A 288,358-nucleotide genomic window follows, 5' to 3' on the forward strand; every position below is an offset into this window, starting at 1 on the left:
ACTTGGACCTTTGCCCCTCTGAGGGCAGGAGGTAGTCCTAATTTCACAGCTACATAATGCAAATGTACCATTGCTCTCCACCTCCATACCTCTATGAACAGGGAGCTATGTCACTGAACGGCCTTGTATCCACCCGCCTTTTGTCACTTCCACCTATCACCTCCCAGCTTCTGACGTCATTTCCCCTCTTCCCCCTACCTCATCTGCCTATCGCCCCCCCCCCACCTGGATCCACCAATCATCTGCCAGCTCTTGCTCCACCCCTTTCCTCCACCATTTTATACCGGCTACCTCCCCTCTTTCTTTCAGTCCAGATGGAGGGTCTCGACCCATAAAGTCAACCGTCCATTTCCCTCCACAGATGCTGCCTGACCCGTTGAGTTCCTCCAGCATTTTGTGTGTTGCTCCAGATTCCAGCATCTTCAGTCTCCCTTGTGTCTCCAGCCTTGTATCATTCTATCTTCTTGACTTCCTGCTATTCTGAAACTCTTGGAAAATGCATTCATTCAACTCTGACATCTTGCATATTCCCATTTATTGTCACCCCATTATTCCTCACCTCTGGAATCTCCTCCATAACACATTTCTTTTCCTTTAAGACGATCCTTAACACTATCTAATTGTTCAAGTTTTTGGTTAACTGTTGTAATGTTGCACATATGGTTCAGTGTCACTGTTTATTATGTGATCATGCTTCTGTGAAGCATCTCAACATGCCTTTTTACTTCAGAAATGCAATATAAATGCAAGACCTGACACAAGAAATCCTGCAGATGTAGGAGAAAGAAAAAGGAGGGGGAGGGGGGAAGAAGGGAGGGATTACCAGAAGTTAGAGAAATTGATGTTGAAGCCGTCAGGTTGGAGACGACCAAGGCGAAATATGAGGCGTTGTTCCTCCAACCTGCATTCCTCCCCCTGACCTTTGTCTTCCCTCATTCCTGTGGCCCCCTCACCCCTTTCCTTTCCCCTCCCCTGCCCATCCATTCCCCATCTCCTTCCCTTTGGAATAAACTGCCCTCCCCTACTGGATTCCTTCTTCTTCAGCCCTTTTGCCTCTTCTACCCATCACCTCTCAGCTTCTTACACCTCCCCCCTCCCCAACCAACTACCTTCCCCCTCTCACCTGGACTCACCTGTCACCTGCCAGCTTGTGCTCCTCCCCCTCCCCCAACCTTCTTATTCTGGCTTCTGCCCTCTTCCTTTCCAGTCCTGATGAAGGGTCTCGGCCCAAAATGTCAGCTGTTTATTTCCCTCCATGGATGCTGCCTGACCTGCTGATTTCCTCCAGCATTTTAGAACATAGAACATAGAACACTACAGCACAGTACAGGCCCTTCGGCCCACAATGTTGTGCTGACATTGCATCCTGCTCTAAGATCTATCTAACCCCTCTCTCCCACATAGCCCCCGATTTTTCTATCATTCATGTGGCTATCTAAGAGTCTCTTAAATGTCCCTTAAATGTCCCATCAACAATACATTTAAGAGTCTCTTAAATGTCTCTTAAATGTCCCATCAGCAATACATGTCTTGTATTTACACATAGTGCAAATGCAAGTCATGTATTGCTGATGTAGGGATGTATCAATGATGCACACAGTCAACAGAGCAAATCATTTTTGACTCTGCTTCAGGTTTTCAAGTAATCTTTACAACCCATAGATTGCCCTGAGTTATGGTTTGAGACTCAAACTAAAGTCTGCCAGTTTTGAGTTCTCACCACGATGGGAAGACAGATTGGGAACATAACTCCTTCCACACAACTCCAATTTGAACATCTCAGGTAAATGGAAACTGCTTCACACTGATGTTAAAATGTTGCTTCAAAGTGTCATAATTCATTTCTCTGGATTGGAAAAGCACTGCAGTCCATCAGGCCAGTCCCACATAAACACTTTGCTCAGTCACATACTTCCCCAAGTCCATCTGCCCGCCTGCCTAGCTGCCCGTCATTTGCCAGTAGCATGGAGTCATTGAGTCATAGAGCTGTACGGCACAGAAACAAGACCTTTGGCCCACTTGTCCGTGCCGACCCTTTTGCCCATCCACACCAATCCCATTTGTCTCCATTAAGTCCATATTTCTTTACGCCTTGCCTATTTAGTGTCTGTACAAACGTCTCTTAAACCTACTAATTGTATCTGATTCCATCACTTCCTCTAGCAGTGCGTTCAAGACAACTACCACTCTCTGTGTAAAAAACTTTCTTCTCAAATCCTCCTTAAAACTCCTCCCTCTCACCTTAATCCTACGCCCTCTTGTTTTTGATACAAGAGGCTGCAGATGCTGGAATCTGGAGCAACACATAATCTGCTGGAGGAACTCACTGGGTCGAGCAGCATCTCTGGGAGGAGGGAAATTGGTCCTGATGCAGGGCTTCGACCTGAAACATCCACAGTTTCTCTCCTGTCACTGATGCTGCCCGACCCGCTGAGTTCCTCCAGCAGATTGTTTGTTCCTACCAATAGGAAATGCTTTTCTTGTGAATGCTGTTTATCTGATGCTATGTGCCTGTGATGCTGCTGCAAGTAAGTTTTTCATTGCACCTGTGCACACATGTACTTGTGCATATGACAATAAACTCGACTTGGACTTTTGTCTTTGACTTCTCTAGCAGGTCACCCCTCAGCCTCCCTCATTCCCGGGAAAACAAGCCCTGCCTATCCAATCTCTTCTCGTAATTAAAGTCCTTCAATCTGACGAATCTCCACTGCACTCTTTCCAGTGCAATCACATCCTTCCTATAGTGTGGCAACCAAAACTGCACACACAATACTCCAAGTGTGGCCTAATCAGTGTTTTGTAAAGTTAGAACATAGAACATAGGACAGTACAGCACAGTACAGGCCATTCGGCGCACAATGTTGTGCCGACCTATACAAATCTACTCCATGATCTATCTAACCCTTCCCTCCTACACAGCCCATAACCCTCCATTTTTCTTACATCCATGTTTCTATATAATAGTCTCTTAAATATCCCTATTGTATCAGCCTCTACTACCACCCATGGAAGTGTGTTCCAGGCACCCACCACTCTCTGTGTGAAAAACCTACCTCTGATATCTCCCCTAAACTTTCCTGCACTCACCTTAAACTGATGTCCTCTGGTATTGGCCATTGCTGCCCTGGGGAAAATGTGCTGGCTGTCCACTCAATCTATGCCCTTCATAATCTTATACACCTCTATCAAGTTACGTCTCATCCAGCATCACTCCAAAGATAAAAGCCCTAGCTCACTCAAACTTTCCTTATAAGACATGTTCTTTAATCCAAGCAACATCCTGGTAAATCTCCTCTGCACCCTCCCTAAAGCTTTCACATCCTTCCTATAATGAGGCAAATAGGACTGAACAATGTGGTCTGACCAGAGTTTTATAGAGCTGCAGCATTACCTTGTGGCTCTTGAACTCAGTCAACTTTCTAAACTATCCACAACACCTCCAACCTTTGTGTCATCAGCAAACTTACTAACCCATTCTTCCACTTCCTCGTCCAAGTCATTTATAAAAATCATAAAGAGCAGGGGTCCCAGAACAGATCCCTGCAAAACACCACAAGTCACCGACCTCCAGGCAGAATATGCTCTATCTACTACCACCCTCTGCTTTCTGTGGGCAAGCCGATTCCGAACCCATGCAGTCAAGTCTCTGTGGGTACATGCATCATGACTTTCTGGATGAGCCTACCATGGGGAACCTTGTCAAACACCTTACTAAAGTCCATATACACCACATCCACCACTCTACCTTCATCAATTGGTTTTGTCACCTCTTTGAAAAACTCAATTAGGCTCGTGAGGCACAACCTGCACCCCACAAAGCCATGCTGACTATCCCTAAAAAGACTATGCCTCTCCAAATGCTCATAAATTCTGTCCCTAAGAATCCTCTCCAATAGCTTGCCCACCACTGACATAAGACTGACCGGTCTATAATTCCCAGGATTATCCCTATTACCTTTCTTGAACAACAGAATGACATTTGCCATCCTCCAACCCTCCGGCACCACTCCCATGGCCAGGGAGGATGCAAAGATCATCGTCAACACCCCAGCAATCTCTTCCTTCGCTTCCCCTAGTAACCTGGGATATATCCCATCTGACCCTGGGGACTTATTTATCCTAATGTTTTTCAGAAGCTCCAATGCTACGTCTTTCTCAACAGCAACATGCTCCAACACATTAGCCTGTTCTACGCTGCCCTCACATTCATCAAAGTCCCTCTCCCCAGTGAACACTGCAGCAAAGTATTCATTAAGAACCTCCCCTACCTTCTCCACCTCCAGGCACATGTTTCCCCCCTTTATCCCTGAGCGGTCCTACCCTCTAGTCATCCTCCTGTTCTTCATGTACTTGTAGAACATCTTGGGGTTTTCCTTAATTCTACTCGCCAAGGCCTTCTCATGTCCCCTTCTACCTCTCTTATGTCCCTTCTTAAGGTCCTTCTTGGCTAACTTATCATTCTCTATCTGATTTTTGCTTCCTAATACAAGAATGCTTCCTTCTTCCTCTTGACTAAATGTTTCACCTCTCTTGTCATCCATGGTTCCTTCACCCTACCATCCTTTCCTTGCCTCAGTGGAACAAACCTATCAAGAACCCCATGCAAGTGGTCCCTAAACAGCCTCCACATTTCTGCAGTGCTTTTCCCTGAGAGCATCTTTTCCCAATTCATTCTTCCAAGTTCCTGCCTAGTACCAGCGTATTAGCCCTCCCCCAATTAAAAACTTTCCCATATCGTCTGCTTCTATCCTTGTCCATGGCTATACTAAAGGTCAGTTGCAACATAACGTCCCAACTATGTGCTGACCTATGAAGGCAAGTATGCCATATGCCTCTTCACCACCTTATCCACCTTTGTTGCCACTTTCAGTGAACAATATATCCTGACGTCTCTCTGTTCATGAACATTCCTTCGTGCCCTATGATTTACAGCATATGTCCTACCCCTATCTGACTTCCCAAAATGCACCACTTTGCACTCGTTGGGATTAAGTTCCATCTGTCAACGCTCTGCCCAACTTTCCATCTGATCTATATCCTGCTGTAGCCTTCGACAACCTTCTTCATTATCCACAGCACCACCAATTTTGTGCCATTCAGAGACCTCCTGCACTCACATCCACGCCATTAATATGTACCACAAACAGCAGTGAGGAGAGAGAGATGGAACTAACACTTTAGGTCAATGACCTTTCATTGGTAACGGAGAAAAGTCATTGATTCAAACTAAGTCAAAATCAAAACTTTAGATGCTGGGAATATAAAATAAAACCAGAAAATGCTGGAAATACTCAAAAAATCAGGTCATATCAGTGGGATGAGAAACATAGTTAATGTTTCAGGTTGAAGACCCTTCCTCAGGAGAGAATGAACAGCCTCCACATTTCTGCAGTGCTTTTCCCAGAGAACATCTTTTCCCAATTCATTCTCCCAAGTTCCTGCCCTAATATCAGCGTAATTAGCCCTCTCCCAATTAAAAACTTTCTGTCATTCAATAGAATCATGACATTGTTTCAATAACAAACCTTTCTTGACACCCCATACTCTTTGATGCCTTTCAAACTTGTCCTGCCAATTAATATGGCTAATCTGCTCCAGGGCTCAATTTTTCCGCACCAGTTCCTCAAAGCCTTCAATTTCCTGAATTACAAAATATTCAGTGCCCTAGTGCGATGGTAGGGGACAGAATATACCGAACCCAGGGGACCAAAATATACAGTCCCCTAGGACGATAAGATGGACCCTTGACCTCACAATCTACCTCATTATGCCCTTGCACCTTATTGTCTGCCTGCACTGAACTTTCTCTGTAACTGTAACACTTTATTCTGTATCCTGATATTAGTTTTCCCTTGTACTACCTCAACGCACTGTTGTAATGAAATGATCTGTATGGATGACATGCAAAACAACGTTTTTCACTGTACCTCGGTGCATATGACAATAATAAACCAACCTACCAATTTATTATCTACTTTATCTTTACATGTGCCATTCATTCTGACCCTGGCTGATCAATTCCTATTCATATATGTCTATCTGTACTCTTAAAGATCACAACATATGGACGAGAGAAGAAGTTTGGCCCATCTAAATTCAACCATCCTCTGCTGTTGCTTCTCAATCTCCCAGGATCTCACCTCCACCACTCTGCACTGAATCCTATTTCAAATGCTAATCCCTCTCTGTCTGAAGATCGTCATTATATGTCCTTCATTACTTTGTCTTAAACAAGTGTTCCCTTGTCATAATCTAGCATTTCTTGCATTAATTCTCTGCATTAACTACTTCCAAACCATTTGCAACCTTACATAACTTAAGAAGGTCATCTCTCAGACTCCCTGCTTCTATGGGGCAACCAAGTAGTTTCCAATTTTTCCCCTTAATTCAATGAGGATCTGTGGACAGTGAAACATGGCTAACATTCCAGGTTAATAATCTTTCATCTGCCTTTGACAGGGAGTAATGTGAAGATGACTCGCTAATCTGTTGTAATGCATGTACAAAAGCTGTAACTTGTCAGTTATGGCTCAGCAGCAACAATCCACTACCGAGTCACAAGGACATGAGTTCAGGACCTCTCCAGCATCTTGAGCATAAAAATCTAGGCTAACACTACAATGTAGTGATGAGGAAGCACCAAGCTGTTAGAGACGCTATCAGTCGTGAGGTTAAACTAAAATCCTGTCTACTTGCTCAGATGGAAATAAAAAAATGCACATGACTGTTGGAAGTGAGCAGGGGAGTAATGTCTGGGTCAGTATTTATCTTTTTTTAAATTTTATTTACAGCGTGGTAACAGGCCCTTCTGGGCCAACGAGTCCGTGCCACCCACTTAAACCCAAATTAACCTACCCGTACGTCTTTGTATCCCTATATAAGATAAGATAAGATAAGATAAGATAAGATAAGATAAGATAAGATAAGATAAGATATTTATTTACTAGTCACATGTACATCGAAACACACAGTGAAATACATCTTTTTGCTTAGAGTGTTCTGGGGGCAGCCTGCAAGTGTCGCCATGCTTCTGATGCCAACATAGCATGCCCACAACTTCCTAACCCGTACATCTTTGGAATGTGGGAGGAAACTGGAGCACCCGGAGGAAACCCACACAGACACGGGGAGAACGTACAAACTCCTTACAGACAACGGCGGGAATTGAACCGGGGTCACTGGCGCTGTAATAGCATTAAGCTAACCGCTACACTACCGTGCCTATTGTTGTTTGCAGGAGCTTGCTGTGCATACCTTGGCTGGCATTTTTCCTAGATTACAGCAGTAAGCAATCTTCAAAAGGGTATTTCATTGGCAGTAAAGTATCTTGGGATGAACAATACAAAGCAGGTAAAAAATTAAGTTTGAGATGGCGTGAGAGACACCATATAAAGGCAGATCTTCCTTTCATCAGTACATGGATGTCTTTAATGTCTTTGGTGACTGGAGCTACCTATAATTCTTAAGGCAAGCAGTGCATTGTACAGCTTGATCACTATCTCCTTGACCACTATTCTACTGCTTTAGCTATAGAATTATTCTGCTAGTATTATTGATTGCTGCACTGCATTGGTTGCACCTGTTGAATGATGAGTTACTGGGACCCCAACATCTTTACCAGCTTCATCCTTACTAATGATAATATTTTCTGTATCACCTTTAAATGGCTCATTAAGTTGCCCATGCTATTGGTGGTGAAGAACCATAGAACACTACAGCATAGAAAACAGGCCATTCAGCCCTTCTAGTCTGTGCCGAAACGTTATTCCTCTAGTCCGATTTACCTGCACCCAGCCCATATCCCTCCAGACCTCTCCTGTCCATGTAGCTAAAAACTCAAGAGTGAGCCCGCATTTACTACATCAGATGGCAGCCTGTTCCACAGTCCCACCACTCTTTGAGTGAAGAAGTTCCCCCTAATGTTCCCCCTAAACCTTTCCCCTTTCACCCTAAAGCCACGTCCTCTGGTACTTACAGTGGCATGCAAACGTTTGGGCACCCCTGGTCAAAATTTCTATTACTGTGAATAGCTAAGTGAGTAAAAGATGACCTGATTTTCAAAAGGCATAAAGTTAAAGATGACACATTTCTTTAATATTTTAAGCAAGATTACTTTTTCATTTCCATCGTTTACAGTTTCAAAATAACAAGAATGGAAAAGGGCCTGAATCAAAGGTTTGAGCACCCTGCATGGTCAGTACTTAGTAACACCTCCTTTGGCAAGTATCACAGCTTGTAAATGCTTTCTGTAGCCAGCTAAGAGTCTTTCAAATCTTGTTTGGGGGATTTTCGCCCATTCTTCCTTGCAAAAGGCTTCTAGTTCTGTGAGATTCTTGGGCCGTCTTACATGCACTGCTCTTTTGAGGTCTATCCACAGATTTTCGATGATGTTTAGGTCGGGGGACTGTGAGGGTCATGGCAAAATCTTCAGCTTGTTCCTCTTGAGGTAGTCCATTGTGGATTTTGAGGTGTGTTTAGGATTGTTATCCTGTTGTAGAAGCCATCCCCTTTTCATCTTCAGCTTTTTTACAGACGGTGTGATGTTTGCTTCCAGAATTTGCTGGTATTTAATTGAATTCATTCTTCCCTCTACCAGTGAAATGTTCCCTGTGCCACTGGCTGCAACACAAGCCCAAACCATGGTCGATCCACCCCCGTGCTTAACAGTTGGAGAGGTGTTCTTTTCATGAAATTCTGCACCCCCTTTTTCTCCAAACTCTCCTGTGTCCTCACCACAAATTTCAGTGTCGGTAGTTTGCAAAGGAACATCTAAACAAACCTGAGGCATTTTGGAACAAGTCCTGTGGACTGACGAAGTTAAAATAGAAATTTTTGGCTGCAATGAGCAAAGGTAAATCTCCTCTGCATTCTTTCAATCTTACAAATATCCTTCCTATAGTTAGGTGACCAGAACTGCACACAATACTCCAAATTTGGCCTCACCAATGTCTCATACAACCTCACCATAACATCCCAACTCCTATACTCAATACTTTGATTTATGAATGTCAGGATGCCAAAAGCCTTTTTTACAACCCTGTCTACGTGTGACGCCACTTTCTTGGAATTATTTATCTGAACTCCCAGATCCCTTTGTTCCTCCGCACTCTTCAGTGCCCTACCATTTACTGTGTATGTCCTACCTTGATTTGTCCTTCCAAAATGCAACACCTCACACTTGTCTGCATTAAATTCCATCTGCCATTTTCTGGCCCATTCTGCCAGTTAGTTCAGATCCCTCTGCAAGCTTTGAAAGCCTTCCTCGCTGTCCACTACGCCTCCAATCTTAGTGTCATCAGCAAACTTGCTGATCCAATTTACCACATTATCATCTAGATCATTGAAGGCATATGATATTGGATCTCACGGGGTCAGGAAGAATGAAGAATAAGAAATCCTCTCTCATGTGCTTCTCCTTCCTCCATTCTCCAACCCTTGCTTCACTCATTGTTGTCTCTTCACCTCAAGCTCAAGCTACCTGTTCCAGTTGTGAAGGAACTGTCGGATTTTCCACTCCACCAGAGGATACAGGGGTTTTGAGTATGTTTGCCAATATTATGCTGATGTTGTTTTTGTATCTATATTTATTTATGTGACATGTGTTCCAGTGTATATTATTCTCCCTCATTGCCCCTGAGACACCACCTTTAATTTCTGCAGTTCCTTTACTGAAGATGCAACTTCAATTGACATGAAACTCAGAAATATAATGAGGAAGATAGTAACAGGCCAGTGAAATGAGCAGACACACCACAGATGAAGTGATAGCTTTGTCATAGAGCACCGTTAGCACAGCACGGAAACAGGCCCTTCAGCCCAACTGGTCCATGCCGACCAAGACAGCCCTCTAACCTAGTCCCATTTGCCCACGTTTGGCCCATATCCCTCTAAGCCTTTCCTATCCACGTATCTGTCCAAGTGCCTTTTAAATTGGTATTAGTTTATTGGTATTGGTATTGGTTTATTATTGTCACTTGTACTGAGGTGCAGTGAAAAACTTGTCTTGCATCCCAATGGTACAGGTCAATTCATTACACAGTGCAGTTACATTTAGTTAGTACAGAGTGCATTGAGGTAGTACAGGGTAAAAACAATAACAGTACAGAGTAAAGTGTCACAGCTACAGAGAAAGTGCAGTGCAGATAGACAATAAGGTGCAAAGTCACAACAAGGTAGATTGTGAGGTCAGAGTCCATCTCATCGTATAAAGTATACATTGTTAATGTACCTGCCTCAACCACTTCCTCTGGCAGCTCATTCCATACTGACCACCCTCTGGTGAAAATGTTGCCCCTCAAGTTCCAATTAAATCTCTCCCTTCTCATCTTAAAGCTATGCTCCAGTTCTTGATTCCCTGACCCTGGGAAAATCACTGAGTGTATTCAGGTTGAGAGAGGAAAAATTTATTTTAATCACTTAGGGACCAATAATACTAAGAAATAAGAATGTTGGAGGTGGAATGGGGAGGCAGGGGCAAGGATGCCATTGCTGAAATAAGCAATAATATTCACAACCTGCTTCAGAGAAGAGATTGTCAGCGTCTTCATCAGTTTTAATGCCAGGCCTTTACTTTAAATCTTAACCTGTCTTACCTTTTCTTGGATTTGCTGTGCAATTTCAGCATTTCTGTTTTAGTTCCTTTCTAAAAAGTGTCAATCAGCTCAACACTCACTGCTTTCGTCGTGCACTTAATGCACTGTGGTGGCTCACGAACACCTACCAACCACTCAGGACAACTTCCCACCACCTAACCAGTACGAAAATCAGAGAAGCAGAATTGACAGTCAGGCACATGGAGATGTAAAATGCAATCACACAGCACAGAGAGAGGCTGTTCAGCCCATGGTTTCAGTGCTGTGGCCTTCAGAACGCATTTCAATTAATCCTGCTCAGGATTGCATTATGATGCAGGTGGGCTCTCACACATAACCTTGCAACCTTGTGGTTGATATCTGGAATGTGTTGACAGAGCACGTGGTGGATTCAAATAGGCATTTAGGCAGGCACTTAATAGGTAAGGCAGGGAGGGATATAGTCATGATGCATGCAAATCGAATTAGTGTAAATGGGCAATCATAGACATGGTGGGCCCATTACTATGCTGTACAACTCTATGATCCCATGATAACATTTTTCTTTTTAATGTGCACCCTGCATCCATTTAGAAGTTATTACTGGTGCTTTCTGAGGAAGGGAGCTTTGTGACTGTGTATCCCACATTTAGGATGCATTTTGTGGTTGTCAGACCACATGATCTCAATGCCAGTGTTGAACCGCATTTCCATCCAGTGAAACACATGCACTTCCAGTGAAATGGTAAAATGGTGCTTTATAATTGCCACACACACACAAACCTTCCTTTTCAATCTCTGCTCCCAAGCACTCACAGTTCAGCCCTGTTGGAACACACTATACATCAAACTTGTGGATAAACTGTGATAAGCTTACACAAGCTGATAAACAGATTTTTTTCCTTGGAGGCACTCATTCGGTTTGTTACTTAATATGCCTGTGTCACCAAGCGGTTGACCGTAAATGATCAAGAATAACCCAAACACAATACATTTTAAGACTGGCCCTTAATACTGTTGGGTGACCCAGTGGCACAGCTAATAGAACTGCTGCCTCACAGTGCCAGTTACCAGGGTTAATCCTGGCCTCCAGTGCTGTCTGTGTGGAGTTTGCATATTCTTCCTGTGATCACGTGGGTTTGGATCTAGGTTCACTTCACATCCCAAAGATGCGAGGGTTGGGAAGTTAATTAGAACATAGAACAGTACAGCACATTATGGGCCCTTCAGTCCACAATGTTGTGCCGACCTAAATAAACCTACTCCATGGTCAATCGAACCCTTCCCTCCTACACAGCCCACAACCCTCCATTTTTCTTACATCCATGTGCCTATCTAAGAGTCTCTTAAATATCCCTATTGTATCAGCCTCTACCACCACCCCCGGCAGTGCGTTCCAGGCACTCACTGCGCCCTGTGTAAAAAATTTATCCCTGATATCTCCCTTAAACTTTCCCCCACTCACCTTAAATAGACCCCAAGATCTCTCTGTTCCTCCACACTGCTAAGAACCCTGCCATTAACCTTGTACTCTGCCTTCAAATTCATTTTTCCAATGTGTATCACTTCACAATTTTCCAGATTGAACTCCATCTGCCACTTCTCTGTCCAAATCTGCATCCTGTCTATATCCCGTTATAACCTACGACAACCTCTACACCATCCACAACACCTCCAAACTTTGTGTCATCTGCAAACTTACTAACCACCCTTCCACTTCCTCATCCAAATCATTTATAAAAATCACAAAGACCAGGGGTCCTAGAACAGATCCCTGCGGAACACCACTGGTCACTGGCCTCCAGGCAGAATACTCTCCATCTACTGCCACCCTCTGCCTTCTGTGGGCAAGCCAATTCCAAATTCACTCAGCCAAGTTTCCATGGATCCCATGCCTCATGACTTTCTGGATGAGCCTACCATGGGGAACCATGTGAAAAGCCTTACTAAAATCCATATACACCACATCCAAGCTCTACCTTCATCAATTTGTTTTGTCACCTCCTTGAAAAACTCAATTAGGCTTGTGAGGCATGACTTGCCCCTCACAAAGCCATGCTGACTATCCCTAATAAAACTGCTTCTCCAAATGCTCGTAAATCCCGTCCCTAAAAATCATCTCTAACAGCTTGCCAACCACTGACGTAAGACTCACTGGTCTATAATTCCAGGATTATCTTTATTACCTTACTTGAACAAGGGAGAAACATTTTCCATTCTCCAATCTTCCAGCACCACTCCAGTGGACAGGGAGGATGCAGGTATCATCATCAATGCCCCAGCAATTTCTTCACGTAGTAACCTGGGACTGTAAATTGCCCCCTAGTGTGCAGGTGAGTGGAGAGGTGAAGGGAGTGGGGAATTAATGGAGATGTGGGAAGAATAGCTACCAGGAAAACTGGTGGGTAAGTAGGAATGTTTTGAGAGCCACCAGAGACTCAATAACCTCACTTTATGTTGTATGGATATAAGGAAATATTAGACACTTTCAAACAAGTAGCAGGAGTGGAGATAAAGACCTGCCCCAGGATGAAACAACTAGTGCCTAGAATGTCTAGTCCATCACTGGTGTTTGCTTGAGTGGCACAGATGCAGTGGTCCAATGACCACACCATCCTTCGGTTGCAAATGAGGACCCAAACCAGTAGACTATCTGGGTGAGGAGGAGGGATTGGGAAGAGAGGTCATTGGGTTGCTGGGGTTGGAGAAGGTAGGAAGAGGGATCAATGATCATTGGTGCAAATCACAGGTTTACGGTTGCTGACTGGTGATTGGGGTGGTTGGGGGTTTGGTAGGATTATCTTAGATCTGGTCCCAAGAACGTACACACTTTCTGTAAGTTATTTAGTTATTTGCCGCTATCCCCGTTTGATGTTGTGGTTTTAAGGTTTCATGGAGAACACGCGAAAATAGGAATAGGTGTAGGCCACTTGGAACCTCAAGCCTACCCCACCATTTGAAATGATCATGGTGGATCTACCCAGGGCTCATCTCCTCTTCCATGTCAGTTCCCTAAAACCCTCAGTTCCCAAATCTTTCAAAAAACCATCTACCTTCTCCTTAGACATCACCAAGAATCTAGCCTCCACAATTATCCAGGATGGAGTTCCAGAGATTCATCACCCTCTGTAAGAAGAAATTGCTGTGCACCTCAGTTTTAAATCACCACCCCTATGTCTCCTATGTCCCTATGTAGCTATGTCTCCTCAATTGAGACTCTCCTGCTAGTGGAAACATCCCAACTTCTACCCTGCCATGGCTTCTTAGGACTTTATATGCTTTAATAAGATTATCCCTGCATTCTCTACAAGTACAGAGGTATTGGTATTGGTTTATTATTGTCACTTGTACCGAGGTACAGTGAAAAACTTGTCTTGCAAACCGATCGTACAGGTCAATTCATTAGACAGTGCAGTTACGTTGATTTAGTACAGAGTGCTTGATGTAGTACAGGTAAAAACAATAACAGTACAGAGTAAAGTGTCACAGCTACAGAGAAAGTGCAGTGCAATAAGGTGCAAGGTCACAACAAGGTAGATCGTGAGGTCATCATATAAGGGAACCGTTCAATAGTCTTATCACAGTGGGGTAGAAGCCGTCCTTAAGTCTGGTGGTACATGCCCTCAGGCTCCTGTATCTTCTACCCAATGGAAGAGGAGAGAAGAGAGAATGACCCGGGTGGGTGGGGTCTTTGATTATGCTGGCTGCCTCACCAAGGCAGCGAGAGGTAAAGACAAGAGTCCAAGGAGGGGAGGCTGGTTTCCGTGGGTTCAAGTCCACAGCTCCCTGAAAGTGCAATAGGAGTGGATAGGGCATAAAGAAGGCACATGGCATGCTTGCCTTCATCATTCAGGGCACTGAGTATAAGAGAGGAAGTTATGTTGCAGCTGTATAAAAGTTTGGTTAAGCTGCATTTGGAGTATAGTGTATAGTGCTGGTCACCCCATTACATCAAGGATGTGGAAGCTTTGGAGAGGGTGCAGAAGAGGTTTGTTAGAATATTTCCTGGATTAGAAAGTATTAGCTGTAAGGAGAGGTTGGACAAACTTGAGTTGTTTTCTCTGGCGTATTGGAGGCTGAGGAGAGACCTGATCAGAAGAATCCGAATCAGAATCAGGTTTATTATCACTGACATATGCTGTGAAATTTGTTGTTTTGTGGCAGCAGTACAGTGTAAGACATAAAAATTACTATAAATTACAAAAATAAATAAATAGTGCAAAAGAGGACTAGTGAGGTAGTGTTCATGGGTTCAGGAACCATTCAGAAATCTGATGGCGGAGGGGAAGAGTCTGTTCCTGAAACATTGAGTGTTGGTCTTCAGGCTCCTGTACCTCCTCCCCGGTGGTAATAACGTGAACATGCCCTGGATGGTGAGGGTCCTTATTGATGGATGCCACCTTCTTGAGGCTCCTTAATGATGTATGCCGCCTTCTTGAGGCACTGCCTCTTGCAGATGTCCTCAATGGCGGGGAGGGTTGTGTCCGTGATGGAGCTGGCTGAGTCTACAACCCTTTGCAGCCTCTTTTGATCCTGCACATGGGAGCCTCCATACCAGATGGTGATGCAACCATCTGGTATGGAGAGAATAAAATGGGATTAGTGTAGGATTAATGTAAGATTGCTTGATAGTTGGTGCAGAGACAGTAGGTTGAAAGGTTTATTTCAATGCTGTATGATTCTATAACGTAATGCCTTTTGAAAATCTAAATACAATGCACCCACTAGATCCCCTTTATCTACTCCACCAGTCACATTCTTAGAGAACTCCAATAGATTAGTCAAATGTGATTTCCCTTTCACAAATCCATTCTGACTCTGCTTTGTCCTGTAGTTCTTTCCTAGGTGTTCTATTTTCATTTCAGATTCCTGCAATTTCCCTGCTTCCGATGTTGGTCTAATAGAATGACAATTTCGTCTTTTATCACTCCCTCCTTTCTTAACCCTAACCCTAAACCTAATCCCAAATTACACTATGATCTGCAGGAACCATTCCAGAGCCTGTAGAATTTTGTAAAAAAGATAACAAATGCATCCACTAGCACTACGGCCACCTTAAAACTCTGGAATGTAGACTATAGAACAGTATAGCATAGGAACAGGCCCTTCGGCCCAAGGTGTTGTGCCGAACTAATTAAATTAGTAGTTAAATGCTGAACTAAACGAATCCCTTCTGCCCAAGCAATGTCTCTATCCCTCCATTCTCTGCACATTCATGTGCATATCTAAGAGCCTCTTAACCTCCTCTATCATATCTGCCTCCACCACCACCCCGGCAGTGTATTCCAGGCACCCACCACTCTCTGTGTAAAATAAACTTGCCCCACACATATCCTTTGAACTTACCCCCCCTCACTTAAATGCATGCCCTCTAGTACTAGACTTTTTGACTCTGGGAAAAAGATACCGGCTGTCTACGTTATCTATGGCCCTCATAATCTTATAAACTTCTATCAGATCTCCCCTCACTCTTCGCCACTCCAGAGAAAACAATCCAAGGTTGTTGGGTGCTTGGGATTTATTCACTTTCAGTTTCACCTATTTCTCTACAACTACTTTTTTAACTAACATCAATTTCCTCAGTTCCTCATTTTTGATTCTTAATTCCCTAGTACTTCTGGCAGCTTTGTTTTGTATCCTTTTCCACAAAATATCAGTTTAATTTCTCTGCCATTTCAGTAATCCCCATTACAAACTCTTCCATCTTTGCTGTAAGGGACACACATTTGCCCTCGCTCATCACTTCCTGTTAATATGTCACTAAAAGGTCTTGCAGTTCATTTTCATGCCAATTTACCTTCATGTTCTGTCTTCCCTTTCTATCTCAATTCCTTGGTCCTCCTAATTTCAAGGACTTGTGAGATTTTCAGCACCCACAGTATGTTACAACAAATTGAATATCTAACAGTCAGCAAAAGGAACCAGCTCCCTGGTACATTCCTTCCTGAACTGTTGCTTTCAAAACGTAACATTCAGTGAGCCAATCAATCTCAGATAAAGTAAATCTACTCACAGCCTGCCAAAATAATTCCTTTTAAATATAGTGCCTTTGTTGACTGAAGTATCCCTGGGGAGGCTGCAGAATAGGAAATGAATCCCACTTTCCAAGATCATATATACATTATGCAAATAAGAGAGCATTGAATACTGAATCATTCTCTGTTCCCCAGTGGCTTGCTGACTTATTGCGATTATAGATAGCAAATAGCCATCAAGTAAGTAATTTGCCTGTCACAAATTCACCATCTCTCGGAGGTTAAGTATTGAAACCCTCCTGTAGCTTGATGGGTGATGTGATTCTTACTGAATGCAATGTTTTCCAATCACACTGATTTATTTATTTTCTGCTAATGATATTTTGCATCTACTCGTACAGGGATAGGGATAATATAGTTCCCTGTTGATGGTTCAGTTCCGTACTAAAATCAGAATTTAGCCCAGAATGTCTCCCTATTTGCCTCCTTCAGCATCACCTGTGGCTAATTGGATGTTCCTCTTGCATCCATGTCAAAGGTTCTGTGTTCGAGTACCTCCTAAGAAACTTAAAGTACTGAAGTCAAGGCTAATATTCCAGCACAGTACTAAGAGAGTGCCGCATTGTCTGCCTTTTGGATTAGACAACAAACCTAGGCTGTCTAGCCTCTTCGATTCATGTAAAAATTCCTATAGCACAATTTCAAAGGTAGGTGATTCTCCTGGCCAAGATATATCTTTTAATTAATATTTTTAAAACAGATTTTCATATTTTTCATATTTCCTTGCAGCATAGAAAGAGGCCATTTTACCGATTAAGTCTGTGCCAGCTCTTAGAGATACCCATCAATCCCATCCTCCCACTTATATCATTGAGTCATAGAACATGGAAACAGGCCCTTCGGTCCAACTGGTCTATGCCGACCAAGATTCCCATCTAAGCCAGTCCCATTTGCCTGCATTTGGCCCATATCCCTCTAAACCTTTCCTATCCATGTACCTGTCCAAGTACCTTTTAAATATTGTTAATGTACCTGCCTCAACCACTTCTTCTGGCACTCATTCCGTATACTGACCACCTTCTGGGTGAAAAAGTTACCCCTCAGGTTCCTATTAAATCTCTTCCTTCTCACCCTAGACCTATGTCCTCTAGTCCTTGATTTCCCAACCCTAGGAAAAAAAACTGTGCGCATTCACCCTATCTATTCCCCTCATGATTTTATACACCTCTAAGGTCAGCCCTCATTCTCTTACGCTCCAATGAATAAAGTCCCAGCCTGTTCAACTTATTTCCAAATCTCAGTCCCCTGAGTCCTGGCAACATCTCGTAAATCTCCTCTGCGCTCTTTCCAACTTAATGGCATCTTTCCTATAGCATTGTGACCAATACTGAACACAATAGTTCAGATGCAGCCTCACGAACATCTTGTACAACTGTAAAATAACATCCCAACTTCTATACTCAGTGCCCTGACTAATGAAGGCCAGTGTGCCAAAGCCTTCTGCACCACAATGTCTACCTGTGACACCACTTTCAGGGAACCATGTACTTGTACTCCAAGGTCCCTCTGTTCTACAACACTCCCCAGGGCCCTACCTTCCACTGTGAAAGTCTTACCCTCATTATTCTTCCCAAAATGTAACACCTCACACTTGTCCAAGTTAAACTTAATTTGCCATTCCTTGGCCCAAATCCCTTTTATCTCTACAACCTACTCTCTGTCACATACACATTATTTCTTCACCTACACACCAGGGTCAATTTACTGCAGTCAACTAACCAAACAACCTGAAGGTCTTTGGGACATGGGAGGAAACCCGAGCACCCGGAGGAAACCCACGTGGTCACAGGGAGAACATGCAAGATCCACATAGACAGCACTGAAGGTTAGGATGAACCTAATTCACTGGAACCATGAAACAGCTCCACTACCTGTAGAACAACTGTGCCAACCAAATTATCTGGTCATTATCATGTTGATTTTGTGAATGCTTGCTGTGGGAAAACAGGTAATTGTGTCCAGCAGTGGTCTAGTGACTACACTTAGACAGTATTTAATGGCTGTGAAGTGCTTTGAGATGTTCAGAAAGGGTCGTGAAAGGGCACAATATAAATGCAAGCTTTTTTTGTTCCTTCAGCACTTTGCTTTAGTTTAATGTTATTTTTAATAATTTGGTTGTTTTTTATGTCTAGTTAATTTAAATGATTTAATTCAGTTTTTAAATTGTTCATTTCAACATTTTAAAATGTCCTTAACCTTTTTAATAACTGTCACCGTCTTTTTTCAGAAGCCTCTCTAATATTGAAGAAAGCCCCTACGGTATCTACTGAAGGAGCCTAGATTCAGCTCCCAGTACACAGTTGCTTCCGTGGACAAAGGACTCTGGACCGGGAGTATCACAGACTGTAGACTTTCCATCTGATAAATGGAGGGCGGAGTCAAGGAATCTGCCTGTCCTCCTCGGAGACTCTGCAGATGCTGGAACCTGGAGCAACACACACAAAACGCAGGAGGAACTCAGTAGATCAGGCAGCATCCATGGAGGGAAATAAACAGTCGACATTTCGGGCCGAGACCTTTCATCAGGACTGGAAAGGAAGAGTGCAGAAACCAGAATAAGAAGGTGGGGGGGAGAGGGAGGAACACACGTAGACAGGTGATAGGTGATTTCAGGTGAGGGGGAAGGTAGGAGGATGGAGGTGGGGGAGAAGGGAGTGATGCAAGAAGCTGAGAGGTGATAGGTAGAAAAAGCAAAGGGCTGAAGAAGAAGGAATCCAGTAGGAGAGGGCAGTGGACCATGGAATAAAGGGAAGGAGGTGGGGAATAGATGGGCAGGTCATGTGCAGGTCATGGGCGTACTCGTGCAGGATACCTTAAAGGTTAACCACCAGGTCGGATTGGTGGTAAAGAAAGCGAATGCTATGTTGGCATTCATTTCGAGGGGTATAGTGTATAAAAGTAAGGAAGTGTTGATGAGGCTCTACGGGGCACTAGTGAGGCCTCATTTGGAATATTGTGCGCCGTTTTGGGCCCCACATCTTAGGAAGGATGTGTTGACGTTGGAGAGGGTTCAGAGGAGATTTACGAGGATGATTCCAGGAATGAAAGGGCTTACGTATGAGGAGCGTTTGTCGGCTCTTGGACTGTACTCGCTGGAGTACAGAAGAATGAGAGGGGACCTCATAGTGACATTTAAAATATTGATAGGAAAGGACATAGTAAATGTGGCTAGGCTGTTTCCCATGGTGGGTGAGTCCAGGACCAGAGGTCACAATCTTAGAATTAGAGGGTACAGTTTCAAAACAGAGATGAGGAAAAATTTCTTTAGCCAGAGGGTGGTGAATTTGTGGAACTCCTTGCCACGTACAGCAGTGGAGGCCAGATCAGTGGGGGCATTCAAGGAGGAGATAGATAGATATCTAAATAGTCAGGATATCAAGGGATATGGGGATAAGGCCGGTAATTGGGATTAGAATAGTTTTTTTTTCTTCTTCTTCTTCCCCCATTCCCCATTTCTCATTTCTATTTCCCTTTCCTTGGAGCAGACTCGATGGGCCGAATGGCCTGCTTCTGCTCCCTTGTCTTGTGATCTTGTGATGAGGGCGGGAGAAGGGGAAAGGGGGCCACAGAAACGAGGGAAGACTAAGCGGAAAGAAAAGAACAGTGGGGGAGAAGAGGCGAGGGGTGACCAGGAGTGAGAGAAATCGATGTTGAGGCCGTCATGTTGGAGACTACCAAGGCGGTATATAAGGTGCTGTTCCAGTGCCACGGGCACTCACATGGGCCCCAGCTATGCCTGCCTTTTCAGTGGCTACGTGGAACAGTCCATGTTCTAAGCCTACACCGGTAACGCCCCCCAACTCTTCCTCCGCTGCATTGACGACTGCATTGGGACTGCTTCCTGCACCCGTGCTGAGCTCATCAATTTCATCGACTTTGCCTCCAATTTCCACCCTGCCCTTAAATTTACTTGGTCCATCTCCGACACCTCTCTCCCCTTTCTGGATCTCTCTGTCTCAATCTCCCGACACAGATTAACCACCGACATCTTTTACAAACCTATTGACTCCCACAGTTACCTTGACTATACCTCTTCCCAGCCTGTCACTTGCAAGGACACCATCCCCTTCTCCCAGTTCCTCTGCCTCCGCCGCATCTGTTCCCATGATGAGGCTTTCCACTCCAGGACATCCGAGATGTCCTCCTTTTTCAGTAAACAGGGTTTCCCTTCCACCACCATCAATGCTGCCCTCACCCGCATCTCCTCCATTTCCCACATGTCTGCCCTCACCACATTTCCCCCCCACCCTGATATAACAGGGACAGGGTTCCCCTTGTCCTCACCTACCACCCCACGAGCCGTCGCATCCAACACATCATTCTCCACAACTTCCATCACCTCCAATGGGACCCCATGACTAGGCAAATCTTCCCCTTACCCCCTCTCTCTGTTCTCCATAGGGATCGCGCTCTCCATAACTTCCTTGTACGTTCATCCCTCCCCGCAGATGACGCTCCCAGCAGTTATCCCTTCAACCACACTAAGTGCTACACCTGCCCCTAGACCTCCTCCCTCACCACCACTCAGGGCCCTAGACAGTCCTTCCACGTGAGGCAGTGCTTCACCTGTGAGTCCGAGGGGGTCATTTATTGCATCCGGTGCTCCCGGTGTGGTCTCCTGTACATCGGTGAGACTCGACGCAGATTGGGTGACCGCTTCGTCGAGCGCCTTTGCTCCATCCACCACAACAGCCAGACTCTCCCGGTGGCCACCCACTTCAATTCCACTTCCCACTCCCAGACCGACGTGTCTATCCATGGCCTCCTCTACTGCCACGTTGAGGCCAGACGTAGGTTGGAGGAACAACACCTCATATTTTGCCTAGGTAGTCTCCAACCTGACGGCCTCCACATCGATTTCTCTAACCTCTGGTCACCCCTCCCCTCTTCTCCCCCCCGTTCAATTTTTTTTCTTTCCCCTTTTGTCTTCCCTCATTCCTGTGGCCCCTTCTCTTTCCCGTCCCCCACCCTCATGATCTGCCCATTTATCCCCCACCACCTTCCCTTTATTCCATGGTCTACGGCCCTCTCCTACCCGATTCCTTCTTCTTCAGCCCTTTGCCTCCTCTACCTATCACCTCTCAGCTTCTTACATCTCCCCCCTCCCCCACCCTCCTACCTTTCCCCCCTCACCTGGACTCACCTATCCCCTGCCTGCGTGTGCTCCTCCCCCTCCCCCAACCTTCTTATTCCAGCTTCTGCCCTCTTCCTTTCTGGTCCTGATGAAGGATCTCGACCTGAAATGTCGACTGTTTATTTCCTTCCATGGATGCTGCCTGACCTGCTGAGTTCCTCCAGCATTTGTGTGCGTTGCCTGTGCTATCCTTGCTAATTCAGCTCATCACTAAACATACCCAACCACCGCTATGGCAACTAAACCTGAGCTGCCAATAGACCTCTTGTGTGATGCTCTCACACTTAAAGCAATGAATGACTCAAACAAGCAAGTTGTTTTAATTTGGGAAATGAGCCTTGAACTATCAAGTCAATAAACCTAAAGCAAGACCAGGCATTGGAAGGCGTAGTAAGCCTTCAATACAAAGTCAATGTCAAAGTCAAGTTTATTGTCATATGCACAAGTACATGTATTCACAGATGCAATGAAAAACGTACTTGCAGCAGCATCACAGGCACATAACAACAGATAAAAACATGATGATGCTGGAGGAACTCAGCAGGCCAGGCAGCATCCATGGAGAAAAGCAGGCGGTCAATGTTTCGGTTCAGGACCCTTCTTCAGGACTGAAGACTCCGTGACTCCCTAGTTCACTCCTCCCCCCAGCCCCCCACCCATCCCGCTCCCATCCCGGGAACTTTCCACTGTCCCTGCCAAATGTGCAACACCTGCCCCTGCACCATCTCCATCCAGGGACACAAACAGTCCTTTCAGGTGAGACAGAGATTCACCTGCACATCACTTAACATCATCTACTGCATTCAATGCTCCAAGTGTGGCCTCGTCTACATTGGTGAGACCAAATGCAGACTAGGTGACTGTTTCACAGAACACCTGCACTCTGTCCGTAACCACGATCTGCATCTCCCCATTGCCAGTCACTTCAACTGCCCCCCCCCACACTATCACTGATGTGTCAGTCCTCGGCCTCCTCCACTGCCAGGAGAATTCCAAGCGCAAACTGGAGAAACAGCATCTCATTTTCCATCTTGATACCTTGCACCCTAACGGCATGAACATTAAACTCTCCCACTTTAGGTAATCCTCACACCCCTTCCCCACACCCCCCGCAACCATGCTTCTTCTCTTCTTCCCTTTCCTAGCCTATCTCTCTTTTTTCTGCCCCCTTTTTTTTCTCTCTCCTTACTTTTGACCATCCCCCCGGTGGATCTGCTCTCCTCTCGTCCCCCACACCTACCTATCACTGTCTCTTACCTATACCTACCTGTCACCACCTTGTGCCCACCCCGCCTCCCCTCTTCTGTCCACCTATCACTGCTCTGCTTTTCCCTCCTATATATTGGGCTTCTCCTTTTCCAATCTTCAGTCCTGAAGAAGGGTCCTGACCCGAAACGTTGACCACCTGCTTTTCCCCACGGATGCTGCCTGGCCTGCTGAGTTCCTCCAGCATCATCGTGTTTTTCATCTAGATTCCAGCATCTGCAGTCCTTTGTTTCTCTAGCATCAGATAAGCAGCATTCACAAGGAAAACATAAATGAAGCATAAATTATACACAATTTTTACAAGAAAGAACACAACTAGAGTCCATTCTAGGACAAAATGGTCAAAGTGCTCATAGTGTTGTTATACTGAGGTAGGGGTTACAGTTGTGCTGGTTGGTTCAAGAACCAAATGGTTGAAGGGAAGCAGTTGTTCTTGAACCTGGAGGTGTGGAACTTCAGGCTTCTGTACCTCCTGCCCAACGGTAGCTGCAAGAAGATCGCATGGCCTGGATGGTGGGGATCTTTAATGACAGATGATGCCTTCTTGAGGCAGCGCCTCCTGTAGATACTACCAATGGTGGGGAGGGATGAGGCCGTGTTATATTGGGCTGAATCCACTACCCTCTGCAGTTTCTTACGTTACTGCACATTCGAATTGCTCTACCAGATCATGATGCAACCTGTCAGGATACTTTCAACAGTACATCTGTAGGAACACACACAAAATGCTGGATGGTGGGTCTCGACCCGAAACGTCGACTGTTTATTTCCCTCCGTGGATGCTGCCTGACCTGCTGAGTTCCTCCAGTGTTTTGTGTGTGTTGCTCCAGATTCCAGCATCTGCAGAATCTATCCCTCTGTGTACATCTGTAGAAGTTTGCTGGAGTGCTCGGTGACATGCCAAACCTCTTTAGCCTTTGAAGAAAGTAAAGGTACTAGCCCGTCTTCCTTGTGACTGCATCTGTGTGCTGGGTCCAATATGTTAATGCCCAGGAATTTAAAGCTGCTGACTCTCTCCACTGCCGATCCCCCAAGGTAGACTTGTGCATGGTGGCCCTCCTTCCCCTTCCTGAAGTCAACAATCAGTTCTTTAGTTTTACAGATGTTGAGCGAGAGGTTGTTGTTGTGGCACCACATTAAACAAAAGCAAAATAATTTATAATCCAAAGTGCATGGTGAGGACCATTTGGCCCATCATGCCTGTGCTGCTCTTCCATTAGACTGGTCTATTGCCATTGGAAATTTCTCCTTTTCAGTTGGTCAGTTTGTGCTGGAGCAGGTCAGCTTCCTGGAATCACCACCCACTGTCCACCAAAGGTCCAGATGCATTATGCCTGCAACCCTTCACAGCCGTTCTTGGCCAGATGTGGAGAAACCATGTGTCTGGCCCTCCACACTCCAGGTGACACAGGCTGGATGCTGCACCCTGACAGCTCCCAACAACCTACAAGGCTTGGGAAAAAGAAGATGTAAAAAAATTATAAAAACAAATGAAACATTTTTACAAATTAAAAAAATGGTTTTGGGCAGGGCTTTGCCACCTGTGAAATCTGTTAGCTCCTAAAATGTATCTGGCATTAAGGACTTATAAAAAATTTGAAATGAATAATTTAAAAACAGAATTAAATTATTTAAATTAACTAAAGATAAATAAAAACACGCAAATAATGAAAAAAACATTAAACTAAATCAAAATAATTTATAATTGATAAGTTACTTTCCCCTTCACATCCTATAATCCCCATTGAATTGGTCGACTCTTAGGTTCATTTTCAGCTCTGACCTGGCACAGTATCCAAGAGGAAATTCCCCAGGGAAGAAGGCCAGGATACCCATGAAGACTGCACTCTGACACTGGACTCCCTGTGAAGCAAGTTGCCAGGTTTGGCCTCCAGACCTCTTGGTCATTGTTGGTCTTCAGGGAATCCCAGCACGTGGGTAGATATCTGAGACCTGTGGCTGTTGAAGCAGCTGAACCCTGGCCACCCCCACCAACACCATCCAATCCCAATAACATATCCCTTTGAAAGGCACTATTGCATCTGCCTCTGCTACCCTTTGTGTTACCATATTGTAGATTCACAACTAGGCAGTAGTCATCACTGGTGCGGTTAGATTTGTTGCCCTGAGTTTGAATGCATTGAGTAGCTTCCTTGGTTACTTCAGAGGGCAATTAATACAGATGTTGGTCTGGCATCACATACACAGAGGACATTGGTGAGTGAGTCAGGTTAACATCAACAGGCCTTCTTCTTCTGACACCTTTTTTATTAACTTCTTTTTCCAGATTTTTGAAAATATATTCAAATTCTTGTCTCCCATGATAGGATTATGAACTTGTGTTATCTGAATATAGATATTAGATATTTATTTATTTGTCACATGTACATTGAAACACACTTTTTACTGGTCAGGTAACGCAATTCACCTCTATTGTATCAATCTACGTAATGCATGCTCTAATTTGTACCTACTGCAGACGAGAAGGAGTTATAGGTTTTGAAATCACTCTAATATGTCAGTAGGAACTCTTGCAAGATGAAGAAGCCTTTTTTCTTATTATTCACACACAGGATGTGGGCACTCTTGGCAAGGGCAGCAATTAACACCCATCCCTAATTGCCCTTGAGTGATGGTTGCGGATAAGCGATTGGCTCAGCAGGGCAATAGGATGTGCAAACTGAGCATTGGAGGTTTGCATGAATGTTTCCGGGAGGCATCAAAAATAACTATTGTCAGAGAGGAAGGATAAATATATCAGGAGCAAGGGTTGCAACTGCTCCTGATGACATGCTGCACTGGTTCATTGTAAGCAGTGCCATCTTGCAGGCTTTGATATTGATCAAACACGTTTGTTTCATTGCTGATCTAGCATATGTGTTCTGTGCATCCCATGGTCAGATACTTGGTCAGTTCACGGCGCCATGCAGTCTTCTAGAACTTGAACCCTTTACCCACCAGGCCCAGCGGTGAACAGTGAATGAAGGGTCTTGGCCCGAAATATCGACTGTCTATTTCCCTCCATGGATGCTGCCTGACCTGCTGAGTTCCTCCAGTGCATTGCTCCAGATTCCAGCATCTGCAAAATTTCTCGTGTCTCAATTCTATATGAAACCTTGATTAGGCCACATCTGGAGTTTTGTGTGCATTTCTGATTGCCCCATTACAAGAAGGATGTGGAGGCTTTGGAAAAAGTGCAGACTATGTTTATCAGGGTGCTGCCTGGATTAGAGGGTATGGGCTACAAGGAGAGGTTGGACATACTTGAGTTGTTTTCTCTGGAGCATCAGAGGCAGATTGAAGTTTGTGAGATAGATAGGGTAGATAGTCAGAATCTTTTTCCCAGATCAGAAATGTCAAGTACTAAAGGACATGCATTTAAAGTGAGAGGAGGTAAATTTAAAGGGCAAGTTTTAAACTGCAGGGCAAGTTTTTTACACAGAGAGTGGTGGGAGCCTGGAAAAGACTGCTGGGGGGCGGGGGGCGGGGTGGTGGGGCTGATGACAGCAGATATGATAGTTTTGTTTAAGAGGCTGTTAGATGGACACATGAATATGCAGGGAATGGAGAGACATGGATCATGCACAGGCAGAAGAGATTTAGTTTAATTCGGCATCGTGTTCAGTGCAGACATTGTGCGCCGAAGGGCCTGTTCCTGTGCTGTACTGTTCTGTGTTCTATGTTCTAGAGAGTGGGCCTTGTCCAGTGCAATCTGATCAACTGAAAAGGAGAAATTTCCAACTGGAAGAGAGCAGAGGAGTGGACTTTCTTTTGAACAGCAGCACAGACATGATGGGCCAAATGGTCCTTCCCATCTTCTGTGAATTGAGGGTGTTCTGTTTCTTCCAATATTTTGTCTTGCTTGAGATTTAGTTACTTTGTAGTTCATGCCCTGAGTTAAAATAGGTTGCATGCTTGAGTCATTCATTCCTTTGAGTATGATAGACCAAGCCACACATGAAGTCTGTTGTCAACTTAGGTTCGGTGGCCATGGGGGTGGTCGGTTGTGTCCAGTGATGAACTGCATTAGCAAGGGCGGTGAGACAGGCAGATTCCTTGACATTAGGGCTGGTAACTCTGATGCTATGCTGGGTTGAAGGAGCCAACTATTGATGAGATATTATCAATATGTGACCTCATGGTTTTCCTCCGAGTGCTCTGGTTTCCTCCCACATCCCAAAAATATGTGGATTGGAAGGTTCATTGGCCACTGTAAATTGTCCCTAGTGTGTGATAGGGTGTATCCTGGGTGGGGCGGGGCAGGGGTGGGAGGTGGAAGGGGACCTTGATAGGAATATGGGGAGTATAAAGTGGTTTAGGGTAGGATTGGTGTAAAGATAGGTGCTTGATAGTCAGAGTGGACTCAGTGAGCTGAAGGGCCTGTTTTCATTCTGTTTCACTTAATGACCTGTTTTGCTTTTCCCCAGGGTTGGGGAATCAGGAACTAGAGGGCATCGGTTAAAGGTGAGAGGGGAAAGATTTAATAGGAAGCTGAGGGGCAACTTTTTCACACAGTGCGTTCATGGAACAAGCTGCCAGGGGAAGTGGTTAAGGCAGGTTCAATAACTACATTTAAAAGACATTTGGATGGGTACTGTGAAAGGAAAGGTTTGGACAGATATGGGTCAAATGCGGGCAAATGGGACGATCTTAGATGGGCATCTTGGTCGACATGGATGAGTTGGGCTGAAGGGCCTGTTTCCATGATGTATTACTCTGTGAATCCATGATCCTCTGACTGTATTAAGTTACCAAATTGTTCCCATATTGGAAGGTGAGCACGGAGCTCTCCCGTATCCAATCACTTCACCATCAAAACTTCATTTGCGTGGCTCCACAAAACCAAGATCAGGACAAAGGGACACACCTTCTTGCTTACTCAAACCATTCCTCCAATAAAATTGGTACCTATCTAAACTTTAAATACATAGGCACGAAAACAAAGAGAAGTGCAATGGAAGATTTACAAAAAGGTCATCAGTAGAGTTCAGGAAAAATATATTGGGTTTCCTTCCACATTCCAAAAATGTATGGGTTAGGAAGTTGTGGACATGCTATATTGGCGCCGGAAGCATGGCGACACTTGCAGGCTGCCCCCAGAACACTCTACCCAAAAGATGCATTTCACTGTGTGTTTCGATGTACATGTGACTAATAAAGAAATCTTATATTGAGCCAAATGCAGGTAGATGGGACTGGCTCGCTGGGCAGTCTATCTGCATGATTGGATAGAAGTATATAAAAGGATGAGGGGACTGAATAGATTAGATAATGGGAGGGTCTTCCCACTGATGGAGAGTTCAAGGACCAAAGAAGAAGAGAACAAAGAGAGACATGAGGAAAAACCTTTTTACAGAGCCTGTAGTTGGAATCTCGAATGCACTGTCCGCAGATGTGATGGAGGCAGGTGCCGGTGAGGTGTCTGAGAGGGAAGTGGATGGTTATATGGTGGGGAAAAGTTTGCAAGGCTATGATGAAAGGGCGTGGGGTGGAACCAGAGAGGTGCTCTGGGAGAGAGCTGGTGTGTACACTTAAATATTCTGCCAAGTGTGTCAGGCACCTTGGATATTTGGGGGGCTTCAACGTAAGAGATGTGATCTCAAATTTCAACCCACAGGGAAAAAATTACAATTGTAGAAACATATGGCACAGATTCCCTAATCCATGTTGGCTCTACACAATCTTAGAACAAGACAATATGCCCATCATGTGCACGCAATCTATGATGGCGGATCTAGATCAATCTTACTTCCCAACTCTTAGTCCATGGCTTTGTAGGTTATATGGTCTAAGTGCCCATCCAGGAACATGATAAGGTTTTTCTGCCTCCACCACCACTTCTGGCTAGGATTTCTCAAACCCCAGCATCAGCAGAGTGAAACAAACTTTTCCTCAACTAATCTTCTTAATTAGCAAAGTTGTATCCCTTAGTCAAGGTCCTCTCAGTGAAGAGGATAGTTACAATTAAGGGGAAGCTGGATAACCAGGAGAAATGGATGGAAGGTTATATTGATGGGGTGAAAAAAAGAGTAGGGGAGGGACACTTCTGTGGAGATTAATCACATGGATTCATGGAGTCACGGTAGTGTAGCGGTTAGTGGAACGCTATTACAGCACCAGCGACCCAGGTTCAATTCCCGCTGCTGTCTGTAAGGAGTTTGTACGTTCTCCCCGTGTATCTGCGTGGGTTTCCTCCGGGTGGTCCGGTTTCCTCCCACATTCCAAAGACGTACGAGTTAGGAAGTTGTGGGCCATGCTATGTTGGCGCCGGAAGCCTGGTGACATTTGCGGGCTGTCCCCAGAACACTCTACGCAAAAGATGCGTTTCACTGTGCGTTTCGATGTACATGTGACTAACAAATAAATATTTATATCATACAACACAGAAAGAGGCCCTTCGGCCCACCACGTCTATGCTGAACACAACCACACTAAGTCCATTTGCCAGCACTTGGACCGTAGCTTGGTGATTCCAAGGCTAGTCCAGATGCTTTTTAAATGTTGTGAGAGTACCTACCTCCACCACCTTCTCAGTCGGTGCACTCCAATTTCCAACCACCCTCTGGATGAAAAATTCTTCCTCAGATCCCCTCTAAACCCCTTACTCCTCAGCTTGAGAAAGTTTTCTTACTTTCTACTCTAGTTTAGACCAATTGGGCCAAATGGCCAGGTTGTACACTATAATCTCTGTCACTTTGTGAATCTAAACCATTGCAGTTGTTAAAGTACTGTGAACCACAGGAAGGGTAAGATTAGGTCATCAAGCTACCCACAATAAACCTATCACTCGATTTCAATTGTCATAATCCCTCACCATAATACTGCCAGTGGGAGACATAAGAATCATAATGTTACAGCAAATGTGAGGAGGACAATCTGTGTCTGATCAAGCAACAACTTTATAAATAATACACTAAGCATCAAAGGTGACATGACTTGTTTATGTTTAAGATTAAGGCACAGATTTAATACTTTTTTTCCAGAGCAAGACAGAAAACTGGACTGCGAAAAATTCTTCAGAACAAGGGAAAAGTTTATTTCCCAAAAGAACTTTATTTTTCTTAAACTTTGTCATAAACTTGAAAGTAAACAGAGATGGAAATTGATGGGAAAGCTCCACGGTTTCAGCAGTAATCTTGGAGAGAGATCACATTTCAGGCCTTTCACCGGAACCGGACGATGTCAAGGATGAATAGTTTATGGAGAAGTATAGATTTGGGAGGGAGCAGGATAGAGCGGGAGGGTGCAAGGAAGGGTGGGAGGGTGCAGTTAAAGGACTCAGAAGCGAACTCATTGATAGGGAAAGTTAACAAAAGTAGGTGAATAAAATCTAGGTCAAGAGAAACTGGCATTAACCACAGCAAAATAACGGAGGGTCTCACAAATACAGGGAGGGGTGCCAGAGTAAGCGTAGGACACTGACAGGAACATAGAACCAGGCATACAATAACCATACTCCAATACAGAATTCCTGCCCCCACCCCTCACTGCCCACCTGTCGGAATCCCCTTCCTCTACAGATTATTACCCTTTGTCCTTTTGAAGACCTTCCCACCCTTCCCCAACCCTGCATATGTGTAAAGGCTGCTGTGAACTATTCCCTAGAATTCTTGTACGCCCCGTACTAGAAAATGGAATTAGAATTTGGGCAGCACAGTGGTGTAGATTGTATGGCTCCAGCAACCCGGGTTCAATCCTGACCTCACTGCTGTCTGTGTGGGGTTTGCATGTTCTCCCTGGGACCACGTGGGTCTCCTCCAGGTGCTCTGGTCTCCTCCCACTTCCCAAAGACGTGCGGATTGCTGGGTTGACTGCTCCTAGTGTGTAGGTGAGTGGTGGAATCTGGGAGAACTGATGGGAATGTGGGGAGAATAATATCAGTGTAGGATTAGTGAAAATGGGTGGTCAATGACATAGGGGGTCTGGGTCTTTTCTCCCCAAGGGCCTTTTTTCCATGCTGGATCTCTCTATGATTCCCTATAATTTTTTGAACTGCAGACATGACAAGCCAAATATCCAGACCATAATTTTTTAATGATTTTAAATCTTGAACATCTTCCAGACCATGTTGGCTACAGCTCACGTTGAACCTACTGAGCATTTCCAGAATATTTTGATTTTATTTCAGCTTTCTGACATCTGCAGTTATGTTTTCCCCCCCATTTTATTCTGATAGAGCTGGGAGAAAAAATGATGGCAGGAATCTCCTGTGGTGAATTAGCATTCAATGGTAATGTTAGGACTGAGAGGGTCTCAAGGGGCAGTGGACCATCTGGACCAGATGGACCATTGTTCATTTGCACCTGCCTTTGGACATAAAATGGCATCGGATGCATGTTCCCGGGTAAAGCTGAGCAATAACAGAATAAATGAATTCAATACTGATAAAGTTTTCAAAAAGGATGTCATACACATGTCTACAAATGTAATATCGCTTGTTGAAACCTTATAAGATGGAAGATTGAAATTGTTTGGAAACAGGCATTAGGAATAGTGCATTTTTTATATTTCAAAAATATTCTTTATTTAATATATATATATATAGTTATATTAAATAAAATAAATTAAATACCATATACAATATATCCAGGAAACAGAACATGTCTTTCTTGACCGTTGGAACTGCAGAGAGCAGTAAACACTTCCCAGTCCGTCACAGGATCGTCACTTCCTTCCATCCAGTCCATCTTCATGGTGCGTTGTTTCAGAAAGGCCAACAGTATCGTCAAGGATGCCTGCCACCCTGCCATTCCCTTTTCTCTCTTCTACCTTCTGGGAGAAGATACAGGAACTTGAGAGCCCAGACGTCCAGACTCGAGGACAGCTTCATCCCCACTGCTGTCAGACTCCTGAACCAATCACCTCTCTCACATCCCCTTCCTGGTGGTTCTGCCACGTTCTCAGACTCTGAACTCTACCTCTCTCGGTTGTTCCATTATTGTCACCTTAGTGTTTCTTTCTGCACTACCTCAGATTGCACTGCACGTTGTTTTGTGTTCATCATTTTATTTATTTTGTTTATTGCTGGTATCTATTATTACCATGTATACCGCTAACGCTGTGAGCTTCAAGCGAACAAGGAATTTCGTTGCACTCTGGTGTATATGAGAGCAAACTAATCTGATCAAATCATCACATTCATTTTGCCATCAAATGAATACATACAGTGTGCCATTAAACCAATACATACTCTTACAAATCACCAATTCCTCTCTTGTTTCCTCTTTAAGTACACTCATTAAGTGTTTGAGAGCCTGTTAGACAGGACCCTGCCCCTCAGTGCCCAAGAGCATGGTGGTTGAATTGTTTTATTTCAAAAATAAAGTTTATTCAGAAAAATGTGATATAGTATAATAGGAAATACAATACAATCAGGACATGTCTTTCTTTATATTCATAGTGTCATCAAGTCATCATGATAGAGGTATAAAAGATATTGAGAGGAATGGATAGAGTGGACAGCCAGTGCCTCTTTCCCAGGGCACCAATGCTCAAAACATGGCTTTCAGGTAATGGGGGGGAAATTCAAGGGAGATGTCAGAGGGAGGTTTTTCACCCAGAGAGTGGTTGGTGCATGGAATGCGCTGCCTGGGGTGGTGGTGGAGGCTGATACATTGGACAAGTTCAAGAGATTGTTAGATAAGCATATGGAGGAGTTTAAGATAGAGGGATATGTGGGAGGAAGGGGTTAGATAGTCTTAGGTGTGGTTTAAAGGTCAGCACAACATGGTGGGCCGAAGGGCCTGTATTGTGCTGTATTATTCTATGGTTCTATGGTTCCAAGTTAGTATATTCACTGTGTCATCAAATTAAGTGGTGTTTTAAGGCTAAAGCAAGTAAGTATACTAACGGCAAAAGGGTAACTAGGGAAAACAAAGGTCCCCTTGTGAATCAGTGTAGTCATCTATGTGTGGAGCTACAGGACATGGAAGAGGTCTGAAATGAATACTACTCATCTGTTTATTTACTGTGGAGAAGGACACGGAAGCTAGTGAGTTCAGGGAAGAGAAACAACCTTTCCCTCAATGTCAACAAAACTAAAGAGCTGGTCATTGACTTCAGGAAAGGGGGCGGTGTACATGTACCTATCTACATCAATGGTGCTGAGGTCGAGAGGGTTGACAGCTTCAAGTACCTGGGAGTGAACATCACCAACACCCTGTCCTGGTCAAATCACGTAGATGCCATGGCCAAGAAAGCTCACCAGCGCCTCTACTTCCTCAGGAGGCTAAAGAAATTTGGTTTGTCCCCTTTGACTCTCACCAACTTTTACCAATGTACCATAGAAAGTATCCTATCTGGATGTATCACGGCTTGGTATGGCAACTGCTCTGCCCAGGACCGCAAGAAGCTGCAGAGAGTTATGGACACAGCCCAACGCATCACGAGCACTAGCCTCCCCTCCTTGGACTCTGTCTTTACCTCTCATTGTCTTGGTGTAGCAGCCGGCATAATCAAAGACCCCACCCACCCGGGACATTCTCTCTTCTCTCCTCTTCCATCAGGTAGAAGATACAGGAGCCTGAGGGCACGTACCACCAGACTTAAGGACAGCTTCTACCCCACTGTGATAAGACTATTGAACAGTTCACTTATACAATGAGATGGACTCTGACTTCACGATCTACCTTGTTGTGACCTTGCACCTTATTGCACTGCACTTTCTCTGTAGCTGTGACACTTTACTCTATACTGTTATTGTTTTTTTTACCTGTACTACATCAATGCACTCTGTACTAACTCAATGTAATGAATGCAATGAATTGACCTGTACGATCGGTTTGTAAGACAAGCTTTTCACTGTACCTCGGTACAAGTGACAATAATAAACCAACACTAATACCAATGTCCTGAAACATACTGACATGGTGAAAGAGAAGGTGCTGGTGGTCTTGAAGTGCATGAAGGTGGATTAATCCTCAGGGACTGATCAGGTGCACTGGGGCTCTGGCAGAGATTTTCTTGTCTTCATTAGCCATGCTTGAGGTACTGCAAGACTGGAGGGAGGCTAACGTTGTGCGTAAGAATGGCTGCAAGGACAAGCCAGGGAATTAGCCAGTGAGCCTAACATCTGTGGTGGGCAAGTTACTGGAGGGGATTGTGAGAGACAAGATCTTTCCTGTCATAGGCTGTCACAGGCTGCTGTTTATTGATTACAGCTCAGCATTTAATACCATCATCCCCTCAATATTAATCACCAAGCTTCAAAACCTGGGCCTCTGTACCTTCTGCAACTGGATCCTCATCAGGAGACCACAGTCAGTATGGATCAGTGATAATCTCTCCTCCTTGCTGACAATCAACACAGGCGCACCTCAAGGTTGCATGCTTAGCCCACTGCTCTACTCTCTCTACACTCATGACTGTGTGGCTAAGCACAGCTCAAATGCCATCTATAAATTCGCAGATGACACCACTAGTGTTGGTAAAATCTCAGATGGCAATGAGGAGGCGTACAGGAGTGAGGTAGATCGGCTGGTTGAGTGGTGTCGCAACAACCTCGCACTCAACGTCAGCAAGACCAAGGAATTGATTGTGGACTTCAGGAAGGGGAGGTCGGGAGAACACACACCAGTCCTCATTGAGGGGTCAGTGATGGAAAGGGTGAGCAGCTTCAAGTTCTTGGGTGTCGACATCTTGGAGGATCTATCCTGGGCCCAACACATTGATGCAATCACAAAGAAGGTACACCAGTGGCTCTACTTTGTTAGGAGTTTGAGGAGATTTGGTATGTCACCAAAGACTCTTGCAAATTTCTACAGATGTATGGTGGAGAGCATTCTGACTGGTTGCATCACCACATGGTATGGAGGCTCCAATGCGCAGGATCTCACAAGGCTGCAGAGGGTTGTAGACTCAGCCAGCTCCATCACGGGCACAACCCTCCCCCCCACTGAGGATATCTTCAAGAGGTGGTGCCTCAAGAAGGTGGCATCCATCATTAAGGACCCTCACCATCTGGAACATGCCCTCTTCTCATTACTACCGTTGGGGAGGAGGTACAGGAGCCTGAAGACCCACACTCAACGATTCACAAACAGCTCCTTCCCTTCCACTATCAGATTTCTGAATGGTCCCTATAGACAAGGTGGATGGTCACAAGTCTTTTCCCCAGGATAGGGGAACCTAAAACTAGAGGGCATAGACTTAAGGTGGGAGGGAAAAGATTTAAAAGAGATCTGAGGGGCAACTTTTTCACACAGAGTGGGTTGCATATATGGAATGAGCTGCCAGAGGAAGTGGTAGAGGTGGGTACAGTTACAACGTTCTAAAGACATTTGGACTGGTACATGGATAGGAAAGGCTAAGAGGGATATGGGCCAAACGCCAGGAAACAGGACTAGCTTAAGTAGGAACCTTGGTCGCATGAATGAGTTGGGCCAATGGACCCATTTCTGTGCTGCATAACTGTGACACTGTGATTCAATGTATTCTATTCACAAAGCACCAATGCCACTCTTTGAACAATACACCCTTCTAGTGTTTGATAGGCTGTTACACAGGACTCAGCCTCTTAGTGTCCGTTGGCAGCAGAACTTACGCTGCAGTCATTCCCCACCAAAGCCTTGTGTTGGCTGCACTAAGCTTCAGCGCGTCCCATGACATGTACTCCTGCAACCTGGAATGTGCCAGTCAGCACCATTCACCTACAGACATCGCATTGTACTGGAAAACCAAAAAATTCAAAGCAGACCAAAGGGCATCTTTCACCGAGTTGATGATCTTCCAGCAGCACTTGTTGTTGGTCATGGTATAGTCTGGGAACAGACAGTAGATCAGAGAGTCCTCTGTTATGTACCTGCTTCGGATGAACCTCGACAAAGACCTTTGCATCCTTTTACAGACCTTCTTTGCAGACCCAGTCCACAAAGGGGTAGACATTGCAGCCATCTCCATTTAGCGGTCACTAAGGCTGATGGTTGGCTGGGGCCTGTGGGTGTCTCCGAGGGAGGGAACTCTGGGTCAGCAGTGTATTGATCTCACACTAATGTTAAAGTGGCCGCCATAGGTGGGCATGTATCTCATCAGGAGTGAAAGAGCGGAGAGACCCAAAAGTACAGGGTTAGGCTGATCTGGAGGGTGAATAAAAACAGAGATATTTATTTTCATTTGCTGGATAAATCAGGATAATGGTTGTTGCATCTTTTAACAGCTCGCGTTTTTAATTACATTTTAAGTCTTAAATCTGTCCCTTATTTGTACTGCTAAGATGCATCCTTTTCTATGCCAAATATGGTGCACTCATCCATGATGCAGTACAATAAGTAGATATAATATAGTTCTTCTATGGCAATGCAGATCCCTGTTCATTTTTGCAATAATATAACAATAGTACAGGGTCATGTTTAAGTGGATTAGCAATCTGGAGCTCAAATCATGGGCTCCAATGTTTTAGCCATTCAGATACTTAAGATAAGATAAGATTTCTTTATTAGTCACATGTACATCGAAACACGGAGTGAAATGCATCTTTTGCGTAGAGCGTTCTGGGGGCAGCCCGCAAGTGTCGCCACGCTTCCGGCACCAACATAGCATGCCCACAACTTCCTAACCAATACGTCTTTGGAATATGGGAGGAGACCGGAGCACCCAGAGGAAACCCACACAGACACGGGGAGAACGTACAAACTCCTTACAAATAGCGGCCGGAATTGAACCCGGGTTGCTGGCATTGTAAAGCGTTACACTAACCGCTACTTATTAAATGCTGTGAAGGTACCTGCCTCCACCACCCCTTCAGGCAGTTCATTTTAGATTCCAATCATCTTGTGGGAGAAAAAAATATTTCCTCAGATCCCTTCTAACCTTCCTACTTACCTTAACCATATGCCCTCTGGTTTTAGATGTCTCCCTTGTGGGGAAATGTTTCTCACTATACAGCCCTATCTATGTCCCAGATAATTTTGTATACAGCTATACAAAATAATTGTACACAGTCATTACATTTTACACTGATAAGTCTTCCAACAGCATTGGAAAAGAACAAGTTTAAAAGTATTTTTAAGAAGTGTGAGAGACTGGGAAATGTTGACGTTCAAAGGAAACTTGGTCATCCTTGTGCAGAAGTCATTGAAAGTTGGGAGATGCATCATACAATCATGGAGTCAAATGGTATGTTGGCCTTTATCACAATCATACTTGAGTACACTTATTCGAAACATATAGAAACTTGGTGAGACCACACCAAGAGAATACTATGTATAATTTTGCTCTTCTTTCCCAGTGAAGGATATACTTCCCTGTAGCTGTGACACTTTACTCTGTACTCTGTTATTGTTTTTTTTACCTGTACTACCTCAATGCACTCTGTACTAACTCAATGTAACTGCACTGTGTAATGAATTGACCTGTACGATCGGTATGCAAAAGACAAGTTTTTCACTGTACCTCAGTACAAGTGACAATAATAAACCAATACCAATACTTGTGATGGAGGAGATTCACCAGACTAGTTTCTGGGTTGACAGGTGGAGCCATACATGGAGAGACTGGATAGATTTGGCCTTTATTCTCTAGAGTTTAGCAGGAAGTGAGCTGTAAGAGGTTTTGAGTACAGGAGCAAGGATGTCTTACTGTAATCACTCAGAGCTTTGTTGGGAGCACACCTGGTGTGCAGTTTCGGTCTTCTTACCTGGGACTTTTTTCCCTGGAGCGAAGGACCATATAGAGGTACAGTATATAAAATAATAATGGGCGTAGATAAGGTGATGGTCACAGACATTGTCCTAGGGCAGTGGACTCTAAAACTAGGGGGCATAGGTATAAGGTGAGAGCTGAAAGATTTAAAAGAGACCAGAGGGGCAACTTTTTCATACAGAGGGTCATGGGTATATGGAACGAGCTGCCAGAGGAAGTGGTAAGGTGATATCAAAGCACTGGGATATTAGGAAATGGGGAAATACGGACAAAATGCAAGAACAACAGGTGGTGATGATGGCAAGTATAGAGAGAAACGGGGGAAAAAATATAAGCTAAAGGAAGGACACAGGTGTGGGAATGGAGGTAAAAGAGCGACACAGTAGTGTAGTGGTTAGCGTAACGCTATTACAGTGCCGGCGAGCCGGGTTCAATTCCAGACGCTCTCTGTAAGGAGTTTGTACATTCTGCCCGTGTGTCTGCATGGGTTTCCTCCGGGTGCTCCGGTTTCCTCCCACATTCCAAAGACGTACGGGTTAGGAGCTGTGGGCATGCTATGTTGGCGCAGGAAGAGTGGTGACACTTGCGGGCTGCCCCCCAGCACATTCTCAGTAATGCAAAAAGATGCATTTCACTGTGTGTTTTGATGTACATGTGACTAATAAAGATATCTTATCTTATTTGCAATAAAAACATTTAAAAGACATTTAGGCAGGTACATGGATAAGGAAGGGTTAGAGGGATATGGGCCAAATGCCGAAAAATGGGACTAGCACAATTAGACAACTTGGTTGGCATGGACAAGTTGGGACGAAGGTCTGGTTTGCGTGCCCTGTCTCTCTATGTCATGTTATCTAATCATTACCATATCTAGTCATTACCACACTGCAACTTGCAGATCATCTGCTGCATTTGCTATTTTACAACAACAACTACACCTTCTAAAGTACATCATCTGTACTGCAGCATCTGTGGGGACGTCCTGAGGTGATGAAAGTTACTTGCAGAAACACGGGTCTTTTGATGCGAACCTAGGAGGTTTTTCACACCGGAATCGTTAACTGTTGCAGAACAGAACGCTCACCCCCAATATCCCCACTAAATCCACCATTTCCCCTGCTTCCTAAACCACTTCCTACCTGGCTCACAATACCTCGTGCAGGGTGGTATACTGGAAGCACAAGAGGCAATACCTCACCTACCCCTCACCTGCACCCAACACCTCACCCACCCCTCACCTGAGCCCCCATCTCCCAGCACACACCCGCAGCATGAAGACCCATCGTCCCTGGCCATGGTCCTTGGTGTAACACACTGCATCCATTTCAAGGCCTCTCTCTCTCTGCCAATCCTGGTTGAGGTAACAGCGCCAATGGACAGGAGGTGGTGAGTGCCTCGTGTCACGGGCTGACCTTTCCAGTAGCAGTGGGGCACTGCAGTAATGATTAATATTAATGTAAGAAGACAAGTTGCTGGTGGTGATATTAGTGGATGCATGGTTAATATATTCCTCTCTGTTATTTGTAAAGGTTAGTGATGGTCTGCTGCTAATTGTTATTTGCCACGGACTGCCTCACATGCTATCAGTCCTCAGAGGATCTGCGTCTTCTGAAGTGCACTGCAGGATTCAAATTTATAAATAATCATTTCTATTTGTATATCTGCAGCACTGCATCACTTTGAAACTTCACGGAGGACTACGCACTCGGGGAGTTGTCCCTGCGGTGTAGTGTCCGACATGTACCGGTGGGTGGGTGAACTTGCGGCATAAATGAATACGGTAATAAGCTTCTCGCCATGTCAACACATCCATAATGGATATACTAGCCGTCCTCTACAAGCTCCACACTCTGTCAGCTCTTCACCGTGTAAAATCTTCGTCCTCCTTTTCAGGATGACAAAAGAGGGTAGTGCAGCGGTTAGAGTAACACTATTACAGCGCAAGTGGCCTGGGTTCAATTCCGGCCGCTGTCTGTAGGGAACTTGTATGTTCTCCCCGTGTCTGCGTGGGTTTCCTCCAGGTGCTCCGGTTTCCTCCCACATTCCAAAGAAGTATGGGTTAGGAAGTTGTGGGCATGCTATGTTGGCGCTGGAAATGTGGTGACACTTGTGGGCTGCTCCAGAACACTCTACGCAAAAGATGCATTTCACTGTGTGTTTCGATGTACATGTGACTAATAAAGGTACCTTATCTTATCTTAGACTGCATACGCTGGAACCTGGAACAAAAGAACGGTAGAAATCAGAGGGTCAAGCAGAATCTGTGCAGGCAAAAAGTGTAAATCGACATTTTGGGTTGAGGTTTCAATGATGTAATGTCATAGTCACGGAAACAGGGCCTTCAGCCCAACTCATCTATGCCAACCAAGATGCCCATCTAAGCTCATCCCATTTGCTCACGTTTGGCCCTTATCGCTCTAAACTTCTCCTATCCATGTACCTGTCCAAGTGCCTTTTAAATGTTGTTAATGTACCTGCCTCAACCACTTCCTCTGGCAGCTCTTTCCATATACTCACCACCATCTCTGTAAAGAAGTTGCCCCTCAGGCCCCTTTTAAATCTTTCAGCTCCCACCTTAAACCAATACCCTCTAGTTTCAGACTCCCCCACCCTGGACAAAAGACTGTGACCATCTTATCTATGTCCCTAGTGATTTCATACACCTCCCAGGTCACCCCTCAGTCTCCTACACTCCAAGGGATAAAATCCTCGCCTGCCCAACCCAGCAGCAAGGTTCAGACAGGGCCCGTGAGGAATATAGAATAGCAAGGAAGGAACTTAAGAAAGGGCTGAGGAGAGCTAGAAGGAGACATGAAAAGGTGTTGGCTAGTAGGGTTAAGGAAAATCCCAAGGCCTTTTTCACGTACGTGAAGGGTAGGAGGATTGCTAGGGTAAAGGTAGGTCCGATTAAAGACAAAGGTGGGAGAATGTGCCTGGAGGCAGCAGAAGTGGGAGAGGTTCTCAATGAATACTTCTCTTCAGTATTCACCAAGGAGAGGGGTCTTGATGACGCGGAAGGGAGTGATGGTAAGGGTAATGTTCTCGAGGTTGTAGATATCAAGAGAGAGGATGCGTTGAAATTGTTAAATAATATCAAGACGGATAAATCTCCGGGGCCTGACGGGATTTTCCCCAGGCTGCTTCGAGAGGCAAGGGAGGAGATTGTTGAACCGCTGGTAAGGATCTTTGAGTCCTCGTTGTCCACGGGGATGGTGCCGGAGGATTGGAGGGTGGCGAATGTTGTCCCCTTATTCAAAAAAGGTAGTAGGGATAGTCCAGGGAATTACAGACAGGTGAGCCTTATGTCTGTGGTGGGTAAGCTGTTGGAAAGGATTCTAAGGGATAGGATCTATGAACACCTAGAGAATCATGGACTGATTAGGGACAGCCAGCATGGCTTTGTGAAGGGAAGATCTTGCCTCACAAGCCTGACAGAGTTCTTTGAGGAGGTGACGAGGAAGATTGATGAGGGGAGTGCGGTGGATGTGGTCTATATGGATTTTAGTAAGGCGTTTGATAAGGTACCTCATGGTAGGCTTCTTCAGAAGGTCAGAGGCCAAGGGATCCAGGGAAGCTTGGCTGTGTGGATTAGGAATTAGCTTGCCTGTAGAAAGCAGAGGGTTGTGGTGGAAGGAGTGCCCTCGGATTGGAGGGCAGTGACTAGTGGTGTCCCACAGGGATCGGTTCTGGGACCTCTACTCTTTGTAATATTTATAGATGACTTAGATGAGGGGGTGGAAGGCTAGGTTAGTAACTTTGCAGACGACACTAAGATCGACGGTGTTGTGGATAGTGTGGAGGGCTGTCGGAACTTACAGAGGGATATTGGTAGGATGCAGAGCTGGGCTGACAAGTGGCAGATGGAGTTTAATCCGGAGAAGTGTGAGGTGGTACACTTTGGAAGGTCAAACTCCAGGGCAGAGTACAAGGTAAATGGCAAGGTACTTGGCAGTGTAGAGGAGCAGAGGGATCTGGGGGTTCATATTCACAGTTCATTGAAAGTTGCCTCACAGGTGGATAGAGCAGCTAAGAAGGCCTATGGGATGTTAGCTTTCATAAATCGTGGGATTGAGTTTAAGAGCCACGAAGTGATGATGCAGCTTTACAAAACTCTATTTAGACCACACAGAGTACTGTGTTCAGTTTTGGTTGCCGCATTATAGGAGGATGTGGACGCGTTGGAGAGGGTGCAGAGGAGATTTACCAGGATGCTGCCTGGATTAGAGCCTATGGAATATGAGGAGAGGCTTAAGGTACTAGGGCTTTATTCACTGGAAAGGAGGAGGATGAGAGGAGACATGATAGAGGTATATAAAATATTGAGAGGAATAGATAGAGTAGACAGTCAGCGCCTCCTTCCCAGGGCACCAATGCTCAGGACGAGGGGGCATGGCTTTAAGTTTATGGGTGGGAGGTTCAGGGGAGATGTCAGGGGGAGGTTTTTCACCCAGAAAGTGGTTGGTGCATGGAATGCGCTGCCTGGGGTGGTGGTGGAGGCAGATACATTGGACAGGTTCAAGAGTTTGTTGGATAGGCATATGGAGGAATGTGAGATAGAGGGATATGCAGGAGGAAAGGTTTAGATAGTGTGAGGGTGGTTTGATGGACGGCACAACATGGTGGGCCGAAGGGCCTGTTTTGTGCTGTATGGTTCTGTGGTTCTATGGTTCTATGGTTCCCTATAACTCAGGCCCTCGTGTCCAGGCAACATTCTTGTAAATTTTCTCTGCACTCTTTCCAGCTTAATGACGTCTTTCTTATAACAGGGTGACCAACACTGTCCAAGTTCAGCCTCACCAACATCTTGTACAACTGGAACGTAACATCCCAGCTCCTATACTCAGTGCCCTGACTGATGAAGGCCAGCGTGTCAGACACCTTCCTCACCACCCTGTCTACCTTTGACCGGGGTCTCGAACCGAAACGTTGACTTGCGCCTTTGTCTCCACAGATGCTGCTTGGCCGACTTGAGTTCTTCCAGCGCTCTTTAATTTTGTTTCCTCCTCTCAGTTTCATCATGGACTCACTCTATCACTTTATGTTAATCTAATTTATGTTAATTTAACTTTGTGTAATTTATGTTTGTAATGTACTGTGCTGCTGTTGCAAAAAGCTAACTTTCATAGCATTTATACACTGGGTATGTATGCCCATGACAATAAACTTCAACTTGAACTCTCTCTCCCTTGCCTACCCCAATGTCAAGTCAAGTTCAAGTTATACTTTATTGTCATTCACCTATATGCTGTAAAACACATGGAGGAATGAAATGTCGTTTCCCCCAGACTCACACAACAGAGGACATACATAGAACAGAGGACATACAGTAAACGCAGACAAAAAAAAATTTCAAGTGCAAATAGTGCAAAAAACAGTATGTACAGAATACAAAATTAGTGCAGGGTTAGTGCAAAACCGAGCAACCCTCCTTTGTCCATACCTCCTTTGTGAAAGCCGTCAAGATCTCTTTGACCCTCTAGTTCTTTCCCATTTACACCGGCTCGACCAATGGGGATGTATCTTCTCTTTCTAAGCTTCTCAACCCTTCTCTCCCTGATTGGCCAAGACAGTGGTGCAGCTAGTAGAGCCTGCTGCCTCACAGCTCCAGCTAACCACGTTCAATCCTGAGCACCGCTGCTGTCTGGGTGGAGTCTGACGTTCTACCAGTGAACGTGTGGGTTTCCCCCGGGTGCTCAGGTTTGGAAGTGTAGGTTGGTAGATTTTAATTGGCCACTGTGAATTGACCCAAGTGTGTAGGTGAGTGGCAGAATATGGGGGAGTTGATGGGAATTTGGTCAGACTACATCACCAGTAGCCTGTCCTAATCCAACCACGTAGATGCCACGGCCAAGAAAGCTCACCAGCACCTCAGGAGGCTAAAGAAATTTGGCCTGTCCCCTTTGACACTCACCAATTTTTATCGATGCACCTAGAAAGCATCCTATCTGGATGCATCACAGCTTGGTATGGCAACTGCTCTGCCCAGGACCTCAAGAAACTGCAGAGAGTTGTGGACACAGCCCAGTGCATCACGGAAACCAGCCTCCCCTCCGTGGACTCTGTCTATACCTCTCGCTGCATTGGTGAAGCAGCCAGCATAATCAAAGACCCCGCCCACCCGGGTCATTCTCTCTTCTCTCCTCTCCCATCAGGCAGAAGATACAGGACCCTGAGGGCACGTACCACCAGGCTCAAGGACAGCTTCTATCCCACTGTAATAAGACTATTGAATGGTTCCCATATACAATGAGATGGACTCTTGACCTCACAATCTACCTTGTTATGACCTTGCACCTTATTGTCTACCTGCAATGCACTTCCCTGTAGATGTGACACTTTACTCTGTATTCTGTTATTGTTTTTACCTGCACTACCACACTCTATACTAACTCAATGTATTTGCACTGTGTAATGAATTGATCTATACGAACGGTATGCAAGACAAGTTTTTCACTGTACCTCGGTACAAGAGACAATAATAAACCAGTACCATAACCAAATGAAATAAGATTAGTGTAGGTCTATAATTGGGGTGGACTCAGTGGGTTAAAGGTCCTGTTTCTGTGTTGTATGACTTTGCAATTCTCCCTGCCAGTACTTTCTCATGCTCAATCTCTTTGCCATAATAATTTCCTTTCTAATTTCACCCCCGCACTCATAGGCCCTCATACATACCACAGAGAGCAAGGGGCATAGCACTAAACCCTCCAGATACAACAGGAACGCTGGAACGAGAAACAAACTGCTGGAGGAACTCAGCGGGTCAGACTCGTCCAGATGAAGGGTCTTGACCCGAAACGTTGACTATTTTCCCTCCACAGATGCTGCTCGACCCGCTGAGTTCCTCCAGCGGTTTGTTTGTTGCTCCAGATTCCAGCATCTGGAGTCTCTTGTGTCTCCAACAACCCTGGAACACCAAGTAAACTGATGAACTGGTTTATTGTTGTCACATTTACCGAGCTACAGTGAAAAACTTTGTTTTGCATGCCATCTATACAGATCTGTGTGCATGTCATCCATACAGATCATTTCATTACATCAGTACAATAACAGAATGCAGAGAACAATGTTACAGAAGCAAGGTGTCACTGAGAGGAGCACAATTTTTATTAATTCATTTATTTTGCTGGCAAGGCCTTCATCTATTGCCCATCCCTTGCTGCCCTTGAGAAGGTGGTGATAAGCTGAAGGGACTAGGGCAGTTCTGTTGGGATGGAGTTCCAGGACTTATACCCAGTGACGCTGAAGGACCGGCGATGGGCTTCCTACTGACGTTGGCATGTGAGTTGGAGGGGAGCCTGCAGGGACTGGTGTCCCCATGCACCAGCTGCCCCTGGATACATTGGTGGTTCATTCTCCATCCGAAACTCCTCATGTCTTTCCTCAGCTCAATCTGTCAGTGTAACCCTCCATTCCCCTCACATTCAGATACAGCCTCCTAAATGTATCCATACCACCCACTTCAACCTCTCCCTCTGGGAGAGATCCCCATATTCTTGCCGTTCATTGGGTGAAGAAGTTTTCTTTCTGAATTCTCATTTCTGATGCTTGTTCGTCATAGAGTGATAGAAGCAGGCTATTCGGCCCACCATGTCTCTGTTGACCAGTGGGCATCCGTCCATGTTCATTCCATCTTCCACTACTTGGCCTCCAGTATTCCAAACCCAGGCATTTCAAATGCTCATCTAGACACTTCTAAAATGCCATTGTCATCTCTGCTGTCACCACCCTCTCGGTGAAAATGGTCCCCTTTAAATCTCTTACCCCTCACCCTAAATCTGTGTCCTCTAGTTTTATCAGATGGTACCAGTGGGGGTGGTGGGGGAGGTAAGGGGGGAGTCAGAAGATGGTGGCTGGTGGGTGATAGGGAAAGACACTAAAGTAGAGAAAGCAGAAACATCCCTTCCCCTCTCTCAGCTCCAGCTGCCCATCAGTCCCCTCCTCGCCTGGTTCCACCTATCACCTGCCGGCCCCTGTCTCACCCCTCCCTCTCACCTCTTTATACTGGCTATCTCACCTCTACACTCCCAGTCCTGATGCAGGGTCTCGACCAGGTTCCACCAGCAGTATGCTTTTCTTGCTCCAGATTCCAGCATCTGCACTCTCCATTAGAGTCACATAGAGCACAGAAACAGGCCCTTCGGCCCAGCTAGTCCATGCCGACCTGATCTTCTGCCTCCTCGAAACTCTATTAGATTGGTTAGACATGATCTGCCACGCACAAAGCCATGTTGACTATCCCTAATCAGGCCCCGTCTATCCAAATACTTAACATCCTGTCCCTCAGAATACTTTCCAATAATTTACCCATGACTGACATCAGGCTCACCCGCCTATAATTTCCCGGCTTATTCTTAGAGCCTTTCTTAAACAACGGAACAACATTAACTATCCTCCAGTCCTCCGGTACCTCACCCGTGGCTGAGGATGTTCTAAGTATTTCTGCCAGGGCCCCTGCAATTTCTGCACTAGCCTGCCACAAGGTCCGAGGGAACACCTCATCAGGCCCTGAGGATTTATCCACCCCAATTTGCCTCAAGACAGCAACACCTCCTCTTCAATAATCTGGATGTGGTCTATGACCTCGCTAAACTTTTGCCTCAGTTCTATAGAATCTGTGTCCGTCTCCCGAGTAAACACTGATGCAAAAAATTCATTTAAGACCTCCCCCATCTCTATCAGCTCCATGCATAGATGACTACGGTGATCTTCAAGAGGACCAATTTTGTCTATACTTCTCGCTGCCTCAGTAAAGCAGCCAGCATAATCAAAGACCCCACCAACCCCAGGACATTCTCTCTTCTCCCCTCTCCCATCGGGCAGAAGATACAAGAGCCTGAAAGCACGTACCACCAGGGTCAAGAACAGTTTCTATCCTGCTGTTCTAAGACAATTGAATGGTTCCCTAGTACGATAAGATGGACTCTTGACCTCACAATCTATCTTGTTATGACCTTACACCTTATCGTCTGCCTGCACTGCACTTCCTCTGTAACACTTTATTCTGCATTCTATTATTGTTTTTCCTTGTACTACCTCAATGTACTGATGTGATGAAATGATCTGTATGGATGGTGTGCAAAACAAAGTTTTTCACTGTACCTCGGTACGTGTTGGTAAATTGGTTTATTATTGTCACAATTTTACCTCAGTAAAATGCCGGTGAGCTGTATTTTTGAACCACCATAACCAAAGGCACTCCCACAGTGGTGTTGAAGAGGATTTCAGGATTTAGACCCAGTGAAGATGAAAGATCAAATATAAAAATGGAAAATACTGGAAAGATTCAGCAGGTCAGGCAGAATCCGTGGAAAGAGAAACAGTTAACACTTCAGGTCCTGGACCCTTCTCAGAAACAGAGGAAGTAGTGGTGATCCACATCACAATGGTATGGCTAAGGGTGATTCTGGAGGGCTTGGAGCCAAAGGGTTGGGGGCCGTATAGGGATCTAATCATCTTTTAAGTATTGGCATTGGTTTATTATTGTGGCAGGAACTGTAGTGTAGCGGTTAGCGTAGCGCTATTACAGTGCCAGCGACCAGGGTTCAATTCTGGCCACTGTCTGTAAGGAGTTTGTATGTTCTCCCCGTGTCTGCGTGGGTTTCCTACGGGTACTCCGGTTTCCTCCCACATTCCAAAGACGTACGAGTTAGGAAGTTGTGGACATGTTATGTTGGTGCTGGAAGCGTGGCGACATTTGCGGGCTGCCCCCAGAACACTCTACGCAAAAGATGCATTTCACTGTGTGTTTCGATGAGACTAATAAAGCTATCTTATCTTACATGTCCTGAGATACAGTGAAAAGCTTTTGTTTGTGTGCCATCCAGACAGATCATTCCATACATAATTACTTTGAGATAACGCAGATAAAATGAATGTAGAATATAGTGTTACAGTTACAGAGAAAGTGCAGTGCAGGTAGACAAACAACGTGCAAGGGCCACGACGAGGTAGATTGGGAGATCAAGATTTCGTCCTTTACCTCATAGAGGTCCATTCAAGAGTCTTGTAATGGGGTAAAAGCTGTCCTTGAGTCTGATGGTTTGTGCTCTCAGGCTTTTGTATCTTCTGCCCGACAAGAGAGGGGAGAAGAGAGAATGACCTGGGTGGGAGGGGTCCTTGATTATGTTGACTGCTTTCCTGAGGCAGCAGGAAGTGTAGACAGGGTCAATGGAGGGGAGGTTGGTTTGCTTGATGGACTGGGTTGTGTTCACAACTCTCTGCAATTAAAGGCTCACAGTCTATATAATTTATATCCACCAAAAATTTTGTTCTATAATAGAAACTTTAAACTTCCACTAAACCACTGATGTATTGAAAGCAACAAGAAAATTGACCCAATTAACTCTAAAACTAGTCTTAAAATGAAAGCAGCATCGCTGGCTGCCTTAGTGTGGTGCTGCTGAGAAGGCCAGGCAACAATAGCCCAGCAGCTCCACGCTCAGGACATCTGTTGGATTGCAGACTGAGTCCTGAAGCCCAGAACACTATCATGGTTAGAATAGGGGAGAGGACAACATCTCACATCTTCAGGACATCTCAAACCTCTTTTATGGCGAAACAAGTCCATTTTCAAAGCACGGTAACTGTTGTTTGTTGGAAAAACATGGCAACCAATTTGAACTCAGAAAGAGCAAGGTAAATTTAAATAGTAACACTCCGATAATCCGGCACATTCAGGGTTTTGACGGTACCGGACTAGCAAAATTTTCCAGACCATTGAATGTTATGCCCTAATGCCCAACACATTTTTAAAATTCATTTAGATGTTATACAGTATTATAATAACTTTCCCAGTGAACCAAGTAAGTTCAAAGGGAGGGTGGGAACTGGGACCAAGGTCAGTTTAAGGAAAGTGTGGGAACCGGGACCGGTGAGTCAGTGGGGAGTGTGAGGACGAGAGGGAAGGAAGCTCAGGAACTGGGGCATCAGTGAGTGGGGGACACGGGAAATGGGGCCCCAGGGAGTGGAAAGGGACACAGGAAACATTTCCCCGAGTGGAAGGGTGCTCAGCAAACATCACCTGGTAAGCCAGATGCCAAACCATCAGGATTTCTGAAGGATCAGATAGAGGATTATCCAAGTTTTACTATAATCAGTTTCCCCAGTAATGGCTGAGGGAGAGAGGCATTGTTCAGAGCACTGGGCCAACACTTGTTCAGACGATTCCATGGGATGTTTTGCACCCACCTTTACAGGAAGGGAGGGGCTTGGTTTAACATCTCATTTTCTTCATATTCATTGACAGAATGTGGGCTTCACTACAAAGTCAACATTGTTCCCTGCCCCCAATATATCCCAAAGCTTGCCAGGCCTTTCAGAGAGCTGTTAGGAGCCAACCACATCTGAAGTCACAAACAGGCCACTGCAGGTAACAAGTCATGGAGTCGTACAGTGTAGAAACAGGCGCTTCGGCCCACCACATCTATACTGACCATCATGCCCATTTATACTAATCTCACTTGCCTGCATAGGTCCAGTTCCCCTTATGCCCTGCTCAGTCAAGTACCTGCCCAGATGCCTCTTAAAAGTTGTTCCTGTTCCTGCCTCCACCACCTCCTCTAGCAGCTCATTCCAGACACCAATTGCTCTGTGTGTGAAAGTTTTACCCCTCCCACCTTAAAACTATGCCCTCTAGGTTTAGACAAGGTGGCAGATTTCCTTCCTGAGACAAGATTTGTGAATCAGATGGATTTGAACAACAGTCCAGAAGTTTTTGGTATTGGTATATTATTGTCACTTGTACCAAGGTACAGTGAAAAACTTGTCTTACATACCAATTGTACAGGTCAATTCATTACACAGTGCAGTTACATTGGGTTAGTATAGAGTCTATTGATGTTGTACAGGTAAAAACAATAACATTACAGAGTAAAGTGTCAGCCACAGAGAAAGTGCAGTGCAATAAGGTGCAAGGTCACAACAAGGTAGATCGTGAGGTCATAGTCCATCTCATCGTAAGGAAACCATTCAATAGTCTTACCACAGTGGGGTAGAAGCTGTCAAGTCTGGTGGTACATGCCCTCAGGCTCCTGTATCTTCTACCCGATGGAAGAGGAGAGAAGAGAGAATGACCTGTGTGGGTGGGGTCTTCAATTATGCTGGCTGCTTCGCCAAGGCAGCGAGAGGTAAAGACAGAGTCCAAGGAGAGGAGGCTGGTGTCCATGATGCACTGGGCTTTCAAGTCATTACTAGCAATACCAGCTTTTATTCCAGATTAGTTACTCAACTGAATTTAAGTTCCCCAGCTGCCATGGTGGAGATTTTAACCAGTCTGAATATTGGTCCTGGTTTCTAGATCACAGGAGCAGTACGTAACAGTTAGTGCTGCTGCCTCATAGCTCTAGACATCCAGATTCAGTCTTGGGCCTGGGTGCTGTCTGTGCAGACTTCATGTGTCCTTTCTGTGACTGCATGAGTTTCCAGGTTCCTCCCATATCCCAATGATTTGCTGGTAGGTTAATTAGTCACAGTAAACTACCCCTTGGTGTAGGTTCATGTAAAATAAAATCAGAAAGAGTTGATTGGCATGTGAGGGAGAGAAGAAATTGCAGGGGAATAATTACTGGGAAATAAGGAGAGGAGGAACAGGACCGATGGGATTGCTCCCCTCAGAGCCGGCATTGACCTGTTGGGCTGAATGTCCCACTGAGTTGTTATAAGAACATACTTGTTATGCTACCTTATCCCTTCTCTTCCTCAGAATTAGACAGGAATGCTTGAATTCTACAAATCAAGGCGTGCAAGGAATAGGCAGACAAGGAGGAAATAAAAAAATCAGGCACTTTCTTATTGAACATCAGAGTAGATTCGAGGGACAAATGGATCACCCCCCTTCCTCGTATTGTTTATGTCACTCAGGAATATCTGGCGACTGCCTCCAGTCATCAGAATGCACTGGACATTGGTCAGACTCATCCCAAGGTGGAGATATTGAAGTGGGCTCAGTGTAGATTCACCTGTTACCAGTGATTAAGGGGGTAAAAATGCAGGCAAGGGTTGTTTGAATTGGCATGAGTGGTGATAAAATCCAAGTGTTTAAACATAGATTGGTAGCTGGCCATTCAGTTCATGGTCTGTGATAGCTTCTACAAAATTCCCATCTCCTACCCAGCCAGTGTTGCTGGACCCTTGAAACAACTGCAAGGAATAAGGCCAACAGACCGCAATCAGTGAGGATAGGCAGCAACACCTCCGGCACTATTATTCTCAGCACTGGTGCCCCACAAGGCTGCGTCATTAGCCCTCCACTCTACTCCCTATATACTCATGACTGCGTGGCCAGATTCTACTCTAATAACTCCATCTACAAGTTTGTAGATGATACCACCATAGTAGGCTGTATCTCATAGTCAGAGTACAGGAAGGAGAGAGAGCTTAGTGACATGGAGTCATGACAACAACCTTTCCGTCAATGTCAGCAAAACAAGAGAGCAGATCATTGACTTCAGAAAGGGCACATGCACCTGTCTACATCAATGGTGCTGAGGTCGAGAGGATTGAAAGCTTCAAGTTCCTAGGAGTGAACATCACCAATAGCCTGTCCTGGTCCTACCACGTAGACGCCATGGCCAAAAAAGCTCACCAGTGCCTCTACTTCCTCAGAAAGCTAAAGAAATTTGGCATATCCCCTTTGACACTCACCAACTTTTATCGACGCATCATAGAAAGCATCCCATCCAGATGCATCATGGCTTGGTATAACAACTGCTCTGCCCGTGACTGCAAGAAACTAAGGAGGGTCGTGGACACAGCTCAGCACATCACGGAAACCGGCCTCCCTTCCATGGACTCTGTCTATACCTCTCGCTGCCTTAGTGAAGCAGCCAGCATAATCAAAGACACCACCCACCTGGGACATTCTCTCTTCTCCCCTCTTCCATCAGGCAGAAGATACAGGAGCCTGAGGGCACATACCACCGGGCTCAAGGACAGCTTCTATCCCGCTGTTATAAAACTATTGAACAGTTCCCTTATACAATAAGATGGACTCTTAACCTCACAATCTACCTTGTTATGAACTTACACCTTATTGTCTACCTGCAATGCACTTCCTCTGTAGCTGTGACACTTTATTCTGCATTGTTTTACCCTGTACCTCGTTAATGCTCTGTGTAATGAATTGATTTGTATGAGCGGTATACAAGACAAGATTTTCACTGTACCTCAGTACAAGTGACAATAATAAACCAATACCAATACCAGTACAACAAGCTCCCACAAACAGAAAGTAAGTAAATTAAAACTCTGGTTAGGCCGTATGCAGTCAATTCTGATCGCCCCATTACAGGAAGGATGTGGAGGCTTTGGAGAGGGTGCAGAAGAGGTTTACCAGGATGCTGCCTGGATTAGAGGGCAGATGCTATAAGGAGAGGTTGGACAAACTTGGGTTGTTTTCTCTGGAACAGCGGAGGCTGAGAGAAGACCTTATAGAAGTTCATAAGATTATGAGAGGCATAGATAGAGTAGTCAGCCAGTATCTTTTTCCCAGGGTCGAAATGTCTAATACTAGAGGGCATGCATTTAAGATGAGACGGGTAACTTCAAAGTAGATTTGCAGCGCAAGTTTTTTTACACAGAGAGTGGGCTGCCAGGGGTGGTAGTGGGGGCAACTATGACAGAGGCATTTAAGAAGCTCTTAGATAGGCACATGAATGTGCAGAGAATGGAGGGATATGGATATTGTGCAGGCAGAAGGGATTAGTTTAGTTAGGCATTTAATTACTGGTTTAATTAGTTCAGCACAACATCCTGGGCAGAAGGGCCCATTCCTGTGCTGTACTGTTTGATGTTCTAACAGGTCACCCATTTCTGATAAAATGTCATTTACGTGAAATGTGAACTCTCTCCCTCCACAGATGCTGCACAATGTTCTGAGTGGTTCAGTGTTTTCTGTTTTTTATGCCACCCACTTGAAGTCTTGGTATCATGCCTGCACCACAGTGTCAGCCCAGTGCAAGTTCCAGAGTGGGACTTGAACCCACAATTGGTTGATGCACAGACTCTATTCCCTGGCTACAGAGGAAGAGTGAATACTTATCTAGGTCAGGATGGTATTGTATGAGACGGTGGTGATGCCATTTCCAAGGCTTGCCCTTCTTTACAGTGAAGGTTATAGCGATTATGTGTATGTATGAGCTTTGTTTAATGACTATACCATTCCTACATGTTTGATCTGTATTCTTTGTTGCTAGTACTTTCATATTTGCATATTGTTAATTAACATAGATAGCTCCTTGTTGGGAGTAAGCTTCTTTCAGCAATTATTTCATCAGACCAGATGCTGTACTTTTGGATCAACGGTTCATGAAATCCCAAAGTTAAACCAGCCATTACAATGCCATACCACCCAGAGAGTGCATCAAATTAGCACCACTGAGCCATGCAAAGCAGTTTCAAAGTAATGAGGCAAACCCGAGTTAAAAGGGTGCAGAAAACAAGCTGCTGGAGGAACTCAGCAGATCAGGCAGTATCTATGGAGGAAAATAGACAGTCAATATTTCAGGTTGAGACCTTTCATCTGCAGTTAAAAAGGTGGTGGGTTCACATCCCACTCCAGGGACTTAAGCACAAATCTCTAAGTTGATATTTGGTGCAGTAATGAAGGACAGTCAGACATGCTGTCTGGATATACAAGATTCTATGGTATTATTTGTCCAACAGTGCCAAAGTTACCCTGAACAAATTGGCAAATTGGTTTAATATTGTCACATGTACTGAGATACAGTGAAAAACTTTGTTTTGCATGTTTGCCTGTCATCCATACAGATCATTTCATCACATTAGTACATCAAGGTAGTACAGGGGAAAAGCAATGACAGAATGCAGGATAAAGTGTTACAGGTACAGAGAAAATTCAGTACAGGCAGACAATAGGGTGCGAGGCCATGATGAAGTAGATTGTGAAGTCAAGAGTCTGTCTAATCAATAGTCTTATAACAGCAGAATAGAAGCTGTAGTTGAGCCTGGTGGTACGTGCTTTCAGGCGTTTTGTATCTTCTGTCCCATGTGAGGGGGGGTGGGGTCTTTGAATATGTTGGCTGCTTTACCGAGGCAGTGAGAAGTGTAGACAGAGTCCATGGAGGGGAGGTTGGTTTCCGTGATGTGCTGGGCTGTGTCCACAACTCTCTGCAGTTTCTTGCAGTCCTGGGCAGAGCAGTTGCCGTACCAAGCCGTGATGCATCCAGATAGGATGCTTTCTATGGTGCATCTGTAAAAATTGGTAAGGGTCAATGGGGGACAGGCCGAACTTCTTCACCCTCCTGAGGAAGTAGAGGCACTGGTGAGCTTTCTATGCCATGGACAAGCCGTTGGTGATGCTTACACCTGGGAACATGAAGCTCTCAACCATCTCCACCTCAGCATCATTGATGTAAACAGGACCATGTGCAACCCCCACTTCCTGAAGTCAATGAGCAGCTCTTTTGTTTTGCTGACATTGAGGGAAAGGTTGTTGTCATGATGCCACGTCACTAAGCTCTCTATCTCCTTCCTGTACTCTGACTCATCATTATTTGAGATTCTGCCCACTACCGTGGTATCATCTTTAACTTTATGCCTTCTGAAAATCTGGTCATCTTTTAACTCGCTTAGCTATTCACAGTTACAGAAATTTTGACCAGGGGTGCCCGAACTTTTGCATGCCACTGCCTTTTTGTATACTGCTGGAAGTATCCTGACTGGTTGTATCATGGCCTGCTACGGCAATTCTAATGTGCAGGAACGCGAGAAGCTGCAGAGAGTAGTAGACTCTGCCCAGTTTTTCATTGCACCTATCCATACATGTAGTTGTGCATATGATGATAAACTTGACTTTGACTTTTGGAGCAACAGGCTGCTGGGGGAACTCAGTGGGTCAAGCAGCATCTGTGGGGGGGGGGGGGGGGGGGGGGGGGAGAGAAAGGAATTGTCAAAGTTTCAGGTTGAAACCCTGCATCAGGACCGAGAGAGGAGATCAGGAGTATTGGGGTGGGGTAGAAAAGTGGTGAGACAGGGGTCAGTAGATGATTGGTGGATCAGGGGAGGGAGTAGGATGATGGGCAGATAGAGCCCGGTATGAGAGAGGGAGGGGTGGAATTGGTAGAGAGGCAGATGCTGGGTGGAGGCAAATTTTTTAAAAAAAAGACATCGTGAAGGATTTGACTAATGGAATAGAGAACATTAATCTTTTGCGATTCTTTAAGAATGTGTTGTAGTAGTTGAGGGGAACCAGTGGCTGTGGTGTATTTGGATTTCCAAAAGGCTTTCGACAAATGCCCCACAAAGATTGCTGAATAATATTAGAGTGTATGAAGTTGATGGTAATGCATTCATGGGCACATTGGAGGTTGGCATGCTGTGACTCATAGGGACCTTAGGGGTCAATGCTTGCACACCACCTATGGCAATGATTTGGTTGAGGTGACCATATATAACATTACCTGATAGGGTGGCGGAGGCAAATTCATTGGGGGCTTTTAAAAGGGGCTTGGATGGGCACATAAAATGAGAGGAAATTGGAGGGATATGTGTATTCTGTAGGTAGGAGGGATTAGTTATGTCAGCACAACATTATGGGCCAAAGAGCCTGTTCTGTGCACTATTTCCCAGTTTGCTGATAGTACCACCCTAGTTTTGCACTACCACACTCAGACTCTTAACTCTCCCACTCTTGGTACTTTAGCGTTTTCTGCACTACCTCAGATTGCACTAAATCTTTACACCATTTTGATGTTTTGCACTCATCATTGGATTTGTTGTATTTATTATTACCATGTATACAGTAAGATTTCTTTATTAGTCACATGTACATCAAAACACAGTGAAATGCATCTTTTGCATAGAGTGTTCTGGGGGCAGCCCACAAGTGTCGCCACACTTCTGGTGCCAACATAGCACGCCCACAACTTCCGAACCTGTACGTCTTTGGAATGTGGGAGGAAACCAGAGTACCTGGTGAAACCCACATGGACACGGAGAGAACGTACAAACTCCTTACAGACAGCGGCCTGAATTGAACCCAGGTCGCTGGCGCTGTTATAGTGTTACACTAAGTGCTAGAGCTTCATGCAAGCAAGAAATTTCATTGCACCCTGGTGTAGATGACAATAAACTCAGCTAATGTGGAATCAGAGTAGTGATAAGGATGCAAAGAGGTTTCAAGGGGATACAGATCAGTTCAGTGAATGGCATAGAACATAGAACAATTACAGCACAATTCAGGCCCTTTGGCCCACAAAGCTGTGCTGAACATGTCCCTACCCTAGAAATTACTAGGCTTACCCATAGCCCTCTATTTTACTCAGCTCCATGTACCTATCTAACAGTCTCTTGAAAGACCCTATCGTATCAGCCTCCACCACCGTTTCCGGCAGCCCATTCCACACACTCACCACTCTGAGTAAAAAACTTACCCCTGACATCTCCTTTATATCTACTCCCCAGCACCTTAAACCTATGTCCTCTTGTAGCCACCAATTCAGCCCTGGGGAAGCGCCTCTGACTAGCTACGCTATCAATACCTCTCATCATCTTCTACACCTTTATCAGGTCCCCCCTCATCCTCCATCTCTCCAAGGAGAAAAGGCTGAGTTCCCTCAACCTGCTTTCATAAGGCATGCTCCACACTCCAGACAGCATCCTTGTAAATCTCCTCTGTACTCTCTCTATGGCTTCCACATCTTTCCTGTAGTGAGGGGACCAGAACTGAGCACAATACTCCAAGTGGGGTCTGAACAGGGACCTATATAACCCCAACAATACCTCATGGCTCCTAAATTCAATTCCCCGATTGACGAAGGACAATACACCATATGCCTTCTTAGCCAGAGTCAACCCGCGCAGCCGCTTTGAGCGTCCTATGGACTCGGACCCCAAGATCCCTCTGATCCTCCACACCGCCAAGAGTCCTACCATTAATACTATATTCCGCCAACATATTTGACCTACCAAAATGAACCACTTCACACTCCATCATGACAGATGGAGCACAACTTGGAAAAATGTGAGGGTTTTGTTTTGAAAAGCTGTGACAGACTGAGAAATGTTGATGTTCAAACAGATCGGAGCTGAAAGTTAACATGCAAGTGCAACAGACATTTAGAAAGACAAATGCCTTACTACATTTATATAGGGCCCGAGTAAGACCTCACTTGGAAGATTGTGTATAATTTTGATCTCCTTACTCAAGGAAGATACATTGGCTCTCAAGAGAGGGGCAGTGAAGATACAACAGCCTGTGCCTTGAGGCAGCAAGTCTGTGCAGACAAAATATCATCCCCAATGCACACTGCCCTCAGAAGGCTGCGGTAGGGAAGATACAGTCACCCATCTCTTTGCAGACTATGGATTTGCTAAGAGGGTAGGAGAAGGATACAAGGGTTCATGTCCCAGTTCATCTCAAGCATAACGGAGGACTCTCTGATCGACAGGTGGTTACCAAGGGCACACACTGAGACATTAACTACTGCTGGAAGATCATCATCTCCGTGAAAGATGCTCTCTGGTCTTCCAGTACAGTGAAATGTCCATAAGGGAATGCTGTCGACTGGCACAGTCCAGGCTGCAGGAGTACGTGCTGAGGGATGCACTGAAGCTCAGTGCAGCCAACGCAAGGGCTCGGTGAGGAAAGACCACAGTCAAGGCTCCTTCTGTTACTGAACATGAAGTCTGGTGGGGAAGCTCCTCAAACAACAGAAAGGTGCATCACCCCAGGGGCCCCACATGAGTGGCAATGATGTTGTGTTAAAAAAAGTGTGTTAACACTACTGAATTTATTGACCAAATGACATTCAGAATGTAAATACCTTTGCACTGTTTATTCTTTTTTTTAATTTATTCATAAAATTTCTTAAATAAAAAAAGATGAAATTGAGTAGATTCCATATTCCCCATTATAAATTTTATGGCCATCTGAGGGACCCCTCATTTGCTTTTATTTTCCATTGAATTTAAAAGAATGAGTGGTACTCTTATTGAAATACAAAATTCTTACCAGGGCTTGATAGGGTTAACGATGTTTTCCCTGGCTATGGCATCTAGAACTGGGGGGATGGGTGTCACAGAATAAAGGGGGTGGATCAGGACTAGCACATCTTTGGGATGTGGGAGGAAATGAGGAGAAATTTCTTCACTCAAAACAGCAGAAAACTCTTTGGGATTCTCCACCCCAGAGGCCTGTATTGGCTCAGTCATTGATTCCATTCCAAATCGGAGATCTCTAGAATGGGACACACAGACACACCAAGGAAATGGGGATGGGGCAAGAAAATGGTGAAGTAAAAGATCGACCATGCTTTTACTGAATAGCCAAGCAAGCTCAAGGGACCCGATGGTCTCCTCTTACTCGTTTCCATAATTCCTTACAACGTAGGAGACTACTCAGGCCATCGAATCTATGCCAGCTCTCTTCAGTCCATTCTGTCCACATTCATATCAACTCCCCCCAGATTCTACCACTCACCTACAAATTAGGGGTGATTAACAGCAGCCAATTAGCCTCCTAACTAGCATGCCTTTGGGACATGGAGGAAACCCATGCAGTCACAGGGGAAAAAGATGAGCAAACCACACAAACAGCACCAGAGGTCAAAAGGATTGAACCCAGACCTTGGGCGCTGAGGCAGTGCCTCTACTTGCTGCACTACCCTTATTCCAGATGTTAAAAAAGACGATAGGAATACTTTAGAAAACATTTCCAGTATTTTAATTTTTCTGTTCCACCACTGTCAATATCAGACATCAGCAAGAAACCAATGATCAATATCATGATTAGGATATATTACAGTAAATCAGACAGGCTTTGGGTTATAGCACTGTGGTAGAAACAAACCATTTACATTTACAACCCATTTACAACTCTACAGTACAGGAGGATGCACACAGCCGTGTGCGCAGTGAAGGGTCAGCATCTCCAAGATTTGCTTTACAGCTAATCAGGAGAGGTAGGAAGCTGCTTGTGAACAGCAGGGACAGTGAAATGCATGGACTCATCCCGATTAGATACAATAGCCCAGCACACAGTGGCTCCCATGCCTTCCTGTTCCATCGGCAGCTCACAACCACGGAAGTGATGGCCCTCAAATTTGCAGCTCTCACTTTTAAAGAAATCGGTGACTAGAGAGGTACCAGTGAAGGTAACAAGGCCACCAAGGTGCAGAACACAAATATGAAATCCCTGTCAGATGGCTCGTGCTAGGGACGTGGGTAGAGCAAGACCATCAACACCACCACAATGGTTACACAGCTCCACTACTTGGCAGATAGCATGGAGGATCCACTGCCTCAGAAGCCCCTAGCTGTCTGAAGGTTATAAACAATCAGTCCTATATCTTCTGTGGACAGGTGGGATAGTAAATGGGAAGGATGGGGCTGTGTCAGGACAATTTCAAAAGTGTGCAACATTATTTCCATAAACTGTCAATCCCATCACTCCAGTTCTCCATTGTGCAATCTTATCTGAAGAGATTTCCCAAAGTGTGGTGTAAAAAATGTAAAAGAAAAAAAAAAGCACAGGATTTGGCCCCTCTAATTGTAGGGGCTCGATAAGGTGGCAGCCCCGGCCAATCACTTTCTTCATTCAGTGCACATACACTTAAGCCAGTCCTCAAGCTTAAGCTGCAAATGTACAAAGACTCTCCTCCAGACACATCCCATTATCCCAAGCTCCCGTGGTCCAAAGGCCAACCTCTGCTGTTCCTTAATGGTCCGCGTCCATTGCGTCCAAATACTTGGCTTCAATTATCTTGGGAAGGATGAGGCACCTGTGGAGAAGGCAAGAATTGAAAGGAGAGGCTCCACAAACACAGCTCTGCTCACTCAACCTCCCATCATGTGGGGGCCTAGGAACTTATACACAGCATTATTTCTCACAAGTCAGAGGACATGTGGACACAGCTCAGCACATCACAGAAGCCAGCCTCCTCAAGGACTGTCCACACTTCTCACTGCCTTGGTAAAGCAGCCAACATAATCAAAGACCCCACCCACCACAGACATTCTCTCCCCTGCCATCAAGCAGAAGGTACAAAAGCCTGAAAGTACGTACCACCAGGCTCAAGGACAGCTTCTATCCCGCTGTTATAAGGCTATTGAATGGTTCCCGAGTACGATAAGATGGACTCTTGGGCTCACAATCTACCTCACTAATAGCCTTGCACCTTATTGTCCGTCTTCCTGCACTGCACTCTCTCTGTAACACTTTATTCTGCACTCTTGTTTTCCCCTGTACTACCTCAATGCACTGTTGTAATGAAGTGATCTGTATGGATGGCATGCAAAACAAGTTTTTCACTGTACCTCAGAACATGTAACAATGATAAACCCACTTTACATGGAAACAGGCCCCACAAGTCTGCACCAACAACCAAGTACCCGTTCACATTAATCCTATTTTGATTCCCCCCTCACATTCCCATCAACTAACCCCAGATTCTACCACTCAGTTACACAGCAGGAGCAAATTACAGCAGCCAATTAGCCTACCAACCAATATCTTTGGGACACGGGCGGAAAGCTAAGATATAGGAGCAGAATTAGGCCATTCAGCCCATCGAGTCCGCTCTGTCATTCAATCATGGGATTTATTTTTCATCCAACCCATTCTTCTGCCTTCTCCCCATAACCCTTAACTCCCTTACCAATCAACCACCCATCAATTTCTGCCTTAAATACACCCAGTGACTTGGCCTCCACAGATACAGGATATTTATTAGTCACATGTACATCGAAACACACAATGAAATGCATCTTTTGCATTACTGAGAATGTGCTGGGGGCAGCCCGTAAGTGGTGCCACTCTTCCGGCACCAACATAGCATGCCCACAGCTCCTAACTCGTACTTCTTTGGAATGTGGGAGGAAACCGGAGTACCTGGAGGAAACCCACGCAGACATGGGGAGAACGTACAAACTCCTAACAGACAGTGGTGCTGGAAGTGTGGCGACACTTGTGGGCTGCCCCCAGAACATGCTATGCAAAGATGCATTACACTGTGTAAATTTCAATGTACATGTGACTAATAAAGGTATCTTATTTACTTGTGGGGACAAGCCAGATGGGTGGGCTCCAATGGGAAATATTCCATGAACCAATGAACCAATATTCCATCTTCCTGGTCTATTTGCTTACTAGAGGGAAGGTGGGTTAACCCCACCCTCAACTGGAGAGAAACATCTGAGGATCTGTCCTGTAATTATGAAGGCACACCAGTGGCTCTACTTCATTAGGAGTTTGAGGAGATTCAGTATGTCACCAAGGACTATTGCAAATTTCTATAGATGTATGGTGGAGAGCATTCAGACTGGTTGCATCACAGCCTGGTATGGAGGCTGCAATGCACAGGATTGCAGGAGATTGCGGAGGGTTGTAGACAGCCAGCTCCAACACAGGCACAATTGGAGAGAACATCTTCAAGAGGAGGTGCCTCAAGGCGGCGGTGGCATCCATCACCAAGTACTCTCACGATCTGGGACATGCCCTCTTCTCATTACTACTATCAGGGAGGTGGTACAGGAGCCTGAAGACCCATTCTCAATGATTCATAAACAGCTTCTTCCCCTCTGATTCAGATTTCTGAACCCATAAAACCCTACCTCATTATTCATTACTGCCTTGGTTAATGAGTATTAAATCTCTTCATCACCTCTCCCCATCTCTATAACCTCACAAACCTCCCAACTGATACAATCCTCCAATTCCGACCTGGGAATCTGAGAAGGGCCACCTCAACACTGCAGAGACAGAACAAAACACCAACCTGACAGGAACCATTGCCAGCATTATGGGTGGAAAGACCATCTTCAAGTATGGCAGTGGGGCCATTCCAAAGCCACAGAGAATGGCAACCTCGATTAACTGGAGACCAGTAAAGTAATGGATCTTCCTCTGTGGGACCCTCCGGATGTAGTGTGTGGGGGGATAGGAAGTCTAGACCAGAATGGGGGGGGGGGGGGGGGGGGGGAGAAAAAAAAAAATCGGATCAGCATCCATAGGTTTAAGATCACAGTTAGGCAAAAGGTATGGGGTGGATCAGTTCTGAGATGTGATATATGGGTCTCAAGATACTGGAACAGGTCATTGTACCAGATTTATTCTTTCATACTATATGAGACGCTGTTGCCATGACCCGCCATTACTGCCAGTCCCACACTGGCATTGAACCAAGTGGTTTGCTGGACCACTTCAGAAGTCAGCTAAGTATCAACCACATTGCCATACGTCAGGAATTACACACAGGCACAGAAATCAGTCCTTAGTCAAATCAGTCCTGAAAAGGCCATTAAATGAATAAGAAAAAAAAATGAAACGCTGGAAATATTCAGGTCAGGCAGCATCTGAAAGAGCATTTCTGGTCCACAATGGGATGAAAGGACCTGATGAAATGTCATCACCCCAAAAAACTAACAGTTTGTCACTCCACAAACGCTGTCTGACTTGCTAAAATAACAATGTTTAAAAAGGCATTTAGACAGGTACATGGATAGGAAAGGTTTGGAGGGAAATGAGCCAAACGCAGGCAAATGGGATTAGCTCAGGTTGGCAATTTGGTCAACACAGACAAGTTGGACTGTTTCTGTGCTGTACGAATTCAATATCTCCAGCATTTTTGCTTTTTATTTCAGTTTTCCAGCTTCTGTACTTTTTGCTTTCTGATTGGGGAACCAGATTGTTTTTTTAAAAAAAAATCAACAATCCAATAGCTTTATGGTTGCAATTATTGATCCTCGCTTTTTATTCCAAATTCAGTCAAATTAACTGAATTTAGAATTACTCAGCTACTCCGCTGGGGACTGAATAGCTGATCATTTGTTAAGGAGTTTTTGATTACTTTTGCAGCAGCATAATCACAATGTGTATAGTCAGAGTCTGGTTCAAAACTGCTCAGGGCACCTCAACTGATCAGTTTGGAGTGAGGGAGAATCTCAGTAAAAACTGCTGCATCTTTTCAGTATTTACCTGTTCTTTAAATAGAAGAGCCAATCTCTCAAAAAACTGACACCCATCGATGGAGGTCACAGAAACGTAGAGGAAGAGCCCGTACAAAACGGGTTTTGGAATCCACTGGAGAGGGATGGGTAACAGCAGAAGCGAGATTCCCACTAGTATGTGTGCCACAAGAGCCGACACACGAGTCTCCCTAACTCGAATAATCCTGAGAGGGGAAGAGAGGAAAAACAAACAAGGTTCAATTCAGAGGAAGTTAATAAACAAGACTTATTAGATGCAGAATATTACCACCACCTTTGGAAATTAAATCCAGACTTAAATTGATAAAATCTGCTTTGCTGGTCTAAGAGAGAAGAGGCACTCATTCACACTTTCAGTCCCAAGCAAGCACAGGAAAAGATTGGGAACAATTGACCAAATCCTGACAGAGACTCTTCGTAAATAATGTGAAAGACATTTCACAAATCTCAGCACCTCATGCCTGTGCTGGCTCAAGTCAGCTCAAATTCCCTATGCTTTTCCCAGAATCCCACAAATTTCCCTTCATAATTACCCAGCTCCATTTATCGATCTCTGCTTCCACCTCTTGTTTGAGCGGTACAATATTCCAGATGTAAAATTCTCCACTTAATAAAGGGTAGCCTACAATCTGGCGGTGTGGATATTAAATTCTCCACCTTCTGATAACTGCTCCCCTCTGCCCCTTTTCTCTCTCCTCCTGATCCATTTGGCCCCCAATCACCTTCCTATCCCTTTCCCCTCCCCCACCATCTGCCCATCACCCACACACTCCTCCCGCGGTTCCCCATCCACTACTCCCATCTGCCGTCCCCACCTCCCTCCCTTTATTCCATGCCCCACCTTCCTCTCCTATCAGATTCCATCTTCAGCCCTTTGTCACCTCCACCTGTCACCTCCCAGCTTCTGACGCTATTACCAGTCTCCCCTTCCCCCATCTGCCTATTACTCCTCCTCACCTGGATCAACCCATCACCTGCCAGCTTAAGATATTTATTAGTCACGTGCACATTAAAACACACAGTGAAATGTGTCTTTTTGGGTTACTGAAGCTGGGGTGGGGCAACCCGCAAGTGTCCCCACTCTTCTGGCACCAACATAGCATGCCCACAGCTCCTAACCTGTACATCTTTGGAATGTGGGAGGAAACCGGAGCACCCGGAGGAAACCTACGCAGACACGTGGAGAACGTACAAACTCCTTACAGACAGCAGCCAGAATTGAACCTGGGTCGCAAGCAGTTAATAGTGTTACACTAACCGCTACACTACTGTGCCGCCTACTCCATCCCTTACCCCCACCTTTTTATACTGGCCATCTGCCCTCTTTCAGTCCCGAAGGTCTAACCCAAAACATCAACTGTCCATTTCTCTCCACAGATGCTGCCTGACCCGTTGAGTTCCTCCAGCTTTGTGTGTTGCTCCAGATTCCAGCATCTGCAATCTCTTGTATGTTTATCTATCCCTGGTTCATTTGGTAACCATTCTTGACAAAATACACTTTTATAGATCATGCAACAAACATATGGCTTTTGTATCTTTGACAGATCTCTGAAAGGTAACCGTTGAAGCTCTGTTCCTGGTCATTTAGTATCTGATTACCACATGAAAACATGCTTCTGGTTCAATGAACCCCACCTACCTCTCTTACCATCTGCCTCGTTATGTATGGCTAACACAAGGGGACATAATTTTAAGGTGATTGGAGGAAAGTATAATGGGGACGTCAGGGGTAAGTTGTTTTTTATTTATATATATATATATATATATATATACACACACACCGAGTGGTGGGTGTGTGGAACGCACTGCTGGCAGAGATTGTGGGGGCAGATACATTAGGGACATTTAAGAGAGACTCTTAGATAGCCACATGAATGATAGAGAAATGGGGGGCTATGTGGTAGGGAAGGGTTAGATAGATCTTAGAGCAGGATAAAATGTTGAAACAATATTGTGGGCCGAAGGGCCTGTACTGTGCTGTAGTGTTCTATGTATGGCCTTGCACCTTATTGTCTGCCTGCACTTTCTCTGCAATTGTAACACTATTCTGCATTCTGTTATTGCTTCTCCCTTGTACTACCTCAATGCACCAATGTAATGAAATGACCTGTATGGATGGCATGCAAAACAAAGTTTTTCACTGTAACTCAGAGTCAGTAATACAGCACGGAAACAGGCCCTTCAGCCCACCTGGTCCATGCTGACCACAGTAACCTCGCTGCTCATCCCAGTTGCCCACACTCGGCCCATAACCTCCAAGCCCTCCCTTCCGTGTACCTATCCAAATGACTCTTAAATATCGCAATATCACCTTGACCACTTCCTCTGGCAGCTCATTCCAGGCACTCACTACCCTCTGTGTAAAGTTGCCTCTCAGGTCTCTTAGATCTCTCCCCTCTTATCTTGCATCTGTACCATCTAGTTATGGACTCCTCAACCTGGGGAAAAGACCATGACCGTCCACCTTATCCATACCCCTCATGACTTTATAAACTTCTAGCAGGTCACCCATCATGCTCCTACATGCCAAGGAATAAAGACCCAGCGTGGCCAACCTCTCCTTATAACTCAGGCCCTCTTGTCCAGGCAGATCTCTTCTGCACCTTCTCCAGCTTGACAATGTCTTTCCTACAACAGGGTGACCAAAACTGTGCACAATAGTCCAAGTGCAGCCTCCCCAACAACTTGTATAACTGCAACAGTGTTCCTACTCCTAAACTCGATGCCCTGACCGACAAAGGCCAGTGAGCTTAGCACCTTCCTCACCACCATCTACTTGCACAGCCACTTACAGTGAACTGTGCACCTGTACTCCCAGGTCCCTCTGTTCCATAACACTCATCAGTGCCCTGCCATTCACTGTACAAGTTCTACCCTGGTTCGAATGTCCAAAATGCATCAGCTCACACTTATCCAAGTTGAAATCCATTTGCCATTCCTCAGCCCATCTCCCTAACTGATCAAGATCTCTTTGCAATTCATTGTAACCTGCTTCACTATCAATAAGACCCCCTAATTTAGTATCATCAGCAAACTTGCTAATCATGCTATGTACATTCATATCCAAATCATTTACATACATAATGAATAACAGAGGTCCCAACAATCACCCCTGGGGCACCCCACCAGTAACAGGCCTCCAGTCAGAAAATCAACCTTCAACCATCACCCTCTGCTTCCCATCATCGAGCAGATTCTGAATCCACCTCACTAGCTCCCCTGAATCCCATGCCACCCAACTTTATTTTTTTGTTAAAGTTATTTTTTTTTTAAAAAACTTTTTATATTCGAGAACTACCTCAGCACGTGACAATAATAAACAAATTTTCCAATTTTAATTTTACCAATTTACAGCTTGTACTATAACCTTCAACTCAAGAAAATGAGAAGTGGATTGCTCTCCCAACCAGCAGTTTTGTGACCAGCTGAAAGTCATCCTGCACGTATCATTGTGAATCCACGAGAAGTTCAATCCACAAGATGAATCCATGTATAAAGTCCCACAAATCAGAATCACACTGCACAGAAACAGTCCTTACAGATGAAGCCACTTGTACTTCTGCCTGCCTAGTGTACTGCATTGTGTTCACAATGTAGTCTCCTCCACACTGGAGAGACCAAATGCAGATTGGGTAACCTCTTGGGTTCCTCAGCTACCTGTTGCCTGCCATTTTAATTCTCTGTCTCACTCCCACTATGACCCATTTATCTGTAGCTCTGTTCACTGTTCCAATGAGGCTCAGTGCAAGCACGAGGACCTGTACCTCATCTTCCATCTGGTCACATTGCAGCCTTCTGGATTTAGTTATCAACAGTTTCAGTTAAGTGTCTCTGTAGTACTGGCTCAGTTTCCTTCTCCCCAACAACATGGGCTGACCCGCTGGTCATTTCCTACAGCTCTGAATGTCACAGTTTTTACATTCCTTTTTCTGTACTCTAACTTCCCTCATTAACCCATCAACCAGATAGCTACTTAGAGTCAGAGCAATACAGCATGGATGCAGGTTCAGCCCAATGAGTCCATGCCAACCACAGTACCCACCTAGCTAGTCCCAGTTTCCTGCATTCGGCCCATATCCCTCTGAGCCCATCTCTTGCATGTACCTATCCAAGTGCTTCTTAAATGATACTATTGTACCTGCCTCCACCACTTCCTCTGGCAGCTCGTTCCATATACTCACCACCCTGTGCGTGAAGAAGTTGCCCCTCGCTTCAACAGCTCATCTCCACGGCAAACTGGCTTCACCCTATCAGGGATACTCCCTTTGTCCTACCCATCCCTCCCACATCCTCCGTGCAACCCAAAACCAACGTGGTTTCTCCTTCCATGGATGCTGCCTGACACAAGTGTTTCCAGCATTTTCTGTTTTCGTTTGAAGACTGGGGAGCTGCTTGGGTTAATCCAACTTCCCAGTTCTTGACCCCTAGCCCTGCAAATTATGGCTCTTCAACATTCAAACTGGAATGGACCACCGAAGCCTGCTCCACCATTCAATAAGATCACCAGTCCTGATACAGGGCTTCAACCTGAAACGTCAACAATTCCTCCCCATAGGTGCTGCTCCACTCACTGAGTTTCTCCAGCAGTTTATTCGTCACATCAGCCGTAATGAGACAAATGATCAGAGAATGCGCTTTAGTAATGCTGTTTGAGGGTTCATACAGTCATCGAGTGCAGAAGCAGACCCTCCCGCCCAGCGTCAGGGTGCTGAAGAGAACTCCCCTGGTTGCAAAAGAACTTGTGGCATTAAATGAGGAGAGAGTCAGGGCCTCCAGTTACTATCGTCTAAAAGACAGATAGTACAACCCTCTCTTTAAGATATCCTTATTAGTTACATGTGCATCGAAACACACAGTGAAATGTATCTTTTTGTGTACAATGTTCTGGGGGTAGCCCGCAAGTCGCCACGCTTCCGGCACCAACATAGCATGCCCACAACTTCCTAACCAGTATGTCTTTGGAACATGGGAAGAAACCAGAGCACCCGGAGGAAACCCATGTTGACACGGGGAGAACGTACAAACTCCTTACAGACAGTGGCCAGGTCAATGGTGCTGTAATAGTGTTACACTACCGTGCCTACACTGCACCAGAATTTCAGCCAAGATTTTCTACTGTAGGTTCTGGACTAAAAAGTTACAACTTTTGCAGAAAATGGTTTGATGTTTGGAGATACTGGCAAATCCATCTTGTAAAGTTTAAAACATTCAGCTTAAGTCAGTTTTGAAAGTAAATAAAATCTAAAATGCAATGCACACACATCAAAAGAAATGAAAAGGTTGTCAACTTACATCTCGTATAGATGACCATTCTCCACTCTCTGCTCCACAAAGGCTAGAGCACGGACATGCAAAGGAGAATGGGGGAATGCAGAGTGTACCCATGGTAACCCAAAGATGGACAAAACTATGTTAACAATGCCCACAAGGAAGATGTCCCAGTGATAGCCTGTGCCTTTCATTAATCTGCAAGGAAATAATTCGAGGAAGTCGTTAGCAGATGGGGTCCATTAACTTTTCTGATTTAAAGACAAGATAGCAACAAGGAACTCTCTAATCTTCAAAAGCAAAAGTATATCTTCTTGGTATCATCTTTGTAAATCTCCTCTGTACCCTCCGCAAAGGGCTTCAATATCCTTCAAGTAAGCTGCTCTGAATCCACTGTTCAAGTTGTGGCCTAATCAAAGATTAGTAGAATGAACGTTGACAAAGCAATAAGACCCCAACCAAATCTGCAAGCAAGAAATTGAGTTAGGGAAGGAGGGCAGAAGGGGCTGACGGTTGCTGGGTTAAAAGAGTTCAGAGTTATGAAGCTGAGTAACAAGGTATGGGGGTTTGGGAAGAATAAACAGAGTCCAACCCCCAGATATTGCTAGGATTCCACCAGAATCATAGTTTAGGAGGAAAGACAGTCTAGGCTGGGGAGATAGACAACTCAGCAAGCAGTTTAACTGGGGTGCATATAAAGTTATGGAAAGCTTAGACAAGGTGAACCGAAGGACCTATTTAGCTTAGCAAGAAAGATTAATAAAGCTCTGGACAACTGTTAATCATAGAAGGATTAGAGAGTTCAGGAAGAGGTTTTCCACCCAAAGCGTACTGGGCATTTGGAACTCGGAAGGATGATGGAGTCAGAAACGTAACATTTTAGTACCTGGATATGCACCTGAAGAGTTATAACATACAGGACTACAGATCTACCTGGCTGCGCTCTGTACCTGTAACACTATAGTCTGCGTTCTGTTATCGCTTTTCCCTTGTACTACCTTGATGTACTTGTGTTCTGAGATTATCTGCATGGATGGCATGCAAAACAAAGCTTTTCACTGCATCTTGGTATACATGACAATAATAAATCAATTGTCAGGTGATGGGAATTACTGGCATTGATGGCTTCCTTCTATGCTGCAAGTGTCTATGATTCAATGGGGTACAGTGGAAGTGAACGGAGGACAGAATCACAAGAGGGAGAGGTGTCACGGTATCACAGAAATAAACCTTTCAGCCCAATGTCCACATCAACCATTAATCACTAATCCCACTTATTCTCCCCCCATTCCCATCAACCTTAAATTCTACCCCTCACTTATAAACTGGGGGCAATTTACCCAAGGCCAATGACCCTACCAACCTGCACATCTTTGGGACGTGGGAGGAAACCAGAACACCTGGATGAAGCCTACGGCGTGAAGCAAAGTCAGAGGGAGTTGTGCAAAGTGCAGTCAAGTCATTACATAGACAGCAACATCTTGTTCATCAATGAGTCAAACATCCATCTGCCCGTACTAGCCTACACAGGGTCTTCAAATAACTTTGTACTTCAAGTTTACAGGAACACAACACAGACATTACCACAGAATACTATGAAGTTTAGTAGCTTACCTGTTCTGGGGAGCATTTGTTAATGACATCACAATGTTCTGTTCCAAATAAAAGAGCATTGAGAGAAGGAAGCCCAAACCCATTCCACCAAATATCGCTCCGACAGACAGAACATGAAACGGGGCCAGATTGAACAAGCCTTTGTTTGGATCATAACTAAATGAAGCAACTGTAAGGTAGAAATAATACAAACAAAAGTGGTTAGGATTGAAACATGCCAGCAAAACAATTAAATAAACTTCCAGACTCAGCCCATCTCCCTTTTCCAGTGACCATATGCACCTCCAGAGTTTTAAGCAACTTAACTATCAACCACTATTATGCCATCCAGTCTCTCTGCACATCAGCTGCCTCTCTTGCCATTAAATAGTCAAATCGCTTTTCCTGATATCTTTCACTTTACTTTAAAAGGCAATTTTATTTTCCATTTAAAGAACTACCTTATGGTCCCTGGAGTTCAACTAACAGTGGCACCTTTTTAAAATTGATTAGACCACCTTTGTTTTTAGATAAGATATCTTTATTAGTCACATGTACATCGAAGCACACAGTGAAATGTATCTTTTTGCGTAGTGTTCTGGGGGCAGCTCACAAGTGTCGCCACGTATCCGGCACCAACATAGCATGCCCACAACTTTCCTAACCTGTACGTCTTTGGAATGTGGGAGGAAACCCGAGCACCCGGAGGAAACCCACGCAGACACGGAGAGAACATACAAACTCCTTACAGACAGTGGCTGGATTTGAACCCAGGTCACTGCCGCTCTAAAGCGTTATGCTAACCGCTACACTACTGTACCTTTTGATTCCAAATGATGTTTGCACAGAGTATAGGAGTTGGGATGTTACATTGAAGTTGTACAAGATGTTGGTGAGGCAGAATTTAGAGTATTGTGTGCAGTTCTAGTCACCTACCTACAGGAAAGATACAAGCTTGGAAGAGTGCAGAGAAAATTTACAAGAATGTTGCCAGGACTTGAGGACCCGAGTTATAGGGAAAGGTCAAATAGGTTAGGACTTTATTCCCTGGAGCACAGGAGGATGAGGGGAGATCTTATAGAGGTTTACAAAATTATGAGGGGTATAGATAGGGGAAAAAGTCCGTATGCAGTCACCCTAAGTTTGGGTGGCACTGGAACTAGAGGACATAGGTTTAGGGTGCAAAGTGAAATTTTTAAGGGGAATCTGAGGGGGAACTTTTTCACTCAGAAGGTGGTGTGAGCATGGAATGAGCTGGCAGCAGAAGTGGTAGATGCAGGTTCAATTGTAACATTGGAGAGAAGTTTGGATAGGTACATGGATGAGAGGGGTTTAGAGGAATATGGTCCAGGTAGATGGGACGAGGCAGAAGATCAGGTCGGCGTGGACTAGATGGGCTGAAGGAACTTTCTGTGCTGAAGTACGCTATGACTTCTTCCAGTACCACAACTGGCTCGAAGTACATTTTAATCTTTACTCGCCAAACAGCTTCCTTCTTCTATAAAATTCAGATCCACCCAAAGCTGAGCATTTCCATTGGACCTGAAGAGTTTCCAACATATTCCTCTCCGTCTGCAACTACAGCTTGCCTGAGCAGCCCAAAATCTTCACAATCAAGGCTCATCCTTCTCTCTACACAACACAAAAATGGTCACCCATGGACATTCTCTCTCTCTTTCTACACCGAGTAAGAAAGGTAGGAGGTGATGTGGAATAGCCCAGGTAAACTGAACTACAGCAAAAAAACTAGTTACAAGATGCAAACAAGATACTGGTAGATTTAGTTTATAGGTCTCCTGTTACTTTGGAGGGAAGGTTAATCCAGATTCAAGCATGCTTGTAGCAAAGCTAGAACTATAAACCATGCAGACTGGGCTAATCAAAGCTGGTTAATCGAACTAAGATTCTGACTAATCAAGCCATGAAAGGGATAGATAAGATAGAGGCAGGAAGGTTGTTTCCACTGGTAGGTGAGACTAGAACTAGGGGACATAGCCTCAGATTCAGGGGAATAGATTTAGGATGGAGATGAGGAGAAACTGCTTTTCCCAGAGAGCAGTGAATCTGTGGAATTCTCTGTCCAGGGAAGCAGCAGAGGTTACCTTATTAAGTATATTTCAGACACAATTCCCCCACTATACAAAAATCTATCTAAGGGTCATGGGGAAAAGGCAGGTAGGTGGATTTGAGTCCATGGCCAGATCAGCCATGATCTTATTAAATGGCAGAGCAGGCTCGATGGGCCAGATGGCCTACTCCTGCTCCTGCTCCTATTTCTTATGCCCTTGTAATATAGCACAGAAACTGGCTCTTCAGCTCAACCCATCAATGCCGACCAAGATGTCCATCTAAGCTAGTACCATTTGCCCATGTTTGGCCCATATCCCTCTCTACCTTCTTATCCATGTACCTGTCCAAGTGTCTTGTAAATGTTGTTATTGGACCTGCCTCAACCACTTCCTCTGCCAGCTCATTCCAGATATTCGCCACCCTCTGTATGAAGTTGCCCCTCAGGTCACTTTTAAATCTTTCCCCCCTCTCACCTTAAACCTATGCCCTCTAGATTTTGATTCCCAAAGTTGTTTGGGTATGCTTTCATAGATTGCATCAAGGGGCTTTCCAAAAGTAATATTACTTGGAACCAACTAGAGAATGGGGTAATTACAGATCTCTATTATTTAGGGTCAATTATTAATCTCAAAAGGGATCACTGGAGAAAAAGATTACAATATTATATCAAGCAGCATGAATTAATTCGGTTGAAAACAAATCTTAGAACTGAAAGCCAACTACAAAAAGGGTATGAGGAGTATGTTGGCAGAAGTGATTGGAACAATTGATTTGCCAATTGATGAACAGTGGCAAAGTGTTAAAGAAATATTTCATAGTTCTCAATGAAACTACATTCTACTTATAAATGAAAATCTGTGGGAAAAAGTTGGATTAAAGTATTAGATTAAAAATGCTTTAAAGATTGGGAGAGTTTAGAAAGTGGCAACAGATGCAATATCACAATGCCAAAAGCACAAGGAAGATTGTTTCAGGGTTTTGGTGCATACTTTAAAAAAAAGGCTCGCAAAAGTGAACATGTTCCACATAGATCCAGAGGCAAGAGAAACTATAATGACTTTCAAAATGACTTGCGCCATTAAATAATATTTTACTACGTCTTCACTATAGAAACCACAATAAATAGTGAATGAATGTGAGGAACTTTTAAAAGGAGAAAAAACAGGAGCATACAAGGAAACCAAAACTTGACAAAACCCCTGGATTGCTAGCCTGCAACCTTGGATTCCAAGAGGTGGTTGTGGAGATGGATACATTAACGTACAGCTTCCAAAATTCCCCATACTTGGAATAGTCCCAGCAAATTAGGAGATGGCTAATACGACATTGCTATTCATGCAAGTGGGGAAACAAAAAGCAAACCTGATATCAGTTTTAGCATACATGTTATTTATGTGATAACAGGGCCTTTAGAGTCAAGGTGAATTATTAAAGAAAAATAGTGCTTGACAAATCTCATTTTTTTTTATGATGGTTAAAAAAGGAAATCAGTGAATGCAACACATTTATATTGTCACAAGGATTAGATGGGGTAGATCATCCTGCCCTTTGAGCCTGCTCTGCCATTCAGGATCGTGGCTGATCTTCCACCTCTGTTTCATGTTCCTGCACACCTTTCCCTATCCCTCGATTCCCTTCATATTCAGAAATCTATTGATCTCGGTTTTGAACGAACTCAATAGCAGAACCTCAAACTGAATTTCAAAGATTCAGTGCCCTCTAAGTATTTCTCTTCATCTTGGTGCAAATGCCTAACCCTTAGTCTCAGACAGTAAAGACCTTTATGCCTAGGTTCATCTCCACATCCATCCTGTTGAACCTCAGAATTTAAGTTTCAGTGAGATCATCTTCCATTCTTCTTAATTGAAGAGAGCAAGGCCTTGTCCATTCAAATCTCTCCTCATGTGCTGTTTCCCATTCTGCCAGCCACATTCTCAAATAACTCCATTGATTAGTCAAACATGACTTCTCATAAATTGTACTTTATCCCATTATTTTTTTCTAGCGGTTCTGTTATTAAATCCTTTGTTACAGATTTTGAACACAAGGTTGTTATATAAATTAAGAACTTGGAAAGGTAGCAATATATTAGGATGGACAGAGAATTCAATATTAAGACAACAAAGAATAAACAGGTATTTGTCAAATTGGGAAGTTCTTGTGAATTTCCATAATTAGCATTGAGCATTCAACCATTGCACTGTATTAATGACCCGATGAGAGCAAAACACAACATATCTAAGTTGGCTGACAAAACAATGTGGGGAAATAAGCAGAGATTGTGCACAAAGGTATGTTAATGAGAGAGCAGAATAGCAACAGATGATGTGCAAATGTGAAGTTTTGTCAAGAGGAGAAAACAATACCTTTGAACCAGTAAGGAACTAATAAATTGTAATGTTAAAGAGGGATCAGGGTCGGCTGGCTCAAAAGGCAGAAAGTTATACTTGCAGGAACAGCAAGCAATTAGGGCAAGGAAGTCCTGCTGCAATTTTAACATAGTCTTTTGCAAGACATCAGTTGGAGTATTGGCTGAAAGAATAAAATAAAAGAATGAAAGTGGATTTCTTTGAGACATACAAAATACAGGGAGGAACAGATAGGTAGGCTGGGAGGCTGCTTTCTTTAGCTGGAGAGGATAAAAGAGGGAGTATAATTGGATCAAGATAAGAGGGCATCCATTCAGAAATGCAATGAGTAACTTCTTCACTTAGAATGCTTAGTCACCAAGTATATTCTAGGTTAGATTTTTGGGAATTGGCTGGGAAAATGACAGCAAAACACCTCTGACCTTAGTGGATTTTGGAACAGCTTCAAGGGGCCATCTTTAGGGTTATTTGTTTCCTGATGAAGGGTCTCTGTCCAAAACATTAGCAGTTCATTTCCCTCCATAGATGCTACCCAACCTGCTGAATTCCTCCAGCTTGTTTTTTTTGTGTTTGTTGCTCCAGATTTCCAGCACCAGCAGTCTCTCGTCTCCGCCTTCAGCTTGTTCTATATGCCTCACACATTACAACACAGTCTGTCACCCAGTCATTTACACTAGACTTCAAAACTAGCAAAATCTACTTGATAGCATCTCATCCAAGACGTTTACCTTCAAGGATCAGTTATTATCACCACTGACAAAAATGGAATACAATTCTGTGGCAAGTTTTGGTAAGTGAAAGTGGGGGTGGGGAATGGAAAGAGAAAGCAAAGTTATGGAAACACAAAGTGATCCAACGGAAAGGCAAAGCCTCAATACATCCCAGAGCAAAGCTAAAACAATACAGAAAGTTGGATGAAGTAAAACAATGAACATACCCTTGATATCTCTAAAAAGGAATGATCCCACAAATGAAAACACCAACACCGATATTGGCAAGGCACAATCAGACAAGGTTTCACGGACCCGGGCATGCAGGAAAGGGCTGTAAAGTAAATAAAAGTGTGTTTGAATGAATTTTTAAAAAAAAAGGATATTTCTCTTCTCTAAAATGAAAATTCAAAGTAATTACTGGAGCAGTTTCTGCAAATCAATTGGAAAATCTTTAGACAATAGGATTAAAACAGACAGGATTCCATTATCATGGCTGTATATCATAATAAATATTTGTGGCAAAAAACTAAAACTGCTGGAAGAACTTAGCAGGTCAAGCAGCATCTGTGGAAGCAAAGGGATGGACTAGGTATCAGGTCATGACTCCGCATCAGGACCAAGAGTGTAGAGGGAAGATAGCCAGTATATAGAAGTGAGACAACTGCTTCTCCATTCTGCTACTCCACAGCAAACTCTTCAAGATACACCTATCCCCTGCCAGCCTGTCTCACCCCTCTCTCATTTCTATATACTGGCCATCTTCCCTCTACACTTCCAGTCCTGAAGTTGGGTCTAGACCTAAAACGTTGACCATCCCTTAGCCGCCACAGATGCTGCTGGACCCACTGACTTCTTCCGGTGGTTTATTTTTTGCTCCCGATTTCAGCATCAACAGTTTTGTGTCTCAAATATTTGAGGCCTCCCCTCCTTTGAGCTGATTTCCTGTACAGTTCCTTACAGAATATGACCTTCAAACAGGAATTTGAAACATACAGGCCCTTCTGCCCATGATGTTGTGCTGACCTATACAAGCCCACTCCATGAAAAGTCCAACCCTTCCCTCCTACACAGCCCATAACCTTTCATTGTTCTTTCATCCATGCGCCTATCTATCTAAGAGTCTTTTAAATGTCCCTATGGTATCAGCCTCTACCTCCACTTCTGGCAGTGCACTCCAGGCACCCACCACTCTAAAAAACCTACCTGGCCTCTCCCCAAACTTTCCTCCACTCACCTTAAACTTATGTTCACTGGTATTGGCCATTGCCACCCTGGGGAAAAGGTGCTGGCCATCCACTATCTATGCCTCTCAATCTTACACACCTCTATCAAGTCACCTCTCATCCTCTGTTGCTCCAAAGAGAAAAGCCCTAGCTCGTTCAACCTTTCTTCATAAAATGTGTTCTCTAATCCAGGCAGCATCCTGGTAAAACTCCTTTGCACCCTCTCTAAATCTTCCACATCCTTCCTATAATGAGGCGACCAGAATTGAACACAATACTACAAGTGTGGTCTAACCAGGGTTTTATAGAGCTGCAACATTACCTCACGGATCTTTAACTCAATACCCCGACTGATTAAGGCCAGCACACCATACACCTTCTTAACAACCTTATCAACTTGCCCAGCAACTGAGGGATCTATATACTTTGACCTCAAGATCTCTGTTCCTCCATATTGCTAAGAATCCTGTCATTAACCTTGTACTCCGCCTTCAAGTCTGTTCTTCCAAAGTGTATCACTTCACACTTCTCCAGATTGAACTCCATCTGCCACTTCTCCGCCCAGCTCTGCATCCTGTTGCAACCTACGACAACCTTCTACACTATCCACAACACCAACCTTTGTGTCATTTGCAAACTTACCAACCTATCCGCCCACTTCCTCATCCATCATTTATATAATAATAATAATAATAATAATAATAAAAAATCAGAAAGAGCAGGGGTCCCAGAACAGATCCCTGTGGAACACCACTGGTCACCAACCTCCAGGCAGAATATGCTCCATCTACTCCCTCGCTCTGCCTTTTGTGGGCAAGCCAATTCTGAATCCATGCAGCCAAGTTTCCATGGATCCCATGCCTCATGACTTTCTGGATGACCCTACCATGGTGAACCATGTCAAAAGCCTAACTAAAGTCCTTATACACCACATCCACCGCTCTACCTTCATCGGTTGTTTTGCACTTGTCACTGTATTTATTGTTGTATTTACGCATACTGTTTACTCTGTGACCTTCACACAAGTGTGGAATTTCATTGCACCCTGGTGTACATAACAATAAACTGACTTTAAAGGAGCCCCATTTGCTTCACGTGCCAACTGTACACAGAACAATTCAGCAGCCACACACTGCTACCCTCCCACTACAGCTCAGCAATTTTTCTCCTTTCATTTGTCTTGTTCCCTTCTGAACTAAATCTGTTGCCATTGCTCTCCCAACAATGTAGTCTAGACCTTGCAAAAAAAGTTTTCCTCATGTCACTTTTGATTCAATTTGCCAATCATCTTCATTCTTGTCCCTTAGTTCTTGAACATTTTCACTCTTCATCTGTTTTGTCTAAATCCTTCATAATATTAAATACTTTAAGATTTAAGATAGATATCTTTGAGTCACATGTACATAGAAACACACAGAGAAATACATCTTTTTGCATAGATTGTTCTGGGGCAGCCCACAAGTGTCGCCACTCTTCCGGCACCAGCATAGAAGCCCACAACTTCCTAACCCGTACATCTTTGGAATGTGGGAGGAAACCAGAGCACCAGGAGGAAACCCATGCAGACATGGGGGAGAATGTACAAACTCCTTACAGACAGCAGCCAGAATTGAACCCAGGTTGTTGGCGCTGTAAAGCATTCGCTAACTGCTACACTATCGTGCCTGCATCTTTTATCTGATCCCCTCCACTTCCAGAGAGAAGCTCAGCTTCTCCCTTCCACCCACCTATCTGAAGGTCATCAACCCTCGAATCATTCATAAACCTCTTACACACCTCCTGCAAGGCATTCGCCTCATTCCTTATGTGTGGTGTACAGACAATTTTTAATTTATTTAGTCACAGGATATGGGTACCTCTGGCACTTATTGTTCATTATTAATTGCATTGAGGAGGCAATTAAGTGTCAATGACAAAGGTAGATCTATTGCCCAGAGCAGAGAAACCTGGCAGATTTCCTGCCCTGAAAGGAATTAGCTAACCAGATGGGTTTTTACAACAATCTGGTAGTTTTACAGTTATCATTATCAAGATTAGCTTTAATTCCAGTTTTAATTATTTGATCTAAATTTCCTAGCTATCATGGTTAAATTCCAGATACAGTTTCAGGGTGAACATCCTGAGTCTAAAACCAGTGCTCTCAAAATACAAAAGGTATGAATGTAGTGTTGTTTAGACTACTCTAGGTAAATAGGCCAAGGGATAGATCATTGATTGATCAGTGACAGATATTTAAAGTGCTGTTTCATAATCCTCAGCAAAAATTTATTCCAATTAGAAAGAGGGATTCCATGGCACGGTAGCGTAGCAGTTAGCGCGACACTATTACAGCGCCAGCAATCAAGGTTCAATTCCCATCGTTGTCTGTATGGAGTTTGTACGTTCTCCCGTGTCTGCATGGGATTCCTCCGGATGGTCCGGTTTCCTCCCACGTTCTAAAGACGTACGGGTAGGTTAATATGGGGGTTTAAAATGGGCAGCGCGGACTCGTTGGGCCAGAAGGGCCTGTTACCATGCTGTAAATAAAATTTAAACAAAATTTTTTTTTAAAAAAGAAATGAGAAAGCTGAACCATTTGTGGTCAACAAAGGAGGTCAAGAAAAAGAAAGTTGAATCTTACCAAGTGGCAAGGGCTTGTGGTAGACCAGAACACTGGGAATTTTTCAGGAACCAGCAGTGAGTCTGAATAGACCAATCAAGACAAAGAATCCAGTACGTAATATCAAAACAAACAAGAGCTTCAACATAAGGAGTGCAGCTAGGATTAGAGAGATCCCTGGAGAGTGAGACAGGGGAATCAATAGTGGGAAACAAGGAAATAACTGATAATTCCATTTAAAGGTTGCAGATGATACCACTGTAATGGGCTGGATCTCAAACAATGAGACCGTGCAGGAAGGAAAGAGTTTTGAACAACCATTCCCTCAATGTCAGCAAAATAAAAGAGCTGGTCATTGACTTCAGGCAGCAGGGCAGAGCATTTGCCCATCTGCATCAATGGTGCTGAGGTGGAGATGGTTGAGCCCTTCAAGTCCTAGGTGTAAACATCACCAAGAGCTTGCCCTGGTCCATGTTGATTTCTAGTAGGTACTTGATGAGGTGCCACAGGAAAACACTGTTAACATGTATTGAAGACTGGTTATCACAGTGAAGACAGAACCAGAATAAATGGGTCTTTCTCAAGCCAAAAAGATATAACTAATGGAGAGCCCCAAAGTTCAATTAATTATTATTTATATTAATGACCTGGAGAAGGGGGCAGAGCACAAGGTATCCAAGTTTTCCTACAATGAGGAAATAGGTGGAGGGTATGTTGCCATATTAGGACTCTGCAACATGTAGATCGACTGGGTGGGTGAAAATTTGGAAGATGGGGTTGAATAAGCAAAATCATGCTCTTGTAGTAAGAGGAATAGAAAAGGTAAGTTATGATCTAAATGGAGAGAAATTGCAAGAAAGTGAAGTACAGCAAGTGTTCTTGTGCATAAATCACAAAGAGGTAGCAGGCAGGTACAGCTAGTAGTTAGGAAGGCAAGTGGGATAATGGTCTTTATTACTCTGTGGTTAAGGCGGCATATGGTGTATTGTCCTTCATCAATCAGGGAATTGAATTTAGGAGTCATGAGGTATTGTTGCAACTATATAGGTCCCTGGTCAGATACCACTTGGAGTATTGTGCTCAATTTTGGTCACCTCACTATAGGAAAGATGTGGAAGCCATAGCGAGGGTGCATAGGAGATTTACAAGGATGCTGCCTGGAATGCGGAGCATGCATTATGAAAGCAGGTTGAGGGAACTTGGCCTTTTCTCCTTGGAGAGACAGGATGAGGAGGGACCTGATTGAGGTGTATAAGATGATGAGAAGTATGATAGTCAGGGGCTTTTCCCCAAAGCTGAATTGGTGGTCACAAGAGGACATAGGTTTAAGGTGCTGGGGAGTCAGAGCGGTGAGTGCGGGGAATGGGCTGCCAGAAACTGTGGTGGAGACTGATACGATAGGGTCTTTCAAGAGACTGTTAGATAGGTACATGGAGCTGAGTAAAATAGAGGGCTATGGGTAAGCCTAGTAATTTCTAGGGTAGGGACATGTTCAGCACAGCTTTGTGGGCCGAAGGGCCTGAATTGTGCTGTAATTGTTCTAAGAGGTTTGGAATTTAGAAATGGCAAAGTATTGATACAACTTTGCAGGGTGTTGGTGAACCAGCACCTGGGACTACTTCAAAGTTTTTGCTCCTTTCATTTAAGCAGGAATATACTGGCATTGGAAGCAGTCTGAAGATAGATTCACTGGGCTAATTTCTGATATGACAGGCATGGCCTATCGCATACAGCTGGAGAAATTGGATCTGTATTTGAAGTTCAGAACACAAGATATCTTTATTAGTCACATGTACATCGAAACACACACACACAGTGAAATGAGGGTGATCTTATTGAAACACACGAGATCCTGAGGTGATATGACACTGATGTTTCCGCTACTGGGATAGTCTTGTACAAGACTGGTGGGGCGGTGGGGGGCAGGGGGGAAATCTTTGAAAACTGAGGTGCTCAGGGAATTATTTACTTCTTACAGGGTGGTGAGGGTCTAGAATTTTCTACCCCAGAGAGACTAGATCATGGGAGGTATTTAAAGAGGAAGCAGATAAATTCTTGAAAGATGAGGAAATTCAGGACAATGGGGGACCAGTACAGAAGAGGAGTTGAGGCCTGGGGGCAGAACAGACATGATCATATTGAATGTTGGGGCAGGCTTGAGGGGCCAAGTGGTTTACTCCTGTTCCTACTGTGTTCTGTGCTAATGTCCCTGGATCAGTGAACCACAACCCTGGTTGCTAGTCCAGGAACCATTTAAGATTTCTTTATTAGTCACATGTGTACCGAAACACAGTGAAATGCATCTTTTGCGAAGAGTGTTCTGGGGGCAGCCCGCAAGTGTCACCATGCTTCTGGCACCAACATAGCACGCCCACAACTCCCTAACCCATCCGTCTTTGGAACGTGGGAGGAAACCGGAGCACCTGGAGGAAACACACACAGATACAGGGAGAATGTACAAACTCCTTACAGACAGTGGCCAGAATTGAACCTGGGTCGCTGGTGCTGTAATAGTGTTATGCTAACTGCTATGCTACCTGTCACGGTAGTGTAGCGGTTAGCGTAATGCTTTACAGCGCCAGCGACCCAGGTTCAATTCTGGTCGTTGTCTGTAAGGAGTTTGTACGTTCTCCCTGTGTATGTGTGGGTTTCCTCCGGGTGCTCCCAAATTCCAAAGACGTACGAGTCACAAAAGATACACTACTGCGTGTTTCGATGTACACGTGACTAAAAGATATCTTATCATGCCAGCTTTTCCTAATTAATCCACACATAAATGTAACTGATTTCTGATAGGAATGATCAAGGACAATCAGTCAAAAAGTTTCTCATCAAGAGGTTTAGACTGACGTAGCAAACAATGAATAATTACTTTGCATCATTATTGACAGAAGAGAACAAGAACAGCATCATGTAAACCCCGCAGAAACTAATACTGAATAAGGAATGAGCTCTCACCAAAATTAAAACAAGCAAACTAACACTACAGAAGAAACCAGTGGCTCAAAAGATGGCACTAACTCCCAGGACTAACGAATGGTTTTAAAAGGAAGTAGGCAAATTCTTTGCAGATGCCCTTAACCAGATCTAAATTCTCATTCCCTTGGTTTGGAAAATCAGACATGCCATTCTGCTCTTTAAGAAATATGAGAGAGGTACAGCAAGCAATCACAGTTAGCCTTAACCCTGTTGTCAGGAACTTACTAATAGAGTGACAGAAAATCTTTCAGCAAATGAGAGCAAGCCAGCATGGACTCATCAAGCATTTATCATACCTGATTTAATCTGACTGAATTAAAGTAGTCAACAGGGTGAATTTTAGAAATATGGACTGCCAGCAGGATTTGAAAAACTCTCTCAAGAAGTCATTGGAAGTAGAAACTCTGAACGGATGGAAAATTATTAACTTTGTTTGGAATTTTCCAAGCTACAGGATACAGATTATGTGTGGGTATATAATACCCGTGATTATCGGTGTTCCATGAGGCTCAGTATTGGGTCTGCAACTACCCATTAAATTTATAAACAATTCAGATCCTAGGATAGAACACCATCTATCCAGGTTCGCGAATGATACAAAAGGTGTCAGAAGCATTTATGGAAACACGAAATTACAGAGGTAAATAAATTAAGTAATCAGGCAGTGCTATGGCAAATGGATTTCAAAGCAGGCAAAGTGAGTTCTAAATAGTGAACAGTAGAACTGGTGTTGATCCAATATACTTGGAGTGTCAATGTATAGATTAAAATATCCTGAATAGGTATGGAAAATGGTCAAAAGGTTAACAGGGGTCTGGCCTTTATATCTAGGAGTCTGGAACACCGATAGCCTAAATAAAGCTACAGAAAGCCCTGTGAAGACCACAGCTGAAGTGGAGGGGTGTTCCAGTACTGACAGAGGGTCTTTGACCCAAAATGTCAACACGACTTGTCTTTCCACAGATGACGCCCGACCTGCTGAGTGTTCCAAGCATTTTCCGTTTTTTTTTTACTCTGGGGCCTCGGGAAGGAAATACAGATGAAAGGAAGTGTTGAGTTACCAGAGCAATATCTGAACAGTGAGGACTGCAGTCCTTGGAATTAAAAAGATTTGACTGAAGTGTTTTGAGATTTAAGGCATAGAAGTTCAAGGACCAAATGATGGCAAATGGGATTAGTATAGATAGGTACTGAGTGATCAGCATGGGCATGATGGGCTGAAGGGACTATTTCCACACTGCATTAATCTATTGGTATTGGTTTATTATTGTCACTTGTACCGAGGTACAGTGAACAACTTGTCTTGCATACTGATCATACAGGTCAATTCAGGGAAAGTGCAGTGCAGATAGACAATAAAGTGCAAGGTCACAACAAGGTAGATTGTGAGGTCAGAGTCCATCTCATCGTATAAGGGAACCATTCAAAAGTATATTGAATCTAAGTAAATTGAATCTATAAATAAGAACTGGATAGCTGTGGGGTTTTGTGTACTAGTCTTTTTTTCCTCTTCACTGTCTTGCATAATGTGCATAATTTATACTGTGCTGTCTGTACCTATATGCCCATGATGCCACTGCAAGCAGGTTTTTCATTGCACCTGTACCTCACCGAACTTATGCACATGACAATAACCTCTACTTTACTGACACAGCAGATAGAAGCGACTTCTGCTGGTTGGGAGTTTTAGTTTAGCGTCAGAGCCAGGTTTTTCCAGAGGAGAGGGAGGGAGGGATCACAATAGATCTGCAAGCAGAGGGTAATAGAAACTTGGAATTCTTCACAAGTAGCAGTTGGGGCTAGAGGAACAGTAAATTTGAGATGGATGGATGTTTGCCAAACAAATTATATTTAGGGACACAGGCCATCCCAGGTTATCAATGCCTGAACGTACAAACTCCCATAACATTAAATTCAAAAGTCCAAAGTATGTGCATATGCCCATTCCTACGAACAGGAGAACTAGTGTCCTCTCTCTCCAATTTTAGTAATTGTTCTTTCATATCAGTCTCATATGTTATTGATGCCATTTATTACATATCCCTATTACATGACCCTCACCAACTTTTATCGATGCACCACAGAAAGCATCCTATCTGGATGCATCACGGCTTGGTACGGCAACTGCTCTGCCTGTGACCACAAAAAACTGCAGAGTTGTGGACACAGCCCAGCACATCACAGAAACCAGCCTCCCCTCCATGGACTCTGATCATGCTGGTTGCTTTACCAAGGTAGCGAAGTGTAGACAAAGACCCCACCCACCCCAGACATTCTCTCTTCTCGCCTCTCCCATCTGGCAGGATAATAAAACTTGGAAACACGTACCACCACACTCCAGGATAAGACTATTGAACAGACCTCGTTTGATAAAGGTGAACTCTTGATCTCTCAATATACCTCGTCATAGCTCTTGCACCTTGTCTACCTGCAATGCACTCTGTCACTGTAACACTATATTCTGCATTGTTACTGCTTTGCCCTTCGTAATACCTCAATGTACTTATGTTTTGAAATTATTTGTATGGATGGCATGCAAAACAGTTTTTCTCTGTGTATCAGTACATGTAACAACAATAAACCAAATTACCAACACCATGGAGGTGTGGTTACCATATGTGGGAGCCATGAGGGAGGAGCTGGCTAAAGTTGACTGGGCGGGCATCCTAGCAGAATTGTCAGTGAAACAGCAATGGCAGGTATTCTTGGGAATAATACACAAGGTGCAGGATCAGTTTATTCCCCAGAGAAGGAAAGACTCAAAGAGGGGAAAGGGGCCACCGTGGCTGACAAAAGAAGTCAGGGATAGCATTGTGTTAAAAAGGAAGTATGGCAGAGCCAAGCTGAGTGGGAAGATAGAAGATTGGGAAATTTTTAAGGTGCAGCAGAATTTAACTAAAAAGGTAATTCGGGAAGAAAAAAAAATGAGGTACAAAGGCAAGCTAGCCAGGAATATTAAGGAGGATAGCAAAAGCTTTTTTAGGTTATGTGAAGGGAAAGAAGTTAGTTAGGAACAATGTTGGGCCCTTGAAGACCGAATCGGGTGAAATTATTACGGGAAACAGGGAGATGGCAGTCAAATTTAATAAGTACTTTAGATCTGTCTTCACGGGGAAAGACATAAGAAATCTCCCAGAAGTAAGGATGGACAAAAGGCAGGGGGTGACAGAGGAACTGAAGTGGATTGACATTAGGAAAGAAATGGTGATGGGTAGACTAATGGGGCTGAAGACTGACAAATCCCCAGGTCCAGATGGTCTGCATCCCAGGGAACTAAAGGAGGTGGCTCTAGAAATTGTGGATGCATTGGTGATCATTTTCCGATGTTCCTTACATTCGGGGTCAGTTCCTGAGGATTGGAGAATGGCTAATGTTATCCCACTTTTTAAAGAAAGGAGAGAGGGAGAAAATGGGGAACTATCGTCCAGTTAGCCTAACATCTATGGTGGGGAAGATGCTAGAGTCTATTATTAAGGATGAAATAGCGGCATATTTGGATAGCAATGATAGGATTGGGTCGAGTTAACATGGATTTACCAAGGGCAAATCATGCTCGACTAATCTACTGGAGTTTTTTTTTTGAGGACGTAACCAGGAAAATAGACGAGGGAGATTCAGTGGATGTTGTATACCTCGACTTTCAGAAGGCATTTGATAAAGTGCCGCACAGGAGATTGGTGGGTAAAATTAGGGCTCATGGAATTGGGGGGCGGGTATTAACATGGATAGAAAACTGGTTGGCAGATAGGAAACAAAGGGTAGGGGTGAATGGATGTTTCTCAGAGTGGCAGGCCGTGACTAGTGGGGTGCCACAGGGCTCGGTGCTGGGACTGCAGTTGTTTACGATCTATGTCGATGATTTAGATGAAGGCATTGGGAATAACATTAGCAAGTTTGCTGATGATACAAAGTTGGGTGGCAGTGCGACATGTGAAGAGGAAGTTAGGAGAATTCAAGGTGATTTGGATAGGTTGGGTAAGTGGGCAGATACTTGGCAGGTGAAGTTTAATGTGGATAAGTGTGAGGTTATCCACTTTGGGAGCAGGAACAGGAAGGCGGATTATTATCTGAATGGTGTGGAGTTAGGTAAGGGGGAAATACAAAGGGATCTAGGAGTCCTTGTTCATCAGTCACTGAAAGTGAATGAGCAAGTGCAGCAGGCAGTGATGAAGGCTAATGGAATGTTGGCCTGTATTACAAGGGGAATTGAGTACAAAAGCAAAGAGATTCTTTTGCATTTGTACAGGGCCCTGGTGAGACCACTCCTGGAGTATTGTGTACAGTTTTGGTCTCCAGGGTTAAGGAAGGATATCCTGGCTATAGAGGGCGTGCAGCGTAGGTTTACGAGGTTAATTCTGGGGATGTCGGGATTGTTTTATGCTGAGAGGTTGGAGAGACTGGGATTGTACACGCTGGAATTGAGAAGATTGAGAGGGGATCTGATTGAAACATACAGGATTACTAAGGGATTGGACAAGATAGAGACAGGAAATATGTTCCAGATGTTGGGGAAGTCCAGGACCAGGGGGCATGATTTAAGAATAAGGGCTAGGCCATTTAGGACAGAGGTGAGGAAAAACTTCTTCTCCCAGAGGGTTGTGAATTTGTGGAATGCACTGCCTCAGAGGGCAGTGGAGGCCAATTCTTTGGGCACTTTCAAGAAGGAGCTAGATAGGTTTCTTATAGATAGGGGAATCAAGGGATATGGGGACAAGGCAGGAACAGGATATTGATTGTTGAGGATCAGTCATGATCTCAAAATGGCGGTGCAGACTCGAAGGGCCGAATGGTCTACTTCTGCTCCTATTGTCTATCTAGAGATTTTTGTGCATTTTGACTTGGACAAAATCAACTCAAGGACATCTGTAAAAACAGAACCCATTCATGATCCGAGAACGGCCTGTGTAGGGGGAAAAAAAGATCAAGTGCACCAAGTTCGATCACAGATCAGCAAATGTCACAACGGCTGAGAACACTCAAGGAACTAGTTACCCAATTCCTGCTCCACATGATCATGCAGCTACTCGAGGTGCTGCTTGACTTTACTCAGTCAGCCAGATATATTTCTTCATTGAAAATTCAAGTATCATCTTCACATTCAAAAGCAGTACAAGTTTTAATTTAGTGTAAATGACCATTTTAAAAAAGAACTAATAACTATTTTCAATGTGTCATGATGGACTTGGAATATTATTGTCACATGTACAGAGTACATGTGCAGTGAAAAGCTCGTCTTGCATACCATTCAGGCATACAGATTATTTCATTACACAGTGCACTGAGGTAGTACAAGGTAAAACAATACAGAGTAAAGTGCAACAGAGAAAGTGCAGTACATGCAGACAATATGGTGCAAGGTCATAACGAGATAGATTAGGAGGTCAAGAGTCCATTTTATCATACTGGGGAACCATTCATGATGATGGGACCATCCATGCCAAGGGCAGTAACTGTGGCAATAGGCACAGGAATGGTTTAGTCCCCCTGGCCAGGTGAAGAATCTGGGCTCAGTTGAGGGGATAAATAAGTGACACCACATTAAACTGAACCAGCCATCCATACAAAGGAACTTCCTGGAAATTGAGACACAAGGGACTGCAGATGCTGAAATTGTGAGTTAAAAAAAACTAACTGCTGGAGGAACTCAGGGGGTCGAACAGCATTGGTTTGTGTTTTTTGTTCCTGGAATTTACCTTTTCTTGAACTGGAACAAGGTGTACCCCAGCCACAGGGTGCCGAGCATCAGGAAAAGACTTAGGACAGCACTATCCCGGCCACAGGGATGAGCCCCAGAGTCAGGGTCCGTAGCGTTGAGTGGATGGCTGGCATTAAACTTGGAACCAAACTCCTCGCTCCCTCCTTGGATTTTAGGGCAGAAGTAATAATCCTGAAAAACTGAGGAATAAAAAGGCAAATCAACATCATAAGTTTCTCTCTGGAGATCCAACACCCCCTACTCCACACACACAATCCCTCCCCATGCATTATTTCACACTGAAGGAGACTGAGCTATAAAATCACAGGTGAAGTGTACATGAAAGAAAAGTCAGAAGAAAATAAGGATGAGTTTTGATATCTAATGAGGAGACCATCATCAGTCTGGAATCTAATGGATAGCTGCATCGTTCAAGGAGAACAGATGGTGCAAGGTGGCAGAAGACAGTCCATAACCCCTCCCAAATCAACATTAATAAGGCAGACAGGAAATGGTTGCACACACAAAATGGGAGATTTGCAGAAAATCCCTTCCCAGGCAAGGTGGCTTTTCCACGGGAGATTGAGACAGGAATCAAAATCTTTTCAGGTGAGATATTCCAGCCTTGGGCACTAGCTGGCAAGTAGAAAATGAAGCACCTGTGCTTCTGACAGGCAATAGTGAGGGCACAGCCATGCTATGGATGCAGCCAAAAGTGACAGTGACAAACTAGTGGATAGTAATTGGGACCCAACATTAGCGAGTCACCAATCTGAAGGTGGAGTCTCCAGTGAAACATTGAGAACAGAAGGTTAGAGCTGAGAGAAGAAGAAAGCATTCGACAGGAGGGCTGGGGGTGGCTGGCAGTGGGGTTTGGATCTCACTGACCGATGGTGAATTTTTCTGCCTCTACCATCCTTTAAACAGTACTTTTGGACGTGTAAGTGAAGGGCTATGACCTGTAGGTCTACAGATCTGGTTCTGGAAGGTGGGGCTAGCTTTTGACCGGCAACCTTCTGTACAGTAAATTTTCTATGATTCTAAAGCTCCTTGGAGTATGCTTCACGTTCTGCACCATCAATGTGGAATAGAACCTTCTGTTGGTAGCACAACCCCACTCCCGAGACATTGCCACCGAGGCTCCTGGTGGAACACTGAGGGAATGCCAAGATGGGACATTAAACCAAGGTAGTGACTGTTCTCTCAGATCAACCAAAGACCCCACAGCACCAGAAAGTAGTGGTTAAGATGGCATACTTGTATTCAATACCCTGGTGCCTGAAAAGGCTATGGAAGCAGATTCAGACGTGATAAATCAAAAGAGAGCAGGGTATCTACTTAAAATGATGCTGGGCCATGAAGGCAAGAGCAAGGACAGGAGGTGAATTGGATACCCCTATCACAGGCACAGGAGGCAAAATGGAGTCCTCTTTTTCCATAAATCATTCCGTGACTCGGTGAAGCAAAAAAATGCTTTGTTTACCCTTGTGTGGAGTGAATGGTGGTGCCCAAATGATGGTGAACAAAGTAGACCAGAGGAACAGAAGGGAGAAGAAATAAATGAATAAACACCAAGACCATCATTTTCATCCACTCACTTTTGGCCAAGCCTTTACAAGCGTCCACCACAAATGCAATGGATATGAAGACGGCTAGAATCTCATCTGTTGATCTGCAGAGGGGATGAAGTAGCAGGTTATTAATAGTTGAACAACAAGTAGGCACGCATTCGGCATTGTCAAAGAGAAAGATCAAAAGGATAATATTTAAAAAATTAATATTATACAATCCTTAAAATAGCGACAATGGTTTGGTGTTTCACTTGACAGACTTGGATTGTGAAGGAACAGAGTCTGCTGGCGACATTAAACAATGGGAATATTGTGAATAGTGAGGGTAACAGCAGGTCAGAAGGACACAACTGGTGAAGTAGGCAGACAGGCCAGCGAACCATTTAAAGGCACCGGCGCACAGGCTGATGCACCTCAGGAGTCAGGTGGATGGGAGGCAGTAAACTAAATGGAACAATATTGTTTTTGAAAAGGTGTGCAGTGGAGGAACACTCTTCTTGAAAGTGGCAGGACATCAAAAACGAGAGTGCATGAGCACAAGGTGAGAGGAAGGAGTTTTAAAGGGGATCTGAGGGGTAAGATTTTTTTTTAAAAAAATACACACATTGAAGGCAATACCTGAGGAGGTAGGGTCAGATACAATTACTACATGTAAGGTGCATTTAAGATAAGATTTATCAGTCACATACACATCAAAGCAGTTTTCTTTTACGCATCTTTTGCATAGAGTGTTCTGGGGGCAGCCTGCAAGTGTCACCACACTCCTGGCGCCAACATAGCACACCCACAACTTCCTAACCCATACACCTTTGGAATGTGGGAGGAAACCAGAGCACCCAGAGGAAACCCACGCAGTCACGGGGAGAAGGCACAAACTCCTTACTGACAGTGGCAGGAATTGAACCCGGGTCGCTGGTGCTGTAATAGCATTATGCTAACTGCTACACTACGTGCATTTAGACAGACCTAAAAAGTCAGGGTTTAAGGATACAGTCCTAACACAGACAAAATGGGATCAGTGTAGATGGGACGAAAGGTCGGCATGGACAAGATGGGCCGAAGGGCCCCATTTCTGGGCTGGTACAAGTCTATGATACAAATATGTGGAATCTGGACTTTACAGAGGCATTGCATAAAGCAGGAAGACAGTGATGCTGAATTGGTTGGACTTCATATCATGTGTTCCAACTGATTCTGGGAACCAGAATTATGCTGGAACCTTGGGAAGGAACATAGAATAGTACAACACAGCACAGAAACAGGCCCTCTGGCCCACAGTCTCACACTGACCATGATGCAAATGCAAACTAATCCCATCTGCCTCCACATGGTCTATATCCCTCTATTCACTGCCTGTTCACATGCTTGCCTAAATACCTCTAAAACATTGCCATCATATCTGCTTCGATCACTTCCCCTGGCACCTACCACTTTGTGGAAAATAACTTGCTATGTAAATCTCCTTTAAACATTCCCCCTCTCACCTAAAAGCTCTGCCCTCCAGCATTTGACATTTCCATCCTGGGAAAGAGACTACCTTGTGTATGCCTCTCAAATTTTAAATATGGATATGGAGGTTTTAAATACGCACATGATCCATATCCCTCCATATTCAGGTGTCTAAAATCCTCTTAAACACCCCTATGATATCTGCTTCCACCACTATCCCTGGCAGCCCATCCAAGCACCCATGTCTCACCTCCCCCACACATCTCCTTCTAAACTCTTTCCCCCCACCCCACCCCCATCTCAAATGCTAGAATTTGAAGTTTCCACCCTAAGAAAAAGATTCTGTCTACCCTATCTATGCCTCTAAAGGACAAAGATGATGCTGGAATCTAGATGAAAAACATGATGATGCTGGAGGAACTCAGCAGGCCAAGCAGCATCTGTGGAGAAAAGTCCTGAAGAAAGGTCCTGACACAAAACATTGACCATCTGCTTTTCTCCACAGATGCTGAGTTCCTCCAGCATCATAGTGATTTTCATCTATCTATGCCTCTGATGATTTTGAACTTTTATCAGGCCTCCCCTCAGCCTCCAACACTCCAGAGAAAGCAATCAAAGTTCGTCCAACCTCTCTTTATAGAGGTCTGCAGTGATTCAAGGAGGGCTCCCCCACATCCACCACAAATATATATTTGTCACCTAACCAATGTCAACTGCAAATCATCAAGGTAGGGAAAAAAAATGAGGTTAATAATTCATGGAAGCTAGCTTATCGCAGCTTACCTTTTGAAAAACTTCTTCATTGAACTTAAGTTACCGATACCATAGATGACACAAAAGAAACTATTCCACAAGCCAACACAGGCGTAAAAAGCAAAGAAATTCAGACTGTAGTCATCACAGATGCCCTGGATTACTGGAGAGAAAAAATATCTGTCACACAGTGTTGAGAGAGAGAGAGAGAAAAGAACAGATGGTTTGAAAGACTGCCTATTCTAGTTTGGCAGGTAACCAAGAAGATTGATGAAGGCAGGGTCTACGTGGACTTAGTAAGGCATTCAATGTCCCACATGATGGGCTCGTCCAGAAGGCATACAGGATCCAACACAAGGTGGCTAATTGGATCCAACGTTGGCTTGGTGATAGGAGGCAGAGGGTAGCAGTGGAAGGATGCCTTTCTGATTAGAAGTTCATTATCAGTGGTGTACCACAGGGAGCGGCACCGGGACCCTCATTGGTGGTAATGTACATCAATAACCTGGGTATGAATGTAGGAGGTACCATTAGCAAGTTTGTGGATGACACGAAAGTTGGAGGTGTGGATAGTGAAGGTGGTTGTCCAAAAGGCAGCAGCACGACATGGATCAGATGGAAAGTTGGGCCGAGCATTGGCAGATGGAATTTTATCCGACGAGTGAGAGTTGGTGTGTTTTGGGAAGTCATCATCTACCCATGTATTACGCAAGACTCATTTTTAGGGATAAAATGGAGCATCTTCAAAAACATCTATAATTATTAACACAATGAACATACATTAGGTGCAACATACTTTACAACTGAAATTAAGTAACGAGAGACTGGAGACACCATTTTAAAAAGATTCTCTGTTAAACACAATATACATTTACTCCTCATGAGATTAAATTACTTTAGCTAATCATGGTTATGTTCCATAAAGGGCTAGCTGATCTATCCCATAACCATATCAAGTCCCCATCACACATCTTCACTAGTCAAGACGACTGTTTTCTGGCATTTCAGATATAAAGTTATTCACCATGGTATTAAATTCTGCTATAATCACATCCCTCCCAATTTGTAATCTCTAGCCTGTGACCCTGCTCCCCTCTCACACTACGTTCTTTTTACTCATGTGCTTCTTGTACATTGTGTTTCTTTTTATGCCAGTAATGGAGGCTGCACATTCTGTACTTTGCTCTCTGGATCTCCGCACTAAATATCTTCATCTCCTGCTCTTTTATACATTGCTTAAAACCAACACTTCAATCATGACTTTGACCAAACAAACCAACCCAAATACATTTTCCACACACATTACAAAATGGTATGCTTCATTTTGCTGAATCTGCTTTTCAGAAACAAGTAGCTTTGTTAAAACCTAGATTACTGGAATCTCTACAGGTGACTGATAGTTGAACTATATGTGTATCTCTTTCTCTCTAAATCAGCATTATATCACTTGTAAAAATAATATGTGGGCAGATAAGGAGAAGTTGGATGAACCTGGGTTGTTTTCTCTGCAGCGGAGGCTGAGGGGAGACCTGATAGAAGTTTATAAAATTGTGAGAGGCATAGATAGGGTGGACAGTCAGGATCTTTCTCCTAGGGTAGCAATGTCAGATACTAGAGGACATGCATTTAAGGTGAGAGGGGGAGAAAGTTGAAGAGGAGGAGGAGGAGATGTGCAAGGCAAGTTGTTTTCTTTTTAAAAATCACAGGAAAGTAGCTACGTGGAACAGTCTTTCAGGGGTAGTGGGGGAAGCAGTTGTGGTCGAGCAGCATCTGAGGAGGAGAAAGGAATTGTTGACGTTTCAGGTCGAAACCTTGCATCAGGGCCTGCATCATAGAAGTAGGGAAGTTTTGCTACAACTGTATGTCACTGGTAAAACCACACTTGGAGCAATGTGATCATAGTCTGCATCTCCTCATTTGAGAACAATAATTACACCAAAAGCAATCGAAAGGCATTTCACTGGATTGATTCCCGGGATAAAAAGGTGTTGGCAATGAAAGTGTACAAGTTACGCCAATACTGAGGGAATCTGATTGAAACAGAGGATTCTTAAAAAGGCCAATTCACGTAGATGCAAGGAGGAATTGTTTCAGAGTGAGTGTGTCAACCATTTGAGGGAGACATTTGTTGACCGTAGGTGTAATTATCGTTCTCAAATGAGGAGACGCAGACTATTATAAGATATCTTTATTACTCATGTGTGCATCAAAACATAGTGAAATGCATCTTTTGTGTAAGGTGTTCTGGGGGCAGCCCGCAAGTGTCGTCACACTTCCGGTGCCAATGCAGCATGCCCACAACTTCCTAACACATTGGTCCAGGTGTGGTTTCGAGAAATCAGCAGGAACATGATGCTGATCAGCCGTAGATTTATTGATTAGGCAAAGTAGTTTGAGGAACCACATGACCTACTCCTGCTTCTATTTCTTGCGTTCTCAACTGAGTGGACAAACAGAAACAGAGTTGGGACTAGGGACTTGAAAGTTTGGAATAAGGTACCCGAACAAACCATGCACAACTCCAGGGTTAAGAAATGCAGTTCTTACTTCAGTCTTGTCTACACTAATACCACCCTGGACATCAAGCACAAGGAGGACCATTTTTTGTGCCAAAGATTTCTTTTCTCACTTCGTTCACTCACTGAATTAAAACAATCCAGCCAAAATAAACAGCCTACCAAACTAACCCACCTTAACTACAACCACTGTTCTTCCAAGGTAAAGGAGAATTTCCAAGTCTACAGATACTAAATAGGTTTACTTGCACCAACTATAAAGTAGCTTTCACATTTGATGTGGTAAACATCAGTGCTATTTAAATAAGCTGTAGTACATTATGTTACTAGGTTAATTTACCACTATAAATTGAGTAGGTGAGTGGTAGAATTGGGGGAGGGGTGGGGTTAATGAGAACATGAGGAGGAGGAGAGTATTATAGGATTACAAAGGGGATAGGTGTTGTACTGTTGATCATGGAGAGCTTACTGCAGTACTGAGGGAGGATATCCTGGAGGAATCAGCAAATAAGGCTACGTGAGTATAACTTGAACAAGAAGGGGTTATACTATAGGTCTCCCAATAGTCAGTGGGAATTAGAAAAACATGTAGGCAAATTGCAGTAGGGTGTGTAAAAAAAAGTAGGATTGAAGTAGCGTTTTGTTTTAATTATCCCAGTAGTGATTGGGATTGCCTTGGTGGAAGGGAGGGATGGGGTGGAATTTGTAAAATGCTTCAAGAGGTTTTTAAAGCTGTACAGAGAGTCCTACTAGGAAAGGGTGTATACCCACCCCAGACATTCTCTCCTCCCCCCCTCCCATCAGGCAGGAAAGCCTGAAAGCACGTACCACCAGGCTCAAGGACAACTTCTAACCCGCTGTTACAAGACTATTGAACTGTCCTCCAGTACAAGATGGACTCTTGACCTCTCAATCTACCTTGTTATGGCCTTGCACGTTATCATCTGCCTGCACTTTCTTTGTAACTGTAACACTACATTCTGCATTCTGTTATTGTTTTCCCTTGTACTACCTCAATGCACTGTCGTAATGAATTGATCTGTATGGATGGTATGCAAAGCAAAATTTTTCACTGTACCTTGGCATAGTGACAATAATAAACCAGTGTACTTGACCTTATCATAGGGAATGAGAATGGGCAAATGGTGGAAGTGTCTGTTCAGTAAGTTTCAAGGTAGTCATTAAAAAAAAGTTAGTCCAAGAATTGAGGCCTTAAAAATGGGAGAGGGCTGATTTCAAAAGTATAAGGTGGGACCTAGTAAAAGTAAATTGGGAGCAGCTGCTAGAGGGGAAAACAACATCTGATAAGTGGGAGGCATTTAAAGGCGAGATGGTAGGAGTTCGGAGTCAGCATGTCCTTATAAAGGATAAGAAGCAAAGATGGTAAGATTAGGGAACATCAGTTAACAAAGGAAATTGTAGGTTTGATCATAAATAAGGCAGAAGCATATGGCAGGGATAGGCATTTGTTTGAGCAAGTTCTTTGAAGTTTATAGGAAAATTGGGAAAGAACAAGAAATTCAGAGGGCAAAAAGAGGACATGAAGTGGCCTTGGCAAGCAGGATTAACGAGAATCCCAAAGTATATTAAAAGCAAGAGTATCTAGGAAAAGAGTAGGTCCCTTGCAGACCTAAAGGGGAATTTATGTGTGGAGCCAGAGGATACAAGCAGGACCTTGAGTGAATACTTCACATCAGTATTCACCAGGAAGCAGGAATGGGAGAGGTAGAGGATAGGTACACTGATATTCTAGAACAAGCCTGTGTCAGAAAGGAGGAAGTGTCGGAGATACCGGTACACATTAAGGTGGATACATCCCCAGGGCCTGACAGGATCTATCCCAGGATGCTATGGGAAGAGAGGAGATTGCTGGGGCTCCCAACAGATTTTTTGCATCCTCAATAACCATAAGACTGGAGGACGGGTAATGTTGTTCCTTTATCAAAAAGGGCAGTAGGCGTAGTCCAGGAAACTACAGACTGGCGAGCCTTACAGTGGTAGAATTTTTCTTCCAGTAATCTCTCTAAGGGACAGGATTTATGTACACTTGGAACTGATCAGGAGGAGGTTTCATGCAGGGGAAATACTGTCTCATGAATCTGACTGAGTTCTTTTGAGGTAACTAAGAAAATTGATGAAGGCAGGCCAGTAGACATGATTTACATGGAATTCAGCAAGGCTTTTGATAAAGTCCCAAACAATAGTCTGGTCCACGTTGGGGCACATGGGATCCAAGGTGTGTTGGCAAACTGGATCCAAAATTGGCTTGGTGATAGGAGGTAGAGAGTAGAGGTCAAGGTGAGTTTTAGAACATAGAACACTACAGCACAGTACAGGCCCTTCGGCCCACAATGTTGTGCTGACATTTTATCCTGTTCTAAGATCTATCTAACCCTTCCCTCCCACATAGCCCCTATTTCTCTATCATTCACGTGGTGAAGAGTCTCCTAAATGTCCCTAATGTATCTGCTCCCGCAACCTCTGCCGGCAGTGCGTTCCACGCACCCACCACCCTCTGTGTAAAAATTACCTTCCTCCAATCACCTTAAAATTATGCCCCCTTGTGTTAGCCTTTGTCACACTGGGAAAAAGTCTCTGACTGTCCACTCGACTTGACAGAGATGTATAAAATGATAAGAGGCATAGATCAAGTTTTTCCTGCCTGGAAGTCTGTAAACAGTGGTGTAACACAGGGATCAGTGCTTGTTTATATACATACTTAAATGACGTGGATGATTAATAGGTGGACCTGACTAAGTTTGCTGAAGACACAAAAACTGGTGGAGTAGTAGAGAGCAAAAAAAACGTTGTTAAAGGACACAGAGGGACATACATCAGTTGGAAAGTTGGGCCAAGCAGTGGCAGATGGAATTTAATCCAGACAAGTGTGAGGCATTGCATTTTGGGATGTCAAATACAAACAGTATATAGGGCAGGGACCTCAGGCGTGTTGATGAACAGCGGGACCTTAGGGTGCAAGTTGACAGCTCCCTGAAAATGACAACACAGGTGGAGAGGGTGATAAAGAAAGGCATTCAGCACGCTTGCCTCTGTGGACCTCAGCATTGAGTAGGAACATCACGTTGCAGCTGTATAAAAGATTGGTCAGACCACACAGAGTATTGCACACAGTTCTGGTCACCACAGTACAGGAAAGTGTGAAGAAGAGATTCACCAGGACAGTGTCTGGAATGGAGGGCTGTCAAGGAGCAATTAGACAGGCTGTGTTTATTCTCACTGGAGTGCAGGAAGCTAAGGGGTGAGTTTATAGCGGTTTATAAAATTATAAGGGACATAGACAGGGTAGATGTTTTTATCCTAGGGTGGGAGAGTCTAAAACTAGAGGGTTTAAAGTAGTGGGGGGGGGGAAGAGGGGTAGTTAAAGGAGATCTGAGGGGCAAGTTTTTCCCACACAGGAGGGTGCTGGTTAGATGGACCAAGTTGTCAGAGTAGGTGGTAGAGGCAGATACAATGAGTGTTTCAGAAGGCATTTGGGTAGGTACTTGGATAGGGAAGGAGTTGGAGGATACAAGCAAATGGAACTAGCATAGATGGGCATCATGGTTAGCATGATCAAGTTGGGCCAAATGGCCCGTGTCAGTGCTACATCTCTCTATGACTATGTGATGCAACACATCTTTACACAGCAGTTCACAGCCTGAACCTTTCCACTGCATGGTTTGACATTTCTCCAGATCTGCTCCCACACCCCCTTGCAATTCTTGAAGCATATGGACAGAACACTGCAGAAGTTGTTGTGAAGTCTACCTACTGTGGACAAACGTGTGCAAGATCTTAGAGAGAGACGTACTTAAACTTGTAATAATCAGCAAGAGGAATGCAACATACCGTGTATGTACAAGGCCAGGGGTGCAGTTGTTAAAACTATACCCATTGGCTGACCAGCGAATACTGCATAGGCCACTCCTCCAATGCACTGGGCAAGTATGGTTTTCTGCACATCTGCAAAACAACTGGCATTAGGACAGAAGCAGAAAGTCAACGCTTTCTATTAATACACAAGAGGTTGTTGTCTGAATAACATACAAGAGGCTGGTGCAGAAATAGATGTTTACTTTTAAACTCAATCCATAACATTGCAAATTAACCAGTTTAAAGACACTGGCCCTTTTTAGATGACTTGTTTCTCTTTGTAATTAACCCTGAGGATACAAGTGGCATCCAAAATGAGGAATAAACATGAAGGAGCAACCAGAAGCAGATTTATCATCACTGATGCATGTGAATTTTTGTTTTGCAGTAGCATTACAGTGCAAAGACAAAAATCTACAAATTACAAAAATAAATAAATAGTGCAAATAAAAAGGAATAATGAGGTAGTGCTCATGGATTGCTCAGAAATCTGATGGCAGAGGGGAAGCTGCTGCTCCCAAGTCATTGGAAGTGCAAGAGGATGCACTGAATGCAAAATGGAGAACATCCCAACTCTGGAACCAGGGGATCAGGTGAGAGCAAAGTGGAGCAGCCCCAGTCTCTGGCACTAAGCGTACTAGCAGGAAATCACCAGCCAAGCAATCAACCACCCCTTCCTCCCGACTGCAAAATATCAAACTCACTTGCTCTGCCATCCTCTCCCATGATCCTAACCCTACACCATTCACTTCTGAGCCATAACCTCCTGACCATCCCATGTTATCCCTGCAACTACCAATACAGCACAACTTCAGTACCAGGTATTTATGGATTCTAGCATTGCTCCTTCAGCCAGCTCTGCTATTCAATAAGATAATGGCTGATCCAATTATTGCCCTCAATTAGAACATAGAACACTACAGCACAGTACAGGCCCTTCGGCCCACAATGTTGTGCTGTTATTTTATCCTGCTTTAAGATCTATCTAACCCTTCCCTCCCACATAGCTCCCCATTTCTTAATGTGTCTATCTAAGAGTGTCTTAAATGTCCCTAATGTATCTGCCCCCACAACCTCTACAGGCAGTGCGTTCCACGCACCCACCACTTTGTGTAAAAGAAATTACCCCTGACATCCCCGTTATACCTTCCTCCAATCACCTTATGCCCCCTCGTGTTAGCCATTGTCACACTGGGGAAAAGTCTGACTGTCCACACGATCTATGCCTCTTAACTTGTACACCTCTATTGTCACCTCTCATCCTCCTCCTCTCCCCAAAGAGAAAAGCCCTAGCTCACTCAACCTATCCTCATATAACATGCTCTTCAATCCAAGCAGCATCCTCTGCACCCTCTCCAAAGCTCCCACATCCTTCCTATAATGAGGTGACCAGAACTGAACACAATACTTCAAGTGTGGTCTAACCAGAGTTCTACAGAGCTGCAACATCACCTTGCGGCTCTTGAACTCAATACCCCGACTAATGAAGGCCAACACTCCATACGCCTTCTTAGCGACCCTACCTACCCGCGCGGCAACCTTGAGGGATCTATGGACCTGGACACCAAGATCCCTCTGTTCCTCCACACTGCTAAGAGTCCTGCCATTAACCTTGTATTCTGCCTTTGAATTCAATCTGGGTTCAATCTTCTCCTCTCCATGTTAAATGGCAATTCATTATTCTTAAATGTAACCTCTAGTTCTGGAGCCCATTTGCCTCCAGAGCAGGGGAAACATTCCCTCCAAGTCCACCCTGTCAAGCCCCCTCAGGATCTTGCGCATCAATACGATCAGCTTTTCATTATCAGCTCCAATGAGTTTATGCTCAGCTAGCTCAGTCATTCCTCAAAACGACCCCTTCATCCACACAAGCCAAGCAAACTTTCCAGGATGTCTCTCATGCAAGCAAAGCCCATATTTATTGGTTGGGGCAACTTTGGAGTCAACAATCTGAGTGGCTTGCTCTGACTTTTCAATTACATTGGCACGAGTCTGGTGTCATGTACACAGAAGACCACATTGGGAAGTGAACAAAGTAACCTCTTTTTGAAACTCAGGAGCAAGGAACTTCATTGCACCCTGATCTGACAACATCTTAGTTTCATTCTAAATTTTTGATTTTAATTAGTTAAACTTAAAATTCCTCAGCTGCTGTGACTGGATTTCAATTTGCATCAATCGATCAACAGTTTAAACTCCTGAATATTTCTCCGGCGATGTTATCACCTCACACCCCAAACCTGCTCTTCCACTATCTGCAGATTCCCATTTAGAGGCCATGTTATGCAGCATAGAAACAGACCCTTCAGCCCAGTGTCGATCCAAAAAAATTTTGGCAACATATTGTTTGAAAGAAAGCAAAGTCTAACTGAACCAGGGTACAATCTGAACTAAATGTTGCATGTCCGAAATGGAATTTCCATCATCAAAACCTTGGTTACCCTCATGAAGGGTAATGGCAAATTACATGCAGGCAAAACAAATCAAAGCTAATGACTCAGTAACAGCTGTAACCAAAACATATAGTTTGGCAATCAAACCTTAAAGCTCCAAGGCATTCTCAATTTAACCGGTCAAGTCATACAGTAACTTAAATGGAAAAAGAGGCATTTGCAAAATCTTGTGCAATTCAGAGACAAAATGGACTGCAATTCCTTTGAGAAATTTGGAGCACAGTATATTGGAAGCACCCATTTTTGAGCTCAGAAAAATCCATATAAATTGATCTTGCAAGTTTTAGCCATTGCAACATCTTCTGCAATTCCATATTTTTCATTCCCCAAGCACTTACCCAATTATCAACTTCTTCATGGATTTGGCATCAAACGCTTCTGTTCAACCTTTTCATTTAACTGATCTCAGTGCACCATTGGAATGCTGTATTGTTTCTCAATAATCTAAACTCAATTGGACAGTTGGATGTTGAGAGCTCCAATTAGTGGCAATGGAACTAAGAACTTACCGATCGACCCTCTAGTGTTCTCAGCGTTTAAAGAACCAAAAGCTATCGTTGGTAGTAGGCAGATGCAATATAGAAACAAGATAGTTGTGATGTACTTTCTGATGGACTTATTGCTTCCAAGTATACCTGCATTTAATCCAGAGTGCAAAGTTCAAGGCAAAACAACAACAAAGAAATCAGACTCAGAACAAGTTAATTCAGATTTTCATCCAAATAGCAAACCATAACTGAATGCTATATTTCACCAACTAAATTATATTTGATTTCCAGCATTCAATCAGCGCCTACAAGGGAAAACAATCAGGCCTTCAGAGTTACTCAGCAAAAAATCCACTAAAATGAAGGAGTTGCACTCTCCAAATCACGCTACACCAAATTAGTTGGGAAGTTTAAGTTGTGTGTGTAGGGTGCAAAGCATTTGCATTGCAGTGTTAACATTGTGAGGTCAGGAGTCATACAGCACAGAAACAAGCTCTTCAGCCCTGTGTCCATACCAACCATCAAGTACCCATCTACATTAATCCCATTTACCAGCACCTGGTCTGCAGTCTTCTGTACTTTGGCAATTCAAATGCTTTAGACATTTCTTAAATGTTGTGAGAATACCCCGCCTCAATGTTTCCTCAAGCGGTGTGTTCAAGATTCTCACCACCCTCTTGGTAAAAAAAAACACCTTCCACAGATCCCCTCTAAACCTCTTACCGTAACCCAAGCTCTCTGATTTTAAACACTTCCACATTGGGAAAAACTTCCATACGATCTGCCCATCTGGTCTTAAACCTCCTCACAGCAGCATAACCCAATAAAAATAGAAAATGAAACTTCCCTTTTCGGAATGGGTTATATATAGTCTTGTTTTTGTCAAGGATCAGAGTCAGAATTGAGACCGATATTGAAGGCCCAGTTTTCTGGACACGACACCACAATAATGGTATGGAAGTGGTTCAGGCATCCTGGGCTTGGGGTCACCATGGAGTGATGCTTAGAAGCAAGCTGGTTGAACACATTAGCCATGATAGAGAAGATTAGTGGAAATGGGCAAATTAAGGAGGACGTTAGTAATGGACATAAGCTAGACAAATCGAAAGGAAGGGAATTACAACAAAAATCAAGTAAAACTTTCAATTTTACAAGATTAGTCACTACATAAGCCAATTTGTGAACCGCAGGGTCCCAGAAGTGACCAGTTACTCTGATTTTTGAGCCGTTGACAGTCCAAGATTCCAGGCTCACCTCTATTCTTCTACTCACATGGGATCTTTTATTTTCACGCAAAAGAGAAAAGATAGGGTATCACACTAACAGGTCTTGTGAAAGGCAGCACCTCCAGTAAGTCCAGCATCCCCTCAATATGCCACTGAGAGCATCAGCCTAGACTCTGGGGTCATACCCAACACGTGGTTCTGTGGCCAAAAGCAAAGTTGCAAAGGGGATTTGGGTTTTATATTCAACTCCAGATGGACCAAAGCGTTTTCCAAAATGCTTCTGTGGCTAAACATTACAAACTCCATGCACAATAAAACGACCGACCTACCATGTCAGGGTCTGGGAGCTGTGAGGCACATTCACACACAAAAAAAAGCACAAGAAAATAGTTCTATTTTAATGTGGTCTTTTATGGCTATGGTATGAATGGCAGGAGAACAAAGCATGTGCCCTCACTTGAATTTGCCGAGGAAGAGGCAAGGAAACAAAAATCAGCACCAAATGATGTCGTCCAGTTACAGATATGGGCGTAGATATGGCAAATGGGGTTTAATCCAGGCAAGTGTGAGGTTTTGTACTGTGGGGGTGGGGTCAAATGTAAAGTGTACAGTTAAATGGCAGGACTCTTAACAGCACTGATGTACAGACTGAACTTGAGGTCCAAGTCCATAGCTCCCTGAAGGGGGCAATGTAAGTGGATAGTGGTGTATGGCATTCTTGTCTTCATCAGTAGAGACAGAGTACAAGAGCCAGGAATTCATGTTGCAGTTGTATAAAACTTTGGTTAAGTTGCACTTGGAGTTCTGAGTTGCCCCATTACAGGAAGGATGTGGAGGCTTTGGAGAGGTTGCAGAAGAGGTTTACCAGGATGCTGCCTAAATTAGAGGGTATGAGCTACAAGGAGAGGTTGGACAAACTCGGATTGTTTTCTCTGGAGTGTCGGTGGCCAAGTGATAGAAGTTCATAAAATTATGAGAGGGTAGACAGCCAGAATCTTTTCCCCAGGATAGAAATGTTGAATACATAATGTAATTTTCAATGTTCTATGGAAATTCCAATTAGCAATTTTAACAAGCAGCAAGATAAAAATTAATGGGAAGATGGGCTTTCTGAAAATCAGCATTACATACAGCAGACAAACTGGCAAGACACAATCAGAATTGCTTTCATAAAAATCAAGACCCAATTAAGGAATTCAATATCTGACCTACATACCATGGACCAAAAAGCCATTTCCTGTGTTATTAAATTCCATCATTTGATGAAATAATTTAAAGTTCCGATAAAATAAATGAGGAACTGCTCTCAGTACCAGAAGGGTCAATAACCAGAGAACCGGCAAAGGACAATACAATGAGCCGTTATAATCTGTAATGCACCATCTGAAAGGGCAGATTCAAAGGTAACTTCAGAAGAGAATTGGCTAAATGTGTAGAAATGAAAAAAAAAGTGTGGGAGTAATTGGCTCGCACTAATATGATGGGCATAATGTTCTTCTTTGGCATTACATAGTTTGTGCGCCAGAATGGATGATCAACACAACCTTACTCCCACACATTCACCAATGATGTTTGGGAGCAAGGAACTTGGGAAAAGGGTGGGCAATAAATGCTGGCCTCACTGGCAATGACCAGATTCCCTCTGGAAATAAGGACTCTTTATAATTTCTCCAAAGGGAAGTAACCACTGCCACAGTCACAATGTCCACAGGTCAGTGATAAGAACCACCATTGACTCACCGTCTGTATAATCCGAGAGATAGAAAGGCAACCTGCGCCTTAGGTCTTCCAGCATTCCTTTACCCAAACATAGGTAGTTATGAGCCTGCTCAGGAAGAGGAGAACTTTGTTATCATAACTGCCAAACAAGAAATTCCCAAGCAGTCAACTCCTCCAGGATTCTACACCTTGAAGTACTCCTCATCTCAGATTGAATTTCCATTTGACCACTAGCGAATGTGGGCAGCATGAAATAGGACTCGTGCGATTTGCTGCTTGATGGTTGGCACAGACTCACTGGGCTGAAGCGTCTGTTTCCATGCAACTATGACCATTCTTCTACCTTCACCCTACATTAGCTTTGCCCTCCTAAAACTTGCCTCCACACCCACTTCATTCCTTGGAAACCACAACCAATTCAACATGGTCTCATAGAACTTTCCTTTACAGCTCCTCTCACCTCCTTCTCCCCCCTCCCTTTTCTGTGTTGCTTAAAGCCTGCTAAAACATTCAAGCTTTCTAGTTCATTATCTCCAACCAACAGCAGAATCAACCAACTACTCCCAGCTAAGTCACTAATCAAGAAGCAAAATACTGCAGATCTTAAAAAAACTGGGAAAAAAACCTGGAGATAGTACTGCAGGCAGCATCTGTGGAGACAGAAAGAGCTGTGTTTTAAGTTGCAGAGACTGAGAGGCAGAGAAGAAAACACACATGCCCTATGTTCTCTCCATCCTTCCCCCTTCTCTTTAACTTGCAATGCACTACTTCTCTCACTTACCCTATTTTGATGGAAGGGTCATCAACCTGAAATAAGGACTTTGTGCAACTCTTCATGGATGTTGCCTGACCTGCTGAGCATCTCCAATGTTTTCTGTTTTGATCCCAGGGAAGGCAGACCCTAGCATAGAAGACTGACTCTTCAAACAGGTTTTTGAAGGACAGATGTTGACACGTTGGCCCTCTGCATCCAGTCCAGATAAAAGTGTGAACGAGGAGCCGAAGAGAGCACAAGTCCACCCATTAGCTCAGGGTCTCATTCTGTCAGTGGCTGGCTGACCCATTAAAAGGCCCTTTCCAGCATTTTCTGTTTTAGGAAGTTTTATTTTGTTTCTGCCTGATCTATTTGACTCTACTGTCAATCATAAGATTGGCCAGCATGGTAGTGTAGTGGTTAGCATAACACTATCACAGCGCCAGCAACCTGGGTTCAATTCCCGCCGCTGTCCATAAGGAGTTTGTACATTCTCCCCATGGATTTCCTCCGGGTGCTCCGGTTTCCTCCCACATTCTAAAGATGTGCAGGTTGGGAGCTGTGGACATGCTATGTTGGTGCATAGCATGTCCAACACCTGCGGGCTGCCCCCAGCACATTCTCAGTAATGCAAAAAAAAAGACGCATTTCACTGTGTTTCAATGTACATGTGACTAACTAATAAGTAAATATTGAAAACTGAGGGGTTGGGGGTGAAGGAGGTCATAAAGAGTCAATGGATCAAAAGATCTTGTAACTTCCTATCCAGCTGTACTGTGGGACTCAAAGGTGACAACTCACCACCACTTGCGGGAGAAATGAGGAATAAACACTAGCTTTGTCAGAGATGTTCACATCCCAAAAAATAAACTTGGGGAAAAAAAACCACAGGAAACCCTCTCCTGGCAAGTGGGAGAGAATCTTATTCTCAGTAAAACAGAAGCAGGAACTGTAAGTGCATCTGGGAATCAACAGCTACAGATATGAAGGTAACTGTTAAAGTGTTAGAACAATGCAGAAAACCTTTTCTTAAAATAAACACAACAGCAATCATCTATGCTTTGCAATGACAGAAGCAAATCCAATTGCAAAATTCAAAAAGATCAAAATAAATACTTAAAAAGGAAAACAGCCTTGGGCTGTGGCATAGAGAGTCTAAACTATAGAATGTGGCAGGTGTCACATTTTAATCAGTCTGGGATTAGAGTCACTGAACAAGAATCTGCCGCAGGCTCCATTTGAAGAATGATGTTACTAAACCACTCAGGACTTTATAACAATCTGACAGCTTCTAAAGCTGTTCTCTGGCAATACTGCTGACTAACACGACCAAGGTTATTCAGTGTTACATGACAGAATGTAACCTGAGGAGCTCCTGGTTGCCTGCAGTATAACCATAAGTGCTAGATATGGTTGAAGGGCAGCACCAACATAGCCCTGCCTGAGTGCTATGTTAGATAACGAGGCTTGCTCCACCATAGATCTGTAACATCTCTGCCCCAACTCTTCGCGATCAGGGTCCGAAAGGTTGTGGGAAACTGGTATCTACACGGCAGTCCCTTATTCATGTGATCGTTTGAGACCACGTGGAAATAGCAGGAGCCATTTAACGGCCACTGTTCTCAGAAGCCAGTCTACTTCAGGCAGACTAATATTTCTGCAATGCACTTCCTGGTAATTGATTTATTATTGTCACATGTACCAAGATTGTGTAAAGCTTTTATTTACATGCCATCCAAACAGATCACTCCATACTCCAAAGCACTTTACAGCCAATGAAATAAACTCCAAAATGTAGCTGTTGCAATGCTCAAAATGTGACAGCCAATTTGTGCACAAAGTTCTCTCAACAATTATTTTGCTTTCCTGTAGTTGGAAAATATTGGCCAACACCCATGCTCTTCCATAGAGGGTGTAGACTCTTAAATATCTCAACCAAAAGACAGCCCCTTTGACAGTGGAGCATCCCCTCAATCTCCCCTCTTCCATCAGGAAGAAAATATATAAAAGCTTGAAAACATGCACTACCAGACTCAAAGACAGCTTCTATCCCACTGTAATAAGACTCATGAACAGACCTCTTGTACCTTAAAGATGAACTCTCAATCATGGCCCTTGCACCTTATTTGTCTACCTGCACTGCACTTTCTGTGACTGTAACACTTTATTCTGCATTGCTATTGCTTTCCTTTTGTACCACCTCAGTGTACTTGTGTACGAAATGATGTCTGGATGGCATGCAAACACAAGCTTTTTACTGTACCTCAGTACATGTGACAATAATAGACAAAAGCCTTCCATCTTGGAGACACGAGTGCAAAATCTACACACAAGCCTCACACCCAAATTTTAATAGCTCCAGAGTGACAAGACACAAAGATAAAAAACTACTACTTGAAATGCAGCATACAGCACTTAAATCATGCAGCCAAAATAAAAAGCAGTGTGGTTATCCACAAGAACTGTGTGCCCATATCCTGTACCAAATACCCAACCACATACCAGTAAAGCTGGCATAGCAGCAAGGTACCTGGAACCTGCTATCAATTAACAATGGCACTTGGCCATGGGTTTTCCCAAACTGTTGGGGAACCCAGCTTATTTTATGTTCTGTACGTCTCCTTTTGTCTGACCTCGCATAACACACACCATTTAAAGAGTTCCAGTGAACAAACATCTCTCTTGTAATACACTTGGCTCTCCTTGGAACATTTGTACAGCACCTTTTCAAAAACAATTACTTCAAGATGCACTTTCACAATGTCTAAATGTTTTGCCAGAGTTTGTTTACTTCTCCTCTTTAAATGTTAAGAAGGATACAATCATCTTCAAACATCTGGAATCCAGCACAGGCAGACAAGTAGATGGTGCATAAAGCAGAGGGAAGAGATTTTTAATTCTCTCTTCTTTCCCCAAAGATGCTAACACTCTACCTGGGAGGAAGGCTCCATATTACAGCCATTTACACCAATCCCATCTTTTATTACCACCACATTCTCATCAATTCCCCCAGATTCTACCATTCACCTATACACTGGGGCCAATTAACCCAACGGCCTGCACATCTTTGGGAAGTGGGAGGAAACTGGAGCACGGGGGGGGGGGGGGGAGAGAACCCACATAGTTACAGTGAGAACATGCAAACTCCACACCGACGGCACCCGAGGTCCAGAGGAAACCCAAGTGGTTACAGAGAGAAGGTGCAAACTCCACACAGACGGCACCAAAGTTCAGGATTGAACCCAGATCTCTAATGCTGTGAAGCAGCAGGCTCTAATTGCACAACGATGCTGCCTATTAATATAAGCCAGATAACAGTCATAATTATAGCACATGGAAAAGACTGCAATTCATCCCTTTGCCAGAGGCACCTTCCCAAAAGCCCTACCAAAATCTTCTCTTCAAATTTGAACAAGCCACAAAGAAAGATTGGAACAGGTGAAGAGCGGGTTGGCCAGTTATTTTTTTAAAAATCAATCCTTAAAAAGGAGAGAGGCAAAGAACCTTTGCAAGGAAGAGTTCAAGGGCAGGCACAGTAGTGTAGCAGTTAGCATGACGATATTACAGCGCCAGCAACCTGGGTTCAATTCCGGCCGCTGTCTGCAAGGAGTCTGTACGTTCTCCCCATGACTGCGTGGGTTTCCTCCAAGTGCTCCAGTTTCCTCCCACATTCCAAAGATGTATGGGTTAGGAAGTTGTGGACATGCTACGTTGGCGCCGGAAGCGTGGCGACACTTGCGGCTGCCCCCAAAATATTCTATGCAAAGATGCACTTCACTGTGTGTTTCGATGTACACGTGACTAATAAAGATGCATCTCATCAAGCACTTGGAGTGGAGATCACTGCCAATAATGGGAAGAAGTGGAGGATGAGCCAAAGGATGAGGAAGAGATGCAGGGCTGTAGGATCTGCAGTTTAGGAGGATGAGAATGGTATAGACATGTATTGATGGGTCTAGAGCAGAGATGAATGAATGGGACTTTTTTTGCTTCCGTGACCTATCATTAATTCTCCAACTCACTCCCACCTTCCCGCAGTCTTTGGCCTCTGACACCATGCTGACAGGGACAGAATCACATCTTCTGACTGGCTGCATTACAACTCTTGCCCTTGAACCAAGCACAGGGTAAAAGTTGACCACTTTGATGGATCTGCAGTCACAGAGCCCAGACCAGGTCTGGATAGTAAATTTCCTTCCCTGAAGAATGCCAGTGAACCAGATGGGCTCTCAATCATTTAGAAGTCTCATGGTTACCATTAACGAGACTGGGCTTCTTTTTTTTAAAAAATACTAGATTCATTTAATTACTTAAATTTAAATTCCCCATCTACCATGTTGGGATTTGAACATATCTCGGGATCACACATCCAGACTTTTGGCTACTAGTCCTGTAATTTAATCATTACATTATCTGTAGCCTAACTCGCAGGGATATAGTAGAGTTTTCACCGTGCAAGCTTTCAGAGGAATACAAGGGGCCAGATCCAGCCTACATTGGTCCATGGACTATTGGTTGCCACAGCCCCACTTTGATCCCATCAGTTCACTTGGCATACTGGTTGACTGACCAGTGGATGCCAAAACAGTTTGAGAACCCTGCACATTCCTCACTATTTCAGCTTTTGGCACGTTGGCCTTCATCAGTCAGGGCATTGAGTATAAAAGTTGGGAGGGCATGATGCAGTTGTACAAGACATTGTTGAGTATTGTGTTCAGTTTTGGTCACCCTGCTATAGGAAAGATGTTATTAAACTGGAAAGAGTCCAGAAAAGATTTACAAGGATGTTGCCAGGACTCAAAGGACTGAGTCATTGGGAGAAGTTGGACAGTATAGGACTTTATTCCTTGACGCATAGGAGACAGAGATGATTTTATAGGTGTATAAAATCTGAGGAGCATGGATAGGATGAATGCACTCAGTCTTTTTCCCAGGGTTGGGAGATTAAGAACAAAAGGGCATAGGTTTAAGGTGAGAGGGGAAAGATTTAAAAGGAAACTGAGGGGCAACATTTTTTTAAAAAAAAACGCAGAAGGGTGGTATGTATGTGAAATGAGCTGCCAGAGGAATTAGTTGAGGCAGGTGTAATAACACTTTTAAAAGACACTTGGACAGGTACATGGATTGGAAAGGTTTAGAAGGTTATAGGCCAAAGCTGGCAAATGGGACTAACTTGGATGGGCATCCTGGTCATCACAGACCAGATGGGCTGAAGTGCCTGTTTCCATGCTATACGACTATTTAATATGACATCATCCAGCAAAAGTCTGTTGGAACTATGAAGATCACTTGAGGTCAGAGAGTGGAAGGACTTGACTTTTCCTCACCACCCCACATCCTGATTACCTCTTGCTGTCCACCCAGATCCTGAGGCCCACCCAATTCCAGTCTGGGGACCTGACCGATCCTGGTCAGATCTCATGGGGCAACAAATCCAGATCTGACCAAAAACATTGACAAATGCTGCTCAACTCACTGAGTTCCTCCAGCAGATTGTATGTCACTATAATACTGGAGTACATTTATGGATGGTCACTGTACTTCCTTGGGTTAAGCTCCATCATTACAACATGGGTACAGGACTGTAGGCGTTCATCTCTGCTGGCTGATACTGGGAGAACAGGGTGCTGGATTATTTGGACGACCATTCTCATCATGGCCCCCCGCCACATTTCACTCCGATTGGAAAAGGGCACATGCACCCAAACAGCTTGCTGAAGCAGCCAGCATATTCAAAGACCCCACCCACCTGGGACATTCTCTCTTCTCTCCTCTTCCATCAGGTAGAAGATACAGAAGCCTGAGAGCACGTACCACCAGACTTAAGGACAGATTCTACCCCACTGTGATAAGACTATTGAATGGTTCCCTTATACGATGAGACTATGACCTCACGATCTACCTTGTTGTGACCTTGCACCTTATTGCACTGCACTTTCTCTGTAGCTGTGACACTTTACTCTGTACTGTTATTGTTTTTACCTGTACTACATCAATGTACTCTGTACTAACTCAATGTAACTGCACTGTGTAATGAATTGACCTGTATGATTGGTTTGCAAGACAAGTTCTTCCACTGTACCTCGGTACAAGTGACAATAATAAACCAATACTTGAAGTACAGTGGTTATTGAGGGTTCTCAGGGAGGAAATGAGCCCAACTTCCTTACTGAGGTATGTTGGAAACATTTACTTTGAGAAGGTATGGACAGCTAACTTTTTTTTTAAAATAATAGAAACACTTAAGGCTTATGTAAATTTTTTTTCTTGAATATCTTGGACAAAATAAGTCATTTCTCGTGAAAGAACTTTACAAAAAAAACTAAATTTTGTTTGATAAATTTTTTTCTCTCCTCAACTCTCATCCACCTTCTGTTATGCCCAGGAGGATCTTTCCTTTAATGAGACAAGCAGGACATGCATGCAGGGTTTCAACCAGAAACCAGTTCTATTCCCCCACCCCCACAGATGCTGCTCAACCCACTGAGCTCCTCCAGCAGATAGTTTGTTACTCCTGGATCATTCCTTCATCCCTGGGGAGGCACCAAGGCATTCCAACCCAGATCAAATTGCAACACAACATGCACCAATTCTGGTACCTGAGCGCGATTATCCTGCTTTTCCTTCGAATCCTCTTTCTTGCTTGGCTCCCGATGGATCACAGTTAGAAGGTGTCGCTGAAGAATTAGAGTCTCTTTGAACTCCTCCTTTGTTTTAGCTTCTGAGAGTTTCTGACGGAAGTTCATGTCAGCAAACATTGTGGCAAAAGTCCTTCCAACTTCAATGGCAGTCTTTGTGCTCTTCTGTCATGGGAAATGGAAAGAGTTAATTGACCAGACATGATCAATAGGCAGCTGAAACAGGCTAATATGCAAATGCAGAATAAAGTCTAATGCAAGAATAGTGAAATTGCAACACACACCTACTCAGCAGAACAATAACAATATCAGTACAGGTTGCTGCTTAACCCATTAAAGCCAAGGTCGACTGAAGAGACATTGGGTTGCAAGAGGCACGAGCCAGGTCAAGCACACTCTAGCCTACGTGAAGGAGTTCAGCCTTTGGAAACCATCTTTCAATATTCACTCTCCAATTTTTACAATTATATCTGTTCCCAAACTTCTCAACAATTATAAGCTCACTAACAGGACATCAGGTGAACTTCCCTTTTCCTCCAAGGGAACAGGCTATTTTAGATGTAGTATTGTCAGCGAATGAGTCAGAGCCATACAGAACAACACAGACGCTTTGGCCCACTATGTCCATGCCAACCACTGTGCTGATCAATAATCCCATTTTTCCCCCCCATTACTTTCATAGCCTTCTATGTCTTGGCCGTTTAGATGCCTCCACCTACTCCAAATATCATCCACACACTATGCAATCAGGAAGGATTAATTGATGATCTGGTAGTTAAAGGGCTTTAATAAAAGAGTAATAATAATGATAGAATTTTACATAAAAATTGAAGGTGATTTAGTTCAAACCGCAGACAAGGTCTTAAATCTGAATAAAGTGAAACCAATCTGAATTGATCTTTAATGCAAGAGGATTTTATACAAGAAAAGAAAAATCTTGTTCCAATTACATGGGACTGCTGAGAACATATCTGGAATAAAGTAGATAGTTTTGGTCTCACTGCCCAAGGAAGGACATACTTATGATGGGAGGGAGAGAATTCAAGGTTCACCAGATTTACTCCTGGTATGGTGGATTTGTCGTAACATCCTGCAGACATTGCAGGAGGAGGACTTGATGATACTGTGGGGTGGTTCCGAGCAGACTGTCCAGACCATCTGGCAGAATGCCTCATCGCTAGAACTCACCAAGCACCAAGACTTTGCTTGGCTGGCAGTGAGAGGGGCCCTCCCAGTCAGATCCTTCCTGCGTGGTCGGAACCTCACTCCCAGCGCACTGCCTCCAGGAGGACTGCACTGGGGACGAGACGGTCGCCCACTTCTTTGCAGGTGGTGGGTTCGCAAGGAGGGTGTGGTGAAAGATGCAAGGGTCCTTGTCACGGTTCATCCCCAGCAGCTGCATAACAGAGGATTCTCTGATCTACGGGCTGTTTCTGGGGATGCGCACAGAGACTGATGTCAACTGCTGTTGGAAGGTCATCAACTCGGTGAAAGACGCCCTTTGGTCTGCCCGAAACTTGTTGGTCTCCCAGCACTGCGAGATGTCTGTAGGGGAATGCTGCCGACTGCCACAGTCCAGGCAGCAGGAGTACGTGCTGAGGGACGCACTGACGCTGGGCGCAGCCAACGCGAGGGCTCAGTGGGGAGGGACAACAGTTTAGGGTTCTTCTGCCACTGGAGAGGGAGGGGCAGGGTCAGGCGAGGAAGCCCCTTAAAGATTGTAAATATGGGATTGGGGTATCACCCCGGGGAGCCACATGGGTGGCATGAGTGCTTTGGTTTTTTTTAATAAAATGTAACACTAATGATTGATCTGTATACGAATGTAAAGGTTTGCATTGTTTTAATATTGTATATAGTTTGTTTTTTTTTATTATGAATAAAGTTTACTTTGTTTAAAAAAACTCTCTAGTGTTGATAGGAATGAGATACCCTATTGAAACTTGCAAAATTCCTATGGGTAGGTAGAGAGATGCATTTCCCCTGACTGGAATTGTCTTGAACCAAGGGTCACTGTCTCAAAATAAAGGATCGGCTATTCAGGGTCGTGATGCCCTTCACCCAGTAGGTGAAATTCTCTATCCAAGAGAGATGTGGATATAGTCACGATATTAATGTAATAATACCTTAAAAGTATAATTTCCAATGACCAGCTTGCACCACTGTGGTGCAGACAAGTAGCACCAAGGTAAAGGATGAGGGATAGTCTCACAGAATGGCAGAGGGCAAGGCACAAGCAGAATGGTTCATTCCTGCTTTTATGATCTTCCGTCATAAAATGCTTCAAAGTGCAAAATAACATTTAAGTCTACCATACGAGGGTATAAAACAGGACCAATAGCTCATGGGGGACGACAAGGAGGTTACAAAAGAAAAGGGAGATCTAAATTCAAGGAAGGATTTGAAAAAGGACAAGAACTAAGGCATCGTTAACCTAGCCCACGAAGCAGTAGTGATAATGGGTGATTGTGCGCGTGAAGTTCCAGTCTTGGATGAACACAAATCTACAGACAGTGCAGGGATCACCAGCCAGGGAAAGTGGTGAAACAGTAACAATAACCAATGGCTCCCCGTATATAGGAGCTCAAACATAGAACAGTGCAGCACAGGAACAGGTTCTTTGGCCCAATTATCTGCACCAAACACAATGCCCGATTAAACTAAATCTCTTCTGCCTGCATCCCTCCATAGTCAGGTGTCTATCTAAAAACCTCTTAAACACCACTATTGTGTCTGCTTTCACCCTCAGCAATCCGTTCCAGGCACCTACCACTGTGTGTAAAAAAAAAATTGCCTTGTACATTTCCTTTAAAAACTTTCCCTTCTCACCTGCACGCCCTCTAGACTGCACAGGAACTTACAATCACCCATTACCAATCTGCTTCGTAGGCTAAGTCGACAATGCCCCAGTTCTCATCCCTTTAACAGTTAGGTTACTGGATCAGCAGCAAGAGCTCTGCACGAGTGATCCAGGGACAGAAATACACATTAAATTCCCCAGCTGCATTGGTGCAAATTCAATCTGGAAATGAAGCTAGTCAGCAATTTCAACCAGGAAACTAACAGACTATTGTAAAAATCACAGAAGGTTCATTCATGTCCCTATAGAATGAAATCTTCTATCCTTATGGCAATCTGGACTACATGCAGCAGCTGCCCTACAATATGATTGATTCTTAACTGCCCCAGGCCAGGGATAATTAGGAATGGATAGTAAATGTCCATACTGCCAGCAATGTGGACATCCTGGAAGTGAATTAATTTTTTTAAAAATATATTTAAAAAGCTTAATGAGCGACTTCCTACTTTGAAAAGAGGACTCAACATACATAGTGTCAGTTCATAAAACCAATAGTGTGCAATATTGGCTGGGATGCAAGACTGGTAACTGGACAGCAATTTATTATGAATTACGCACATTAAACAACAGATGTGCAAAACCAAAAAATGACCAGCGTGGTAGAACACTGATGCATCTTCCACAGTGAATTGATTGGTTCTCAGACTATGCCTTTGCCTGAAGTCCCTTGGGCAAAGGTCACATTACCAACACTGCATGATACATTTTCAAAAGTTGACCGGGAAAGATCCTGGGGTGATCTTTATTGGAAGAGGATTTTATTCAAGAATTGAGACACTTTGTTCCAATTACATAGGGCATAGTCCAGTTGGTAAATAGTGCCAGTCATGCAACAAGTCTGTAAAAGTAACTGAGAACGTAAGGGTTAATGTTGTTCAGCTTGCTATGGCTTAACCACGGCTGACTATAGTGGAGATGCATGATGTACCCAGACGGCTGACTATAGTGGAGATGCACGATGTACCCAGATGTCTTGTGTAAATCAAAGTAGTTAGGAGTACTCCTCTCTGTAAGTCTTTCTTGATAAGCGGTTATCCTTGGAGCCTGAAGCTATCTGTGACTTCAGATTGAAACATGATGAAATGCTGAGTGCTTAAAGATAAGAAAAATAGCAGATAATTATAATGATCTACTTCTTCCTTCATTAAGGAAAAATAATTAAGTAACATAGCTTGGTATGTGGAACTTGGCACGTAGGCTTCTTTGTTTCAAGTATAAAAGAGGGACCCTAACATTTGAATCTTTGAGTGAGGCTCAGTACAGAGCTCGGGTTACACTGTTTACTCTTTCTCTGTATCCCCCTCACTCCCGCTAGCATGAAAAAGAATAAAGCATTAATCGTAAGTTCTTTGGTTCTGCAGTTGTCTGATTTATTAGAGAGCGCGGATCGACTTTTACAAGTCTGTGGCTCAAGTCTCTCCACAAGGACTCAAAAACGACAAGGTGAAAGACAGGACACTTCCAGGGAACTTTAGACAGAGTCATTTAACACAGAAACTGACCTTTTGGCCCACCATATCAATGCTGACCCTCTTACCTGTCTACACCAATCCCTAGATCTGTAACGTCTGCATAATATGTGGTAGGAAAAAGGGGATCCCTGACAGTGAAAAAAATTGCAGAGGCTGGAAATCAGAATTAAAAACAGAAGCTCGAAAAACTCAGCAGTTCAAGCAAAACAAAAAGAAACAGAATTAATGTTCCAAAGAATCTTTGATCTGAAACATCAACTCCCAGTTCTCCTTTCACTCCAAAAAAAAAACAGCAAATCCACGTAGAAATGATGTGTGGTGGATTTCACAAGAATAAACACCTTTCTTGAACAACTTCACCGAATCCTTTGAAGAGGTAGAGAGTAACCATGAGGAAATGCAATAGGTATAACATACAGATTTGCCAATAAAAGCTTTTGACAAGAGCATAAGAGTATGCAGAGTCAGTGGATCAGAAAGCTGGCTGGCAAGACAAAGCAATGGATAAGATTAAAACCCAAGAAGTTTTGTTTTGAGAGAAATCACAGAATTCCAATGGAAGGCAAAACTGCCCAATGTAGACTGTGAAAGAGTGACATTCAAGCCAACCAAAGAGATACAATGAGGTGTAACACACAAGTGGAATGACTGGGAACTCCACAAATGGGGCAAGCAAACACTCCCAGGCTCAGGGATCAACAGCTTTAAAAATGATGCACTATACAACTCATTGGTTAGCTGCAGTAATTACTGGATCACGTTTCTTTTAAAAGGTGTAATCTCTGTCCTCCCAGGTGCATGACAAGCTACAGCTACACCACATTGTATAAACTGAGCTCCTTCTGCAGAGTCTAACATTAACTCTGTACTTTTCCAGGAAAGCAGAGTTGTTTATCATTTCCTATTATTAAAACATCCTAGCAAATGTTTTTTTTTGCATCTGCACTAGTACTTGGAGTATTGTGTACAGTTTTTGGTCACCGTGTTATAGGAAAGACACCATTAAGCTGGAAAGAGTACAAAGAAGATTTACGAGGATGATGCCAGGACTCGAGGGCCCAAGTTATAGGGAGAGGTTGGGCAGGTGAGGAATGTAGGAGAATGAGGGGTGACCTTATAGAGGTGTATAAAATGATGACGGACGTAGATAGGGTGAATGCAGACAGTCTTTCTTCACCCCCCAGGGAAAGCGAACCAAAAACGAGGAGGGCATAGGTTTAAGGCAGGAGGGTAAAGCTTTAAAAAGGGACCAGAGGGGCTTCTTCATGCAGATGGTGGTGCGTATATGGAACAAGCTGCCAGGGAAAGTAGTTGAAACAGGTACAATAACATTTAAACAGGTACATGGACAGGAAGTGTTTAGAGGGAAATGGGCCAAACACACTAGCTTAGATGACAGGCATCTTGGTCAGCATGGACCAAGGGGCTCATTTCTGTGTCGTATTACTCTATGAATCTTTTCTCCCCCTCCGATTCTCCAACCTCCCACTCAATGAACCGCAGCCAATTAACCTACAGATACATCTTCGGAGAAAATCAGAGGAGATTTGATCGAAGAGTACAAGATGACAGGTTTAAAAGTTGGCAAAGTGAAATTGCTTCACAAGTGGATGGTTAGAAAGGACCAGTGGACAATGATTGAAAGTGATAAGTGAAAGGCATTTGGGTAGTGGTGGGGGTTGGGAGGGAAATGCATGGAGAAACCTTTTATTTTTATTATTAAATGGAGTGGTAATGTTTTGGAACTTGTCACCTGAAAGGATGGTGAAAAAAGTTATTCAGGCCTTTCAAATGAAATTGCAGAGAGAAAAATCCTTTGCCTTGGGGAATGGGACTGAGAAATTGCTCTTCAAAATGTGACATGGATTCAAATGGGCGGAATGGCGACTTCCTACTCGCCAACCATTTTATGATGCTAAATGAACATGAAGTAAGATTTGGAGGGGCTGAATCTTGAGTTGTTTTCTGCATGCTCAATGCTTTAAGAAACTTACAGGGTTTACGTCACAGTGGGGAGGGAGGGGATGGAAGGTAGGGTTCACCAAACCTAGCTGGCTAAAGCAGTTCTGTGCTGTGTTGCATTTCAGAGTCAGTACTGCCTCCTGTTGCTCACATCAGTCCCAGTCCGCAGCAACCCCAGGCGGCAGGTTTAGCCGGAATCCAAGGGAGACACAAGAGACTGGGATCTGCAGCAACAAAATCTGTTGGTGGAACTCAGTGGGTCAAGCAGCATCCGTGGGAGGAAAGAAATTGTCAACATTTCAGGTCAAAGCCCTGCATCAGATCCCGATGCAGGGTTTTGACCTGAAACGCTGAATATTCCTTTCCTCCCACAGATGCTGCTCAACCCAGAGTCCCTCTAACAGATTGTTTTTAGCCAGAATCCAAGCCCACTCATTGTGATGTATTAGCTTTGATGACCTTTGATCGTTTACCATATATATCAAAGATTTGGATAAGAATGTACAAGGCAGGATTAGCAAGTTTGCATATGACAATAAACTAGGTGATAGTGGACAATGAAGGTTATCAAAAAGGTACAGGGGATCGTGATCAGCTGAGTACATGGGCAAAGGAATGGCAAATGGAGTTTAATTCAGACAAGTACAAGGTGCTGCATTTTGGAAAGTCAAATCCAGGTTGGACTTCCATAGTGAATGGCAGGGTCCTACTGAGGGCTGTAGAACAGAGGGATCTTGGAGTACAAATACATGGTTCCCTGAAAATGGAGTCACTGGTAGACAAGGCAGTGAAGGTGGCTTTTGGCACGCTGGCCTTCATAAGTCAGGGCATTGAGTATAAAAGTTGGGAGGTCATGATGTGGTTGTACCAGATGCAGGTGAGGCCACATTTGGAGTACTGTGTTCAGGTTTAGTCACCATGCTATAGGAAAGATGTTATTAAACTGGAAAGAGTGCAGGAAAGGTTGACAAGGATGTTATAGGGAGAGATTGAACAGGCTAGGACTTTACTTTTTTTTAAAAAAAATTTTATACAGCACAGTAACATGCCCTTCCAGCCCAACGAGCCCACACCGCTCAATTACACCCACATTAACCTACTAACCCATAGGTCTTTGGAATGTGGGAAAACCAGAGCACCCGGAGGAAACCCATGCACTAAACGGGAAGAATGTACAAACTCCTTACAGACAGCAGGAATTGAACTCCAATTGCTGGCACTGTAATAGCGTTACGCTAATTGCTACGCTACTTTGCTGATGTTATTCCTTGGAGTGTAGGAGACTGAGAGGTGATCTCAGAGGTGTATTAAATCATGAGGGGCATAGGTAGAGTGAATGCACTCATTTTTTCCCCAGGACTGGGAAATCAAGAACAAGGTGAGAGGGAAAAGATTTCATAGGAACTTGAGGGGCAACCTTTTTTCAAAAAAAGAACACAAACACACACAAACGGTGGCATGTATGTGGAATGAGCTGCCAGAGGAAGTGGTTGAGGCAGGTATAATAATGATAGTGTGTCATTGGCAAATTTATAGATGGTGTTTGAGCTATGCTTAAACACAGTCACAATAACAGCTTTTAAAAGAGAGTTGGACAGGTACATGGATTGGAAAGATTTAGAAGGTTGTCGATTAAACACTTGTAAATTGAACTAGCTTGGATGGGGCATCTTGGTCAGCATGGACCCATTGAACTGAAGGGCCTGTTTCCATGCTGTAGAACTATCTTCCCAAGGCATGCCCGAGTTTGATGGGATCACCTCAAATCTCATGATGAAAAACCCACATAAAAGGCAACCAACAGCATTTGGGTAATTAGAACATGATTTAAGAGAACAAGGCTAAGCAGGGGTGCATGTGCAGAGCAACACATTCCAGGATGGAACCTCTACTACATTGTACAGCCTTAGCCAGTGCTGAAACGGAATCTGTGTAGATCACCACAGTTTATTAACTGCTTGAAGTTCATCAAACTTCTGGTGTGAAATCTGCAATATTCGGGTAGAAGATACAAAAGCTTGAGAACACATACCAGACTCAAGGACACCTTCTATCCTGCTACCAAAAGACTATTGAATGAACCTCTGGTAGAGTAAAGATGAAGTACTGATCTCTCAGTCTACCTTGTCATGGTCCTTGCACCTTATTTGTCCACCTGCACTCTCTCTGTAACTGCAACATTAAATTCTCTATTTTTTTAAAAAAATGTTTTGTACTACCTTGATGTACTTGTGTATGGAATGATCTGTCTGGATGACATGAAAACAAATGTTTTTTCACTATCTTTGTACATGTGACAATAATAAACCACTTACCAAGAGTTAGAGAGAAATGGCATTCATAAAGTATCATCTCAAAACACTCCCTTCTTGGGACGAGGTTTTAAACCACCAGCCTTGACCATGCTCTCAAGTTCGAATAAAAGATCCCAAAGCCAAATCAAATGATACCACCGTACTAGGCCTCATCTCAAATAACGATGAGTCAGAGTACAGGAAGGAGATAGAGAGCTCAGTGACACCATGCTGTGACAACAACCTTTCCCTCAATGTCAGCAAAACAAAAGAGCTGGTCATTGACTTCAAGAAGGGGGGCAGCACACATGCACCTTTCTACATCAACAGTGCTGAGGTGGAAAGGGTTGAGAGCTTCAAGTTCGTAGGAGTGATCACCACCAATAGCCTGTCCTGGTCCAACCACATAGATACCACAGCCAGGGAAGCTCACCAGTGCCTAATTCCTGAGGAGGCTAAAGAAATTTGGCATGTCCCCTTTGACACTCACCAACTTTTATCGATGCACTATAGAAAGCATCCCACCTGGATGCATCACAGCTTGGTATGGCAACTGCTCTGCCCAGGACCGCAAGAAACTGCAGAGACTTGTGGACTCAGCCCAGCAAGTCATGGAAATCAGCCTCCCCTCCATGGACTTTGTCTGTACCTCTCGCTGTGTTGGTGAAGCAGCCAGCATAATCAAAGACCCCACCCACCCAGGACACTCTATCTTCTCCCCTCTCCCATCAGGCAGAAGAAACAGGAGCCTGAGGGCACATACCACTAGGTTCAAGGACAGCTTCTATCCTGCAGATGCAAGACTATTGAACTGCTCCCTTATACGATGAGATGGACTCTTGACCTCACAGTCTACTTTGTTATGACCTTGCACCTTATTGTCTACCTCTACTGCACTTCCTCTGTGGCTGTGACACTTTACCCTGCATTCTGTATTGTTTTACCCTGTACTACCTCAACGCACCGTGTAATGAATTGACCTGTACGATCGGTATGCAAGGCATGTTTCTCCACTGTACCTCTGTACAAGTGACAATAATAAACCAATACCAAATATCTTGGCCAATACTTATTCATCATGAGAAACACATAATTCTGGCTGACATACTTACAGGACCCTGCTGAAGACAATATGACAGCCAGGCTGCCCAAAGGAGAACATTTAGGAATGACTGCACTTCAAAAATTACTCTAGTCCAAAAATCTTACAAGGTTGTGAAAGAAGCAAATTCAATGCAAGTCTTCCTTTACCTCAACAATGATTACTTTGCTTCATACATTACTTAGGCAAGGTGCTTGGAGCTTTGAACAAAACAAGTTTATCCACACAAAAAAAAATGTTGCTAATACCCAAAGATACCAGGACAACAAATGACACATTGAACATTTTTATCTTCAATATGAATGACACCTTGGTCATTTGAACGGCCCTTGGTACCACAATGAAACATCATATCTAGACTACCTGTGAGATTAGTGTGTCTTACTAAACTTGCACACAGACATGAAATACTCTTTCCTCCATATTCCTCCACACGCTATTTTGACCATCACCAATCAAAGCACGTCCACAAATGTATAAGTTATTACCATTTTGGCTGGCACCAGGATCAGAATAACGTAGCGCACCTCACAGCAATTCTCCCCCCAGTTCTGAGGCCTCTCTAGTCGGCTTATACACACGTGGCGCTTCTGGAGTGTCGTGACAGTGCACCTGTAGTGGAAGGGGGAAAGAAAGTGCCATAAGGTGTGTATACATAGGAAAGTACTTGGCCTGATGCAGTCATTCATGACAAGTACTTGATATAAAGAAATTTCACCTTATTTAATACCCAACATCTACCACATGCCAAGGGAAAACAAAGTACCTTACCTGGCCTCGATCAAAAGGAGACAGTAACAGCTTAAAATGAGGAATACCAAAGGAACCAGTGCAGGTTGAAGACTGCACTGCCACCTGCTCGAGCAGTTAGGGATGGGCAATTGTGCTGACCTTAGTGGGTGACGTCCACATCCCAGGAAATGAAAATAAAACTTCTAGTCATTGATTAAATGGTTAGATTTTCTCCACAAGTTTGGATGCAGATTTGAATTGGCTCAGCGTGGTTGGCCAATGCAGCCAGATTTGATGAAGTGCTTTAAGAGGTTGGTCATGGCTAGAATTAACTCCTGCCTCAGCAAGGACTGGACCCACTGCAATTTGCCTACCGCCACAACAGGTCTACAGCAGACACAATCTCATTGGCTCTCCACTCTGCTTTGGAGCACCTAGACAACAGCAGAACATATGTCAGGCTGCTGTTGATCAATTACAGCAACAACCTTGCACTCAGTGTCAGCAAGACCAAGGAATTGATTGTGGACTTCAGGAAGGGGAGGTCAGGAGAACACACACCAGTCCTCATTGAGGGGTCAGTGGTGGAAAGGGTGAGCAGCTTTAAGTTTCTGGGCATCAACATCTCAGAGGATCTATCTTAGGCCCAACACATTGATATGATCATGAAGATCCTTGAAAGTAGAGTCACAGGTAGACAGGGTTGTAAACAAAAAAAAGGCTTTTGGCATCCTGGCATTTATAAATCAAAGTATTGAGTATAGGAGTTGGAATGTTTTGGTGAGGTCATTGGTGAGACCAAATTTAGAATATTGTGTGCAGTTCTGGTTGCTGAACTACAGGAAGGATGTCAGTAAGATTGAAAGAGTGCAGAAGAGATTGACAAGAATGTTGCCGGGTCTTCAGGAGTTGAGTTACAGGGAAAGATTGAGCATGTTAGGACTTTATTCCTTGGAGCGGAGATATGATAGAGGTTTATAAAATGATGAGGGGCATAGACAGAGTTAATGCAAGTAGGCTCTTTCCACCTAGATTAGGAGAGATAAGTATGAGAGGACATGGCTTTAGGGTGAAAGGGGAAAGGTTTAGGGGGAACATTAGAGGGAACTTCTTCACTCAAAGAGTGGTGGGAGTGTGGAACGGGCTGCCATCTGATGTGGTAAATGCGGGCCCACTCTTAACTTTTAAGAGTAAATTGGATAGACACATGGACGAGAGGGGTCTGGAGGGGTATGGGCTGGGGGCAGGTAAATGGGACTAGCAGAATAATGTTTTGGCACAGACTAGAAGGGCCAAACGGCCTGTTTTCTGTGCTGTAGTTTTCTATGGTTCTAAGAAGGCATGCCAGTGGCTCCATTTCATTAGGAGTTTGAAGAGATTTGGTATGTCACCAAAGATTCTTGCAGATTTCTACAGATGAACAGTGGATAGCATTCTGACTGGTTGCATCACCACCTAGTATGGAGGCTCCAATATGCAGGATCGAAACAGGTTGCAGAGGTCTGTAGACTCAACCAGCTTAATCATGGGCACAACCATCCCCACTATCGAGGACATCAAGAGGTGGTGCCTCAAGGCAGCATCCATCATTAAGTATCCTCATCACCCAGGACATGCCCTCATCACATTACTACCATTGGGGAGGAGGTACAGGAGCCTGAAGACCCACACTCAATGTTTCAGCAACAGCTTCTTCCCCTCCGCCAGATTTCTGAATGCTCAATGAACACTACCTCATTACTCCTCTTTTGCACTATTAGTTTTGTAATTTTTATGTCTTGCACTGTACTGCTGCCACAAGTGAGCAAATTTCATGACACAGTGATAAACCCGATTCTGATGAGTTATAATTGGACAAAGACCTCCAATTGTAGGTTGATGAGTGTAGACAAATAACCTTGAAGATCATGACCCGTGCTCCATCCTGATCCATTTCCTAACTGGAACTTGAGGGCACACAGGAACACAACAGGATGTATATGGGATCAAGCTCAACTCAGAACCCCCCACCCACCCAAACTAAACCCAGAACGCATCAACCTGCATCACAAGAGGACAGAAGAATTTGAGTTGATGGGGAGGAGGGGTTCTGCAACAAAATAAGTGGCAAAATACTCCAAGTTGATCCATATCCCCGCTTTAAATTTTACCTTTCAAGCAAAGGTAAAAACTTTGTGGCTTTTTGGGGAGTGGGGTTAGGAACTCTGGTTTTCAACCAAAGTAGATTTTGAATTTTTGTTAACAGAGGGAATATGCCAAACAGATGTCTACGTTCAACACCCACATTGTTCCTGAAAAAGCTGTAAATGTAAAATAAAATATTTACCTAGTAAGTGTATCCATATGTGAACCAACAGGAAGAGAAATGGATAGAGCCACCTAAATAACATGGCCTCGGGCAGATAAATGAAACTGTGCCTCAGGATACAAATTGCAATGGAGCCAACGACAAGTACTTGGAGAGTACTTCCAAGTCTCAAGATGTCTCATGATATTAAATACAATAAGTCCATTTTAATCAGCCCGAGCAGATCATCAAATTCAACCTTCAATTCACACTGCAACATGGTTATTCTGCCCACAAGCTGTAATAAAGAGTTCTCCCACTGACACTTTGCCGGACTTTAGCGATGCATCTGGGAAAGAGCCAAGGGCATGTTAAGGCCTAGACCTGCTAAACTCCAGGTGACAAAATACCACAGCCAAGCTTCAGTATTTTAATCCGAAGCATTAGAATCCATTCCAAGCATTAATGGCAGCCTTCCCAGATGGGGCAAAATTGCATTAATCCAAAGGCAGTCATTAGTCATACAGCCCAGAAGTGGGCCTTTCAACCCAACTGGTCCATGCTGACCAAGATTCCCATCTGACCTAGTCCCATTTGCCTGCATTTGGCCTATATCCCTCTTAACCTTTCTATCCATGTATCTTTCAAAAGTTGTTAGTGTACCCGCCTCAACCACTTCCTCTGGCAGCTCATTCCATATACTGACCACTCTCTGGGTGATAAAGCTGCCCCTCAGATTCCTATCAAATTTCTCCCCTTATACCATGCTCTTTAGAACCCTGGGGAAAAAAAAGACTCTGCCATCTGTTCTTACCCAATCTACGCCCCAAGGAATAAGTTGCCAGAAGTTGTCACGGTAGTGTAGGGCAGGCACGATAGTGTAGCGGTTAGCATAATGCTTTACAGCACCAGCGACCCGGGTTCAAATCCTACCACTGTCTGTAAGGAGTTTGTACGTTCTCCCCATGTCTGCGTGGGTTTCCTCCGGGTGCTCTGGTTTCCTCTCACATTCCAAAGACGTACGGGTTAGGAAGTTGTGGGCATGCTATGTTGATGCCGGAAGCCCAGCAACACTTGCGGGATGCCCCCAGAACGCTACGCAAAAAGATGTATTTCACTGTGTACATGTGACTAATAAGATTTGGTATTGGTTTATTATTGTCACTTGTACCAAGGTACAGTGAAAAGCTCGTCTTACAAACTGATCATACAGGTCAATTCATTAAACAGTGCAGCTACATTGAGTTAGTACAAAGTGCATTGATGTAGTACAGGTAAAAACAGTAACAGTAGAGTAAAGTGTCACAGCTACAGAGAAAGTGCAGTGCAATAAGGTGCAAGGTCACAACAAGGTAGATCATGAGGTCATAGTCCATCTCATTGTATGAGGGAAACATTCAATAGTCTTATCACAGTGGGGTAGAAGTGGTCCTTAAGTCTGGTGGTACATGCCCTCAGGCTCCTGTATCTTCTACCCAATGGAAGAGGAGGGGAGAGAATGTCCCAGTTGGGTGGGGTCTTTGATTATGCTGGCTGCTACACCAAGACAACAAGGTAAAGATAGTCCAAGGAGGGGAGGCTGGTGTCCATGATGTGCTGGGCTGTGTCCACAAATCTCTGCAGCTTCTTGAGGTCCCAGGCAGAGCAGTTGCCTTACCAAGCTGTGATACATCCAGATAGGATGCTTTCTATGGTGTATAGGTAAAAGTTGGTGAGAGTCAAAGGGGACAAACTGAATTTCTTTAGCCTCCTGAGGAAGTAGAGACGCTGGTGAGCTTTCTTGGCCGTGGCATTTGCATGATTTGACCAGGACAGGCTGTTGGTGATGTTCACACCCAGGAACTTGAAGCTCTCAACCCTCGACCTCAGCACCATTGATGTAGACAGGTGCATGTACACCACCCCCTTTCCTGAAGGAAATGACCAGCTCTTAAGTTTTGTTGACATTGAGGGAAAGGTCGTTGTCATGACACCATTCCACTAAGCTCTTTATCTCCTTCCTATACTCTGACTCATCACTGTTTGAGATACAGCCTACAACAGTGGTATCATCTGCAAACTTGTAGATGGAGTTAGAGCAGAACCTGGCCACACAGTCGTGAGTGTATAGGGAGTAGAGGGCTGAGGACACAGCCTTGTGGGGCACCAGTGTTGAGAATAATCGTGCCGGAGGTATTGCTGCCTATCCTCACTGATTGCAGTCTGTTTGTTAGAAAGTCAAGGATCCAGTTACAGAGGGAGCTGTTGAGTCCTAAGTCTCGGAGTTTGGTGACAAGCTTGCTTGGAATTATTGTACTGAAGGCAGAGCTATAGTCAATAAACAATAGTCTATCTTAAAACATTTAAAAGGCACTTGGACAGGTACATGGATAGGAAAAGTTTAAGAGGTGTATGGGCCAAATGGGACTAGCTTAGATGGGAATCTTGGCCACCATGGACCAGTTGGGCATCATGATGTTTCCATGCTGTACGACTCTATGACTATAGATGGATAGTTAATGGTCAGCAGTCACAGTGGGCCTAAAGGCCTGGTTTGGTACTAAATGACATTGACATTACCCAAACAGATCAACCTGTTGCAATGGTGGGATCTAAAGTAACACCTGTGGATCATTGGTCCAAACATCAGGTTTACTCAAAACAGTAACAGAACCATTACAGTACCCCGTTTAGATTTTCAAAGTCTGTGGGTCATCGTCCATAACATTAGTGCCAGGTTTGATCTTACGAGGATCATGTGCATGCCATCAATGAGGCCATCTATTTCTGCCTCCTTAATACAGCACAACTTGACTCCCGCTGCCAAAACCTTCAACTGTTCCTCTCACTGCCACTCTTCATTTTATTTTCCATATACCAGGATGTTAGCAAAAGCTCTGCTGCTCATGAACAATTTACAAGTATCCCTGCATTTGGCTACTGTTTAAGCAATGCCCCATTTTAAAATTGTCACCCCAGTTTTCAAATTCTTCTTGGTCCTGCCCTTCCCAATTGTTATCTCCACCCCCACGATATCTGTGTCACTATTAACTCTCGCTACTTCACTATCCCCAAATTTCATCATCACCCATAGCAATGCCAAGTTCTCAAATTCCCTCCTCAAATCTCCCCATCCTCAATATAGTTCTTTGGCTGAGCTTCTGTTCACTCATCCCAAAAACATCAGCTCCAGTGACCCAGGTTCAATCCTGACCTGGGATGCTGCCTGCGTGGAGTTTGCACATCCACTCCGTGACAGTGCAAGTTTCCTCCCACATCCCAAAGATTAGCTACACAAAGGCCAATTTACAATGGCCAAGTAGCAACAGAATGAAAAGAGCCACAAATTGTTGGGGTACAGGGAAATAAGGAAGGGGGGTGGGGGAAGAAATGGGATTAATCTCCAGGAGCTGGCATGGATCCAATGGGCTGAATGGCTGCCTCTTCTGGTGGTTTTAAATTATCTCCCATCAGTGTTATTTTCTGTGATAACAGACATGTATAGCATCTCCCATACCATGACTGCTCTGTTATGCAGTGAAGAACAGAAAATCAAATTGCTCAGTAGTGCAAATACTAGACCCCCGAGACAATGTACAACTTCTGTTGAAATGAATAAAGAGCCTGTTTCGAATAATGAACATGAACACTGCCAGTATGTCCCGGGAGGTATGAAAGAAAACATTATAGGAAACCGATGGACTCAACACAAGCAATATCTCAGAGCAGCTTTACTCTGTGGAGGTTCCAGGCAGCTACGGTTCCAGATTCCACTCTGATTTAGTAGATCTGTAGTAATCACCTAACTCGCTCCAGATGAAGTGCTCAAACTTCACAACTCCATTAGAGCCAGACCCATTCAGGAAAGAAAAATAGCACACCTTTCCAATTTTATAACACAATGAACTTTACTCTTGATTCAGCAACCAGCCAGAGCAATGACTCAGTGCACCTGCTAACCAAGCACAGGCTAAGGCACTTACAGAAGACAGAGCCAGGACTGCTGGTATTGAACACCAGTTGTTGTAGAAGAAACTCCTTGAATGATGTTCGACAGGAGGTGCACTGGAATAAAAATAAAACTGAAGTTATTTTTAATCGCACCTCCATAGATCTACAGCATCTCCCAAACAATCTGCTACATCAATAGTACAGCCCCTACTTCAACAATCCATCAACATTGGCCAGATCACACAACATGCATATTGCAATTCCATAGCAACTTTCCCCTCACACCCAGTATTTTTTCACCAACATCTTGTTTGTTGCTCCAGATTCCAGCATCTGCCATCCCATGTCTATGCCCAGTAAAGTGTTTGAAGTCTATAAGTATAAAAGAACCAATCTGCAAAGATAATGACCTGAAAATCCAAAATTTCTCATCAAATCAAAAAACACTGCTATTTGGAGATAAGCATTGACTGCAGGGCAATAGCGGACTGTGCTTTGTACCTGGGAGCTAACTGTGCCCAAAATGGCTTCCATATTTTCTACACTTTTTAGCTGATCAAATGCTTCTAAGGTACAAAGTAAATCAGGAAGCCAGGAGCTACTGAGACTAAGGAACTTGAAGAGAAAATAAGATAAGTGAAGTTACTGGCACTAGAGGCTGGCAAATTACTGGGGGAGATGGAGGACAAAAAAAAAGACACACCAACACTTGTGGAGAAGACCAGTGTATGTTTTGGTGGGGTGTGGGGCAGGAGGGAGGAGAAATGGGACCAGCAGTATTAAGGGAGTGCCCAGTCAAATGCCCCAGAGATAGTTGTATGTTGCTGAACCTGGCCAGATCCTTTTGCTGAATCAGTGTTCCTTACAGCTTCCCTTCCCACTTAGCTGTGGGAACTTGAATGGTACATGCTGTCCTTGCATCTAAATTTGTTATCAATATTGAACATGTTAATAATTCATGTTAAGGCATATGGTGTGTTGGCCTTCATTAGTCAGGGTATTGAGTTCAAGAGCCGCGAGGCAATGTTGCAGTTCTATAGAACTCTGGTTAGACCACACTTGGAGTATTGTGTTCAGTTCTGGAAGGATGTGGAAGCTTTAGAGATGGTGCAGAGGAGATTTACCAGGATACTGCCTGGATTGGAGAACAACGTCTTATGAGGACAAATTGAGTGAGCTAGGGCTCTTCTCTTTGGAGAGGAGGAAAATGAGAGGTGATTTGATAGAGGTGTACAAGGTGATAAGAGGCATAGAGCGAGTGGACAGAGACTTCCTCCCCCCCCCCCCCCCCCCCCCCCCCCAGAGCAAAAATGGCTAACACAAGGGGGCACAATTTTAAGGTGATTGGAGGAAGATACAAGGGAAGTTTTTTTTTAAAGTAACAGAGTGGTGGGTGCGTGGAACACACTGCCGGCAGTGGGGGCATTTAAGAGACTCGTAGATAGCCACATGAATGATAAAGAAATGGAGGGCTATGTGGGAGGGAAGGGTTAGATAGATATTAGAGCAGGATAAAATGTCAGCACAACATTATGGGCCAAAAGGGCCTGTACTGTGCTGTCATGTTCTATGTAATAGCCAGGGACCCAAGGCTGATCCCACTTATATAAATCAGCTTGCTTGGAAACAACTTGGAACAAAGAAATGAAGCCAAGTATTGGAACCTTAATGAGATGCCAACCAGCTGCAGCATAATTAAAGCCTGATTGCTTTTAGGATTGCCCACAACAGGAAACCCTCACAAGAACATTCACAAGGATGAAATTGCATTCAATGCATGACCGGTTGAATTGCTGGCATTATATAACCTGACCTGGAAACGGTCACAACCATGTCCTCCTCTGAAAAGGAAACAGTAGGTCATGCATCCCCATCCCTCGTCCAACAAATCGGTGATCTGATCTTGGTCTCAACTCCTCATTCCTGCCCATGGACCTTGACACTCCTACAGACCAAAAGTCTGCATCAGCCGAGTACTTCAGTGATTAGCCCCACAAATCTCAGGGGAGGTAGAGAATTCCAGAGATACACAATCCTCAAACGAAATTCCTCTTCAGCTTAATCTCAACTGGGTGACCCCTAATTCTGAAAGTATGCCTCCAAATTCCCCCATGAATAAAATCCCCTCATAATCTGAAGCATTTCAATATTGTTTCTTGTTTTTCCTTAAGCTTCAAGGAGCACTGACACAACCTGCTCAACCTTTCCAGAAGCCAACCCCATTAATGCAGGAATCACTTTCTCAAACTTTCTCTGAACTGCGCCATTTCAAATATTTTGCTCCTTAAAAAGGAAACCAAAACTGCAGAGGGTCCTTCATACGTGGTCTCAGTTACAGGAAGTACTTACTTTTGAACTCCATCCCCTTTACAATGAAGGCGAATGTTCCATTCCACTTCCCAAATACCTGCTGTCCATGCACTAACTTGCAATTCATTTATGACAACTCTCTAATCAAGCTGATATTTTTCTGTTTTGAGTGGATAACCTCAAATGTTGCAGCTCTATAGAACTCTGGTCAGACCACACTTGGAGTGTCGTGTTCAGTTCTGGTCTCCTCATTATAGGAAGGATGTGGAAGCTTTAGAGGGTGCAGAGGAGATTTACCAGGATGTTGCCTGGATTGGAGAGCATATCTATGAGGATAGGTTGAGTGAGCTAGGGCTTCTCTTTAGAGAGAGAGGGAGGATGAGAGGTGACTTGTTAGAGGTGTACAAGATGATGAGGCATAGATGGAGGAGTGGACAGTCAGAGATTTTTTCCCAGGGCGACAATGGCTAACACGAGGGGACATAATTTTAAGGTGATTGGAGGAAGATAAGGGGGATGTCAGGGGTAAATTCTCTATACAGAGTGGTGGGTGTGTGGAACACACTACCAGCAAAAGGTTGTGGGGGAAGATACATTAGGGACATTTAAGAGATTTTTAGATAGACACATTAATGATAGAGAAATGGAGGGCTATGTGGGAGGGAAGGGTTAGATAGCTCTTAGAGCAGGATAAAATGTTGGCACAACATTGTGGGCCAAAGGGCCAGTACTGTGCTGTAGTGTTCTATGTTCTATCCTCAAATTTCCCCACATGATGATGCACCTGCCCATTTTTTCCTCACTTACCCATCTATAATTCCTTTGCAGACTATCCCCCTCACAACTTGCTCTCCCACCCATCCTTGGAAGACACAAAGCAGGATTTTTGAACAGCAGCCTGTGGGGGGGGGGGGGGGGGGGGGGGGGGAAGAAAAGTTCAGCACCCTCTTAAAATGGACAAAATTCAAAAGCCAGAATCACTAGGGACCAAGTATCTGTCATAGGGTGGTTGACATAGGATGTCTCCATTAAGAGCCAACTCATCGCTTAATACATCAAGCTCCATTACCATTTCCATTGCCTTTCTGAGAAGTGCTCGAATCCGTGAATAAACCACCCATGACTTCATCCAAGTTGCAACTGGGCTCCATGTTATCGGACTCCTTCACAATGTGCTTGAGCATCTCTTGCAGAACGTCGTCAAGCGACAGGGCCGTCATGTCCAGCAAGATTCCAGCCTTTGCGAGGAAACAGTCGAGGTCCTTGTGCGCTCGCACCTCCTCCTCAAAGTTCTTCAACTTCAGGTACTGCGAGACAAAGCACAGACATTCAGACAAAACGTTGCCAAAGCCAAGCTGCGTTTTCAAAGTGTTTACTCAGGGACCCAGAACAGAAACCCGTGGGGCACGCAGTCTGTTGGGACCCTCTCCTGCTGTTCAAGGCCTTATCCCATTTGCTGCCTTCACTTCCCCAAAACATCTAAATAGGAGCAGCAGCAGGTCATTTAGTCCTACATATTTACTCTGCCTTTCATCAATACCATAGCTGATCTTCACCTCGAGGACTTCTTCCTGCTATCCACTTGGCCACAGCTGACACCAGGAGTCTACACCCCTTTGGAGACCCAATTAATGGTAGTGATGGAAGCAAATACAATAGAGGTATTAAGAGGCTCTTAGATATGCACATGAATGTGTAGGGAATAGAGGGATATGGACATTGTGTTTCTATTGTTGCTGGTACATAACAGCCTACACAATGAACCATGTTAGAATCTATTTCTTAATAACCACTTGTAATAATAAGAGAAATAAAAATGTTAGATATCAGACATTGCCCCCAAAATAAACCCGAAGTGTTTGTTTGGCAAGTTCCCAAACCCCAAGTCGAGGAACAGTTCTCAAAATTCTGTTCAGCATGTCATGGAGCAAAATGATGAGCAAAGGATTCGGAAAACCACAGTAGAATGTAGAAAGCATATAGAGAGGAGTTTAAGAATGCCACAAGTTCCACAATGGAACAATACAACGCCTCAAATCGCTGAAGTACTCTGTTGCTTTTAGTCAGAGACATCTGCCACTTCGAGGGTACTCGATACGTGGCCGCCCACAGATATACCCGATTCCTGGTACAGGTTGACGACAAAGTGGACTCCGCAAATTACTCCAAAAATCCATACATGGATTGTATAGTGACAGTCACAATGATTGTGCTTCACTTGTAGATACAGAGACTGGCAGTCAGTGCTACCAACTCTGTCTGTGCAGTTGCCAGCACGTTAGTGAATTTGCCTTCAAACTCTTACGTCATTCCAGTTATAGATGCTTTTTCTGCTCCCACATAGCAGTCAGATAAAGCAACACACACACAACCGCACTACCGTCCAGGTGCCTTAAAGGGACACTCACCAAGTAGCAACCTGGCTCGTAACAAGGCAAAAGGGATTAGTTTAGTTAGGTACTTAATTTCTAGTTTAATTAGTTCAGCACAACATTGTGGGCCTATGTTCTTTGTCAACGGCTAAATCTAGATCATGGTAGAGATGGGGAGCAAAACCAAAGGATTTGGCCCCTCAAACTTGCTCCACCACTCAACCAGAACATGGGCAATCTTGCACCTTACCACCACATTCCTACACTTTCCCTACGTCTTTCAAATATCCAGAAAACTATTGATTTGCGAGTTTCCAAAAAACTAAACTCAGCGTTCTCAGCCCTCTAGGGAAAGAATTCCAAGAGATTCACTACCCTCTGAAGAGATTTCTTCTCATTGCCATCCTTATTGCTAGACTCTGACCCTTTGTTCTAAGCTCCTCAGCCAGAGAAAATATGAACAACAAACATGAAAGAAATTGTTGACATTTTGGGTCAAGGCGTCAACTGTGCCTCCCCACCCCTCCTCCCCCACTGATGCTGCTCAACCAGCAGAGTTCCTCCAGCAGACTGTGTTGCTCCAGATTCCAATGTCTGCAGCCTCTTATGTCCCAAGAGAAAAGATGATCCTTGCATGAACAAGGTGGTGCAGGAGTACGGTGAATTGTTGCAAGCTGCTCTCTGCAGATCTACTCATTACTTTTACTATAATTGTTCTGCTATTTTAAAATTTAAATTCTATGTCACAAAGTCTGTGACACTTTACTGTGTATTCTGTTATTGTTTTTACCCTGTACTACCTCAATGCACTGTGTAATGGATTGATCTGTATGAACAGTATGCAAGACAAGTATTTCACTGTCAGTACAAGTGACAATAATAAACCAACACCAATCCAGCTTGGTCAACCCAAAAAAGAATTTTGCATGTATCAATGAGATCTCCTCTCATTTCCCTAAACTCCAAAGGATATCGTCCCCATCTCCTCAATCTCTCCTCATACCGCAAACCTGGCACCCCTGAAAACAGTCTAGCAAATCTTTACCCAACTTCCTCTATGGCACTTTATCCTATTTTAGGCAAGGAGACCAAAAATGTGCACAATTCTCCAGTGGCATCTTACCAAAGCCCTAAATAAATGCAGAGAGGTTTCCATTCTTATACTCAAATCCTCTCGTAATGAAGGCAAACTTACCATTTGCCCTTTAATCGCTCGCTTCACCTGCATGTTCGCTTTCAGTGACAAGTACAAGGATACCCAGATCCCTTCACACTTACATCAAATGGATAACCTCACTTGTTTCTATATTGTATTCCAACTGCCATGTTTCTCCCCATTTACTCAGCTTGATCTTAGAGCCTCTGTACTCAATCCCACCTAGTTCTGCTTGGAAATATGACATCCAGTCACCTCAGTCAAACCGGTCAAATAGATCACAGGCCCCATGCAGCAATCCCAGAGAGCCACCACTAGCCGTAGCTTGCCAAACCTGAGAACAATGCATTTATTCCCACACTTTGTAAAATAACTAGTTCTCAATCCACGTCAGTATATTACACCCAGCTCTGAAGATACCAACATAATCTTTATAAAATCATGGGGGTGGGGCAGAGGTAAGGTGGATGGTCAGAGTCCCCAGGGTAGGGGAGTCTAATACTACTTAGACTCGTAGAGTTATTTTGCATGGAAGCAGACCCTTTGCCCAACTTGTCCATGCCAACTAAGATGTGTTTTCTAAGCTAGTGCCCTTTCTCTGTATTTGGCCCATGTCTCTCCAAACATTTTCCTCTCCATGAACCTGACCAAATGTACTTTAAATGTTGTAGTTGTATCCACCTCTACCACTTCATCTGGCAGCTTGTTCCATATACCCATTGCCTTCTGTAGGTGGTGGGGGGGGGGGGGGGGGGGGGGGGGGGGGGAGGACGAGCGCATAGAAACTTGCCTCTAAGTTCTTTTAAATCTTTTCCCTCTCATAAAAGATTTAAAAGAACTTAGAGGCAAGTTTCTATGCCCTCGTCCCCCCCCCCCCCCCACCACCTAAAGAAGGCAATGGGTATATGGAACAAGCTGCCAGATGAAGTGGTAGAGGTGGATACAACTACAACATTTAAAGTACATTTGGTCAGGTTCATGGAGAGGAAAATGTTTGGAGAGACATGGGCCAAATACAGAGAAAGGGCACTAGCTTAGAAAACACATCTTAGTTGGCATGGACAAGTTGGGCAAAGGGTCTGCTTCCATGCAAAATAACTCTACGAGTCTAAGTTAGCAAAGCCCCAAACCAAACAAGATGCAAGAGCTTCAACGCTGGGAAGCAAATGAAAAAGCACTGTCACTAGTTGATAGAATTATAATGGCGTTATTTTATATACACATCTTCCTACATCAAGCTGAGGGGTGATCTTGAGATTTACAAAAGGTACGAGGATCATATTTACAAAAGATGGTCAGTCTTTTTCTGAGTGTGGGGGTTGGGTGGGAAGGAGTCTAAAACTAGAGGGCATAGGTTTGAGGCAAATGGAGTGTTACGGACTCAGTGAAAGTCCCTTTAAGATAGAGAGTGTGTGTGTGTATGTGTGTGTGGGGCGTGCTTACGTCAATAGAAGATAAAGGACGTAATGACGTTGTAGAAGAAGAAGAAGAAGAAGAGAGAGAGAGAAGGGAGAGAGACACCAGCCTGCTTGTTTTCTCTATCGATGGATGAGAAACAATAACTGTGTTTGCCACTGAAATCCATGTATGGAAGTTGGAAGTAATCCGGTGGAGTTCACTTTGTTGCTGACCTGTAGAAGGAAACAGGTATTTGTATGTGGACAACCACGGTTCGGATGCTTTTCGGGGTGAGGAAGTCACTACCGAGTAAACACTGAAGTGTCGTTTGGGTTCCATCGTGGAACATTTGGATTTCGTATGTACTCTCTCTATGTTTTTCTACATCTACATCTTATCTTCAGACAACGGTGGTTGTTGAAGAAGCCCTTGCTCATGTTTCACCTTATGGCTTGCGGAACTGAACTTTAAGAACCATTCAGGAACTGGGAGTTGTGGACTTTGTCACACACACACACACACACACACACACACACGAAGAGTTTAGTTTTGGGGTTAACGTTCGAAGTTTAACATTTTTGAATTCTAACATACTAACATTTTTACTTTTATTTTACGTATTATCATAAGTAGTGATTAATAAAATAGTTTTTAACACTGAATCATGCTCAGTGTGTTTCTTTTGTTGCTGGTTTGTGACAAAATTGGGGGCTCGTCCGGGATCGTTCCCAAGGTTAACGAGTGTCGTCCGGGATAGTTCCCAAGGTTAACGAGTGTCATCTGGGATCGTTCCCCAGATTGACGAGATTTGTTCGAGATTCAATCCAAAGATTTTTGAGGGAGCTCTGATAAATTCTTTTTTAATTGGCTTGTGTGTGTGGAAACCAGCAGCAATGGATATTAAGGCATTTTTGGAGTCACCAACCCAAAAGGGATTGGAGGTGGCGAAAAAGGATGATCTGATAAAGATTGCTACAAGGCTAAACCTTACAGAAGTAAAGCAGTCTATGAGAAAGGCAGATATTCAGAGACTGATAGCTGGCCATTATGTGGAAAAGAAGGTGTTTGAGAAGGAAGTGTTAAAACAGTTTCCTGGCAGTGAAATAGCAATTTCTGAGGCACAGGTGCAGCTGGCAAAGATAGAGGCTGAACGAGAACAAACCCAGTTAAAGATAGAAGCTGAACGCGAGCAAACCCAGTTAAAGATAGAAGCTGAACGAGAGGAAAAGAGATTAGAGGCCGAACAAAAGAAATTAGAGACTGAACAAAAGCTAACTCAGATGAAGATAGAGGCTGATCTAGCAATGAAGCAGATGGAATTGAAGAGGATGGAGCTGGATAACGAGGAGAAAAAGAGGCAGCATGAGTTACAAATGAAGCGTAGGAGTTCGGAATCTGATTCTGATGATGGTTTTTCAGCCAGCAGGGAGGTTCGATTAGTCCCTCCGTTTGAAGAAGATCAGGTTGATCAGTATTTCCAACATATTGAAAAGGTTGCTGTGAGTTCAAACTGGCCAAGGAAAGGATGGGCTCTTATGGTACAGAGTGTGATTAAAGGTAAAGCTCAAAAAGCTTATTCTGCTTTGTCTGTTGAGGATGCAGCTGATTATACCAAGGTAAAACAAGCTATATTGAAGGCCTATGAATTGGTCCCTGAGGCTTATAGACAAAAATTCAGAGACTTGAGGAAATCTGCAGATCAGACTTATATGGAATTTGCCAATGGAAAGAGAATATGTTTTGAACGATGGTGCCTGGCTAAAAATGTAGATGGGGATTACGATAAATTGACAGAATTGATACTGGTGGAAGACTTTAAAAGATGTGTTCCAGCTGAATTAACAACATATTTAAATGAAAAGGCAGTGGAAACTTTACAAGAAACTGCTAGGTTGGCAGATGATTATGCTTTAACCCATAAATCCAAATGGGGACAACCTAAAACCTTTCAAAAGAGTTACAAAGACAATCCAGGTAAACCAGAGATTAAATTGGGAGGTAATCAAAAAGGAAAGGATGAAAAGAAGCCAGGGCTGGAGAAACCTGTTGAGCGTACTTGTTATTACTGTAGGAAACCTGGCCACGTGATATCTAATTGTGCCCTTTTGAAGAAAAAGGAGGAAGCTGGGCCCAATGCTTGCTTTCAGGCAATTAAAAATCAAAAAGGTTCAGGAGATGCTGTTAAAGATCAGTCCTTGCAAGAGGGAAAAGCAGAAAAGTTGGAGGAGGTGAGAAAGGAATTCCGTTCGTATGTATCAGAGGGTTTTGTTTCACTGAATGATGAGTCACCCCAGGTACCAGTGAAAATTCTTAGAGATACTGGGGCTAGTCACTCTCTCTTGCTGGACAGTGTTTTAAATTTTGGTGAAGAAAGTGACACTGGTGAAGTAAATCTAGTACGAGGTGTTACAGGTGAGACCATGTCTGTCCCTTTTCACAGGGTGATTTTAAAGTCAAAGTTCGTAGAAGGACCAGTCGAGATAGGGATAAGACCTAGTTTGCCAGTGGAAGGAGTTTCTTTGTTATTGGGAAATGACCTTGCAAATGGAGAAAGTGATCCTGTGGTACGGTTAACAACCAAACCAAGGATTGATGAGTCTGAGGATGATCCAGATGTTTACCCATCATGTGCGGTGACTCGAGCTAGAGCTAGAGAATTAGCCAAGACAGACAGTCCGGTGCAGTCTGATGTAGTTCCTTGTGACAGTCCTAAACAGGAAGAAAATTATGATGCCTTATCTGAGACTTTTCTGTCTTCACTGGAGGATCAACATCCTTACAGTGAGCCTGAATTTAAAGATTTGTCTTTGTCGAGGAAGGATTTCATGGTGGAACAGACAAAGGACCCTGAGTTGACAGAATTGAAAGAAAAAGCACTCTCATGTGAGGAGATTGAAAAAGTGCCAACTGGATACTATGTCAAAAATGGAGTGTTAATGAGGAAATGGAGACCTCCTCATGTTCCTGTTACTGAGGAATGGGAAGTTATTCATCAGGTTGTTGTTCCAAAAGTTTATAGGGATGAGATTTTAAACCTGGCCCATAGTATGCCTTTGGGTGGTCATTTTGGTGTGAATAAAACTGTAGGGAAGATCTTGAAACAATTCTATTGGCCTGGTTTGAGAAAAGATGTGGTGATGTTTTGTCGAACCTGCCACACGTCAGATGGTAGGTAAACCAAATCAAAAACCCCGTGGCTCCTTTGAAACCAATTCCTGCTTTTGGTGAACCCTTTTCGAAGGTGATTGTGGACTGTGTTGGCCCCTTACCAAAGTCTAAGACTGGAAATCAGTATTTGTTAACCATCATGTGTGCCACTTCTAGATTTCCAGAGGCAATACCCCTTAGAAATATTAAGGCCAAGACGGTGTCAAAGGCTCTTGTAAAATTTTTTACCTTGTTTGGTTTGCCAAAAGAAATCCAATCTGATCAAGGTAGTAATTTTATGTCAAAAATTTTTCAACAAATAGTCTATGAGCTGGGAGCAAAGCAGATTGTATCATCTGCATATCACCCAGAATCTCAAGGAGCTCTGGAGAGATTTCATTCTACTCTCAAAAATATGCTGAAGACTTATTGCTTTGAAAACACCAAGGATTGGGACGAAGGTATCCATTTACTTTTGTTTGCCGTTAGAGAATCGATCCAGGAGTCAATAGGATTTAGTCCGTTTGAGCTTGTGTTTGGACATAGGGTGAGAGGACCTTTGGAGTTGTTAAGAGAGCAGTGGGTTAATGAGGAAGTTCACTTGAGTCTGTTGGACTATGTCCAAAAATTTAAAACTCGGTTGGAGAGAGTCTGCCAGCTAGCGAGAGAGAATTTGAAAACAAGCCAGATAAGAATGAAGACATATTTTGATAGACGTGCTCGGCCTAGGACATTCGCAGTGGGGCAAAAGGTGTTGGTATTTTTCCCTAGCCAAAATAATCCCTTGCAAGCTCGTTTTTCTGGACCCTATGTTATTGAATCTCGAGTGACTGATCTAACATATATAATCAAAACACCAGATAGACGCAAGAAAACACAACTCTGTCACGTAAACATGCTAAAACCTTATTATGAGAGGGATTCAGTTGTGGCCTTGGTGGATGATGTAAAGGTTGTTTCTAGAATGCCTGATGTTGATGTTGAGGAAGGCCAATTTAGACCAAATATTGTTCCATCGAAACTGAAAAACCAAAATATCATGGAGAACCTTGAAACGAAGTTGGACCATTTACAAGTTTCACAAAAACAACAGATGAGAGAATTAATTTTAAAATTTAAAAATCTGTTCCCAGATGTTCCAAACAGAACATCGATAATTACCCATGATGTTGATGTTGGGGATGCAAAACCAATCAAACAACACCCATATCGAATGAATGTGGGAAAAAGTAAACTTGTTGATCAGGAAATAAAATACATGTTGGAAAATGATATTATTAGACATTCTACTTCAAATTGGAGTTCGCCCTGTGTTATTGTACCTAAACCTGATGGAACTGTTAGATTTTGCACAGATTACAGGAAAGTGAATGCTGTAACAAAGTCAGATGCTTACCCTATTCCTAGAGTGGATGATTGCATAGACAGAGTGGGAAAGGCAAAATTTCTTACAAAGATTGACCTATTAAAAGGGTACTGGTGTGTTCCATTAACAGATAGAGGAAGGGAGATTTCAGCCTTTGTAACCCCTTCTGGATTGTATGAATACAATGTTTTGCCATTTGGAATGAAAAATGCTCCGGCAACATTTCAAAGAATGATTAATTCAATGATTCATGGGTTAAAACATACAGATGCCTACATTGACGACTTAGTGACTGGGAATGATACACGGGAGGATCACATCTCTGCGTTAGAAAGGTTGTTTGAAAGACTTTCCAAGGCTAACCTTACAGTTAACTTGGCTAAAAGTGAATTTGGCCATGCCACTGTGACGTATCTTGGTTATGTTGTAGGTCAAGGCAAGCAAGCTCCTGTTCAGGCAAAAGTTCAAGCAATATCTGAGTTCCCTATTCCCACAGGTACGAGGACTGTTAGAAGATTTTTGGGAATGGTTGGATATTATCGAAAATTTTGTAAAAATTTTGCTGATATTGCTCTTCCCCTAACTAATCTTCAGAAGAAGGGAGTAAAGTTTGTTTGGACAGATTCTTGTCAAGAAGCATTTGAGAAGCTGAAAGCCATTTTATGCTACCATCCTGTGCTCAAAACACCTGACTTTGAAAAGCCATTTTCATTAGCAGTAGATGCCAGTGATGAAGCTGCAGGAGCTGTGTTGTTGCAGAAGGGTGACCTTGATAATATTGACCATCCTGTAGCTTACTTTTCAAAGAAATTTAATGAGCATCAAAAGAATTATTCCACCATAGAGAAAGAATTACTGTCGCTTGTTTTAGCCTTGCAACATTTCAGTGTATATGTTTGCACCGCTCAGAAACCATTGACTGTGTATACCGATCATAACCCATTGGTGTTTCTGAGCCGAGTCAAAAACAAGAACAGAAGGCTGTTAAACTGGAGTTTAATTTTGCAAGAGTTTGATCTCATGATAACTCACATTAAAGGCAAAGATAATGTGATTGCTGATTGTCTTTCCCGATGTTAAATGGGAAACATGTATCTGTACTAATCTGATAGTCTGTAGTTGTGTAGCGTGATAATTATTAACATTACTAACTATGCGCGGTTAAAAATTTTCTTGGGAAAATTTTTTTTTTTTAGGTGGGAGGTGTTACGGACTCAGTGAAAGTCCCTTTAAGATAGAGAGTGTGTGTGTATGTGTGTGTGGGGCGTGCTTACGTCAATAGAAGATAAAGGACGTAATGACGTTGTAGAAGAAGAAGAAGGAGAAAGAGAGAGAGAGAAGGGAGAGAGACACCAGCCTGCTTGTTTTCTCTATCGATGGATGAGAAACAATAACTGTGTTTGCCACTGAAATCCATGTATGGAAGTTGGAAGTAATCCGGTGGAGTTCACTTTGTTGCTGACCTGTAGAAGGAAACAGGTATTTGTATGTGGACGACCACGGTTCGGATGCTTTTCGGGGTGAGGAAGTCACTACCGAGTAAACACTGAAGTGTCGTTTGGGTTCCATCGTGGAACATTTGGATTTCGTATGTACTCTCTCTATGTTTTTCTACATCTACATCTTATCTTCAGACAACGGTGGTTGTTGAAGAAGCCCTTGCTCATGTTTCACCTTATGGCTTGCGGAACTGAACTTTAAGAACCATTCAGGAACTGGGAGTTTTGGACTTTGTCACACACACACACGAAGAGTTTAGTTTTGGGGTTAACGTTCGAGGTTTAACATTTTTGAATTCTAACATACTAACATTTTTACTTTTATTTTACGTATTATCATAAGTAGTGATTAATAAAATAGTTTTTAACACTGAATCATGCTCAGTGTGTTTCTTTTGTTGCTGGTTTGTGACAGGAGAGAAACTTAAAGGAGATCTGAGGGGCAAGTTTTTCCACAGAGTGGTAGTTATATGGAACAAGCTGCCAAAAGGAAGTGGTAGAGGCAGATACAATTACAAAATTTAAAGAGACATTTGGATAGGTAGTTGGATAGGAAAGGGATATGGACCTAATGCGGGAAAATGGGATTCGAAAGGAAGGCTTTCAAAGCTTGCAGAGGGATCTGAACCATTTGGAAGAATGGGCCAGAAAATGGCAGATGGAATTTAATGCAGACAAGTGTGAGGTGTTGCATTTTGGAAGGACAAATCAAGGTAGGACATACACAGTAAATGGTAGGGCACCGAGGAGTGCAGAGGAACAAAGATGTGGGAGTTCAGATACATAATTCCGTGAAAGTGGCGTCACAGGTAGACAGGGTTATAAAGGCAGCTTTTGGCATCCTGGCATTCATAAATCAAAGTACTGAGTATAGGAGTGTGGATGTTATGCTGAGGTTGTGTAAGACATTGGTGAGGCCAAATTTGGAGTATTGTGTGCAGTTCTGGTCACCTCACTATAGAAAGGATATTTGTAAGATTGAAAGAGTGCAGAGGAGATTTACTAGGATGTTGCCGGGTCTTCAGGAGTTGAGTTACAGGGAAAGATTGAACAGGTTAAGACTATCAAATCTCCCCTCATTCTTCTGCACTCCAAGGAATAGAGGTTTACAAAATTATGAGGGGTATAGACAGTTAATGCGAGTAGGCTCTTTCCACCTAGATTAGGAGAGAAGCACAAGAGGATATGGCTTTAGGGTGAAAGGGGAAAGGTTTAGGGGGAACTTCTTCACTCAAAGAGTGGTGGGAGTATGGAACGGGCTGCCATCTGATGTAGTAAATGCTGGCTCACTCCTGAGTTTTAAGGATAAATTGGATAGATACATGGACTGGAGAGGTCTGGAGGGGTATGAACTGGGTGCAGGTAAATGGGACTAGCGGCATAACATTTTGGCACAGACTAGAAGGGCTGAATGGCCTGTTTTCTGTGCTGTAGTGTTCTATGGTTTGATGTGTAAATAGGAATCACGGTCAGCATGGACAAGCTGGACCAAAGGGCCAGCTTCTGTGCTGTATACGACTCTATGCCATTCTGGGTCACCAGCAGTGGAATGGACGAGCAAGCCATAGCTGAAGGGCCAACGATGTCCATAACTCAAGTAAAAAGGTCACTGTCGAGGACAGGTGACAGTAGTTAGGAAAGGATTGGGATAATTGAATAGACCGAAGGGCTAGAATAAGGAGTAATGATTATGTGGCTCTAATACAGGATAAAATGGTTTGGTTTTGCAGTTTATTTGCAGTGACTGAAATTCAGGATTTTTTTTTGAATTTCAGCCTAAAATTCAAAACATGCCTCTTCAGTCTGGCAAAAAGTGAAGTCTACATCAGCTCTTGGCATTGCCCTCACACAAGCTGCTCAGCAACAGTACATTTATATACAACTCTAGTTAGCTTCCCTGCATTCTAAAAAAAAATACAAAATGGCTTTTTTATCCGACTGCTTTGTAATAGCTCAAATTTTTTAAAAAAGTTCCTGAGGAAGATAAATACTGCTCAGAGGCCTTGAAGCAGACATATTGTTTGCATCACTGAGGAAGAGATCACTTTAATAAAAGTCAATCTAAACATGAAGAAACTTGAAAGAATATATATTTGTTGATTTCAGTCATCATGAAGCCAGGTGATTTGGCACAATGTAACACACTACAGGGTAAAAACTAAAGTGTTTTAAATGGAGTACTTCCAGAGAGACTACAGTGATTTTTGATGATATACATTCTCAGAACACCACCCTTACTATTATTGATAATGTCCTGGATACACCCAATTTTGGAGGGAAAATATGTATTTATGTAGTGTTTTTCATTCCTTTAAGAACTTCCCAAAAGGACTTAACAGCTAAGTACTTTTGAAATATAGTCACTGCTGGCAATAGACACAAGATGCTACAACCGCTGGACAACTGTGTTTTATTAAATGATGATTCCAACAGAAGCATTGGCCAAGGCATCAGAGAGCAACTCCCTACCCTCAAACATCATTCCAATGCATCTTTTATATGAAAACCAACATACCAAAGACCTCTCCCACCCCAGACATTCTCTCTTCTTCCCCATCCCCCCCCCCCCCCCCGCCCATCCATTGGGCAAAAGATACAAAAGCTTGACAACACATACCACCAGGCTCAAGGACAGCTTCTATCCCACAGTGATAAGACCACTGAACGGACCTCTTGTTTGAGGGAGATGAACTCTTGACCTTACAGTCTACCTTGTCATGGCCCTTGCACCTTATTGCCTACCTGCACTGCACGATCTCTGTAACCCCATATTCTCTTACTGCTTTTCCCTTGTACTACCTCAATGTACTTCTGTTTTGAAAAGATCTGCATGGATGACATACAAAACAAAGTTTTCCCACTGTATCTCGGTATATGTGACAATAATAAACCAAGTACATCCTTCAGAGGTGGCTGCCATGGCCCCTATTTAGTGGTTCATCCAAAAGACAGCTCCTCTGGCAATGCAGCACTGCCTCAGGTCTGAGTAAGAACACCAGTAAACAGAGGGAATCCACACTGTTGATTTATGCAAGTAGAGAGCCACAGGAAGAGCATGCTGGAAAAACTCAGCAAATTAAGTATTGCCTCTGCACTTCACACAAACTGACCTCGGGGCATTAGGACAAAGTAGTAAGTAATCAAAGGCTCTAAAATCCAGTGGATGCAAAATAAAGTACCCCTGCTAAACTGGATTAAAAATGAAACGAAAAAAATCCTGGCTATTATGAGGGGAGACTAAAGGGAGCTAGGGCTTTACTCTTTGGAGAGGAGGATGAAAGGAGACATGATAGAGGTGTACAAAATATTAAGAGGAATAGATAGAGTGGACAGCCAGCACCTCTTTCCCAGGGCACCAATGCTCAATACAAGAGGGCATGGCTTTAAAGTAATGGGTGGGAAATTCAAGGGAGATATCAGAGGAAGGTTTTTACCCAGAGAGTGGTTGGGGCATGGAATGCGCTGCCTGGGGTAGTGGTGGAGGCAGGTACATTGGTCAAATTCAAGAGATTACTAGATAAGCATATGGAGGAATTTAAAATAGAGGGATGTGGGAGGAAGGGACTAGATAGTCTTAGGCGAGGTTTAAAGGTCGGTACAACATTATGGTGTACTGTTCCAAGTTCTATCTCACCTCTGTTCTGACCTGCCATCATCCTGCAAGTGTTTAATGACACAGCATCAACAGGACTGAAGCTGGAATGGTAAATGAACCAGTACAGTGGAATTGATGAACCAAAAGTAATGGAACTAATGTCATGAAACAAAAGAAAATCCAGAATAATTGGGTACATGGAGCACGACAAAATACTTAACTTTTTTTATTTTTAAAGCGACAAGGAATAGATCCAACATCTTGAGGAAAAGGTTATAGCTCAAAAGTTGTGTCATTTTGGGACTCAAATGAAGTTGCAAAGGAAGGGATGGTACTATGTTGTATTCCTCATTCTCCCTAGAGCACACTGCATTCACTCGTGACCAATATGTACCACAGGTTAATCTTTAACTTAGACTCTGCCCATAGGAGACAATCATGCCATCAGAGGTCACATAGAAAACCTACAGCACAATTCAGGCCCTTCAGCCCGAAAAGCTGTGCCAAACATGTCCCTACCCTAGAAATTACTAGGCTTACCCATAGCTCTCTATTTTTCTAAGATCCATGTGCCTATCCAAAAGTCTCTTAAAAGACCCTATTGTATCCACCTCCACCACCACTGCTGGCAGCCCATTCCACACACTCGCCACTCTGAGTAAAAAAAAACTTACCCCTGACATCTCCTCTGTACCTACTCCCCAGCACTTTAAAGTGGGTGTGAACATCACCAACAGCCTGTCCTCGTCAAATCACGTAGATGCCACAGCCAAGAAAGCTCACCAGCGCCTCTACTTCCTCAGGAGGCTAAAGAAATTTGGTTTGTCCCCTTTGACTCTCACCAACTTTTACCGATGCACCATAGAAAGCATCATATCTGGATGTATCACAGCTTGATATGGCAACTGCTCTGCCCAGGACCACAAGAAGCTGCAGAGAGTTGTGAACACAGCCCAGCGCATCACAGACACCAGCCTCCCCTCCTTGGACTCTGTCTGCACCTCTCGTTGTCTTGGTGTAGCAGCCAGCATAATCAAAGACCCCACCCACCCGGGATATTCTCTCCTCTTCCATCGGGTAGAAGATACAGGTGCCTGAGGGCACGTACCACCAGGCTTAAGGACAGCTTCTACCCCACTGTGATAAGACTATTGAATGGTTCCCTTATACAATGAGAATGGTCTATGACCTCACGATCTACCTTGTTGTGACCTTGCACCTTATTGCACTGCACTTCCTCTGTAGCTGTGACACTTTACTCTGTACTGTTACTGTTTTTACCTGTACTACATCAATGCACTTTGTACTAACTCAATCTAACTGCACTGTGTAATGAATTGACCTGTACGATTGGTTTGTAAGACCAGCTTTTCACTGTACCTCAGTACAAGTGACAATAATACACCAATACCAATAGAGCTGTGTCCTCTTGTGGCAACCATCTCAGCCCTGGAAAAAAGCCTCCGACTATCCACACGATCAATGCCTCTCATCACCTTATACATTTCCATCATGTTACCCTTCATCCTGTGCCACTCCAAGGAGAAAAGGCAGAGTTCACTCAACCTGTTTTCATAAGGCATGCTCCCCAATCCAGGCAACATCCTTGTAAAATCTCCTCTGCACCCTTTCTATGGCTTCCACATCCTTCCTGTAGTGAGGTGACCAGAACTGAGCACAGTATTCCAAGTGGGGTCTGACCAGGGTGCTATATAGCTGCAACATTACCTCTCGGCTCCTAAGTTCAATTCCATGATTGAAGGACAATACACCATATGCTGCACTGTCTCAGAAATTCCAGCTGGACTGTCAGGCAGTCACAAAAGATCCGATGGCCTTTCCAAGTCATTACCACAAGGCAAATTCTGGCAGCTTGCTGTACCAAAACTGGTTGATCATCTTGCCATAGAAAAGGTTGGATTCTGGTTACTCAGAGCCTCATTGTTTTTCAACCGATTCAAAGTCCTTACAGTCCATAAGATACAGGAGCAGAATTAAGCTATTTAGTCCATCAAGTCTGCTCCACCATTCAAATCAGGGATGATTTTTTATTCAACCCCATTCTCCCACCTTCTCCCCGTGATCCTTAACCCCCTTACCAATCAAGAACCTATTAATCTCTGCTTTAAATACACCCAATGACTTGGCTCCACAGCCCTCTGCGGCAACAAATTCCACCGAATCACCACCCTCTGGCTGAAGAAATTCCTCCTCATCTCAGTTCTAAAGAGACGTCCCTTTATCCTGAAGCTGTGCCCTTGATCCTAGACTATCCTACTAACGGAAACATCCACTCTATCCAGGCCTTTCAGTATTCAGGAGGTTTCAATGACATGCCCTCCATCAAGTACAGGCCCAAAGCCATCAAACGCTCCTCACGTTAAGCCTTTTATTCCCAGGATCATTCTCATGAACCTCCTTTGGACCCTCTCCAGGACCAGCACATCCTCCCCTAGATACAGGGCCCAAAATTGCTCACAATAACCTGCAAGTTAAGTGCAAGTTAATCCTCATCTAGGACTCCCAAATCTGTGCTTCCAATTTCCAAATTCCCTCCCAATTTAGAAGATAGCCTACAACTTTATTCTTCCTACCAAAGTAAATAACCCCACACTTCCCTACACTGCAATCCATCTGCCACTTCTTCGCCCACTCTCCAAACCTGTCAAGGTCCTTCTGCAGACTACCTGCCTCCACAACACTACAGACATAGCATTTTGAAGCTACGTCAAATGTCAAACATTTACCAGCTTCCCAACAGTAACCATACTTCAAAGCTCTCCAGGATAATACGAATGCAAGATACATCATAATATATCTTTCTCAACCAACATTACATCATGCCAACATCAACAAGAACATAGTATTCTTTTCAAGTCTGACACCAACCATAAACAGAAACTGACACCAACCATAAAAGAGGACCTTAACACTAGAAAGGGTGATTCAGATCAAAGGTCTGTAACTTCCACATAAAGGCTGAAAGACCATCTAGGAATGGCCTGCTTCCACCCACATTAACTCCCTGGATGGTTGGTACTCCCAAGGCCCAACTCCAAAGCTTCCATTCAGCCATTCGCCACTCTCAAGACAACACTCCTCCCTCCTAGTGGAATTCAGCAGAGGAAGCATCCGCAGACTGTTCATAATGGGAGTGCTGTGCACCAAGCCTGGTCCAGTCAGCCCATTCATCTCAATAGGAAGCAACAGCTGCAGGGAGCTCAAGCACAAGGGAAATTTCTTTGTTGTAGAGTCCACTGGAATATAATTAATTGTTGAATTATTTTCTGGTATTTTAAGTACTAACTTCAAAAGAGGAATGGAATTTTTAATTGCCTGAAAGGTTTGTAAGTGTCACCGGTCATTAAAGTAGAAGTGCTCAATCCCCTGTTGTCAAAGCCCTTCTCAGACAGGGACTTACCAACTACACCAAAACTACCTCCCCAAGAAACTGGGACAGGCCATTCACCACCCCCCCCATCAAGGCTCTACCAAGTAATTAGAACATAGAACAGGCCCTTTGGCCCATATTGTTGTGCCAAACTAATTAAGCTAATGACACCTAATCCCTTCTGACTGCACATGGTCTATATCCCTCTGCTCAATGCATACCAGTGTGCCTATCCAAGAACCCATTAAACACATCTATCGTATCTGCCTCCACCACCACCCCCGGCAGCCCATTCCAGGCCCCCATCACTGTGCAAATAAACTCACATCCCTCCCCCCGTGCCCCCCCCCCCCCAAATGCATGCCCTCTAGTATTAGGTTCCATCTATCTTCTCTATCTACACCTCTCATAATTTTTATAAACTTCCACCAGGTCTCCTCAGATCACGGTTGATCTTTAAACTCAGCATGAATATCCTGCATTAACCCCATATCCCTCGATTCCATTAACGTGCACCAATCTATAGATTGCTGCCTCGAATGTACTCGCAACTGAGTACAAGAGTCAGTAGATCATGTTGCAACTGTGCTAAATGTTAGTGAGATCACTCTTGGGAGTATTGTGTGCAGTTCTGGTTGCCCAGCTATAGGAAGGATGTCATTAAGCCAGAAAGCATGCAGAAGACACTCAAGGTCATTATCAGGTCTGGAGGGCTTAAGTTATATAGAAGCTGGATAGGCTAGGACTTTTCTCCCCTGGAGCATAGGAGGCAGAGAGATGACTTTATTGAGGTACATAAAAACAACAAGGGGCACAGATAAGGTGAGTGGCCACAGCCTTTTTTCCCCTCAGGGTAGGTTTAAAACTAGAAGGCAAGAAGGGAGAAATACAAAGGGGACCCAAGGGGCAACTTCTTCACACAGGGTGATGAGTATATGGAACAAGCTGCCAAAGGAAGTTGTAGAGGCAGGTACAAATAAAACATTGAGACATTTGGACAGGTACATGGATAGGAAAAGGTTCAGGGGGATATGGGCCAAATGCTGGCAAATGGGACTAGAGCTCAGGTAGACAACTTAGTTGACATGAACAAGTTGGGCCCAGTTCAGTGGTGTACAACTCTATAACCAAGCCTCTACAGCCCTGTGTGGCAGAGAATTCCAAAGTTTCACATTCTTCTGGTCTTGGTTCTAAATAGTCAACACCTTACTTTGAGACAGTGACTCTCGGTTATAGACACTCCAATCAGAGAAATCACCATCCCTCTGCCTGCCCTCCAAAGGCCTGCAAAAACTTCCAGCAGAATCATCACACCTTGGGTGTGACCTGCTCCAGCTACAAGCTAGTGTCTACGTCAGCTCTCGATAGATAAATCCAATGATTTTTGTTTAGAAGGTAAATGCCCAGCTTGGAAAACCTGGGAAGTTTCTGATCCTCCACTGGCTGACCCCCAGGCATCCACTTCAAGAGTAATGAGCAGGTGGTCAGGATTTGCACCTTGGGTCAGGAGTTCTTCCTGTAGTGCAGCAACCAGAACAGTACACAAAACTCCGATTGTGGCCTAACCAATGTTTTATACAGCTGCAACACAGCCTACCAACTTTTATACTCAAGGCCCCCTGACCGGTGAAGGCAAACATACAGTACACGTTCTTTACTGCGCTATCCACTTGTGTTGTGACCTTCGGGGAGCTACAGACCAACACCCAAAGATCCTGCTGTATATCAATGGTCCTGAGGGCACTGCCATTTACTGTATTCTTTCCTCTTGCATTTGACCAAAATCCTCTTACATTTTCCTCCCCACCAACATTATCAAGCACATACTCCTCTTGGTAACTGACATACCAAAACACTAGTAACACTAGATACTAAGAGGCTATAATGCAATCCACTCTGAGACTCTGCAAGCAAATGTCTCATATTTCCCAATGACGCAAAAGGCCATTTACCTAGAGTCCATGCCCGGTCTCCCATCAGCCCCATCTCCCTTTTATTTCACACACCCATCAACAACCATTCTTTCCCCACCCCACCTCCTCCCCACACACACACGTGGCAATTTAAAGTAGCCAGTTAACCTACCAAGCTGCAAGTCTTTAGAATATAGAACATTACAGCAGAGGAGGCGGCCCTGCGGCCCATCACGTCCAAGCCCAACATGACGTCAATGTAACTAATCCTATCTGCCCGCACATCCTTATCATCCCTCTATTCCCTGCCTGTTCAAACGCCTTTTAAACACTGGTATTGCATCTGCTTCCGCCACTTCCCCTGGCAGTACATTCCAGGCACTTACCACTCTGTGGGGGAAAGAAAACCAGCCTCAATTCTCTTAACTTCCCCCACTCTCAAGCCCTTGCCCTCTCGTATTTGACATTTCCACCCTGGGGAAAAGATACCAGTTGTCTACCCTTTCTATGCCTCTAATAATTTTATATACTTCCTTCCCCTCCCCTCCCACAGATGCTGCTCGACCCACTGACTTCCTCCAGCAGATTGTTTGTTGCTCCAGATTCGAACATCTGGGAAGGATACAGCTGGAGTACGATGCAGAGAAAAGCCCATTAATGCAGTGAGTACATGCAAAAGCCAGAGGAGTTGATTTAAATAGCTCAAGTTTCTAAATAGAGTGTGTGGATCCAAATGAAGCCAAGGCACCTTTGATTTCTTCCAGCTATTTTTTTTTAAAAATAAAGCAACTGGAGGCGAGCTCTCAGGTGCAGCCAAAGCAAAAGTCTCTGCATTCTTTAGGAGCACTGAGTAGATACCAAGTTTTGCATACTCAAGGGATCAGCCCGAGACGTACAGGTAAATCATTCACACTACTCTTCACATTTACAGGTTTAAAAACTTGCACTTGGGACTTTTCACCATCCTTTGGCAATATTACAAATATTCCCTTTGCTTTCTCCATCTCCTTAATTTAGAGAAGGTAAAATTTCTAACTTTTCCTGGTTCTAACATCAGACTACTGGCATAAAAGACAATCATTTATTTTCTCTCCAGAGATGCTGCTCATCATGCTGAGTATTTCCAGCATTCTCAGTTTGTCAAGGAACAATTGTGCAACAAGGTGGTGCAAATAATAAAGCTGCTGCCTCACAGCTCCAGCAACCAGGGTTCGATCCCGACCTCCGGCACTATGTACTTGCATGTTCGCCCTGTTAGTCTAAAAAGTTCTGTCTGATTTAATGGATTTTGTGTTCCTTAGAATCTTTAAGTTTGTCTAATTTAGCCCAGTTCCATTGTTTTATATTATTACATCTCTGCCTCCTGGGGTCCACCAGCAAATTCAGCACATGTGGATGGGAAGGCAAAATGCAATCATTATATCAAAGGCCAACACTGCATCTCCAGCAGCTGTACACAAGATGTCATCTTTTCCTGTCCCAAAGCCACTAGCAATGGATTTTAATGTTCATCCCAGCATGGTGTGCAGGATTTGGGTCCCAAGTCGAATAGAGCCTTATACGCCTGCCCAAACCACAAACACCTACTGAGCCAATGGGAAGAGGGTTAGAAGCTGGAGGACACAGCTTAAGGACAACTGGCAAAGAGACCAGAGGGAAGACAAGATTGCTTCCATGCAGAATGCTAGGATTTGGAATGCTGTGTCTGACTTTACTGATGGCACCATTTCAGTCTGGAGAGAACAGGATACACATTTGAAAAAAGGGAAACAGACTGCAGATCCATGGAGAAAGAACAGGATGAGAGAAACCGTAACAAAATCTGCTGGAGGAACTTGGCAGGTCGAGCAGCATCTGTGGGAGGGAAGGAATTGTCGACGTTTCGGTCGAAATCCTACATCAGGACCAATAGACAATCCCGGTAGTGTAGCGGGTTCAATTCCGGCCACTGTCTATATGGAGTTTGTACATTCTCCTCGTGCTCTGGTTTCCTCCCACATTCCAAAGACGTACGGGTTAGGAAGTTGCGGGCATGCTATGTTGGCACTGGAAGTGTGGCAACATTTGCGGGCTGCCCCCAGAACACTATGCAAAAAATGCATTTCAGTGTTTCGATGTACATGTGACTAATAAAGAAATCTTATCTTCCTCCCTTCCCTCCCACAGATGCTGCGGGACCTGCCGAGTTCCTCCAGCAGCTTGTTTGTTGCTCCAGATTTCAGCATCTGCAGTCTCTTGTGTCTTCATGAATGAAACTGTTCCTGCAAAGAGCTGGCACATGGACAATGGGCCAAAACACTGCTTCCAACGATGGAGAGGTACAGGACAAACAGGAGTTTCAGCCTGCTGAGTCCATGCCAACCATCAACCTCCCATTTATACTAATGCCATTTTTATTTTTTTTATAAAAAAGTATTATTCTTCCCACTTACTGATCAACTCCCCCAGATTCTACTGACACACTAGGGGCAATTTAGAGTAGCCAGTTAACCTACCAACCTGCACGTCTTATGGAAGCGGGAGGAAACTGAAGCACCCAGGAGGAAACCCACACAGTCACAGGGAGAACATGCAAACTCCACACAGACAGCACCAGAGGTCAGGATTGAACCCAAGTCTCTGGTACTGTGAAGCAGTGGCTCTGCTAACTGTGCAAGCCAATACTTTATGGTTCTCTGATCAACACTTGTTCCAATATTACCCTTTAAATAGTATTTAACCTCTTAATTTTTTTCAATATTTTAAATACACCATTATAAAAGGAAGCTTTCTAATACTTTACTCTGTACTGTTATTGTTTTTACCTGTACTACCTCAATGCACTCTGTACTAACTCAATGTAACTGCACTGTGTAATGAATTGACCTGTATGATCGATTTGTAAGACAAGATTTTCACCGTACCTCGGTACAAGTGACAATAATAAACCAATACTGGTGGTGCTGAGATAACGATTTTTCCAGCATATAAACTGGAAGAGATGAAGGTCACTTACTTTTCTAGAAGTATGTAGCAAGACACATCCAGCATTGTCATTTTCTGTAAAAAAAAAAGAGGAAAAACTATTCAAGAGTTGAAAATGATAAACCACAAGGAAAATACCTAGATTGTCAACAGAATGCCACTCCATCCAAATGGCCAGAACATTAACATTTTGTTGTAGCCAAATACTTGTTACTGAAGAGGAACAACATGACCAGTTCCAATCTTCAGTTAGTCCAAGTCTGGATGTTAACCAATTGCCAGAAAAAGACAACCACAGGTACCTTCCAGTATCCCAAGCAGCAAGTGTCTGTATAGAGGAAAGTCATTACTTTAGGGGATCATGCTGACTGGATATCTAAATGGACCAGCAAGAAAGAAAAAATGGGACAGACAAAACAAAATGGAAAAAGTTAGAGTTATAAGGAGTGAGACAAATCACAGGGCTTTCAGAAGAGCAGTTGTATAGCAGTTAGAGCTGCTGCCTCACACCTCCAGCGACCCCGGTTCAATCCCAACCTCAGGTGCTGTGTGGAGTTTGCACACTCTTTGTGATCACATAAGCCTTTCCCATGTATTCTGGTTTCTCTCTCCCCACCACCCCCCCCCCCCCCACCCCAGGATTGCAGAGTCATGCAAGTTAATTGGCCACTAAATCAAGTGGTAGAATCTGGGAGGGGAGTTGCTAGGGATGCAGAGAGAATAAAATGAGATCAACATGGCACTAGTGTAAATGAGTGCTTGATGGTCGATACTGACTAGGTGGTCTGAAGGGCCTCTTTCCATACTGCGTGACTATGACCAAGGTAGTATATTAAACAACGAAGGAGGTCAAGGAAACATGGCCTACTCTTGCTCCTTCTAATGCCTTACAACAGATACACACCCAGTTCTACACTCGTCAGAACACTTGCGCCCACTCCTCTTCAAAATGCTGCTTCTAATAAGAATCCGTTGTACAACTTTTTAAGCTGGACCCATTTCAATGCATTTAAGTTGGATTCTCCACCACCTTCAAACCAGAGCAAAGTGATATTAAAAAAAGCCAGCAGTTTTCAAATACCTTGCCATGAATTAGCATGGCCCTTGTGATAACAATCACTCGACAAACACACGAACAGTTGATCTACGAGACATTCTTCCAGAAGGGAAGTGTTTAGCAATCCAGGGCCCATTGACACCAAAGTTCTAAAATAAGCTATCTGATGTAGACCGTGGGCCAGCATTGTGCTAGTGGACATAAAAAAGCTCTTAAAGAGTCAATATCAGGAAGTGCAGCTCTATTGTGTACAGAATTATCCCCATTCAACGGAGGCCTATTGTCATTGGAGAGTGCTCTCAGAGGGATTCCATGGCGCCACAACCAGCAAGGATCACCCATATTCCCCTTTTCTAGTTAATAAACAAATTAGTAACTCAATTAAACAATGGTATTCACAACAGAGTGGGTAGGTTTGTTCAGCAGGTCAAAACATGAATAAGAATGGGCTGGGAGAACTCCCAGCTCAGCTCATCTCGACTTCCACACCACTGTGACAATATTGCCAAAGAAAAATCTCTCCCCAAAAGCAGCCAGAAGCACGCTACAGACCCAAATGCCAGCACAACTGATCTCCTGCTCCATTGCTGGATCCGGGGACAAAGCACTGATGTACATCCAACCCTCAGCTTCTACACCGGGGGGCCTGGCGTCTGCAGCACAGCCCATTCATTTGAATGGAGTCACCAACCATTTAAAAAAAAGTTCCTTGTGTTTTTAATCAATTTATGGTACTTATAAAGCAGTTTAATTATTTAAGTCTGTTTGAATTGTTTTTAAATTTTTAATTATCAGAGACATTTAAGAGTTTCAAAAGGCCTTTGACAGCAAGAAAGGTTTAGAGGGATATGGGCCAAACAGGACTAGCTGAGATGGGCACTTTGGCTAGCATGGAGGAATTGGGCCAAAAGGCCTGTTTCTGTTTTGTGTTACTCTACAACTGCTGAGTTCAAATGAATGGGCTGTGCAGGGTACAGGGTTGGCCCTCCATGTCTAGGTAGCCCAGGTGGGTGGGCACTCCAGACCACCTTCAGGGCCCAGTAGAACATTCCCCGTTCTCCAGAGTGTTCTATTTATGGATACATCAGCAAATACATTTTATACAGCGCATACTGTATTTGAGGGGCCACCATAACAGCAACAGACCTGGATCAAGAAGCTCCAACAAGAGGAAGCCACCACACCTGCCATAAAGTAGGCCACGACGTACTTGGTCCTCAGACTTCTCTGGACCTCAATGGATCCAGCAATCAGCAGCTGGCACCCACCACTAACCTAACACTTGCCTATTGAAACATTCACCTCTTAATAGGATTTCATTTTTAAAAATACAGGTTGTCAGGACATTGTGCCAAAACCCCAAACCATTGTCAGGTCAGGGAGAAGTCTGTGTCCTGCAAGGAGGGGGAGGAAAAAAAAACTTATAGTGTAATTGGTTTGAATGAAAGAGGGGACAAGAGTCCACTTTGAAATCAGGAGGCAGCCATTCAGCCCACATCAACTCTGAAAGGCCTACCTGGTGCTAGAGTGCACACCTTTACGGTGAGAGGGGGCAAGTTCAAAGGAGATGTGCAAGGCAAGGTTTTTTTTATATAAAAAGAATACAGGTGCCTGGAATGCATTGCCAGGTCAGTAGTAGAGACAAATACAATAGAGATGTTTAAAAGGGCTCTGAGATAGGCACATGGATGTGCAGAGAATGGAGGGATAGTGACATTGTGTAGGCAGGAGGGAATAGTTAAGTCAGTCATTTAATTACTAGTTTAATTAGTTTGGCACAAAAGGCCTGTCCTTGTGTTGTCCTGTTCTACGTATGTTCAATGACCTCTCCGCCTAGTCTCACGCCCAGTTCTCCCACACGCCCCCCCCCCCCAACCATGCCTCTAAATGTTTACCCTTTTGTATTACAGAAACCTCTACATTCTCAATCAACACAATTTCCATCGCATTACCATCAGTTTAGCAACAAATACCAACTGGTATGAAGAAACGTTCTGTTACCTTGTACCGGATGGCAGCAAAACTGCCCTGCACTCACCATCTGCATTTGGCTCCAGCTCTACGTTCACGTTGACATAGAACTGAATGCTGTCATCTGAGATGGATGATGCATTTACAGTTTCATAGGCTTTGTCTGCACCAGTTTCTTGGCCCTCACTGCCATCCTCACAGCTGGTCATATCGTCTGCAGCAAAAATAAGTGTTTGTTTAGAATGTTAGCTGTCAACCTCAATGTTAGAATTGTTTACCACAGTTGGAGTATCGTGTTCAGTTCTGGTCGCCTCATTAATAGGAAGGATGTGGAAGCTTTAGTGAGGGTGCAGAGGAGATTTACCAGGATGCTGCCTGGATTAAAGAGCATATTTTATGAGGATAGGTTGAGTGAGCTAGGGCTTCTCTCTTTGGAGAGAAGGAGGATGAGAGGTGACTTGATAGAGGTGTACAAGATGATAAGAGGCATAGATCGAGTGGACAGTCAGAGACTTTTTCCCAGGGTGACAATGGCTAACATGAGGGGACATAAATTTTAAGGTGGTTGGAGGAAGGTATGGTTGGGGGGGGGGGGGGGGAAATGTCAGAGGCAAGTTTTTTTTAAATATAAAAATACATAGAGTGGTGGGTGCGTGGAACGCACTGCCAGCAGAGGTGGTGAAGGCAGATACATTAGGGACGTTTAAGAGACTCTTAGCCACATGAATGATGGAAAAATGGAGGGCTACGTGAGAGGGAAGGGTTAGAATAGATCTTAGAGCAGGATAAAATATCGGCACAACATTGTGGGCCGAAGGGCCTGTACTGTGCTGTAATGTTTTATATTCTAATATAAATGCTCAAGTATATTCTAATATAAATGCTCAAGTATAAACACCCAGTATTCTGTTAGAATAATATCGTAAAGATTAATTCCAAGAAACTCCAGGTTGGCAACCCCGAGTCATTCCTGAGAAAGCACCTGTGTTTATAAAATCATTAACTCCTCGTAGTTTTAATCAGTAGGTGGGGGTGGTTTAAGTTTCTAGAGATAGCTATATGTAAAAAGGTGAATATTTAATAATAAACATCAGTCACCGAACAATATTGCTTCCCCTTGATCTAGACTATCAGGGATTGTGATCTCCTACCTGCCCCATTTCTGGAAATGGGGAACTCCAGTTGGGTCAAACCTCTCAGGAAAGATCTGGACAATAAATTGACATAAAGAACCATGACATGTTTTGCCAAAGCGGGACTGAACCTTTAAGATAAATGAGCAGTGGCAAAGTTACTAGATCAACATCCAAAAGCCTGGACCATTGATCTGGAGATCCAAGTTCAAATCCCATCAATGAAAATTCAACTCATTAAATAATTTTAAAAGCTTACCACAAAAACTACAGGAATGTTGCAAAAAAAAAGTTTGATTCACTAACATCCATCAGGAAATGAAATCGATCATCCCAATAATTAATGGGTCTTGAAGGGCAATGCTGAGATCCCATAGACATAGAACAGGTCCTTTGGCCCATGATGTTGTGCCAAACTAATTAAACTCGTAATTAAATGGCTAACTAAACCAAACCTTCCGCCGACACATGGTCCATAACCCTCCATTCTCTGTACATTCATGTGCCCATCTAAGAGCCTCTTCAACACCTTTATCATATCTGCCTCCATTACCACCCCTGGCAGCACATTCTAGGCACCCATCACTGTGTGTAAAAAAAACGTACTCCTCACATATCCTTTGAACTTGCCCCACTCTTAGGGCACTTTATTTAAATGCCCATAGTATTTGAAACAAGTTCAGTGAACTCGTGGCACAAATCAGTACAAAAGGGAAATGATTTAGTGGCCATTAAAGAAATGTGGTTGCAGGGTGGAGACGAGTGGAAGTTAAATATCCAAGGGTATCAGGTAACACTGAAGGATAGGCAGGAAGGTAAGGGAGGTGTGGTAGCGCTCTTAATTAAGAATGAGATCAGGGCAATAGTGAGATACCAAGATCTAAGGAGCAGAATGCAGAGTCCACCTGGGTAGAGATTAGGAATAGTAAAGGGGAAAAAAAAAATCACTGGTGGGAGTTATCTACAGGCCACTGAACAATAACATTACAGTGGCACAGGCAATAAACCAAGAAATTTGATGCATGCAAGAATGGAACAGCAGTTGTCATGGGGGACTTTAACTTCCACATAGATTGAGTGAGTCAGTTGGTCGAGGCAGTCTTGAGGAGGACTTCATAGAATGCATCTGTGATAGTTTCCTTGAATAGCATGTTAGTGAACCTACAAGGGAAAATGTTATCTTAGATCTGGTCCTGTGCAATGAGACAGGTAAAATTAATGATCTAGTAGTTAGGGATCCTCTTGGAAAGAGTTATCATAGTATGACTGAATTTCTCATACAAATGGAGGGTACAATAGTTCAATCTAAAACCAGTGTATTAGGCCTAAACAAGGGAGACTACAATGGGATGAGGAAGGAGTTGGCTAGCGTAGACTGGAAACAAAGGCTATATGGTGGGACAGTTGAGGAGCAGTGAAAGAGATTTTTCTACAGTGCTTAAAAGTATATTCCAGTTAAAAGTAACGACAACAAGGGTGGGGAGAGCCAGCCTTGGATAACTAAGGAAATAAAAGGCGGCATCAAGCTAAAAGCTCATGTATACAAAGTCGGCAAGACAAGTGGGAAACTAGAAGATTGGGAAAACTTTAGAAAGCAACAAAGAAGCACTAAGCAAGCAATAAGGAAAGGGAAGATAGATTATGAAAGTAAACTAGCACAAAATGTAAGAACAGATAGTAAAATGTTTTTATAATTATATGAAACAGAAAAGTGCAGCTCAAGTGAACATAGGTCCCTTTGAAGATGAGAAGGGGGAATTAATATTGGGTAATGTGGAAATGGCAGAGGCCTTGAACGACTATTTTGTGTTGATCTTCACAGTGGAGGACACGGCTAACATGCCAAAGAGTGATGTTATGGATGTGATGGGAGGTGAGGACCTCAATACAATCACTGTCACCAAAGAGGTAGTGATGAGCAAACTCGTGGGTCTAATGGTAGACAAGTCCTCTGGTCCTGATGGGATGCATCCCAGGGTACGGAAAGAAATGGCTGAAGTTATAGTAGAGACGTTTGTGATAATTTACCAAAATTCTCTGGACTCTGGTGTGACATTCGCTGTCTTCCAATCCACTGGGACCTGTCCAATGTTTAAAAAAAGATGTAGGCAAAAGGCAGGTAACCATAGGCCAGTTAGCTTAACGTCTGTAGTCAGGAAAATGCTTGAAGCTACCATTAAAGAAGAAATTGCTAGACATCTGGACAGGTGGTTCCATCAGGCAGACACAGCACCAATTCAGAAAGGGCAGGTCCTGTTTGACAAACTTACTGGAGGCGATAGAAGGGAACAGGTGGATGTTGTATACTTGGATTTACAGAAGGAGTTTTGATAAGGTGCTGCATAAAAGAATTATCCATAAGATAAAGGGTGCATGGAGTTGGGGGTGATGTATTAGCATGGATAGAGGATTGGTTAATCAATAGAAGGCAGAGAGTTGAGATAAACGGGTGTTTCTCTGGTTGGCAACCAGTGGTGAGCAGGGTGCTGCAGGGGTTGGTGCTGGGCCTGCAACTGTTCATGATATATATATTATCAATTTGGAAGTACGGATTGAGTGTAGTGTATCCAATTTTGCTGATGACACTAAATTGAGTGGGAAAGCAAATTGTGTAGAGGATGTGGAGAGTTTGCAGAAAGATATGGATAGGTTAAGTGAGTGGGCAAGGGTCTGGCAGATGGAGTACAATGTTGGTATATGTGAGGTCATTCATTTTGGAAGGAAAAATAGAAGATCAGATTATTATTTAAATGGTGAAAGATTGCAGCTTGCTGTCGTGCAGAGAGGCCTAGGTTTGCCTGTGCATGAATTGCAAAAGGTTGGTTTGCAGGTGCAACAGGTTGTCAAGGCGGCAAATGGAATGTTGGCCTTCATTGCTGGAGGGATTGAATTTAGGAGCAGGAAGGTTATGCTGTAACTGTACAGGGTACTGGTGAGGCCACACCTGGAGTACTGCGTGCAGTTCTGGTCTCCATACTAGAGGAAAGATATACTGGCTTTGGAGGCAATGCGGAGGAGGTTCACCAGGTTGATTCTGGAGATGAGGGGGTTAGCCTATGAGGAGAGATTGAGACTCCTGGGACTATACTTTCTGGAATTCGGAAGAACAAGAGGGGATCTTATAGAAACAAAGTTATGAAAGAATAAACAAGATAGAGGCAGGAAAGTGGTTTCCACTGGTAGGTGAGACTAGAACTAGGGGACATGGCCTCAAGATTCAACGGAGTAGATTTAGGACAGAGATGAGGAGAAACTGCTTTTCCCAGTGAGTAGTGAACCTGTGGAATTCTCTGCCCAGGGAAGCAGTGGAGGCTACCTCATTAAATATATTTAAAAACAAAGTTAGATAGATTTTTGCATAGTAGGGGAATTAAGGGTTATGGGGAAAAGGCAGGTAAGTGGAGCTGAGTCCATGGCCAGATCAGCCATGATCTTACTGAATAGTGGAGCAAGCTCGACAGGCCAGATGGCCTAGTCCTGCTCCTATGTTCTCACCTTAAATGAATGCCCTCTGGTATTAGACATTTTAATCCTGGGAAAAAGATACCTGCTGTCTGCACCTTTCATAATCTTATAAACCTCCAATGTCTCTGCTATTCCAGAGAAAACAACCCATGTTTGTCCAACCTCTCCTCATAGCACAGGTCCTCTAATCCAGGCAGTATCCTGGTAAACCTCTTCTGCACCCTCTCCAAAGCCTCCATACCTATCCTATAATGGGATGACTACAATCGAAGCCAGGTGCAGCCTAACCAGAGCTTTATAAAGCTGTAACACAACTCCCTGACTCTTGAACTTAATACCTCAACTAATAAAATCAAGCATGCCATATGCCTTCTTTACTACCCTATCAACTTGTGCAGCCACTTTCAAGGAGCTATGGGCTTGGACCCCAAGATTTCACTGCACATACCAAATACAAAAAAAGAAACCCAGAATTGGCGAGAAAGTCCACTTGAACTTGATGGTATTAATTGTCAGGTTCCTTCATACATTCAGGATGATGACTACTATATTACCAGCAAGTACCACCAAATTCTCCATACCTCTCCTCATGTCATCACCCACCAACAGCCTTTAAGGGGTTTGAACTATATCGAAGCAAAACCACTGGGCTGTACATGCAAGGCAACATCCAAAGAAATCTGTCACTCTGGGGAGAAGACTAAAACCACACCAACAAGATATCTAGACTTTGTATAGGCCTGCTACCAATGGAGACATCCAGACTGCCCGAGAATCCAACCTTCCTGGATTCTGCCAAAATGACACTGTTCTACATGATATCATTGCAGGTATTATCCTACAAGGCCCCGAAAAAGAAATGTGACAATAATAAACCAGTTTACCAATTTAAATCACATGTACTGAGGTAGAGTGAAAAACTTTTGCTTGCCATCCATACAGATAATTTCATTACGATAGTACAAGGGAAATCAATAACAGAATGCAGAATAAAGTGTTACAGTTAGAGAAAGTGCAGTGCAGGCAGACAATAAGATGCAAGGCAACAATAAAATAGAAAGTCAAGGTCAGGAGTCCATCTTATTGTACTCGGGGACTGTTCAATAGTGTTTTATAACAGCAGGATAGAAGCTGTTTCACATTTAGGATTACTATACCACAGCAAGGTTGACAGGTTGCATGACCTCCCATTTATTTAAAAAAAACATTAATGCAATGAGATTCACCAGAAAGAATAATACTGGCTCTAGTTTTAACTGCTCCACTCAACATTAGAGATATGCACAGACATAGGCCATTCAGCCCAACTCCATCCTGTACCCAATGAGCTGCCTCCCATCTCTACCCATAGGATACTATCAGCATTGCTTCTTAATAGCCCCAACTGGTATGGCGACAAGTTTCACGATTTTACAACTCTTGGCTTCAAGCAGTTTGTCCCAAATTTCTTCCTCGTTTTACTGGTGATTACCTGGTGTTTATGTCCCGTAGTTTTGGTCTCCCCCTCCAAGACCCAAAAAACTGCCCAATTCCTTCACCTAAAGCATCATCAGTGATGCACAACCAGCACTCAGCTCTGATTAACGTGGAACATCACTCCCCCTGTCAGCTAACTTTAACACTCACTTTAATTAGGTCGATTTTCAGTGGCCCTGCTCAGCAGTGTTTTTAAGACAAGAAATCTTTGTTAGTCACATGTACATCAAAACACAGTGAAATGTATCTTTTGCAGAGTGTTCTGGGGCAGCCCACAAGTGTCGCCGCGCTTCCGGCACCAACCTAACTTCCTAACCCGTATGTCTTTGGAATGTGGGAGGAAACCAGAGCACCCAAAGGAAACCCACACAGACAGGGGGAGAATGTACAAACTCCTTGCAGACAGTGGCCGGAATTGAACCTGGGTCACTGGCGCTGTAATAGCGTTATGCGAACCACCGACGACCCTACATATGGAAAGTTCTGTCCATTTGAAATAGATTTTTATTCTGAGCTTGTTCTGTCTCAGTTATTGCAAACAGAAGGAAAGACTTCCCCAGCCAGAATAATTTCACAAACAGCCAAGGGATGAAGGACCAATTAAACTTTTTTTAAAAATTAAGTTCAAGGGGAGATGGTGGCCAGGAACATCAAAACTCTCTTTCTGAAAAGTGCTGTAAGACTGAAGACCACCTTGGTCCGAGGCTCCAGCTGATTATAAGTCCAGGGAGGGAAACCTCTTGTCTGTGACAGCAAGATTGGAGCGCTGACACTAGATGTCACTGACGAGCTTTTATCCATTCCAAAATGCTAATAATGCCTCCTACTCTGATTTTTTTTGGGGGGGGGGGTGCAGGGGTGGTGGTGGGATGGTGGGGGTTGGTAAGTGAAATGATGAGACTATGGAAACAGTTACTGGATTCCATAGAATTATCTTTTTCCAAAGAGGTCCCAGTTACCTTCTGGTTCTATAGTTTAATTGGAGCTTCAGTTTATGGGAAGTAGTCAAAAAAATTTTATCTTCTACAAGACTAGATTTATCAAGGTGCAGCAGGCATAGGGAGCACCAACAGCTTCCTTTCCGAGTCATATCCCACCCTGGTGTGAAAATACATCAGCCCTTCATTTCTGGGTGAAAATCCTGGAACTCCCTCCCCAGTAACATTGTGGAAGTACCTTCACCAAAAGGACTGAAGCAGTTCAAAAGTGGTATCTCACCACTACCTACAAGGGCAGTTAGGAATGAGCAAGAAATGCCAACATAGTCAGAATCACCTACATCGTAAATAAGTTCACACAACTTCTTTGTACTCCTTCCAGCTTAATGATGTCATGCCTATAAACAGGGTGACCAAAACTGTACACAGTACTCCAGGTATTAGTGAATCTACCATTTCTGATTTAAATATTAATTGCATAATCGAAGTTTGAATCAATTTAAGATATTAGGGACAGAAGAAAAAAAAAGAGTATTAAAGCCGGTTGGGAGCTGAAGTTTTCTCAGCCACTGAGCTAGGCTTATTCTGGCCCCACTGCTAGAAAAGATCTCCACATTTTGGATCCAGACTTAAGTTCAGTGAGCTCACAATGCCAAATCTGCAAAAGGTAATTTCACTTGTACAGCAGTGGAGAGTGTAGCTGGCAAACTGCTCAAGGTTTCAGGGAGTTATTTACAGAACAAAAGATCCATGGGTGAAAATGTTCTATACCGGTTGGCTCATGGAACCTTAAGCACAGTAGCAGGCCATTTTGCCTCTGTACCAGCTCCAAGTCACACAGCCCATCAAATGCTTGCCCTTTCGTTACTTATCCATGTTCCTTTGAAAGTTACTGGTTAATCTACTTGCACAAGCCTTTAAAGCAGTGGATTCACAATTTTGCATATGCCAAAAATAATTTCTTGCCCTGGTGATAGGAGATAGTGGAAGCAGGTACCCTCAACATGCTAGAGGGTTCAAGACAAACACTTGAATCACCGTGGCACAGAAGACCACACCTGGAGTACCGTGTACAGTTTTGGTCACCCTGTTATAGGAAGGACATCACTAAGCTGGAAGGAGTACAAAGATTCATGAGAATGTTGCCAGGACTTGAGGTCCGGAATTAGAGAGAGGTTGGGCAGGGTAGGATTTTATTTCTTGGAGAGAAGGAGATCGAGGGGTGACCTTATAAGTGTATAACATCATGAGGGGCATAGATAGAGTGAATGCACACAGTTTCTTTTCCACCCAGGGAAAGGAAATCAAAAACTAGAGGGCATAGGTTTAACATGAGAGGAGAAAGATTTAAATAAAAGGGACCAGAGGTGCAACTTCTTCACAGAGGGCAGTACATATAATCAAACAAGCTGGCAGAGGAAGTGGTTGAGGCAGGTACAATACAACATTTAAAAGATATTTGGACAGGTAAATTGATAAGAAAGGTTTAAGAGGGATATGGGCCAAACACAGGCAAATGAGACTAGCTTAGATGGACATCTTGGTCGGCATAGACAAGTCTAAGACAAGTGGACCAAATACAGGTAAATGGGATCAGTATAGACAAGTGCAATGGTCAGCATGGACACGAAGGGCTGAATGGCCTGTTTGTGTGCTGTATGACTCCATGACAAACATGATCAAGATTTCTCACACCGGAAAGTTTATCAAAATCAGAGTTCTGAATGCTTCCATCCAAACCTGCCCTGTTTCTGCTTTGAATGGAATAACTGCAGCTTCCTTGGCCCAGGCACATTGCCAAGGTCAGGAGAATTTTATTCAGAGGGTTGAAAATCCTTGGCATTCTCCAGCAACAATCTGCTAGAGGAACTCAGCGGGTCAAGCAACATCTGTGGGAGGAAAGGAACTGTCGATATTTCAGGTCGAAACCCTGCATCAGGACAGAGCGGAGAGGGGAAATAGCCAGTATAAAGAGAAGGGGAGTGGTGAGACAAGAGCCAGAGGTGACTGGTGGACTGAGGAGGGGTGCAAGACGATGGGCAGGTTGCACCAGGTGGGTGAGGAGGGATGGAGTTGGGAGGCAGTGGCAGGTAAATGATAGATGGAGGCAGCCAAAACAAATAATTAGTGGCAGATGGAACAAGGTGGAGACAGCTATTGGAGGGAGGTAACCAGGAACAAATAGGGCTACCAGTGCTGGAATCTGATAAGGTGGTGATAATGGGAACCATTAGGGGAGAGGTGAATGACAGATGGAGCCAAGAACAAGTACCAGATTTTGGGGGGGGGGGGGGGGGGGGGGGGGGGGGGGGTGGCGGTGGCAGAAAGAAAGGAGATAGCCCTTGGATGAACTGTGTGTTATGGATGGATGGAACCAGGCAGGGGAAGAGGGGCTAAAAACAAGATACAGCGCTAGCAACCTGGGTTCAATTCCCATTGCTGCCTAAGGAGTTTGTACGGTCTCCCCATGTCTGCGTGGGTTTCCTCCGGGTGCTCCGGTTTCCTCCCACATTCCAAAGACGTACAGGTTAGGAGCTGTGGGCATGCCATGTTGGCGCTGGATGAGTGGCGACACTTGCGGGCTGCCCCCAGAACACTCTACGCAAACATGTATTTCACTGTGTTTCAATGTACATGTGACTAATAAATAAATACCTATCTTCTCCTTTGACTTTTCTCACTTTACTTGGCCCATTTGGAATTCTCTGCGCCAGGAATCAGAGGTCAGTAGGAGGCCAAGTAGTATGGAAGTCAAGCAGGATTGTGGTCATGGATCAGTCATGATCCTAGTGAATGGCAAGTTCTGGGGCTGTACAGCCTACTTCTGCTCCCATTTGTTATGCTCCACAGCCCTGATATCACAGTGCTAACTTGTACATCTTTTCTCAGTAACAATGAAGTTTAAGACAGGCTGGTCATTCACTCCAAATCCATTCAAGCACAGACTAATCTCCCCACTGTTCACATCAGGTAAAGATAAGATAGTTGGGAGAAGGGTCAAACCCATTATGAAGGATTTGTAATTCGTATACCAACTTATTCCTTAAGAAAAATAGGGGGGTGCCATAGGGAAAAGTTGAATATTCCCCCTGTTAGATCAAGACCTCAAGAGAATGAGTGTGAAGTATTCTCTTCCTCTCCCTTCACACCAATGTGAAATAAATCCCTTTAACATAAACTTGAGTCAAGTCTGTCAACAGAAAAACTAAAGCCACATGCTCCAGAATGCACAACAGCACACAAAGGAAAGAGAATGTACAAAATAATTTGAGGATTTTCAATAAAGGCTCCATATTCAGAGCAAGAGCACGTTGACAAATTATTCAATGGTTCTCCCACTTTGAAAACCATGTTTAAAAAGTTTAGATGAATTAAAGAGGAAATTTTATTAAGATTTGTAAAGATCATTACATATATTTACAGAAATGCTTGAGCTGATTGGAGATTCAATAGGCAATTAAGGGAAAAAAATTTCCATTTATACACTACCATGCGTCACAGGAGAACTCTCCATGTTTGCCTTGGTCAACACCAGAGACTACTTGGGCACAATCTGTGTGACACTGTACCAAAGCAAAAGGTGGTGTTCAAATCCTGGAGTAGGCAGGTCGAGTCAGAAGGTGATGGCTTTGAGGTGAGTGGTCAGATTTTCAGTATGACACTTGAAAGCAAGTCAGTCAACACATTGCTCAAGAAAACATGCACAATGTAATCTGACAAGGATATACTTCTGTGTAAGTGCAGGGTTACAGTGGCCTAGCAACTCAGTGCTTGAGAGTTTAAAAACCCAATAAGACGTGGTAATACTGAGTGAAATTAATGATATAGCAACGGAAATAAAGACTCCATTATTTGATCCACATACTTTGGACAGGAACTCTACCAAGTCAAACAAACAATCAGGTAGGGAACCTTTCCAAATCTAACTGAAGTGCAACTCTGGTCCTACAATTCAGGATTAATTTGATGTCCACAGGATAACAAGAAGTGGCCGATACTTTACTGCCACCATTTCCATCCCAAGATAAGAGAGTTACACACACTCAAGAGCAGAAAACAACATATGAGAAGACATTTGAGGAATGCCAATTCAAAATTCACTTGTTGGTAATGATGAGACAAGGCACGGTAGTGTAGCGGTTAGCATAACGCTTTACAGCACCAGCGACTCGGGTTCAATTCCGGCCACTGGCTGTAAGGAGTTTGTATGTTCTCCCCGCGGCTGTGGGTTTCCTCCCACATTCCAAAGACGTACAGGTTAGGAAGTCGTGGGCATGCTATGTTGGCGCCGGAAGCGCGGCAACACTCGCAGCTGCCCCCAGAACATCCTATGCAAAGATGTATTTCACTGTGTTTCAATGTACATGTGACTAAAGATATCTTAAATCTTATCTTCACTGTTGGCCTCGCTCAGAAAGGTGCTATATAAAAAAAAATGCCCGAGCCAGAATGCGATTTGGGTTCCATTCTAGGATTTAAAACTTAACTATTTAGTGGTGTGCTGCACCATTGTGTAGGTGAGACAGAGGAGACAACATGTTATATTCAACTGGGCACAATGCTAAGAGCAGAAGTGAACCCTTTGCCTGTGTTAATCCTATGAACTGATCAGTTTCCTATTACTGTTTGAGGAATCTTGCCATGCTTAAACCAACCACTAACTTTCATCAAACACTTCTAAAATGATATGATAGTGCCATGTTTTGGAATAAGTTTTTGTTTGAATAATATTTTTAAAAAACATTTCATCTCATTCATGATTTCTGGATGCCACCAGCAAGCATTTATGCCCCTTTCCCTCCCACAAAAACAAAATCACTGCAGGTGGTGATGGAAATCCACTAGCTTAAACCTGCTCTAGAAACAAGTATTTCCAAGTCTGGGTGACACGTGTCTCATTGTCAGAGGCATTCCCAAACTCTGCTGCCTTGGACCTCCAAAAATATACCCCTGCGGCAGGTGGTGAACAGAGGTTTGGCAAATTCTATAGTTCTTTTTAAAGAAATAAAAGAGATGCCTCACATAGCCTTGGCATGCTAATAAATCATGAATTTTTCCAGAAGAACACAAGAAACATGAACTGAAGTAGGTTATCGGAGCCTTCGAGCCAGTTCTGCCATTCATCAGAATTGTGGCTGAACCAAGATATCCGTCTTTGTTTCTCCCCTATCCCAGTTCTGAAGCAATTTTCATCCATCACTGGCCATCGTGGATACAGTATCCATACCATCACTTATTTCTCCCCCATCTGCCCCCTAACCTAATGGGCAATCAGTTGAAAAAAAATCATTCATTCCTTCATCTTCACAAGTTTAGGTCACAGAGGCTGGGCTTGGAGACCTTCTACCATGGATACATGCCTCTCAGAAACAAAGAATTGTTTAACTGCAGTGCAATCCCAATGCAACTAAAAGCAGTCCCAACTCAAACATCTCTTTTAACAACTCAAATTGCATGTGCCGATAGTTACCATTGACCAAAAACTCAATTGGACCAGCCACAAGAAGATTGTAGCTACAAGCACAGGTCAGGAGACTGGACATCTTGGGGCAATAGATCCATCTCCCAACATCCCAAAGCCTTTCCACCATCTGCAAGATGCAAGTCTGGTGCATGCCGGAAAAAGAAAAATCACCATTTGCCCGAATTAGTGCAGCTCCAATGATATTCAAGCTGTTTAACACTATTTTCGACAGATAGCACCCTGCTCCTTTAGCACCTCCATCAAGCCACACTAAACATCTAGTGCAGTGGCTGCAGTGTATGTACCATCTGCACGATTCACGTTGAACTGCACATCCTAAACCCACAACTTCTGCCACCAAGGACAGGGCAGCAGACACTTAATAACACCATCCATCCGCTCCCTTCCACGTCACCCACCACCCCAACTGGAGAATACATTTCCATTCCTTCAATGGTGCTGGGTCCAAATCCTTGAACTCCTTCTCCAACAGCACAGCGCCCCTACAACAAGAGTGCTGCAACGGCCTCAAGCGATAGCTCACGACCAATGTGCCTACATTTGTAAATGGGGGAAAAGAAACTGGAGTCTACTCACCGCTCTCCTGCAGGTAGTACCCGTTCACAGTTGGTGCTGACGTATCTGGATTAAAAAGATAGTTGACACAAATTAGAAGTCACACATAATAAAGCTGGCTGCCGTAGTTTTATTTTCAAGCTCTTGATCATTCTCCCATTCCCCACAATTTGCATCCCATCCAAAAAACACCATTCATCTTCTTCTGCACCATTCTGCTCATCATCCTACACTGTCCACTTGCTCTCAGAACACTGCCAATATTAAAGTTCTCACAATTAACTAAGGGCCTATATTGGAATTCATTTACGATTGTCACATGTACAAAGATACAGCCATCATTTCAAAACGTAACACCAAAATAGGTGGTACAGTGGACAATGAAGGTGGTCATCAAAAATTAGAGGTATCTTGATCAGCTAAGTAGGCTGAATGGAGTTTAATTCGGATGTGCGAGGTGTTACATTTTATAAAGTCAAATCCAGGTAGGATTGTCACAGTGAAAAGCAAAGCAGCGCCTTCGACAGTGTTGTAGAACAGAGAGACCTCGGAGTACCAGTACATGCTTCACTGAAAGCAGAGTCACAGGTAAACAGGATGGTGAAGGTGGCGTTTGGCACACTGGCCTTCAGTCAGGGCTTAGAGTATAAAAGTTGGGAGGTTATGATGCAGGTGGTACAGGACGCAGGTGAGGCTGCACTCGGAGTTGTGTGTTCAATTTTGGTCTCCCTATCATAGGAAAGATGTTATTAAGTTGGAAAGCAGAAAAGATTTACAAGGATGTTGCCAGGACTTGAGGGACTGAGTTTTAGGGAGAGGTTGGACAAGCTAGGAGTTTATTCCTCAGTGTAGGAAATTGAAAGGTGATCTTACAGAAATGTATAAAATCATGAGGGGAAGATAGGGTGAATGCACATGGTCTTTTTCCCCAGGGGTGGGGAAATCAAGAACTAGAGGGCATAGGTTTAAGGTGAGAGAGGAACGATTTAATAGGAACTTGAGGGGAAGCTTTTTATTTGTTTTCACACAAATGGTGTTATCTATGTGGAATGAGCTGCCAGAGGGAGTGGCTGAGGCAGGTACAATAACAACCTTTTAAAAGACAGTTGGACAGATACATGGATTGGAAGGTTATGAGCCAAATACTGGTAAATGGAACTAGCGTGAATGGGGCATCTTGGTTGGCATGGACCAGTTGGGCCAAAGGGCCTGTTGTTTCCTTGCTGTACAACTCTTAAGTACATTGAGGTAAAACAAGGGAAAAGCAATAACAGAATGCAAAATAATGTTACAGTTACATAGAAAGTGCAGTGCAGGTAGTTAATAATATGACAAGGGAGATGGAGGCCAAGATTTCATCTTTAATGTACAAGAGCTCCCTTTTAATGATCTTATAGCAGTGGGATAGAAGCAGTCCTTGAACCCGATGGTGTGTGCTTTTGTATCTCCTGCCTGATTTTTGGGCGGGGGGGGGGGGGGAGATGGTGGGGGGTGTAAGAAGAGAGTATGTCTGGGGTCAGTGGGGTCTTTAATTATGCTGGCTGCTTTTCTGAAGCAGCAAGAAGTGTAGACAGAGTCCACGGAGGGGAGGTTGGTTTCTGTGACCAACAGAGCTGTGTCCATAACTCTCTGCAATTTCTTGCGGTCTTGGGCTTCAGAAAATAAAGCACACAAGGTCACAAAGGAGCTTCCTCACAACACCATAGCTTGCCATTGCTGCACCAGACTGCCCTTAAGACACCTGGACCTTGATGGTGAAGTCACCATGGACATTCAGGCACCCAAGGAGCACCCTGCAGAGAGGGGAGATGAAATGAAGGCTCTAAACCACATCATTACCCAAGGTTGAACAGTTGAGAACAGATGGTGAAATGGGCCCCATGCTACAATACTCCAGACCTACCAGTGCAGCAAGGTGGACCATCTTTTGTGTCTGCCTACTGCTAGAGGTGGCCCAGGCTAGGGCCAACATGCAAGCTTTGCCTCGTATCCACCAATGGAAAGATCTCTTGATTTTGGAGAGTCATGAGGTGGCGGCAATGGCCTTCACCCTCTCCATCTGCAACACCCCCGATACCCAGCCGACTCACTATTCTTGTACATTTCCATACCCATTGTGACATGGTTGTCACCATTTCTAGTGACTCCTCCATCACTTTAGTATTGTCCAATACCTGGTTTAGTACCAATAATTACAACTTATTACTGGTGTGTATTAACTCTACAGAGAAATAAGACAGAGCTCTTAACCATATTGGCATCTGTTATCCAAACACTTGAGAGACGAGCACAAAAAGTTTAGCAATCCTTCCTGCTACACATGAGACATTAAGCCAAGGCTTCATCTGTTGGCATTTGACACAAGTGTTACCCCTGTTGACAAAACTAATTAGCACAAATAGATGGATCTCATCATTATTGCTTGTGGGAGCTTACTTTGTTGCAAACAGGCTGCCACGCCTTCTATGTTACCACAGTAACTTGCATTCCATTGCCTACATAGTACTACAAGGCCACAAATTAGTGTGCAAATCCAAGCCTCTCCTCCTGTTTCCCTACCCCTTCGTCCTATCACTGACAACCAGAGAGGTCCCCATTCTGGAATCCCCCTCCATGGGGATATAATCCTCTTTACTACTCTCCAAGTGCCACTGCATAAACAACTATAGAGTCATACAGCACAGGAATGGGTCCCTCAGCCCAATTGGTCCATGTTGAGCAAGATGCCCATCCAAGCTATTCCCACAACATTCTAAGCCTTTCCTTACCATATACGTGTCCAACTGTCTTTTAAAAGTTGTCATTGTACTTGCCACTTCCTGTGGCAGCTCACTCCATGTACATAACAGAAAGTTGCCCCTCAAGTTCCAATTAAATCTTTCTCCTCTCACCTTAAACCCATGTACTCTAGTTCACGATTCCCAACCCTGGGAAAAAGACCAAGTGCACTGACCTTATTTATGCCCCTCATGATTTTATACACCTCTAAGATCACCTCTCAGTCACCAATGCTCCAAGGAAAAATTTCCAACCGGTCCCTACAACTCAGGGCCTCAAGTTCTAGCAACATCCCTGTACATCTTTTCTGCACTCTTTCCAGTTCAATAACATCTTTCCTATAGCAGGGCGACCAAAACTGAACACAATGCTCCAAGTGTGGCCTCACCAGCATTTTACACATCTGCACCATGGCCTCCCAACTTCGATACTCAGTGAAAATCAGTGCGCCAAAAGCCTTCTTCACAACCCTGTCTAGCTGTGACACCACTTTCGGGGAACTATGTACCCAAACGCCAAGGTTCCTATAATCTACGACACTCCAAGGTCCTCCTATTCACTGTGAAAGCTGTGAATTTATTGTGGGAGAGGGCACAGCCTCAGAAAAGAAGGATGTCCCTTTAGAACAGGGTTGAGGAGGAATTTCTTTAGCCAGAGGGTGGTGAATCTGTGGAATTTATTGCCACAGACAGCTGTGGAGGCTAAGTCATTGGGTATATTTAAAGTGGAGGTTGATAGGTTCTTGATTAGTAAGGGCGTCAAAGGTTACAGGGAGAAGGCAGGAGAAGGGGGTTGAGGGGGAAAAATAAAAATCAGCCACGAACGAATGGCAGAGCAGACTTGATGGGCCAAACAGCCTAATTCTGCCTTGTCTTATGGCCTAAAGCCCTATCTTGATTTAACTTTCCAAAATGCAACACCTCTCACTTGTCTGAATTAAAACTCCATTTGTCATTCCTCAGCCCACTTACCCAGCTGAGCAAGATCCATGATTTTTGATAACCTTCTTCACTATCGATAATATCATCTATTTTAGTGTCATCTGCAAACTTACTATCCATGCCCTATACATTCTCATCCAAATAGTTGATATAGATGACAAACAACAATGGGCCCTGCACCGGCCCTACACACACAACTAGTCACAGGCCTCCAGTCTGAGAAACAACCTTCCACCCTAGTCACAGGCCTCCAGTCTGAGAAACAACCTTCCACCATCACCCTCCGCTTCCTACCATCAAGCCAATTGTGTATCCAATTAGCCAGCTCTCTCTGGATTCCATGTGATCTTATAGAGCAGCCTACCATGTGGCACCTTAGCAAAGGCCTTACTGAAGTCCATATAGACTACATCTACTGCCCTGCCCTCAACTTTCTTGGTCACATCAAAAAAGCTCAATCGTTTATGAGACATGATCTCCCATACACAAAGCCGTACTGACTATCCCTAATCAACTAATCTCATCCTTCAAAATCCTCTCCAGTAACTTACCTACCACAGATGTTAGTCTTACTGGTCTATAGCTCCCAGGTTTTTCTTTGCAGCCCTCCTTAAATAAAGTCACATCGTTCGTGACCCTCCAGTCTTCCAGTACCTCACCCATGGCTAACAATGATGCAAATATCTCAGCCAAGGCTCCCACAATTTCTTCTCTAGCCTCCCAGTTTTCTTGGATATACCTGATCAGGCCCTGGAGATTTGTCTACCTTCATACCTTTTAAGACATCCAGCACCTCCTCTACTGTAATATGGACTGTCCCCAAGATCTCCCCATTTACCTTTCCTAGTTCCAAAGTCTTTATATTCTTTAAGGACCTCACTCATCTTCTGTGGCTCCACACAAAGATGTCTCCTTTGGTCTTTGAGGGGAGCTAGTCCCTCTCTAGTTACTCCTTTTCCCCCCTTAATACATTTATAAAGTCTCTTTGGATTCTCCTCAATCTGCTCCACCAAAGCTATCTCATGCCCCCTTTTTGTCCTTCTGATTTCCTTCAAGTACACTCCATGAGAGATTCACTTGATCCCAGTTGCATGTATCTGACCCATGCCTCATTTGTCCTGGCCAGGGCCTCAATATTTCTTGTCAGCCAGAGTTCCCTACTTCCCAGCCTTGCCCTTCACTCTAACAGGAATATGCAGACATTGAGTTCTCTCACCTTTAAAAGCCTCCCATTTGCCGGAGGTCCCTTTCTTATTTTTAAGCTCCACCCATAAAGCCTCACTGGATGATCCTTCAGTAATTTCATCTTTGACTGCTGCCATAATATAGAACACTACAGCACAGTACAGGCCCTTTGGCCCACGATGTTGGGCCAACATTTTATCCTGCTCTAAGATCTATCCAACCCTTCCCCGCCACATAGCCCCATATTTTTCTATCATTCTCCTTAATAAAAAAAATGCAACTCCCCCTCCTCTATCTCACCCAAAGCACCCGTACCCTGGGTCATTTAGCTGCCAGTTCTGTCCCTCCCTCAGCTAGGTTTCTGTAATGGCGATAATATCCCAGTCTAACGTAGCTGTCCATGCCCAGAGTTCATCCACCTTACCCATCAGACCTCTCACGTCGAAATAAATGTAGTTAAATACAATAGGCTTTCCTCGCTCCCTGCTGTGGTTCTGCCCATTTTGTCTATTCAACTTGCTCTCACCAACTTCTGTATCACTTTCCAGCCTCTCATTTGCCTCCCTCCTGCTAAGGGTCCCATCCCCAGCCAACTATTTTGATTAAAAAAAACTTGGATTAGCCTGGTGTGGCTCAACATCCCCTTTTTATCTGATTTGTGGCTCCGTAAACCACCTTCAGGGTAGGGAGACGGTTGCCAAATGCTAAAGTGAGCTACAGAACTCCAAGACATTCTACTGTTGAGCTAGAGACAAGAGTTCAAAAACTATCACGAGATCAATGATTCAACCAAAACAAAAATCCCACCCGATTCCAAAAAGTCAGAGCACAAAGGAAACAATTTGGCCCATTGCACCTGTACCTGCTCTTTGAAAAAGTATCCAAATTAGTCATACTGCCCAGTGCTTTTCTTGCAAAAAAAAGCTTTTCTTCCCACCCCCTTCACAAGTATGCACTAATCTCCCTCAGAGTTACCATTACGTTTACTCCTGCCATCCTTTTAGACTATGCATTCTACACAACTGGCAGTGCAAGACCCTTTTGCTTCTTTACCCAAAATTTTTTCCAAGTCTGCATTCTCTGGTTACTGAGCCTTTGATCACTGAAACAATTTACTCCCACAAGTTACTTTCCACTCCCTGAAAACCTCATTTGTCCAAGAATCTCAACCCCAAGAACTCTTGTCCAAGAATATTAATCCCCAAAGTTCTCTAGTCTTTCCACACAACTTCAGGACCTCTCAGGGCATTTTGCAGTCAAAGAAACATGCTACAAGATAGGAAACAGAACAACCAATTTGCATGGAGCAAAGTCCTGTTTGCTACACTAAAATAACAAACAATCAGAAAGTCTATCTTTAGTACTGTTGGCTGACTGAAGTTCTTGGCCAACGCTCTAGGGAAAAAGCTTCTTGCTCTTTGAAAGAGTGCCAATGACATCTCAATATCTCATCCAAAAGATGAACAATGCAAGTACATGTACATAGCTAGAAGAACTTTAAACAATGTGCAATTTTAGTAACTAAAAATAGATAATTTACAGAATAAAGACAAAGACTTGATATCATTTATTCCAGAGACCAACCACAATGCAGTCTGAAGAATAAGGCAAAAATCTTTCCAAAGATCAAAAGTTACTTCAATCTAAAAGTGGCGATGAACATTAACTCCTTAATGTATCACTGCCAAAATCCAGTTTGCATAACGCATCTCCTGCTCAAGACTCGATTCAAGTTTCCCATGTTCTCTCCCTCTGCTAATTCAGAGCAAATAATGATGATGTCACCATCTCAAAATAAAGCGTTCAGATTCTCCACTCACATCTTCCTAAATCACAGTCAACAATTCACTTGAGCCAAGGTAAAAGTGATAATCAGAACAACAATTACAGACTCTTAATCCACCAATTTCCAATTCAAAACTCTCCAAATACTAGTTCAAAACAAGTGTCATGAGCCAGGCCATTGTCTCGAGCAATGTTTTGATCACCACTCGTAATCTTATCTGCCTTGACTCAGTCTATTTCAATTCTTTTCTCCTCCCCTTCCAGCCAAACACCTTGGGACATTAATTCAACCTGTTATTGTCAACATTGTTGTTTATGCAAGTGGAGAGTGCCTGTTGACATGCTAGCTATAAAGGAGGCAGACATGAAGTGTCATGCTCCAAAATCAGCACACGGATAATATTGAAATAAGCTTGCAAAAGGCAAAGCCACACTGGGAAATGGGAAGGCTCAGTCACCTCTTCTGAATCATGGGCTCAGGTCATACTCTAGGTGTAGACGGAAAGAACTCACACCAAGTCCAGGGTTTACCTTCAGAACAAACTTTATTACAAGCAGACATCAACAGGGGAGTCACTCACTCATTCTGGAACAAATGCTCCCCAGTCCAAAGTTTCCATTATACTTGTACTATTTTGTGCCTACTATTCCCCCCCCCACCATCTCTACCCCACATGCACTGTGTATACATAGAGAGAGGCAAGCCTTTTGCAGTGCCAAGCTTTAGCACGTGTGCTACATGAGCCATCTACAGTTACATCTTTACCTTCCATGTATAATGGCAAGCTTCCATCCTAGAGTTTATGGGATGTTATTAGGCTGGTAACCAGGCACGAGTTTGCTATAGTTCATGGTTTGGATCAGTTTAAATCAGTTCCAAACTTTTTCTTCCTGGTACCAACCCCAGAGTCCCTCTCTGCCACAAGATCATCTCCCAGTTCTCTACTGCAGTGCTACAAAACTATTTCACTGTTCCCTATTACACAAAGCATTACATTCCACACCCCCCCCCCCAAAGAGTCTACAGAAGTTCCCAATGCCATTAAATGGCCCAGCAGTACCACTTTTAACACAAGTTAAATCATCTTCCCACTTGGGCAAATGCAAGATAATCCCACTACTTTCTGAAAGGGAAGGTGAATTCTCTCCAGTGTCCCAGAGAATATCTACCCCTCAACCAAGATTCCAGAACCAGCCATAATCTCATTGGATGGCAAAGGAGATGAAGAGCAGACTGACCCATTTCCATTCTTATAATGGGACATTGATGTGCACATTTTTCTTCCTCAACTTCTTACATTGCCGTGGACAAAGTCACTAATCACTACATCAAAAAAAATTTATTATCACTGACATATGGACATGAAATCTGGATAGGGCAGTTAAATGTTTAACCAAAAAGGACCATGTTCACAGTCAAACTTGAACAGATAGATGGCAGGGAAATCTCAAATGGAAAGCACCAAACCATTACCCTGGAAGTACTTCAATACACCTCCTCCTCAGCGGAGGAAACACCTTTCTGCTTTGTCGAGTTAACTTCTAATTTAGAAACAAGACTTTCTTGGGCTGGTATTTTAACTCCAGGAAAATTTAAGCAAGGATTATAGTACAAGTCTGAAATATGCAGTAGATAGGGAAAACAGTTTAAAAAAAGTCGGTCGCTTCCCAATTACCTGCATTGCAGTGTTGATTATTAAAAAAGAAAAAAGACAGGTTACAAAATAAAAAAAAAAATAGGAATTCCAACTTCCATAGGGATCACAACACAAAGCAGTTCGAATATTGAAAGTACCTTCCATTAAAAAGCAAAAATTTCCACTCCCCCCAACCAGTACAGATTCTAATTGCTAGCTTATATCCTTTTAAAGGATCACATACCAGCAAGGTTCTTCCAAATCATTAATAATATTACTTCTTGACACTGCATAGGAGTTCACCCCAGTGCTGCTATTGCCAAGAAATCAACAATTCTTTCCCCACCAGTCATCCCCTACCCCACAGCCATACAGTGGCAGAGCCATCAATGAGCAAGCAAACAAAACTTAAGTCATATTTCCAGCACACAATCATACAAATGCTTCATGGAAACTTTCAAAAACAAAATGAATGAGTTCACCTTCCCATTTGACCTCGGGAACAAGTTTTCTCCCAGCACACTTTCATCCTTTTTAGAAAGCAGCCAAATGCCTTCAAAACAGATTGCAATTAATGATTTGAAAAAAGTGCCCCAACAGTGGAGAACAGCCAGAATTACTGTTAACAAGCTCTTCCAACTGGAGCTTAGTGGGTAGCAGTCCCACCCAAATCAAAAACAGCACAAAAAATCTAGGTTACTATTAAGGGATTTTTTTTTATTATTATTATATGAAGAAATGCCCCAATCTGTATTGGCATCAATTATTGCCACATGTACCAAGATAGTGAAAAGCATTGCAAACAATCCAGACAGATAATGCCATACATAGTTACATTGAGTGGTAAAAAGGAAAACAGAATATAGTGTTACAGTTACAGAGAAAGTACAGACCAGGCAGACAAAGTGCAAGGGCAACAAGGTAGATTGGGAGATCAGGATCTGTTCTATCAGAAGTACGCAAATTAATCCTTGGCAGTGTTTTTAAAGAGGAGCAAGGGAGTTTACAATTGAAGGATGGTTGTGCCTTGATCTGCATTGCCCATTCCCACATTGTAGGGGTTTGTGTCCACATTGACTCCTGAATTTACTACACTCTCTCCTCTGGTCAGGAGCTGAAAACAAATTAGTAAGTTGGTTTATTATTGTCACATGCACAGAGGTACAGTGAAAAACTTTGCCATCCAAACAGATCATTTCATTACAATGGTGCACTGAGGTAGTAGAAGGGAAAACAGTAACAGAATGCAGCATAAAGCATCACAGTTACAGAGAAAGTGCATTAGGAGGATGAGAGGTAACTTGATAGAGGTGTATAAGATAAGAGGCATAGATCAAGTGGACAGTCAGAGACTTTTTCCCACAAACACAAAAGGACATAATTTTAAGGTGACTGGAGGAAGATACAAGGCAGATGTCAGGGGTAAGTTCTTTTTAAAAAAAAAAGTGGTGGGTGCATGGAATGCACTGCCTGCAAAGGTTGTGGGGCAGATACATTAGGGACATTTAAGAGACTTTTAGATAGCTACATGAATGATAGAAAAATGGAGGGCTATGTGGGAGGGAAGGGTTAGATAGATCTTAGATCAGGATGAAATGTCAGCACAACATTGTGGGCCGAAGGTCCTGTACTGTGCTGTAGTGTCCTATGTTCTAGGTAGACAATAAGGTGCAAGGCCACGACAAGGTAGATTGTGAGGTCAAGAATCCATCTCATCATACTAGGGTCCCATTCAATGGTCTTACTACAGCGAGATAGAACCTATCCTTGACCCTGGTGGTACGTGCTTTCAGGCTTTTGTACCTTCTGCCTTATGGGAGAGGGGAAGAAGAGAGAATGTCTGGGGTGGGTGGGGTCTTTGATTATGTTGGCCGCTTTACTGAGGCAGCGAGAAGTGTAGACAGAGTCCATGGAGGGGAGGCTTTTTGTGGACAGCCATGCAAGGTAAAAAAAAACAGAAGGTCATGAGGTAGGAGTAGAATTTGCTAAACACAGATAGTACTCTGCAGGTCTTTGAATCAATTCACTCAATAAATAGATGAAACAATTACTGATCGGGGAAAGAGGATGGCAATTTATTCAAGATAGAGGGATCTGAAGAGCATGGATGAGGACCACCAATTTCCAACAGTGGAGGTCAATAAGCTAGGTAGATATCTGGTAGAAGAATGGATGAGAGGAGTTCCAAGAGACTGGAGATAATCCTGGCCTCACTCTCTGAAGGAGTGGTGGAGCCAGAAGCACTCATTTGTTTTCAGTATTCCCATTAACCATCATTTACAAATCTCAAAGCTAAGGACAGGGAAGGGGAAAACAAGCTCCACTTCAGCCGACATAGCCCACCACAAGTTTGTACGAGTTACAAGCAGAAATCAGACTTGCAAAGCAACAGAAGTTAGGGCCCCAACAACAATTAATGGACCGGTATTGAATGCTTGCATACATGTGGGGAAATTAAATGCAACATTAAAAAGCACAGTACACATGAAAACAAAAACAAGAAACACTTAATGTACAGAAGCAGCTAAAATTGCCAGAGACTGCTTAGAACACATGCAGCTGATGTAGGCAGTGGTCAAAGCCTGAACTACACACCAGAATAGGAGGAGACAAGTTCATTTCAATTGTGGTCAGGTTGCCATGCTCAGACCACACTTGTCACCAGACAATTCCTGTCAGGTGACAAACCATACCAAGATACCTGGGAGGTGTGTAAACAGACCAAAATTGTAACTAGCCCACAAAAGGCAATTTCAGGACAGAGAAGTGGCAGGTTTTAGAGCAGCAATGACAAACCAAAATGCTCAGCAGGTCAGGCAGCAACTGTGGAGAAAGAAGCGTAACCAACATTTCAATTCAATATCCAGCTGTTTTGATTTTATGCCAGGGAGCATCTTAAAAACAAGAGAGAGAGGTAGAAACAAAATAAAAGGGGTTGCATGTGCAACACAGAAAGAATGCCCAAGTTTGGGGTCTAGACAACCTGAAAAGTGTTCAGTCTAGCTGCTGAAACAGGTATCAACTTTCCAAAGGCAGTCACAGCCATATTGTCAAGGCCAATCGTTGATGTCTAGAAATTGTTAGGGATTTTCCAACGGAGAGGAGATACAGCAGGGTTGTTTATAGGTTGTCATTGAGATTGAGCACAGAACTAGGCCCTTCAGCCCACCAGGTCTGTGTCAACCATCAGATATCCATTTTTACACTAATCTTCCCCAACCAATTTTATTGTTCCCACATTCCCATCAACTACCCCCAAATTCTACCACTCACCTATACCCTTGGGGCAAGTTATAGTGGCCAATTAATCTATCACAAGTCCTTGGAAAGTGAGAGGAAACCCATACAGTCACAGGGAGAATGTGCAAACTCCACACAGACAGCACCGGAGGTCAGGAGCCGTGAAGCAGCAGCTCTATGAGCTACGCCACACTTCAAAAGATCTTACCAAAAAGGTAATTCAAGAATGGGAGAGGTATACCCAGAGAACTACTCCAAACCAAGTGGCAAGAGGAGACAACAAGAGACTGCAGATGCTGGAATCCAGAGCAAAAAACAAACTGCTGGTGAAACTCAGCAAGTCTGACAGTATCTGTGGAGGCAGAGGGAATAGTCAACACTTCAGGTTGAGGGTAAAACAGAGGGAAAAAAGGGGGCAGCTGGCAAATCAAGAATCCAAACTGCTTCTAACAAAAGGTGACACAAGAGACCGCAGATACTAGAGTCTGGAGCAACATTCCAGATGCAGGGTTTTGACCTAAAACATCAATAATTCCTTCCCCCAAACCCCCCCCCCCCCCCCCCCCCACACACAGATGCTGCTCAACCCACTGAGTTCCTCCAGCAGATTGCTTGCTGCTTCTAACAGCCTCTCCAATAATAATTCAGTCCTTGTGTCGCTCACTGAAAAAACATCCTTGATGGCATGGGAGGCCTTTCTATCCATAGAGCTACATCACCAGAGATCAATTGTCTCCCTACTTCTGGAAGGACTTGATAGATTTTTAAATATTAAAGAGGAATCAAGAGGTGTGGTTAGAGCAAGAAAGTAGCACCAAGGTAAAAGATCAACCATGATCTTGTTGAATGGTGGAACAAGTGGGACCCACTCCTAGTTCTTACAGTATCATGTGCAGCCAAGCCCATGGTCAATGCCTCTCTACCTTGGCAAAAGGAGAAGACAAAATAATACTGGACATCTCAACAGCGCAGGAACCAGAGAAACAAAAAGGACCACAGATGCTGGAATCTAGATGAAAAACACGATGCTGGAGGAACTCAGCAGGCCAGACAGCATCTGTGGAGAAAAGCAGGCAGTCAATGTTTCAGGTCAGGACCGTTCTTCAGTCCTGGCCTGCTGAGTTCCTCCAGCATAGTGTTTTACACAGCGTAGGAACCATTGTTCCAGTGGCCACATGACTTTGGCACCTCTGGGCTTTATTGCCAGAGCAAAGCAGCAGACAAAACACAACCCTCATATCAAGTCTTTGTAAAGTTGGCTACAGCCAAGACAGTCTCTTAAGGGCTGACATCAGAGACTAATTGTTCTATTGAGAGAGACATAGGAAAGAATGCTGAAGTAGTATGTGGGCAAGATTTGAAGTGGGGGGGACTATGGGGGTGAGAGAAGAGGCAGCAACAACAACCAGACCATCACTGGAGATAACCTCAAGCCAGAAGGGGAGGGTGCAGAGAAGTGGGAATTCTTCAGGCTCAATGTAAAGGAGTAGTCGAGTATTCTGCTCTCACTCAACACATTGCAGCAAGTTACAGAAGAGCTCTGTCAATCCAGCATGCTTGGAACTTTGGTGTTGCTAGACTAGTAGATTTTCCAGAGTATTGGATGTTATTCCTGCCCCAACATAATTCAAACTCATTTTCATGATTTTACAATGTAGTAAAGGTAGTTCTGCTATAAAAACACATTTCCATATCGCAAATTGGTTATAATGTAATCGATGGATTAGGCAACACTTATTTGCATTACGGAGGCCACACTAGTTATAGCAAAATCACAACAGGGAAAACTTGTTTAAACCTGTGCTTTGAAAGCACATTCTGCTCCAACACGAGGTTTCCTAGGAATGTAACTATTGCATTATAGCAGAATTACCCATATAATAAATTTTTCAATGAACCCCATGAGTTCAAGAACAAGAAATGAGACCTGGTGAGTTTGAGTGTGGGAATGGGGTGCAAGAAGCAGGACCCAGTCAACCAGATGCCAAACCACTAGGATTTCTGAATAATGGAAAAGTTCTACTGTATTGCTAAATGTTAATTTTATGTAGAGCAAGGAGAATTAGGGCAGAACCTGGGATTGATTTTTTTTAAAATAAAAAAAAAGCACCCTGCAATCCAATTCTTGCAGCAAACACTCAAGTGTAGCAAAGTTTGACCAGCAATAGGTACGCTCAGTTTTCATATGAATCACAACACCCAACATAAATACACATTGGCTGGTTTCACAGGGCAGAACTGAGAGAAGCTAAAATTCAACCATCTGCTCTCCAAGTTCAATCCAAGATACAGATTTGACGAGCAATGGAAAATAAAAGCTGAGAATTAAGAGGCCCCCATTCATTTCAAATGATGTATAAACAAACATTAAGAGGAGAGAGATAAAAAAAACATTGCAGCTTTGATGCAAAAACAGCAATATAACTGGGATTTCAAGGTGGCAAACCTGCTTCAGCTGCCAACACTCTCAGATGAGCTTTACTCCAGAAACAAGAGCAAAGTCCTTGTCTGAGGACAGAAGGCCAAGGAGGCACTACATTGCTGGAAGGTGTTGTCGTTTGGCTGAGACATTAAACTGAGCCTCCATCTGCTCTCTCAGTCTGATAAAAGGATCCCTTGGCACCAGTTTGCACCTGTGACCCAGCCAATAATCACCAAACTCCATCCCAAATCTGTTCTAACTCCATGTTTGCAGATGATACCACCATAGTGGACCCAATCTCAAGTAATGATGAGTTGGAGTACAGGAAGGAGAGAGAACCTAGTGACATGGTGTCATGAAAAAAACCTTTCCTTCAATGTCAGCAAAACAAAAGAGCTGGTCATTGACTTCAGGAAGGGTTGGGGGGGGGGGGGGCGGCGGCGCGGGCGGTGGTGGGAGGCGCACATGCTCCTGTTTATATCAACAGTGCTGAGGTCAGAGTTGAGAGTTCCAAGTTCCAAGGAGGGAGCATCACCAATTGTCTGTCCTGGTCCAACCACGTAGACACCATGGCCAAGAAAGCTCAGTAGGGCCTCTACTTCCTCAGGAGGCTAAAGAAATTCAGCATGTCCCCTTTGACCCTCACCAATTTTTATCAATGCACCATAGAAAGCATCCTATCTGGATGTATCACGGCTTGGTACGGCAACTGCTCTGCCCAGGACCGCAAAAAACTGCAGCGAGTTGTGGACACAGCCCAGCACATCATGAACACCAGCCTCCCCTCCAGGAAATCTGTCTATACTTCGCTGCCTCTGTGAAGCAGCAGCATAATTAAAGACCCCACCCATCCCAGACATTCTCTCTTCTCCCCCCTTCCCATCAGGCAGAAGATACAAAAGCCTAAAAGCACGTACCAACCAGGCTCAAGAATAGCTTCTACCCCACTGTTATAAGACTATTGAACAGTCCCCTCTTGACCTCACAATCTGCCTCGTTATGGCCTTTCACCTTACAGAAAAAGTGCAGTGCAGACAGACAGTAACTCTAACACTATATTCTGCATTGTTATCCTTTTCCCTTGCACTACCTCAATGCACTGTTGTAATGAAATGATCTGTATGGATAGCATGCAAAACCAAGTTTTTCCATTGTACCTCAGTACATGTGACAGTAATAAACCAATTTATCAAAACAGCTCATCTGGTCATTGGAACCCTGCTAGTTTCTGGGAATTTGCTGTGCACAAATTGGCAGCAGTGGTTCCTACATTACAACAGTGACCTCTTTGCCAAAAGTACTTCCTTGGCTTTAAGAAATCGAGAGGTCACAAAAGTCTTTGTCAGACTCGCATCTAAATAGCAAGCCCACCTCCAACAGGTTCTGAACACAGTATCACTGTTGTCCAGCATAACGCTTACACAGTAAGTGACCTCAGAACTTAGCAAAGTTAGAGTCTATTTAAAAAAAGTCAGAACTCACTGCTCCCTCTCTGCCAAGCTGGCAGGAAAAAGGAAGATTTGAACTCTCCATCTCCAAATTGGCTGCTGTGTCAAGAACATTGTAATAGTGACGACACATGTACTTTATTGGCTGTGACATGAGGAGTTTTGAGAATAGTAATCAAATAATCCATTGGTGATATCAGCTTAGGATCAGATCTTGGCCAGGGATCTCCTGGGAAGGGACAATATGCTCTCAGTTTAATGTGTCAAAATCTGTAATACTGCAGTACTCCTCCAACATACATAACTGAGGCTGACACTTCAGTGTACAGAATGGAGCTTGAATCCACAACCTGATTCAGAGACAAAAGTGCCACCAAGGTTAAAATCTATCACTACCCAAATTTTTAGTCATTCCATACTTTAATCAGAATCTATTTCCCTCAAACATCTAAAAGGACATTCTGATGCTTTGTGCTTCACGAAGAATAAAGTTGCACATAAATAGAAGGGTTTTTCTTTAAAGAAAAAATATTCAGAGTGGATAGGATCTTGTTATCTCTCAATATAAAAACACATAACCCACTAAATGGGAGGAGGACAGGGTAACAGGAAAGCAGAAAAGTATAACAGCCAACATCCTGCCTGGGTAGGCTACAATCCAATGGTTCAAGTTGAATTTTCCAGTTTCAGGTAACCCCCACCCTGTGTGTTCTTTTCTCCCTCCTGCTGATTCATTCAAGTTCTCTCATCTCTTTTTTCTCCCCCAACCACCCCCCCCCACCATTACCCAGTTTCATTCCCCTCCCCACCTGCCCATCATCCCTTGACCATCAAGTTCCACTTATCACTTTACTTATCAGATTCCAGCATCTGCAGCCTCGTGTCCACTAACCTCCCCTTCTACACTCCTCTCACCTGGGCCCATCTGCTCCCCTTTATTTCCCCTCTCCTTAACTGTTTCTACCTATCACCCACCAGCTGCCATCTCCCAACGCCACACCTCCCCCATCATCCCCCTCCTCACCTGGTTCCACCTATTGCCTGCCAGCCCATTTAAGCATCTATCTGGATGCATCATGGCTTGCTACGGCAACTGTTCTGCTCAAGACCGCAAGAAACTGCAGAGAGTTGTGGACACAGCCCAGTGCGTCATGGAAACCAGCCTCCCCTCCTTGGACTCTTGTCTTTACCTCTCGCTGCCTTGGTGAGGCAGCCAGCATTACCAAAGACCCCACCCACCCAGGTCATTCTCTCTTCTCTCCTCTTCCATCAGGTAGAGGATACAGGAGCCTGAGGGCACGTACCACCAGACTTAAGGACAGCTTCTACCGCACTGTGATAAGACTATTGAACGGTTCCCTTATACAATGAGGTGGACTATGACCTCATGATCTACCTTGTTGTGACCTTGCACCTTATTGCACTACACTTTCTCTGTAGCTGAGACACTTTGTACTGTTATTGTTTTTACCTGTACTACATCAATGCACTCTGTCCTAACTCAATGTAACTGCACTGTGCAATGAATTGACCTGCATAAACAGTATGCAAGACAAGTTTTCCACTGTACCTCGGCACAAGTGACAATAATAAACCAATACACTGGCCCTCTTGCCTCTACACTCAGTCCTAATGCAGGTTCTTGACCCAGAATATTGACCATCCCTCTACCTCCGCAAATGGACCCACTGAGTTTCTCCAGCAGTTTGTTATTTGAAGCAGAAAAATTACTAACCCTTGAGCACTGTGGAACCAGGGCAGAGAAGGTGCAAGCCACACTGCCCAATACGCTTATGCTGATTCTCACACGAATTCTATAATTGATTTTCTGCTTTTCATGTCAATCTGCAAATTTTTCAACAGCTCAAAGTTAAAGGAATCCAAGGAAGAAAATTAGGAATACTTTTATGCAACAAGTCAGTTTGGAATGCAGTTTGAAATGGGAAGCAGACTCAAGGGCAACTTTAAAAGAAAAATTCAGTAACTACTCCAAAGCAAGTAGAGAGCATGGGACCAATTTTGAACACTTTTCCCAAGAGGCACCATAGACAGAAGTGGGCCATCTTCTGTGCCACTGTTGAACCTTCCACTGGAAACAATCCTTATCGGCTCTGGACTATTGGTTGTTATCTAATCATCCTGCACTGAACTCAAATGTGCTGCAATCTATTTCACTGCAAGAAAGTTAACCTATCACCAGAATGCAAAAATAACATACACGCAACAATCAGCTGCAAAAATCTATCTTTTCACCCCCAAGTTAGCAGTAGCAGAGTGAATCCAAGTGAAAAATTAAGAAATTGCTCCATTGTTTGTGCCTGGTATATCAATAATGGTCAAGGTAACATGACTACCAGCATTGAATCTCCTAAAAATGTTCTCTTCTATATCCTAAGTCCAAATCCATCCAATCCTCCATGACCACTGAAAAGGCCAATACTTTTGCCCTCATGAATGCAAAAAAAAATCTTACATGGGAAATCACTGCATTTCCTTGGTCTGACTGTATCCCTCAACTAATATCACTGAAACAGGGTGATGTAGTCATTACCCAGGCTTAACTAAAGGTTTAACATACAAGGAGCATTTGATGGCTTTGGGCCTGTACTCAATGGAGTTCAGGGGAATCTCATTGAAACCTACTGAAAAGGCCTGGACAGAGCGGACGTGGAGAGAATGTTTCCATTAGGAGAGTCTAGGATCCAAGGGCACAGCTTCAGAACAAAGGGATGTCCCTTCAGAACTGAGACGAAGAGGAATTTCTTCAGTCAGAGGGTGGTGAAGCCACAGATTCAGAGTTAAGATTTCTTTATTAGTCACATATCCATCAAAACACACAGTGAAATGCATCTTTTGCGTAACGTGTTCTGGGGCAGCTCGCAAGTGTCGCCACGCTTCCGGCGCCAACATAGCATGCCCACAACTTCCTAACCCATATGCCTTTGGAATGTGGGACGAAACCCACGCAGACACAGGGAGAACATACAAACAGACAGCGGCCAGAATTGAACCCGGGTTGCTGGCGCCGTAATAGCGTTACGCTAACCACTACACTACTGTGCTGCTCTACTAAATACTAGATTTTTACAACCAAATCAAAGACCCCACCCACACCGGGCATTCTCTCTTCGCCCCCTCCATCAGGTAGAAGATACAAAATCCTGAAAGCACATACCACTAGGCTCAAGGACAGCTTCTATCCCACTTTGATAAGACCATTGAAGGTCCCCTAGTACAAGAAGATGGACTCTCGACTTCACATCATTATGGCCTTGCACCTTATTATCAGTCTGCACTCTGTAACTGTAACACTTTTCTGCATTCTTTTATTGTTTTACCTTGTATTACCTCAATGCACTGTGTAATGAATTGATCTGTATGGATGGTATGTAAGACAAGTTTTTCACTGTACCTCAGTACAAGTGACAATAAGAAACCAATTTTCAACCATCTTCTTTCTGAGAAAGCAGGAAATAGTAGCACACCAGGCTGTTCAATAAGGTTATTGCTGATCATGACCTTGACATTAACTCCACCTCCCCGCCTGGCCCACGTTTCAGAAAATCTGCCTAGCTTCCGAAAATCTGCCAGTCTTGGATTTCAATGTCCTCAAATGACAAAGCAACCACTGAGCATGGAGAATTCCAAAGTTTCACAACCATGAGAGAAGAGGTTTCTTCAGTGAAGATGCTAAGCTTCTACCCTGAGACAAATGCACCTAGACCAGAATCTCTCGTTTCACACCCAACTGAATGCTGCTCAAACCCAAACCCAACAGACCGTGCTGCAGGTTGCCTGTCTTGCAGTGGTGCCATCACCAACCTTCAGTTCATCCTGTCACGAACCAGCAACAAAAGAACCACACTGAGCATGATTCAGTGTTAAAAACTATTTTATTAATCACTACTTATGATAATACGTAAAATAAAAGTAAAAATGTTAGTATGTTAGAATTCAAAAATGTTAAACCTTGAACGTTAACCCCAAAACTAAACTCTTCGTGTGTGTGTGTGGCAAAGCCCAAAACTCCCAGTTCCGGAATGGTTCTTAAAGTTCACTTCTGCAAGCCATAAGGTGAAACATGAGCAAGGGCTTCTTCAACAACCACCGTTGTCTGAAAATAAGACATAGATGTAGAGAACATAGGGAGAGTAAATACGAAATCCAAATGTTCCACGATGGAACCCCAGCGACACTTCAGTGTTTACTCGGTAGTGACTTCCTCACCCCGAAAAGCATCCGAATCGTGGTCGTCCACACACACAGGTTTCCTTCTACAGGTCAGCAATAAAGTGAACTCCACCGGATTACTTCCAACTTCCATACATGGATTTCAGTGGCAGACACAGTTATTGTTTCTCATCCATCGATAGAGAAAACTAGCAGGCTGGTGTCTCTCTCCCTTCTCTCTCTCTCTCCTTCTTCTAACTTCTTCAACAACGTCATTACGTCCTTTATCTTCTATTGACGTAAGCACGCCCCACACACACACCCTCTATCTTAAAGGGACTTTCACTGAGTCCGTAAATCCTCAGCTTTTTATCCCCCCTCCTCTCTGGAAGTAGCAGGTGGAGACAGAGGTGCTACCACCACAACTCAAAACTAGCTCTAAAAAGCTGCATAGACTCAGGAGTTGTGCACCACAGGAACAGACCCTCCAACCCACCACATCTATGCCGATCTTTTTGCCTTTCTACATTAATCCCATTTGCCTGCATCAGGCCCATAACCTTCTTGAAGGGTCTGAACCAAAAACGTCGACTGTCCATTTCCCTCCACAGATGCTGCCTGACCTGTTGAGTTCCTCCAGCACTGTGCATGTTGCCGCCTTCTATGTCTTGCCTATTTAAATCTCTGTTAGGATGTAGTGATTACATCTGACTCCACCACCTCCAGCAATGAATTCCAGATATCAACCAGTGTGTAAAAAAAAACTTCCCCATTCAATCTCCTTAAACCTATGCCCTCTTGTTATGATCCCTCTACCATGGGAGAAAGATTCTGACTATTTACCCTATCTGTGCTTCTCATAATTTTATACACCTCTATCAGAGGAGAGGAGGTAAGAAAATGCTCTGCTGATACAAACTGTAGCATTGAAGGAACTTGCAGAGAATTTTGGATTCATTCCATGTGTACACTCCACTTACCAAAACCACCACATCCACTCACTCCCACCCCTGCCCACACAACTACTGATGGACCACAACGACCTTGTACCAACCTATCACACACTCACTCTAGCTGGTCTGGAATAAAGCCTACTCCAGCGGCACAGGTCCTATACTTTATCACTTTCAAGGTGGATTGTTGATCCATTATACTATCAGTAAAATAAAACTCCCAAAACTAAATGACTCACCCCAACCCTGCTATTTCTTGGCGCATTGGAGTCCATTCATTCCTTCACAATCCCCCTCACTTCACCTGTCAGTGATCACTTTATTAAGCTATGTTTTTTTAAATGAGTGTTGTTTGATCACAAGCATCCAACGAAATACTTCAAATGTTCTTTGTTGTGGATGAGAGAAAACAACACTTCAAAACCGGCCTCGGAGTCATATACAGCACAGAAACAGGCCCTTCAGCCCAACTGGTCTGTGCCAACCAAGTTACCTAACTCAGCTAGTTCCATTTGCCTGTGTTTGGGCCATATCCCTCTCAACCTTTCCTATCCATGTACCTGTCCAAGTGTCTTTTAAATGTCCTAATTGTATCCACCTCCTACCCATTCCTCTGGCAGCTCGTTCCATATACGAAAAAAAATCACCCCTCAGGTCCCTCTTAAACCTTTCCCCTCCCACTTTAAACATATGTCCTCTGGTTTTACACGCCCCTACCCTGGGGAAAAGACTGAAAAAAAATGAAGATTAAAAGAAAACTGCACGTTATTAAAACAAATGTCCACAAAAACCTAGTTTGACACACAATTTGCTATTTTATGTAGAAGGCAAGGCCGAACAGAACGAGAACTTTTTTTTTGCAACAGTGACACCTTCTCCGTCTCTACTCCACCTGGCCCCGTCAGCATATCCTATACCCTTCTCGCCCACAGGTTTATGCAGCTGCTTCTCCGGGGGCACCTCTATAGACCGTCAGCTCCACGGCGGAACAACCCTCGAGATGAAGAGACTTCTCCTATTTTCCTTGTCGAGGGCTAACACACACTGTCCCAGTACGGACATAGCCCAAAAGAACAAGGCTGTCCTCTCAACTCCATTCCTTAATGTTTACAGGAGCCGCCAGTGAGCCCAGACCACCCGCCCTTCCAACCCCAGACGCCACAGCAAGGTTCCCGCACGGTGAACCACCTCAAACCCCCCGTCACTACTAAACAGCAAGAACCGCCACATGAATAAAAGTGCTTTTAAGATTTCCAGAATGGCTCCGAGTTTGGAGGGAAATGCTTAACAAGCTTACACCATGCAGGAAAGTATTTACAAAAACATTATCTCTTTGCACCTTGTAAACTGGAATAAACTCAGCCGCCGTCCGTGTTTACAGGATTCTCCCGCTGACTTTCATGACCTGACACATTGTATAGACTCACATTGATAAACACCAGTATGAAATTGATCTTTCGCAGTGGAAATAACATCCGCACATTACTTCAATCTCACTTCTTCCCCTCTTCCATTGGTTTTGTTTGACAAAATATGGAATGATTCACCCTACCACAAAGCTGCAGTTGAAAAACCCGCGTGGGATCCATACCGGCGAGGTGTGCGAGCGCTGTGTTCCGCACGGGCGACCCACCTTCAACATCTCATCCCTCTCACCAGGCGCTCTTTAAAAGCAGCTCCCACTGCAACCAAGTCCTGACCGTCAGCAAAGTCCAAGCAACGCCCAAGGGGGTCTAACCTCCGCCTATTACACTACCCCCTCCCCTGACAACAAAATAACAACTTTCAAACTTAATCTGCAAAATGGGCCGGAGGAAATAAAACCCATCTCACAGTAAAACGAAAGTATATAAAACACGTGTCTTCTTCCTCTATACAATTGGAAGTCAAGGACAGGATGTTAAATTGAAGTTTAGAAATCTAAATCCTGCGTCAATCTCAAAGAAGAATTTTATAAATACTAGCAGGCAAGTACAATGCAACTGTCGACCTTATATTAACTATGAAGGGTTAATGCACGTATGATTGTGAAACTTTATTTGGAGGATGGGGACTTGTGTGAACTGAGTGGCAATTGACAGACATTTTAAGGTGGAAATCTGTGCAATAATCCCTGTGATTGACAGAAACCCCCGCGCTGATCTTTGGCGTTACAAACCCCACTTTCCCTGAGCTTTGGATAGTGAGCAAACCGCACACAATAATGGGAACCTCAAATAAAATAAAAAACGATTTTGGAGAAGGCGTGTCACTGGTTCATGAGTCAAGGACACAGCTGAGATTAGTTAAAGAAATATCGGGAGCAGACAAAATGAGTTAACAAGGAGGTTGTCAATTAATTGTGGTAAAAATACACCGATGAAACCATTTAAGAGATATGCGTGAAGAGATGGGGATATATGTGAACAGAGGAAGAGGTCGGTTGATGAGGCTTGGATTTATCGGGGCCCCTCTTCTGATTTCAGAAGAGTTTAGCGAACAGTCAAGGTGCCTGAGCTCAGATGAGACTGGTTAGTGGGTACAGTTTAGATCATTTTACCTGCAATCTGATAATAGGGGTACATTAAAACAAGTAAATTAGTTAATGGGAAGAAGAGGCCATACCTATGCAATATATTAATACAAACTGTTAGTGTCTCTTTTTCCTGTTTACCAGTATGTTGTCTTGTGTCCAGCCACCTACATGTTTCATAGAACACGTTTCGTATAGAACAGGCCCAATGGTCCATCATGTTCATCATTATGGCAATGGAAATAAGCCCATCTGTCTGTAGGTGGTACATGTACCCCCATTCCCTGCCTGTTCATGTGCCCGTCTAACTGCCTCTTAAACATTACCATCCTAGCTACCTCCACCACTTCCCCTGGCAGCGCACTACAGGTGCCTATCTCTTTGTGTATATGCCCCATGTTGGGCAGGCATGGTAGTGTAGTGATTAGCATAATGCTATTACAGCGCCAGCGACCCGGGTTCAATTCTGGCAACTGTCTGTAAGGAGTTTGTACGTTCTCCCCATACCTGCATGGGTTTCCTCTGGGTGCTCCGGTTTCCTCCCACATTCGAAAGATGTACAGGTTAGGAAGTTGTGGGCATGCTATGTTGGTGCCGGAAGCGTGGTGACACTTGCGGGCTGCCCCCAGAACACTCTACTCAAAAGATGCATTTCACTGTGTGTTTTCATGTACATGTGACTAATAAAGATATCTTATAAAAATTGATTAATTCATTGCAAGACAAACAAAGAAGTATGCCTTGCAAATATTTAAATATTCCCACCTCACCTTGAAGCAATGCCCTCTGGTATTTGACATTTCCACATTTCACTCTGACTATTTACTGTCTCTCATAATGTTATATACTTCTTATCGGGTCACCCCTTCAGCCTCCAGAGAAAACAATCCAAGTTTGAACAACCTCTTCTTATAGCTAATACTCTCTAATCCAGGCAACATCCTGGTGAACCTCTTCTGCACCCTCTCCAAAGTCTCCACATCCTTCCTGTAATGTGGTGACCAGAACTGCACACAATACTCAAAATGCAGCCTAAGCAAGGTTTTATACAGCTGCAACATGACTTCCCAGCTTTTATACTCAATGCCCCTTGATGAAGGCAAATATGGCATGTGCCTTCTTTACCACCTTAACCATTTGTGTTGTCACTTTCAGACTCCTTTCACCTGGGGCTCCAGACCCAAAATAATCAGTTTAATTTCTACCCATTCTTACTCTTTTTCTTCACCTTTTGTGCCCATCTCTTATAGAATCATAGCACGGAAACAGGCCCTTCAGCCCAACTGGTCCATGCCAAACAAGGTGCCCCATCCAAGCTAGTCCCATTTGCCAGCATTTGGCCCATAACCTTCTAAACCTTTCCAGTCCATGTACTTGTCCAACGGTCTTTTAAAGGTTGTTATTGTATCTGCCTCAACCACTTCTTCTGGTGGCTCATTCCACATAGATGCTACCCTTTGTGTAATATATTAAAAAAAGATGCTCCTCAATTCCCTTTTAAATCTTTCCTCTCTCACCTTAAACTTACCTATGCCCTGTAGTTCTTGATTTCCCCAACCCTGGGAAAAAGACTGAGTGCATTCACCGTATGCCCCTCATGATTTTATACACCTCTGTTAAAATCATCTCTCAGTCTCCTATGCTCCAGGGAATGAAGTCCTAGCCTGTCCAATCTCTCCCTATAATTCAGTCCCTCAAGTCCTGGCAACATTCTTGTAAATCTTTCCTGCACCCTTTCCAGTTTAATAACATCTTTCCTATAGCAGGGCGACCAAAACTGAACACAATATTGCGTGGCCTCACCACCTCCTTGGTGTATTCCTCCCAAATTACTAGGCCAACTCTAACCCTCCTTGACTTTCCTATTCTTCTCATTTTTCCTTTGTATTATGCAATCACTATATGTTACATGAATGAAAGTCTGTTGAGCATATGAAATTTTCTTCCTGTAAACCACTCCCCTGTTCACTCATCCCTTGCTTTTATTCATCTAAATCCCACTTGAAAGACTTTGAGCTCTGCTTCGACAAGGATTCGCAGTGGAGGATTGTATGGTTTACTAAAGGACAGGTTGCTCCAGATGCCACAAATGACATTGACAGGAAACCTATACAGAAGTAAGATGAACAGGTGGGGATTCATGTTAACAGAATGTGAGGCAGGTTGATAAGGTTTGAATTTATCTGTTGTGACCTCAGAACGTCCCAAAGCGGTTTGCAACCAGTAAAGTTCCTGAGACTCTGATGAGATTGGTTAATGGGTACAGATTAAATTGTTTTGCCTGTAATCTGAGAAGGGGGATGAATTGAAACAAGTAAATTACTTAGTGAGGAGAAAAGGACACACATATGTGATATATTAGCACAAACCCACACTTAACAGTAAAACATCATAAGGCATTTCACAGCCAATGAAGTACTTTTGAAGTGTACTATTGAACTCCAGCCAATTTGTGCATCGAAAGCTCCCAGAAATCACAATGAGATCACAGGGCAGATAATCTGGTTTTCATTAAGTCTGCTGGGCAATAAAAGTTTTTTTGTAATGGGGAAAAACTTTTGATTTTCTTTGAATTGTGGGCCTTTTTTCACTGAAATAGAGACCTCATTTTACATTTATTCAATTAGCATAATCCACTTATCAATGTTTCCACGTTAATCATTAAGGCAGCTAAAATTAAAATTCAATTGAATCTGCAGGTCAGGGGTTTTAATGGACAGAAAAGTATTGTTACCTTTAAGACACAAATTTGAATGCAATGCAGTTGTTACTGACATAATATAAATCCACTTGCTGGTTGTGGTTGGGATGAGTCTGGGTGACTTTTGTTCAATTCCACAGACTACACTGATGTGCTCTGTTTGCATTGTGTTTCATCCATTAAATGCACTGGAGTAACTTGCAAGGCTTCATCAATAGTATCTCCCAATCTGGTGACTTTTAATACTGGAATGCTAGAAGCATCAGGGCCACTAGAAAGCCACCACTTGTATGTTCTCTCTCCAGGACACACACAATCCTAAATTAGCTGCTATAAGTCTCTTGAAGGGACCTCTTTTATGATAAAGATTTCTCAAACTACCTTATCATGGCCCTTGCACCTTATTTGTCTACCTGTACTGTCTCTGTACCTGTAACATTATATTCTGCAGACACAAGAGAGTCTGAAAGTGCTGGAGCAAAACACAAAATGCTGGAGGAACTCAGCATTAGAGAAGTGTCTCGACTACAAAACGTCGACTGTCCATTTCCCTCCATAGATGCTGCCTGACCCACTGAGTTCCTCCAGCATTTTGTGTGTTACACTATATTCTGTGTTCTGTTTTATTTTTCTTTTGTACTATCTCAGTGTACTTGTGTTTGGAATGATCTATCTGGATAGAATGCAAACAAAAGCTTTTCACTGTATCGGTGCATGTGACAATAATAAACCAATTACCTATATCACCATTTCTATATCGTCACTGCGTCTAAGTCCTGGAATTCACTGCAGGAGGGTAGAGTGATGCAAGGAGACTAACCATCACTTTTTCTCAAGGAGTAATTAGGAACGCTATCAAATATAAACTATGTCACTGGTGGCCAGAACCCTTGATTACCAATTCTATTCATAGCCTGGCACTTCACACTTCAGTTACCCTTGACCTTCATTACTGCCGGAAGTGTGAAACTCACTTCTTGCTCAAAACTATTGCAGCTTAAAGTTGATCAAAAATTTTGTCAGTGAGGTAGTTAAATCTTTGGACAAAAAAAGAACTAATGTTTTAAGTTGATGATCTTTGTTTGGCCAGATGTTTTAACTCTGTTTTCTTCTCCACAGATGCTGCCTAACATGTTGAGTATCTCCAGCAGTTTCAGATTTATGGTATTTTGCTTTTGCTTTCTAGAACCACAGAGGTGGGGGAGAGATTGCAGTAAATCAGTGTTCTATTGAATGCTGGAACAGCTCCAGTGACAAGTTCAAGTTTATTGTCATGGGTACTTGTGAGCCCATAAATAGATCAACGGAATGAAGATCATCATCCTCGACCTCGAGGGATAGCCGCCACGACGACGACAGTTGTCATGGGCATACATACCCGAGGTATAAATGCCATGAAAATTAGCTTCTCGCAGCAGGAGCACAGTACATTGGAATTGGTTTATTATTGTCACTTGTACCGAGGTACAGTGAAAAACTTGTCTTACATACCGTTCATACAGATCAATTCATTACACAGGGCATTGAGGTAGTACAGGGTAAAAACAATAACAGAGTGCAGAATAAAGAGTAACAGCTGCAGAGAAAATGTAGTGCAGGCAGACAATAAGGTGCAAGGCCATAACGAGGTAGATTGTGAGGTCAAGAGTCCATCTTATTGTACTAGGGAACCATTCAATAGTCTTATAACAGTGGGGTAGAAGCCGTCCTGGAGCCTGGTGGTACGTGCTTTCAGGCTTTTGTATCTTCTGCCTGACAGGAGAGGGGAGAAGAGAGAATGTCCAGAGTGGGTGGGGTCTTTGATTATGTTGACTGCTTTACCGAGGCAGCGAGAAGTATAGACATTACAAACATGACAAACATAAATTATATAAACTTAAATTAACAGAAATTATATATAACTTGCATGACACAATAAACGAAAATAACGTAATGACATTAGTGCAAGTTGAGGGAAATATAGTCCGAGGTAGAATCAGGGTCTTTCAGGTCGGTTCAAGAACCTGATGGCAGTGGGGAAGCTGTTGCTGAACCTTGAGGTGTGGGTCTTCAGGCAGTGAACTGTTCTGTGAAAACTGTAAAATTTTGTATTCTTCAATGTTCTTCAACAACATCCAAATAAGCTGCTGTTTCTAACATACCTTTCACAATTGTGTTTAACAGCTACTGTATTTCGCTCCCAAGGTACAATTAGAGCAGAAAATGATTCTTCAGAATGTCTGCAAACAATCTGCTGGAGGAACTCAGCGGGTCGAGCAGCATCTGTGGGAGGGAAGGAATTGTCAGGTTCTCATTCAGGGTCGTGACCTGAAACATTGGCTATTCCTTTCCCCCTCCCCACACAGATGCTGCTGGACCTGCTGAGTTCCTCCAGCCTATTGTTGCTCCAACTTCCAGCATCTGCAGTATCGTGTGTCTTCAGAATGTCTGCCCCTCGTCTCCTGCCAGGAAGTTTACATTTTCGGAAGATTAATGCTTCCTCTGAAAGACATTGGCAGAAATACTTTTCAGGAGTGTCTCCAGGGATCCAAAGGTATTGACATTGGCTCATTCATTTAAATAATATCAGGATGTTATGTGAAGGGTGTTTGATGTTGAATGAAAGAATGAACTTATTTTTAAAGAGTCTTACAAATTTACAGTACTGAAGAAGGCCCTTCAGCCCATTGTGTGCAGACCAACCAAAACAAAAGGACGCATACGCGTTCCGACAAAGGGTCTTCGACCTAACTTTGTATCTTTATCCACAGGTGCTGTCTAACTTTCCAACCTCTCGTGTTTTTCAGATCAATACCACTTTTCAGCTCAATCTTTTTTTCTGGCCGGGACAGTTAATTTGTAGAACAAATTTCACATTCACAGATTGTCTGACAATGATTTAACTGTCATTTAAGTTTGTACAAGTGCAGCAAATATTAAAATGAAGACAAAAGCAAAACAAGTGAAGGTGCCAGAGGAAGTGGTTGAGGCAGGTACAACAGTATCCTTTAAGAAGCACTTAGATAGGTACATGGAGGAGTGGGGCTGAGAGGGAAATGGGCCAAACGCAAGAAATTGGGACTAGCTGGGTGGGCACCATGGTCAGCATGGACAGGATGGGCCGAGGGGCCTGTATCCGTGCTGTTTTGCTCTGACTCCAAGTGGTGTACACAGCAAGAACCCACAAATAATGATCAAGGAAGTGCCCCAAATGATTTGATTGAGGGATAATTATTGACTGTGATGCAGCAGAGCTTGCTTTTAGTCAACACCAGGCCCCTCAGAAAGGAATGAGGGGGATCTTATCGATATCAATCTCCACATATTGACTGGGACTCCCATACTGTCAAGGACAGGATGGGATAGAGTTTGTCAAATGTGTTCAGAAAAGTCACCTTAATCAATATGTAGAGGTCCCAACTAGAGAGAGCGCGATACTGTATCTCCTCTTAGGGAATGAGACAGGGCAGGTGACAGAAGTGGGGAACACTTTGGATCTAGTGATCATAATTCCATGAGTTTCAAGATAATTATGGAAAAGAATAGGACTGGTCCGAGGGTTAAGGTTCTAAACCGAAGGAAGGCCAATTTTGAGGGCGTCAGATCTGGCAGGCATGGATTGGGATAGGTTGTTTTCTGGCAAAGAGATGCTTGGTAAGTGGGAGACCTACAAAAGTGAAATATTGAGAGCACCGAATCGGTAAGTTCCTGTTAGAATAAAAGGCAAGGCTGACAGGTTTAGGGAACCTTGGTTATTGAGGTCCTGGTAAAGAAAAAGAAGAAGGCACAAATCAAGTATAGGCAGTTAGGATCAAATGAGGTGCTTAAGGAGTATAAGAAAAGTAAGAGAACACAAGAGAGAAATCAGGAGGGAAGTGGATTGTTACCATCCACCCTGACAGCCACCAATGAAGCTGAATCTGTGATCACAGTGGAGGACGTAAGATCAGTCTTCTGAAGAGTGAACACGAGGAAAGCACCTGGCCCAGATGGTGTCCCTGGCTGTGTGCTCAGATCTTGTGCTGATCAGCTGGCAGAAGTATTTGCGAACATATTTAGCCTCTCCCTGCTTCAAGCTCAGGTTCCCACCTGTTTTAGGAAGACCACCATCAACCCGGGACCGAAGAAAAGCAAGATAACATGCCTCAATGACTACCAACCAGTGGCTCTGACATCCACCACCATGAAGTGCTTTGAGAGGTTGGTCATGGCACACATCAACTCCAGCCTCCCAGACAACCTGGACCCATTGCAATTCGCCAATCGCCGAAACAGGTCTACAGCAGATGCCATCTCCCTGGCCCTACACTCAGCTCTGGAACATCTGGACAGTAAAGACACCTACTGTAAACTATTGTTTATTGACTACAGCTCTGCCTTCAAAACAATAATCCCAAGTAAGCTTGTCACCAAACTCCGAGAGCTAGGAGTTTCCTTCTGTAACTGGATCCTTGACTTTTTAACAAACAGACTGCAATCAGTGAGGATAGGCAGCAATACCTCCGGCACGATTATTCTCAACACTGGTGCGCCACAAGGCTGTGTCCTCAGCCCTCTGCTCTACTCCCTATACACTCATGACTGTGTGGCCAGATTCTGCTCTAACTCCATCTACAAGTTTGCAGATGATTACTACCGTTGTAGGCCGTATCTCAAACAGTGATGAGTCGGAGTACAGGAAGGAGATAGAGAGCTTAGTGGAATGGTGTCATGACAACAACCTTTCCCTCAATGTCAACAAAACAAAAGAGCTGGTCATTGTCTTCAGGAAAGGGGGCGGTGTACATGCCCCTGTCTACATCAATGGTGCTGAGGTCAAGAGGGTTGAGAGCTTCAAGTCCCTGGGAGTGAATATCACCAACAGCCTATCCTGGTCATAGAAGCCACGGCCAAGGAAGCTCACCAGCACCTCTACTTCCTCAGGAGGCTAAAGAAATTTGGTTTGTCCCCTTTGACTCTCACCAGCATTTACCGATGCACCATAGAAAGCATCCTATCTGGATGTTTTCATGGCTTGGTACAGCAACTGCTCTGCCCAGGACCGCAAGAAGCTGCAGAGAGTTGTGGACACAGCCCAGCGCATCACGGACACCAACCTCCCCTCCTTGGACTCTGTCTTTACCTCTCATTGTCTCGGTGTAGCAGCCAGCATACTCAAAGACCCCACCCACCCAGGACATTCTCTCTTCTCTCCTCTTCCATCAGGTAGAAGGTACAGGAGCCTGAGGGCACGTACCACCAGACTTAAGGACAGCTTCTACCCCACTGTGATAAGACTATTGAACAGTTCACTTATACAATGAGATGGAATATGACCTCACGATCTACCTTGTTGTGACCTCGCACCTTCTCTATAGCTGTGACACTTTACTCTGTACTGTTATTGTTTTTACCTGTACTACATCAATGCACTCTGTACTGACTCAATGTAACTGCACTGTGCAATGAATTGACCTGTACGATGGGTTTGTAAGACAAGCTTTTCACTGTACCTCGGTACAAATGACAATAATAAACCAATACCAATACCAAAGAGGACATGAGGTTGCTCTGGCAGACAAGGTGAAGGAGAATCCCAAGGGGTTCTATAGGTATATTAAGAGCAAAAGGATAGTAAGGGACAAAATTGGTCCTCTTGAAGATCAGCATGATCATCTATGCATGGAGCCGAAAGAGATGGGGGAGGTCTTAGAACATAGAACAGTACAGCATAATACAGGCCCTTCGGCCCACAATGTTGTGCCGACCTTTAAACCATGCCTAAGACTATCTAACCCCTTTCTCCCACATATTGCTCTATTTTAAATTCCTCCACATGCTTATCTAGTAATTTCTTGAATTTGACCAATATACCTGCATCCACCACCGCCCCAGGCAGCGCATTCAATTCCCCAACCACTCTATGGGTAAAAAACCTTCCTCTGATATCTCCCTTGAACTTCCCACCCATTACTTTAAAGCCATGCCCTCTTGTATTGAGCATTGGTGCCCTGGGAAAGAGGCGCTGGCTGTACACTCTATCTATTCCTCTTAATATTTTGTACACCTCTATCATGTCTCCTCTCATCCTCCTTCTCTCCAGAGAGTAAAGCCCTAGCTCCCTTAGTCGCTCCTCATAATGCATACTCTCCAAACCAGGCAGCAACCTGGTAAATCTCCTCTGCACCCTTTCCAACGCTTCCACATCCTTCCTATAATGAGGCGACCAGAACTGGACACAGTACTCTAAGTGTGGTCTAACCAGAGTTTTATAGAGCTGCATCATTACCTCGCAGCTCTTAAACTCGATCCCTCGACTTATGAAAGCTAACATCCCATAAGCTTTCTTAACTACCCTATCCACCTGTGAGGCAACTTTCAGGGATCTGTGGATATGGACCCCAGATCCCTCTGCTCCTCCACACTACCCAGAATCCTGTCTTAAATGAATTATTTGCATCTGTATTTACTTAAGAGACAGACACATAGTCTATAGAACTGAGGAAAAAGATCAGTGAGGTCATAGACCGTATCTGGATTACGGAAGAAGAGGTGCTTCCTGTCTTGAGCCGAATTAGAGTGGATAAATCCCTAGGACCTGTCGAAGTGTCCCCTCAGACCTTTTGGGAGGCTAGTGCAGAAACTGCAGGGTCTCTGGCAGAGATATTTAGAACGTCGTTAGCCACACGTGAGGTGCCGGAGGACTGGAGGATAGCTAATGTTGTTCCGTTGTTTAAGAAAAGCTCTAAGAATAAGCCTGGAAATTATAGGCCAGTGAGCCTGATGTCAGTCATGGGTAAATTATTGGAAGGTATTCTGAGGGACAGGATATTTGATTATTTGGATAGACAGGGCCTGATTAGGGATAGTCAACATGGCATGTGCGTGGCAGGTCATGTCTAACCAATCTGAGTTTTTCTGTGTTGTGGAGGGTCGTGGCTGTCACATGATAGCACTACCCACTACCTGGTCGGAAGACACACCACTGCCAATCAAGGTTTGACCCCGCCCCACCCATCAGCACACACCTGACCATAGGTCCCTTTAAGTACCTTTGTACTTGGCCTTGGGCCATTGGCCTTTGTAATTGATTAGTTCCTGCCGGCACCGAACCATTGGCCTTTGTATATTACCTGGGCTGGACCTCTCAGCCCTCCAGCACTATAAAGGGCACCACATGTGCTCAGCTCTTTCTCTTTGCCAGCTTTGAGGGATCACCCTGCTTCACTCCAGGCTGAGGACTGTGGAACGGCGCTGGAGAAATCATTGGTGAGGTGTGCACTGTTTAAGGGTTGGGAGCGTTTTAGTTAGTGTCCTTAGTAGCGCAGAGCTGTGCCTGCACTGAGTCAAGGGGTGGTGGGTATCGTATTGTTGTTCCTTGATTGTGTGTGCCTAGTTCATTGTGTGTGCGTGCGTGTGTGTGTGCGTGTGTGTGTTATTCCCATTACCATTTTCCCTCTCTCGTCTTTTGTAAATAAATCATTTACTGCCATACTGTGTTCAGAGGCCTTGCCTTTGAGATCCCGAATCTGTTTCCTCACTCTCAACATTTTTGAGGAGGTTACCAGGAAGGTTGATCAAGGGAAGGTGGTGGACATTGTCCACATGGACTTCAGTAAGGCCTTTGACAAAGTCCCACACGGGAGGCTGGTCCAGAAGATTCAGTTGCTTGGCATTCAGGATGAAGTAGTCAATTGGATTCAACATTGGCTTAGCAGAAGAAGACAGAGAGCGGTAGTAGATGGTTTTCTCTCTTATCGGAGGCCTGTGACTAGTGGTGTGCCTCAGAGATCGATGCTTGGTCCGTTGTTGTTTATTCGTATTGGTGATGGAATTTAATGCAGATAAGTGTGAGGTGATGCATTTTGGGAGGACAAACCGGGTAAGACTTACATGGTGAATGATAAGGCACTGAGGTGTGCAGTAGAACAAAGGGACCTGGGAATACAGATCCATAGTTCCTTGAAAGTGACATCAACAGGTAGATAGGGTCATAAAGAGAGCTTTAGCACATTGCGTACAGGAGTTGGGATGTTATGTTGAAGTTGTATAAGACATTGGTGAGGCCAAAGTTAGAGTATTATGTGCAGTTCTGGTCACCTACCTACAAGAAAGACATCAATAAGCTTGAAAGAGTGCAGAGAAAATTTACATGGATGTTGCCAGGACTTGAGGACCTGAGTTATAGAGAAAGGTTGAATAGGTTAGGACTTTATTCCCTGGAGCACAGGAGAATGAGGGGAGATCTTATACAGTTATACAAAATTATGAGGGGTATAGATAGGGTGAATGAATGCAGGCTTTTTCCCCTCAGGTTGGGTGAGACTAGAAATAGAGGTCATAGGTTTAGTGTGAAAGGTGAAATATTTGAGGGGAATCTGAGGGGGATCTTCTTCACTCAGAGGGTGGTGCGAGTGTGGAATGAGCTGCCAGCGGAAGTGGTGGATGTGGGTTCAATTGTAACATTTAAGAGAAGTTTGGATAGGTGCATGGGTGAGAGAGGTATGGAGAGCTATGGTCTGGGTGCAGGTAGATGGGACTAGGCAGAAAACCAGACCAGCATGGACTAGATGAGCCGAAGGGCCTGTTTCTGTGCTGTAGTGCTCTATGACTAAGAATGCAAACAAGATGACAACCACAGAATGATAAAGCACAAAACATTCAGCCCATTGGCTGGACTTTGAAATCATGATCCAATTGGTCCACCATCCCTCCTCCTTCCCCAGAGTCCTGCAATTTTATCGCTCAAATACTCATTCAATTTTCTTTTAAAAGTTCCAGCTGAATCTGGATCCAGCATCTCTCAGGCAGTTCATTTGAAATCTCATAAATTCAAGTCAAATTTAAAACAAAACAACTCCCTGTCATCACTTTTTGCTAGTTACCTTAAACAAGGAAGGAAGCAAGAAAGGAAAGTGACCAATTAAATAATAGATATGTCAGTCAGTGAGTTGTAAAGGTTTGGGATCAGCTGATGCATCTAATTCGACATGCAGTGGGGAGGAGATTATTGAGTAATGGACTACAAGTTATTATTGAGTCCTGAGAGTTAAAAGAAACTGGTCATAGCTCAGGACAGGAACAGGCCCTTCGGCCCACGATGTTGTGACTAACTAAACTAATGATACCTAATGATACTCATCCCTTCTGGTCCATATTCCTCCATTCTCTGCATGTTCATGTGCCCATCTAAGAGCCTCTTAAATGCCTCTATTGTATCTATTGTACCTGCCTCCACCACCACCCCTGGCAGGGCATTCCAGGCACCCACCATTCTCTGTGTATTTTAAAAAAAAGACAACTTGCCCTACACATCTCCTTTGAACTTCCCCCTCTTACCTTAAATGCCTGCCCTCTACTATTAGATATTTTGACACTGGGAGGGAAAAGCTGCTGGCTTACTACTCAATCATAATCGTAATCTATTAGGTCACCCCTTGGCTTCCAATGTTCAGAGAAAACAAGCCTAGTTGTCAAACCTCTCCTTAGAGCACATGCCCTCTAATCCAGGCAGTATCCTGGTAAATCTCTTCTGCATGCTCTCCATAGCCTCCACATCCTTCCTGTAATGGGTGACCAGAATTGAATGCCATTAGTATGTTTCCAATCCTAATAATGTCATATCCAAGTACTTGTGTATCTCATAGCTTATCAATCCCAACACAAGTCCTATGCAATTAATTACTGTGCAAAATTCTAATTGTTATCAGGACAAAAACGGAAGCCAATCCATAAACTCAAAGGAGATGAAGCTTCAAGTTCCTGGGTGTCAATATCTCGGAGGACCTATTCTGGGCTCTGCACATAGAGCAACCATGATGAAGGTGTGCCAGTGTCTCTACTTTCTTAGAAGTTTAAGGAGATTTGGCATGTCATCAAATACTCTGACAAACTTCTACAGATGTAAAGTGGAAAACATTCTGACTGCTTGCATCATGGCCTAGAATGGAAACTCCATTCCACAGGAACACAAGAGGCTACAGAGAGTGGTAGACTCAGCCAGTTCCATCACAGGTACAGCTCTCCCCATCGTGGAGGATGTCTACAAGAGGTGATGTCTCAGGAAGGCGACATCCACCATCAGGGACCCCCACCATCTGCGCCATGCCCTCTTCTCATTGCTGCCATCAGGCAGGAGGTACAGGAGCCTGAAGACCCACACCTCAAGGTTCAACAACAGCTTTTTCCCCACTGCCATCAGGTTCTTGAACTGACCTGAAAAACTTTAACACTACCTTGGACTATATTTCTTTTTCTCTCTCTCAACTTATGTTTATTTTGTCATGTAAGTTACGTATAATTTATGTTAATTTATGTTAGCTTATATTTGTAATATACTGTGCTGCTGCTGCAAAAAGCTAATTTTCATGGCATTTATACCCTTGATCTTGATGGATGAATATGATTGGTTTGGAAGTAATGTTGGAAGTAATGTTGGATGGAAGACCTGTTCTCTGCATATCTTTTTAATTGTGCCATTGATTTTTAGTGTCTGCCTAAACAGAGAGTTCCTCAACAGCCAGCTTGACAGATGGCTAATGGAATGCTGGCCTTTATTGACAGGGGTATAAAAGTAGGAGGTTTTAATGTAAACATTACAGGACATTAGTGAGACCACTCCTGAAGTACTGTGTACAGTTTTGTGCACCATATTTAAATAAAAGGTACACTTGCATCAGAGAAAATGCAACAAAGATTCATCTGGTTCACTCCTGGAATGAAGAGTTTGATGTATGAAAAGAGAATTGAGTATGTGCTATTGAAGCTTAGAATAACCTGCTGGAGGAACTTAATGGGCTGAGCAACGTCTTTGAGGGGAAAGGAATTGTCAATTATTCCTGATGCAAAGCTTTTCCCCGACGCGTCAACAATTCCTTTCCCATCACAGATGCTGTTTGACCCACTGAGTTCCTCCAGCAGATTGTTATTCCAGATTCTAGCATCTGCAGTCTCTTGTGACTCCACTTAATCTGCCTATATCTTCTTGAAGCCTCTGTGTCCTCTTCACAACCACTCTACCATCCAGCTTTGTGTCATCAGCAACATTGGACATTTTACACTTGATATAAATTGTGAACAGCTGACAACCCAACCCAGCTCCTGTGGCACCCCACGGGTCACAGCCTCCCATTAATGACCTGTTTATTCCTTTTCTGCACATTAACCAATCCTGAATCCCATGCGCTCCTAACTTCCTTCAATAATCTCTGGTATGGCTTTATCCAAAAGTGCAAATGGACCACATCTACTGGTTTCCCCTTATGCTGCTAACCTCAAAAAAAACCTCAAATATATTTGTCGAAGATTATTTTCCCTTCATTAAATCCATGTTGACTCTGCCCAATCCTGTTCTTATTTTATAAATGCCCTGCTATCACGTCCTTAATGACAGATTCCAGCATTCTCCCTCGCTCTGAAATCAAGCTAATTGGTCTAAAGTTCCCAGTTTTCTCTCTCTCACCTGTTTTAAATAGTGGGGTTACATTTGCTACCACCCAATCTGTGGGAACCATGCGAGAATTAGCGAAATTTTGGAAGATGACAACCATTGCATCTGTTACCTCCATACCCACTGCATCCACAGCCTCACGGGAACCTTAGGGCATTTGTGTTGAACTTGATGTAGACCACTTAGTTTATATTGATGCATTATTTACAACTTCATTTAGAAAAATCACAGCAGCCCATTAGGTGTTCCAGATGTTGGATCTCACATGGATCAGCTAGTCCCTTGCTCCTGCTCTCTCTGCATTCTCTTCCATGGCAAAAAGAGAATGTTTAAAAAATAATGTTTGCTAGGCAGGCACAGCAGTGCAGTGGTTAGTTTAACACTATTACAGCGCCAGTAACCCGTGTTCAATTCCGGTCACTGTCTGTAAGGAGTTTGTAGTTCTCCATGTGTCTGCGTAGGTTTCCTCCGGGTGCTCCGGTTTCCTCCCGCATTCCAAAGACATACGGGTTAGGAAGTTGTGGGCATGCTATGTTGGCACCGGAAGCGTGGTGACACTTGCAGGCTGCCCCCAGAACACTCTATGCAGAAGATGCATTTCACTGTGTGTTTCAATCTACATGTGTTTAGTAAAGAAATCTTAATTCTCTTGCTGGATGGATTCATCAGTTATGTGTATTCAAAATTTAAACACCCAAAAAAATTTCAATTCTTCAATGCAAAAAAAACTAAATGTAAACTTAGATGTCAAAATCTTTTCACAATTTTAGGAAATCCCAATCACATAATTTAAAGAAAATAATATCTGAAAAACTGTCAAAGTTTAGAGTGACATCAAGGAGCAACAATATAAACAGAGGAATCTATAAGCTCATCAGTCGATGTAATTAATGCTGTACTTTAAACACAACACAATGTTACAAGTGGTGGTGTTCCAAGTATATTCCTTGTATTGTTGAAACTATGCTCATTTCTCTTATGCTATGTAAGGATGGAATTTGGCCCATCAAATCAATGCTGGCTCTTAGAGCTATCCCATCAATGCCGCTCTCTCACTTATTTCTCTCCCTCCTGCACATCACGTCTCCTGATTCTCCTACCACACACCTACACGAAGGACAATTTATAATCGCTGATTAACCGACACGATGCAGGCGGAAATTGGAACACCAGTCCACATGGACAGCAGCAGAGGTTAGGATTGAACCTGTATCGCTGAGGCTGTGCAGCATACCCTGTGCTGCCATTCTGCACTGCCACAACTGGTCAAAGTGACTTCAACAAACCCTTTCCCTCTACTGCCTGGAAAGGCAGCAGGCAAATAGGAATGTCGGTTCCCTTCCCAATCACAAGTGCACAGACCTCATCACCATAGGAAAAAATCCAGGCTTTTTTCAATCCAAAAGACCTGTGGGAGCACCTTCAACACTTGGATGAGAAGATGGCTCACTATCACCTTCTCAAGGACAAACAGAAGTGGGCAATAAACACTGGCCCTTTCACATTCTGTGAATAAATAATTTAAAAAATTGTTTTTTAATGTAAGAACTACAATGTGCCTTGTCAAATCAGTTTGCCACTGTCGACTTAAGGACCCATGGGAATGCAAACTTGATCAGTGGGCTTGCAACAGAAGGTGCGGTATCTTGCAGTAGAATGGATAGGAAACCAAAGAGCCCGGCTTGCTTTGTTTTGGCTACATTGACTTGGTTCCAAAAGTGCAGCTTCTGCTTCCACCTGATAAGATTTTCTGCCTAAAGCTGTTTGTTTCTAGGACTGAAGACAGCCAGTTGGGTGGAATTTGAACTCTACCTGCACATCTCCTGCGGGCACGTGGGGTTGTGTATCCAGGTCTAAGAGCAAGGGGCCAAAGGAGACATTTAGAGATGTCACCTGCAAGCACTGAAGCAGAACTGGCTAGAGGTTCTTTTTAACTTCCATTATAATTATTCTGAAACAGGAATGTGTGGAAGCTAGTCCAATCCTAGGGGAAAAGAATCAAGTGCCAACACTTAAGATAAGATAAGATAAGATTTCTTTATTAGTCACATGTACATCGAAACACACAGTGAAATGCATCTTTTGCGTAGAGTGTTCTAGGGGCAGCCCGCAAGTGTCGCCACGCTTCTGGCACCGACATAGCATGCCCCCAAGTTCCTAATCCGTACACCTTTGGAATATGGGAGGAAACCGGAGCAGCTGGAGGAAACCCACGCAGACACAGGGAGAACGTACAAACTCCTTACAGACAGCAGCCGGAATTGAACCTGGGTCGCTGGTGCTGTAAAGCATTACGCTAACCACTACACTACCGTGCCTGCCCACTTAAAAGATAACATTGGAATTATGAGGATCCATGGGGATAGCAGCTGAAGTGGGAAGTTCTCTAAAAGAAATGAGCTTAGTGACTGTCGAGGAGAGAATGGTCTAACATTCAATGGTGGGGTCACGGTCTAACTGGAAGCCTGAGGAGGTGAGGTGACTTTTTGTGAGGACATTTCATTATTCTGAAGTAGAGGTCAGTTTGACAAACCACCACAGCACAACATAACTAAACTTATCAAAAATTAAAATTCCTCATGTGTTGTTGATAGTGAAGAAGGTTATCGTAGATTACAGGGGGACTTTGATCAGTTAGGGAAGTGGGCCGAGGAGTGGCAAATGGGTTTCAATACAGGTAAGTGTAGGTGAGGCATTTTGGACAGTCAAACCGGCATAGGAATTATACCATGAATGTAGGGCACTAGGGAGTGCAATGGAACAGAGGGACCTAGGAGTACAAGTGCATAGTTCGTTGAAAGCGGCGTCACAGGTAGACAGGGTGGTTAAAAAGGTGTTCAGCATGCTGGCCTTCATCAGTCAGGGCATTGAGTACAAGAGTTGGGACATTCTGTTGCAGTTGTATAAGCCATTGGTTAGGACATACTTGGAGTACTATGTACAGTTTTGGTCTCCCTATTATAGGAAAGATGTGGTTAAACTGGAAAGAGTGCAGAAAAGATTTACAAGGATATTGCCAGGACTGGAGGGCCTGAGTGACAGGGAGAGGTTGGCCAGGCGAGGTCTTTATTCATTGGAATGAGAGGCGACCTTATAGAAATGTTTAAAATTATGAGAGGCATAGATAAGGTGGCAGGTAACAGTCTTTTCCCCAGGGTAGGGGAGTCCAAAACAAGGGGGCATAGATTTAGGGTGAGAGGGGAAAGATTTAAAAGGGACCTGAGGGGGAACTTGTTTTACACGGAGGGTGGTGATTATATGGAACAAGCTGCCAGTGGAAGTGGTTGAGGTAGGTACAATAGTATCAATTATGAAGCACTTGGACAGGTATGTAGAGGGGCGGGGCTTGGAGGGATATGGGCTGAATGCAGGAAATTGGGATTAGCTGGGTGGGTACTGTGGTCGGCATGGACTGGTTGGGCCGAAGGTCCTGTATCCGTGCTGTATTAATCTATGACTCTATGACTCTATGACTCTTAGATTTTGAAAACTTCAATACACATAGCTTCTCTTCTTCCCTTTCCTAGCATTTTTTTCTCTCTTTCCTTACCTTTAACCCATCCCCTGGTGGATCTGCTCTCCCCTCCTCCCCCGCACTTGCCTGTCACTACCTCTTACCTGTATCTGCCTATCAGCACCCTACGTCCACCCCGCCTCCCCCCTTTGGTCCACCTATCACCGCTCTGCTTTTCCCTCATATATATGTTGGGCTCCCCTTTTCCTATCTTCTGTCCTGAAGAAAGGTCCTGACCCAAAACATTGACTGCCTGCTTTTCTCCACGGATGCTGCCTGGCCTGCAGAGTTCCTCCAGCATCATCTAGATTCCAGAATCTGCAGTCCTTTGTTTCTCCTATAAATAGATCGAGTTTTTTTTTGGTGAGTGAATATGGTTTAGCATAGCTTTAAACAGTCACAAAGATCTTGTGTAACTAAAGATATGATTTTCAGGATATCTTAAGGTAGATGAATTTGTTAAAGGTTGAAATTCACAGACAGTGTTTCAGCTTGATTGTAATTGGTATTAGTATTGTATATTATTGTCACACGTTCCGAGACACAGTGAAATGCATTTGTTTGCATGCCAACCAGATAGATTATGTCATACATAAGAAGCCACGGCCGAGAAAGCTCACCAGTGCTTCTACTTTCTCAGGAGGCTAAAGAAATTTGGCACTTCCCCTTTGACCGTCACCAACTTTTATAGATCCACCACAGAATGGATCCTATCTGGATGCATCACGGCTTGGTATGTCAACTCTGTCCCTGACCGCAAGAAACTGTAAAGAGGTATGGACACAGCTCAGCACATCACGGAAATGAGCCTCCCCCTCCATGTCTATACTTGTTGCTGCCTTATTGTCTGCCTGCACAGCACTTTCTCTATAACTGTAACACTTTATTCTGTTATTGTTTTCCCTTGTACTACCTCAATGCACTGTTGTAATGAAATAATCTGTTTGGATGGCAAAGTTTTTCTCTGTACGTGACAATAATAAACCAATTTACCAATTTACATCAAGGTAGTTAAAAGAAAAACCGAATGCAGAATGTAGTGTTGTAGCTACAGAGAACATGCAGTGCAGGTAGACAAATAAAATGTAAAAATCCTCAGGTTACTTCTTAACCTTCTCATTAAGAAAGGAGCCCCACCTATTAAATCTTTGTAAGCTTACCCTCAAAGTTCTTTGTAAATCTCTTTTGCTTCTTTGCTAACAAAAACGTATTCATTTTTGTAATATTACTATCAAATACTGACAGCATTTCTAGGGAGCTGAAGGTAAAGCAACCCTTAGGACGCAGTGATCAGCGATCTCCCTGAGGTTTGAGAGGGAGAAGCTAAAATCAGGTGCATCGGTATTACAGTGGAGTAAAGGTAACTACAGAGGCACGAGAGAGAAGCCGGCCAAAGTTGATTGGAAGGGGATCCTAGCAGGGATGATGGCAGAACAGCAATGGCGGGAGTTTCTGGGAGTAATTAGGAAGATGCAGGATCAGTTCATCCCACCGAAGAAGAAGCATTTTAAAGAGATGAGACAACCGTGGTGGAAGTCAAAGACAGCATAAAAGCAAAAGAGAGGGCATACAATATTGTAAAAATTAGTGGGAAGCAAGAGGATTGGGAAGCTTTTAAGAACCAACAGAAGGCAACTGAAAAAACAATAAGGGGAGAAAAGATGAAATATGAAGGTAAGCTAGCCAATAATATAAAAGAGGATACCAAAAGTTTTTTCAGATATATAAAGAGTGAAAGGGAGGCAAGAGTGGAGATCGGACCCTTTGGAAATGACGCTGGAGAGGTGGTAACGAGGAACAATGAAATGGAGAACAAACTGAATAAGTATTTTGCATCAGTCTTCACTGTGGAAGACACCAGCAACATGCCAGAAATTCAAGAGAGTCAGTGGGCAGAAGTTAGTGTAGTCGCTATTACTGAGGAGAAGGTGCTTGGGAGACTGAAAGGTCTGAAGGTGGATAAGTCACCTGGACCGGATGGACTACACCCCAGGTTTCGGAAAGAGGTAGCTGAGGAGATTGTGGAGGCATCAGTAGCGATCTTTCAAGAATCACCAGAGTCAGGAATAATTCTGGAGGACTGGAAAATCACACATGTCACTCCACTCTTTAAGAAAGGAGGTAGGCAAAAGACAGGAAAGTCTAGGCCAGTTAGCCTGACTTTAGTGGTCAGTAAGAGGTTAGAGTCCATTACTAAGGATGAGGTTTTGGGGTGCTTGGAAGCACATGATAAAATAGGCTGAAGTCAGCATGTTCCTTAAGGGGAAATCTTGCCCAACAAATCTGTTGGAATTCTTTGAGGAGGTAACAGGCAGGATAGACAAAGGAGAGTCAGTGGATGTTGTTTACTTGGATTTTCAGAAGACCTTTGACAAGTTGCCACACATGAGGCTGCTAAACAAGATAGGAGCCCATGGTACTACAGGAAAGGTACCAGCATGGATAGAAGATTGGCTGACTGGCAAAGGCAAAGAGTGGGAATAAAGGGAGCCTTTTCTGGTTGGCTGCCAGTGACTAGTGGTGTTCCGTGAGGGTCGGTGTTGGGTCCGCTACTTTTCACCTTATATGTTAATGATCTGGATGACAGAATTGATGGCTTTGTGGCCAAGTTTGTAGATGATACAAAGATAGGTGGAGGGGCAAGTAGTGTTGAGGAAGCAGGAAGTCTGCAGAAGGACTTGAACAGGTTGGGAAAATGGGCATAGAAGTGGCAGATGGAACACAGCGTAGGTCATGCACCAGTGGAATTTGGAATTGGTTTATTATTGTCACTTGTACCGAGATACAGTGAAAAATTTGTCTTGCATACCATTCATACAGATCAATTCATTACACATTGCATTGAGGTAGCACAAGATAAGACAATACAGAATTCAAAGTAACCTGTCACAGCAACAGAGGAAGTGCAGTGCAGGTCGACAATAAGGCGCAAGATCATAACAAGGTAAATTGTGAGGTTCAGAGTCCATCCAAGGCACAGAATGTTTTCTAAATGGGGAGCAAATTCAGAAATCAGAGTTGCAAAGGGACTTGGGAGTCCTAGTGCAGGATTCCCTAAAGGTTGACTTGCAGGTTGAATCAGTAGTAAGGAAGGCAAATGCAATGTTAGCATTCATTTTGAGAGGACTGGAATATAAAAGCAAGGATGTAATGCAGAGGGTTTAATAAGGCATTGGTCAGACCACATTTGGAGTATCGTGAGCAATTTTGGACCCCATATCTGAGGAAGGATGTGCTGGCGTTGGAGAGGGTCCAGAGGAGTTTATGAGAATGATCCCGGGAATGAAAGGGTTAATGTATGAGGAGCATTTGATGGCTCTGGGCCTGTACTCACTGAGTCTAGAAGGATGAGGGGGGGGGATCTCATTGAAACTTACCAAATATTAAAAGCACTGGACAGAGCGGACATGGAGAGGATGTTTCCAGTAGTGGGAAGAGTCTAGGACCAGAGGGCACAGCCTCAGAATGGAAGGACGTCCCTTCAGAAGATAGAGATAAGATGAGATAAGATAAGATACCTTTATTAGTCACATGTACATTGAAACACACAGTGAAATACATCTTTTTGCGTAGAGTGTTCTGGGGGCAGCCCGCAAGTGTTGCCACGCTTCCAGCACCAACATAGCATGCCCACAACTTCCTAACCCATACGTCTTTGGAATGTGGGAGGAAACCGGAGCACCCGGAGGAAACCCACGCAGACACGGGGAGAATGTACAAACTCCTTACAGACAGCGGCAGGAATTGAACCCGGGTCGCTGGCGCTGTAAAGCGTTACGCTAACCGCTACACTACCGTGCCTGCCTTTATTAGGAACAGAGATGAGAAGGAATTTCTTTAGCCAGAGGGTGGTGAATCTGTGGAATTCATTGCTACCGAGGACTGTGAAGGCCATGTCATTGGGTGCATTTAAGGCAGAAATTGAGAGGTTCTTGGTTGGTAAGAGGCTTAAAGGTTGCAGGGAGAAGGCAGGAGAATGGGATTGAGAAAAAAATCAGCCATGATCGAATGGCGAGATAGACTCGATTGGCCAAATGGCCTAATTCTCTTCCTATATCTTATAGTCTAATTTCACCAACTTGTTACGTTTTGGACATTTTGAGTAATCCAGTTCTCCTTTTTGCCGTACCAGCAGCTTCTACCCCACTGCTATAAAACTATTGAATTGCCCCCTAGTACAATAAGATGGACTCCTGGCCTTACAATCTACCTCCTTATGGCCTTGCATCTTATTCTGCGTTCCGTTATTGTTTTCCTGTCCTACCTCAATGCACATATGATGAATGATCTGTATGGACGGCATGCAAAACAAGGTTTTTCACTGTAGCTCGGTTCACGTGACAATAATAAACCAATTTACCAATTAATTTTCATGATGCTTCTCCAGTTCCTCTCCACGATCTTTTCAAGAGGATGACATGCAACTGTTTCTTGCCTTTCAAAAAATGTATTCTTGGGAAGTGAACACAGTGGCAAGTTTAATATTTACCAACCATGAGAGAACAGTGGTGAGCCACCTGTTTGAACCATTACATTTAATGATTCAATAAAACTGGGTGGTTTGCTTGGTCAAATCAAAGACAAGGTCATCCAATCAAGGCTTAGGAGTCAACCTGGAAGTGATGGGTATTTTATGGTATTAAATCCAACTATACCGGTTGGATTTTTAAATGAAATTGCCATGGTCATATTTATTGGTACCGGTTTTACTTTTCATAACATTTATCAATATCTGTTGGCACTGCACAATGAATACAAAAGAAGGACCAATGGAAGTTGGTCCACCAGTTCCTTTGGTTTATTATCTGTGAGTTGTGGGACCTGTTGGTGCCCTTGAGCCTGCCTGACCTCAGCGTTACCAAGACACAACTGAGGCCGCAAGTAAGATCCATGCAACAGAAGGGTAATCGAATTCAGGTGGGGTAGCGGAGAACTCTGCTTGCAAAGGTCACCCCTTTAGCGCAGAGTTGGGAAGAGAAATCTAAATCCAAAGAACTGCAGATGTTGGAAATCTGAAACAAAGTACAGAAAACGCTGGAAGAACTCAGCAAGTCAGTCAGTATCTGTGGAAAGAGAAACAATCAACGTTTCGGATCTGTGACCCTTCATCGGATAAGTCTATTTGCTTCATATGTCCTGCAAGGAAGGAAGTCTGACTTCTTTATCTGACCTGTCCTAAAGATGACTCCAGACCCACCCATGCTGATGATTCCTAACTAATTTTGAAGTTCAGGGGTAATTAGGGATGGACAATAAATGTCATCACATCGAAATGCAATAAGCAAATAAAGAAAAAGATAACTCTCTGCAATCGGTAGCCTTGAATGATTGCTGGTTTGACAGAGTAGAGCATTTGTACAACCACTAAAAGATTACTTAGATGGAGCCTATAGTTGTAGGCCACTAGTTTGACTGTGTTACCCCTCCAACAGTAGCCAGAGGCTATTTTATATCATGTTATTTATCAGCTGATATCTATTCATCTGCTTGGATTTCCTTAATGTGGCTTCTTCCTTGAGTTTTTTTAATGTGCTCCTGTGGAGGTGGGGTTACATGGGGGAGTATTTATCCTGAATGAACCTTCTCTCTAAGCACCAACTTGTGGACATTCCACTTGTAGTCAGCTGATTGCCACAGTCTGCAGTGGTCACACAGAGATCCATGAATTTTTCAACAAAGTCTGGGCAGGAGAAAGTTGAGGAGACTGGGGTCCGTGTGGATGACAATGGCTTTTTAACAGGTTGAAAAACAGGTAGATTGGAATAACTAAAAATAAGTAAATAAAATTTATTTTCTTTAAAGCCATTAAAATGATTCAAGCACTTAACCTGAATTTACCTTTCAGCACAGGGTCGACAACCCCACTCAAATGACTGTGTTGTCATTCCTACACCAGCCATCTCTGACATAAAGCTGTGGGCCAGATGCAAGATGTTTCTGGACTCCCTCTTCAGCACGTCAGTCCTGCTCTGTCGCTGGGCTCAATGAGGAATCCACTGATGGACTGGCCAGTCCACAGTAAGGTAAAAGGCAGCTTGCTGGCATTTCCCTCTGGAATTGCTGGCTCACTATCAAAGATTTCAGGAAAGTCTCTATCAGTCCACTGCAATTGCCTGCAACAATACCAACAGAGTCTTATATACACACACTGCTTGTGCTGTCTGTGACTCTATCTCCCCAGACACCATTATCACTTGCAGTATTACCAAGGTCAGGATAAAAGAAACAGAGACGTGTTGCTTTTTTGAGATAGAGAATTGATTGGAAACCTATCAAAATGATTATGGTTGGAGTTACTTTCATGCACTGAAACAGGTTACAATATTTTTTGTCAGATGAGGCTACCTCTGCATGTAAGTGGGCCTTCCTGTAATAGGAAAGGTTTCAAGAAAGAAGGACTTGCATTTTAAACCCAAGCCGTAGAACCAATGCAGATTTTTTTCATATCTTACTGTGGGAAGGCAAATTCCATATGTACACAGGATGATCCCATCAACGCCAATGAGATCACGTCAGATAATTGTTTGTAGTGACATTGATTGAGGGGTGAATGGTCACTGAGGTTAATGTCTCGGCTCTTCTTGTGAATAGTGCCATGGAAACTTTGTCCTGAGAGAGCAGGTGGGTCCTCAGCTTCAAATATCATCCAACAGATGGCTCTTCTCCTGAGACAGTCCCTCTGGACCAAGGATGTCCTACTTTCACTCTGGCGAGTGATGAGGCCAAGGTAAGAGCTACAGAACTTTCCACAGGTGGTAGTTTGTGCAGTGGTATCCTTCTTCACTGTTTATGCTGCCTTTCTGTGTGCTCCTGATAGGCAGACTGCAGTTTCTTGATGCACTTCCAACAAATGCAAGTTTACAACTCCAATACTACAGCACTCCCTCAGTGCTGCATCAGTATCCGTCAGAATGTTTTTAGAGTGGGATTTGAACCCATGACCTCCTGACTCAGGAGTGAGCGCACTGCCAGATGAGTCACAGCTGACGCATCTTACAACCAGAATGTTCTGGTTTCCTATCCCACATAAATTCCTCAGAGCTTTCATACTCTGCGACACCTGAGTCAGTCCCAGAAGATACCTACCCTTGGTACTTGCTCTGCGTTGGTGTGCTACCAGACAGGTACAAAGGAAACAATCCACATATCAAGGCAATACTGAAGTTTTTGCAACAAACAATCTGCTGGAGGAACTCAGTGGGTCAACCTCCTGCCAGTTGGTTGCTCCAGATTCCAGCATCTGCAGTCTCTTGTGTCTCCTGAGGTTTTTGCAACCCTACTCTCTCCTGGATTTGTTTCATCGTTTTAAGTGCACAAGTGAGGGATTGTTGCATTGCTGGATGTTTTTGTTTACTATGATATAAAACAAATACAGTCTCCTCCTTATCAGCTGGATGTAGAAAAGATTTCCATGGTATTATTTAAAGAATAAGGAGTTCTCTGAACATCCTCATCAGCATCCTTCACTCCACCAAAGCTTTAAAAAACAGCCACTTACTCACTGTACAGAAGTTGTTCGAATCGAGGAGTGTTTCCAGCATTTGCTACTGTTACATCTTTACTATTGGCTTCATGGAGCAGTTACATGTTACCCACAAAATTAAAGAAATAAATCATCAATTAAACAAATGTTTTGAGATAGTCTACAGGTATTAATTAAAGTTGAATCAGACTCATACTCCATTTGGTTATTCTGCAAATGGAAGCCTGAATCTCACATTGCCTTTGACCTCATTTTAATCGGTCAAATAGAGTAAAGATCTTTAACGCCTGATTCCCTTCACAGTTATAACATGATCCACAATCAAGCTCTTTCAGATGGCAGAAGCATTGCTCCATTTTTATTCCCTATTATTTTCTATTGTATTTAGTCTGGGTGTAATTTGAATCAGGGTTGCCAGGCTGTACCTTGAATATAGAATTACATCTAAAAGGGACAGGTTTGTACAGTCACTGCTGTCGTCTCTGCCCTGTCCAAACTGCTGAACCCCTCTTCCGTAACTTTTTTTATCTCCAGGTTCAACTGTTCCAAAGCAAAAAGCAAACTACTGGAGGAACTCAGCAGGTCAGGCAGCATCTGTAGAGGGAAACGGACAGTCAACAAGGGCAGGCATGGTAGTGTAGTGGTTAGCGTAACGCTATTACAGCGCCAGTGACCCGGGTTCAACTCCGGCCGCTGTCTGTAAAGAGTTTGTACGTTCTCCCCGTGTCTGCGTGGGTTTCCTCCGGGTGCTCCGGTTTCCTCCCACATTCCAAAGACATATGGGTTAGGTAGTTGTGGGCATGCTATGTTGGTGCCGGAAACGTGGCGACACTTGTGGGCTGCCCCCAGAATACTCTACACAAAAGGTGCATTTCACTGTGTGTTTCGATGTACATGTGACTAATAAAGATATCTTATCAACATTTTGGGTCAGGACCCTTCATGTGGACTGCCTGAAATGTTGACTGCCCCTTTCCCTCCACAGATGCTGCCTGACCCACTGAGTTCCTCCAGCAGTTTGTTTTTTGCTCCAGCTTCCAGTATTTGCAGTCTCCTGTGTCTCCACTTGACGACTCCAGAGCTCTCCTGGTTGACCTCCCCCTTTCTACCGTCCCTATAACAAAACATCCAAAATCTTGCTCCCCTCGTTAAAATTTGTACTGTCCCTTTCACCCACCACTCGCAAGTAGTTCCCAACTGTAAAAGCACCATGATCATTACACATCCATCCATGACCCCACCCTCTCTGTCTCTATACACTCTTCAATCCCCTTCAAACCATCAAGGTCTCCATACTCCACCAGTTCTGACCTCCTGCAGCCCCATCCCTTCCTTTGCCCCACTACTTACAAACCTGCCTCATCTGATTGGCTCCTATCCCTCTCTGCCTCTCCTGCCACCTTCAAGAAGCCCTTGAAAACCAAGTTCCTTGCCATCTGTCCTATTAGTTCTACAAGTAGCTTGGTATCAATTTTATTTTCATCATGTTCCTCTGAAGTGGGTTTGAGATGCTATTTGCTTAGTTTGAGACAGCAGATAACTGCAGCTTGTTGTCATCATTGCCATCTTGGGGGCCTTTCCTCTTGCAACCAATTCTGCCATCTTCTGTCTTACTGATGTTCATTGTAAGATTTTTACTCAGCCTGTAACCAACGACCAATGCAACTTAGATGGAGGCCATTTAGCCCTCGTGTCAATGTCAGCAGCTTTCAGAGCGACCCATCAATCTACTCCCTCATTAATTTTCCTTTCACTCATTCTTTTTGACAGGCGCATCATCGCCACTTTGATTCTTCCACACTTTGGATAATTTACAGTGGCTAATTAACCTGCCACCTCTTTGGGGTGTGGGAGGGAATTGGACGACCCAGAGAAATTGAAGAAGGAATCTTAGGAATTGTAAGAAAATTGGAAAAGTTTGTAATATGGTCAACTTAAGTGTCATGTAAATTAGAAAGGGAGGATGGGAAAATCGGCCAATGGTGGAGGTGGTTTAAAGGCCACTGAGAAGAAACATGCTACTACTAAGAGCAGGGAAGTGGTTAGATTACAGGACATAGCTGGCTGGAACAGAGATAAACGAATGGAGGTTAGAATACAGCTTAAATGCAGGGCAACTGATCGTGAGATAAGCTGAATCACAACAGAAGGCCAAGACCATAAACCAGAGCACCTAAGTGCAGGGTTAATGGGGAAAACCCCTGTCTGGCAAAGGACGGAAAGTCCCATTTGTCAAGCAGTTAGCGACAACCCCTGCAGAGATTAAACGAAGATCAAATATTACAAAGAGAAGTGGTTTATTGATGAAATTGTGAAATCTGCAAGTAACTTCTTCTCCCAACAGGTAGAAGATACAGGACCCTGAGGGCACGTACCACCAGGCTCAAGGACAGCTTCTATCCCACTGTGATAAGACTATTGAATGGTTCCCATATACGATGAGATGGACTCTTGACCTCACAATCTATCTTGTTATGACCTTGCACCTTATTGTCTACCTGCAATGCACTTCCCTGTGGCTGTGACACTTTATTCTGTACTGTTATTGTTTTTACCTGTATTACCTCAATGCACTCTGTACTAACTCAATGTAACTGCACTGTGTAATGAATTGATCTGTATGAATGGTATGCAAGACAAGTTTTTCACTATACTTTGGTACAAGTGACAATAATAAACTAATTCCAATTCCAATTCCAAAGATGAGTGTGTTAGTTGGTTAATTGGCTGCTGTAAATTGTCCCTAGTGTATGGATAAGTAGTAGAGTCTGGGAGGAGTGGGAGAGTTGAGAAGTAGTCGTTCTACTGACTGAACTACTGTGTGACTTTATTCGGGATGTTTTGTGGCACAAAAGGCACTTATTGTTGTTATTTTACCATATTTGCACATTGGGGTTCTTTAAAATAAATGTTTTAAATGTTTCCTGGATTTCTGAGCATTCACTGGCACCAAGGCATGGTGGTGGTAGCAAGCAAATCACATGTCATTAGGCCTGTGACTTCATGAGCCATATGGAAGTGTGTAGAACATGGACCATAGAACATAGAACAGTACAGCACAGGACAGGCCCTTCAGCCCATGATGTTGTATCGAACTAATTAAACCTTTGATTCCTAATTAATCTAATCCCTCTTCCTTGCACATTGACCATATCCCTCCCTTCTCTACATATTCATGTGCCTATCTAAGAATCTCTTAAACGCTCCTATGCTATCTGCCTCTACCCCTACCAGTGCATTCCAGGCCCCCACCATTTTCTGTGTAAAATACTTGCCCCGCATATCTCCTTTGAACTTTCCCCCTCGCACCTTAAAAACATGCCCCCTAGTTTTAGACATTTCAATCCTGGGAAACAGGTACCGGCTGTCTACTCTCTCTATGCCTCGCATAATTTTACAAACTTCTATCAAATCTCCCCTCAGCCTCCGCCACTCTAGAGAAACATGGAGGGCTATGTGTGAGGGAAGGGGTTAGATAGATCTTAGAGCAGGATAAAATGTTGGCACAATATTGTGGGCCGAAGGGCCTGTACTGTGCTGTAATGTTCTATGAAATGTGTCTATGTGTCATAGACATAGACAATAGCCACATTGATGAAATGCACAATTGTGGCTATGCGGCTGCAGACCAGCTCCATGGACATTAGAAAATCCAGCCCATCAGCACACCTCCCTGTTGCTTCTAGGCTTCCAGGATGGAAAGAGTCAAAATTTGTTGTCACTGGACAACAAGTGATGGGCTTGTTTTAAACATAGAACATAGAACAGTGCAGCAGGGAACAGGCCCTTCAGCCCATAATGTTGTGCCAACATAGCTAATCCCTCCTATCTACAGAATGCCCATATCCCTCTATTTTCGTCTCATTCATGTGCCCATCCAAGCCCCTCTTAAAAGCCCCCAATGACTTTGCCTCCACCACCCTATCAGGCAACGCATTCCAGGCATCCACCACTCCCTCAGTAAAAAACGTACCCCTCACGTCTGTTCTGAACCTACCCCCTCTCACCTTAAATGCATGCCCTCTGGTACTGGATCGCTCAATAATGGGGAAAAGATATTGCTTATCCACCCTATCTATGCCCCTCATAATTTTATATACTTCCAACAGATCACCCCTCAGCCTCTGCCACTCCAGAGATCAGAGCCCAAGTTTGTCCAGCCTCTCCTGATAGCACATGCCCTCGAATCCAGGCAGCATCCTGGTAAACCTCCTCTGCACCCTCTCTAAAGTCCCGACATCCTTCCTATAGTGAGGTGACCAGACCTGCATGCAGTACTCTAAATGCGGCCTAACCAGAGCTTGATTAAATGCTGGGGATGCTCAGCATGTCAGGCTGCATCTGTGGAGAAAGGAATAGGCTCCATGTTTCAGGTCAATGATTTTTTAAACAGAGGCAAGCTCTTTAATAAAGGAAGTCTTCAGTTTCCTCATCAGTCATGGATGATTGATAACCATAGACATTGCTGGAAATCTTCAGCAGGTCAGGCAGCATCCGTGGAAAGAGAAACGGAGTTAAGGTTTCAGGTTGATAGCCTTTCATTAGAAGTAATGTAAGGCATTTTTGTTACTGGTTCATTGTGTTTGCACACGGGCCATCTAATGGAAGGTCATCAACCTTCCATCTCCTTCTGTTTCTCTCCACAGACGCTGCCTGGCCTGCTGAGTATTCCAGCATTTCTGTCCTTGTTTCAGACGTCCAGCATCTGCTGTTTTTTGTTTTTTGTTTTGAAAACATGCAAGTGACATTAATGTTGACAGCACCCATGAGACTTGCTAATGGTTTGTTGCAGGTGACACAGTTCCAGTAACAAGCTGCATCCTAATGCAAACTGTTTGCATCTGCAGCTTTTCAACAGATGTGGCAGCGGCTGTTTTTTAAGGCACGGGTTATGTGGATGGCTCTGCTGTGGTGGCTGACAATGCAGGGATATCTCCAATCTTCCAAGTCGATTCTCAAGGTCTGAAGGCAGAGAACCTTCAAGGAGAATCTCCTTGAATGCTCACAAAGCAAAAACACTGCAGATGCTGGAAACCTGAAATAAAAATCCTGAAAGCTGGAAATAGTTAGCTGGTCAGGCATCGTTAGTGGAAAGAGAAACTGAGTTAGTAATTGAGGCCCCCCAGCACATTCTCAGTAACGCAAAAGGACGCATTTCACTGTGTGTTTCGATATACATGTGACTAATAAATAAATATCTTATCTTTGGAGAGAAGGAGGATGAGAGGAGACATGATAGAGGTGTACAAAATATTAAGAGGAATAGATAGAGTGGACAGCCAGCGCCTCTTTCCCAGGGCACCAATGCTCAATACAAGAGGGCATGGCTTTAAAGTAATGGGTGGGAAGTTCAAGGGAGATATCGGAGGAAGGTTTTTTTACCCAGAGTGTGGTTGGGGCATGGAATGCGCTGCCTGGGGTGGCAGTGGAGGCAGGTACATTGGTCAAATTCAAGACATTACTAGATAAGCATATGGAGGAATTTAAAACAGAGGGACATGTAGGAGGAAGGGGTTAGATAGTCTTAGGCGAGGTTTAAAGGTTGGCACAACATTGTGGGCTGAAGGGCCTGCATTGTGCTGTATAGTTCTATGTTCTACGTTCTATGTTATCTTACCTCAGGGGTGGTTGAATTGTGCAGCAGGGTAGTGCAGCTGCAATACAGCTCCAGCGAGCTGGTTTCAATCCTGACATCTGGTGCTATCTTTGTGGAGTTTGGTATTGGTATTGATATTGGTTTATTGTTGTCACTTGTACCGAGGTACACTGTAAATCTTGTCTTGCATGCTGATCATACAGGTCAATTCATTACGCAGTGCAGTTACATTGGGTTAGTACAGAGTGCATTGATGTAGTACAGGTAAAAACAATAACAGTACAGAGTAAAGTGTCACAGCTACAGAGAAAATGCAGTGCAGGTAGACAATAAGGTACGAGGTCACATTCGATAGACCTCTGAAATATCTCACATTTGTCTGCTTCAGCACATACTTCTTGCTTTTCAAACACTAGTATTTATTTCAGCCTCTCTTCATGGGTATGTCTGTTTGGGGCTGAGGTGAGAGCATTATCCAAGTATGTTTAAATTGAAGATATGGGTTTGTCAGATTAGGCTGAAAAGATCTGGCTTCCCCTCAAGGTTGTAAATAATTTTTCCACATTTGCTAAAGTATCACGTGGTTGCAGTCAAACATTTCTTTAGCAGCTATGTTGTAGTGATCATATACTCTTACACTACCGTCAAATTTAAGAACAACGAGGAGTGTAGTCAAATGATGGTGAAACCTTGGAAACAGAAAATGCTAGAAACACTCATCAGCTCAGGCAACATTGTGGAAAAAGAAACAGAATTAAAATTTTATAAAGTTTTGGGACAAAGGTTCGAATGAAGGGTTCTATAAGCTGAAATGTTAGCTCAGTTTCTCTTTCCACAGATGTTGTCTGACCAGATGAGTGTTTCTTGAATTTTCTGTTTTTTATTTCAGGTTTCTAGCACCATAGAAGAAGTTTTTTTTTTGGTTGTCAACCTTAGAAGTAATTCTGTTCAGTTCTTTCTCCTCTTTTCCTCATGAAGCACAGGGTACTGGGCATGGTTTTACATTCCGTTCATCACTCACACCAGCCTTGAATCCTTGAATTAGAGGTCAGTTTTGCTGAAACCTTTGAACAATTTACCACCATAACATCCTGCAATGTGAAATTTACCTCAACATGAAATACCTATTCCATTCTAGCTTCACTGAGACTACCCTGTCTCCGGCTAACAAGGCTGGTTTATCTCCTTTCACAACAATGATAGGTCCGTGGACTCCATGTCCACAACAATTGAGCTTTCAATGACGGAAATGCTCTCTCCTTTAGAACATGGAACAGTACAGCACTGGAACGGACCCTTCAGCCCATGATGTCTGTGCCGAACATGATGCCAAATTAGACGAAATCTCTTCTGCCTGCACGTGATCTATATCCCTCCATTCCCTGAATATTCTTACCACAATCATATCTGTTTCCAATACCACCCCTGGCAGCCTGTTCCAGGTATCTATGTGCAAAAAAACCTGCCCTACACATCTCTTTTAAACTTTTCCCCTCTCAACTTAAGTGCATATCCTCTAGCATTTAACATTTCTACTCTGAGAGAAAGATTCTGAGTGTCTACCCTATCTGTGCCTCTCATAATCTTATAAGCCTCTATCAGGTCTCCCCTCAGCCTCTGACACTCCAGAGAAAACAACCCAAGTTTGTCCAACCTCTCCTTATATCTTGTACCTTCTAATCCAGGCAGCATCCTGGAAAACCTCTTCTGCACTCTTTCCAAACCCTCCACATCCTTCCTGTAATGGGGTGAGCAGAATTGCACACAATTGCAGTGTAACTCCAACTTGCATGTTCTCCTGCTGGTGATTACTCAGCTTTTCAGAGTAAAGCAATGTTGAAGTGTCAATGTCCATGGTAACTGGAGTTCCTTTCAGTGCTATATTGAACATAACGCCCTTAGAATTGCTGTTGAATGTCCTCCTGCTCCTGATAATGTGAATCTCAAGTGAATCCACCATGGTTATTGGTTTTCAATAATGTGCAGTAACTGGCAGGTCCATCTTCCAAGCTGGTCTTCTTACGGCATGCTTTAGTAAGACGAACCACGTTCTTGCAAATATACTCTTCTGCCTTCAGGGAAGGACAATTCTGCACCAAATGCTGACCAAAACACCCAAAGCAGGATTTTGTCTTGTTCCTTTCATTGGTGACATTGGCACAATGGTCACCAATGCACCATATCGATGCACCATAGAAAGCATCCTATCGGCATGTATCACGGCTTGGTACAACAGCTGCTCTGCCCAGGTCCGCAAGAAACTGCAGAGAGTTGTGAACACAGCCCCACACATCACGGAAACCAGCCTCCCTTCCATGGACTCTGTCTTTACCTCTCACTGTCCTGGTGAAGCAGCCAGCATAATCAAAGACCTCACCCACCTAGGTGATTCTCTCTTCTCTCCTCTCCCATCAGGCAGAAGATACAGGAGCCTGAGGGCACGTACCACCAGGCTCAAGGACAGCTTCTAGCCCACGGTGATAAGACTATTGAATGGTTCCCTTATACGATGAGATGGACTCTTGACCTCACAATCTACCTTGTATGACCTTGCACCTTATTGTCTACCTGCAATGCACTTCCCTGTAGCTGTGACACTTTACTCTATATTCTGTTATTGTTTTTACCTTGTACTACCTCAATGCACTGTGTCATGAACTGATCTGTACGAATGGTATGCTAGACAAGTTTTTCATTGTACTTCGGTACAAGTGACAATACCAAGACCTCCATTCTCTGGGAACCATGGTTACTAGATGCCTGGTTGCCTTCTTGTCTATAGCTTATTCACACTGCAACTACCTATCGACTCTTTTGGGCATGAAATGCACGTGAATTTCTATCAGCTATTGCTTTTAACAATACTATTTTACACACTAAATTAAATGCCAAATTTGGAAATGTCAGCAATTTATTTTGAATACATTCATTCTTGGAGCAAAACGCAAAGTGGTCAGGTGGTGTTCTCCCCTGGAATTTCCAAAATGGTAATGCATTGACAGCTTTTTGTAAGCCACTACAAAATCACTTAAGTCCTCAATTTACAACTGATATCTTGTCTCAAAACCATAATCTCCAGTTACTCAGAATTGCAACGGTTTCAATTTTGTCAAAATGCCTTTCAGTGCAGGATTGGACAAGTAACTTTTTAACGGCCTCATAACTTCAGGGACTACTTCAAAAAAAAACTTGCCTTTCTTTTCCTTCCAACATCATAGGATTCTAGAGCAACAAACTAGATGCTGGAGAAAATCGGCGGGTCAGATTGTCCATCGGTTTCCCTCCACAGATGCTGCCTGACCCACTGAGTTCCTCCAACATCTTGTTTGTTGCTCCAGATTTCAGCATCTGCCGTCTCTTGTGTCTCCATTTTATACTGGTTTCCATCTGGATCATCTGGAAATTTCCACTATGTTCTTTGCCATTAAAAATATCTCCAATTACTCCTCTGTATACACTTCCTGTTGCCTCAGTAAAGCAGCCAACATAATCAAAGACCCCTCCCACCCAGGACATTTTCTCTTCTCCCCCCTCCCATTGGGCAAAAGATACAAAAGCCTGAAGGCAATTAGCAGCAAGTTCAGGAACAGCTTCTATCCCACTGTTGAACGGACCTTTTATACGATAAGATGGACTCTTGTCCTCACAATCTACCTCGTCGTGGCCTTGCACCTTATTGTCTGCCTGCACTGCACTTTCTCTGTAATTGTAACACTTTATTCTGCATTCTGTTATTGCTTTTCCCTTGTACTACCTCGATGTATTGATGTGATGAAAAGATCTGTATGGATGGCATGCAAAACAAAGATCTTCACTGTACTTTGGCGCATATGACAATAATAAACCAATTTACCAACTTATCAAATGCACTTGCGGTCACAATTTATTCTCCAAGTCATTTCCATAGCCATCTTGGATCTTGCTAAAAAAAAACTAATTGCTGCCCCTAATTACCTGAACAGAATGGAAGAACTTGCAATAATATTTCAGAGTTGACCACATTGATGGGATAGAGGTCAAAAATAGACCAGAATGGGCATGGGTGGCAGGTTCTCTCCAGTGGACTAGATGGGTTTTTACATAAAAACTGGCAGGTATATGGTCAGCATTACTCAGACCAGCTGCTCCTTTTTGTTAGTTCCAGGTTATTAACTGAACTTAAACTCCACAGCTGCCATGGTGGGATTTGAACTCCAATGTGTAAATTGTTAGTCAAGGTCTTTTTATTACTTGTCCAGTAATCTAACCACAGATCTTTGTTATTGTAATGCTAGAGCACCAGATGTGTCTGTGACGCTGTTTCATGCACTCAACTGTGGTGAGCATTGTCTTTCAGTTTGCATTCACATCTTTTAATTTCTTTGATCTAGTGTGTTTTAACTTCTATCTTGCCACGTTCTGTTTACTGAGGTTACAGTCGAAATAAATGAATGGTTTTACCACTACAACGTTGTTGTCTGATGTTTGTCCTCCCTTCGGGATGTTTGGCTGTTCTTCAAACATTAATAATTTTGTTTATTTTCAGGCCAAATGACGGCATCATTTCCAGTCGAACGAGTACCGGGGTCTGTCAAGTAACCGCAGCTATCAGCATCAGCCTTAAGTAACTGACTAACGAGCGATCTCTACCATCCGCCACCACAGCTTCGGAGAAACCTCAAACCTCCAAACACCTACCTATGAGCCTCTACTTGTGATCACTCATTCATGATTACAGTGAGTATTTGATGCCTAGTACAAATCCTTGAGGAACACATAGAGTAGATTATGAGAGGCAAAGACAGAGTAGACAGCCGATATCTTTCTTTCAGGGTTGAAATGTCTAATAATAAAGGGCATGCATTTAAGGTGAGAGGGGTTAAGTTCAAAAGAGACGTAAGGGGCAATTTTTTTTACGCAGAGAGCGGTGGGTGCCTGGAATGCGCTGCCAAGGGTGGTGGTGGAGGCAGACACGATAGAGGCATTTAAGAGACTCTTAGATAGGCACATGGCAGTGTAGCAGTTAGCATAATGCTATTACAGCTCCAGTGACTCGGGTTCAATTCTGGCCACTGTCTGTAAGGAGTTTGTACATTCTCCCCATGACTGCGTGGGTTTCCTCTGGGTGCTCTGGTTTCCTCCCACATTCCAAAGATGTATGGGTTAGGCAGTTGTGGACATGCTATGTTGGCACCGGAAGCGTGGTGACACTTGCGGGCTGCCCCCAGAACACTCTACGCAAAAGATGCATTTCACTGTGTGTTTCAATGTATATGTGACTAATAAAGATATCTTATCTTATCTTACATGAATGTGCAGAGAATGGAGGGACATGGACCTAGTGTAGGCAGAAGGGATTAGTTTAGTTAGGCATTTAATTACTGGTTTAATTAGTTTGGCACAACATCGTGGGCCGAAGGGCCTGTTTGTGCTGTACTGTTCTCACCTCAGAATCCTTCCTTGCCGCTCCCCTTCTCCTCTCAATACCGGCCATCTCGCCTCTCCACTCTCAGTCCTGATGCAGGGTTTCAACCTGAAACATTGATAATTTCTTTCCTCCCACAGACGCTGCTCAACCCACTGAGCTCCTGCAGCACATTGTGTGCTGCTCCAGATTCCAGCATCTGCGGTCTCTTGTGTCTCCACTGCACTGTTCTATGTTTTAACACCAAAAATTACTTTCCTTCAATCCAAGTGAATCATTGAATCATACAGCACAGGGAAGAGCACCTTCAGCCCATCTTATCCATGCTGACCATGATGCCTATCTCTGCTAGTCCCCTTTGCCTGCATTAGACCCATATCCCTCTATGCCTTTCCAAAGCGAGCGTCTGTCTAAATGTAATTACACCTACCTCTACCACCTCCTCTGGCAGCTCATTCCAGAAAGCTACCACCATCTGGTGAAAAACGTACCTTCCAGGTCTCATTTAAATCTCTCCCCTCTTCATCTTGCTGCCCTCTAGTCCTAGACTTCTCTGCCCTGGTAAAAAGACTCTGATCATCTAGCTATGCCCCTCATAAACCCTCACGTCAAGCTTCCTACCCTCCAGTGAGAATAAACCCCATCTGTCTGTGCCGACCCTGGTGCCAATGTAAACTGCACAACTGCCTGCACATTGTCTATATCCCTTTATTTCCAGCCTATCCAATCTCTCCTTATAACCGTAGCTGTCCATTCCAGGCAACATCCTGGTGAATCTCTTCTGCACTCTTTCTATTGCAGCAACATCCTTCCTGTAGAGTGGCGACCAGAACTATACACAAGGTGTAGTCTAACTCCAAGCCCACAGCATTACTTATACTTTCCATATCCTATTGCCCAGTCAACCTTCCAACCAGGCCTGAATGGCAGAAATCCTCACCACATTTAAACAGTCAATAGATGAACACTTGAGGAGACATAACCTGCAGGATTATGGGTCACTATTGAGCAGTGGGATTAACCAACAGTCCATTTTGACCAGCATGGATCCAATGGACCAAATGAGAACTTATTGAGCCAAAACCTTCATGATTCCATCATCCCAGGATAGAGAGATTTAAACTGATTGTAGCCAAGTCACTAGAGAAGCAGAACCGGAGAAGAAGAGACCAATATTTCTTCTTTGGATCAAGGAGAATCCTCTGAGGAAAGTAAACACTATTGATGAAATCCAAAGAGCCGGGTCCCTTCTGATCAATAATGGGTACTACAAGTCTTTGTTGGTGTGTATGATGCCTTGTTAGCTTCACAGTCATTAATGACACCACATCTGTATCTTGTGGACTGACGCAGCAGAGAACAGCACCTCTGGAAAATGTTGTGAATTCCTCCAAACACTATCTTAACAATATGTTGAACCAGGACAGAAGAGATTCTGCAGATGCTGGAATCTTGAGCAACACACACGAAATGCTGGAGGAACTCAGCAGGTCAGGCAGCAGCTATGGAGGGAAATGAACAGTCCAAAATGGAGACATAAGAGATTCTGCAGATGCTGAAATCTGATTCAGATGCTTGAGTCTTCATGAAAGGTCTTTACCCAAAATGTCAACTGTTTATTTCCCTCCATAGATACTGCCCGACCTGATGAGTTCCTCCAGCATTTTGTGTGTGTTGATTATGTTGAACCAGTCACATTAGTTGGGTTGGAAGATAAGGTAAGATAAGATATCTTTATTAGTCACATGTACATCGAAGCACACAGTGAAATGGATCTCTTGCGTAGAGTGTTCTGGGGGCAGCCCGCAAGTGTCGCTATGCTTCCGGCGCCAACATAGCATGCCCACAACTTCCTAACCCGTACGTCTTTGGAATGTGGGAGGAAACTGGAGCACCCAGAGGAAGCCCACGCAGATGTGGAGAGAACATACAAGCTCCTTACAGACAGCAACGGGAATTGAACCCAGATTGCTGGCGCTGTCTATTGTATCAGCCTCTACCACCACCCCCGGCAGTGCGTTCCAGGCACCCACCACTCTCTGTGTAAAAAACTTACTTCTGACATCTCCCCTAAACTTTCCTCCTCTGACCTTAAACTGGTGTCCTCCGGTATTGGCCATTTCCACGCTGGGGAAAAGGTGCTGGCTGTTCACTCTATCTATGCCCCTCATAATCTTATACACCTCTATCAAGTCGCCTCTCATCCTCCAGCGCTCCAAAGAGAAAAACCCCAGCTCATTCAACCTTTCTTCATAATATGTTCTCTAACCCAGGCAGCATCCTGGTAAACTCCTCTGTGCCCTCTCTAAAGCTTCCACATCCTTCCTATAATTGAATTGAACATAATACTCTAAGTGTGATCTAACCAGAGTTTTATAGAGCTGCAACATTACCTCGTGACTCTTGAACTCAATACCCCGACTAATGAAGGCCAGCTCACCATACGCCTTCTTAACCACCCTATAAACTTGCACAGCAACTTTGAGAGATCTATGGACTTGGACCCCAAGATCTCTCTCTTCCTTCACACTGCTCAGAATCCTGCCATAAACCTTGTACTCTGCCTTGAAGTTCGACCTTCCAGAATGTATCACTCCACACTTTTCTGGATTGAACTCCATCTGCTACTTCTCTACCCAACTCTGCATCCTGTCCATATCCTGTTGTAACCTACGACAACCTTCTACACTATCCACAACACCTCCAACCTTCATGTCATCTGCAAACTTACTAACCATCCCTCCATTTCCTCATCCAAGTCATTTATAAAAATCACAAAGAGCAGGGGTCCTACAGCAGATCCCTGTGGAACACCACTAGTCACCAACCTCCAGGCAGAATACGCTCCATCTACTACCACCCTTTGCCTTCTGTGGGCAGCCAATTTCGAATCCACGCAGCTAAGTCTCCATGGATCCCATGCCTCATGACTTTCTGGATAAGCCTACCATGGGGAACCTTGTCAAACACCTGACTAAAGTCCATATACACCACATCCACTGTTCTACCTTCATCAATTTGTTTTGTCACCTCCTTGAAAAATTCAATTAGGCTTGTGAGGAAAGACCTGCCCCTCACAAAGTCATGCTGACTATCCCTAATAAGACTATGCCTCTCCAAATGCTTGTAAATCCTGTCCCGAAGAATCCTCTTCAATAGCTTGCCCACCAGTGGCATAAGACTCACTGGTCTATAATTTCCAAGATTATCCCTATTACCTTTCTTGAACAAGGGAACAATATTTGCCATCCTCCAATCCTCTGGTACCACTCTTGTGGCCAGGGAGGACGCAAAGATCATCATCAATGTCCCAGCAATCTCTTCCTTCACTTCCCTAAATGCTTACAAAGAAATATTAATTTATTGACAAATCTTGCAGTAATTATGAATTCATAAAAATTTCATAGTTCAAAAGAAGGACATTTCACTCATTTTGGTTATGCAGACTAATCTCAGTTCTCAACTCTCTATCTATATGGAATTGTGATTGTTTAAATTTTATTTATTTTTCAGATTGCCAGTGTCTCTGGCAAGAGCCATCTTTTAGAATCATAGAGAGAAATAACATAGAAATAGGCGTTTCGACAAGAAAAGCCATGTTTAAAAATCTTTAAATTATGAAGAAAAATAATTTACAAAAGAACATGGACAAGACATTTCCATTATAAGTGCTTATATTTTTCTAAGGTCCATTTTCCTCTCTTGCTGCTCAGTTATTGCTTAAATATTAAAGGAATATTTTGCTTAAAAGAATGCATTACCTTCTGGAACACTGCTAAGCTGTGCATGGATTCAAGTAATAACAGCAGAAAATGCTTACTTTAGATTTTCATCATCTGTAGTCTTTTGATTTTCATTTGTGTGGATTCAAATTCCATTTTATAGTCGATGATTTGCAAATGAGCTTGACTAGAAATTTGTGCAAAGAAAATGTAGTCAAATTGTGGGTCAAATTATGGGTAGATCACCTGATGCAGTTGAAGGGCTGTGGCATTGTTCAATTCCAGACCTAGAATGGGGTCCTAAAAAGTTGGTCAAAGTAGCTGGTAGCTGTGAGTGCCATAAAGGAAGGAAATGAGGTGATAAAAGCCCTGGAAGTGGAATTGCAGAATTTAACTGAAGGCTGCAAGGGAGACTGGGATGTGTGAGGGAGCAGAATTCTGATTGAATGCTGACCTTGAGCAGATCAGTACAACAGTAAGTTCACTTACAGTGCAAGGATCTCACTGCGCACGTGCGTGCATGCACCGCTGGCAGTATCTGGGCAAGGCAGCGTGCTATAGTGGCGACTGGAACTTGTCCACCATTGTTCCAAAGCAGGGGCGTGAATCAGTCAGACTTCTGCATAATGAAAGCTTATTTCCTTATCTGGCTGTTTCAGCACCCTTCATAGAGTGCCAGACATCTCAATAATGCTTTTGATAAAACACATCAATCAATCTTCACACGCAGCCAAGATGACTCAATCAGGTTTAAGAGCAAAGTGAAATAAAGAACGTCTCTGTAAAGCAATTGAAGAAAATTGACCAGTCAAATCTAGAACCCCTGTCAACTATCCTAGTGGTACTCTTGTTTGGAAGAACAGAGAGTTCTGGGGCTGTTTCCTTAGTTTTCCAACATTCCCCTTTCCACATTTCCCCTAGAACCAAAATCACACCAAGCATGTTGATGTTGGTGAGATTGCTGTGATACCTACCCACACAAAACTGACTATACCTCAGAAAAACCGACATGAATGTACAACAATTACACCACACAAGGCTAATGTTTCAAGATGAAGACAAAAGAGGCTGCAGATTTTGGAATTTCGAACAAAAAAGCAGAACGCTGGAAGAACTCAGCTGGTCAAGCAGCATCTGTGCATGCTAAAGGTGTAAGTCGACGTTTAGGGTCGAGACCCTGCACCAGGACTGAGAGGGAAGAGGAAAGAGAGCCAATATTTAGCAGTACAAGGGAGGGGTGGGGGTTGGACAAAGGCTGGTAGGTGATAGGTGGAACCAGATGATAGGGGAGGAGGGGTGATGGCAGATTAAAGCAGGTGGGGAGTGGAAGGGGATGGGAAAGGTGAACAAAGGGAGAAGAAACCGAGGTAGACATGTGAGTATGTGTGGGAGAACATCGCGAGTGTGGGTTACCTGAAAATGGAAAATTTAATGTTCATACCATTGGGTTATAAACTACCCAAGCAGAATATGAAATGTTATTCTTCCAATTTGCATTTTGCCTCTCCGTAGCAATGTAGAAGGCCGAGGACAGAGAGGTCGGTGTGGGAGTCGGAAGGAAAGTTAAAATGATATGCAACCGGTGGCCATTGCAGACAGAGCACAGGTGGTCTCCAAAATCATCACCTAGACTGCACTTGGCTTCTCCAATGTAGGGCAGACCACATCATGAGCAGGTTTGGAAGAGATGCAGGTGAACCTCTCTGCTCATTTGGAAGGGCTGTTTAGGTCCCTGAATGGTGGTGAGGGAGGATGTGAAGGGACAGGTGTTACACCTCCCTCGGTTTCAGTGGAAAGTGCCCAGGAACAGAGAGGGTTGGGTGGCGAAGGATGAATGGAACAGGGAGTGGTCCCTGTAGAAAACAGAAAGGGGTGGGGAGAAGGAGGAGGGAAGATGTGACAGGTGAAGGGCTCATGTTGGATCTGTCAGAAATGGCGAAGGATGCAGAGGCTGGTGGGGCCAAAAGGTGAGGACCAAGGAAATTCTATCATTATTCTATCTGGGAAGGTGGGAATGAAGTCAGACGTGCAGGAAATGGAGGAAATGGGGGAAATCCATCAACCAGGGCAGAGGGGAAGCAACATTTCAAAGAAGGGGGACATTTCAGAATTCCTCCGTCTCTGCCACATCTGCTTTCAGGATGAAGCCTTCTCCTCCAGGACTTCTGAAATAGAACCATAGAATCATAGAACAATACGGCACAATACAGGCCCTTCGGCCCACCATGTTGTGCCGCCCTTCAAACCACACCTAAGACTATCTAACCCCTTTCTCCCGCATATCCCTCTAACTTAACTTCCTCCATATGCTTATCTGACAATCTTTTGAACTTGTCCGATGTATCAGCCTCCACCACCACCCCAGGCAGCGCATTCCATGCACCAACTACTCTCTGGGTGAAAAACCTCCCTCTGACATCTCCCTTGAACTTCCCACCCAATACCTTAAAGCCATGTCCTCTTGTTTTGAGCACTGGTGCCCTGGGAAAGAGGCGCTGGCTGTCCACTCTATCTATTCCTCTTAATATTTTGTACACCTCTATCATGTCTCCCCTCATCCTCCTTCTCTCCAATGAGAACAGTCTCTCCTCATAATACAGGCAGCATCCTGGTAAATCTCCTCTGCACCCTTTCTAACGCCTCCACATCCTTCCTATAATGAGGCCACCAGAACTGTACACAGTACTCTAAGTGTGGCCTAACCAGAGTTTTGTAAAGCTGCATCATCACTTTGCGGCTCTTAAACTCGATCCCCTGACTTATGAATGCTAACATCCCATAAGCTTCCTTAACTACCCTATCCACCTGCGAGGCAACTTTCAATGACCTGTGGATATGAACCCCCAGATCCCTCTGCTCCTCTACACTGTCCTGAATCCTGCCATTTACCTTGTACTCTGGCTTGGAGTTTGTCCTTCCAAAGTGTACCACCTCACACTTCTCCGGATTGAACTCCATCTGCCACTTCTCAGCCCAGCTCTGCATCCTGTCAATATCCCTCTAAGCTTCGACAGCCCTCCACACTATCCACAACATCACCGATCTTTGTGTCATCTGCAAACTTGCTAACCCAGCCTTCCACCCCCTCATCTAAGTCGTTAATAAATATCACAAAAAGTAGAGGTCCCAGAACCAATCCCTGTGGGACATCACTAGTCACAGCCCTCCAATCCAAATGCACTCCCTCCACCACAACCCTTTGCTTTCTACAGGCTAGCCAATTTTGAATCCACACGGCCAAGCTTCCCCGGATCCCTTGGCCTCCAACCTTCTGAAGAAGCCTACCATGCGGAACCTTGACAAACGCCTTACTAAAATCCATGTAGACCACATCTACTGCACTACCCTCATCAATCTTCCTGGACACCTCCTCAAAGAACCCTATCAGGCTTGTGAGGCAAGATCTTCCCTTCACAAAGCCATGCTGGCTGTCCCTAATCAGACCATGATTTTCTAAATGCTCACAGATCCTATCTCTTAGAATCCTTTCTAACAGCTTACCCACCACAGACATAGGACTCACCTGTCTGTAATTCCCTGGACTATCCCTACTACCTTTTTTGAATAAGGGGACAACATTTGCCACCCTCCAATCCTCCGGTACCATCCCCGTTGACAACTAGGACTCAAAGATCCTAATCAACAGTTCAGCGATCTCCTCCCTCGCCACACGAAGCAGCCTGGGGAATATTCCATCAGGCCCCGGGGACTTATCTGTCCTAATATTTTCTAACAACTCCAACACATCCTCTCTCTTAATATCTACATACTCCAGAACATTACCCTTATTAACACTGTCCTCAGCGTCGTCAAGACCCCTCTCCTTGCTGAATACTGAAGAGAAGTATTCATTGAGAACTTCACCCACTTCCACAGCTTCCAGGCACATCATCCCACCTTTGTCTTTAATCGGACCTACCTTTACCCTAGCCATCCTTCTGCTCTTCACGTACGAGAAAAAAGCCTTGGGATTTTCCTTAACCCTACTCGCCAAAGCCTTTTCATGTCCCCTTCTCGCTCTCCTCAGCCCTTTCTTAAGTTCCTTCCTTGCCACTCTATATTTCTCACGAGCCCTGTCCGATCCTTGCTGCTTACACCTTATGTATGCTGTCCTCTTCTTCCTAACTAGTTGTTCCACCTCTCTCGTCACCCACGGTTCCTTCACCCTGCCATTCCTTCTCTGCCTCACCAGGACAAATTTATCCCTAACATCCTGCAAAAGATCCCTGAACATCGACAACATCTCCATAGTACATTTCCCTTCAAAAATGTCACCCCAATTTACACTCCCAAGTTCTCGCCTTATAGCCTCATAATTCACCTTTCCCCAATTAAATATCTTCCCATCCTCTTTGCTCCTATCCCTGTCCATGACAATTCTAAAGGTTATGGAGCAATGGTCGCTGTTCCCCCAAATGCTCACCCACCGATAGATCTGTCACCTGACCCGGTTCATTACCTAAAACTAGATCTAATATGGCATTCCCTCTAGTCAGCCTGTCAACATACTGTGACAGGAATCCATCCTGGACACACTTAACAAACTGCGCCCCATCTAAACCTTTGGCACTAAGTAGGTGCCAATCATAGTTGAAGTCTCCCATTATAATAACCCTGTTATTTTCGCATCTCTCCAAAAACTGCCTCCCAATCTGCTCCTCAGTATCCCTACTGCTACCAGGCAGCCTATAGAACACTCCCAGGAGGGTAACTGCCCCTTTCTTATTCCTAACTTCCACCTATATTGACTCTAGAGAGGATCCTTCTACATTATCTACCCTTTCTGCAGCTGTAACTGTGTCCCTGACCAGTATCGCCACCCCGCCTCCTCTTCTCCGCCCCCCCATCCCTTTTAAAACACTGAAAACCAGGAATATTCAATATCCATTCCTGCCCCGATGTCAGCCATGTCTCTGTAATAGCCACAATATCATAGTCCCATGTACTTATCCAAGCTCTCAGTTCATCTCCCTTATTCCTGATGCTTCTTGCATTCAAGTAAATGCACTTTAGCCCATCCACCTTACTACTTTTATAGCCTGTACTCTGCTTCTCCTTCCCCAAAGCCTCTCTACCTGTCAGATCTGACTTTTCCCCATCCCCTTCTTCCTCTGACCTAGTCCTACGGTTCCCTTCCATCTCGCAATCTAGTTTAAACCCTCCTGAACCACCCTAGCAAACCTGGCTGCAACCAGGTGTAACCCGTCCTCTCTGTACAGGTCCCACCTTCCCCAGAATAGATCCCAATGATCCCAATGATCCCAATGATACAAAAATCTAAAACCCTCCCTCCTGCACCAACTTCTCAGCCACACATTTATTTGCCACCTCCACCTCTTCCTGTCTTCACTATCGCATGGCACTGGCAGCAATCCCAAGATCGCTACCCTTGATGTCTTGTTCTTCAGCCTACTGCCTAGCTCGCTAAACTCACTTTTCAGGACCTCATCCCTCTTCCTACCTATGTCGTTGGTACCAACATGAACCATGACTTCTGGCTGTTCTCCCTCCCGCTCTAGAATCCTGTGGACCTGATCAGTGACATCCCGGACCCTGGCACCTGGGAGGCAACATACCATCTGGGATTCGTGCTCACTACCACAGAACCTCCTATCTGTTTCCCTGACTATCGAGTCCCCTATCACTACAGCCTTCCTCTTCTCCTCCCTTCCCTTCTGAGCAGCAAGACTGGTCCCAGTGCCACAGACCTGACTACTGCTGCTAGGCCCCAGCAGGTCATCTCCCTCAACAGCCTCCAAAGCGGAAAACCTGTTACTGAGGGGAACATCCTCCGGGGTCCTCTGCTCTATCTGCCTGTTCGTTTTCTTTTTCCTTTTCCCTCCCCTGACAGTCACCCTTCTATCTACTTCCTGGACTCCAGAATTACCTGCTCTAAGTGGGGTGACCGTCTCCTGATGTACAGTATCTACAAAACTCTCCCCCTCCCTGATGCTGCGCAGTGTTTGAAGCTGTAACTCCAGCTCATCGATTTTGAGCCGAAGTTCCTCCAGCCTCAAGGACTTACTGCGGATGTGGCCATCGTGGACCGCAGCAAGATCCACGAGCTCCCACATCAAGCAGCTGCAGCACACCACCCCGTCCTCCATCTGAACCAATTCCTTTTTTTACCCCCTAGTGTTTCCTACTTAAGTATTTATCACAGATAACAGGTAAACCTTACCTTTACCTACCTACCAGCTACTCACCTGCCTTGCCCCTTTACACCGAAGCCCCTTAAGCCAAAGCCGGACCACTCCGCTCCCCCTCACTCCGCTGCCTGCTCCAACGCTGCCCGCTGGATATGGCAGTTGGCTTTTTAAACTGCCCGCGCCGCGCCTGAGCAGTCCTGCCCCCGCTCTTCCTGACTAAAACTTATAGAAATGCTTAGAAAAGAACCTTATAAAAATCTAACCCTAATAATCACAACCCTATTAAAAACTAACCCTTATAATTAAAGCCCTATTAAAAAATAGATAAAAAAGTAAAACTTAAATCTTATCTGCTCCAAGGTCTTCCAAAGCGAAACCCACAAAGCTTCCGAAGTTCTTTTTCTCTCCCCGCTTTTTAAAATGCCCGCGCCGCGCCGCGCCTGCGCAGTCCAGCCCCCACTCTTCCCGACTAAAACTTATAGAATGACCTGCTTCTTGATCAATTTTCAAAACCTTTTGAAAATGTGGTTAATTTTTTTCAACAAAAGAGTATTGTCACATTTGAAAGATATAGACATCTCATTAAAAGATGGTTAATAAGCAATTATGAAACAAAAGCACTGTGGATATGTCATAGATCTCAAGGTTCATAGATTAATGTTGAAGACATAAGATTTCAAATTCCACCATAGCAGCTGGGAAGTTTAAATTCTGTTTAATTTAATATATTTGGAATTAAAACTAGTTCCAGCAATGATGAAACTAACAAAACTTGTTAGAAAGACCTATTTGTTTCACTGATGTCTTTCAGAAAAGGAAATTTGCTATCCTTGCCTGGTCTGGTTTCTATGCAACTCTAGATTCACAGCATTTGATCATACAAGTTGATTTTGAGCACAGTGATACAATCTCTACACAGGGCCTCCCCAGGTTAGAAACACCTGACTATTGGACACCCATACATACAAATGAGCTACCATCAATATTATTAAATTCAAAAGTCCGGCAGAATTAGTTTCCTCTCTCCACTTTTAGTAATTGTTCCTTCTTATCAATAATAAAGATATAATAAATCTTATCAATAATAAAAATATAATTCTTATCAAAAATATACTTATCAGTAACAAAAATATAATAAAGATATCTTATTAGTCTTTTGGGTCAAACAAGAATGAGCCTTAAAGAAAAACTATTTACCTAGAACCACTCTGCACTAATCAGACACCATTGTCCCTTAAGAACACAGGTTGCCGGTTTCACTGTGGAAGGCCACTTAAGAGAGTTGGTTTGAAGATTGACAAGCAATGGCTTCTATTGACACTTTTGCAACCATTCTCTTTTAAACAATGTAACATCCACTAATACTTCAAGGCTATCAAAGCCAGTGGCTGAGCGTGGGACATCCTGATTTTGTACCATTGTAACTAGGCAGGGGAAGACAATAAGTAAACATTCATGTTAATTGGCCTTCATCAGCACCATTCACAGCAATACAATGTTTACAGTATCGAGTGATTTTTGTATTTTCCAACTTGTGGACAAACTTGACTTTTAGATGTCTATATAAACGGAACCGATTCATTACGCAGGGAATGGCTTGTAGTGATAAAACAGATAAATTGCTCAAACAGATATTGCATTCATACAGATCCACAGGTTGTCCCAGAGTACTTCACAACCAATCAAGTGTAATAACTGTGGTGCCTCTTCAAAATTTAGTTAGCATAGAGCAAAGTTTCACAAACAAGAATGCAATAACATTTTGGTTGTTTGTTATCTCTATATTTTCCAGGGGCTGGAGTACAATCCTAACCCTGGGTACAATCTGTGTAGAGTTTGCATGTCCTCTCTTTGACCATGTAGATTTCCTCCATGTGTCCCAGTTTATTTCCCCCACCACCCCAAAGATGTGCTGGTAGGTTAAGAAGCCACTGTAAATTATCCCTGGTGTAAGTTAATGATAAAAAGAATCAAAAGGGAGTTGATGAGCATGTGAGAGAGAAAGAGAGAGAGAGAGAGAGAGAGAGAGAGAATAAGCTGTAGTGGTATAAGGAAATGGGAGGGGAATGGGACTGATGGGATTGCTCCCCTGGGAGCTGGAATGGACCCTTTGGGCTGAATAGCCTCCTTCTGCATTATTGTAAATATAAGATATTACATACGCTAAGACAGACCACCTTATTGATTGTTCAAGGGATATTTTCTTCTTTAACGGCATATTTTATTTGTTTGCACTGTCTCAATGTAATTGCTAAAGTTAGCAAGAACATTTTGCAAGATTGTTCCACAGTTGCTGCCTGACCTGCTGAGTATTCCCAACACTTCCTGTTATATTTCACAATTTTAAGGCAATTAGCAAATTCAAAATCAAATTGAGTTTATTGTTAGGTGCACAAGTACATCTACTGTGTGCACAGGTGCAATGAAAAACTTACTTGCAGCAGCATCACAGGCACATAGCACATAGCTTCTCTTCAGTATTCACCAAGGAGAAGGGTCTTGACAACGCTGAGGACAGTGTTGGTAGGAGTAATGTTCTAGAGTATGTAGACATGAAGAGAGAAGATGTGTTGGAGTTGTTAGAAAATATTAGGATAGATAAGTCCCCGGGGCCTGATGGAATATTCCCCAGGCTGCTTCATGAGGCGAGGGAGGAGATTGCTGAACCGTTGGCTAGGATCTTTGAGTCCTCATTGTCCACGGGGATGGTACCGGAGGATTGGAGGGTGGCAAATGTTGTCCCCTTATTCAAAAAAGGTAGTGGGGATAGTCCAGGGAATTACAGACCGGTGAGCCTTACGTCTGTGGTGGGTAAGCTGTTAGAAAGGATTCTAAGAGAAACATGGACTGATTCGGGACAGCCAGCATGGCTTTGTGAAGGGAAGATCTTGCCTCACAAGCCTGATAGAGTTCTTTGAGGAGGTGACCAGGAAGATTGATGAGGGTAGTGCAGTGGATGTGGTCTACATGGATCTTAGTAAGGTGTTTGACAAGGTTCTGCATGGTAGGCTTCTTCAGAAGGTCAGAAGCCAAGGAATCCAGGGACGCTTGGCTGTGTGGATTCAGAATTGGCTTGCCTGTAGAAAGCAGAGGGTTGTGGTGGAGGGAGTGCATTTGGATTGGAGGGCTGTGACTAGTGGTGTCCCACAGGGATTGGTTCTGGGACCTCTACTTTTTGTGATATTTATTAACGACTTAGATGAGGGGGTGGAGGGCTGGGTTAGCAAGTTTACAGATGACACAAAGATCGGTGGTGTTGTGGATAGTGTGGAGGGCTGTCAAAGCTTAGAGGGATATTGATAGGATGCAGAGCTGAGCTGAGAAGTGGCAGATGGAGTTCAATCCAGAGAAGTGTGAGGTGGTACACTTTGGAAGGACAAACTCCAAGGTGGAGTACAAGGTAAATGGCAGGATTCTGGGTGGTGTGGAGGAACAGAGGGATCTGGGGGTTCATATCCACAGATCACTGAAAGTTGCCACACAGGTAGATAGGGTAGTTAAGAAAGCTTATGGGGTGTTAGCTTTCATAAGTCATGGGACTGAGTTTAAGAGCCGCAAAGTGATGATGCAGCTTTACAAAACTCTGGTTAGACCACACTTAGAGTACTGTGTCCAGTTCTGTTCACCTCATTATAGGAAGGATGTGGAGGCGTTGGAGAGGGTGCAGAGGATATTTACCAGGACACTGCCTGGATTAGAGAGTATGGATTATGAGGAGAGACTAAAGGAGATAGGGCTTTATTGAAGAAAAGGAGGATGAGGGGAGACATGATAGAGGTATACAAGATATTAAGAGGAATAGGTAGAGTGGACAGCCCGCACCTCTTTCCCAGGGCACCAATGCTCAATACAAGAGGGCATGGCTTTAAAGTATTGGGTGGAAAGTTCAAGGGACATCTCAGAGGCAGGTTTTTCACCCAGAGAGTGGTTGGTGCATGGAATGCGCTGCCTGGGGTGGTGGTAGAGGCTGATACGTTGGTCAAGTTCAAGAGATTGTTAGATAATCATATGGAGGAATTTAAGATAGAGGAATATGTGGGAGGAAGGGGTTAGATAGCTTCAGGAGTGGTTTGAAAGTCGGCACAACATGGTGGGCCGAAGGGCCAGTATTGTGCTGTATTGTTCTATGGTTCTATCATATAAGCAGCATTCACAAAGAAAAACATAAATTAAACATAAATTATACATCATTTTTGCTAGAAAGAACACAATTAAAACAGTCAATTTTATTGCAAAGTGATCAGAGTGGTCATAGTGTTGCTAAACTGTAGTGATTAGGGTTGAGCTGGTTGGTTCAAGAACCGAATGTTTGAAGGGAAGTAGCCGTTCTTAAAGAAAAAGGCAAGGTAATTTTATTTCTTACACCGTGAGTTAAGATCTCAAATACCCTGCCTGAAAGAACAGGGGAAGATGAATCAACAGCAACTACTGAAAAGAAATAGGATATACACATGAAAAACAAAGCCAGTGTCAGCATTGGAGGAAGGAAATCTTTGGAATGAATTGTAGCACCACAGACACCATGGTACAAGTAACCTCTCTCTTTTCTGCAAAACCCTACAATTATTTGAGCTGTAGGTTGACTGTTCCCACATTTCTACTTTTTTTTGGAGTTGAGTGAAGGAATTTCTAGCCCCAGAACTTTTCTTTTTGTTGATGGACGGTTCCATAACCACATCTGTGTTGAGTCTGCTCCCATCCTTGGGTCACCATTTTCTGGAAGGCTCCCATGTAGTTGAGCACTCTACCAAGGACTCCAAGCACCCACCACAGGTTCCCATAACCAGATATTATTATGCCTCGTTTATACAGCCATTAAGCTAGGGAATGTGACCCAATTTCATCCCTGTTGGTACTAAAAAGCAAACCAACATGTTAAAAATCTCAACTAAATATTTTATCTAAAGAGGAATTGAAAGGTTTATTTACTTGTCTGGGTCAGCACGGTCAGGGGTTGAGAAATGAATGCCAATACAGACCTATACACTTCCAACAGGTTTGTTTGCTTCTCAACCTCTTGTTCAGAAAAAAAATTAATCATGACCTAAACTTCCAAACAGGATGCAGTTATCACCAGTTAACTCAGTACATCTTGTGTTTTCCATATCGGTGGAAGTAGTCTGTGTGCTGTAAGTAAATGAAGAATGTCTGGCTTCTGACAAAAAGCTCTGAGTTACAAGGAGAAAATATTCCAGCCTCAACAAGGTGACAGCAGATATGGCATCTTACAAAGGTCTCAATGTGGGCTCAATAAACAGGCAAAACACCCTGAAGCAAACAGACTCTCATTAGTTTCTGGCAAGGTCGGTGTACCTAGATTTCTGATGATTAATCCCCAATATTTATTCAACAGCCTGTCCTCACCTGCAGTTAAGTAGCTGCAGGTGAGGACAGGAATATTCAGTTTCTTCAAAGGCTGTGGACACAAATAGAACTAATTTCGTTGAAAGAACCTGCCTGAGGTATGTTTGATCAGTTTTATGACCCTGACTCAAGCCAAGCAGAGAGGATTATAACTGTTACCCTGTAAAGGAAACTGTTTCAAATAACAGTACAATTCTATAATGAATTCAATCTCTACTCCAACACTTGTTTCACCTAATATTTCAGTTAAATATTATGTGCTGAATTTGTCAAAAATCTCATTATTTTTGGATTAGATATTAAACTGGGGTCTTAGCTGCCCATTCAGGTGACCATAAAACAGTCCTTGGCATCACACAATCAAGTTTTTCCAGGCTGCAAGCCAAAATTTAACTCGACCATCAACAGTACCAATTGTTTTTCTTTCATTTTACTCCTTGTTTACTACTGAGGTCCTTCCATGGATTCAGCCCTTTCTTAACTCCACAATACCTTCCTTACCTGCAACCCTTCAAGGTCATAGTCACAGAGTTACTTGGTACGGCAACTGCTCTGCCCATAGAACCGTAGAACCATAGCACGGAAAACAGGCCATTTGGCCCTTCTAGTCTGTGCCAAAACATTATTCTGCTAGTCCCATTTACCTGCCCCCAGCCCATACCCCTCCAGACCTCTCTCGTCCATGTATCTATCCAATTTACTCTTAAAAGTTAAGAGTGAGCCCGCATTTACCACATCAGATGGCAGCCCATTCCACACTCCCACCACTCTTTGAGTGAAGAAATTCCCTCTAATGTTCCCCCTAAACCTTTCCCCTTTCACCCTAAAGCCATGTCCTCTCGTACTCTCATACCAGGACTGCAAGAAACTGCAGAGAGTTGTGGACACAGCCCAGCGAGTCACGGAAACCAGCCTCCCCTCCTTGGACTCTGTCTTTACCTCTCACTGTCTTGGTGAAGCAGCCAGCATTATCAAAGACCCCACCCACCCAGGTCATTCTTTCCTCTCTCCTCTTCCATCAGGTAGAAGATATAGGATCCTGAGGGCACGTACCACCTGGCTTAAGGACAGCTTCTATCCCACTGTGACAAGACTATTGAACGGTTCCCTTATACAATGAGATGGACTATGACCTCACGATCTACCTTGTTGTGACCTTGCACCTTATTGCACTGCACCTTCTCTGTAGCTGTGACACTTTACTCTATACTGTTACTGTTTTTACCTGTACTACATCAATGCACTCTGCACTAACCCAATGTAACTGCAATTACCTGTACAATCGGTATGCAAGACAAGTTTTTCACTGTACTTCAGTACAAGTGACAATAATAAACCAATACCAACACTGCACAGAAACTGGTCCCTCAGCCACCATGCCCATATTGACCAACAAGTACCCATCCACACTAATCCCATTTAACAGCACCTGGCCATTGCCTTCTATGCCTTGACAAGGCAATGCCCATGCTCAGCTAGATATTGTGAGAGTACCTGCCTCCACCATCCCTTCAGCCAGTGTGTTCCAGATCCCAACCACCTGCTGGGTGAAAAATATTCCTCTTCAGATCCCCTATAAACCCCTCACTCCTGGTATTAGTCACCCCTGTTATGGGAGAGAATTTCCTACTACATACCCCTTCTATGTCCATATGCACACCTCTCATAGCAACCCGCTTCCCCCCCCCCCACCCCACTGTCTCCTCTGCCCCAAGGAAAAACAAACCCAACCAATCTAGTCACTGCTCAATACTGAAAAACTCCATCCCAGGCAACATCCTGGTGAATTTCCTCTAAACCCTCTCCATGTGATCAGGCCTCCAATGCCAGCCTCTTGTACTTTCCCTATTTTCCCTTCACTCCACCAGTGCCTTGTGCCACCTCAGTCTAGGAGTCCATCCCCAAATCATTCCATCTCCCTCTTTCTTCCTTTTATTGCCTCCTTATATCTTCCACATTCACCAGGCTTTAGAACGTCTTGCCAATTTCTCTCCGTGTGGTTTTATGTCAGATTTGGTTTGATTATATTGTGGGTTTATTAGGCTAAGAAATTCAAGGCTTTGGAGACGGTGCAGAAGAGATTTACCAGGATGCTGCCAAGGGGTCTGTGGTGGAAAGGGTGAACTGCTTCAAGTTCCTGAGTGTCAACATCTCAGACGATCTACCCTGGGCCCAACACATTGATGCAATCACGAAAAAGCCATGCCAGCAGCTCTATTTTGTTAGGATTTTGAGGAGACTTGGTTTGTCACCAAAGTCTCTTACAAATTTCTATAGATTTACATTGGAGAACATCCTGACTGGTTGCATCACAGCCTGGTATGGAGGCTCCAATCCACAGGATCACAAGAGGCTGCAGAGGGTTGTAGACTCAGCCAGCTCCATCACGGGCACAACCCTCCCCGCCATTGAAGACATCTTCAAGAGGCGGTACCTCAAGAAGGCGGCATCCTTCATTGAGGACCCACACCATCCGGCACATTCCATCTTCTCGTTACTACCATCGGGGAGGAGGTACAGGAGCCTGAAGACCCACACTCAGCGATTTAGGAACAGCTTCTTCCCCTCCACCATCAGATTTCTGAATGGTCCATGAACCCATGAACACTACCTCATTATTCTTTTTTTTAACACTATTTATTTATTTTTGTAATTTATAGATTTTTATGTCTTTTTATGTATTTTTATGGCAGGCACGGTAGTGTAGCGGTTAGTGTAACACTTTACAGCGCCAGCGACCCGGTTTCAATTCTGGCCACTGTCTGTAAGGAGTTTGTACATTCTCCCCGTGTCTGCGTGGGTTTCCTCCGGGTGCTCTGGTTTCCTCCCACATTCCAAAGATGTACAGGTTAGGAAGTTGTGGGCATGCTATGTTGGCACCGGAAATGTGGCAACACTTGCGGGCTGCCCCCCAGATCACTGCGCAAAAAGATGTATTTCACTGAGTGTTTCAATGTACCTGTGACTAATAAAGATAAGATATCTTTGCACTGTCCTGCTGCTGCAAAACAACAAACTTCATGTCAAATGTCAGTGATAAATCTGATTCTGATTTTGATTTTGATTAGAGGTGATGTGCTAAAAGGAGAGGTTGGACAAACAGGGGCTGTTTTCTCTGGAGTGGCAGAGGCTGAGGGGAGACCTGATTGAAGTTTATAAAATTATAAGATAAGATAAGATAAGATATCTTTATTAGTCACATATACATAGAAACACACAGTGAAATACATCTTTTGTGTAGTGTTCTGGGGGCAGCCCATAAGTGTTGCCACGCTTCCGGCGCCAACATAGTTGCCCACAACTTCCTAACCCCTACGTCTTTGGAATGTGGGAGGAAACCGGAGCAGCCGGAGGAAATCCACGCAGACATGGGGAGAACGTACATATATGGTGTTTCCTGAGGGTTGAAATGTCTAATACTAGAGGGCATGATTTAAAGTGAGGAGGGTAAGTTCAAAGAGGATGTGTGGGGCAATTTTTTTTACGCAGAGTGGTGGGTGCCTGGAATGTGCTGCCAGGGGTGGAACCACATAATCAAGTTTTATGAACATAAAAAATGTTCAATGCAGGGACTGCAGGACATGCCCAACAGGTCAGGCAGTGCTAATAGAGAGAGAAATACCGAGACAATATCATAGGTGAATGACTTACATCAGAAATGTCCATTTCTAATACAGATAAAGTAAGTGAGTTATCTGAAGTTGTAGAATTCAATATTAAGCCTGGGAAGGCAGAAATGTGCCTAGATAGAAGAGGAGGTGCTGTTCCCGGGGCTTACATTGCTTCAGTGTTAATGAGCTGGCCTTGCAGCATTAGATATCGTAGCATTGCATTCATCTTTTACTTAACGACACAGAAAGAGGACATTCAACCCATTGGACACATGCCAGCTCCAAAGGGAGCAACCTCATTAGCCCCATTCTCTCTCCTTACTTCCTCATACTCCTGCAACTTGTTCTCTTGCACACATAACCATCAATCCCCGTTTGATCACTTCTGCCACTAATCTGCACTACTGGGTAAGTTACAGTAGCTAATTTATCCTTGGGATGTGGGAGGGATGCGGAGCACCCAGAGGAAATGCACACGATGACAGGGAGAATGTGCAGAAGCTGCGTCGAAACTTCCCTGGAGCATAGTGCACATTGAAACCAAGGAAAGGACAATGTGGCTAACTTCAGCAGAAGTTGGGACATTATGTTGCAGTTGTACAAGACGTCGGTGAGGCCACACTTGGAGTATTGTGTTCAGTTTTGGTCACCCTGCTGTTGGAAAGATGCCATTAAGCTGGAAAAAGTGCAGAAAAGGTTTATGAGGATGTTGCCAGGACACAAGGGACAGGGTTACAGGGAGAGGTTGGGCAGGCTAGGACTTTATTCATTGGAGCACAGGAAATTGGGGGGTGACTTTATAGAGGTGTATAAAATCATGAGGAACATAGATAGCGTGAATTTACATGGCCTTTTTCCTAGGGTTGGGGAATCAAGAACTAGAGGGCATAAGTGAGAAGGGAAAGATTTAATAGGAACCTGAGGGGCAACTTTTTCACCCAGAAGGTGGTCTGTATATGGAATGAGCTGTCAGAGGAAGTGGATGAGGCAGGTACATTAACAACAGTTAAAAGGCACTTGGATAGGTATATGAATAGGAGAGGTTTAGAGGGACATGTGTCAAAACGTGGACAAATGGAACTGGCTTGGGTGGGCATCTTGATTAGCACGGACCAGTTGGGCCAAAGGGCCTGTTTCCATGCTGTGTGACTCTTTGGTTCTACTGATGATGTCTAAAGCTACAGCATTAAGGGGGAAGGAACTAGGACAGAGATGGACCCTGTTACTCAAGGTGGGGAAAAAGGTTTTGGTGGTGGACCTGATACAGGAAGCCTGGTGCTGAGCTGAGTGCCAAGGTTCACAGCCCCCCTGACTCAGGCTGACTTATCAGCCAGGCTAATGGTCTGGGTCAAGGGAATGGATTTGGAGGCACATGCGGGATGGCCACAAAGAGACAGAAATTGCAATGATAAATGACTTTCATTGCTTCCAATACTAAATGTAAGTTGTTGCTGGACTGTTTGGATGATTGGGGCTTAGTGTCAGTGAGCAGGTCGCCAGCTGTAAAAAGGTCCTGGAGAGATTAAACTTTGGGTTTCAAAAAAATACCATCACATGTGTTCAATCTAACCCATGCATTGTAGTCCAACACATTCCTGTTCTTCAGGGTATGCACAGGAATTGAAACTTAATGGGTTTTAGAGATCCACATACACCTCTCCTTCATGTTATAGGACTATGCGTGCACTCATTTATAACTTCATTTTAACTTTATTTATAATCTGAATTATTATTGTGGGATTCCTGTCACCCTGCATGTCACCTACCCCTGCTCCCCACCAATCCATGGTGCACATCCTTGCTTCATATCGGATCAAAGGTACTGCTTCCAAATCCTCTCCTAATGGTATAACTTGGGGTACATCTCTCACTGCCCCTGCTACCTACAGGAGGTGGCACAGAAAGGAAAGGAGAGCAAAATCCTTGAGGTAGAAAAGAATACTAGTTGCTCTCAATTCCCTTCAGATGGATGCACCATATAACTTAACCCCGGTCCATCTCAGAGTTCTTCAGAACAATGGAGATACATGAGGCTGAAGATGACGGAACCTGGAGAACAACCTACTGGAGGACCTCCATGGGTCGAGCAGCATCTGTGGGGGGAATACAACTGTCGATGTTTCAGGTCGAAGCATCTTCAGAACAATGATATTTCTTCAATAATGCCAATGTCAGCTTTGGAGTAGGGAGCAAGTGGTACTACAATGGGAGGTATGATAGAGCAAATCAGAATGATTGGGGTTGGGGGTCTTAGGGATATATTAGGACACATGGTTCCATTTTGCAGATCCTATATCTTCACTTCAGTAGCTAACCCTTTCCTATTCTCACCTGCAGGCAGTCCCCATTTACAATGCTCTCTCTCTATTTGTATCCTTCCCTCAAACTCACTATCTTCTATTTCTCCATATTTAACATCAGCTCCTAATTTTTCCCAGATTTGAGGACTAATTCCCAACACATCCAAACCCTTTCTCGGCCAGTTTGTGTGCTCACATTGTCTTGTTGTCATGAAAAAAACGTGGTCAGCTCTAGTCACTCTCTCTCCACTAGTTCATTCATCAAAGGCAGCAACAGCCCTGGAGAAGCATTTAAGAAGGGCAGCAGGTATAAGCCAGGTAACTATAGGCAGGAGCAACAAACAATCTGCAGAAGGAACTCAGCAGGTTGAGCAGCATCTGTGCAGGGGAAGGGACTGTTGACGTTTCGGGTAGAAACCCTGCATTAGGACTGAGAGTGGAGAAGGGAGATAGCCAGTAGCGAGAGGAGAGGGGGACTGGTGAGATAAGGACCAGAGGTGATTGTTGGACTAAAGGGAGGTGAAGGATGACAGGCAGATCAAGCGGGGTACGGGAGGGGAGTGGGGTGGAGTTGGGAGATTGTGGCTGGTGGATGATAGGTGAAGGCAGGCAAAGGGAATAAAAATGAGAGGCATGAGAGGGGATGGAGAGGGTAAAGGTGGAGGCGGCTGCTGGAGGGAGATAAGCAGGAACACAAAGGACTACCAGTGCTGGACTCTGACAAGTAATGGAGGTGATAATGGGAGCCATTAAGGGAGATGTGAATGGCAGATAGGGGAGGGGGGGACTGTAGGTGGTTCTGGAACCTGGTCAATGCAGTGAACTGCTGGTCACTACATTCTTTGCTGATGTTCCTTTCATAACCTTCATCGATATCCACTGACTCAACTGGTTACTCATACACTACCTTGGCTCCTCTCCCATTCTGGAGCATTCATTCAGAATGGGAAATGTCTTGTCGTTTAATCCAAGTCAGTTTTCCTTTGTACGTAGAGTAACTATGGCCTTCCAGGGGACTGACATTACGTTGTGCCATGATTACAATTGGAAGAGAGAGAGGGGAGGAGGAAAGAGAGGAGGGGAAAAGAAAGAGGAAACAGAAAGTGAGAAGAAGTAAAGAAGAGGAAGAGGAAAGAGGTGAGAGAGAGAGGAAATGCAAGGAGACGGAGGAGAAGAGGAGGAGAAGGAATTAGAGGGGAAAGTGAGGAAAAAGAGAAAGCAGAGTAAAGAAAGAGTAAGTGAGAGAGGAGGACAGAGAAAAGGGGGAAGAAAGGGGGAGAAAATGAGAGAAAGAGTGAGAGAGGAAAGAAAGTGAGTAAGGAGAGACAGAAAAGGTGAGAAATGAAGGCGAAAGAAGGAAAATAAAGAGGGAAGGTACGATAGAGGAAAAAGAAGGGACAGACATGAAAGGTAAAGAGAAAAAGAAAGCAAAATGAGAAGGGGGTGGAGAGAAAGGATCGAAAGGAGAGAGAATGCAGGAAAGGGGAGAGAGAGAAAGTGAGAGAAAGGGATGGGACGAAGGAAGGGCAACGCACTTTGAGAGAACCTTTGACCACCTCAGGTTTGCCAAAGCACTTTACAGTCAATCACATAAAGTGGCATTGACTTTACTGTATTTAAATAAAAAGCTGATTGTCAGATAGAGGGGGATTGAGGGTTCCCACACCCATCATTCAATGAAAGCTGACCAGCCCCTATCCACTGTGACCCATCCCCATGTTATCAGATCTTAGCTCTCGATGCCTGACACTCCATCAAAACCAACAACACCCAGGAAGCTCAACATCATCCAGGACAAAGCAGTCACTTCACTGCACCCCCTCATTCTACCACCAGCATACAGTGGCTGCAATATGTACTATCTATAATATGCACAGCAATATCGTAGATAGTACCTACGACAACCTCTGTATGTACACAAGGAGACATTTATCCTATCATGCCTCTGGTAACGCTCAAGTGCGCATTGTGGAATCCTCCTGGTTAATCTTCAATATCGGAATAAAAGAATGTCTCAAAGGCTCCTCCACATAGTAGTTCCACATGAACTCATTCCAGGAGCCTTCATCAAATGACTTAGCCACATGGTCCCCCTATTAGTCGTACAGCTGATCCATGGCCTTCCCATGGCAATGGAGATTAAAGGGAAATCCTCATTATGAATCTGGACGAACTGCCCCCATTAACCCGATGGCAGTCATAGAGTCAGAGAGCTGTACAGCATGGACACAGGCCCTTCAGCCCAACTGGTCCATGTTGACCAAGTTGACTACCTGAGCTAGTTCCATTTGCCTGTGTTTGGCTCATTTCCCTTTAAACCTTTCCTACCCATGCACCTATCCAAATGTCTTTTAAACGTTATAATTGTACCCGCCTCTACCACTTCCTCTGGCAGCTTCCCCACCACCCTCCGTGTGAGAAACTTGCTCCTCAGATCTGCTTTAAATCTTTCGTCTCTCACCTTAAATGCTTGACTAACAGTCAAATAGTTACTCATGAATATTTCTCTAACCTATAACGAGAAATGTTTAAAAGGAAATGTTACCGAGATTTAAGCTAATATGACACTGTAGCAAGGGCCCAGCCTGCTTGATCTGTGCCCAGATATGTATCACATGTTCATACAAAGGAACACGTATGGACAGATGTTCGTACATGTGTCTGGTATATTGCATTGCACTTGTAAGCAGTGGGATTCAACAGATCTCCTAAAGCAGTTATTTTCAACTGGAAGCACTAAAAGAGGCCATTTGTCGCAGCCAGTTTCTCTGATGCTGAGATTGTGGACGCAGAGGTGGACATTTGGAAAGAGGAAGGATTGCTCGGAGCTACAAGAGACTGCAGATGCTGGAATCTGGAACAACAAAAAGTCTGCTCGATGAACTCAGCGTGTCAAACAGCATCTGTGGGAGGAAAGGAATTGTCAACGTTTCAGGTCAAAACCCTGCATCAGGACTGTATCAGGCAGCACTTCGACCTGAAACGTCGACAATTCCTTTCCTTCCTCGATTGCTTGGAGCTCCCCAAATTAAATATCTCACCTGATTAGAAATCTGCTGTCTTTGTTCAATTTATCAGTGTCTCCTGTGACAGACTCCCCAAGAAGACGAGTTGTTTTAAGATAAGATTAAGATATCTTTATTAGTCACATGTACATTGAAACACACAGTGAAATGCATCTTTTTGCGTCGTGTTCTGGGGGCAGCCCACAAGTGTCGCCACGCTTCTGGCGCCAACATAGCATGGCCACAACTTCCTAACCCGTACGTCTTTGGAATGTGGGAGGAAACCGGAGCACCTGGAGGAAACCCACGCAGACACGGGGAGAACGTACAAACTCCTTACAGACAGCGGCCGGAATTGAACTCAGGTCGCTGGCGCTGTAATAGTGTAACGCTAACTCGGATGGGCCTGCATCCTTTGTTAGAGTCTGCTTCATTCATGGATCTCCCTATTACCTCACCACCTGTCCACAGCACAATAAAGCAGGAGCAATACCAAACATGCATTGCACAAGCACTGATGCCATTGTTCCATGCCCAGTATCCTTAACGTTTGTGCTGGTCCCATGTGCAGAAGCACTCAGACAAACTCTCCAGGTTTGGCCTGAACATTATCAAATCCCAATCGGAGTTATTGGTCAATTTTACTCTACAATTCAGCAACAAAGCACAAAAATAGTATGCATTACATGGTTGAATTTATAAACCACAATTGTCCAGGACACTGCAATGATTTTACTCCAAGCTTTGTTCATCGTCGAGGAGATAGTCTTCAATGCCTGGAAATACAAGTTAAAAACTGAAGGGCTGGGATGTGTAGTCATTGTTGATGATATGGATTTGGCATAACCACCACTGACAATACAAATTCAGCATAACTAGCACTGACGATACAAATTCAGTAGAACTACCACATGATATAGATTCAGTATAACTACCACTGAAGATACAGATAATACATAACTACCACAGATGATACAAATTCAGCATGACCACCAATGATGATATTGATCAAGTATAACTACCACTGGTGATCCGGATTGCAAATAACTACCACTGACAATATAGATCAAATGTAACTACTACTAATGATACAGATTCAGGCTAATTACCACTGACAATACAAATTCAGCCAAACTACCATCGATGATATTAATTCAGCACTGATTATATAGACTGAGAATAACTACCACCGACAACACAATTCAGCATAACCACCAATGATGATACTGATCAAGCATAACTACCACTGGCGATACAAAGTTAACATAACTACCACTGACCAGACAGATTCAGTATAGCTCCCATTGATGAAATAGATTCAGCATAACTACAATTCTTATGACATCTGCTCAACCTAATTTTCAATAAAATAACCAGTCTTGATAAACTTAAGATCTGCAAGACCTACATTTGAAATGTGCTTTTCAAACAATCTAGCCTCTCGTTATGGAGCACTATTTTGCCCTGGGTTATCGTTGTACTGGGAGGGAGCTGAACTGTAAATCATTACTGTAATCCTTACCCTGTGTAGTGTTTCTCCCCAGACCTCTGCTGTCAGCTCCTGTTACTGTTTTCTTTCCTGGGGAGGCACACTCCTAACCTGTCAAAATGGGAAGAGTAAAATTTAAAGAAGAAAAGAAATAACCCCAAAAGGGCACAACTTTACCTCAGAGGGAACTCTCAAGGTGGTCTGGTGAAGGCACAGGTGAAAGTGAGAACGTTATCGCCACTTTTCGGCTTAAATACGAGGACAATCTAGTCAGCCAATCACCATTTGATTATTATCAACCTGTTGGCTATCCACAGAAATAACCATACAGTCTCTCTTAACCCTGTGCACACTGACTTCACATTCAAGCATTAGTGAGCCAGAGTCATACAGTATAGAAAACAGGCCCTTCGGCCCACCTTGTCTGTGCTGGCCAGTATACTACAAATATTAATAATATCTTGCAGCATTCAACTCCTGGCCTTCTATGTTTTAACTACCATAACCTCCAAACTCTTGTATTCACTACCCTGGAAAATAATGGCAAATATCCAATATACCTTTTTAACCAACTTACCTAACAATGCTGCTGCCTTTGGGAATCCTTGAACATATTCACCAAAGTTACTCTACTCCTCAGAACTACCTAGGATGCTGCTATTCATTGTATACGCTATAGCCTTATTAGTCCTTCAGAAATGCATCACTTCACATTTTTTTCAGGATTGAATTGCGTCTGCCATTTCTCTGTCCATCTTACCAGCTGATCAATATTGTGCTGTAGCTGAAGACTATCTTCGTCTCCATCAACAACACCACCAATTTTGTGCCATCTGCAAGCTCATTAATCATACCACCCACATTCACATCGAGAAAGTTAATGTATGTAATCAATAATAGCTATTGTTAACAATGGTCCGTGTTCTCCTTCAACCCTTAACTGATTGACAAGATAATCTCAGTTTATCCCCAGGGCAATCCTAGCCTCACCTTTGTCCTCTCCACCCTCCTCCACCCTCCCTGTAGCTCAATATTAACTTCCTTTCTCTCCTTCCCAATTCTGGCAGCCTTTAACCTGAAACATTAACTCTGTTCCTCGTTCTGCAGATGCTGCCCGATCTGCTGAGTGTTTCCAGCACTTTCTGTCTTTATTGCTTATATAGTAGATCTACAATTGCAATGTAAAATATTTGACAACCAATTTACATATGGCAATCTCACGCAAACTGCAAATGAGACTAAAGACCCGATTTAGTGATCTTGGTTGGGAAGTAAGTATTGTTGAGGCTAACTCCATCTTACTTCTTTGACATGGTACCACAGGATCTTTAACACCTAGAAGAAGAGCAGGCACGGTAGTGTACTGGTTAGCGTAACGCTATTCCCGCTGTTGTCTGTAAGGACTTTGTACGTTCTCCCCGCGTCTGCGTGGGTTTCCTCCGGGTGCTCCGGTTTCCTCCCACATTCCACAGACGAATGGATTAGGAAGTTGTGGGCATGCTATGTCGGCGCCAGAAGCGTGGCGACACTTGCGGGCTGTCCCCAGAACACTCACACAAAAGATGCATTTCACTGTGTGTTTCGATGTACATGTGACTAATAAAGATATCTTATCTTAACATTTGGAACATAAAACATCGAACAGTACAGCACAGGAATAGGACCTCCTGCCCACTATGTCTGCATCAACCCTGAAGCCAACCCAACTAATCCCATCTGCCTTCACATTTTCCATCTCCCTCTATTCCCTGCCCATTTGTCCAAACGCCTCTTAACCATCACTGTCGTATCTGCTTCCACCACCTCCCCTGGCAGTGTGTTCCAGGCACCTACCACTCTCTGTGTAAAAAAATCTCCTTTAAACTTTCCCCTTCTCACCTTAAATCTATGCCCTCCGGTATTTGACATTTCTACCCTGGGAAAAACACTCTGGCTCCCTACCCTACCCATGCCTCTCATAATTTTGCATACCTCTCTCAGGTCTCTCTTCAGCCTCTGACGCCCCAGAGAAAACAGCCCAAGTTTGTCCAACCTCTCCTTATAGCTAATACTCTCCAATCCAGGCAACATCCTGCTGAACCTCCTCTGCACTCTTTCCAAAGCCTCCACATCCTTCTTGTAACGCGGAGACGAGAAATGCACACAATACTCTAAACGTGGCCTAACTGAAGTTTTATAAGGCTTTCAAGGGACAAAGTAGCATTCCCTCAACACTGAACTGGGGTAACTAGGCCAGGTTGGGATTTGAACCATGTTCACCTGAATCAGAGGGAAAGTGCATCCAACTGAGCTAAGCTTACCAACTGCTGCTAAAGACATCAGATTAGCATCTGCTTGCTGTAGGAAGTTGCAGCCCTGGATAGTGGAACGGCAGCTAATATTTCAATGGGTCTGGCCACAGATGCCTGTAATTAATAAAAGCATTTAACATCCATCCTCGTTACCTCAGTCACTACTCAAGGGTAACACAGACATGAGACAGCACCTGCTCAGCTATGCCAAAGTGAGTATATAACATCTAATTAACCATTATTTTTAGAAAGCCCAGTGAAGGAGCAGGGTAAGAAGATGACAGACTGAAGCAAGTCAAGACCAAGTTGGGGAGTGATCTGGAAGGAAGAGATTGACAGCTGACTGAGACACATCAGGAGGGCTGGGATTGACTTTTTATGTCCATCAGTTTGATCAGCAGGCACGGCAGTAACGGTAGGTTAGTGTAACACTATTACAGCGCCAGCGACCCAGGTTCAATTCTGGCTGCAGTCTGTAAGGAGTTTGTACGTTCTCCCCGTGTCTGCGTGGGTTTCCTCCGGGTGCTCCGGTTTCCTCCCACATTCCAAAGATGTACAGGTTGGAAGGTTGTGGGCATGTTATGTTGGCGCCGAAAGTGTGGCGACACTTGCGGGCTGCCCCCAGAACACTCAATGCAAAAAAAAATGTATTTCACTGTGTGTTTCAACATACAAGTGACTAATAAAGAAATCTTAGAATCTCAGAATTAGATCCTGTAGAAACTCTGCAGAATCAGGGGAAAGATTAAAAAGGGACCTGAGAGGCGACTTCTTCACACAGAGGATGGTGCGTATTTGGAACGAGCTGCCAGAGGAAGTGGTAGAGGCAGGTACAATAACAACATTTAAAAGATGTTTGGACAGGTACATGGATAGGAAAGGTTTAGAGGGATATGGGCCAAATGCAGCAAATGGGACTAACTTAGCAGGGCATCTTGGTCAGCAGGACATATGCTGACGATATGATAACTCTATGACTTATCGAACACCCTCTGGAAATCCACAGGAGTAACCTCCGTTGAGACGCACCAGTGTCCCAATACTAACCTCAAAGAATTCGAACACAATGCTCACTCTTGCGATCAACTGATGCACTTTGAAATGCTCAGAACCTGAGTCATAGAGTCATACAGCATGGAAAGAGGCCCTTTGGCCCAACTGGCCCATGCCAACCGAGATGCCCATCTAAGCTACAAACAATCTGCTGGAAGAAGTCCATTGCGATTGCTTGTTGCCCTGGATCTCAGCATCTGCAGTCTCTTGTGTCATGCATCTAAGCTAATCCCACTTGAGTGCAATTGGCCTATATCCCTCCAAACCTTTCCTATCCAAATGTCTGGTGACTGATTCCATAACCACCTCTCTGATGTTAAATTGACCGGTCTTTTTACCCTCTCTTTCTCAAATGATGTAGTGATATTTGCAATGTTTACAACAGTGTACAATGGGACCCTGGATTCGGTACATAGATCTGTCTTCTCTGGTGCATGTTCAACCCTATCAGGAGTTAGCCGGGTGGAATTTGCATCCTTCTGCAAGCAGCAAACTAAATAAGGCCACTGAAAAGATAGATAAATTATTTTTCTTGGGGAAGGAGGCGTGGGTTCCAACACCACCCACCCACAGTGAATACCCTCTCACAATCAACCCTCTTTCCACTCACGTGCCTCCACATCAAACACTTTGGTCACTTTGCATTAAAATGGACTTTGTTTTTTTGTTCTAATTGTGTTCTTCCTTGTAAAAGTTGTGTGTAATTTATGTGTAATTTATGCTTTTCTTGTGAATGTCACTTATCTGATGCTATGTGCCTGTGATGCTACTGCAAGTAAGTTTTTCATTACATCTGTACACACATGTACTTGTGCATGTGACAATAAACTTTGACTTTGAATAAATATCTCCCCCACCTGGGTCATATTCAGAGCCGCTAACTCATTACGACACAGAAACCACCACTTGAGGAGGACCAGGTTTCTCAAAGGATCTGGAATCAGACTGCCAGCCAGCTCAAAGCACTCAAGTACCTCTGTCTGGCAGCCCTGGAGTTAAAACCCTGCTCCCCATCAACACTGTCATGGTAAAACACAATTGACCTACGCAGTGGATTATTAGATGCGTTCAACGACCCCAGTAAGCACAGTTAATTATTAACTTATTTATAATGTTCATGGGTCTATAATTACGAGAGACACTGGCAATAGGAACAAGATATTTATTCTCCAGTTTTGGAGTGGCAATTTCGGGTGATGTTGGGTCAGATGTTAATAGTCACCTTCTAGAGGCGTCACCTGTCTTTTTCCCCTGAGGGCTCACTGCAATTCATGCTCTTTCAATGAAAATGTACTCTGTATTTTTCCAATTCAGGATCTTTTTCTGCCAGGGGATCATTATACATTCCAAAGCAGAGCAGTAGGGGAAGGGTCAGTAACAAGAGTTTCATATCAAGTTGTGGTAGGTTAATTCTCAGAGGGATTGGCAGGGCTGAAGCAGGGAGGATGTTTTCCCTGGCTGAGAAGTCGCGAACCAGGGACCAGAGTCTCAAAATAAAGGGTAGAACACTTTGCAGCTGAAATGTCTTCACTGAAGGGTGGAGGATCTTTGGAATTCTGCACCGCTGGGGTTGTAAGGCTCATCTGTTGACTCCATACAAAGCAGAGATCCATAGATTTCTGGATATTAAGGAGATCAAGTGTGAGTGCAGAGGTAGATGGTTGGCCGTGACCTTGTTGAATGGAGGAGCAGGGCTCAAGGGGCAGAATGGCCTCCTCCTGCTTCTATTTCCTATGTTCTTTTACTCCCTGCCCCTATAGTGATTTATGACACTGATTGGGACACTGGAGTGGGTCAGACCACCGGTGCCAACTGTGGCTGAGTGAGCAGGATTCTCACTCTGTGTCGATGGGTTGTGGCACCTCTCAAACGTGGCTTCCAGCCCAACACCTGGCATGGCGCTGAGAGAATGCTGCCATGTCAGAACTGCACCTGGGTACTGTACTTTACAACCCTGAATTTTGATGGACTAGTATAGAGTCATAGAGCACGGAAACAGGCTCTTTGACCCAACTGGTCCATGCCGACCAAGATTCCCATCTAAGCCAGTCCCATTTGCTTGCATTTGGCCCATATCCCTCTAAACCTTTCCTATCCATGTACCTGTCCAAGTACCTTTTAAATGTTGTTAATGTACCTGCCTCAACCACTTTCTCTGGCAACTCATTCCATATACTGACCACCCCTTGGGTGAAGAAGTTTCCCCTCAGGTTCCTATTAAATCTCTCCCCTCGCACCCTAAACCTGTGCCCACTAGTTCTTGATTCCCCAACCCTGGGAAAAAGACTGTGTGCATTCACCCGATCTATGGCCCTCATGATTTTATACACCTCTGGTATATTGTACTGGTGAGCCTATTAAAAGAAAAAAAAGCTTGCATTTTGATAGCACCTTTTGCTACCTCAGGATTACCCAGTGCTCACATCCAGTGAAATACTTTTGAAGTATGATGAGTGTTGTAATGGGGGAAATCCTGCAGCCAATTAACGCACAGCAAGCTCCCACAAACTACAATGTGATAGTGACCAGATAATCTGTTTCAGTGATCTTGATTGAGGTATAAATATCGGCTGTGGCCCACTGATGACTCCTGTGCTTTGTTTTGTAATAGTAGGATGGTTTTATTTACACTTAACGAAGAGAACAGACTCGTAGTTTACCACCTCATCTGAATATCCAGGCCTGGGCTGATAGCTAGTAACATTTGCACCATGCAAGTGCCAGGCAATGACAATATCCAACAAGAGGAAGTCCAGTTATCACCCCCTGACATTCAATAGCACTACCATTACTGAATCTCCCCACTATCAATATTCTGGGGGTTACCATAGACCAGAAACTGAACTGGAGTAGCCATATACATAATGTTGTTACAAGAGCAGGTCAGAGGCGAGGAATCCTGAGGTGAGTTACTCACCTCCTAACTCCCCAAAGCCTCTCACCATCTACAAAGCTCAAGTTGGGAGTGTGATGGAACGCTCTCCACTTACCTGGATGAATGCACCTTCAACAGCACTCAAAGCTTGAATGCAAGGGTGAATGCACTTAGTCTTTTTCCCAGGGTTGGGGAATCAAGAACTAGACGGCATAGGGTTAAGTTGAGAGGGGAAAGATTTAGTAAGGACTTGAGGGGCAACTTTTTTTACACAAATGGTGGTAAATATGTGGAATGAGCTGCCAGAGGAAGCATTGAGGCAGGTATCTTAACAACTTTTAAAAGACAGTTGGACAAGTACATGGATAGGAAAGGTTCAGAAGGTTATAGGCCAAACATTGGCAAATGGGACTAGCTTGGATGGGCATCTTGGTCAACATAGACCAGTCTGGCTGAGGCATCTGTTTCGGTGCTGTATAACTCGATGACTCTATGACATGACAGCCCATGTGATAGGCACCCCATCCACAACCATTCACTCACTCCAGCACTGACACACAGTAGCAGCAGTTTGTACCATCCGCAGAATGCACTGCAACAACTCACCAGGACTCCTTAGACAGCACCTTCCAAACCCATGACCTTTACCAGCTAGAAGGACAAGGGCAGCAAAAACATGGAAACACCACCAGTTGGAAGTTGCCCTCTGAGCCACACGCCATCCTGACTTGGAAATATATCGCCGTTCCTTCACCACCGTTAGGTCAAAGTCCTGGTACTCCCTCCCTAACAGCACTGTGGGTACACCCACACCTCAAGGACTGCAGTGCTTCAGGAAGGCAGCTCACCACCATCTTCTCAAGGACAGCTAGGGATGGACAATTAAATGTTGGCTCAGCCTGTGAACCGCACATCCCTTGAATGAATATTAAAAAAGTGTAGTGCTCTGTCAGGCCTGCGTTGAGGGTTTTTGTGGTCAATCTCTGCAAATGGCTTTAACAATAGTAAACGACAAACGGCAATAACATGGTGACCATTTGTACCTCAGTGGAAGTTCCCCAGCCTGAACATTTCAGAGCTGCAGAGTGTTCAAATCATGGAATCCGGAATACATTCAGACTTGGGATATTAAAATTAAAGATCTTCAACCTGATTTTTAAATTCATCTTAACAGACCTAGAGATCAAAGTTAGACTTTCATTTTGTGTTTGGTTCCAGACTTCACTGAGCATTGCACTCTGAACCAGGCAAACTGGGAGGAATCCAAATGTTAATTTTATTACAAGGTATTATTTGCATAATAATAAGGAACCACATGACCCGTCATCCCACTCGGACTGAGAAACTGTCACCTGACCAGATTGGCAACTTGATGCCAAGGAACTCACCCGGAAAAAAATAGGATAATACCCATGGAGTCATGGAGAGATACAGAAAGGAAACTGCACTTCAGCCCATTGAGTCCAGGCCAACCATCAGCCACCCATTTTTACACCAAAACTCCTGGGTTTTGGCCGTTTTCATATTGGGCAGGCACGGTAGTGTAGTGGTTAGCATAACGCTATTACAGTGCCAGCAACCCGGGTTCAATTCCAGCCACTGTCTGTAAGGAGTTTGTTTGTTCTCCCCGTGACTGCGTGGGTTTCCTCTGGGTGCTCCGGTTTCCTCCCACATTCCAAAGATGTACGGGTTAGGAAGTTGTGAGGTGCCGGAAGTGTGGCGACACTTGTGGGCTGCCCCCAGAACACTCCACACAAAAGATGCATTTCACTGTGTGTTTCATTGTACACATGACTGATAAAGAAATCTTAATCTTAATCTTAGTACCCTAATCCATTTTATCCCCTCCACATTCCCATCAACCCCTCTCTGATTCTACCACCAGACATTAAGAGCGATTTACAGTAGCCAACTGACCTACCTATCCACACACTTTTGGGAAGTGGGAAGAAACCAGAGCAGAAGAGGAAGGAGCCTTAAAGGGGATCGGAAGGGTGGTTTTCTTACACGGAGAGTGGTTCACAGCTGGAACTTGCTGCCAGAGGAAGTGGAGGAATGATAAAATTACAATGTTTAAGAGGCATTTAAGATAATAAGATAAGATCTATATTAGTCACATGTACATCGAAATGCACAGTGAAATGCACTTTTTGTGTTGAGTGTTCTGTGGGCAGCCCGCAAGTGTCACCATGCTTCCGGTACCAACATAGCATGCCCACAACTTCCTAACCCGTATGTCTTTGGAATGTGGGAGGAAATCGGAGCACCCGGAGGAAACCCACACAGTGACATGGGGAGAACGTACAAACTCCTTACAGACAGCAGCCGGAATTGAACCCAGGTAACTGGCACTATAATAACATCACGCTAACCACTAAACACAAGACATTGAAGGAAACAGTCATAGTGCAAGCAAATGGGATTAGTGTAAATTGACAAATAGGTTGGAATAGACTTAGTTGCCAAGTAGCCTGTTTCGGTACTGTATGACTCTATGACCCTATGACTCCATCTGTCTCCTTAGACATGAAGGAAAATGCTTCGACTTGACACCCCTTTCTACCTGGCCAATTCATTCTTGCCTCTGTCATTCTCTTCATCCTCCCCACCTCATAATCTCACACACCTCTCCACCAAGATCCATCTAAGAAAGGTATGATGTATTATGAAGTGTTCTGAATCTCATAAAGCCAATAGAAAACTAATTTGATATTCTGATCTCTAAAAATAGAGAGGTGAGCAAGCAATTAAGGTTTAATAATTTAGCAATTAATGTTTTCTCATTCCAGAGATGTCAGCTCTGCATTTAAATGATGCTGTGCGAGTCTCCCATTGGCAGGGTACCAGTGGTGTTCCGTTGGACCCTCTGCTGCATTAGCTATTTTAGTCTTTAACTGAAAGGATCGGGAGACAGTATTGGTTGACCAATGCCAGAGGGTAGTGACACCAGAAGGTCCTCTTTCACCACCATCGTTGCTTCCCCTCAGTGACACAGCATGGTAGAGTTCAACAGAAGTTCACTGAAACCGTTCACGCACTTTGGGTGTTCAGCACAGTGGAAAGTTCTCATTTCCTTATCTTGCCCTTTGGTGTATTTTAAGACCTGTCAACAAGCATCAGGGGTGCCTGCTCAAATTCCAACGGCCCAAGTCAGGGAGCTTGAGGATAAAAGGAGGGTAACTGTAGGACCAACCTCGCGACAGACGCAGAGGCAAATGGAAATCTCAGTTTGTCTGTGGGCTTCTTGCAACTGCATAGGCAACATCCTCAAGGTAGGTGTCGAGTGACTTGAAGGAAAAAAGATGAATAAAACTGTGTCTCTCCAGAGCTTGTACGTCGCAGAGGTCTTGACAGCTGAGGAAGTACTTTTGAAATGTATTGTGAGATATGAGGTGGTGGCCAATTTGTATTCTGTAAGCTTCCACTAAAAGCTACGTGAAAATGTCTGGTGGCCCTGTGTTCTGTGCTTACTCTGTACAGTTTAATAGTAGCACTGAGGCAGTCCAAAGAAGATTCACCAGGTGAATTCCTGGGATGAGAATGTTGTTCTATCAAGAGAGGCTAGACAGTTAGGGTGTGTATTCCTTAGAAGATTGAGAGGTGACCTTACTTAAACATATAAGATTCCAAGGGGGTTTGACAGGGTCATTGTTGAGATATTTTCTCTAGTGGGAGAGTCACAAACAGAGAACATAACTACAAAATAACAGCTGGTCGTTTAAAACTGAGGTGCGTAGAAATTTCTTCTCTCCGAGAGTAGTGAATCTCTGGAATTCTCTGTCCCCAAGAGTGGTGGAGCCAGATCATTAGATATACTTCAGGTAGAGATAGATACTATGGGGAACTGGAACAGAAGAGACCAGCATAGATCAGTCATAATCATATTGACTGGCGGGGCAGGCTTGAGGGTCCTGGTGGCCAACTCCTGCTCCTATTTTCTGGCGTTCTTGTGTTAATATTAGCTAAGAAATAAGTATTGGCTGCAGAGATTGGGGATAACACCCAGGCACTGCTTCAAAATAATACCCTGGACTATTTGATGTCACCCAAGGGAGCAGACAATTTACTGTCTCATCCATAATGGGGTACCTCTGACAGTGCAGGACTCCCTCAGTGCTACACAAGAGGGAGAGCATACATTTTTACGTTACACCCTGTGAAGTGGGGCAAACCTAGAAACCATTGGCTCAGATGGAAAATTTCTATCCACTGAAAGTTATTACAGGCAACTACATCTTGCTAGCTACATGATCTCATGTAGCATTGATAAGATATAAGATATTTATTTATTGGTTACATGTACATCGAAACACACAGTGAAATTGCGTCTTTTGAGTAGCATGTTCTGGGGGCAGCCCGCAAGTGTCGCCACGCTTCCGGTGCCAACATAGCATGCCCACAACTTCCTAACCCGTACGTCTTTGGGATGTGGGAGGAAACCAGAGCACCTGGAGGAAACCCACGCAGACACAGGGAGAACGTACAAACTCCTTACAGGCAGCGGCCGGAATTGAACCCAGATCGCTTATTACACATTATACCATTGTTACAAACCAGCAACAAAAGAAACACACCAATCATGTATCAGTGTTTAAAACTACTTTATTAATAACTGCTTATGACAATAAGAAAAATAAAAGTAAAAATGTTAGAATGTTAGAAGTAGAAATGTTAAATCTTAAACATTAACTCCAAAAACTAAACTCGAAGTGTGTGTGTGGCAAATTCCCAAACTCCAAGTCCAGGAATGGTTCTTAAAGTTCAGTTCAGCAAGCCGTAAGGTGAAACATGAGCAAAGGCTTCTGCAAAACCACCGTTGACTGAAGACAAAACAGAGATGTAGAGAGAAAATAGAGAGTAATTACGAAATCCAAATGGTCCACCTTGGAACCCAAACGACACCTCAGTGTTTACTCAGGAGTGACCACTCCACCGCATCTGCCTCACCCTGAAAGGCACTCAAATCGTGGCCGTCCACACAAATACCCATTTCCTTCTACAGGTCAACAACAAGGTGAACTCCACTGCTTTGTTCCAAAGTATCTGCCACCCCGAAAAGCATCAGAGATGTGGCCGTCCACACAAATACCTGTTTCCCTCTACAGGTTAACGACAAAGTGGACTCCACTGGATTACTCCAAAAATCCATATGTGGATTGTAGTAACAGGCACAGTTATTGTTTCTCGTCAGTTGATAGAGACCAGCAGACTGGTGTCTCTCTCTCTCTCTCTCTCCGACTGATTCTGACTGACCACTTCAAAAACGTCATTATGTCCTTTATCTTCTGTTGTTGTAACCACGCACCCCCCCCCCCCCACACACACACACACACACACACACACACACACACACACAATGCTCTATCTTAAACGGACATTCACCAATAGTAACCTAGTCCGTAACAACCATAAAATGTATAGGAGAATTATTTTGTTACTAGCAGTTTGATATATACGCTTTGTTAGGTTGCAATTCTTTGTCAGTGGATTACACAAAATGTGCAATATGTTGGTGGCAAGACAAGAGATGTTTGAAGTGTCTCTGGGATGTATGTAGTGCAATTCAGGACTTGCGCTCTTGTTTTATGTTTCCTTAAGCTACCTCATTCTCACATTATACATAGTCACCCTTGGAGATGGGTAGAGAGCTTTATGGCAACACACATACAAATACCAACTGCATAAATTATGTATAATTTATGATATGTTAACTTATGTAATTTTTGCTTGTCATGTCCGTAATGTACTGTGCTGCTGTTACAAAAAGCTAATTTTCATGACGTTTATACCCTGGGTATGTATGCCAATGGCAATGAACTTGAACTTGCAGCATCATGAAGGTCAATGGCACAGACACCAGAGAGCAGGGGACCTCAAGAAAAAATAACACTCAGTGGAACAGCAACCAGAAGTATTTCAAAACATCTAATAGAACCTCCAGAGCAATTCTTAGTGCCAATACAAATCCCCAAAACTTCCATGAGGTGTCCTCTGGCAATCCTTCAGAGTCCGAAAGTAATGGATGTAACATCATCATGCAGAAAAGAGACCACTGGGAGGATGGCAGTATCATTAAAAGCTGCCAAGAAGGAGGAACCAGTCAGGAGGGTTCTGGTTTCAAAAGACTGCATACTGGCAGAGAACTGTTTGAGTTTTGGGAGCTTAAAGAACCTAAGAGAACAAATGGCAACGCCAGTCGGAGTGCATCCCAATACCTCAGCTGTTCTGACAGGGTGCAGACTTGCCGGTTGATCACAAGGTCAAACAATGAGGTGTCCATGGATCATGTGAGAGGGAAGGACCTGCACTCACAAGTCAGTGACATCGAGCCGGACAAAGAAAATCACAACTACACAAAGGCCATCACGACACAGAGGAGATGTAAAAGAGACCTGACTTCAGATCCAATGACCTTTTCTCAAATCGATGAGCATGTCCTGCGTGTAAGCCAGCAGGTAGGTCAGTTAGAACCATAGAAGCATAGAAAACTACAGCACAGAAAACAGCCCTTCTAGTCTGTGCCGAAAACATTAGTCTGCTAGTCCCATTTACCTGCCCCCAGCCCATACCCCTCCAGACCCCTCTCGTCCATGTATCTATCCAATTTGCTCTTAAAAGTTAAGAGCGAGCCTGCATTTACCACATCAGATGGCAGCCCATTCCACACTCCCACCACTCTTTGAGTGAAGAAGTTCCCTCTAATGTTTGCCTAAACCTTTCCCCTTTCACCCTAAAACCATGTCCTCTCGTACTTATCTCTCCTAATCTAGGTGGAAAGAGCCTACTTGTATTAACTCTGTCTATGCCTCTCATCATTTTGTAAACCTCTATCATATCTCCCCTCATTCTTCTCTGCTCCAAGGAATAAAGTCCTAACATGCTCAGTCTTTCCCTGTAACTCAACTCCTGAAGACCCAGCAACATTCTTGTGAATCTCCTCTGCACTCTTTCAATCTTACTGACATCCTTCCTGTAGTTCGGCAACCAATAGTGGTTAAATTACTGGACTAGAGAACAGAGTTTAAATGCCAACATGTCAGCTGGGGAATTTGTCACGAACCAGCAACAAAAGAAACACACTGAGCATGATTCAGTGTTAAAAACTATTTTATTAATCACTACTTATGATAATACGTAAAATAAAAGTAAAAATGTTAGTATGTTAGAATTCAAAAATGTTAAACCTTGAACGTTAACCCCAAAACTACACTCTTCGTGTGTGTGTGGCAAAGTCCCAAACTCCAAGTTCAGGAATGGTTCTTAAAGTTCAGTTCCGCAAGCCATAAGGTGAAACATGAGTAAGGGCTTCTTCAACAACCACCGTTGTCAGAAGATAAGACGTAGATGTAGAAAAACAGAGAGGGAGTAAATACGAAATCCAAATGTTCCACGATGGAACCCAAACGACACTCCAGTGTTTACTCGGTAGTGACTTCCTCACCCCGAAAAGCATCCGAATCATGGTCGTCCACACACAAATACCTGTTTCCTTCTACAGGTCAGCAACAAAGTGAACTCCACCGGATTACTTCCAACTTCCATACATGGATTTCATTGGTAGACACAGTTATTGTTTCTCATCCATTGATAGAGAAAACTAGCAGGCTGGTGTCTCTCTCCCTTCTCTCTCTCTCTCCCCTTTCTTCTCTCTCTCTCTTTCTTTCCTTTTCTTCTTCTAACTTCTTCAACAACGTCATTACGTCCTTTATCTTCTATTGACGTAAGCACGCCCCACACACACATACACACACACTCTCTATCTTAAAGGGACTTTCACTGAGTCGGTAACAAATTTAAATTCAAGTAATTCCGTAAATTTGGAATTAACAAAAAGCCAGACTCAGTAACCATAAGACCACCAGATTGTTGTAAAAATCCATGGAATTTGCCAATTGTCATCCAGGGAAGGAAATCTCTCATCCAATTGTGAGGAAGAATCAACTGGTTTCTCTTTCCACAAATGCTGCTTGACTGGCTGAGTTCCTCCTACATTTGTCCGACACTCCCCAGGTCCCTACCGTTCACTGTGTAAGTCCTGCCCTAGCATTTGCCATGGGACTCACAATCAAAAGCTATGTCAAACAAGTAGGTTTTACGAAGTGATTTTAAGGAGGAATGAGCAGGGAGACGGTTTTAGAGCTTAGAACCTGGATAGCTGTAGACAAATAAGAAAGAACATTAGAATCAGCACCAGGGGTGGGCTATCTTGTTTCCTGAGCCTGCTCTATCTCGTCAGATCTGCCACCCCAGATCCACATTCCTGCCCCATCCCCATTTCCTCAGTTGGCATAGGCGGAGCAAGGGAAATTGTGAACAGAGAGGGCAAGAGTGGAGAAGCCCAGAGTCAATGAATATGGTAAGGGCTCAAGGTTTCAATCTTTATTCATTATTTTCATGACAGGGAATGTCTTGGACCTGAAGCTAAAGTCGAGAAAGGAGTTAGGAAGGAATAGCCCCAAAGCTATAGATGGAAGGTGATTCTGAAGAAAGAGATGTAAGTGGGTTATTACCGAATAGCAAGAGGATAATGTGGAGAACTCATGGTTAAGCCAGATAGTTCAGTGATCCAGCTGGTAAGGCTACTGCATCACAGCTCCCAGTGACCTGGCTTTGATCCCAACCTCCAGTGCTGCCTGTGTGGTCTTTGCATATTCTCCCTGTGACCACGTGGTTTCCTCCGGTGCTCTGGTTTCCGCCCACAACCCAGGAAATGTGCTGGTAGGTTAATTGGTTACTCTAAATTACCCTTACAGTCGGTGAGCAGTGGACAAAGAACATAGAACATAGAACATTACAGCAGAGTACAGGCCCTTTGGCCCACAATGTTGTGCCGACATTTTAGCCAACTCTAAGATCAATCTAACCCTTCCCTCCCACATACCCTCCATTTTTCTATCATGCATATGCCTATCTAAGAGTCTCTTAAATGTCCCTAATCCATCTGCCTCTACCACCACACCTGGCAGCACGTTCCACGCACCCACTGCTCTCTGGGTAAAAAATTTACCTCTGATATCCCCCCTGTACTTCCCTCCAATCACCTTAAAATTATACCCCCTCGTTTTAGCCATTTTCGCCTGAGTAAAAGTCTCTGGCTGTCCACTCGATCTATGCCTCTTATCATCTTGTACACCTCTATCAGGTCTCCTCTCATCCTCCTTTACTCCAAAGCGAAAAGCCCTAGCTCACTCAATCTATCCTCATAAGACATGCCCTCCAATCCAGATAGCATCCTGGTAAATCTCCTCTGCACCCTCTCTAAAACTCCCACATCCTTCCTAGCAACTGGAACTGAACACAATAGTCCAAGTGTGGTCTAAACAGAGTTCTATAGAGCTGCAATATTACCTCACGCTCTTAAACTCAGTACCCCGACTAATGAAGGCCAACACGCCATATGTCTTCTTAACAAGCCTATCAACTGGTGCGGCAACTTTGAGGGATCTATGGACTTAGACCCCACGATCCCTCTGTTCCTCCACACTGCTAAGAATCCTGCCATTAACCCTGTATTCTGCCTTCAAATTTGACCTTCCAAAATGAATCACTTCACACTTTTCTGGGTTGAACTCCATCTGCCACTTCTCAGCCCTGCTCTACATCCTATCAATGTCCCATTGTAACCCTCAACAAACTTCTACACCATCCACAACACCACCAACCTTCGTGTCATCTGCAAACTTACTAATCCACCCTTCCACTTCCTCATCCAAGTCATTTATAAAAATCAGAAAGAGCAGGTGTCCCAGAACAGACCCCTGCAGAACACCACTGGTTAACAACCTCCAGGTAGAATACGCTCCATCGACAACCACCCTCTGCCTTCTATGGGCCAGCCAATTCCGAATCCACACAGCCAGGTTTCCCTGGATCCCATGTCTCCTGACCTTCTGAATGAGCCTATCATGGGGAACCTTATCAAACTCCTTACTAAAGTCCATATACACCACATCCACTGCTCTACCCTCATCAACGTGTTTTGTCACATCCTCAAAGAATTCAATCAGGCTCATGAGGCACGACCTGCCCCTCACAAAGCCATGCTGACTATCCCTAATCAGACTATGCTTCTCCAAATGCTCATAAATCCTGTCCCTAAGAATCTTTTCCAATAATTTTCCCACCACTGAAGTAAGACTCACTTGTCTATAATTCCCAGGGTTAACCCTACTGCCTTTCTTGAACAAAGGAATAACATTTGCCACCCTCCAATCATCCGGTACTACTCCTGTGGCCAGTGAGGATGCAAAGATCATCGCCATAGGCTCAGAAATCTTTTCGCTCGCTTCCCATAGTACCCTGGGATATATCTCGTCTGGCCCTGGGGATTTATCAATCTTAATATTTTTCAAAAGTTCCAGCACATCCTCCTTCTTAAAATCAACATGTCCTAGCTTATCAGCCTGTTTTACGCTGTCCTCGCAAATGTCAAGGTGTCTCTCACAGGTGAATACTGAAGCAAAGGATTCATTAAGGACCTCCCCTACCTCCTCCAGGCACATGTTTCCTCCTCTATCCCTAATCGGTCCTATCCTCACTCTGGTCATCCTCCTGTTCTTCACATATGAGTAGAATGCCTTGGGGTTTTCCTTAATCCTACTCACAAGGCCTTCTCATGCCCCCTTCAAGCTCTCCTAAGTCCATTCTTAAGGTCCTTCCTGATGACCTTGTAATTCTCTAGAGCCTTGTCTGATCCTTGCTTCCTGGACCTTAAGTGAGCTTCTGTCTTCCTCTTCAGTAAATGTTCCACATCTCTTGTCAACCATGGTTCCTTCACTCTACCATCCTTATCCTGCCTCAATGGGACAAACCTATCCAGAACCCCCTGCAAGTGATCTCTAAACAACCTCCACATTTCCATTGTGCACATCCCTGAATACACCTGCTCCCAGTTTACACTCTCAAGTTCCTGCCTAATTGCATCATAATTCCCCCATAATATACTTTTCCCATACCGTCTGCTCATATCCCTCTCCAAGGCAAGAGCAAAGGTCAGGGGGTTGTGGTCATTGTCTCCGAAATGCTCACCCACCAAGGGATCTGACACCTGACCAGGTTCATTGCCTAGTACCAGATCCAGAATGGCCTGTCCTCTAGTTGGCCTGTCTACATATTGTGTCAGGAATCCTTCCTGGACACACCTAACAAACTCTGCCCCATCTATCCCCTTTACACTAAGGAGGTGCAAATCAATATTAGGGAAGTTGAAATCACCCATGACAACAACCCTGTTGTTTTTGCATCTTTCCAAAACCTGCCTCCTGATCTGTTTCTCAGTGTGTCTGTTGCCATTGGGGGGTCTATAGAATACTCCCAATAGAGTGATTGCTCCCTTCTTGTTTCTGATTTCCACCCACACTGACTCAGTGGACAATCCCTCCAGGGCATCTTCCCTTTCTTCAGCTGCGACACTGTCCCTGATCAGCAAAGCCACTCCCCCACCTCTTTTACCTCCCTCCCTGTCCCTTTTGAAACATCTAAACCCTGGAACATGTAGCAGCCATTCCTGCCCTTGTGACAGCCAAGTCTCTGTAATGGCCACAACATCGTAGTTCCATGTACTGACCCATGCTCTAAGTTCATTATCCTTGTTCCTGATACTACTTGCATTAAAATAGACACACTTCAACCCATCCAACTGACTGCAATTTTGCCCAATCAAATGCCTATCCTTCCTCTCAGTCTTTCTACACGCTCCATCAACCTGTACACCAACTGCCCCATCCTCTGACCTATCACTCAGGTTCCCATCCCCCTGCCAAACGAGTCTAAACCCTCTGCAACAGCTCTAGCAAACCTGCCCGCAAGGATATTCGTCCTCCTCCAGTTCAGGTGTAACCCGTCCCTTTTGTACAGGTCCCCAGAAGAGATCCCAATGATCCACAAATCTGAAACCCTGCCCCCTGCACCAATTTCTCAGCCACACATTCATCTGCCAGATCAACCTATTCTTACCTTCACTGGTGCATGGGACAGGCAGCAATCCAGAGATTACTACCCTTGAGGTCCTGCTTTTCAGCTTCCTACCTAGTTCCCCATATTCACTTCTCAGGACCTCATCTATTTGTCTACCTACGTTGTTGGTACCAACGTGTACCACGACCTCTGGCTGTTCACCCTCCCCCTTAAGCATGCTGTGGACCCAATCTGAGATGTCCCTGACCCTGGCACCTCGGAGGCAGTATACCATCCGGGAGTTTCTTTCACATCCACAGAATCTCCTGTCTGCTCCCCTACTTATAGAGTTCCCTATCACTATTGCTTTCCTTTACTTTCCCCTTCTCTTCTGAGCCACAGAGCCAGACTCAGTGCCAGTGACCTGACCGCTGCGGCTTTCCCCTGGTAGGTCATTCCGCCCCTACAGTATCCAAAGCGGTATACCTGTTACTGAGGGGAATGACCACAGGGGTACTCTGCACTACCTGCCTATTCCCTTAACCTCTCCTGACAGTCACCCAGCTACCTGCCTCCTGCAACTTGGGTCTGGCTACCTCCCTGTAGCTGTTATCTATCGCCGCCTCATACTCCTGTATGAGCTGAAGGTCATCCAGCTGCAGCTCCAGTTCCCTAACACGGTCTGTAAGGAGCTGCAGCTGGATGCACCTACCGCAGATGTAGCTGTGAGGGAAACCTGAGATCTCCCAGATCTCCCACATCTGGCAGGAAGAACACACCACTGACCCTGGATCCATTGTCACTACTTTAGCTGGGCACGAGAGACCGAGAGTCCCGCTTCTCTCTCCAAGTCACGGTTCTTGCTACCTGGAAAAGAGAAAATAAGTTATAGAGAGAATGAGAGATAATAAGTTATAGGGAAATAATTTGGGACTGCTGGGATTATTCTGAGCTGACATTGAGTGAATGGGCTCTCCTTTTACCTGTGGTCCTCTTTTCTTCTAGAAATTTAACTTTAAAATGTAAGCAATATAGAAAATCGTGTATTACAAAATCACTTTAATAAAAACAATTGTGTCAATGGGAAAAAGGGGGTTAGGGGGTTAGAGAGTTTCAGACACAATAACAGTTATTTTTCCCACAGTTTTCAAAAATAATGGTGTTTTTCATAACTATGTTTATTTTATTACTGCAAGCTAAAATTACAAAAAGGCTATATGTTACGTTGTCTAATAGTATCAATAGAAGCGATTGTTTGTCAACTTCCAAAGTAACTCTTTTAAGTGGCCTCCTGCAGTGAGACCGGCACCCTGTGTTCGTAAGGGACAGTGGTGTCTGATTACTGTGGGCCTAGTTCCCGATAGAAATTGTGTTGTAACCATTTCGGCCCACATAATACAAATAGTGTTCCCTAATTCATCAATCACGTTGTATCTAATCTAGAGGCTAGAACATAAGAAGTAGGAGCAGGAGTCGGCCATCCAGGCCCGTTGAGCCTGCTCTGCCATTCAATAAGATCATGGCTGATCTGGCCGTGAACTCAGATCCACCTACCTGCCTTTTCCCCATAACCTTTAATTCCCCTACTATGCAAAAATCTATCTAACTGTGTCTTAAATATATTTAATGAGGTAGCCTCTACTGCTTCCCTGGGCAGAGAATTCCATAGATTCACTACTGTCTGGGAAAAGCAGTTTCTCCTCATCTCTGTCCCAAATCTATTCCCTGAATCTTGAGGCTATGATCCCTAGTTCTGGTCTCACCTACCAGTGGAAACAACCTTCCTGCCTCTATCTTATCTATCCCTTTCATAATTTTATATGTTTCTATAAGATCCCCTCTCATTCTTCTGAATTCCAGGAGTATAGTCCCAGGCGAGTCAATCTCTCCTCGTAGGCTGACGCCCTCATCTCTGGGATCAACCTGGTGAACCTCCTCTACACCGCCTCCAAAGCCAGTATATCCTTCCCCTAGTACAGAGACCAGAACTGCACGAAGTACTCCAGGTGTGGCCTCACCAGTCCCCTGTACAGTTGCAGCATAACCTCCCTGCTCTTAAATTCAATCCCTCTAGCAATGAAGGCCAACATTCCATTTGTCTTCTTGGTTACCTGTTTCACCTACAAACCAATCTTTTGCAATTCATGTACAAGCACTCCCAAGTCCCTCTGCACAACAGTATGCTGCAATCTTTCACCATTTAAATGATAATCTGATCTTCTATTTATCCTTCCAAAGTGGCTGACCTCACATTTACCAACATTGTACTCCGTCTGCCAGACCCTTGCCCACTCACTTAACCTATCTATATCTCTCTGCAGACTCTACGCATCTTCTGCACAATTTGCTTTTCCACTCAATTTAATGTCATCAGCAAACTTAGATACACTACACTCAGTCCCCTCTTCCAAATCGTTAATGTATATCGTGAACAGTTGTGGGCCCAGCACCGACCCCTGCGGCACCCCGCTCACCACTGATTGCCAACAAGAGAAACACCCATTTATCCCAACTCTCTGCCTTCTATTGGTTAACCAATCCTCTATCAATGCTAATACATTACCCTCAACTCCATGCACCCTTATCGTATGGATAAGTCTTTTATGTGGCACCTTATTGAATGCCTTCTGGAAATCCAAGTGTGCAACATCCACCTGTTCCCCACTATCCATTGCGCTCATTATATCCTCAAAGAACTCCAGTAAGTTTGTCAAACAGGACCTGCCCTTCCTGAATCCATGCTGTGTCTGCCTGATACAGCCATTTCTATCCAGATGTCTCACTATTTCTTCATTAATGATGGCTTCAAGCGTTTTCCTGAATACAGACATTGTTAGCTGGCCTATAGTTACCTGCCTTTTGGCTATATCTTTTTTTAAACAATGGCGTGACATTCACTGTCTTCCAATCCGCCGGTACCTGCCAGAGAATTTTGGTAAGATATCACAAACGCTTCTACTGTAACTTCTGCCATTTCTTTCCCTGGGATGCATCCCATCAGGATCAGGGGACTTGTCTGCCTTTAGGCCCACTAGTTTGCTCATCACTTCCCCTTCAGTGACAACAACTGTATCGAGGTCCTCACCTCCCATCGTATGACATCTCTCTTTGGCATGTTGGACATGTCCTCCACTGTGAAGCCCAACACAAAATAGTTGTTCAAGGTCTCGGCCATTTCCACATTACCCAATATTAATTCCCTCTTCTCATCTTCCAAGGGTCCTATGTTCACCTTAGCCACCCTTTTCCGCTTTATATAATTATAAAATCTTTTACTATCTGTTTTTATATTTTGTGCTAGTTTACTAAGGAAGTAATCTAAGGATAAGTGGAGACACAAGACGCAGCAGATGCTGGAATCTGATAAGAAAGGAAGGTTGTTAAATGGAATAAGGGAGGGATGCTGGGCAGATACCTTTACTAGATATTGTTTTACCTTGTTTGATATTGTTTTACCTTGCACTACAGTGCACTGTGTAACGAATTGACCTGTACGATCGGTATGCAAGACAGGTTTTTCACTGTACCTCGGTACAAGTGACAATAATAAACCAATAGTAATGATATCACTTTCCAGCCTTTATCTCTCCCTCCATCTTCCCCTCTCCACCTAACTCCATCTGCCGTTTTTTTCCACTACATATCTCTACCAATCACCCACCAGCTGCTGTCTCCTGACTCCACCCCTTCTCCCTCCCCCTCCTCATCTGGTTCCACCTATCACCTCCCAGCCCCTGCCTCACCCCTCCCTCTCACCTCTTTATATAGGCTGTCTCCCCTCTACACTCTCAGTCTTGATGCAGCGTCTCAACCCAAAAGATTGACCATCCCTTTGCCTTCACAGATGCTGCCTGACCCTCTGAGTTCCTCCAGCAGCTTTTGATTTGTTCCACATTCCAGCATCTTCAGTTTCTTGTGTCTCTTGTTTTCTATTTTTCCCAGTTCTGACGAAGGATCCAGTAATTACAAACGTAGACGACAGAAGGTCTCCTCAGACAGCAGTCCCACTGCCCAGGAACCAGTGTACATCACGCTGTTATATCATTGAATGGATTGCCTCAGCCTCTTAATTGACACATATTCATGCCGGTCAGATAAAATCATGCAGCAGGATGTCAGCACAGAAAATTGTCTACCAGATTTTGGGCAGAGTTCAAAATGAGTTGGAGAAAGTTCGAGCCATTTGGATCTGGCTGTGCAACAATATCGGTAGGTTTTCACTCACACTTATTGCATCCTGTATTTAATAATCTTCTCAGCTTGGGCTAATTTAAATAAATTGGAATGTACCTCACACTAAGTAAGGTCTGGAGTGTGCAAGGTTACTACCATTGAAAGCTACTGAGAATGATTAGAGCTTTAAAGTCTGGAAGAATTGCAGGGAGGTGGGAACCAGAATGGCAGGGCAGTAAGTGGAGAGGCTGCGGGGAAAGTAGATGTTAAGACTACAAGCAAAGGTGGAAACCAAAAGGTTGAACCTGGTGGGACAAATGTTCTGAGTTGAGTCCATTTCAATGTAAGGAGTATCATAGGTAAGGCAGGTGAACTTCGATCCATATGTGGAATTATGATGTTGTTGCCATTAGTGAGACTTGGTTGCAGGAGGGGCAAGGTTGGCAGGAGTTCCAATGTTTTAGACACGATAGAGGGGGAGGTATTAAAGGGGGAGGGGTAGCATTACTCATCAGGGAAAATGTCACGGCAGTGCTCAGAGAGGATATGCTGGAGGGCTCGACTACCGAGGCAATTTGGGTGGAACTGAGGAATGAAAAAGGGCCGGTCACATTAATGAGACTATATTATAGACCTCCCAATTGTCAGCAGGATTTAAAGGAGCAAATTTGTAGAGAGATGGCAGTCAGTTGTAGGAAAGTTGTGATAGTAGGTGATTTTAACTGTAAAAGGACTGGATAGGATAGGAGTTTGTCAAATGTGTACAGGGAAGTTTCCTTAATCAATATGTGGAAGTCCCAACCAGAGAGAACGCAATACTGGATCTCCTCTTAGGGAACGAGACAGGGCAGGTGATGGAAGTGAGTGTCGGGGACAATTTGGATCTAGTGATCATAATTCCATTAGTTTTAAGATAATTATGGAGAAGGATACAACTGGTTCTAGGGTTAAGATTCTAAACTGGAGGAAGGTCAATTTTGATGACATCAGAAGGGATCTGGCAGGTGTGCATTGGGATAGGTTGTTTTCTGGCAAAGAGATGGTTGGTAAGTGGGAGGCCTTCAAAAGTGAAATATTGAGAGTACAGAATCTGTATGTTCCTGTTAGAATAAAAGGCAAGACTAACAGGTCTAGGGATCCTTGTTATCGAGGGATATTGAGGCCCTGGTAAAGAAAGAGGAGGCGCAAATCAGGCAGACAGTTAGGATCAAATTAAGCCCTTGAGGAGTTTAAGAAATGCAAGAGAACACTTAAGAGAGAAATCAGGAGGGCTAAAAGAGGACATGAGGTTGCTCTGGCAGACAAGGTGAGAGAGAATCCCAAGGGTTTCTATAGCTATATTAAGAGCAAAAAGATAGTAAGGGACAAAATTGATCGTCTCGAAGATCAGTGTGATCATCTACATGTGGAGCCGAAAGAGATGGGGGACGTCTTAAATGAACTTTTTGCATCTGTATTTACTCGAGAGACAGACATATAGTCTATAGAACTGAGGAAAAGGCAGTGAGGTCATGGATCGTGTCCGGATTATGGAAGAGGAGGCGCTTGCTGTCTTGAGGCGAATTAGGGTGGATATATCCCCAGGGCCTGATGAGGTGTCCCCTCGGACTTTGTGGGAGGCTAGTGCAGAAATTTCAGGGGCTCTGGCAGAGATATTTAGAACGTCCTTGGCCTCAGGTGAGGTGCTGGAGGACTAGAGGACAACTAATATTGTTCTATTGTTTAAGAAAGGCTCTAAGAATAAGTCGGGAAATTATAGGCCAGTGAGCCTGATGTCAGTTGTGGGTAAATTATTGGAAGGTATTCTGAGGGACAGGATATTCAAGTATTTGGATAGACGGGGCCTGATTAGGGATAGTCAACGTGGCTTTGTGCATGGCAGGTCATGTCTAACCAATCTAATAGAGATAGGAGGTTACCAGGAAGGTTGATGAAGGAAAGGTGATGGACGTTGTCTACATGGACTTTAGCAAGGCCTTTGACAAAGTCCTGCACAGGAGGCTGGTCCAGAAGGTTAAGTCGCTTGGCATTCAGGATGAAGTAGTCAATTGGATTTAACGTCGGCTTAGTGGGAGAAGGCAGAGAGTGGTAGTAGATGGTTGTCTCTCTGACTGGAGGCCTGTGACTAGTGGTGTGCTGCAGGGATCGGTGATGGGTCCATTGTTGTTTATCATTGATATTAATGATTTAGATGATAACGTGGTAAACTGGATCAGCAAATTTGCGGATGACACCAAGATTGGGGTTGTAGTGGACAGTGAGGAAGTCTATCAAAACTTACAAAGTGATCTGGACCAGCTGGGAAAATGACCTTAAAAATGGCAAATGGAATTTAATGCAAACAAATGTGAGGTGAAGCACTTTGGGAGGACAAACCAGGGTAAGACTTACACAGTGAATGGTAGGGCTCTGAGGTGTGCGGTAGAACAAAGGGACCTGGGAATACAGATCTATAATTCCTTGAAAGTGGCATCGCACGTAGATAGGGTTGTAAAGAAAGCTCTTTGCACATCGACCTTCATAAGTCAGGGCATTGAGTACAGGAGTTGGGATGTTATGTTGAAGTAGTACAAGATGTTGGTGAGGTCAAACTTAGAGTATTCTGGTCACCTACCTACAGGAAAGATATCAATAAGCTTGAAAGAGTGCAGAGAAAATTTACACGGATGTTGCCGGGACTTGATGACCTGAGTTATAGGGAAAGATTGAATAGGTTAGGACTTAGAATGAGGTGAGATCTTATAGAGTTATACAAAATTATGAGGGGTACAGATAGGGTGAATGCATGCAGGCTTTTTCCCCTCAGGTTGGGTGAGACTAGAACTAGGGGTCATGGGTTTAGGGTGAAAGGTGAAATACTTAAGGGGAATCTGAGGGGGAACTTCTTCACTCAGAGCGTGCTGCGAGTGCGGAACGAGCTGCCAGCGGATGGTGGATGCAGGTTCAATTGTAACATTTAAGAGAAGTTTGGATAGGTGCATGGATGAAAGAGGTATGGAGGGACATGGTCTGGGTGAAAGTAGATGGGACTAGGCAGAAAACCAGGCCAGCATGGACTAGATGGGCCGAAAGACCTGTTTCTGTGCTGTAGTGCTCTATGACTCTCTGACTCTGTCTCTAAGAGGTACACTTCTCTCAGGTAAGGTTACTGGGAATATGGAATAAAAGTTGGGAAGTGGAGCTAAGGTACAGATTAATTATGGCATTACTCAGGATGGAGAATCAAGAATCAGATGCCATGGTCTCAAGCTAACAGGTCAGCCAGTTAGGGCTGAGATGGGAATTTTCTTCACTGAGAGAGTTTTAGATCTTCAGAAATCTTTATCCTAGAGGGCAGTGCATGTTCAGTCATCAGATGCATTTAATATTGAGATCATTAGATGTTTGGATACCAAGGAAATCTTGGGAAATTGGAATGGAGCAGCAAATGGGACAAGCTCAGACAGACATCCTGGTCAGCACGGATGAGTTGGGCCGAAGGATTTCTGTGCTGTAGGACTCAGTGTTTCTATGACTCAAAAATGAATGAGTTACGGGATTAGCCATGTTTACTAAATGACGGAGCCAGACTGGGGGTCCATTTCATTGAATCAAACAGGTCCTTGGGCCCATTGAGTCCATGCGCCCATCAAGCACCCTTTACCCCAATCCTGCACTAATTCCAATATTTTTATGTTCTCCCCTCATTTTCAAAATCTCCCCCAGATTCTATCACTCATCTGTACGCTAGGGGCAATTTACAGCGGCCAATTACCTAGCTTTAGAATAGGGGAGGAAACCAGAAAACGGGGCAAAATTGTGCAGTCACAGAGGGAATGTGCAAACTATCCACAGACAGCACCCAAGGTCGGGATTGAACCTGGGTCACTGCAACTGTAGGTAGCAGCTCTATTAGCTAATGGCTAAGAAGTGCTTAGGGGATGAGTAGTCTTCTCCTATTCCTCATGCACCACGCATTAAGTACAGGAATTGGGACTGTATAAGTCATTCTAACTATATAAGTCATTGGTGAGACCACACCTGGAATATTGTGTGCAGTTCTGGTTGTCCAGCTACAGGGAAAATGTCATTAAGCTGGAAAGGTACTGGGACTGGAAGGTTTGAGTTATAAGGAGAGGCTGGATAGGCTGGGACTTTTTTCTGTGAAGTCTAGGAGGCTGAGGGATGACCTTATCGAGCTATATAAAATTATGAGGGCCACAGTCTTTTTTCAAGGGTAGGGGAGTCTAAAACTCAAGGACATAGAGTTAAGGTGAGAGGGGAAAGATTTAAAAGATTTAAAAGACATCTAGACAGGTACATGGATAGGAAAGGTTTAAAGGGATATGCGCCAAATGCAGGCAAGTGGGACTAGCTTGGATAGACTTGCTGGTCAGCATAGACGAGTAGGGCCAAAGGGTCTGTTTTTGTGCTGTATAGCTCTATGACTCAATGTGTAGGGCATGTACGAAGCTCAAGTTCATCTTGTGTTATTACAAGATACAGGACTAACAAAAATCAGAGTTAACATGGAACATAAAACACAGAACACTACAGCACAGTACAGGCCCTTTGGCCCACAATGTTGTGCCGACATTTTATCCTGCTCTAATATCTATCTAACCCCTCCCTCCCACGTAGCCCTCCATTTCTCTATCATTCATGTGTCGAATTGTTGAATTGCTGTGTTGAGTTGTTGAATTGGTTTCTTATCAGGGAATAGAAAATATATGCAGGTTGAAACTGAGCTTGGCATGTGTTTCATGGGCAGGGTTACTAGTGCTGGTGGTCCACAGAAGATCTGGGGTGGGCATAAAGTGGGTGAAATTATGCTGGTGCCTTCCATCTTATCTGGTACAACTTCACTGAAGGAAGATTAGCAAGGACATTGACCTTCCTGGGTTTTCTCCACCAGCGCACATAGAGCACTCAGGATAGCCCCCAGCAACACATTGTAGTAGATTTATACCGTTGTTGGATCTCTGCCAACTCTGCCCAATCATGGTTTTCCATCAGAATATGACATCAGCGGATACCTGGGCTTGTCGGAGAAGATGTACACTCCTCAACAGGTGCTAGAGTCAAGGAGGGCTGTCTGCTCTGGATACTCCAGCCTTTTCAAAGAAATGTGTCGGTAAGTTACCGAAAATATGTGTTCCAAGTCAACCTTGGCTAGAGTACAATAGAAGGCATTCCAATACAGCATGGTGCAAACATCAAGGTAGTGTGTTTTTATTCTCAGGGGACTTGACGCGCTGATTAATCCAAGTAGGATGAGTCTTTTATTTTTTCCAATGTAGCCATAAGAAATATATAAAGTGAAATTGCAACCATTTGAGCTCAAAAGCAAAAAGTTGATAATGCATAGCAAAAACATAGCAGAAAGGTGATAATGCTCTCTCTTCGCAATGGATTTGGAAGTGTTGTGGGCAAAGGATTTTACTGGTTCCAAATTAATAAGCCTCGAGCAAGCCTGGAAGTTATTACACTTCCCTGTCGGGTAACACCGACATGCAGCAACAGCTTTTGACGATGTGTCAATTGGCTCAATCTAAAAGAAAAATTATGGTGAGAACTGAAATTGAATCTTCTTAGGATGGTGAAAACAAATTCAACAGCAACTGTTAAAGAAGGTGTTATGTACTTGGAAAGGAAAAACTCCCAAGGACTCTTGGAAAGAGCAATGGAGTGGGACTAAATCAACATGACTGTCAAAGAATTGGCAGGGACCCAGTGGGCCGAATGGATTCCCTCTGGGGCTGTGATTCTGGTAACCACTCCCCTCTGGGGCTGTGATTCTGGTAACCACTCCCCTCTGTCTCTCCTCTTTTCCCCTTATCTCACCTATCCCTTCACCCCATCTCTTTTCTCTCCCCCAGTCTCTCAATCTGCCCATCACCCACACATTCCTCCCTCCGGTTTCCCTCCTCACCCCTTTATTCCGTGGTCCACTGTCCTCTTCTATCAGATTCCATCTTCTTCAGCCCTTTGTCACTTCCACCCATCACCTCCCAGCTTCTTACATCTTCCCCCTCCCCCCTCCCTCACCTGCCTATCACCACCTTCACCTTGATCCACCTATCGCCTGCCAGCTTCCGTCCCCCACTCTTTTATACTGGCTACCTCCCCTCTTTCCATCCGGTCCTGATGAAGGGTCTTGACCCACAACGTCGACTGTCCATTTCCCTCCACAGATGCTGCCTGACCCACTGAGTTCCTCCAGCATTTTGTGTGTTGCTCCAGAGTTCCAGCATCTGCCGTCTCCCTTGTGTCTCCACTCTCCTGTTACACACATTGAACAAAAGGGCGGCGCAGTAGCACAGAGAGTAGAGCTGCTGCCTTGCAGCACCAGAGACCCAGGATCACTCCTGACCCTGAGCGCTGTCGGTGTGGAGTTTGCTCCGTGCTTCCTCGTGGATTTCCTCTGGTTTCCTCCCACATCCCAAAGATATGCAGGCTGGTAGGTTAATTGGCGTCGGTAGCAGAATTTGGGGGAAGTTGAGGAAAATTGGTATTGGTGTATTGGTATTGGTTTATTATTGTCACTTGTACCGAGGTACAGTGAAAAACTTGTCTTGCATACTGATCATACAGGTCAATTCATTACACAGTGCAGTTACATTGAGTTAGTACAGAGTCCATTGAGGTAGTACAGGTAAAAACAATAACAGTACAGAGTAAAGTGTCACAGCTACAGAGAAAGTGCAGTGCAATAAGGTCAAAGTCACAACAAGGTAGATCGTGAGGTCAGAGTCCATCTTATCGTATAAGGGAACCGTTCAATAGTCTTGTCACAGTGGGGTAGAAGCTCTCCTTGTCTGCTGGTACGTGCCCTCAGGCTCCTGCATCTTCTACCTGATGGAAGAGGAGAGAAGAGAGAATGTCCTGGGTGGGTGGTGTCTTTGATTATGCTGGCTGCTTCTCCAAGACAGCAAGAGGTAAAGACAGAATCCAAGGAGGGGAGGCTGGTTTCCGTGACACACTGAGCTGTGTCCACAACTCTCTGTATGTATACCGCCCCCTTTCCTGAAGTCAATGACCAGCTCTTTTGTTTTGTTGACATTGAGGGAAAGGTTGTTGTCATGACACCATGCGACTAAGCTCTCTATCTCCTTCAACTCATCGCTGTTTGAGATACAGCCTACAACAGTGGTATCATCTGCAAGCTTGTAGATGGAGCTAGAGCAGAATCTGGCCACACAGTCATGAGTACAGGTCAATTCATTACACAGTGTTGTTACATTGAGTTAGTACAGAGTGCATTGAGGTAGTACAGGTAAAAACAATAACAGTACAGAGTAAAGTGTCACAGCTACAAAGGAAGTGCAGTGCAGGGTTGATATAGGACCAATCAATAATGGTGCAGGAGAGATAATGGATGATAAAGAGATGGCAGAGGAACTAAATGAGTATTTTGCATCGGTCTTCACAGTGGAGGACATCAGCAGTATACCGGATAGTCAGGAGTCTCAAGGAATGGAACTGAGTTCAGTTAAGATTACTGGAGAGAAGGTGCTAGGAAAACTAAATGTACTAAAGATTGATAAGTCTCCCGGACCCGATGAGATGCATCCCCAGGTTCTGAAGGAGGTGGCTTTAGAGATAGTGGAGGCATTGGTGATAATTTTCCAGGAATCGATAGACTGGTTCCAGAGGACTGGAGGGTCACAAATGTAGTATCGCTGTATAAGAAAGATGGGAGGCAGCATAAAGGAAATTACAGACCTACTAGTCTGACGTCAGTGGTGGGAAAGTTATTAGAATCAATCCTCAACGATGAAGTTATGGAATACCTAGAGGCGCAAGGCAAGGTAAGTCCTAGCCAACATGGTTTTGTGAAGGGAAGATCCTGCCTGACCAACCTATTGGAGTTTTTTGAAGGGTGGATAAGGGAGAGGCGGTGGATGTTGTGTATTTAGACTTTCAATAGGCCTTCGACAAGGTGCCGCACAAGAGACTGATTAATAAGATGAGAGGTCATGGAGTTGCAAGTAGGATAACAGAATGGGTGGAGCATTGGCTGGTTGGCAGAAAGCAAAGGGTGGGAATAAAAGGATCCTATTCTGGTTGGCTACCTGCTACTAGTGGTGTTCCGCAGGGGTTGGTGTTGGAGCTTTTTACCTTGTACATTAATGATTTGGATGATGGAGTAAATGGTTTTGTGGCTAAGTCTGCAGGTGACACCAAGATAGGTGGAGGAGTAGGGAGTATTGAGCAGACAGGAAGGTTGCAGAGAAACCTAGATAGTTTAGGAGAATGGGCAAGGAAATGGCAGATGAGATTCAATGTTGAGAAATGTGCAGTTGTACACTTTGGAAACAGAAATAAACGGGCAGATTATTATCTAGAAGGGGAGAAAATTCAAAGTACAGAGGTACAAAGGGACTTGGGGGTACTCGTGCAGGATACCCTAAAGGTTAACCACCAGGTCGGATCGGTGGTAAAGAAAGCGAATGCTATGTTGGCACTCATTTTGAGAGGTATAGTGTATAAAAGTAAGGAAGTGTTGATGAGGCTCTACGGGGCACTAGTGAGGACTCATTTGGAATACTGTGTACAGTTTTGGGCCCCATATCTTAGGAAGGATGTGCTGATGTTGGAGACAGTTCAGAGGAGATTTACGAGGATGATTCCCAGAATGAAAGGGCTTACATATGATGAGCGTTTGTCAGCTCTTGAACTGTACTCACCGGAGTACAGAAGAATGAGAGGGGACCTCACTGAAACATTTAAAATGTTGAAAGGACTGGACACAGTAGATGTGGCCAAGCTGTTTCCCTTGGTGGGTGAGTCCAGGACCAGAGGGCACAATCTTAGAATTAGAGGGTACAGGTTTAAAACGGAGATGAGGAGAAATTTCTTTAGCCAGAGGGTAGTGAATTTATGGAATTCCTTGCCACATACAGCAGTAGATCATTGGAGGCTAGATCATTGGAGGCATTTAAGGAGGAGATAGATAGATATCTAATTAGTCAAGGTGTCAAGGGATATGGGGATAAGGCTGGAAATTGAGGCTAGAATAGTTTTTTTTTCTCATAGCCCCCCCATTTCTCATTTCTTTTTTTTCCCCTTTTCTTTGGAGCAGACTCGATGGGCCGAATGGCCTACTTCTGCTCCCTTGTCTTGTGATCTTGTGAATAAGGTGTAAGGGCACAACAAGGTAGATTGTGAGGTCAGACTCCATCTCATCATATAAGGAAACCATTCAATAGTCTTATCACCGTGGGATAGAAGCTATTCTTGAGCCTGGTGGCATTGGTGTCACAAATAGCCTGTCCTGGTCAAATCACATAGACGCCACAGCCAAGAAATCTCACCAGCACCTCTACTTCCTCAGGAGGCTAAAGAAATTCAGTATGTCCCCTTTGACACTCACCAACTTTTATCAATGCACCATAGAAAGCATCCTATCTGGATGCGTCAGGGCTTGGTATGACAACAGCTCAGCCCTGCACCAAAAATGTGGGAAGAGTATAAAAAATGGGATTATTGTCGTGTCACTGGTCAGCAGTGCGCTGAAGGGCCTGTTTCCACGCTGCATCTCTCTATGACTCCATAAATTCTGGCAATACCCCTGATCCATATCCAAATAGACATGATTGCTAAACATGACAATCACTGCACTTGCCCAACCCGATCTATGAAAGCTCTGGTCAACCCTCACTCCACTGTTCTGTGCCTCTCTCATGAACATGATTGCTAAACATGACCAGGTTATTTATTGAAGGTGTCTTGTAGAATGGTAAATAGCTTCTGTATGGTAAATTGCATTTGGTGCACTCACAAACAGAGGTGTCCAAAGATCTGCAGAGGTGTACAACATAGATTTGGACATCATGTGCTTCAAACTGGCCTGAAAGTGGTGTGGCAAGTCACACTGGAGTACATTGTCATTAAGTATGTGAGGTTTACTCCTGGGCAACTACATGGATCCACAGGGCACATACTGCCTGGCATAGAAGCTGTCCTTGAACCTGGTGGTATGTGCCCTCAGAGTCCTGTATCTTCTACCTAACAGGAGAGGGAAGAAGAGAGAATGTACCAAGTGGGTCTTTGATTATGCTGGCTGCTTCACCAAGGCAGCGAGAGGTATCGACAGAGTCCATGGAGGGGAGGCTGGTTTCCATGATGTGCTGGGCTGTGTCCACAACTCCCTGCAGTTTGTTGTGGTCCTGGGCAGAGCAGTTGCTGTACCAAGCCGTGATGCATCCAGATAGGATGCTTTCTATGGTGCATTGATAAAAGTTGATGAGTGTCAAAGGGGACAAGCGAAATTTCTTTAGCCTTCTGAGGAAGTAGAGGCACTGGTGAGCTTTCTTGGCTGTGGCATCTACATGGTTGGGCCAGGACAGGCTATTGGTGATGTTCACTCCTAGGAACTTGAAGTTTTCAACCCTCTTGACCTCGGCTCCATTGATGCAGACACCGCTCCCTTTCCTGAAGTCAATGACCAGCTCTTTTGTTTTGTTGACATTGAGGGAAAGGTTGTTGTCATGACACCATGTCTCTTAGCTCTCTTTCCCCTTCCTGGACTCCGACTCATTGTTATTTGAAATACGACCCACTATGGTGGTATCATCTGCAGACTTGTAGATGGAGTTCAAGCAAAATCTGGCCACACAATCATGAGTGTATAGGGAGTAGAGTAGAGGGCTGAGGACACAGCCTCATGGGGCACCAGTGTTGAGAATAATCATGCCGGAGGTGTTGCTGCCTATCCTCACTGATTACGGTCTGTTGGTCAGAAAGTCAAGGATCCAGTTGCAGAGGGAGGTGTTGAGTCCCACCTTGCACGCAATAGAAGCCACAGACAAAAGATATATTGGCCCACCATACAACACTGATTTAACATGCAATTGTGGCTCGAAACCTTCTGGATCTTTTCAGGACTTTGCGAAGATACAAATGCACTTACACAACAGAAGTACTTTGGAGGGGTCATCACTAATGTGATGCCCAAACATTCTGTCACCCACCATGGGGAATGGGGAGGCACTACCTTGTGTTCCGAGCAGCGCAGCAGTCTTATTAATGAAGAATGAGGGCCATTTCACTGAAGCAACATTGCATGTGAAACATGCTCACCACAGGTATTTTCTGCCCATTTTACAGGGAAGCTGGGATAATGTGGATAAAGGGAATTGGATATCGTTTTGGCCACAACTACCAACACAAGAAGTCAAGCCACATGTGGAATGCTGTGAAAGTGGACAATCACTGGTACCTTCTGGATACATGCTGGGCTGCAGGCACAGTGGACGTGGAGCGTCAAGTCTTTGTTCAGAGGTAGCTACTGTCACCCATCAAATAACAAAGATAGAACTGGGAGTTTCCACTTCTAGAACACAGAACATTACAGCACAGTACAGGCCCTTCAGCCCAAAATGTTGTGCGGACATTTTATCCTGCTCTATTATCTATCTAACCCTTCCCTCCCACATAGCCCTCCATTTCTCTATCATTCATGTGGCTATCTAAGAGTCTCTCTTAATTGTCCCTCATGTATCTGCCCCCACAACCTCTGCCGGCAGTGCGTTCCACGCACCCACCACTCTCTGTGTAGAAAACCTACCTCTGACATCCCCCTTATACCTTCCTCCAATCACCTTAAAATTACGTCCCCTCATGCTAGCCATTTTCGCCTTGGGCGTAACTTCTACTCAGTTTCATCTGATCTTGTGGTTAAACAAGCCAGTCGGGCAAATTAGGGGTGGGGGCCTGGGAGGTGGGGGAGAGGAGTAGAGGAGAAGCATGAGAGAGTGAAGTGGACATATCCTGCTCTTTATACCTCCATGTGACCCCAGTATCCAGTCCGAGAGGCCAATTCCAAATTTCCACTGATCCTTAGCTGGAGAAGGATTTCCTCATAACCATTCCAAATCTGATCTGAAGGTCTTCGAGTTAAGTCTAATCAACTGCTTTGTTTTAGATTCCCTTCACCAGAGGAAATAGTTCCTCTATCCTATCAATGTTTTCATTCTAAGCTCCTCAATATAAATTCAAAGGAATACAAGCTAAGTTGATACTCCCTGTCTTCACAATTTAGCATTTTCTTCCTATAGAGTCAGAGTCATTGAGTAGGGAAACAGGCCATTTGGCCAACCACACATCCCACGGAACAATGTGATGGTTGTCTTTGATTACTAGGACATTTTACTGTTTGTCTATCTTACACAGACTCTACTCAGAGTTCCTGCATTATCCGGCTGTACAATCCTAGCATTAAATTGAGCAGTTTGTACCTTAAGCCCAGGTTAATTATTCAGTCTTTCACATCATGAACAACTATTTCTAGACAAATGACTAGGACACCAATGAATAATATGTCAATTTTTTCACAATTCACATGTTTCGTCAGACAAGGGAATTAAAGGTTAATGAACCAACAATAATGACAGTCTGTGTTAATAGCGCAACCTAACAAGATGTCCCAAAGCAAAAAAAAATGATACTGAGCCAGATATTAAGACAAAAAGGTTTCAAGGTTCCAACTACAAGGAGGAAAATGAAACAGACAGATTTATGAAGGGATTTCCAGAACTTAGCATCTCAGTAATTGAAGACCCCATTTTCATTCATTAAATTCAGCAATGGTCAGGGGAGGCCACAACTGGAAGAGCATAGATATCTCAGAGGGGACAGAGCAGCTGTGAAGGAATTTTTTTTTCTACACTGTGGATTGTGAAACTTTGGAACTCTCTATCTTGGGGAGTGTAAGTGGTCAGTGAGGCTGAGACCAATAGATTTTGGATCAATAGATTAAGTGAAACAGAAGACATGGTGATCAAATAGGAAAATTGATTGGGCACAAGATCAATCATGGTTATATAGAATTGCAGAGCAGAATCAAGAGGTTGTATAGCCTACTCCTGCTTGAAGCAGGTTTGAAGGATTGACAAGCTTCCT

At 43.9% G+C, this 288,358-nt stretch overlaps 1 protein-coding gene across 2 annotated transcripts; it reads right to left on the bottom strand.

Annotated features, from left to right (window-relative positions):
* Positions 1–58,309: 58,309 nt before the first annotated feature.
* Positions 58,310–190,898, bottom strand: slc4a11 (solute carrier family 4 member 11). Of its 2 annotated transcripts, XM_052010517.1 has the most exons (20): positions 190,482–190,898; positions 168,392–168,436; positions 155,386–155,532; positions 152,322–152,365; positions 130,559–130,796; positions 127,212–127,293; positions 120,719–120,842; positions 110,502–110,705; positions 103,170–103,254; positions 100,225–100,350; positions 97,239–97,352; positions 90,904–91,036; positions 88,699–88,772; positions 87,099–87,300; positions 74,829–74,935; positions 69,474–69,642; positions 67,884–68,057; positions 62,581–62,776; positions 61,382–61,551; positions 58,310–59,386 (listed from the first exon to the last, which is right to left on the bottom strand). In XM_052010517.1, the coding sequence occupies exons 1-20, from the start codon at positions 190,516–190,518 to the stop codon at positions 59,323–59,325; spliced, it is 2,535 nt and encodes an 844-aa protein (XP_051866477.1). In that variant the 5' UTR covers positions 190,519–190,898; the 3' UTR covers positions 58,310–59,322. The 2 variants fall into 2 exon arrangements, with proteins under 2 accessions (XP_051866477.1, XP_051866478.1); XM_052010518.1 differs by lacking the exon at positions 155,386–155,532 and having other exon boundaries at positions 58,313–59,386; positions 190,482–190,630.
* Positions 190,899–288,358: the final 97,460 nt, after the last annotated feature.

Source organism: Pristis pectinata, chromosome 2, assembly GCF_009764475.1.
Source record: "Pristis pectinata isolate sPriPec2 chromosome 2, sPriPec2.1.pri, whole genome shotgun sequence".
Taxonomy (NCBI): domain Eukaryota; kingdom Metazoa; phylum Chordata; class Chondrichthyes; order Rhinopristiformes; family Pristidae; genus Pristis; species Pristis pectinata.

Bases quoted from the DNA above. Each gene is read 5' to 3' on its own strand.
- slc4a11 (XM_052010517.1), bottom strand. From the start codon at position 190,518: ATGGATCCCACGCGGGTTTTTCAACTGCAGCTTTGTG. The intron at 155,533-168,391 runs GTGAGTAGACTC...TTTTTGCTGCAG, and splicing joins GTACTACCTGCAGGAGAGCG to ACGATATGACCAGCTGTGAG. The intron at 87,301-88,698 runs GTGAGTGGATGA...TTTATTCCTCAG, and splicing joins TTGTAAAGGCTTGGCCAAAA to TTTTTCAGGATTATTACTTC.